This window comes from Carcharodon carcharias, chromosome 12 (assembly GCF_017639515.1).
Source record: "Carcharodon carcharias isolate sCarCar2 chromosome 12, sCarCar2.pri, whole genome shotgun sequence".
Lineage (NCBI taxonomy): Eukaryota > Metazoa > Chordata > Chondrichthyes > Lamniformes > Lamnidae > Carcharodon > Carcharodon carcharias.
In genome coordinates, this window is record NC_054478.1 from 100,071,550 (window position 1) to 100,359,907 (window position 288,358).

Below are 288,358 nucleotides of genomic sequence, written 5' to 3' on the forward strand. Positions count from 1 at the left end.
TGGCAGCACTTGATGGTGCTCACAGGTATGAAATGCAGAGTGTAAAGTGGCACATAATCCTGTGCTTTGACAGACAATAGCTGGCATGATGTCAGGGTGAGGTGCGGCAATATGAAGGGTGCCTGAGCCTGTGTATTTGGAGGGGGTGGCTGGGATTTTCTGGCATGTAGATGGGGTCCAATGAAAGCACTTGTGTTCTTACAGGAGAAGAGGAGTCACAATGTGCAGGAGTGAGAATGGGCAGACAGTGGGGTCCCAAACCTTCTTTTCTGAAGTCAGGTGGAGGAGCAAGCACTGGAGATGTCCTGCAAATGTGGATCCAGGTCCACTGGTCATGGAGAGGCCTGGGTCTCAGGTGAGAGTAAGAGTCCAGTGGACAGGGAAGAGATTGGTGGAGGGTATGTGAGATGTAGGGCAGTGGCTGTAAGACTGACATGTGAAATCCACTATCCCTGTTGCTCGTCCATTCAGAAGTCTTTGCTCAGCCAGATTTTCATTCTGAAAAGCAACTAGACTACATGCCCTCTGATATTTGTTATGCTGCTCCATTCTTCCTCCCTCAGATGGAACATCATCATGACCCCAGAAGGATCCCATTGACCTCTGAGGATGACCAGCTGCCAGATGCACCAGCACCATGTCCTCCCTCTGCACCAGTGCAGATACAGGCACTTCAGTGCATATGCATATCAGAGCAGATGGTAGTGCACGCTGATGAAGGCATCTCACACCCTCCTGAGGAGCTGGCAGAGACAGAAAGTCCAGACGGCACCGACAGATGGAGGATTACTGGAGACCAGGGCGATGCTGAGCCTGAGGTAGGTGATGAGCCTCTGGAGTTGTCTAATAGGCAGCAGATGCTGGATGTCCAGCCGAATGCAGTGAAGATCTGACAGAGATCCATGAGGGTCTGCGTTCCATAGTCTCAGTGTTGGAGGAATCCATGCCAAGCGTGAGCACTGAGTTGGTCCAGAGCTCAGAACACACAGCTTCTTCCACAGAGAGAGAGGCGACTCTCATGGAGAGGCAGCTCCAGGAACTCAATCAGGGCTTTCTGGGGTCATGTACAGATCTGCGACCCCACAGACTGCCAGTGACTTCAGCAGACCACTGCATATGTGAGAGATGGATGAGGCACCTGGTGAGTCTGCTAGCTGCCTGTCCATCTATGGTGAGCAGCAAGGTTCAAATCAACCTCATGTTGGCAGACAACTGGCAGCTTGCTTCTGTGGGCTCCTCTCAGGGTGCTTCTGATGATGGCAGCAGTCTGCCCCTGTACCAGTGACCGTCACATCTGAGGAGGGTCCAGCGGCCATGGTGCTGGACTCTGCCGCCTAGTCAGGGCCTACACTGGCCCTGGCGACTAGAGGATGGCCACCAAGGTCATCATGGCCGATTGGACATCAGAGCCAGCAGCCTGCCTCAAATACAGCTACCAGCAATGGGGAAGCACCAAGATGTAGCATCACATGTGGAAAATGAAGTCACAACGGTTGCATAAGGGGTCTCACGGGTGATTAATTTCTCCTTGGCACGCTTGTAATGGTGAATATATATCTTTGCCTCCAACATTTAAATGCTAGATGCAATGGCTTTAGTATGCTTCATGTAGTTGTTAGGGAAGAGGCCTGAGAGTTGTATGTCACACGTATAAAGGGCTGAAAAGTTTATTTCAAAGGTCGGGACTTGAGTGAAGGGTGACAGGAGTGCCTCATCAGCATCAGAAGAGACATCAGCATCAGGGAAGAGTGTCCTGTAGTCGGCATCACAGTAAAGCAGTCTGAGAACAGCGTCCTGCAGTCAGCATTACGGTGAAGCAGTCTGGGAAGAGTGTCCTGCAGTCAGCATCATGGTGAAGCAGTCTGGGAAGAGTGTCCTGCAGTCAGCATCGCGATGAAGCAGTCTGGGAAGAGTGTCCTGCAGTCAGCATCGTGATGAAGCAGTCTGGGAAGAGGGTCCTGCAGTCAGCATCGCAATGAAGCAGTTTGGGAAGAGTGTCCTGCAGTCAGCATCGCGATGAAGCAGTCTGGAAAGACTGTCTTGCAGTCAGCATCATGGTGAAGCAGTCTGGGAAGAGCGTCCTGCAGTCAGCATTGTGGTGGAGCAGTCTGGGAAAGGTGTCCTACAGTCAGCATCGGAGTGAAGCAGTCTGGGAAGAGTGTCCTGCAGTCAGCATCACGGTGAAACAGCCTGGGAAGAGTGTCCTGCAGTCAGTTCTTGTTGAAAATTACAAGAGTGACATCACGAGACAGCGTGAGACAGAGTAGCGGAGAGATCAGAACCAGTGTGAGTGTGGGGAAGCTTCAAAGAGTGATGTCAGCACAAAGGTGAGACCTGATTGGTGAGTAGTGGCTAAGTGTTTTTCTCCAGTTTAAAATAGATTAAGCTAAGGAAAGTTAAGAGTTCTAGTTTTTATTTAAAGTACATAAATAATTTAATTTTTTTTACTATATTTAACTTAAACTAATGGGTTTTTTTTCAACTAGAGGTATGGCAGGGCAGATCAGTCCCTCATGGTATGTACCGTCTGCAACATGTGGGAAGTCCTAGATGCTCCTTGTGCTCTGACCGACCATGTGTGCAGGAAGTGCCACCAGCTACAGCTACTTGAGCTCCGGGTTTCGGAGCTTGAGCAGCATCCATGAGGCAGAGTGTTTCATGGAGAGCATGTTTTTAGACGTGGTCACATCACAGCTTACAGAAGTGCAGACAGAGAGGGAGTGGGTGACCATCAGTCAGAACAAAGGTGTCAGGCAGGTAGTAAGGAAATCTCACTCAAGAACCATTTTTCTGCATTGGAAAATAGTGAGAATGACAGTTCCTCTGGGGAGTGCAGCCAAGAGCATGGCACTGTAAGTGTCACAGCTGCACAGTGCGGGGAGGAAAAAGAGGGGCATAGCAATAGTAGTAGGAGACTCAATAACAAGGGGAACAGGCAGGCATTTCTGTGGCCGTAGATGTGTCTCCAGGATGGGTATGTTCCCTCCCTGGTGCCAGGGTCAAGGATGTCACTGAACAGCTGCAGGGCATTCTAAAGAGGGAGGGCATGCAGACAGAGATCGTGGTACATATTGGTTCCAATGACATAGATAGAAAGAGGGATAAGGTCCAGCAAGCAGAATTTAGGGAGCTAGGAAGCAGATTAAAAAACAGGACCTCAAAGGTAGTAATCTCTGGATTACTTCCAGTGCCACGTGCTAGTGAGTATAGTAATATGAGGTTAGTCCAGATGAATGCATGGCTAGCAAGATGGTGCAGGAGGGAAGGCTTTAGATTTCTGGGACATTGGGACCGTTTCTGGGGGCGGTGGGACCTATACAAGGCAGACGGGTTGCACCTGAACCAGAATGGGACAAATATCCTTGCGGGGAGCTTTGTTAGTGCTGTTGGGGAGGGTTTAAACTAACTTGTCAGGGGATGGGATCCTGAGAGGAGATTCAGCAGGGGGAGATGCAGGTGCCAAAATTAGAAGAGAGAGCAAGTGAGTCTGGAAGGCATAGAATTTATAGGCCAATTCAGGCACAAGGGAGTTTGGCAAGGTTGGATGGTATTTATTTTAATACAAGGAGTCTGACGAATAAGGCAGTTGAGAGCACAAATTAACACGTGGAAGTATGATGTCATTGCTGTCACAGAGACATGGTTGAGAGAGGGGCAGGATAGGTAGCTCAATATTCCAGGATAAAGGGTCTTCAGGCAAGACAGGGAAGGAGATAAAAGAGGAGGGGCTGTCGCAATATTGATCAAGGAATCAGTTATAGCAGTAAGGAGGGATCACATCTTAGAAGGCTCCTCATATGAAGCCATATGGGTAGAACTTAAAAACAAAAAAGGAGCAATCACATTGATGGGAGTGCACTATAGGCCCCCAAACTGTCAGACAGAAATAGAAGAGCAAATATGTAGGCAAATTTCAGAGAAGTGTAAAAATAATAGGGTATTAACAGTGGGGGACTTCAACTTCCCCAACATTAACTGGGCTAGTCATAATGTAATAGGTTTAGAGGAAGCGGAATTCTTAAAATGCATCCAGGAGAACTTTTTAACCCAGTACGTAGAAGGCCCTACAGAGATGGTGCGGTCCTGGACTTAATTTTAGGGAATGAAGCGGGCAAGTGGTAGAGGTATCAGTGGGGGAGCATTTTGCAGATGGTGATCATAACTCCGTTAGATTCAAGGTTGTTATGGAAAAGGACATGGATGGGCCAGAAATCAGGGTTCTAAATTAGGGGAAGGCCGATTTTAATAAGATCAGATATGATTTGGCCAGAATGGACTGGGAGCAGCTACTTTTAGGTAAATCTGTGTCAGAGCAGTGGGACTCATTCAAGAAGGAAATAGGGAGAGTACAAGGCTAACATATTCCAGTAAAGATAAAGGATGGGACAAACAAATCCAGGGAGCCCTGGATGTTGAGGGATATACAGGATTGGATTAAGAGAAAAAGAGAGGCTTATGGCATATACCGAGGGCTCAAAACAGCGGAAGCCCTAGAGGAGTATAGAATATGTAGGTGGGGGGGTGAGTATAGAATGTGTAGGGGGGAACTTAAAAACGAAATTAGGAGAGCAAAAAGGGGGCATGAAAAAACATTGGCAGGTAAAATAAAGGAAAATCCAAAGTTATTTTACAAGTACATTAAGAGTAAGAGGATAAGAGTAGGGCCCATTAAGGATCATAGTGGTAATTTGTGTATAGAGCTTGAAGAAGCAGGTAGGGTTCTGAATGAATACTTTGAGTCGGTGTTCACAAGAGGGACAACATGGGTGTGGAAATCAGGCAGAAGGACTGTGATATAATTAAAGAAATTAGCATAGAAAGGGAGGAGGTTCTAAGTGATCTGGCAAGCTTAGGCCTGAATGAAATGTATCCCAGGCTGTTGAGTGAGGCAAGGGAGGAGATAGTAGGGGCACTGGAAATAATTCTCAATACCTCTCTGGCCACAGTAGAGGTGCCAGAGGACTGGAGGACAGCCAATGTGGTACCATTATTCAAAAAGGGAGGAAGGGATAAACCAGGGAACTACAGGCCAGTCAATCTAACCTCAGTGGTAGGGAAACTATTAGAAGCAATTCTGAGGAACAGAATTAATCTACACTTGGAGAGGCAGGCATTAATCCAGGACAGTCAGCATGGTTTTGTTAAGGGGAGGTCATGTCTGAATTTTTTAAAGAGGTGACCAGGAGTGTAGATGAGGGCAATGCATTTGACGTAGTTTACTTGGATTTCAGCAAGGCTTTTGATAAAGTCCCGCATGGGAGACTGATAATGAAGATAAGGGCCCATGGGATCCAAGGCAATTTGCAAATTGGATCCAGAATTGGTTGAGTGGCAGGAAGCAGAGGGTGACTGGATGCCTGTGTCCAGTGGGGTTCCACAGGGATAGGTGTTGGGTCCCTTGCTGTTTATGGTATATATAAACGATTTAAACTTGAACGTAGGAGGGTTGATCAGTAAGTTCGCGGATGACACGAAAATTGGTGGGGCGGTAAGTAATGAGCAGGGTAGCCTTAGATTGCGGGAGAATATAGATGGGCTGGTCAGATGGGCTGATCAGTGGCAAATAGAATTTAATCCGGGTAAGTGTGAGGTGATGCACTTGTGCAGGACAAACAAGGCACTATGAATGGTCGTACCCTGGGAAGTACCGAGGATCAGAGGGACCTTGGTGTGCATGTCCCTTGGTTGCTTAAGGTAGCAGAACAGGTAGATAAGGTGGTCAAGAAGGCATATGGGATACTTGCCTTTATTAGCCGAGGCATAGAATACAAGTGCAGGGAGGTTATGCTGGAACTGTATAAAGTGCTGTTTAGGCCACAGCTAGAGATTTGTGTGCAGTTCTGGAATCCGCATTATAGGAAGGATGTGATTGCACTAGAGAGAGTGCAGAGGAGATTTACCAGAATGTTTCCTGGGATGGAGAGTTTTAGTTATGAGGAGAGATTTGATAGATTGGGGTTATTTTCCCTGGAGCAGAGGAGATTGAGGGGGGACATGATTGAGATATATAAAATTATGAGGGGCATAGATAGGGTAGACAGGAAGGAACTTTCCCCCTTGGTGGATGGATCAATAACCAGGGGCATAGATGTAAGGTAAGGGCAGGAGGTTTAGAGGGGATGTGAGAAAGAATTTTTTCACCCAGAGAGTGGTGAGAATCTGGAACTCACAACCTGAAAGGGTTGTCGAGGCAGAAAACTTCATAACATTTAAGAAACATTTGTAAGTGTACTTGCAATGCCATGGCATACAAGGCTAAGGGCCTAGTGCTGGAAAATGGGATTAGAATAGTTAGGTACTTGTTTGACTGGCGCAGACTTGATGGGCCGAAGGTCCTTTTTCTGTGCTGTAGACCTCTATGACCCTATGACACCCATCAGTTAGGTGGCGTTTCCCTGGCCATCGACTCTTTGCATTTGATTCCTAATTGAAAGTCCTCTGAATCGAGGCCTCCCTGGACTCCTTGACTCCCATATACATCCTCACGTCAAATTCTTGCTCCTTATCCTGGGGCTCTTCAGGCTCGTCCTCAGCACTTGAACTGTCCTCTGCGGCCTCTGGAACAGCACTGCTGTCTTCATCCTCCAACTGAGTCCACCCTTGAGAGAGCAAGATTATGCAGTCTGCAGCAAACAACAAAAGGGAGACGTGTTCAGAAGAATATTGCTGTAATCCCCCTGAGTGGTCGAGGCAGCAAACCTCATCTTGAGTAGGCCTATTATCCTCTCAATTATTGCTCTTGTGGAGGCATGACTGTGGTTTTAGCTCTCCTCAGCTGAAGTCCTTGGGCGTCTCAGTGGTGTCATTAGCCACCTTTTCAGCGGATAGCCTTTATCTCCCAGTTGCCAGCTATCCAGGCGTCCTGGAGCAATGAACAGCCTTGGCTCCTGCGAGTGATGCAGGACATAGGCATCAGGGCAGCTTCCTGGATACCTGGCACAAACCTGCAGTATCTGGCTCTTGTGGTCACACACAATCTGGACATTGAGAGAGCGGAAGCCCTTCCTATTGACAGAAGCACCCAGATCCACCGCAGGCACCTTTATGGGCACATGCATGCAGTCAATGTCTCCCTGAATTTGGAGAAATCCTGCAATTGCAGCAAAGTCTCTGGCTCGCCCTGCCTGGCCTAGCCTCGTTGGTCCTGAAAGTGCTGATCCTACGGAACAATGCATCTGTGACCAACTTGATGCAGCTGGAGGCAACTGATTGCGAGACTCCACAGAGATCTCCCACTGATCCTGGAATGAGCCTGAGGCATAAATGTTTAGGGCAACTGTCAACTGCAGAACCACTGGCATAGGGTGGCCACCTGCACAGCTGGAGGCAATCTCGCATATAGAGGTCACAGTTTCCCTGGAGAGGCAGAACCTTCATTGGCACTTAAACTCTGACATGTCTAGGTAGCATGATTTCTGCCTGTACACTCTACCAGCCGGGTAACGGCACCTTCCCTGGACTCTTCTGCCTTTCATTTCCTATTGGCCATCCACCCCTTCTGGCTGCACCTCTTGGTCCATAGGGCCGTCTCTGGAACGGTGCCTGTGGGCAACTGGCCTCCTCTCCATTATGGCCCTTTCCTCTTCTTCTGAGAAGGTCTCTCCAACAGCATACACAATTCCAATTTTTGTCCAGGTGAATGCATAGGTTTCTGCACTGAAGGGGCCTTTCTGCAGAAATCATCTGCAAATGCTTAAAAATCAGACAGTGCTCCAAAACACCAAAAAAAAAGCCTGAAACAATCTCTAAACCAACTCCAAACAATTCACAGCAAACTCCTAACTCCTCAACTTATCAACATCCTGTGGGTCTTTTATCCCACCCTGGATGTAAAATGAAGGCTGACTGGCTCATGCGCTGAGTGTAGAAGTTTGGGCTACTCAAAATCATTGACAATTAGTCCTTAAATGGGCTTAATTGGCCCTTTAACTGTTGGCGGGCAAGCATTCACCTGCACCCGCTGACTGGAATATAGCAAGGTGGCGCAATGGCGTTGGGAAATCATCCTGACATCATCACGACCCATTTCACAGCTGCTCATGTCTACTGTGCGGCCACTCAGCCAGCACAAAATACTGACCATTATGTGTAAATGGACATTAGTGAACCTTTCCCATCCACCACTACCCTCATCCACCTGGCTGAATTTATTTTTATGTTGAATAATTTCACCTTCAACTCCACCTACTCCCTCCAAATTAAAGGTGTTGCTACGGGCAACCGCATGGGTCCTAGCTATGCCTGCCTTTGTGTGTGATAAGTGGAGCATTCCTTGTTCCAGTCTTACTCAGGTCTCCTTCCCTCACCTCTTTTTGCTGTACATTGATGACTGTATCATTGCCACATCCTATTCTTGTTCTGAAATTGAAAATTTCATTGCCTTTGATTCCAATTTCCACCCTTCTCTCATCATCATGTGGTCCAGCCCTTCCCTTCCTTGACTTCTCTGTCTCCATTTCTGGGGATAGGCTAGCAACCAATATTCACTATCAGCCCAAAGACACCCACAGATACCTTGTCTACACTTCCTCACACCCCACTTCCTCTGGGATTCTAATCCATTCTCCTAGTTTCTCTGTCCCCTCACATCTGTTAAGACAGTGCAACCTGCCATACCAGCGCTTCCCATATGTCTTCTTTTTTCCTCAGCCTGCACTTCTACCTCTCCCCTTCTCACCATGCAAGGCCCCAAATACTCCTTCCAAGTGAAACAGTGATTTACTTGTACATCTTTTAATTTAGGATACTGTATTCACTGCTCACAATCTGGTCTCCTCTACACTGGAGAGGCCAAACACAGACTGGGTGACTGCTTTGCAGAACACCTCCATTCAGTCCGCAATCATGACCCTGAGCTTCCAATCATTTGTCATTTAAATTTTCTACCTGCCCTCACTCTGACTTTTCCATCCTTAACCTGCTAGCGTTCCCATGAAGTTCAATACAAGCTTAAGAACAGCGTCTCAACTTTCAAATAGACACTTTACAGCTTTCTGGACTCAACACTGAGTTCAAAAATTTAAGATCATAACCTTTGCCCCATTAGGTTTCATTTATTTTGCTCATTTGGTTTTTTTCTCATGTTTATTTCTTAATACTTTTTCTTTGGATGGCTGCTATCTTGTCATTAACACCTCATCTAGACATATCTTTTGTTTCTTTACTGGTCCTTTAACCATTCTCTTTGGCTTTGTACCAAGAAACCTTTTGTCATTTAATCTCTCCTGTCCTCCTACCTATCACAGACCTTCCCTTTTGTTCTTCTTCCCACCACCCCCTTCACTTGCTGAAAACCTATTACATTTCTAAATTTTCTCAGAAAGGTCACAACTGGAAATATTAACTCTGTTTCTCTCTCCACAGGTGCTCCCAGACCTAGGATGTTTCTAGCATTTTCTGTTTTCGGATTTCCAGCATCCACAGTACCTCGCTTTTGTTTCAGTGAACATTGTTGAGTGTGAAACATCAATTGCAACAGTTTAGATGGTTGGTGCAAAGCATGGAATCAAGAAAATTGATTATAAAGTCTTCCATTCATTAATTCTAGCCACATGCTTTGCCTTTTTGGGTAATGATTTTCTGTGGTCTGAGATGCTGATGCTTGGGAATGAAATTTCCCACTAAAGACACCTGAGGGCAGCGAAAGGTTTAGTACAAACTGCCAAATTGTGAACAACAGTATTTTGTGGACCACATTTACCTAGCCTTCTCACTCAGAACCTGTTTTAATGATGCCAGTTTGTTCTGCTTTAAAGGTAAAAACTCCTGTGCTGAGGTGCTTTGTCCTTGATCGTCAGCTGACCTCTAGTATCTTGCCCAAATAGCCAATATAATCATGAAATCAAAGAATGGGTACCGCACAGAAGGAGGCTATTCAGCCCATATGTTCATGCCGGTTCTCTGCAAGAGCAACTCAGCTAGCCCCACTCCTCTGCCTTTTCCCTGTAGCCCTGTAATTATGTTCTCTTCAGATAATCATCCAGTTCTCTTCTGAATTTTTAAAAAAGTCATTTTTGGGATGTGGGCTTCACTGGCTGGGCCAGCATTTATTGCCCATCGCTAGTTGCCCTTGACCCTTGAGAAGGTGGCGGTGAGCTGTCTTCTTGAACCACTGCAGTCCATGGTGCTGTTAAGGAGGGAATTCCAGGATTTTGACCCAGCGACAGTGGAGGAACGGTGATATATTTCCAAGTCAGGGTGGGGAATGACTTGGAGGGGAACTTCCAGGTGGCAGTGTTCCCATCTATCTGCTGCCCTTGTCCTTCTAGATAGTAGTGGTCGTGTGTTTGGAAGGTGCTTTCGAAGGAGCCGACTTGAGTGTTGGCATGCTATTTGACCATGGGGTGGATCCAGCTGAGTCAGATCCTGTACTCATTCCAACACTCATGCATGCATACCTCCCAAAAGAGTAATTGGATCACAATCATGAGTGAAAACTTTACCCCCTCTTTACTCTGAGGTCTGCTTGACATCCCTGCTACCACTTTGTTGAGATAAACTACCTAACATAAACTAGCGCCTTCTTCATCTGTATGGTTGTTTGCTGGATAAACCTGCCAGAAGAGACAAGAGGTGTAGGAAGAAACTGCAGGGACATGATGTTTCATCACTGATGGAGGGGAAGAAGCAGGAGACCTTCAGTAAATCAGTATCAGATGTTAGCAGGGATGTAAGACTGGAGGAGATTGCAGAGAACAAGGTCAATGAGAAGTGGGATTTAGAATCAATGCGTGGGGAACAGTGCCGGTGGATGCCTTTAAGTGCAGGGACATTGTATGAGAGAGAATGAGGCAGTGAAGTTTTGGAAGAATTGGTGGTTGTTTGGGTTGGGGTTTGGGAAACCAGTGAGGAGATTGTTGGGGATATCTAGCTGGAAGAAGGTTCATTTGACTTATTCCTGGGATGAAGTATTTATCTTATGAAAAAAGGCTGAACAAGTTGGGCCTGTAGCTATTGGAGTTCAGAGAATGAGCGGTGATCTTATTGAAACATATAAGATCCTGAAGGGTCTTGATAGGATAGATACCAGAAGGACGTTTCCACTTGTGGGGGAGACTAAAACTAGAGGACACAGTTTAAGAATAATTGGTCGCTCTTTTAACACGGAGATGAGGAGAATTTTTTTCTATTAGAGGGTTGTTAGTATGTGGAATTCTTTTCCCCAGAAAGTAGTGGATCATTGAATTTATTCAAGGCATAGTTAGACAGATTTTTGTTACACAAGGGAGTCAAGGGTTATGGGGGCAGACAGGAAATGAGTTGAAATCACAACCAGATCAGCCATGATCCTATTGAATGGCGGAGCAAGCTTGAAGGACTGAATAGCCTACTCCTGTTCCTAAGTCCAGTGTTCCTAAGTGATAAAGGTGTAGATGTGTTTAAAAGGGTTGGGGCTAAGGTGGTGATAAAGGCAGTATTGCAGAGCTGGAATTAAGCAGTCTTGGTTATGGATGAAGTGTAGCATTTGAAAAACAGTTCCAAGCCAGGGTTTAATAGGACACAAAGCTTGACTCTGTCAATATCGGCTTGAGTGAGCAGCTGGGAAGATAATGGGATCAGGGAGTAGGTTGTAGAATTTTCAGAAGAAGCTGAATAAGGTGGCTTCAATCTTGCCAGTATTTAGTGTTACCATTGTGAGGTTTATAAGACTATTACGTTTTGGGACTGGATCTTTTGGTTTATAAAATTGTTCTATTTTGGAACTGTAGCTTTAACTGTAGGGTAGGTGAAGGGGTGGCGACTTCTTTCTGACTGTAAGTCTGGGTGGTTTGATTGTTAGGGATCAAAGGGAGGTTTGGATTGTTTGACTGAAGAGAAGATGCAAGATATTTACGCCTTAGAGACTCTCTCTGGGTGTACCATGAATAGGCTGAGTCTCCCAAAGCCCCAGAGAGGTGTTAAAAGTTGTAAACAATCCTATAAACTGTCCATTTACTTCTAAAATGAAAGAGTTGAGATCAAAGATAGCTAATTAGGAATTCTACCTAGATACAGTTAATGGGCTAATTAATAGATTTCATGTTGTAATGGGGAAGAGGGCTGAGGATGCCGTTTTTGAGATCAGGTTACAGGCTTCCCTACAAATTCATGAATATTATAGACAGGCAGCAGTTTTGTTCAACTTGAGGTGGTCTGCAGTCATCTGAGAGGCAAAGAGCAGGAGATAGAGGCAGCCAGTCTTGCACCTGAAGCAGAGAAAATGCTGATTGTTTTGTTGACCACACAGAACACAGGTAGGAGCTTGTGCACAGATTGAAGGCCGAGTTATGAGGATTTAAAAGGAGGCTGGAAGATTCATCTAGCTTGGGGCTGGAGGGAAGGAGTCAACAGAGTAACCCTCACAGTGAAAGTTAGTTTTAGAGTCAGAAGTTACCCAGCTAGGAAAGTAAAAAAGGAAGCAAACCCTTTTAGACTGGTTCCTGAAGGATAGTGTAATGTATAACTGTAGCAGAAGATTTTTTGTCGTGTTAAAAGTTAAATGGGAAATCATTTCTCTGTGGTTTAAAATATAAGTTGTCTACTAAAAGATTATAGTGTTTAGTCAATAGTGCTTTAGTCACTTGTTACCGTAAAAGGTTTAAAACATGTCATTCTTTCAGCTGTTAACTGGAAGTTCAAATTTCACTTTAAAAATGATTGGTCTCTGCGAAATCATAACATTAGTTGGAGAAAGACCAGGTTCATCCACAAATTGATGTTGGATAAGCAGTTAGACAGCAGAGTAGCAAGGGTGATAATAGAGTGCTAAAGCTGCATTTCATCAGCATACATGTGGAAAATGATTTTAATCTTTATGGATCATGTTGATGAGGGGCAGCAAAGAAGAAAAAGGAACCAAAGATGTAATCTTTAAGTGTATTGGAAGTGGCTATGCACAGGAGAGGGAGAAGTGACAGCAGGAGATGTGCTGGTTTCACAGGAGTGAAATAATGAGAGGATGATATTGCAAATGTATTTCATGCGAAAGTACACGTGGAAGAATGTAGAAAGATGAACCAAGTGGAAGGTTGATGAGAAAACAGGGAGCGGTTTTGTGAAACTCTTGCAAAGTATGTTGCTGTTTAAGCAGCATGGTCTCAGTGCCATGTTTAAGAGAAACCAAACTGAAGGGATTTGAATAGAGAGTTGTGGGAGAGGTGGACATGGTGCTAGCATTACATTTGAGAAGCTCAGGAAGAAAGGAAGCTACAAGATGGTGCAATAGGTGGAAATGACAGAGGGGTCTAGGATGAACTTATTAAGGACAGGGTGATGGCAGAAGGAGGAAAACATTGCTTTTGCAAAGGGAGCACTTATGATGACTGCAAACATTTGGTCGGGAACGGGACTAAGGGAGTAAAAGCTGGAACTCCTAAAGATAAGAACATAAAAAATTGGAGCAGTAGTGGGCCAATGGCCCCTCAAGCCTGCTCTGCCATTCAGTAAAGGCATGGCTGATCTTCCTTATTGTGAATTTGATAACAACTGGGAGACAAGCTACAAAGTCCTTTGGGACCAGGGTAGCAGAGATGGTGGGGAGGAGGAAGTTGAGGTAATTGAGTTTATGGCTTCAGTTTTGGAGACAAAGAAAACCATTAGCTCTTCATATGGTATAAAAAGTGATAACAGTTGTGAAAGGATTTTGGAGCAAGTGATCTATGATGGAGGAGATTGAGATTGCCCTGTACCCCTGAGAGGATATGGCTGCAGAGAAAGAGTGGCAGTACTATTTTAAAGTGGTTAAGCCAGAGCTGGTAGTTGATGACCAAGTCAGTTATGCATCATGCACACTCAAGCCTCTGGCTCTTAATTGGAGAAGATTGGAGATGGAAGTCCATAAAAAGTTATGTGAGGCTGACGGCATCAAAGCAAAAAAAAAGCATTTTGCGGTCAACAGCGATGGCAATGTCAGGAAAGTGGAGAGCCAGAGAAGATGGAGGTGGAAGTTAGGAACTACGCTGTGAAGGGAGTTGAGGATAATGTTTCCCTGAGGTGGCAGGTGAAAAATGAGGGTAGCAAGGATGAGATGTGGATAGTGAGAGAGACAAGGAAGAGCTTGGAGTTAGAGGGTTTAATGGGGTGGCTAATATTGGTGGACGGGGTGGGGGGTGGCTATGTGCAGGGTGAATGAAACATATATAATGCCACTTGGGTAATTTGTAATCATAAAACCATACCTTATCAAGAAATCAATGAGGTCTATTTCAATCCTTCCAGCCCTCTCCTCCTCCTCCTGTGCTGCTCCTGTTCAGGCCTAAATGCACTTTTGCTGAGCCATGAACTTAACCTGGGGCTGGGAGGGCTGTGGCACCTAACATCAGCAAAAGAAGAAAGCATTTTGTGTGTCTGTGTTCCTGGCCACTGACACTGAAGCCTGCTCCCTGAGGAATATCAGTTGCAGCTCAGTGGCAGCATTTTGAGTCAGAAGTTTGTGGGTTCAAGTCCCACACCAAAGAGCTGAGTACAAAATTTTTAAGCTTTTTTTAAAGAAAAGTATACTTTATTCATAAAATATCTGGAAGAACATTACAAAACATTTCAAAATCGCCATCACAAAAAGTACAATCAGATTCAACTTTTACACATGGATCATGAGGTGCTTCAATACAGTCAATGAACATTACAATCATTTCAATATGGTCATTACAGACAGTCAGACAGCGCAATGGTATTGGAGTCATCAACTTACATCATGTTGCACTCTGAGGTGCTTCAATACAATTATAATACAACTATTATTCAATGCATACATTCATTGTGAGCCGTACAGCCCGAGGAGTCTATACAATTCCCAGCCCCTCGGTGCACTGTGCCAGAAAGGCCTTGGACAGCGACCTTTCCCCATTGTGCCTTTGCAGTGACTGCCCCAAACTTTAGTGCGTCTCTCAGCATGTAGTCCTGGACCTTGGAATGTGCCAGTCTGCAACACTCAGTCGGGGACAACTCTTTGCGCTGGAAGACCAACAAGTTTCGGGCAGCCCAAAGAGCATCTTTCACTGAGTTGATGATCCTCCAGCTGCAGTTGATGTTTGTCTCGGTGTGTGTCCCTAGGAACAGCCCGTAGAGCACAAATTTCTTTGTCACAGAACTGCTCGGGATGAACCTCGACAGAAACCATGGCATCTCTCTCCAGACCTTCTTTGCAAAGGCACAATCTACAAGGAGGTGAACAACGGTCTCATCCCCACCACAGCCACATTGAAGGCAGCGTGCAGAGGGGGGTGAGACTCCTGGTGTGTTGGAAGGATCTGATGGGGAGGGCCTTTCTCACCACCAGCCAAGCTACATCTTGGTGCTTGTTGGAAGTTCTGGCAAAGAGGCATTCTGCCAAATGACTTTGACAGTCTGCTCGGGGAACCAGCCCACCGGATCCACCCTGTCCTTTTCCCGCAGGGCCTCTAAGACGTTACGTGCCGACCATTGCCTGATGGACTTGTGGTCAAAGGTGTTTCTCTGCATAAATTTTTCCACAAGGGACAGGTGGTACAGCACGGTCCAACTACTTGGCCAGACACATCCTTTGCAACACCGGAGACAGGTAGAACTACAGCACGGAGTGACACTTTGTGTTTGCGTATCGGGGGTCTACACACAGCTTGATGCAGCTGCACACAAAGGTGGCAATCAGTATGAGGGTGATGTTGAGCATGTTTTTCCCCCCTTATCTAGAGGCTTGTACATCGTGTCCCTGTGGACACGATCCATTTTTGACCTCCAGATAAAGCGAAAGATGGCTCGGGTGATCGCCATCACGCAAGAGTCTGGAATGGGCCAGATCTGCACCACGTACAGCGACAGTGAGAGTGCCTCACACGTGATGACCAGGTTCTTACCTGCAATGGAGAGGGAGCATCGCTCCCACATGCCCAGTTTTATTTGCACCATAGACTCTCGCTCTTTCCAGTTTCTAATGCATGCCCCGGGCCCTCCGAACCATATCCCCAGCACCCTCAGGCTATCAGCCCTGACGGTGAAGGGGACAAATAATCGGTCAGCCCAGTTCCTGAAGAACATGGCCTCGCCCTTCCCACGATTTACCTTGGCTCCCGAGGCCAGTTCGAACTGGTTGCAGATGTGGATCAGTCTGCTCACCGACAGCGGATCCGAGCAGAAGACGGCGATATCGTCCATGTATAGGGAGGCTTTGACCTGAGTGCCTCCGCTGCCTAGGATCGTCACTCCTCTTATGCCCGGATCCTTCCTGATGGACTCAGCAAACGGTTCTATGCCACACACAAACAGGACAGGGGAGAGAGGGCAGCCCTGCCTGACTCCAGAGTTAATAGGAAAGCTATCTGATTCCCACCCATTGATTGAGACTGTGCTACTGATGTTAGTGTAGAGCAGTTGGATCCAATTGCGAATTCCCTCCCCAAACCCCATTTTAGAGAGCACATCCATCCTGTAGGTGTGCAATATTCTGTCAAAGGTCTTCTCCTGATCCAGGCTGTTGAGGCAGGTGTCCACACCCCTGTCCTGTACATAGGCAATCGTATTCCTGAGCAGCGCGAGGCTGTCAGAGATCTTCCTGCCCAGCACAGTGCAGATCTGGTCAGGGTGGACCACCAATTCCAGAGCGCGCTTGACCTGATTGGTGATGACCTTGGACAGAATCTTATAGTCCACATTCAAAAGTGAAATGGGTCGCCAATTTCTAATTTCCTCCCTTTCCTCCTTGTGCTTATAGATGAGGGTGATGATGCCTTTCCTCATGGATTCTGATGTGCTGCTGACCAGAAGCATACTCTCGTACACTTCTAGCCGATCCAGTCCCACAGAGCCGAATAGAACTCTGCCGGCAAGCCGTCGCTTCTGGGACTTTTACTCTTCTCGAAGGACTCAAGGGCCTTAGTCAGTTTGTCAGGAGTTAGCGGTTTGTCCAGGCTCTCCCGTGTACTGTCGTCTAAGATCTCCGTGACAGAGGACAGGAAGGACTGGGAGGCTGTCTGTGGGCTTCACATCATACAATCCAGCATAAAAGGATTCGCTGATCCTCAAAATGTCGGACTGTGATGACTTTACTGAGCCGTCTTCCTTCAGGCTGCTGATCACAGAGCTCTCTCTGTGTACCTTTTGGAAGAAGAAACGTGAGCACGTCTCATCCTGCTCCACGGAGCAGACTCTGGACCAGAAGATGATCTTCAAGGCCTCCGAGGCAAAGAGCGAGGCTTGCTGGCTCTTCACTTCTTGGAGTTCCTCCTTGACATCGACCCCCATCGACCGCAGCCGGAGCAGGCTCTGCATGTTTTTCTGGAGTTGGGACATTTCCCTCTGTTCCTTTCTAGTTATCTGGATGCCTTTGAGGATGAAAAAACTCTTGATGTTTCCCTTGATCGCTTCCCACCAGTGCGTCAAGGACTCAAAGAGGGGTTTCACAGTTCTCCAACCTTTGTAATCCCTCTTGAGCTCCTCAATGTTCTCTGGGGTCAGCAGTTGCATGTTTAGCTTCCATGCCCCCCTGCCCACCCTCTGGTCTTCCTCTAAGTGACAGTCAGCCAGAAGCAGGCAGTGGTCAAAGAAGAACACTGGCTTGACGTTGGTGAATCTGCCTGCGAAGCACGGGACACAAACAGGAAGTCTATCCAGGGACGGATGGACCCATCTGGCTGTGACCAGGTGTATCTATGCTGCGGTCCATCTGCAGTGTTGCTGAAGATATTGTGCAGCTTGGCATCCTTAACTGTTTCCATCAGGGATCTGGACGTGGCGTCCAATCTGCTGTTGGCCCTGCCGGATTGTCCAGCCGCATCGATGATGCAGTTGTAGTCACCACCCAGAATGACCGGCCTGGAGGTCACCAGCAGCTGTGGGAGCTGCTGAAAGATCGCCAGCCACTCGCCCTTTTATGCCGGGGCGTACACGTTAATAAACCGGAGTGGAGCATTCTTGTACATTACGTCTGCTACGGGGAGGCGCTCACCCACCACCCCATTAACCCCGGAGACTGTGAAGTTGCCTCCCTGCAGCAGAATACTCAGGCCGGAGGAATGAGAGTCGTTTCCTCCCGAGCAGATCGATGGCCCATGGGACCACCATTGTGACCATTGCCTGTAGGAGCTGAGGTGCGGTATCGCACACTCCTGCAGAAACAATAGGTCAGCTTTGACCTTGGAAAGGTAGTCCAAGGTCGCAACACATTACGTAGTAGATTTAATGCTACGCACATTTATGGATACAATCTTTACAGCCATTTTAAAGCATTTAGTCTCTTATCAAATCTGTTGTCTTTGAGAGTTCCAGACCTTTGGTCTGCTCCTGCATACCCATAGTGTTCACAAATTGCCTCACTTTGGATGGGCTGAGGAAACTGTCCTGAACCACCCAATTGGAGATGTTCCGCTCAGGTGGCATCTGGGGGTTCATGCAAAGAACAAGATTTGAATTCTTCTCTTTTGGAGAAGTCTCGTCGATCCTCTCCCCCTCTGGGGCGTTGCTGCTCCCGGCTTCACGGAGCTGGGCTGCGCTGAGCACTTCACTGCTCCCAGATTCCTGGGGCTGGGGTGCGCTGGCCTCTTCGGGTTGTGGGCAAAGTTGGGGTGTGCTGACTTCCTCATTGTCTCCAATGTTCTGGAGCTCGGGTGTCTCATCCTCCAATTCCCTAGAGCTTTGCCGCTTCTTCTGTAGGTGTCGCCCTTGCCCTTCTTCGTCTGAAGCGCAGCTGCCCTTGTCATCTGTGTTGGATGGGAGATTTCTCTTGCCACTTGTCTGGGAAGTGGCTTGCTCCCTTCTTAGCCCATTCTTCCTTTTGGCTCTCTTTACCAGCTGCCACTCCCCCTGCTGATTTTCCGCTGCTTCCTCCTCCATTGATTTGCTCTCCTGAGGAGTGGGAGGTTCAGGGGGCAGTGTAGTTGATTGGCTGTCTGCTGCATCAATCTTTTCCTCCAAATTGTCTCTCTCCGTGTCCTCCTTTGTCCCATTGTTCCCACTAGAGGCCTTGCTGTTTGGAGGGTTGCAAGTGTCCTTGGTCGTAGTGACACAAAGCATTTCATCTGCTTCCCCCTCGTTGGCTTTGGCTGCCTGTGCATAAGTGAGGCAGCGTTTGGGGCAGGTCTTGTAGAGGTGGCCTGCCTCACCACCTAGATTGCAGCACTTAGTCTGTTTGCAGTCCTTTGTCTGGTGCTCTTCCTGTTTGCAGTTCTTGCAGAGGGCGGCGCTGCAGTTGGCCACCACATGACCAGATTTGCTACATGAGCAACAAAGTTTGGGCTGCCCAGCGTAGACAAAGTAGCCACGGCTTCCCCCGATAGCGAAGCTGGAAGGAGGGTGGAGGCTGGCTCCCTTATCATCGGCCTTGAGCGTGACCTTGATCTGGTGTTTGCTTGTCCAAATCCCGAAGGCGTCTTTAACCTCGGTGCAGCTCCCAACCTTGACGACATACCTGCCGAGGAAAGTGAGCACATCGGCGGCAGGGACGTCGGGGTTGTAGAGATACACAGTCACCACACGGTCCCGTTGCACAACAGAGCAAAGAGTGACTCCACCATCAGGATATTCATAACCTTTAATTTTTTTTTGGAAAAATATACTTTATTCATAAAATATCTGGAAGAACATTCCAAACCGTTTCAAAAGCACCATCACATAAGCACAATCAGATTCAACTTTTACACAAGTATCACAAGGTGCATCAATAAAATCATTGAATATTACAACCATTTCAATATGGTCAATGCAGACAATCAGACAGTGGTATTGGAGTTATCAACTTGCATCGTGTTGCACTCTGAGGTGCTTCAATGCAATTATAATACAATTAGTATTCAATGCATACATTCAGTTTGAGCTGTACAGCCTGAGGGGCTCTCAACAGTTCCCAGTCCCTCGGTGCACTGTGGCAGAAAGGTCTTAGGCAGCGACCCTTCCCCATTGAGCCTTTGCAGCAGCTGCCCCAAGCTTTAGAGCATCCCTCAGCACGTAGTCCTGGACTTTGGAATGTGCCAGTCTGCAACCCTCGGTCGGAGACAACTCTTTGCACTGGAAGACCAACAAATTTCGGGCAGACCAAAGAGTGTCTTTCACTGAGTTGATGATTCTCCAGCTGCAGTTGATGTTTGTCTCAGTGCGTGTCCCTGGGATCAGCCCGTAGAGCACAGAGTCCTGTGTCACAGAATTGCTTGGGATGAACCTCGACAGAAACCACTGCATTTCTCTCCAGACCTTACCACTTCCACCTTAAGGGCAGCGTGCAGACAGGGTGAGACTCCCCGGTGTGTTGGAAGGATCTGACGGGGAGGGCCTTTCTCACCACCAGCCAAGCCACATCTTGGTTCTTGTTGGAAAGTTCTGGTGATGAGGCATTGTGCCAAATGACTTTGACCGTCTGCTCGGGGAACAATCCCACAGGATCCACCCTCTCCTTTTCCCTCAGGGCCTCTACGTGCCGACCACTGCCTGATGGACTTGTGGTCAAAGGTGTTTCTCTGCATAAATTTTTCCACGAGGGACAGGTGGTACAGCATGGTCCAATTACTTGGAGCGTTCCACGGCAGTGTGGCCAGACCCATCCTTCGCAACACCGGGGACAGGTTGAACCTCAGCACGTAGTGACACTTGGTGTTTACGTACTGAGGGTCTACGCACCGCTTGATGCAGCCGTACACAAAGGTGGCCATCAGTATGAGGGCGATGTTGGGCACGTTTTTTCCCTCTTTATCTAGAGGCTTGTACATCGCGTCCCTGTGGACATGATCCATTTTCAACCTCCAGATAAAGCAGAAGATGGCTCGGCTGATCGCCATCGCGCAGGAGTCTGGAATGGGCCAGACCTGCGCCACGTACAGCAACAGTGAGAGTGCCTCACACCTGATGACCAGGTTCTTACCCGCAATGGAGAGGCCATGCCCAGTTTTCTTTTCACCATAGACTGTCGCTCCTTCCAGTTTCTAACGCATACCCTGGTCCCTCCGAACCATATCCCCAACACCTTCAGGCCGTCAACCCTGACGGTGAAGGAGACAAAGGATCGGTCAGCCCAGTTCCCAAAGAACATGGCCTCGCTCTTCCCACGATTTACCTTGGCTCTCGAGGCCAGTTCGAACTGGTCGCAGATGTGGATCCATCTGCGCACCGACAGTGGATCCGAGCAGAAGATGGCGACATCATCCATGTACGGGGAGGCTTTGACCTGAGTGCCTCCACTGCCTTGGATTGTCACTTCTCTTATGCCCGGATCCTTCCTGATGGACTCAGCAAAGACTCATGCAATACACAAACAGGACAGGGGAGAGAGGGCAGCCCTGCCTGACTCCAGAGTTAATAGGAAAGCCATCTGATTCCCACCCATTGATTGAGACTGTGCGACTGATGTTAGTGTAGAGCAGTTGGATCCAATTGTGAATTCCCTCCCCAAACCCCATTATGGAGAGCACATCCACCCTGTAGGTGTGCGATATTCTGTCAAAGGCCTTCTCCTGATCCAGGCTGTTGAGACAGGTGTCTACACCCCTGTCCTGTACATAGGCAACCATATCCCTGAGCAGCGCGAGGCTATCAGAGATCTTCCTGCCCAGCACAGCGCAGATCTGGTCAGGGTGGACCACCAATTCCAGAGCGCGCTTGACCCGATTGGCGATGACCTTGGACAAAAAAATGAAATGGGTTGCCAATTTCTAATTTCCTCCCTTTCCTCCTTGTGCTTGTAGATGAGGGTGATGATGCCTTTCCTCATGGATTCTGACATGCTGCCAACCAGAAGCATACTCTCGTACACCTCTAGCAGGTTTGGGCCAATCCAGTCCCACAGAGCCGAATAGAACTCCACCGGCAAACTGTCGCTTCCGGGAGTTTTATTCTTCTCGAAGGACTCAAAGGCCTTAGTCAGTTTGTCAGGAGTTAGCAGTTTGTCCAGGCTCTCCTGTGTACTGTCGTCTAAGATCTCCGTGACAGAGGACAGGAAGGACTGGGAGGCTGTCTGTGGGCTTCACATCATACAATCCAGCATAAAAGGATTTGCTGATCCTCAAAATGTCGGACTGCGATTACTTTACTGAGCCATCTTCTTCCTTCAGGCTGCTGATCACAGAGCTCTCTCTGTGTACATTTTGGAAGAAGAAACGTGAGCATGTCTCATCCTGCTCCACGGAGCAGATTCTGTACTCCAAGATGATCTTGGAGGCCTCCAAGGCAAAGAGCGAGGCTTGCTGGCTCTTCACCTCTTGGAGTTCCTCCTTGACATCGAACCCCATCGACTGCAGCCAGAGCAGGTTCTGCATGTTTTTCTGGAGTTGGGACATTTCTCTCTGTTCCTTTCTAGCTTTCTGGGCACCTTTGAGGATGAAAAATCTCTTAATGTACCCTTGATCGCTTTCCACCAGTGTGTCAGGGACTCAAAGAAGGGTTTCATGGTTCTCCAACCTTTGTAATCCCTCTTGAGCTCCTCAATGTTCTCTGGGGTCAACAGTTGCACGTTTAGCTTCCATGCCCCCCTGCCCACCCTCTGGTCTTCCTCTAAGTGACAGTCAGCCAGTAGGAGGCAGTGGTCAAAGAAGAACACTGGCTTGACATCGGTGGATCTGACTGCGAACGCACGGGACAAAAACAGGAAGTCTATCCAGGGATGGATGGACCCGTCTGGCTGCGACCAGGTGCATCTACGCTGTGCTCCGTCTGCAGGGTTACAGAAGACGTCGTGCAGCTTGGCATCCATAACTGTTTTCATCAAGGATCTGGACGTAGCGTCCAATCTGCTGTCGGCCCTGCCGGATTGTCCAGAACCAGCAATGATGCAGTTGAAGTCACCACCCAGAATGACCGGCCTGGAGGTCGCCAGCAGCAGTGGGAGATGCTGAAAAACTGCCAGCCACTTGCCCTTTTGTGCCGGGGCGTACACATTAATTAACCGGAGTGGAGCATTCATGTACATTACGTCTGCTACGGGGAGGCGCTCGCTCACCACCCCCTTAACCTCGGAGACGGTGAAGTTGCCTCCCCGCAGCAGAATACCCAGACCGGAGGAATGAGAGTCGTTTCCTCCCGACCAGATCGATGGCCCATAATCTTTAAGCTTGACATTTCAGTGAAGGGGGTGCTGCATTGTTTGATATGTTGTCTTTTGGATGAGATGTTCAACTGTCTGCCTCAAATTGAAGTAAAATATGCAATAACACTTTTTGAAGATGAACTGGAGAGTTCTTCGTGATGTCCTGGCAAAAAACTAACCCGCAACAAACATCACTAGAAGAAAACAGATTATCTGGGCACTTTCTCATTGCTGATTGTGAAACATTGCTATATGCAAATTGATTGCCAAGTTTCTATATTACAGTAGCCACTATACTCCCAAAATAAATAATTAACTGTAAAGTGCTTTGGGACAAACTGAGTTTTTGAAAGGCACTATACAAGACGATTCTCAAGGGCATAATGAAAACAAAATACTATGGATGCTGGAGACCTGAAATTAAAACAGAAAGCACTGGAAAAACTCAGCAGGTCTAGCAGCATCTGTGGAGAGAGAAACAGATTTATTGTTTTGCGCCCAAGATGACTTCTTCGGAACTGAAGAGAGGTGGAGATATTGTTGGTTTTAAGCTGTTGAAATAGGGGGGAGTTTGGAAAAGGTTGGGGATGGGGAGGGGAGGGGGCGGCGGGGGGAGAATTCTCAAGGGCAATTAGGAATAGCAACAAATGTTGGCTTATCCAGATCCCAATAAATGAATATATAAAAGAAATATAATTGCAAGAGAGGATTGGTTAGCTTAGATAGCTAGTGTGTGGTTCAGAATAATGCCAGTAGCGTGGTTCCATTCCTGTTCCGTCTGAGCTCGACTTGGGATCTGCCTCCTCACCTGTCTCTTGCTTGATAAAAGCAAAATACTGCGGATGCTGGAAACCTGAAAGAAAAACTAAAATAGCCGGAAAAACTCAGCAGGTCTGACAGCATCTGCGGAGAGGAATACAGTTAACGTTTTGAGTCCGTATGATCCGTAAGGGAATATTTCCTTAGTTCTGATGAAGAGTCATACGGATTCAAAACGTTAACTGTATTCCTCTCCACAGATGTTGTCAGACCTGCTGAGTTTTTCCAGATATTTTTGTTTTTGTCTCTTGCTTGATATGGACTGGTGCTCCTTAAGCTATATAAGTAATTGTCTCTCCCTCTCTAATAGAAAGGGAAGAGTTGGCCATGGTCCCATGTGGACTGTGGCTAATTACCTACCCATAAATGTAAGGTCTTCAGCAAACAGCAGATTGAAAGTTCCCCAAGTGACCTATTAGGGAGTGGTTTGAACTACATAAGCTGCCTGCAGACATCTTTCACACTGCTTCCAGGATCCTCCTTTCTATGGGGGTCATGGTGCTAACCAGAACACAACTTCAACATGCAACCCTCTAAGCAGACAACAGGCCAACATGAAAGAAAAAGCAAATCAAAGAAACCCCCTCCTCACTTGTTTACAAACCTACAATAGGGTGGTACCTCCTCCTGCTGCGGACCTAATGCTGCACCCTCCCCATCAGTGGGGTAAATCCCAGGAATCCCCAGGTAATGTCCCTACCACATTTTCCACATATTTGCACCAAGGTGTTTTCTGGGGAAGGGGCAGGGAGGGAATATTAATCCAGATGTCTCGGAAAAAGGGTGGAGTAAACTGAAGAAAGAAAAAAAAAATCGGCTGCTAAACAAAATACTGGGAAAGATGAGGACTACTACACCTCAAAAAGATTAAAATGGCCAGTGGACTAATCTTTTGGGAAAATGGCACCGATTAATGTCACTTGCCAATCCTGATCCTTATGGTTTAGTCTTTTGTGTAGGTGTATGTTTGTAGTGTGCCAGCGACATCTAACCAACTTGACCACTTACTATCCGGGGAAGCGCACGACTATCAAATAATTTAAAAAGTAAATGGGACGGGGGGGGGGGGGGGCGGGAAGGGGTGGTGAAAAGGAATCTTTTCTGATGACTGCGCAGAGAACTTTATTGTCCACATCAAACGTTTGATTAAGCTGGTAAACGCTGATTCTCACACAACTCCTCCATTATGCACAGGATTCCTGATGAATTCCCTCCCTCCCCCGCCCATATTTTGGAATGAACAGAGTAAGGGATTGGGATATGTAACGCTGGCAGCCCATGTGCCCTGTGCAGCAAGGACGTGTCAGGCTCTGCAACGTCAGCCAAGGCGATTGGAATCCGGAGACAATGGTTTGGAACATCCGGACACTGAGTAACCAATCAGCCGCTTCGCTGACGTTCCAACTCTGATTGGCAACTGTTGGGAACACACCCTTTGGAACAAAGCTTATTTCCCCAGATTGATTTTTTAATATTAGAAAAACACAAGTAAAGACGCAATGCCAATGGAATTGATGTCAGGACAAAATATTCAATAGTCAGTAAGAGATTGCAGCTATCTGCCCCTCCTTTTCCGAGGGGTGGGATGTTACGTAGCGACGGGGACGTTTCACGACCGCCGTAAATACGCCGGTGGGCCTATAAAAGGCGCTGGGAGCGCATGTTTGCGTAGTGTGGGCTTTTGTGTGAGAGGTGGAGGTTAGGTTGAAGCTGGGCAGTGGGACGAAAAGGCAGCCTACATAAGGAGCAGGGCGCAGTCAAACAGCTTCGAGGCTCATTTATTCTGATCACGGGGCTTAATCATGATTTTAATCAGCTAATTAAAAATAAGTTATTGCAAGTTCCGAGATGAGAGTTTGAGAGAGAGAGTGTGTATATCTATACATATCCCTGTATGTGTGAACAAGAGTTCGCTTCATCGCTGCAACAAAAAAATAGCGTGGGAGTTATTAGAGGAAAAACAGAATCTGAAGGTTTAGTTTTCGTTTTTGTTTTAAAATACAAATCCCTGGCTTAATATTTCGGAAGCCACAGGGTTTTTTGAGTCAGGAGGAAGCATTAACTAGAAGTGTCACCAAAGGGACTTGTAATCTGCGGAAGTTGCATTTTTTTGTGTCTCTGTGTGAGAAGAGGGGCAGCAGTAGCCAGCTTCCCGCACACCGAGCCGAGACTCCAGCCAGCGAGGCTTTCCCCTCCCCGAGTGATGCTTTGTGTTGCGCTGTCTGCCCGCAAATTTTCCCAATCACCATGAGCATGACCAACGACACATACGCATTTGTAAAAGACATTAAGCCAGGAATGAAAAATTTAAATGTCATCTTTATTGTTCTGGAAATAGGTAAGTTAGGTAGGGGCTCCAGCCCTGAAACAACAGAAATAAGTTACCATGTTTTCGTTTAAATAATGACAGAAGGTCTCTGTAAGTTTACTAAAAGCCCAAGACACGCTGGAAGCATGATCGTGGAGTTTTAAAAAATCGGTGGGAAGTGAACCAAGCCAGTTTAAAACCCTTTAAAGTGCTAGCGAGGTACAGGTCAGCTTCCTGTCAAAGCGACGCCTTCAATTTTCTTTTATCAGTGAGTTTTACTTCTGGTGCAGTTAAGTGCATCCGCTTCTAGACAGGTTTATGAATGTACGTTACTGGAACTAATTATAGGTTTTTATTCGCTCTCTGTGCAGGTCGAGTTACCAAAACTAAAGATGGACATGAAGTGAGGTCGTGCAAAGTAGCCGATAAAACTGGCAGCATCACAATTTCAGTGTGGGATGAGGTTGGAGGTCTAATACAACCCGGGGATATCATTCGCTTGACGAGAGGGTACGTCGAATGTGGCCAAGTGATTACTGGCATAGCGTGTGCCTGAATAACACAGCTTGTCAGTATCCTTAGATGTTTGTGTGTATACATGAAAAAAAGTTAACGGTTGAAAACCAGAAGGGAAATTGAGCCGCAATGGTAACTCGGGAAACGTAAAAAAAAAAGTACTATTTTAAAATGGCAACTGATAAATCCTGCCTGGTTTAATAAAGGTGTTGCAGGTTTATCTGTGCCCAATGGGGTGAGGTGTCATATTGCTGGCTGAGTAATAAGGTCTAAGAATGATATGACTCCTTCCAGAATGGAGTCCCTTTCAGATGTTGGAATAGAATGGACCCCCATGTAAAATAAACATGAAGTAGGTTTCCAAATGTTTAGAAATGTGACCATATGACATTGACTTGTATAATCTTAATAGGAATTTCCAATGACAACTTGATCATTAATTTAGGCTGCTAATGACTTACAACTGAACAATGCCAAGTGGTCTAACTTGGGTATTGAGGATAATTTTATTCTTTTACTGCCAGTGGCTGTGATCAGTCCACTCAAACTAGGTTCAGTCATACAGCTTCATGCTTAATAACAGGGTTATTTTGGGAGCTGAACTGTGGCTTAATTTGCCATGTTGTGAATCTTGCTCATCTTGATCTGTTTCTCCAACTGCTACAACAATAACTTATATTTACAAAGCTCCTTTAATGTAATTGACCATTCCAAGGTACTTCACACGTGCATTATAAAATGAAGTATGACACTGAGCCACATGATATATTAGGTCAGATGACCAAAGTCTTTGTTAAAGAGATAGGTTTTCAATTTTATCTTTAAAAGGAGAAAAAGGTAAAGAGGTGCAGGGAGGGAATTCCACAGATTGGGGCCTAGGCAACTGAAGGTGTATCCACTGATGGAGTGATTAAAATTAGAGAAGTGCAGATATCTTGGAGAGTTGTAGGACTGTAGGAGATTAAGAGATGGGGAGGAATGAGGCTTTTTAGGGATTTGAAAGAAGGATAAATTTTGAAATCAAAATGTTGCTTGACTGGTAGCTGTAAGTAAGTCAGTGAATATGGGTGATAGGGGTAAAAACAAAAAACTACGGATGCTGGAAATCCAAAACATAAACAGAATTACCTGGAAAAACTCAGGTCTGGCAGCCTCGTCGGAGAAGAAAAGAGTTGACGTTTCGAGTCCTCATGACCCTTCAACAGAACTGAGTGAATCTAAGGAGAGGGGTGAAGTTTAAGGTGGGGGGTGGGGGGGTGGGTGGTGTGGTTGTAGGGACAAGCAAGCAGTGATAGGAGCAGATAATCAAGATGTCACAGACAAAAGAGCAAAAGAACACAGGCGTTGAAGGTGGTGATATCTAAACGAATGTGCTAATTAAGAATGGATGGTACCCTACTATCCATTCTTAATTAGCACATTTGTTTAGATAATATCACCACCTTCAACGCCTGTGTTCTTTTGTTCTTTTGTCTGTGACATCTTGATTATCTGCTCCTATCACTGCTTGCTTGTCCCTACAACCACACCACCCTCCCCAGTTCTCTTTCTTTTCTTCCCCCCGCACCCCCCCCCCCCCCCACCTTAAACCAGCTTGTATTTCACCCCTCTCCTAATATTCACTCAGTTCTGTTGAAGGGTCATGAGGACTCGAAACGTCAACTCTTTTCTTCTCTGCCGATGCTGCCAGACCTGCTGAGTTTTTCCAGGTAATTCTGTTTTTGTTATGAGTGATAAGGGAATTGGTGTGAGTTAAGACACAGGCAGCAGAGTTTTGAATGATCTCAAATTTAGAGGGTAGAATGAGGGAGACCAGCCAGGAATGTGTTGGAATAGTCAAGTACAGAGATAATAAAGTCAAGTACTGGATGTCAGGTAAGGAGTCTGATAATTGAGCAACATTGGTGGTTATGAGGCAGAGCTGGGTTGTCAGCGTTTGTGTGAAAATTAAAGCTATGCTTTTGGATGTCGTGGGGTAGCATGTAGATGACAAATAGGAGAGGACCCGGGTGGGAGGGGGAGACATCAGAGGTAATGATGTGGGAGCAGGAAGAGAAGTCATTCCAATTGATTCTCTGGCTATGATTAGATAGGAATTGAACTAGGTGAGAGCTAGTTGGATGACTGGGAAGACATTGGAGGATGGTATGGTTAGCCATGTCAAAGGACAAGGAGGGAAAGTTTGCCTTTGTCACAGTCACAGGATGTCATTTAGGACTTTGGTAAGAGCTGTTTCAGTACAGAGGCAGGGGAAGAAACCTGACTGCAGGGATTCAGAGGGCATGCATTTGGGAGGTGACAATACAAGAACTTAAGTGAAGCTGGAGATGAGACAGTGGTTTGCAAGGACGGTGAGGTCAAGGGTTTTTTGAGGAGCAGGTTGATGGTAGATATGCTAGCACATTCTAATATTTTACTTAAGTCCTTGTCATGCATTACCTAACTCCTTATGCATCTCTGGCAGCACTCTTATTGAATCCCCTCAATCTGGTGGCTGTGCCATACCCTTCAATATCTGATGTTTGCAGTCCCATGTTGACCAACTTCTCCATGGCTCCTATGACTCTTGTGTGGTCTGTCTGTGTCAGTGCCCTATCCTGGTCTCATTCCTACATCTCCAAGTGTAGAAAATAACATCCCAAATGATGGCTTCTCTTATTTCATTATGCTAGAGGTGATACTACTAAGCCTCTCCCTTGACTTTATGCTGCTCTTGATATTATAAACACAGACTTCCATGTTTACGGATGTGTAATTATCTCCCACCACTAACCTTGATTAAAGGGTCCAAATCTTGTTGGAGTGGGAATCTGCACCAGTCACTTTTAAGTTGCTGGAAGTTCAAGCTGACAACAGCATAGTGAGGGCAAGGGGTACCTAGGATCTCAGTGAATGATGGGACCAAAGGTCTATCTCATTAACTGAGAGATATGACTGAGAAAGAAACAGGAGTAACAAATGGAGGGTGAATTAATCAAATTGTGTACAGAGAGAGAAGGAACAAAAGATTAGATTGAGACAAAGGAAAAGTAAGAAATTAACTTACCATTTTTTAAATTGAAGAACTTACCAAATGGAGAAATGAGATTCAACATTTCAAACAGCTTTTCTGAGCTGATGGGGTTGGCTGGAATTACTACATAGTTAAAAGGTACATGTGCTGTTAAGTACCATCTTTAACTTTCTGCCATGTGTTTAATTTGTGCAAATCCTGCAAGTTCCCAAAAAATGGAGGCTGAAGATGCAATGCTGCTTGTGTGAAGCGACCTGTGGAACAAACTAACACATTATGGCTATTTGCAATTCTGCCTGATTTGGTTGGCTGGTTTCTACATTAATATTGGTTTGCATTGTGAACTTCAAGTCTTATTTTTCCAACAAGATTTGGGCCATAACTTCTGCCATCTTGAATTGCTGCCTGTCTTATCATATCTTGGCTGAACAAAAGCTTCTTCCTTGGTAAGATGGAAGCCATCCAATTTTCACCCTGCCTTTTCAATCTTTAAGTTGTGGCACTTAGATCAGTAACAAAACTGAAAAATATGTATGCTGCCTTCTCGCACTCTACTGTCTATGGCAGAGCCTTCACCCATCATGTCTGGCACTCTGAATCCTCTGCCTTCCTAACTCTCCATGATTTTATTTTGTACCTATGGCCACTTCCTATAACATTTTTCTCCCTGTTAGTGTTTTGAGTTCCTACAAAGTATCTTGCAACGTATTGCATGAAATGCACTATACAAACTTGTTTTAAATAAATGAAGATTCAGAACTGTTAAAATGAACTTGAGTAAAATCCCTGTTTGGTTTCACAACACTAATCTTTGTATCCCTGAGGTTGTCAATATGTACTGAACATTAATGGTTTGTGCAGAGTCCTATAGCTAAACTATTGAGACTGCAAACACACTTCACATGAAACTTTTGTATAGTAAAAGAGAATTTGTGAATAAATGAGTTCAACCAAACCCAGGATCCAGATGTGAAAGACCAGTATGCCGAACAAGTGCATCATCCGTTCCTGAAACACGAGTACTGAAGCTTTTCTTGCAACTGAAACTGTAAAAGTTGTGTGGAAGAAGCTGCTCTGTAATGTTTGGCCCTGGTATAGAGACTTCTGGGGGTCAGTACTCGACAATAAATTCAGTCAGTGATAAAAGTTAAGGAAATTGAAACCTAAAACCTATCCTGAATGAATACATGCTGGAATATAAATCTGTTGCATTTGGAGGTGAACTTCAAATGAATATGTGATATAGATGATCAAACCACAACCTCCTGGTTAAGCATTTCGATATTGTCAGATCAGTGAGGCAAACAAATAATATCTCAAGTTGATTTGCACTGTCTGGTTTACTTCCAGTACTGAAGGTTTCCAGGACAAATTTGTTCTGCCTTAGAGTTGAATAATTGGCCATCAAACAAACATTTGCCAGGGTCTTGTTCTGGCTTGTTTTTAACTTCATGACAATTATATTTCTCAACCAGCTGCTTTGTCTTTCTAACATAAAATATTGGCAGATGAGTTTAGACTACAGCTGTTTGCATAAATGTGAAAGCACCAGCTATCACTGCAGTGATAATCAGAGCACTGTGCATATATAGGTTTAATACAGTCCTTTTTTTTGTAAAAATGACGAAAAAGCTCTTTGTCTAGGAGCAAAAGAATCCTTTGTGATTTGCCTTGCTGCAGAGGTCATCATTTGAGCAGCATTGAGCCCTCTCCCCTCCTCCCCCACCCCCACCCAATTAGCCCAGGCTTTGTCTCCCAGGGTTTTGAGCCTTTCAAGTGCAGTGCATATAGTAGTGAACATGGCATCACAGCATAGGCTGAATGGAGCTGTGGGTCATTTTCCCCTCCATCATTGTATCTGTATAAATCAGTGCTTTTGCTTGTAGGGTCCTACATCTTTATCATTGGAGGTTTACCTTATGATGGGTCATGGAGAAATTATGTCATTCAATAACAGCAACTTTAAATCAGCTGCATATGTTCAGTTTTTTTTTGTTCTAGTACCATTGAGTCATTGCAATTCAAGTCTGGCAGGTTCCACACCAGTGGTGCCCATGTCAGCATTACGGTTTGTTCTCCTGTACTAATCTGCAAAATGGTGTGTAGGGTTTTTGTTTCTGCTTTCACCCTTTTTTTTAACCTGAATGAGGAAGGCCAAATCTCTTAGCATGAGGCAAGATGTGTGGGAGAAGCAGGAAATGATTGTTCCTGACGTCACTTGTTGAGTGTGTGGGGTTTACACACGTCTGTTAACAAGACACGTTGTTTCCTATCTCACTGCCCTTCAGTTTGACATTTGTCTTCCTGATGTTTGGCAGTTTTTCAAGCACAAAAAAACTACATGCTTAAAAAGGGTGATTAATACTTTTGATTCTCTAGTTTGGAGTTAAACAAAATTCTGCTGGACTTTTAATGACCAGAGCTCCATTTCTAGAGCAGTTTTTGATGCAAGTAACACTTTTATTCTACTGTTGGAAAGAGGGGAATTTTAACATGCTTGCCAAGTCAGGGGCGTGATGGAATGCTCTCCACTTGCCTGGATGAGTGCATTTCCAACAACACAAGCTTGATGCCGTCCAGGACAAAGCCCACTTGATTGGCAACCCATCCACAAACAATCACCCCCTCCACCACTGACAGTGATAGAAGCATGTACCACCTATGAGATACACTGCAGGATCTTGTCAAGCACCTTCCAGACCCATGACGACTACCATCTAGAAAGACTAGGGCAGCAGACACTTGGAGGGGAACTTGCAGGTGGTGGTATTCCCAAGTGTCTCACCATCCTGACTTGGAAATATATTGCTATTCCATAACTGCTGGGTCAAAATCCTGGAATTCCCTCCCTTACAGCAGTTGGTGTATCTATACCAAGTGGGCTGCAGCAGTTCAAGGCAGCTCAACACCACCACCTCCAAGGACAATTAGGGGATCAGCAATAAATACTGGCCTAGCCAGTGATGTCCAAATTCCATGAATAAATAATTAATCATTTGTTTGTATTTCTGCTATATTTTCAAAGTTCTTCAAAAGTAAACAAAGGTTCTTCATTGATCAGTACTGTGATCATTACTGATTTGTAGGTGTTTCAGCTGATCTTGCTATGAGGGTGGAGGTACATCTGTCAACATTTGGAGGGAGGTTTATAGCCTAATTGTGCTTAACTGAACTTTGGGTTTAGCAGATAATGAAGTACCAGGTAATACGTATATGCCAAAAAGTAGTGGTAGATTGTGTATATTTGTACCATGTGCATATTTGATTTAGGGTTTATAATTTTTAGAATGCTATGATTTAATTATTTGGTCAAATGTGGACCTGTAGTAGCTTTAATTTGTACCTGATGTTGCTTTTTCAAATTCCAAGTGAAACTAACTATTTGAGTTTACAGTGTTGACTCCTTTATATCTGACACAGTGCGATTGCTGTATATGGTACAAAATTCTTGAAGCTGCTGAAACACAAACTATGACTGATCTGATGACTAGGTGATTTAAAAGTACAAAGAGTTAAAAGCCTAGAAAGCAAAAAATTGCTTCTGTTTTCTATATAAATGCCTTCAGTATTTTAGAGGTAAAGAGAATACCTGGCCTGATGTTCAAACTTTAAGTTGCATGCCACAATTGGTCAAGAACAAGATGACTCTGACCCTTGAGTGAATTTCCCACTGACTCCAGAGTGTATGCTTGAAGAATGATCACCTGAGGGTGCTGGTGGTTTTGTATTTCACTTTTATTCACTGAAGGGAGAGTTCACGGTAATTACAATATAGGAAGCTATCCTGTGGTCCAATCTACCTATTCTGGTGCTAGTTTCTTAATAACAGCCTATTCATTCTAAACCTTGACCTGTTCCTGTTTCCTATTTTTCAAATGCTTATCCACAGCATCTTGTGGTAAGGCATTCTATCTTCTAAACGACTGGCAACAAATTTTCCTAAACTTTAGGGCATTGGATACCAAAAGTAGTGTTCCCTTTTATGGGCAGTTTACATCAGATATACATAGGATATGTAGCACAGAAACAGCCATTTGGCCCAACCAATTCATCCATACATTGGTCAGCACAAAAATGTCAGTTTGAAGTAATGAAGTTATTGACTGACATGGCAATTCTGTAGACCTGTTTCCAGTTATTTTTGGGTGGCTGTTTTAAAATATCTAGTGTTTATTCATCAATTTGTATTCATTGCTATTGGGAAACATGTTTCAACAGACATTATGCACATTCAGAAGCCTGTTTACAGGTTTGTGAATGTAGAATGTGAAACCAAAATGTGGGTCTTCTATTTTGAGTCTTAGGTTGTATAAGGTGCTAGCAAGTGTTTCAGCAATGTTAAGGTTTTAATGAAAATGTTGATGGGGCTGACAGCTGCAGTATCTTTCCTAAGAAGTGCCTCAATTTAAATTTCCTGTCTGGAGATGTGCTGTTATGCTGCTCAATTAAAGTTAAAGGCTACTTTATTAAGCGTGCAATAATATTCCATACCCAATGTTGTCCTGAAAGCATCACTTTTTTATTCGATGGAGGTTACAGTTCATGCTTCAAACAACCCCTATTTGGGGTCGAGGTTTGGACACCCCTGTTCTTGGTTCTCTTGAAGTTGTATCTTGAGAGGATTTTTGAAAAAAAGCAAGACTAGGCCTGTGCTGTGAGGTGGCACTGGCACTTTGGAGTCTTTGGATTAGGCCATCCTGCCATCCTGTGGCAGGAGGTGGTAATATTATGCACTTGATTATGTAACTGCATACACATTGTAGTGGGTAAAACATGTTTTATTTTGGTTATTGGCTTCACTGCAAAGCCTTTTCTATTTAGTGATGCTGCTAAGTGTTTTCCTTTATAATTGTATGGCATATCTGTTTTTTTATATATAATTTACCAACCTTTTTCTTCATGACCTTTCTTGTTCAGTTACGCTTCAATGTGGAAAAATTGCCTGACGCTGTACACTGGGAGAGGTGGCGATCTTCAAAAAATAGGAGAGTAAGTATGATGACATAACATAAGGAAATCCAAAGAAAATGGCTACTCAAATTCATCCTTGTGTACTGTGGATGCTCTCCACAGTCAGCCTGACATCATTCGCTTATAGCTCTGGTGTGTATCATAACCACATGGGTAGTGTGGTGGTTACCTTTTGAGATTTTACCCCAATAGTGTTAGTGTCTTCAGGAAAGAGATTTAGAATGGGAGAGATTTGAGACTGAAGAACTGTTTCAGCACACCACACTTTGTTCCCCATAGTCATCCTGCTGTTGAGTGTTTGCAATTGGTTTTTGAGACTAAAGGAAAATCAGTTTGGCTGTGAGAAGAAAGGCATAAGCTTGCTTATTGTTTCACAAGGGAATTCTATGCAACAAAATATTAAGAATATGACCTAAGAAATAGGAGCCAGAGAAGGCAGCCCCTCAAGCCTGCTCAGCCATTCAGTAAGATCAGTGCTCATATGGTGTTGCCTTAATGCCACATTCTTGCCAATTCCCTGTAACCCTTGGCACCACCCTTTCTCCTCCCCCCCCCCCCCCCCCCCCCCCCCCCCCAACCCCCAACCCCAAGCCCCCAGTTCAAAAATCTGGCTAACTTGGCCCTGAATATATTCAGTGACTCAAACTCCAAAGCACTTGGAAGAAATTCCTCCTCATCTGCCTTAAATAGGCTACCCCTTGTTCTGAAGCTATGCCCCTAGTTCTAGATTGCCCCCATGAGGGGAACATTAAGCACTTACCCTGTCAAGTCCCCTCAGAATCTTGTATGCTTCAATCAGAACACCCCTCATTCTTCTAAATTCCAATGAATATACCCTCAACCTTCTCATAAGACAATGGCATCATCTCATGAATCAATCTAGTGAACCTCTGAACTACCTCCAATGCAAGTATATCCCTCAAATAGACAGACGGTACACAGTACTCTAGGTGTGGTTTTATGACATTGAGGTATGTGTACTTTTAAGGGTGCATATAAACTGTTGGCAATTACTACCACCTCGACAGGATGTGATTTGTGACATGATTTGTCAGTTGACCAAGCACCAGCAGTAGAGATCAGATGTACTATACTTAGCCTCCAAGTTAACTTTATCTGTATATAGTCTTACCTTCAAATAAAGAACCCATATTATTGTATTACCAATCCTTGTCATATGATTGGTACGCTTATGTCAAAGGGAAGAATGTAACGGGTCTGCCAATGCCCTGTACAGTTGTAGCAAGACTTCCCTACTTCAATCTCCCTGCAATAAAGGCTAACATTTCCTTTACCTTTCAAATTACTTATTGCCCCAGCATGCTAAATATTTCTTGTACAAGGACACCCAGGTCCTTCTGTATTGCAGCATTTCGTAGTCCTCCATTTAAATAATAGCTTGCTTTTCTATTATTCCTGCCAAAGTAGATAATCTAACATTTTCCCCCTCATCTGGGGGTCTGACTAGCTTAATTGGATAGACAGCTGGTGTGATTAATGCCAACAGCATGGGATTCAATCCATTTCAGGCTGAGGTAGAATTGGAGCCTGCCTTTGTACCCTGCCCATAGTTTTAAAAAAACCATGGCTCTTTCCTGTGGTTTGGCAAATAATTGCCAAGGACCTTCCTTCAGGCAGAGAATGAGATACTCCATCTGCCAAAATTATGCCCACTCACTTCACCTATCTATCCCTTTACAAACTCTTCCTCAACTTGCTTCTCCACCTATTATTGTATTGTCAGCAAATTTGGCTACAATGCACTCAGCCCCTTCATCCATGTCATTGATATAGATTAAATAGTTGAGGCCCCAGCACTGACCCCTGCAGCACTGCATTAGTTAGTTGGCCAAGCTGAAAATGATGCATTTATCCCGACTGTTTTGTTAGCTAGCTAATCCCTTATCCATGCTCATATTATCCCCAAACCATAAGCTCTTGTGTTGTGCATAACCTTTTTATGTGGCACTTTAAATGCTTTTTTACATCAGCCGCAACAGGAGATAAATGTGTCTTGATTATGCCTGGGTCAGCACAGAGCAATTGTGGCTTTAATTGTTTTGATTAATATTACATTTATGGCTCTTTTTAAGAAGCTGACTTGACTTTCAAATTTTTAGAAGTACATCTAATTAATGGAGATTGTGTAAAAGGCAAGGCTAGTAATATAACATCAGACAAGTAGTAATCCCTTTTTCTCCATTGGTGTTGGGATCACATTACATGATTCAGAATTTTCTCCTGTAGACCCTGAACCAATAGCCTTGCCCATAATATATAACGGAGCTATCGTGGACTTTGACTTGATCTGTGCAAATGCTGATGGTTTTAGGGATTGTGTTTGGGATTTCAGTTGTTTTTCCCTCCCAGTGGAGAACACAACTTGGCTGTGGGAGTTCTGATAAAATGAAGCTGTTCAAGTGAAATGAAGCTCTACTTTTTTAAGTATTGAATTCTTTAGATATGATTGTGATAATGCATCTTTGGCAGTTTTTAAATGAAGTACATATTTCATCACCACTTCAGATTACAAATTATACATGTAAAACGTTCCTGCTTCCATTGTCTCCTAGCAAATTCAGAGTAGTGGAGGAGGTAGAGATGGGACAATGGCATAAATGATTGAGGAGCAGGAGGTAACTGGTGCATATATGGCTGTGTTGCTGAGAACATGTCACTTCCAAGCATCAGGTCAGACACCTGGCCATTTTAATAATTCTAGCCATACACGGCTCTGGAGGTAGTGGAGGTGCTGGTGAAGGGACTGAACTATTGTGCTGCTTTCAGTGCTTCTCTGATCATGTTTTGTCACAGTGGTCTAGAGATGTTTTCTCTCCTCATTCCCTTTCTGGTCAATACATCAACTGCAGGTGGCATAGGAGTGTAGTTATATCATTCTTTGCAACTCCAGCTTGCTCCCGTTCATCTATTTTCACAACTACATTTTCAAATTATTAAAAGAATTGATATATATTTCACTTGAGTGTAACATTTTAATGTTTTCTTTACTTTGCTGTTAGGTTTTGTATGGTATATTCAGAAGTACCCAACTTTAGTGAACCAAATCCAGACTACCTCAACCAGCTGAACCAAACAAACAAAGTTGTAAGTGGCATTAGGACTGTTGAAAGCATGTTTTCTTGGCATAATGGTCCTCCTTTCTTAACTTTTAAAAATATGGGGGATATTAATTTTATTCAATATATAAATCAACTTTTTATTGTGGAGCTTTTATTCCTCATTGTCTCTATGATACTGTTCTTTCATTTAATATTTAAATGTTTTATCAAGGCACAAAGTGAACATAGAAACAATTCTCCTCCTAGTCAGCTGGCTACAAATGGACAGATGCAAACAGGTAAGCTGGTAATGCAGATCACTCTTGAATAAAACGGACGTACTTGTCTATGATCACTGCAGTGTCCATGCTTGTTCTTTTCCTCTTTCAGCCTGTCATACTCTGAATTTTAAACAGAAGAGAGGCAATGAGTGATTGTGACCTGTTCTGAAGGAAGGCTTTCCATCTGTGCTAAAATGCATATTTTTGCTCCTAAAATATTTATTCTTGATAAACAAAGCAATGGAAAGTATATCTTAATGTAACTTCTACTTATTAAAATACTTAATAGAATTTTTTGAAGGGGAAGGAATGGAGGTTATCTATGGATTTTAAAGTTTGTCAAAGCACATGAAAAGCTATTTAACAAAGTTGCGGCACATTGAATCGGGTCAGTCAGCTTGGATAAAAGAATTAAGGACTGAAAACTGCAAGTTATAGTAAATGATGGTTTTTTTCAGACTAGAAAATGGTAGGTTGTCATGTTTCCCAATTAAGTGTTCGAACCAATGCTTTATTTTGATATGAATAAATGACGGATATTTGAAAACAGTAAAATTTCAGAATTTGCTGGTGATACTAAACTTGGAAGTGTGGCTGACAGCGAAGAGCATACCTGTCAACTGCAACAAGACATCGGCTAGCTGAATAGGCAGATAAGAGGCAGATGGAATTTAATGGAGAAGTGAGGTGATGTATTTGGGTAGAAGGGATAGGGAGAGGCAATATAGACTGGCACAGTTTTAAAGTGTGAAGGGACAGAGGGAACTGGAGTTTCATGTGTCTAAATCTTTCAATGTGACAGGGCATATTAAGAGACTAGTTAGCTAAGCATATGAGACCTTGGCTGTCATAAATAGAGGCATCAAGTATAAAAGTAGGGAAGTTCTGCTGGACATTGATAAAGCTCTGGTTTGGCTGCAAAAAGCATAGTGCCCAGTTCTGGTTGTCTTGCTTTAGGAGGGATGTGGGGCTTCTTGAGAAGGTGCAGAGGAGATTTACCAGAATGATTTCAGGGATTTTAGTTATAAGGTTAGGTTAGAGAAGCTGGGGTTATTTTCCTTGGAGCAAATGAGGTTGAGGGGAGATTGATAGAGGTGTACAAAATTGTAAGGTTTAGATCTGGTAGACAAGCAGTTAGCTTATGGTACACAGACTTAAGGTTCTGTGCAAGAGATACTGGGGGATGGGGGGGAAATGTGAGGAAGACTTTATGCAGCTAGTGGTAATGATCTGGAACCCGCTGCCTAATGGAGATGAAAGGTTTGGAAAGGAATTTGGAACTTTAGGGGACTTGCAAGGTTATGGGGTAGAGTGGGGGAAATGGGACTAATTGAAGAGACCAATTGTCTGACTAACTTGGTTAAGTTATTTGAGTCAAATAAGTTGATTGCTGAAGGTAGTGCAATATGTGTTGAGGAAAAAAATGGATACTTTGTAAATGGGGGCATTGAATACAGAAATGGGAAGTTATGCTAAATCTTTAGCTGAAGCTTAACAAGTGAGCTAGAGTATTGTCCAATTCTGGGCACCACACCTTGAAGTGTTAAACCTCTGGAGATGTTACAGAGGAAGTTTATCAGGATGGTGCCCAGCATGAGGGAGTTCAGTTGTGTGGGTGAGACTGGAGAAACTGGGATTGTTCTCCTTGGTTAAGGGGATAAGGGCATTCAAAATTGTGGGGTTTTGATAGAGTAAGTCAGGAGAACTATTTCCTCTTGCAAGTGGGTTGTTAACTAGAGGGCACAGATTTGAAATAATTGGCAAAAACTAGAGGGGAAATGACATTGCCTTGATTGTTTTGAGATGGAGGGAAAAGGTGTGTGGGATTAAAATGGATGCCTCAATAACCCAATTCTGATCCTGTTCCTAAATCTAAACAAAAGGATTAGATTTAGTTGTGATGCCCTCTTTATTCAAGCATGCTGCTTGCTGATGACTTTAAATAAGTGTCTTGGGAGTGGTTGGGGAGAAATGAGTCAGTGCATTGCATTTGGGCTTCTGGAGCATCCCATGGAAATTCAGTTCACAAGTGCTCACTGTCCTGAGCTGTGAAAAGATTAAGTGCATTTTGTACATGAATTTTGAAGTTATGTAAAATTGCCCAAGGCCTGTGAACATTTGGTAGCCACAGTTGCTGACATTTCATAAACATGATTTCTGCAGCTGTCCCTGAATCAATGCCATGAGATAAATACTTGGAGTCATTCCCTGACCCCTGTTAATTTTTAAATGACACAAGTTTATTCCAATCTCCTGCCATAACTTTGAAAGATCAAAGGAAGCCCAAAGGCGTATTATTTGACTTCAGCTTCCACCAAAGTGACAACAAGAATGCTGTAGAAACCCTGCTGCACTGTTTTGGTTGTATGGTAAACTTTAATGCTTTGTCTACTGATTGTGAAGCTTTCAGATAGACTAGCCTCTGGTCTCATGGTCCTGGTCACTGAACCTTAGGATCTGTAGAATTCACTTTTTAATGACATTTAATCAACTGGTTTAGGTAAAGCTTTATGAAAGAGTTATGTAAATGACTTGCTATGGAAAATGACACATTCGACAATTTTTAATAATGCCAAAGCTAGGACAGTTAAAGAAACCTTCAGATTGTTACTGCCATGGGAAGGAGGAGACTACAAACTTGGTAGGTTGTTCTATTATCAGGTGTTGAGGTAAATTTTTGTATACCATGACTGTCCTTGTTCAGTGCTATTAAATTAGAACAGTGATACTTGAAGTGTTTTGTGCACTAAAACTACCTGAATTTAAGTGGGGACAAGACAGTATTGACCAGTGCAGAGCAACCTGTCATGCAAGCTCAATTTTTCCTCCTCCTGCCAAGGTGCATGGTAGTACTCTCACCTCTTGAGTCACAATATTGTGGGTTCAAGTCCTACTTCAGGATTTGAGCACATAAATCAAGGCTGACGCCCTGTGCAGTACTGAGGAAGTGCTGCAATGTTGCCTTTCAGATGAGACATTAACCTGAGGCCTTGGGTGTAAAAGATCCCTTAGCAATGCTTCGACAGAAGTGGAGGGTTACCCCCTGACTAATATTTATTCCTCTGTCAACATCACAACTATCTGGTCATTATTACATTGTTGTTTGTGGGTGCATGCTGTTCAGAAATTGGCTGCGGTATTTCCTGCATTACAACAATTATGACAGTTTTTTAAAAAAGTACTCCATTGACTATAAAACACTTTAGACAACCTGTAGTCGTGCTAACTTGAAGCTGTTGAGATTCTGTTGGGTATTTGTTTGCCTCCATATAAAACAGTATAATTTTGTTCTGTACAACATTTGCTTTGTCAGGTTGGATGTGGTAAGTTTTATATATAACATTAACAAGTGAACATTTTCTTGATGCTGCCAATGTCCTCTTCATAGTATGTTAAACTGTTTAATTGTGAAAATGTAATTCTCCTTGAAATCACTCAACCATTGCTTCACTTTTGTAGTGACAAACATGAGTAGAATGTATGTATTAAGTAACATAATATATGCTATTAAAGTGCAAATAGGTTCCATGGCCTATCAAGCCTGCTCTGCCATTCAATAAATTCATGACCTTCTACATCAACTCCACTTTCCCACTGTCCCCATATCCTTAGTGCCCAAAAATCTTATCTCAGTCTTTTGAATATACTCATCAATTGAGTATCCACAGTACTCTGGGTAGAGAATTCAAAAGACTTTCAACCCTTTGAATGAATGAATAAATGTATCCTCATCTCAGTCCTAAATGCCTTACTCCTTATCCTGAAATTAAGTCCCCTAGTTCTAGGCTCTCCAGCCTGGGAGAACAGCCTTTCAGGATCTACCCTTATTTTGCTTTTCTTACCAAAAATGGATGATTTCATATTTCCTCACATTCTACTGTCTGCCACCTTGTTCATCACTAAACCAATCTAAAGCCCTTTGCAGTCTGTCTTCCCCTCCACAGATTTGTATTGTCAGCAAACTTGGATATATTGCACTTGCTCCCATCTAAGTCATGCATATAGATTGTAAATAGCTGAGGCCCCAGCACCGATCCTTGCATCATCCCACTACTTATACCCTGCCATCTCAAATGACCTACTTCTGCTGTTCTGTCATTAACCAGTCCTTAGTCTATGCTAGTATATTACCTCAAATGCTATGGAATAAGCTTGTGTGCCTTCTGAATATCCAGATATACTACATCCACTGGTTTATCCTTGTTACATCCTCAAAATAACTAATAGATTTGTCAACCAAGCTTTCCTTTCATAAAAGTGCCTGTCTAAACATATTGTGATTTTTTTTTTCCCCAAGTGCCCTGCTATCATGTCCTTAGTATGACATGGGAGCTTGTTCTTTTTAATGTTGAATTGAATTGTTTAAAATTATTTTCAAGTATTTTCAAGCATTAATGTCAAGGATTTTGTTAATCATTTTTGTTTAGGAAATGGCTCACAAAGTGGGCCATTGCAAGGGGGACTTCCCCCATCAAGCAATAATCATCAGCAGCAACAGAACCCTAACTTTATAGGTGGTGGAAGAAGCAATGGACGGGGACCAATAAGTCAGCCACAGATGACTCTAGCTCAAGGATCTGCAGCTGTCGGCACTGTTAGCAATGGAAGAGACCCACGTAGAGCATTCAAAAGATGATGTGTGCCATATGTATATACCAGCCTTGTTCAACTCTACACCCTACTTGAACCCACTTGATGCACTTTTATTTTTACATAACTGAGTTTGTATGTATTGTTTTGTTTTAGCCCTCTTTTAAGGTGGGGTTTTGAACTGTAAAACATTGCCTCAATAGCTGAGGTGTCTTGCAGTGTACAAGCTGCACAAAACTTTATGGTCTGAAAATGAGTTGTGAAAGTAGAGGTGATTGTGTTGAGAGCAGTGGGGGAAAAGTTAATTTTAGGTTAAAAATGTCAATAAAATCATTAAATTACTGATAGCATGTAGTGAAAGGTATTATGTCACCTTTACTGTCATCAGGAGTGTTAAGTTGAATCTTGCTCATGTATCCTATACTAAATTTACAAAGGATTGTTTCTTCAAGTGCTTTATAATGGCATTGCAGGAAGTTGTCATGAGGCTACAATGAGATTGAAAAAGCTGTTGCCTCATTCTTTACAGTTCATTTCTAGCAAGCAATCTCAGGTTTCACCTTTAGCCTCTAATCCAGCCAGAGTGGCAGTCTGGTGATACAACTGGTTTGTTTCACCAGCTTAGAAGTGAGGGAAAAATTACAGGCTTCCTGCTCCTGGCTGCTGAGCAATGACTCTTGCTGGAGGAGTACGGGATGGAGCTTGGTTGGAATATCTTATCCAACTGTGCTTCATTGAGTAGCTTGCAGCAATAAATTGAGGAATGGTCACTAAGAACACAAGGTAGCTGGCATCTGTTACCTTATCTATAATAAATCCCTTTTAAATTGTTGGGGAGGGATGGTTCAGAGGAAATGCCACTGGTTGGGCTGGCAGGGGGTTGGTGGTTGTGGAGAACAGCCATAGTTCAAAGCACAAAAGGAAAGGTATTCTGAAACTTAATTTTCTCTTTTGGGCATCTGTTATAACATGGAGCAATATACTGCAGTAATAGGTGCCTATGCAATCTAACATTGGACCTGAACTGACAGGAAGGTTCTTACTATTATTGCCTCAAATGTTTGTCACTGAATGTGTAACTGCTCATTTTATAGGTCAGATTTAACATGCCTATTTTCACATTGTAAACTTGTGTCCAAGCAGACATCAGTGAAGATGCAAAATGTACTATGCTTAGACATTACGGCATGCTTAGCTAAGAAATTTATTTTTTCCTTCCAATCCAAGCTGTCTGTCTCACTGCCTTCACTCTGCCCAGTTTTAAGCTATGATCCAAGCCCTACTCTAGATAGTGTAATCATGTGTTCAAACTACTGCTGCAGTATCCTGATTGCTACAGTCTTTCAGCTGAGATGTTAAATTGAGGTCAAGACTGTCTCTCTTGGGTGAATGTAAAAATCCCTGTTGCACCATTTTTGAAGAGGAGCAGAAAAGTTATTCGTGTCCTATCCAGAATTTGTCTCACACCAGCATTTCATTGTCTGTGGGACCTTGACTGAATTAGCTACCACAGTTGCTTAAATTACAATTGCGACCACAGTTCAAAAGTACCTCATTGGCTGTCCTGAAAATGCAAAAGGTATTATGCAAATTCAGGTTTGTTCTTGTATCTATTTGCACAAAAGTATGCATCAAACCTCTGTTATTTTACTTATCAATCTGTAGTTCTGGGTTAATAAAAATCCTTCACTTAGTACTGTACAGGGACTAGTAACAGCCTTTTCAGACTGCTCACAAAATCCATATCAACAAATGTTAAATATAGAGCAGCTGAAGTCTACAGCAAGGATGGTGGAAATAATTTTCAATGGAAGTTGTGGAACATCTGGTGGGGTGTTTGGGGAAATTGGCATGATGGAAAAGCCAACAGTTGAAATTGGCTTAAGTTAGATTTGGGTGAATTTTTAGTGTTTTCCTTTTTAAAAACTAATTAATCTATTATGATACTGATGCATTACAGCAAATTGACTTTCTGAATTGCTGTAGTGATCAGAAATGAAAATTCTAATATGACTTGATAAATAACTATTGTGCATGCTTCATAAGCAAAAGTTTAAGTGCTGGCTAATTTGTACAAGTTTAATTTTTAACACTTAAATGATTAGCATTTTGCTGTACAATGTAGGTTTAGTCAGGAAGCCCCTTAAAGTAAATATATTGTGGTGCCCAATTAATTCAGAATTATTAAGACTTATAGTGCTTAAGGCATGGAGGTTTAGATGTTATATGGTGTATATTAATTTCCATTTCTGCTCCTCTGCCCTGAGTTTGGTGCTATGGCTTCTGCTACCTTCCCTAACTGGCTGTTTTGCATACCTAGCAAACAGCTTAATTCTACACACTGCTGACTTCCATCAGGGCTGCTAGACTGTACTTGGGAGTAGGATATGTAGCAGTTTTGTCTTTTATGATCAGCCTTATCCAAAACTGTTAAGATTCCTTGTCATGCTCCTGTTCTTGCTGTATCTGAAATATGTGATCTGGGGATCAAAGCTTGTACTGCTTCTGGTCAATGTGTCACTGGACTAGTAATCCAGAGGCCCAGGCTAATGTTCTGGGGAGATGGATTCAAATCCCACCACAGCAGCTGGTGGAATTTAAATTCAATTAATAAATCTGGAATTAAAAGCTAGTTTCAGTAATGGTGACCATGAAATCATTGTTGACTGTTGTAAAAACCCATCTGGTTCACTAATGTCCTACATGTGACTGCAGACCTACAGCAATGTAGTTGACTCTTAACTGCCCTCTGAAATGGCCTAGCAAACCACTCCACTTAGGTCAAGGGAAATTAGGGATGGGCAACAAATGCTGGCCTTGCCAGTGATGTCCACATCTCATGAATAAAAAATAAATTTCAGCTCACTGAATCAATTGGGGAGACTTTCTGCATTTGTAATATCTTTAATGCACTTTTGCTAGGAGTTGACAAAGGCACTTGTGCAAATTATGGATGGTGCTTTTTTTAAAAAAAAATGTTGATATAATTATACCAAACAAACAAAGCAAGTGCTATTCTCACTTCTGGAAGTTGGGGAAACTGGCTGAAACCAGGTTTGGAATGTTTCAGGAAAATTGTCCTAGCAATTACAATATGTATGTGACATTAAGATATATGTGGGATACAGAGGACTGTGGAGCAGAAAGTATGTGTTGTGGATGAACATAGGTCTGCCAGTATGTGTGCAAACTGCTGATTTTTTTTGAGATGCTGATGAATCTAATATATGCTTATTCTGGGTATGTTTTAAAAAAAAACCTTTTTATCATTTGTGTGTAGGGGCTAGTGCCTTTATTCACATTCAGGATATGAATGGAACAAATTTCAGTAAGTGATAGTGTAGTCATTCAAATGAAATGACTGAAGATGGTAGTTTATGCAAAGATTTGAAGAACTGGTTCCATTTTGTTTCCATATAATGGTCTTTAATTCAATACTACTTGAAGATCCTTGGATGGAGTATTGCAGCATCTTCCTATTTGAGGGGCCTGGATTATAGGTTCAAATTGTTAACTTAATAAGGGGGACATCACTGGCCGAAGTACAATGAATGTGAGCAATATGGAGTCAATATATCCTACTGTAAGAAATGAAAGCATTTCATACTTCTGAATTGGGTTGAAGTGCAATATTACTAACAATAGAATGTGCACTCTTCTATCGAGCTGATCTTGAAAGGGTACCAATAGTAATGCTGAAATCATTAGTTACTGCTAGATGTCTCCTACTCTGTTGTGAATTATAAATACAAAGCACTCACTTTATTTTTTAACTCCTTCCTCACCCACCCCCCATGCATTCCACAATCTATAAGCCAGTTTTACTAATGAATTGCTTCTTCCTCTAAGTTGAGGGAAGTGTAATGACGAGTGAACAACAGTTGACAGCTGACATGCATATTCAGTGTGTGTTCTTCTAAAATAAAGTTGCTTCCGGCTGGGCATGCCCCTGTTGGACAGAATTCTGCATTGGCCCCAAGCCCCGAATCCTCCCTCGGGAGCTGATGCCTCCCAACCCTAGCCGCTTCGTGGAAATGTTCCCTGTGCCTTTTAGCATAGCGCGGAGGGGTTTCCTGTATGGGCTGTTGCACACCCTTCACTTCCTTGCCCACGTCCTGGACACGCTCTGGCGTGCCTTGTTGCCATCCGGCTGTAGAAGTCTCCATTGGGGGGCCCTCTACGCAGGTGTTCTCTCGCTTTCCATCGGGGACCTGGGGTGGAGGGTGTTGCATGCAGCAGTCCCACACAATTGTAGGATGTGTCGGTTCACGGACTCCCAAGATACCTGCCCTTTTTGCGGTCTTGTGGAGTCCGTGAACCATATTTATATAGGGTGTTGTAGGCTGCACTCCCTTTTCACTTATTTAAAGAACCTTTTAATGTTTTGTTTGCACTTCAGTCCCACGCTCCTGATCTACAGGCAGCCGGGGTGGGGAGGGAGGAGAACCTCCTTGTGAACCTGGCCTGGCCAAGCTGGCCATTAATAGGTCCAGAGAGCGGGCGATCGAGGGAGTTGTCTGACCCGACTGTGCTCCTCTTTTGCGGCTGGGTGTCCCTGGAAAGGGAGCATGTGGTGTCTGCTGGCACCGTTGAGGCTTCCATGCCAGTGGGTACTGCGGGGACTGGGGTGCTTTATTAACCCCCTTAATCACATTTTGGTTTGATGATTGTAGGTTTCCTTTAAATTTTGTATTTGGATTCAGTTACCCTAATTTAGGGGCTGTGTTTATTTTATCCCTCATTTTGTTAATTTAGTTTATTTGATGGACTCTAAAAGAGTTAAAATAAAGTTGTCATTTTGAAGCCAAACCGGAAATAGCTTGATGGCCAACCTAGGGGTAGTTTGGTGACGTTTGGGACAGACCCTCGACCCGCAATCTGTGTTGTCCCCAGTAGATGGCGGCTGAGCAGCTGGGCATTCGGCGCCCCCACCCCCCCCAACCAGCGCCACTATTATCTATGCATTTATTCCATCCACGTAGCTGTTACCGCGCTATCATAGTTGATTCTGTTGTGCTCAGTGAGAGCATTGCTGGTGTCACAAAGTTGCAGCAGTTTTTGCAAAAGCCGTCCGAACTGCGGCCATGCAAAAAAACTGAAATACCCTCACATTGTTTAACGGATGCAGTTTTCTTTCTGGAATATTTAACCTCTGTTTTTCTTTTTTTACAGTTGGACGTGTCATTAAAACTTTGTATAGGGACTATTATTCCTTAAATACGACACACAGTACATCCAAAAGGTGTTGGTGGATCGGCAGTCATTGCTTCATGGTTCTTGATGAAAATGCCATTTTTTTCCAACCTGCGCCTCGTGATTGGCACAAACCCAAGAGGCCGATGATCTTTACTGTCAGTTCACGCGTCTTTACAATAGCGACAACCTTACAGGCAACGTCATTTAGCGTCTCACTTTTGTCTCCCCCGTGGTTTTATTTAAAGGGTAATCTTGGCCATTGATTTTCTGTATGTGTTTATATAGCGTCTTTACATGAGTAAAGTGCCCTAAGGCCCTTCACAGGAGCATTATCGGACCAAATTTGGCACTGATCCATTTAAGGCGTTATTAAGATAGATGAGCAAAGGCTTAAGTGATGGAGGTAGATTTTAAGTAGGGTCTTAAAAGAGGAGCGAGGCGGGCGTTTTAGGGAGGGAATCCGAGACCTTGAGGCCCCGGCAGCTGAATGCATAGCTGCCCATGGCGGAGCAGTGAAAATCGGGCATGTTTAACGGGTCAGAATTGGAGGTATCCGGTGATCTCTGGAGGACTGTAGAGCTGGAGAAGGTTGTAGAGAGGGAAGTGTGAAGCTGTGGATACATAATCAACATATTCCATCTAATGTTTAAGGCTCAGTATTAGATCTCTACAGACTGAAATTCCAGTGTTTGAACCTTTAGAAATTCTGTCCAAAATAATCATTGGCGCCAAATTTCTTAAACCTGGTACTCATACACAGGGTGGAAACTATGCTGAAGGGATAGAGACAATCATCCCTTTTCTTTCCTGATCCTTTACTCACTTCACCGAATCTCTTTGCTTTGAAAATATTTAACCCAAGATAGTTCAATCAAATTATAATTAAAGGACTGGATGGTTAAAGTACAATAATCAGGGGACGATGCAGCTCTTGAAGTAACATTTGCTCTTGAATGAGAACTAATCCTTCACCATTGGCGGTGAACTTCCTGCAGCTCTTTTCCAAGCTTTTGCAGGTGAGAGTTTTGGGATACAGGCTGGAGCTAAGGAGTTGAGGTACGAATGATCTAATTGAATGGCAGAGCAGATTTGAGAGGCTGAATGGCTACGTTAATGTTAAACGCTTTACCTTCCCCTTTCTTGGTTAATCATGTTAAACTCCATTTCTTTGCCCTTGTTTCTCATGGAAAATACCCACTTTTCCATCCCTTCGCTTTGGGAAGAACTCTCAAATTTTCACCTAACGAGCGCTAGATAAATGCAAGTTTGATACAATGGGATTTAGGGCTCAGCATCAGGTCTGTTCATGCTGAAATTCCGGTGTCTGGATCTTTTAAAAAAAAACTATTCAAAATATACCGCCGTACGCTTCTAGCTAAGAGATCTCGACTGTATTTGAAAACGGGTTCCCTTGACCCTGCGGGTGTCTCTGTGAGGTTTACCAAGGGGTGCGTGAGGCTGGAACGTGAAATAACAGTTCCGTTGCGTGTTCGTAACTCGCAGTCTCATTATACAAGATAATCTGGGTGGGTGTAATGTTACAATGTGAGCGCTACAATTGATTTTACTGGAGGGCAGCATGCCACCAAATGTTGTGCATGACAACTCATTCTGTCTCGACTTTTTTGACAGATGGACTGAAAATGTATGACCAGTGTTAAGATGCAGGGCAAAAAATATCAAATATGTGCATTTTCTGTTGTCAATGCGTTACCACCGCCAATTATAAGAAAGGCTGAGGCAGTATTGATTCCAACAGCACCTGGGACAAGACCGAACATTTCGGTTTTCCCTCCTGTCTATTGGACACTGTTCTCTTTCAATATGAAGATATTTCCGATAGTGATAGCGAGGCAGATCGTGTTGTCTTTTGAGTGATTTGGGACACAGTATGCAAATAAATTTCCAGTTTTCTTTCAGAAGTTTTAGGATAGAAAATTCACTGGCTTAAATTCTCAACCCTCCTGCCCGAAGCCAGCGTGCTTCGAACGAACACAACAGATCAGTATTCTCTTCTCACGCCATTCTCAAGAAGAATAAGTGACCTGATTCTTATTTTTTTTATTTTCTTTCTCTCATCTGCTCCGCTTTTATTAATATTCGCCAGAGCACTTTAAATCCATTGGTTGTTTTATTGTGGGCGTTTTCTCTCAGAAGTATTTACATTTTATTTCAACATATATTTAATGGTCTGACTTTTAAATCCTTTCACTCAATATATACCCGTTACTTTTGAATTCACCTCAATTTCGAGCCTTTGTAACTCCAGATATTGGACTGTCAGTGTTTGAATTCCAGCTTTAATGACTTTTGAACTAGACTTCCTCAATAAAGATGTCATGCAGTACATATGCCTGTCCAGTGGGAAGTTTGCAATTCAATCAAGCCTTGCAGGCAGGCATTGAAAGCAGTGGTAGAAATGGAAACGATACCTGCTTCCATTTGTGATTGGAAGAATGGATACAAAATTACTTAAGGGACAGAAAACAGCATTGGTGAAAGGTTGCTTTACAAGCTGGATGGAAGTATGCAGTGGGTGTTCACATAAGTCTGTTTTAGGACTGTTGTTTTTGAGATATATATATATATGTATGTGATATATTCCACCCTCAGCTATCCAGAGTGTTCAATTATACTTATCTCTCCAAGGGCACTTCCGTTTTGAGGCACTCACAAGGTTTGCTAGCTAATTCAGCCAGTTAAGGTAATGAGTTCACAAAGCTCAGAAATGTAGTTAACAGTAAGGAATGTAGGAACAGACTCCAGGATAACACAGAGATGGAATTAAAATACATAAGGCATAAAAATTTTAACACAAAGTGTGATGTGAAATTTTGATCAGAAAATGGGGTGAGGCAATATTAAAATGCTATAATTTTAAAGGAGGCAGGAACAGGGAGACCTGATTTCACGTGTACGCACACAAATTATTGAAAGTGACAGTGGCAAGTTGAGAAGGCTGTTTAAAAACATATGGGATACTTGGATTTATTAATAGAAGCATTGAGTACAAAAGCAAAGAATGCTAAACCTTTACAAAACACTGGTTAGTCTTCAGCTGGTGTATTGTGTTCAATTCCAAGCACTGCACTTTAGGAAGGTTGTCAAAGATTTAGAAAGGGTGCACAGAGATTTAGTTATTTGGAGAGATGGAAGAAACTGGGTTTGTTCTCCTTAGAGCAGAGAAGATTTGATAGAGGTGTAAAATCACAAAGGGTTTTGTAAGTAAGGGGAAACTGTTTCCAGTGGCAGAAAGGGAAATAAGGAGAGGGCACAAATTTAAGGTGATTGGCAGAACCAGCAGTGACATGAAGAAACATTTTTCACTCAGCAAGTTATCATATCCCGGAATCTGCTGCCTGAAAGGGCAGTGAAAGCAAATTCAGCAACAACTTCCAAAAAACAATTGGATAAATGCTTAAAAAAAATGGGGCTATGGGTGATGGAATTAATTGGATAGCTTCACTAAAGGGTGAGCAAGGGAATGATGGAGTGAATGATTTCCTCTGCTGTATGATTCTATGAATCACAATCTTTACAGTGCAGAAGGAGGCCATTCTGCTCATCGGGTTTGCACTGGCTCTCTGTAAGAGCATTCCTCACATCACTTTTACTTCATTTGCCAATTATTTTGAATCTGTGCCCTCTAGTTCTTTATGCTCCCTTGAGTGGGAGCAGTTTCTCACTATTTAACCTGTCCCTACCCTTCAGGGTCTTGAAGACCTCTATCAAGTCTCCTCTCAGCCTTCTTTTCTCTAAGGAAAACAGTTCCAACCTCTCCAATCTATCCTCATAGCTACAGTTCTTCATCTCTGGATTCACTTTTGTGAATCTCCTCTGTGCTCTCTCCAATGCCTTCACATCATTCCTCAAGTACTGTGCCCAGGACTGGACGCAGTGCTTCAGATAAGGCCTAACTAGTGTCTTATACAAGTTCATTTGACCTCCTTAATCTTGTACTCAATGCCCCTATTAATAAAGCTGAAGATGTTATATGCTTTATTAACTGCTCTTTCAACATGCCCTATCTTAAATGACTTACGTACATATACACTGAGGTCTCTCTGTTCCTGCACCTCATTTAGAGTTTCTCTCTTTATTTTATACTGTCTCTCCATATTCTTCCCGCCAAAATGAATCACCTCACACTCTCTGCAGTGAACTTCATCTGCCACTTGTCTGCCCAATCCACCAACATATCTATGTACTTTGGAAGTTCAAGACTATCCTCATCACAGGTGACAATGTTTCCAATCTTCGTATCATCTGCAAATTTTGAAATCATGCCCTGAACGCCAGCTTATGTTAACATATAACAGGAAGAGCAAGGGTACCAACACTGACCCCTGGGGAATTCCACTACAAACCTCCCTCCAATTTGAAGAACATCCATTAACCACTACTCTGTTTCCTGTTACTCAGCCAATTTCTCATCCAAGTGTCTACTCTCCCTTTTAATCCATGAGCCAGAATTTTGCTCACAAGTCTGGCACTGTTGTGTGGCACTGTATCAAATACCATTTGGAAATCCATATACACCACATCAACAGTGTTGCCCTTATCAACATTTTCTGTTACCTCCTCAAAAAACTAGAGCAAGCTAGTTAAACATGATTTTCCCTTAGTGAATCCATGCTGACTTTCGTTAATTTTCCTGCAATTGTCTAAATGACTATTAATTTTGTCCCAAACTACAGTTTCCAGAAATTTTCCTACCACTGACGTCAAACTGACTGGTCTGTAGTTGCTGGCTTTATCCTTGCACCACTTTTTGAACAAGGGTATAATGTTCACAATTCTCCAGTCCTCTGGCACCAGCCCTGTGTCTAAGGAAGACTGGAGGATTTTCACTAGTGCCTCTACTATTTCCACTCTCACTTTCCTCAGTACCCTTGGATGCATCTCATCTGGTCCTGGTACCTTATCAATTTTAAGTAAAGATTGCCATTCTAAACCCTTCCCCTCCTCAATTGTAAATTCTTCTAGTGTACCAGTTACCCCCTCTCTCATCTCAGCCTGGGTACCAACATCTTCCTTTGTAAAGACAGATGCAAAGTACTCATTTAATATCCCTGCTATTTCTCTTGCCTCCACGTGCAAGTCCCCTTTTTTACCCCTAATTGGCCTTATTCTTTCTTTTACCATCCTTTTATTATTTATACGCTTATAGAAGATCTTGAGATTTCCTTTCATGTTAGCTGCCAGTCTCTTTTCATTCTCTCTCCTTGCTTATTAATTTTTTCACTTCTCCTCTGGTCCTTCTATTTTCAGCCTGATTCTCCATTGTATCTTCTATCTAAAATCTGTCATATACATACTTTTTCCTTTTCATCTTCACCTCTATCTCTCTCGTCATCAAGGCACTCTGGATTTATTTGTCCTATCTTTCCCCTTCAAGGGAATATACCTTGACATTGCCTGCAATATGTTTTCTTGGAAGATAGCTCAAAATTTGATTCCAACTCACATAACTCAGGTGCATTCTCATCCCATCAAAGTTGGCTCTCCCCCAGTTAATTATCTCTGCTTTGGATTGTCCCTTGTCTTTTTCCATGGCCAACCTAAATGTTATGATACAATGGTCACTGTCTCCTAAATGCTCTCCCACTGATATTTAGTTCACTTGGGCCAACTGATTCCCCAGAACCAGGACCAACAGTGCCTTGTCTCTCATTGGACTGGAAAAATACTGCTGCAGAAAATTAACTTGAACACATTCCAGGAATTCTCAACCCTCTTATCCCTTTGCACTATTCCTATCCAAGTCTATATTTGGATAATTGAAGTCCCCCATTATAATTACTCTATAATTCTTGCACCTCTCTGTAATTTTTTTGCAGATTTGTTTCTCGTTGGTGGTCTATACACTATACTGATCGATGTTTTTGCACCTTTTTCATTCCTTACCTCTAGCCAGAGAGATTCTATCCTTGACCCCTCAGGAAGATCCACTCTCTCCAGTACTGTAATGCCATCTTTAATTATTACTGCCACTGCCCACTCTTTTCTTCCTTTCCAGTCTCTTCTCACAACCTTATACCCAGGAATATTCAGTACCCAGTTCTGCCCTTCGTTGAGCCAAATCTCTGTTATAGCAATAATATCATAATTCCATTTGTCAAGCAGAGCCTGTAGTCCTGAATCCCAGAGGACCTGGATCAAAAATGTTGTAAAAAGGACTTATTTTGAAGGAATCCCTAAAGTATCTATATTTTGGAGATGCAGGATGATAAGATAATAAAACTTGATGTCCATTTTCTTGATATGTCTCTAAAGCACCTTGGGACATTCACTGTGTTACAGGTGCATGTTGCTATTGGCCAGTTGATCTTAACAAGCGTCAGTGCTGCATAACTTTGCATTAGATTCACAAAACATAGAATCTATTAAAGAGAAAGAAGTACTTTTGAGTGGGATCAGTACCTTTGACCTTCCTTTGCTCAATGATAATGTTTTGCTTCCACAAAATAGAGAGAAATTGAACTTTTAAAGTTAAATTTGGATAAGATTGTTAATTCTTGATTATCCCTTGTTTCATCACACTTCCCAACATTTATTACTCCGGGCTACTCCCAATCTGATGCATTACATATGTGAACTCACAGGAAAGTTTCCATTCCTGCTATTCCAGACTCTGTAAGAAAATGGTCTGGAATTGCAGTAGTAACAGTAAGGATGTCAATGCTTGCTCTCATGACTGTGTAAAACTGACAGCAACTTATGGCAGTTTAAGGTGGAAACCCAATAGTTGTTGTCAGTGGTACCTTGCTTCTCCATGGTGTGTGTGTTGCAGTCTTTGTAGATGGAATCAATACTGAATCACAGATTTGACATGAACATCAATTATTTATGCAATATTCTTGCTGTAAGAAAACAAATAAAATGTTAAACCATATTTAGTCAGAAGCAGCTGAGTTTTTAATGATGTACAAAGTCATAATTATTGCTAACAGTCTCTTTGGCCCTGAAAAACAAGATTTTTAAAAATGAAAAACAAGAAATTTTAATTTTTTACAGTTTGCTTTGGAATATTTAAACTTCTCTCAATCCAACGCGTATGTTCCAATCTTTATTTTGATTTATGTACAATGATTTAAATGTAATTCAGATTCCCTGCCGTTTACTTCCTGCTTCACTAGCAGTGAGAATTATTCAATCCGATTGGCCGATTGGTCTACTTGCTGCTTGCCCTGTTCCAGATGTCACCTGTTGATGGTGCCAATTTGAAACTAATGGAGAAGAGGAAATCTTACACCCTTGAGCCTGCTAAATCTTTGTGGGTGGCTTTTCTCAAGGTCAGCAGTCTGTTGGACTATTAACCCTGACCTATTTGAGGCCTCCCTGTTCCAAAATGGGTAAATTGGGAGGTCAGGTACAAACCTGGTTTTCTCCATTCAATAGAAACATATATATGTTCTCCAAAGCAGTGATTGATCAGATTTCCAACAGAAAACTAAGTAAATCGAAAGAAACCCACATCAACTTCTATGAACAGAGCACTTTAAATGTAATATAACATCCCAAAGTGATACATAGAGGCATTATAAAATATGGTACAGATATTAGGGCAGCTAACCAAAGGTTTGGTAAGAGTGAAATTTTAAGGAGTGTTTTAAAGGAGTGAGATAGAGATGTAGATTTAGAAAGGGAATTCCAAAGATTAGGGCCTCGGCAGCTGAAGGCATGACAACCAATGATGGAGTGATTAGAATTGGGGACACTCATGAGACTGGAATTAGAGTGCAGGTATCTTAGAGATTTGTAATGGAGAACATTACAGAGATAAGGAGGATGAGACCAAAGAAGGATTTGAAGACAAGAACACGAGTTTTAAAATCGAGCCATTGCTTAACAGGGAGTCAGCGTAGGTCAGTGAATAAGAGTGACATGGGTACGGAATTTGTTGTAAATTAGAACATGGGCAGCAGAGTTTAAGATGACCTCAAGTTTATGAAGAGTGGAATATGGGAGACCAGCCAGGAGTTCATTAGAATAGATAAGCCTGGAGCTAACAAGGCATGAATGAAGGTTTCAGCAGCAGAAAAGTTGAAAAAGGGCTGAAGTTGGGTGATGTTATGGAGATCGAAATAGGAGGTCTTAATGACAGTGGAGCTATGTGGTTGAAAGCTCATCTCAGAGTCAAATATGACAATGAGGTTGCAAACAGCCAGTTGCTAGGGAGAGGGATGGAATCCCCTGCGAGGGAATGGAGTTTGTGACAGTGACCAAAGGCAATGGTTTCAGTCTTCCCAATATTCAGTTTTCAGTTGGGAGAAAATTTGGTCATCCAATACTGGATGTCAGATAAACAGTCTGATAACAGAGATAGTGGAATGGTCAAGGAGGTGCTGGTGTAGGAAAGCTGGGTGTCATCAGGGTACATGAGGAAACTGATGTTGTATCTGGATGATGTTGCCGAGGGGCAGTACTTAGATGAGAACTAGGAATTAGACAAGGTTAGACCCTTGTGGTATATGAGTTAACTATGTCGGAATAGGAAGAGTAACCATTGATGCTAATTTTCTGGCTAAAATTAAATAAATAAGACTAGAACCAGGAGACTGCAGTCCCACCCAGATGGTGGAGAAGCATTAGAGGCAGGCAGGTCAAAAAGGACAAGGGGGATAGTTTATCTTTGTCACAGTCCCATAAGATGCCATTTGTGACTTTGATAAGAGCTGTTTCAGTTAATGAAGCAAGAGCTGAAACTTGATTAGAGTTCTGGGAAGATGGGCATGAATTTGGGAGGTGACAACACATTCAAAAACTTTGGAAACGAAGATTGGAGATGGGGTGGTAGATTGCAATGAATGAGGGGTCAAGTCACTTAACTATGTTTTGTTACAAGATTGAAGGGTATGAAGCTGACCTGGGGAAATCTGATGATTTACAAATAAAACATCAGACTCCAGACAGAATGATTTTGTACAAGTAGCATGGCGCTTCAAGTATCGCTGTTGGTATAGTGTAGTTCAGTCAGTAGGTGGCACTCTTACTCTGTACAAGAAGAACTTTGCATTAATTGGTATAATTGATTCTTTAAAATGCTGTGGTTTGACAATGAATCGCCCTTTATGATAACCCTTCTGGAGGCAGTTATTTATTAAAAGTGGCTTGTGGCACACAGTGTTATAAATTAAACACTGCCAGCAATAATCTGGATTGATCTGCCACACTTACAGTAGCTTCGTCATTTTTCTTTATTCTTTCACGGGATGTGGGCACCGCTGGCTAGGCCAGCATTTATTGCCCATCCCTAATTGCCCTTAAGAAGGGCAATTATAATCTTATTTCCTCTGATCACGGTTCCTCTTCACCCAACACTAATCCTGCTAACCTATCAGTCCTGTCTATATTAGCTCCAGGTCACCGAACCTCTCCAATTTTAAATTCACATCCTAGAAATCCATTGATGAACTCATTTCTTCCTATCTAAGTAACCATCTCCAGCCTACAACTTCCCCAGAACTCTCGAGTTACTTTTTGGCCTATTGTGCATCCACTTCTTGTCACGAAGGTATACCCTTTATTTTTGAAATATAATTTTCAAACCTTCAACTGACTGGAAATGTTGCAATTTGAAATGAGACAGAACAAACTACTTTAAAATGTGAGGCCACCTGCCAAGGTGAAGGTAAGAAAAGCAAACATGACCTCCCCCACCCCTAAAGGGCATGCGAAGAGAGTGACAGTTCTGGTGATTTACAGATCCATCGAAACTCATCACCAAGGAAGAGATATTAAAGTGCGAAGTGCTGGATTTTAATAAACTATAATCTTATTAGACAATGGGGGACTGCTAGCCAGCCAGGGTGTGCAACTTGCACTCACTCAAGTGGGTATAGGCACTCAAACCCCATTGTGGAGTGTGAAAGACCCCCATCCCCTGTTGGCTTTCACTATCTTGAAATGCTTCAAAAGTTTCTGAGATGAGATATCAAAAATGGGACTACCTGTCCTACAACACAATGACTACAGCAGACATGGTAATCAAATTCCTCTGGAACATACAGCCAGCAGGACTTTAAGAACTGGCTAGAGGCAGATCATCAGAGCAGAGACTTTTGCAAGAAACTTTAGCAGAAGAGAAAGGCTGAAGAGCTCTTTTCTTGGAACAAGAAATTGGTTTGAGAAGTCAACATACAAGAAAGCTACCAAGGAACTGAGATCTCTTAAGAATAAGAACATAATAGGAACAGGAGTACAAAATTTGACCCCTTGAGCCTGCTGCGCCATTCAATAAGATCATGGCTGATGATCTTGTGTTTTGCTTTGCACATTCCCATCTAAACCCAATAACCTTTGATTCCCTTGTCTAACAAGAATCTATCTACTTCTGCCTTAAAAATATTCAATGACCCCCCTTCCACCACCTTCTGAGGCAGAGAATTCCAAAGTCGCACAACCCTCAGAAAAAAGATTCTCATCTCTGTCCTAAAGCGGCCACCCCTAATTTGAAAGAATTGCAATATCTTCTACAGCTGACTGCATCCAAGAATCCAGCTAACCTAAATCAGCTGCAAAATTTAACAATCTATGCCTCAACAACAATCAAAGGAATCTTAAGCATATACTCGTTTTTTTTTTCTTATTGGACTCTAACTTTCTTTATTTCTGATACTGGTGTATGAGACATCGCATTTTTATTATCCCAATCCACCCCCTTGGGCTTAGCGATTAATAAATTTGCTCTTTGACTTATGAAAACCTTGTTTGATTGGCTCTTTATTAAATGGTAAATAAATTTGGATTTGGAATAAGCACATCCTCATGGAAAGGAAGTTTAAACCTTTGTTGTGACCAATCTAGGAGGCTGAATTGAGGGGAGCCAGTTCAACCCATCTCACCTTGCCATAACACTTCTTATTACTGCAATGAACTTCCCTTCAATTCTCTAAGGCCCTGGGATCCTCTCCTTTCCAAAACCTACATCTTTAACTAGGCTATTAGTAACCCCTCCTAACTCATTCTTTAATTTTCCAGCACTTCCACCTCTGTGAAGGCCTGGAGACATTTTTCTAGATTAAAAGGTTGTAAATAAATACAAATTGTTTTTGTTTAACACAAAGGTAGAGCACATTTCCTTACCCATAATAATGTAATCACAATGTTACCTACAAAAGGGGGAAAAAAAATGTAAAGCTCATTAATAGCCATATGTGGCCCTAGTTATTTAGAATCTACAATGCTGATCTAGCAGTTTTATAATGAAACTCATGGTCAAATTTCAGCTTTTACTGACACGTAGAGGAATACAGTTCTGATTAATGTGTGGTCCTACTGGAAATGGTACCTTGTTTTGACAATCACTACTCGTCAACACAGCTTCCTTCATTACATGGAAATTCTGTCAAATAAACAGTATTTTACACGATCCACTTCTTGAAGATGCGCATCAGCGCCCAAACTGTCACTGGGATGTATGCTTAAGTATTCTGCTGCTCGTCACCATCAGACTCACTACACTTGAAACGATAGTCAATTAATCTGGCTAACAAGCATAACCACCTAAAGGAATTAAGCATGAATGTAGGAAGATATATATTCTATACTGTACACAATATCATGCTATTAGTGGTTGATTATCATAATGTTAGTAGTAAGGAATAACAGGCAGGAATCCACTTTTAATTCTTTTTTATTTAGATATTTAATTAGGATTATAAAACATTTTGGCTTTCATTTTGTTTAATAGCAAACTGAAAATAACAGAACAAAAAGAATGTTCATCAAGCAATATATTACATGTGAAAATAATTAGCTTATGTATTTATCATGGCAATTTATCTCAGAAAAGCTTTCCTCAATCAGCAATAAGAAGGTGAAAGAAGCTAGAATTCATCTACATTACACAGGCCATGAAAATGGCACCAGGGTAGCTGAACTGCTTACATTTATACAGGGAGTGATGATACAGTACTATTTCCTTTTCAGCCAGTTTCTTTGGGTTCAATCTTAAGCACAATTCTTTTAGTGAATTGGCATCTATCTAAAGAGCATGCAGCTATGAATCAAAATTAGAGTATTTGTATGTACGAAACGGATGCATTTCAAATAATTAAAACATAAATTGGCTTGGTGTCTGTTTTATGACTTTTATTCAGGCCTACAATATTAAACCCAAATAACTCAAACTTTTCCCAAAAGGTTTCAAAACCATTTTTGCTTCCACACCAAATACACAATTGTATAAACATAGCCCAGCACCATTTGTTCATATCTGTTACTCTCTTACCATTTACTTCTCATCTTCCCTCCCACAACATACTTCAGTCCCTCTCACATTCCTCGTAGGGTTACAGTAGCTAATAATAACTATCGTAAGCATGATTTTTGTATACAAACAGAGGTTCATTGATCTGCTCTCCAGGGGTTTAGGCTGTTTGCTTTATCTGCAGAACAGCAGGCTCATCTGGCTCCTCAATATGCAGCTCTATATTCGGCCCTATGTATTTTTCTTGGTCTTCTCCTTCTTGTTCGTCTTTAGGCAGAGTCTCCAGCAGTATCTCAGCCTCCTCTGTGCTTTCCGCTTTCATCACAATGCCCCGGTTGTTACTGCTTCCCATCACTAATTCTGCCTCTTTCATTTCCTCCTCTGCACTTTCTGCCATCTCTTTAACCTCTTCAGATGCTAAAGTGTTGGGGCCTAGGTGCACTTCCGGGAACTCGCTGTCTTCAGGGGAACCTGATGGATCGGCTTCCAGTGTAACGACTGTGTCACTGGGGCTCTGTGGAGGGGTCTCCCCATTCCTAACCTTTTTCACCTTGAAAGTCATGGGCGTTACTTTGAAGCTGGAGGACTTCGCTGAGTGCGGCTTCTGCTGATTTGGGGTCAGTGACTTCTTAATCTTCTCTCGTCTTTCAGGCGAAACAATCTTTGTACCAAACTTATTCATCCTTTTCTCAATGTTCTCCCGGGAAAATGCCTTCTTGATGCTATCAACTTTCTTCATGCTGGATTTCTTGATTTTGGCAGCCCTGGATTGCTCCAGTTTTTCAGCCTTTTCCCCATCATGTATCTCGTCATTGTCTTCACCTTCGTGGATGTCTTCATCTGAGGACAGCTCCAGCGATGGAGGGATGTCTTCCACTGCTTTGTTCTCATCCACACATCCTTCCGCTGCCACATCTTCTTTTGGTTTTTCAACAAAAATGTTGGCTGGGATCTCTGCTTCTTCCTGCAATGATTCACCAAGTATAAAATCAACAGTTGCTCACTACCCTATAAATTTAAACAAAACTATAGCTGCTTTTAAAAAAGCAAAATGACAGAACAAAACTGCTCCTTCTTAGCTTTTCAACATCTCGCTTCTTTTTGAAATACCCAGCTATCTTCAAATTTATTGTTTCAAGATTTTCGGCATCAAAAAGGCCATTGAACAGCTTAATAACTGATTTAAAAAATACACAGGCACACAATGGTAAACAGAGCGATGAGCACATCAGCCTGGGGATATGTGTAAGCTTCAGAGTAAGGCTAGTATAAACTTTATTTTAGCAATTAAAGCACATCGGCACATCAACAAGTTAAGAGTACAATGATAAGCGCTAAAAAGTGACTGAGTTTGCAGAACACAAAAGTCTGGTCAGTCTACAGAATTAGAAGAACTCAGAATTGTGCCAAGAATGAAAGAAAACATTAGCTGTCATTTATTGTGATTACTTTTCATTTAAAATTTGGTTCTGTTGACTTCATATCTCTCTACCCCTGCATTTCCAAACACTCGTTTCTGGTTGAGATTCCTAATTGCTCGACAGTAATTCAAATAATCTAAGTAATTAAAACCTAATTATTTACCTTCAGGCATTGATTAAATTAGAAATTAAAGCCCTACTGATTAAAAATATGCTTGAAAGACATATACAGCTCACAGTGCAAGTTGGCTGCTAATCCTCGTACAGTATTTTAGTCTAACTTCTCTTCAAAATCAAACCTAGGGGGTTAGAGATAGAAGCTATCAAGGTCCAAGAAATCAAAAGCAAAATACCACGGTTGCTGTATAAATAAACGTCGCCCCGCAATTACTTTAAATTGGGAAAAATGTCCGTGTTGTGACTCGTTCTCCTAAAATCCCGGTCAAATGGATAGTGGAAACTTACACTAACGTGAAATTTCAAACAGGTCAACTTCACAAACGCCAAATTAATTCTACACATTTGGAATGTGTTTTAAAAACAGTTCGGAGGTTTATAGTTTCAGCCAGACGATTATACACTTCACTACTTTGCATTCCAACCTCCTCCCACTCTTACCGAAAAAAGAGGCAGAGCACTGGTCCCAGGACACTGGGGTGACAGCAGCGCACAAACACAAGAACGGCCTTGCCTTATAACCCAAAAAGGTTTTCACTACAGATTGCCCGACACACCCCACCTGCTCACATACCAAAAACTGAGATTAGTCCGCCATATAAGCAAAATGAAAAAGCACTGCTTTAATGCCATCAGGTTTCATGAGATAGGGTGGGGATAGTGATGATTACAGTGTTAACATTTCAAACATGTATCATGTGAGCGCAAACTGGTTTCTTGCAAAACAGAAGCGCCCGAAAGAAGCTTTTACAGAGCTGGTTGAAAGAGTATAAAGGCCTTACAGTGCGTTATGTTTATCATTTGTAATTATTTCTTTAAAGAGTGTTTGTACCCAACTCAGATGGAGCGATTCGTAAACAACTCTCAACTCTAAAGCAGGGTTGATTTCTGAAATGTACATAAGCAGTAACTGACAGCATTGAGGTTCCCAGTCTATAGGCAGATGTTGCCACCAATCAGCGTTCACTTTCGATGTGTTCTGGCCATCTGTTTACTGGTGAGCATCAGTGTAAAAACTGCAAAGTGACTGATGCACCCACCCCACCCCACAGTCTTACCTGGAAGATCAGCACTCTGAAGTTGTTTTTCTTCAGGAGCTGCGCCTGGTTGGTTTCCAATTTCTTCACCTGCACCGCCTGTTTGTCCAGGCGCTCCCGCATCTCCTTCACGTTGTTGCTGACTTTTCGCGATTTGTCCAGCAGCTTGTTGACGGTGTTGCTGGTCGTGCTGTGACTCTTGGAGAGTTTGGTGATGTCGCTCTGGATGCCTTTCACCGAGCTCTCCACCCCGATCTGTCGGTGCTCCATCTTTTTCTGGTTGTCCTGCACTGTGTCCAGCATGTTGACCAGCTTGTCCAGGAGAGCCAGCACGGTGATGGCGTTAACCTGCGAGCCGTCTCGCAGCGACTCGGCCGGGATGGGGCCGGGAGCCGGGCTGGGGGGCGAGCTGGACTCCAGGCTCGGGCTGGGGGGCGGGCTGGGCTCCGTGGTTCCCTGCACGGCCTGGGCGCTACTTTTCTCCGCTTGCACTCCGTCTTCTCCCATCTTCACGGTCCCCGCCAACTTCTTTCTGCTCCTCCTTGCTCAGTCTCGGCTGTGCAACCCTTGGTTCGGTTTCCTTCTGGGAGAAGAGAGTTACAAACTGCAGGCGACGGCAAAGATTAAAGCTCGCAGCCCTCTCTCTCAGCTCGGTTCAGCCCGGCTCCCTCCTTCCCCTGGGGCTGTTGATTGTAACTTCCCACAGCCGCTTGCCTGCAGCGACCGAGTTATGGAAAACTCCCAAGGTCCAGTGCTATAGTGTCCGCCCAGTAACAGTGCCTTGTTACAGGCGGGGTTTGAGCTCCCCCCGAGATTATTTTTTTCCATAAATGCCATAACATTTTTGCAAAATATCTGGATCCTGTAAAAGCAAATCACCAGGAGCTTGGCCCCGGTCCCACTGCTGCTATTGGCTGCAGAGGCGGGGGGAAGCGCCGATGGGCTGGGGTGGGTTTTCCTGGATGTTGCTCCAATGTTCTAACTTAAATTGGGCAAATGTAGCCGCTCCGTAGGCATTGCACACATCACTGACCTTTATACACACTGTACATACACCACGCTGCAAAGCTAGGTTGCAATATTTTCTTTTTTTTGTTTAAAAAAACAAAAACGCCACTAAATACAATCGTTTGTTATTAAGTATGAACTGAAAATAAATCCCGGGAGTCGGTGTTTCTGCTGAGAGCTTCCAGTCCTCGGTGGGCAGTTTAGACCGACTTTCATGTGATTGAAGTTTTTTTCCTGCAGGTGGCAGCAAACCTCTTGCGGTGAAAACGTGGAAAGTGAAGGAGGGGCTGGGAGATATTTCGGCTCTGATGTAATATGCTCGGAATTATTTACCAAAATACCTTTAGTTTTCAGCACCCCATACGCTCAGACGCGTGCCTTCCGTTTCACGCTCTGCATTCATCGATGACCAACTTCTTTTTGTGTGCAAATACTTTTACACTCTTCAATGTGAACCCACAATTTTAGTTGCGGCAGCACGGATCCTCCCAAATAGAGATAAAAATAAAAATAAAAACAAAAAACTGCGGATGCTGGAAAGCCAAAACAAAAGCAGAAATACCTGGAAAAACTCAGCAGGTCTGGCAGCATCGGCGGAGAAGAGCAAAGTTGACGTTTCGAGTCCTCATGACCCTTCAACAGAACTAAGTAGAAATAGGAATATAATATAAGCATTAAGTTTCACCCCTTTCCTATTTCTACTTAGTTCTGTCGAAAGGTCATGAGGACTCGAAACGTCAACTTTGCTCTTCGCCGATGCTGCCAGACCTGCTGACTCCTCCCAAATAGATGCTTAGCAAAGTCCGCACGTCCTCCCACATACATTCCGCATGTCAATAAAACAAAAAAAAACCTGCCGATGTTGGAAATCAGGAATGAAGCAGAAATATTCAACAGCTCAAGCAGCATCTGTGGAGAGAGAAACAGAGTTGACCTTTTTAACTTGGTGCCGTTGTAAGGAAAGGCCATGGGCCTATAACTGTTTATCTCTCCAGAGGTGTTGCCCGATGGATGTTTCCAGCATTTTTTGGTTTTTATTCCACACGTCATTGTTACATTGATTCAGGACACTCAGCAAGTCAGAGGCAGCATCTATGGAAAGGAATCAAGAGTTAACCTTTCAGATCTGTGACCTTTGGTCGGAACCTGGAGATGTTAGAAGTGCTGGCCTGAGCTGGGGAGATTTTTTTTTGTTAACAGCCACTTTCGACCAGTATAAGACTTCGCATCTGATTATTATAGCTGTTGAGAATAATCACTATGAAACTGAGGGTTTTTGGAACAAGATGGAAGTTAACTTCATTAAACCGATTATATATGTTATCCAGCCAGCAATAGTTCATATCCCGCTCCTAGACAAATACAAGCGTTTAAATTTACGTACTTGCTTGTGTTTACACAACTGGTTTCCGTGTATTGTGGTTGTCAGAAAGTAGAGAAATAGTTGCAAGCAAGATTCTCTTCAGCAGCCCACGTATTTGGATGATTCATTATTTCACAGACACAACCCTGCAGTTAATTCCTATATTAACTAATTGTTAACCAATTGTTAACTCCTATGCTTGGCCAATTGTTCTTGACATTTTTCGAGCTACGTAAACAAACTTGTATTTGAAGAACACAACTTTTTAACAGATGGAGATCTTTTAAGGTGGTTTTGACAGGTCTCGCCATATTTTGTCATCAATGCTGAAGTATTAAGATGGACTAGTTCCAGCCAAGAGTGAATGAAAGCTTTCTCAGCTGCCAATCACGTTTACACAGCCATTGTATGTTTGCATATCTGCCTGGCTGCTTGTCCCTTCAATGATTATGTGTATGTGTGTCTCAGTTATTGTGCGTGAGTATGCCTGCCTGTCTATCCCTGTCATTGGTTGTGTGCCTGGTTATCTGCCTCTGCCATTCATTGTGTGTAAGTTTGTGTCTGTTCCTGTCATTGATTGTGTGTGGTGTCTGCTTGTCACTGTCATTCTTTTGTATATCTGCTTGCCTGTCCATCTTGATTTTGTGTGTCTGCCTGCTTCTCTATCATTGGTTGTGTGTGTCTGCTTGTCCCTATCATTGATTATGTGTGTGTGCCTGTCTCTGATTGTGTGTCGGCCTGTTGCTGATTTTTTGTGTGTGTGTGTGTGCCTGCCCCCGATTAGGTGTGGTTGTGTGTGTCTGCCTGACTGTGTGTTGCATGGCTGTCCCTGATTGTGTGTGTGTGTGTGTGTGTGTGTCTGCCTGTCCCTGATTAGGCATGGGTGTTTGACTACCTACCCCTCATTGTTTGTGTGTGTGTCTGTCTGTCCCTGATTGTGTGTGTGTATTTTTTTGCCTGTCCTTGGTTTTGTGTGTGTCCCTGATTGTATGTGTGGGCCTGTGCCTGTCCCTGATTGTATGTGTGGGCCTGTTGCAGATTTTGTGTGTGTGTATATCTGTGCGCGTGCCTGCCTGTCTGCCTGGATTGTGTGCGTGTCTCTACCTGCCCTGATTGTGGGCAGAATCTAGTGAAGCTCTCAGGAACAGGAAATGAGATGAGTCCGGAAACGATTGTGTTACTTTCCTGATGAAAGTTGGGAAGTAAGCTGGTGGGGTTTCCAGACTACAAGAGATGGGAACATATTTTTAATGCATTAGCATGTCATGCATACTGATTAAAACACATGGTCACGAGATCAAATTGTACCTTTGTGATTAAGTCAGCAGCAAATGGGAAACATATGTCTTCAGGTTTGCAAGTGATTAAAGGTGGCATGCAGCAAGCAAAGTAATCGTCCTGGTGGATTTGGAGTAAATAAGAGCTGCTTTTCTTGCATGGGGAACTTTGTTGGACCAGGGGGATGGAGGCTGAGCTGTTGTGCTGAGTTTGGGTGATGGCTGTCTGAGGGAGGGAGGTCTGGTCGTGGTGGCTCCAAGAAGGGTCATGGGTGACAGAGGGAGGGAGCTGGAAAACAGAAACAAGGTCAATATTTATTGAAGGCAGCAAAAGCATGGTAGAGGGGAGATCAAGGTTGAGTGAGGGCAGGTCAGTGGTGAGGCTGGGAGAATCAAGAGTAACCGAGGGCAGGTCAAACATGGTAGTGGGAGGGTCGAAAATGAGGTTTGACAGGTCAGGGTGATGATGACAGGTTTGACAGTGCCGGGGGCAGCTTGATGACGATGAAGGGAGCAGCTCTAGGTTGACAGTTAATCAGGGGTGATGGGGTGGCTCGAGGGCCACAGAAGGCAGGGCTAGGGTGATGGAGGGAGGGTTGAGGGTGATAGAAGGAAGATCAAAGGCGACTGAGAGATGTTGCTAGGTGATGGCTTGCAGCTCCAGGGATCCAAGAGTGGCAGTTTAGGGGGGTGGGGGAATGGGTGGTGGTGTTGGTAGCAGTTCAAATTCTAAATCCTCCTCTGAGGCAGGCAGAATGATGCTCCTGGCTTGCAGAGAGTGGTAGCCTGTGCAGCTGTCGGTTAAATATGGTGCACAGACCTTTCATAGCAGTGAGTTAACAGCGGAGTAGGCAACTTGCTGCCTGTCCCCGCACAGTTGGTCAGGCCCATCGACTGCCCATGTGTCACTGACTGGCTGCTGCATGATTACACGTGGTCAAGCTACTTGTCTCAGGGTGGAAGTGCCACCCGCTCACTAGCCCCTCCCGCCCGCCCACCCACCCACCCCACCACCCGCCCACCCCACCACCCGCCCAGTCAGGAAACTTGTGGCTGCAGCAAGATTCCACCCTCATGCGAGATTTTCATTATGAAAAAACCTGGACTGCAGCTGACATTGATGGAATTGCAGTTTCTATGTTCCTCCAGTGAAACTTATATAGGGACACAACCCTATGAGCGCAAGTTGCAGTCTGGCACTCTTCCTAAATGACTGTTCATTATATGTTAGTTTAGGCAGTGAGAACAGGTTGGCTATTTGATCATGGGTGAAGGGCAACACAACTGAGCCGAATGCTGTCTTCACCTGTTCACCTAACGCATTTGTTTTCCAGCAATGGCCAAAGGAAGTAAACAAGAACAATAGTATGGGACAATTTTCTCCTCCCTCCGCCTTGGGAATATTGTAGCAGAGCAACTGTTGCCTCAAAGATATTTTTGTTCACCTATATTAAGGGCAGAGTTTTTAGCTTGGTGAGTGAGCGCGCACCTGACCCACTCGAACGCTAAAGCACGTTGATGTCGGCTGAGTGTGCAGACATCAATGCGCACTCTCATGATATTTCGCTAGGCAGGCACATGCTGGAGATGGAGGCGTGTTCGCCATTAATTAAGTGGCCAGTTAAGGCCCTTGAGACACCAATTGTTTCTGACTTTATGTAGCCCGTGCGATTTTTAAGCCGTCGCACGGACAAAACTGGCAGGCAGGCAGGTCACAATTAGCAAAACCTCATCCATGGGCAGGATAACAGGGGTCAGTGGCCTTGACAATGTGATTACTGAGGAGTGCAGGATATCACTTGCTGCTGGTTGCTTCTGTGAACAGGACAGCTTCATTTCACTTCAGAGCTGCATTCAGAGTATTTAGAGGCTTCAGTTCAGGGATCAGCTATTTTCCAGGCCCTGGTGGATTCACACCATGTGGGGTCTTCCGGATATCAGACATCCTTCCCTTTACCCTGGTAATGGGGATTATGGTCTCCGTTGGAAGCACCTCCACCTCTGAGGAAGAGAGGGCCAGAAGGGGGAGGAGGCCAGGAGTCTAGATTTGTGACTCTGGAACCGCAAGGCACTCAGTCCAAGCAACCAGGGCTTACTCCCTTGGCCAGCTCCTGCCTCATTGACATTTGGCATTCACACTCTAACACCTCTGAAGTCTATTGGGGGATGGGCAGCTCCTAACTGCTCTGCAAAGTGACCTATGCCAACACGGTACTCACCCTTCCCGATCGCAGATCATTGAAGTGCTTCCGGCACTGCACCAATGGGTGACTCACTACATTGTGGCTGCTGACCCTGGATGCCACCTCCTCCCAGGCCTTTTTGGTGAGGTGGGGGGGGGGGCCTCCACCTCCCATCCCTGGGGACATGGGTTTCTCTCCTCGCTGCCACCTCCTCTTGGAGGGCTGCGACTTACTCGTCCGAAAAACACGGGGCCAACTGCCCCGCTGGCCTACCCTCCTGCCGGCCGTGTCCACCCACTACGGTTTCCATTCACAACACTTCAGTGTCCTTTGGTGGCAGCCTTCCAGGGGCTGCCGAGGCCGCAGTTGAAGCAGCCGCCGGGTCATCATTGGGCCTGGCGGACATCATGCACCCGCCCAGCCCTTTGCGCACATTCGAGGCCACGTATCACGCGTAAAATCGCAGAGCGTTACCGATCGCGGGTGGTGGTCGGCTTCCCGATTGCACCTGCCGATCCCACACACCAAGAGTAAAACTCTGCCCTAAGTTTTAGATCTTCATCTAATACTTGTTACTTAACACAACTACAGATGCAACAATACGGAGACAGAAGCTGTAGCTTGAGAACAGGTTGGTGACTTATGAAAACAATGTCATTTCAGTTGCACAAACTTCAATTAGTTTTTATACATAAATTTGTTTTTTAGTTTAGCAACAAAAGAAATTTTTGATTATGGTTTTATGAAACAAAAAGATGTTGGTTATCATTATAGTTAATTAAAACATAATTGCACGCATGTCCTTTAATGCCCCATTTGCCCTGCAGCACCACGTGTTGTGATAATTCTGCTTCAGCAATAAACATTGCCAGATCAAAAACATTGATTAGATATCATACAAAATACTTTGTGAAAGGGTTCCAAAAGAAGTGTTTTTCTCTTGTAAATTTATACATAATTTTGTCATATCTCTTAAAATTAAAAGTTTGCTTGAAATGCAAAATTACTTGTGATAGGGAAATTGCGCAAGGTAGGATTAGTAACACTAATTGTTACAAACTACTATAACTCAGTCTTAATGGACTGGATTTTGCTCTCAGCAGAGAAAGAATGCCACCATCCATTCATTTCAGTCACACTCGCTCACAGACTTTCTTGGGCTTTTGCACCGTAACTTGGAGCTCATCCATCTTGTGATTAGAAGACTATTTTGGCACAGCATCTTCTACAGGGGATTTGTCTGAATGGGGCAAGCAACTGTGTATTTTCCAAACCAATCAGTCTGAAGAATCATAAATAAGCAGGGCAGAGTCTGAACCAGGAAGTATAATTTAAGATAGCTCATTAATTGCCAAATCAACAACAACAATTTACATTTATACAGCACAAGGTCTTTTGGCTCATATATAGCGCCCCTGCCTCCGAGATAGAAGCCCTGGGTTCAAGTCCCACTCCAGAACTTGTTTTGGTGAGGTTCAATAGGTTGATAATCAGCCTGCTAATTCTTCCATCACTTCCCCACCATTCCCAAAGGGAAAGGTGAGTGGAGATATGTAACAAATAATCAATACAGCACCTTTAATTTAATAGATGTCCCAAAATGTTTTACAGATGCATTATATAACAAAATATGACACTGAACTAGTGAGGGAGATTTTGGGTTAGATGACAAAAAGGTTGGTCAAGGAGGTAGGTTTTATATGACTCAAAGGAGGAAAGGGAGGTAGAGAGGCAGAGAAGTGTACAGAGGGAATTCAAGAGCTTTGGGTCTAGGCAGCTGAAGGCACAGCCACCAATGGTGGAGTGATTAAGATCGGGGAGACTCATGAGGCCAAAATTAGAGGAGTGCAGATACTTTAAAGGGTTGTGGGGCTACAGGAGATTATGGAGATAAGGGAGAGGCCAAAGAGGGAATTGAAAATAATGATGAGCATTTTAAATAAAGGCATTGCTTGACTGGGAGCCAATGCAAGTCAGCAAGCAGGGGAACAGGACTTGGTGAGATTAATACATGGGCAGAGGGTTTTGGATGAACTCAAGTTAATGGAGGGTAGAATGTGGGAGACCAGCCAGGAGTGCGTTAGAATAGTCAAAAGGTACCAATGCATGAATGATGGTTTCATCAGTGGATAGGTTGAGACAGAGTGAAATTAAGGCAGTTGAAATAGGTCATCTTAGCAATGGTGCAAGTATGTGATTAGAAGTTCATCTCTGGATCAAATAAATCAGGTACATAAAGTGAAATTAAAAAAAGATAAAGGAAGATGACAAGATGACAAAAAATACAAAAAGAAAGTTTTAAAAAAAGTTAAAAACATAGTAACAATAATTAAAATATTAAAGGATGGGTGTCCTACCTTGTAAAGGTTAGTTTTCAGTGCCAGAGTGGTTGTTTGACAGTAATTAAGATTTACCACAGTGTTAAATAGTTACTTACAATGGAATGGACCTTTGCTTGGTGAATTTAGTGTGTATCGACCACACAAGTACAGCATCTTCATGTATTTGAACGCTGAGTCTTTTGGCAAGATACTATTACAGTGAAACTTCAGGAGGAACAGGTAGCCCCCCTCTACCAGCTTATATTTCATCCCATTGCTATATTTATTCGTTCTGATGAAGGGTCATTCGGACTCAAAACGTCAACTGTGATCCTCTCTGCAGATGCTGTCAGACCTGCTGAGTTTTTCCAGGTATTTTTGTTTTTGTTCTAGATTTCCAGCATCCGCAGTATTTTGCTTTTAGCTCGGGCAATTTCTTGGTTTCTGGTTTTAACTACACATTTGTGGTGACGGAAGTTACCGTCAGATTTATTTTAATAATGGTGAGTGCCATTAGCATCACCATTATTTCTACAGAAAAATCTCAAGCATAAATTTATTGGTAAACTTGACCATCCAAAGTACTTTTAATGTATATGTATGTAAGATTAAAAGGTACACATACTTCCAAGCTCAGGGCCAGTATAGTTATCTTGCCTAAGTAAAAATAGGAGAGGGGTGAAATATAAGCTGGTTTAAGGTGGGGGGGGGTGGTTGTTGGGACAAGCAAGTAGTGATAGGAGCAGATAACCAAAAGATAACCACATCTTTTGGTTATCTGCTCCTATCACTGCTTGCTTATCCCTACAACCACCCCCTTCCCCCACTTCTCCCCCCACCCCACACCTTAAACTAGCTTATATTTCACCCCTCTCCTATTTTTACTTAGTTCTGTTGAAGGGTCATGAGGACTTGAAACGTCAACTTTGTTCTTCTCTGCCGATGCTGCCAGACCTGCTGAGTTTTTCCAGGCATTTCTGTTTTTGTTTTGGATATCCAGTATCCGCAGTTTTTTGTCTTTATCTCTTAGTTATCTTGCCTTCCTTACACATGACTCATGTAGGAAATATTGCTTGATCCCTTTGCTAGAGGAGATCTGATTCATGCTTGTCCCCATGTCGGGATTCTTCAACCTACATCAGGGTATGTGTTACTTGTGGTTAAGCCCTGCTCAGACTGTGCTAGATCAAAACGTAATCTAGTTGGGTGTAATTGTTCAGTAAATGATGTCTAATCCTGAAGATGCAATTCATGTTTCCAATTTTTAGGCTCAGACCAAGTCCAGAATGAGGAAAAACATTGTTAAGTGACAGTAAAAAGAGACTAAGAAAACAATTCAAAACTCCCTATTGCTGAAGTAATATTTTTATTTTTGTCATCTTATTATGAAACGTTAGCACTGGAAATGTATATTTCAAATGAGGATCCATAACAGAGCAAAACAATGCCCTAACTATCCTTTGTCATTATCAAAAAGTACATGTGTGATCCTCTAGTTACTACCACTTTGGTCAATGCAACACATTTAAACCATTGTTTTTGACTAACCAGCTTGGGTGACCTGTAACCAATTGGTAAAAGTTGCTTTTAATGTATGTTCCTGTGTTTATGTAAAAGGTGCATTTTGAGTTATGCTAGTGCAAAAGCACACACAATATAAAATAGGATACTTCACTAATGACACTTATTATAGTTTATCTGTCTAAACCGAGAGAGCCTTGTTGACTGAGTTCTTTTGTTATGGTGTGTTACACTGTCATGTATACAATACTACTGAATTCAGATAAATAGCATTGCCCTTATAAAGCTCACCGCCCTTGGTAACAAGTGAGTAAAAAAATTATGGCAGAACCTCTGGTCATTAACCCATAGCTTCCCAAAATTAATTTTCAATTAACAGCATAGAATCCTTATTTTCTTTACTTAACATAGGTAATATCTGACTGAGCATTACAAATTGCTTGCTTTTAAAAAAAAATCCAAAGCACAATTCATCTTTAAAAAATTCAGAAACATCACAGAAGTATTTATTCTCCATTAGTCCAGCTTTATAGTACTTCATGTGCAAATTAAATCGATATTGTGATATAAATCGTTAACCATTTATTTTTATTACTGAAAAACACATCAAGACAGTATATACTATTTGAAATATATCCAGACATAGTCAAATATAACTGTAGTATATGTATTCATTGGTGTAGTATACCACAAATGCAAGGCAACATGTGTTGTTCCATTTTGTATGATAATAGTCCAAACTGTGTCTAATTATTTTTGCAGCTGTACAATCATGCTTTTTTTTTTAAATTAATCTTGTTGAAGCTCTTGTTGTGTTGTCGGAACTGTAATGTGTTGCATTTTGCTTCTGTCTTTGAATTCTGTTGCCCCGAGGACATTTTCTGCAGATATGAATAATATTACTAATTCATAGCATAGGAAAATTATCTTTTAGTTCAAAGCAATTTATTCATTTCTTCAACACATGTCCAACTGAAAATAAATGGCTAAGAACTACTGTGAATCTTTTAATATACATGATTGTTTTGACATATATATATACATTTAAAATATATCTGATGCTATATGGTTTCCATCTTTGATCAATGGTTTATATGAACAGAGCAGGAAATTTAGCCAGTTCAGCTAAATTTCAATAATTGGAACCTAGGTGAAAAACCAAGGCCTATAGTGCAGCATACCATCAGCAGTCCACTGGCACCTTGCCCTTCTGCTGATCCTCCATGTGTGAGCCTCAGGAGTGAGTGTTAATCATCACATCCAAGTTCAAACTTGCTCTCACCACAATGCACAAACATGCAGATTTTGCAGCTGGAATCACTGCATGATAACGAGGAGTACAACTTTTGGCTAACTATTCCTATCCTGTGAGCTGAACTTTCCAAGCCTGTTGGTGATGGGCTGGCAATATGGAGGGGTAATGCCAGGAGGGGAGCCTGACGTCTTTCTGTCACCATGGCATATTGCCAGCAGGCAACTTGGCAGCATAGCTGCCTATTGGGCAGCCAATTGAGTCATTGATGTAGTTATTTAATGCCACTTCCTGCCCCACAGAGTTTTGCCTGAATTGGGACGGCCTGCTGCCATGTGTGGAGACCACCCAGGAGGCTCTGGGGCAGAGGCCCTCCTTGCTGGGACTCCATGGCCTGTGGAAGGACCTTTCTGGTGTCAATAGCCACCTCTGCAGCAATAGCCATACCAGTGCACCACAAGCCCGAACCCTGACCATCAGGACCTGACTGCCTGGCCCTGGCTCCGCTCAACCAAACTCACCTCTTCGAGGGTGCCTCACCATTGATGCGCCCTCTGCCAGGTGTTGCAGCATCAGTGATGGCCAATGCCAGGGGTGGTACTCTTGAGCTTCCAGCTTTCTGATTGGGTTGGCAGCTCTATGGGGCATGGCACCGTCCTTATTTGGACAGTGGCAAATGTCACCCCAGGGTCCTGCTGTCTGCTGGAGCGAAGTTAGCTCCAGTTTTTGGTCCTGGTGGCAGGAGAGTTGGAGAGGAGGACCCCGAGCCAGGCAGTCAGCAGATCTAGAAGAGATGTGAGAGGAGGAACATGGAACAGCCAGTCAGCAGCATCTAGAGGATCTAGTTTATCTAGAGGATCTAGCATCTAGTCTATACTTGAGAAGGAGTAAGAGTAAAATAAAAGCAAGGGTCCATATTCTACTTAGTTAAAGTATGTTTGGGGAGCATATCCTGCGCTACGTGGGAAATCTTAGATGCTCTTAGTGGTCTGGATGACCATGTGTGCAGTAGATGCCTCTGACTGGAACAACTTGAGCTTCGGATTTTGGAGCTTGAGTAGCAGATGGGGGCTCTATGCATTCACAAGGCTGAAGGGTTCATGGATAGCACACTTCATTGCAATATTTAAACCAGATGGATTTTGATAAACGTGTCCACATAGCAGCTGGTCACCCTACAGCTTATGGAAGTGCATACAGAGAGTGAATGGGTGACAGCCAGGCAGAAGAAGGGACCAGGCAGATAGTGAGGGAACCCCCCCACCCCCTGAGGGGATTTTGCTCGAAAACCGTTTTTTGGCCTTGGAAAATGGTGAGAGTGATGGTTCCTCCGTGGAGGCCAACCAGAGCCAAGGCCAAGGCATGGCGGATGGTTCAGCTGCTCAGGGTGGGAGGAAGAAGTGTGGAAGGGCAATAATGGTAGGAGGTTTGTTAATGAGGGGAACAGACAGGCACTTCTGCGGCCATAGGTGTGACTCCAGGACGTATGTTACCACCGAAGTGCCAGGGTCAAGGATGTCACAGAACGGCTGCAGGGCATTCTGAAAGGGTCGGGTGAACAAGCAGAGGTCGTGGTCCATGTTGGGACCAATGACATAGAAAGAAAGAGAAATTAGGTCCTGCAAGCAGACTTAAGAGAGTTAGGTAGGAAATTGAAAAGCAGGACTTCAAAGGTAGTAATCTCTGGATTACTCCTGGTGCCATGCAGTACTGAGTAGAGGAATAGAAGGATAGAGCAGATGAATGCATGGCTGCAGAGATGGTGCAGGAGGGAAGGCTTTAGATTCCTGGGGCACTGGGACCTTTTCTGGGAGAGGTGGGACCTGTACAAGTTGGATGGGTTACATCTGAACGGGAACAGGACCAACATCCTCACGGGGAAGTTTGCCAATGCTGTTCGGTGGATTTAAACTAAATTGGCAGGGGGATGAGATCCTGAAAAGTAGTTCAGAGGGGAGAGAAGCTGAGACTGAATTAAAACTTAAAATGCTAGTAAGTGAGTCTGGAAGGCAGCGGAAACATAGGCTAAATAAGAAAGAAGTGAGTTTAGCAAGGCTAAATGGAATATATTTTAATGCAAGGAGCCTGAGGAATAAGACAGATGAGCTAAGGGCACAGATAGACACTTGATATCATAGCTATAACTGAGATTTGGCTAAAAGAAGGCCAGGATTGGCAGCTCAACATTCCTGGTTATAGGGTATTCAGACGAGATAGAGAGGGGGATAGAAGAGGGGGGGCGGTCACAATATTGATCAAGAAATCAATTATAGCTGTGAGGAGGGATGATATCTTGGAAGGATTATCAAATGAGGCCATATGGGCAGAAGTAAAAAACACAAAAGGGGCAGTCACGCTGCTGAGTGTGTACTATAGGCCCCTTAACAGTCAGGGAGAGATAGAGGGTCAAATATGTAATCAAATTTCAGAGAAGTGTAAGAATAATAAGGCAGTAATAGTAGGGGATTTTAACTAGCCAAATATTAACTAGGATAGTTTTAGTATGCAAGGTAGGGAGGGAACAAAATTCTTAAGTGGCATCCAGGAGAACTTTTTTAGCCAGTACATAGAAAGCCCAAAAAGGGAGGGGGCAGTTCTGGGCCTAATATTTGGAAATGAGCCCAGGCAGGTGGAAGGCATATCAGTAGGGGAGCATTTTGGAGATAGCGATCATAACTAGGTTTAGCTAGGTTTAAGATATTTATGGAAAAGGATGCGAATGGGCTGGGAATAAAAGTTCTTAACTGGGGAAAGGCTAATTTTACTAAGATGATATACGATTTGGCCCAAGTGGACTGGGTACAGCTACTTGCAGATAAAACTATGTCAGAGCAATGGGAGGCTTTCAAGGAGAAATAGCAAGAGTACAAGGGGAAATATGTTCCCGTAAAGACAAAGGGGGGAATCAAGTCTGGCGAACCCTGGATGTTAAGGGACACAAGGGTTAGGATTAAGAAAAAAAGAGAAGCTTATGGCAGATAATGAGGCCTCAATACGGCATAGTCCCTAGAGGAGCATAAAAAGTGCAGAGGGGAACTTAAAAAGAAAATTAGAAAAGCTAAGAGAATGCATGAGAAAGCGTTGATGGGTAGAATAAAGGAAAACCCAAAGAGGTTTTTTAAATATATAAAGAGCAAGAGAATAACTAGGGAAAGAGCAGGGCCAATTAGGGACTATAGAGGTAATCTCTGTGTGGACCTGGAAGGCGTGGGTACAGTCCTCAATGAATACTTTGCGTCGGTCTTCACAATGGAAAAAGATTACGCAGGTATAGACATCAGGGTGGAGGACTGTGAAATGTTAGAGGAAATTAACATAGAAAGAGAGGAGGTACTAGCGGGTTTAGCGGCCTTAAAAGTGGATGAATCCGTAGGCCTGGATGAGATGTATCCTAGGTTGTTGAGGGAGACAAGGGAAGAGATATCAGGGGTCCTGGCAGTAATTTTCAATTCCTCTCTGGCCATAGGTGAGGTGCCGGAGGACTGGAGGACGGCTAACGTTGTACCGTTATTAAAAAGGGAGGAAGGGATAGACCAGGAAATTACAGGTCAGTCAGTCTAACCTCAGTACTGAAGAAGTTACTAGAAAGAATTCTGAGGGACAGAACATATCTGCACTTGGAGAGACATGGATTAATCAGGGATTGTCAGCATGGATTTGTTAAGGGAAGGTTGTGTTTGACAAACTTGATTGAATTTTTTGTGGAGGTAACCAGGAGTGTTGATGAGGGTAATGCATTTGATGTGGTCTGCATGGACTATAGTAAGGTTTTTGATAAGGTCCCTCATGGTCAAGAAAGTAAGAGATCCATGGCAAAGTGGCACATTGGAGACAAAATTGACTGAGAGGTCCGAAGCAGAGGGCGACAGTAGAGGGATGTTTCTTATGACAGGAAGTCTGTTCCCAGTGGGGTTCTGTCGGGCTCGGTGCTGGGGCCCTTTCTGTTTGTGGTGTACATAAATGACTTAAATGTAGGGGGTATGATCAAAAAGTTTGCGGATGACACAAAAATTGGTAGGGTGGTAAATAGTGAGGATGATAGACAAACTGCATGAACATATCAATGGACTGGTCAGGTGGGCAGAGCAGTGGCAAATGGAATTCAACCCAGAAAAGTGTGAGGTTATATGCTTGGGGAGAGCTAACAAGGTAAGGGACTACACTATGAATGGTCGGACCCTGGAAAGTACTGAATATCAGAGGGACCTTGGTGTGCATATCCACAGATCCCTGAACGTAGCAGGGCAGGTAGGTAAGATGTTTAAGAAGGCATATGGGATACTTGTCTTTATTAGCCGAGGCGTAGAATATAAGAGCAGGGAGGTTGTGCTGGAACTGTATAAAATGCTGGCCACAACTGGAGTACTGTGTGCAGTTCTGGTCACCATATTTTAGGAAGGATGTGATTGCACTGGAGAGGGTGCAGAGGAGATTTACCAGGAAGCTGCCTGGGCTGGAATGTTTGAGCTATGAGGAAAGATTGGATAGGCTGGATTTGTTTTCCTTGGAGCAGTGAAGGTTGAGAGGGGACCTGATAGAGGTGCATAAGATTATGAGGGGCATAGATAGGAAGGCACTTTTTCCATTAGTAGAGGAGTCAATAACAAGGGGCATAGATTTAAGATGAGAGGTAGAAGGTTAAGAGGGGAGCTGAGGAGAATTTTTTTCACCCAAAAGGTGATGGGAGTCTGGAATTCACTGCCTGCAAGGGTGATTGAGTCAGAAACTCTCATAACATTTAAGAAGTATTTAGATATTCACTTGCATTGCCATTGCCTCCAAAGCTATGGACCAAGCACTGGAAAATGGGATTAGTGTAGTCAGATCTTTGTTGACCGGCACGGACCTGATGGATCGAATGGCTTCCTTTTGTGCTGCAAGCGTCTATGAGTCTATGAGACTTGACCATCAGCAAAGTAATTCAACCCTGTATGTATATTACATAAACTTGTAGTAAACAGCTGAAGTAAACAATGATCATTTTTCAATGCGTCTCAAATCAGCCACTATATATAAAATAGGAAAGACAGGTCCTTCGACATGCTGCTTGGTTTGTATAAGAACCAGTTCTCATTGCCATGCAAATACACCCTAGTTTTAACTGCATCAATGTAAATTTCAATGAGAGTCTAAGTTTCATTAAGTGAAGTTTCACTTCCCTAAAATGTTGGTCATTTTCATAAGAATAAATTTGCAAGAAGTCCCAAACTTTAGTCATTGAACTGTAAATAATCAGAAACAATAGAACTGCAAATCAGTAGCCTTGTTTGGTGGCATGGGCAGACAATATGGTGTGAAGACCAAAAATCGCTTTTACACCGCTGTGAAACCACTTTGTGATCATCCACTCCACCCATCAATGGCAGGCTCGTTTCCCGCCAGCGCACATCGGGAACCTAATTTCAATACTTCAGCATCTCATTATAAGCCCTGCTCACCAGAATCATCCCTCCATGCTGGATCATCCAGCCATATTGGTGTGATTGCACGCCGACGTGTTTCACAACTGTACATAAGCGACGTGAGGTGCACTTCACTCAGGATTTTGAGGTTTGTTTGCAAACCTTGCTTCAGACAGCATTTGCGGTCATCACCGCTACCTGGGACAATTCTACCCTATGTTTGCAGTCAAAGCAGCAGTTTTTTTTTATTCATGGGACGCGACCATTGTCGGCAAGCCCAGCATTTATAGTCCATCCCTAATTGCCCTTGAAAAGGTCATGGTGAGCTGCCTTCTTGAATCACTGCAGTCCCTGTAGTGTAGCTACACCCAGTGTTATTAGGGAATTCCTGAGACTTGGAGTGGAACGTGCAAATGCCAGTGTTTTGATGTGCTGACTGCCCTTGTTTTTTTGGGTGTTAGAGATCATAGTTTTGGAAGGTGTTGTCAATGGAGCCTTTGTGAGTTGCTGCAGTGCATCTTTTAAATGGTACACCTTACAGTCATTGTGCACCCGTGGTGGAGGGAGTGAATTTTTAAGGTGGTGGTTGGGGTGCTAATTAAGTGGACTGCTTTGTCCTGGATGGTGTTAAGCTTCTTGAGTATTGTTGAGAGTTGCACTCATCCAGCCAAGTGGGGAGTGTTTCGTCACACTCCTGAATTGTGTCTTGTAGAAGGTGGACAGGTTTTGGGGAGCCAGGATGTGAATTACCCACTGCAGAATTCCCAATCATTGACTTGCTCTTGCAGGTACCTTATTTATATGGCTGGTCCAGTTAAGTTTCTGATCCATGGTAACCCCCAGACTGTTTATGATGGTAATGCTGTTGAATAGCAACAGAGATGGTCATGGATTGGCATATGTGAGGCACAAAATATTAAGTTCACTTATCAGCCCAAGCCTGAATGTTGCTCAAGTCTTGTAGCAGACAGGCACAGACTTCTTCATTATCTGAGGAATTGTGAATTGAACTGAACACTGTAATCATCAGTGAGCATCACCACTTCTGGCCTTAGGATAGAGGGAAGGTCATTGATGTAACTGCTGAAGAAGACTTCCTGCAATGATGTCCTTGTGCTGAGTTGATTGACCTTCAACTTCTGCAACCATCTTCCTTTGGGCTAGGTATAACTCCAGCAATGGAGAACTTTCCTCCATATTCCCATTGACTTCAATTTTACTTGTGTTCTTTGATGCCAGACTCAGTCAAGTGCCGCTTTGATGTGAAGGAAAGTCACTTTCATCTCACCCCTGGAATTCAGCTCTTTTGACCATCTTTCGGCCAAAACTGTATTCAGGTCTAGAGCCGAGTGGTCCTGGCAAAACCCAAACTAAGCATTGGTTTGCAGGTTATTGCTATGTAACTGTTGCTTGAAAGCACTATCAATGACACCTTCCATCAGTTTGCTGATAATTGAGAATAGGACTGCTGGACGTTGATTGACCATACTGGGTTTGTCCTATCTATTGTGGACAAACATACCTGGCCAATTTTTCACTTTGTCAAGTAGATGCCAGTGTTGTACATGTACTGGAACAGCTTGGCTAGGGGCACAGCTAGTTATGGAGCTCAAGCCTTCAGCACTACAGGTGGGATCTTGCCAGGGCAAAAAGCCTTTGTTGCATCTAGTGCCTTCAGATGTTTCTTGATTTCACATGGAGTGAACTGAATTGACTGGAAACTGGCATCTATCATGATGGGAACCTCAGGTGGAGGTGTTTTGCACTGACATGATGGTTTCCATTATCATTGAGGGTGCGAATGTTTTTGGAGTTTCCTCCTTCCATTACTTGGTTAATTGTCCATCACCATTCAAGACTGGACATGTTAGGACTGCAGAGCTTTGATCCGATTTATTAGTTTGGGACCACTTAACTCTTGGTGGTAGGTGGTAATCAGTAAGAGGTTTCCTTGCCCAGCTTTGACCTGATGCGATGAGACTTCATTGGGTCCAGAGTTGATGCTGAGGACTCGTAGGGCCACTCCCTCTTGCTAGTATACCACTATCTCTTTACCTCTGCTGGTGGAGCAGGGCATACCAAAGGATGGTGATGGTGGAACGTGGGACATTTGTTGTAAGATATGATTTGGTGAGTATGACTATGTCAGGCAGTTGTTTGCCTTGTCTATGGAACAGCTCTTCCAATTTTGGTATAAGCTCCAGATGGTAGTGAGGCAGGATCAACCGGACAAAGTGTGCCTATGTTGTGTCTGGCGCCAAGGTTCACACCAGATGGTATGTCCGCTTTTATTCTTATTCAACTTTGCTGTAGTGGTTTGATACAAGTGAGTGGGCAATTAACAGTCAACCACATTGCCATGGGTGGGGAGTCACATGCAGGCCAGACTGGGAAGGGAGAGCAGATTTCCTCTGCTGAAGAGCATTAGTGCACCAGATAGATTTTTAACAACAATCCAGTAGTTTCATGGCCCTCATGACTGAGACTAGCTGTACATTCTGGATTTATTCAATTAATTGATTTTAAATTCTCTCCAGTTGATGTGGCGGAATATGAACCCATATCTCCAGAGTATTTGTCTAGACCTCTGGGTTATTAGTCCTGTAACATTAACACTTTTCTACCATCCCCCTTCAAATTCAAATTTCCAATGCTCTGTGGAAACATGTAAAATTTCTTCAAACTACTGATTTTAATGTGGGCATTCACTGTTGTTGCAGGTACGGATAACTCTCTTGGAGCCTTGCTTTTCCAGCATTGCTACTCTGACTCCTCATTATTGTCATGATGTCGCTAAGGAGCATACAAGCCAGACCCTGCTTGGCTTAAATAGCCAAGTGGTTATGGTACTGGGTTTGTAACCCCAAGATCAAGAGTTCAAATCTCACAATGGCAAACTATGAAACAACATAACTTCATCTGAAACAGATGGAAACGTGTTTGTACTCGAAAGAGTTACAAGCCAGACCCTGGTGGTGGCGTAGTGTATTGACATGATCCCAGGCACCCTTACGAAATTCTCTGGTGGTCTGAGTTTGAAACTCACAACGTCAGATGGTGGAAATTATATTCAATAAACGTCTGGATTTAAAAGAAGATTACCATGACATACATTGCTGTTGAAAACCCAACTTGAACACGACTGCCCTTTACGGAAGGAAATCTGCTGTCTTTATTACTCAAAAGAGTTACAAGCCAGACCCTGGTCTCTCTCAGATTAATAACATTACAGAGCACTTGCTCCTGCTGCCAATCAGGATTTGCAAGAGTGTTTAACGAGGAGCCCAGGTGTCTGAAATGAGACAGTGCTTCTCAAGACTAACATTACCCACTTAGATAGCACAAGATGACAGTGGAGACCAGAGAAATGCTTAATTATCATACTCAATAATAATTGGTCAAGTCATTTGATTGAGATTACCTTGTTATGCAAAGAACTACAATCAAAATGATGGCCACCTGCACAGCTCCAATGATGGATGCTATTAAGACATACTGAAGTTTTCCAGCTCCAGGAACTACGTACAAAACATTAAACTCTTTTTGTTCACAGCGTGGTCCTTTAAAACCTGCTTCACAGCTGCAAAATAAGAATAATTGGACAGAAAATGAATTAATACAATACTGAAATAAGGGATGTTTACAAAGAGATCACAAAACTTTGACTAGTTACTGTATTGTCTAAACATTACCTGCAAGATGGTTCCTGTTTATTAATCAAGTATTCACATTTTCCATGTAGACAAAGATTATCCAAGTGATTGGGACATGGGATATATAGTCCCCGGGCAGGTTTTTCTAATTTATTGGCATTTTTTTCTGGTAATATAAAATGTAAAGTAGGAGGTAAATAAAAGTTAATGAAAGACTGGATTTTAAAGAAGAATTCTTTATGAGTCAGAAAAAGTTGGGTTCTCAATGAACCTCACCTTAAAAAGCACAACATCAAGATTAGATTGATCACAGCACAAGTATAATAAATTGTAGCAAAGGCGCTTCAGAGAGAAATACCAGTAGAACAAGATCTAACTTATGAAACTGAGATCACAAAAGCAGTCTAGCTTTAATGTTCTTGGCCAGTAACTTTGTGTACTGCTATCCCGTAGGTGCTGCATCATGCTATGTGTTAACTCCACAGATGCTAGTTCTCCTCCACCATCTCATCCAAGTGGCTATTTTTAATGTAGACCTAGTCGATGAATTTTGGCGGACTTATTCAACTGTGGAGGGCATTACATCTGAACCCGATCTTGTCTTCACCCTTTCCAGAGTCACTGTATCGCTATTAGAAGTGAGAATCCTATACATATTTCTTCCTTTCTAGCTAGTGCAAGCATTTGGGGTTACCTTTTTCACATTTGGGACACCTGTCAAAGATGCTTAGTCCCCCCGACTTTGTTCCTCCAACCTCCTCCCCAGGCTGGCCAATCTCTCCATACCCTAAAAGCCCAGGTTTATCTGGATCTGGGATCCATTGCAACTCTTTGTGGCTTGCAGTCCCGGCAGCGCCCACTACTCAGTTCTAGCACTGCTGGGAATACCCTCAGGAACGGGACTTTCTCCCACTGAGGGGCGGAAGACCCAATCTCAGTCCGTTTAGCCTGCCAGCAGCACGGTATTGCTGCAGGGCGGGCTGTTTTTGTTAAGTCCATTGATTGTTGGCTGACTCTTGCAACAATGGGCGGGGGGGGGGGGGGGGGGGGGGGGGGGTGGGGGCGGCAGGGGCGAGCAATACAACCCTCCTCCCCTATAAAATTCAGCCCATTTATTCATGAAAATATCACAATAAGTGATATTCTGTAACAGTTTTCAGAAAGCATAAAGAATCTCAGATGTCTCTTAGCTCCTAAGATTATTGGAAAATAACCTCAAAACTTCAAGCATTTTGTTTTAACATTTTTTGCTGAAAAAAAGCAACAGTATCCCTCAAAAGGGTTAGATATTGAAATGGGTACCTGTGTAATCAGTTCTTGCATAAAGCCCATCTTCAGTTTTTGTACCAGTGGTCACATTTTCTGTTCAAAGAAAGTTGGAAATTTGACTTAGAGACACTGTAGCTACTGCGATAGCCTGCATGATAACAACACATTTCTGTCTTGTGACTCTTTCCATTAGCTCTCTCTACAAGTAAACAGTTGGAAAGTAAGTTATACATGTTTCCTGTTAAAACCATCATGGAATAAGCAGCATTTTATTTAACCCAATGTGTTAATTAAAAATTTGCACAAAGGCATTTCATTTTAAGCCTCATTCTTGAATTAATTATCTTGATATGCAATGTGCTGCCCTGTGGGTCATGTGCAAATTAGTAAGATTAGAGTTGCTAGTTTACAGAAGGTAATTTTCCAGAACAATTTTCCCTGATAAAGATGGGCCATTAACTACAAATAAAGGATGCCATGCACGTTTCGAGGCTTTATGTGTTAAGTTTAATGGTAGCTATTTTAAAATGGTATTTCCTTCTTGCAGGTTAGTTCCACATTATCCTCTGTTGATCAGGAAGAGCTTGAGAATTTATGGGTGTCTCTATTGATAGAGGAAATGATTGATTCTCTATCACCTTCCATGTCTGGCTTTCCTCCCTATTCCAAGTAACTTCACATTTACTCCTGTAGAATCCTTAGCATAAAAGCATTTCTTAAAAAAACGTCTTTTACTTAGAATATAACACAGGTATGACACTGAATACTGTTGCTTGTCGCGATCATATTGTTTATACTTCATGTATTGAAAGACACTGCAATCTGAGTTGAGGAGTAGTTTAAATTATCCTGTATATATTCTGACAAAATCTCTCTTTGGAAGTTATGGGATATATATATATATATGGTTTCATTACATTAAATATTATAACAAACCCTTTATTTAGTAAAAGATAACAACATTGCCATATTCCATATTTACTTTACATCTGGTCAAACTACCAAACAGGTTTAACTGCGTTAAGCATCATCAGGATCAGTAATTTTGGGACAAGTGCAAGTAATTCAATAGTGATTATTTTTTGTTCCTGATCTCCTAATCCCTCAAATTCCTGCTGAATTGGGGGATGGGGGAGAACATCAATCTCTGCTAATATCTCTAAGGATAGTGTCAATATGCTCCCTAGTTTAGCGAATATGGGCATGCTTAAATGCTATTGACTTGAATGATCCAGAAATGAAAAAGCAACCTTGTAGACAAAACCAGGGAATGATTTCCAGCCAAACCTAGGTGCTGCACATGGGTCTCCTAATCTGCAGTGACAGTGTCATAGCCTATGGTTTGCCAGTAAAAAAATTAATCTTACAGTTTATACAACTTTACAGCTGTTCCAACTTTTCTGTTCCATTATGCTCTTAACTCAGGTGATGCCCTCAAAGCAGACATTGATAAATTCTAGAGTAATGGAGAGTAGTGTATACACACCATTATGCAGGTTGTTGGGGGATGGAATGAAGGCAGGTAAGGGTGTGGGGGGTGTGGGTGGATGATATCTATTCCAGAATGACTGCTATCTAGACTGATTTACAAAACTGCAAAATACACACAGGTTCACCCAAATCTTGATAAGAGTAATACACTTGATTCAAAACTATTCTTATTGTATAATGCTATTAGAAAGCAGAGTTGTCACTGCAAATGATGAAACCCCTACTTTCTTTGTCTTATACTAGAAATGATTTACCATTGTTATTCATATCTTTTGATTGATCCCAGAAATTTATACAAAATTTGTTTTAAATTTTTGAACATGCTACAATCTCTATATTTTAGCATGCTGCACAGATGATGTGTTGTAAGGTCATAATACATTCAGAAGTTTTGTAACCCAGCAAGCAGACTGCGCTCTCAGTGATGAAATTTCTTCCTGTCAGTTGAGAAAACCACATAGTTCATTTTGTGGTTAAAAAAATAAACAAATACAAGTCACACTGTCTAATAATATAAACTTATAAACTTTGTGTCACAATATGTGCATGTGCATTATAGGACCTAAAAAGAGTAAGAGAAAACAATAATAGTGGAAAATGTCAAAATAAAGTTCAACTGGCTTACCTTGGAAATGGAAAAACAAAGATGCATACAGTAATTACAACATATTCAGAGCCTCCATGTAGGTACATTTCAGCGCGCAGATCAGTTATAGTGGTTTACAACATTAACTGGCTCTCTATTTTATGCTCACTTTTGCATGGTTTATAATAAGATGACATCAGGACTTCAAGATTTGGTTCTGGTCATTCAGCATCACTCAATGGAAACAGTTCATTGTATTACTGAATATTTGGGGTTGTATTACTAGCTTTGTATGATTTTAGCAGCTGAAGTTGAACAGAAGGGTGTAGGTCACAGATGGTCAACATTTCAAGAGGTGAAAAAATAGTTTGTGTGCTGTCAAGAGGCTACAAATTTTAAATAGATGGGAAGACTGTATATTTCCATGCTCTCAATGAGGAGTGGCACTTGCAGGGAGCACACAGTGAGAAATTTGTGCATAAAGCCCATTATTTTTCATTGGTTAAAACGAATGGCTACAAAGTCACAAGTTGTGCATCCACAATTTCTCATAATTCTCTCCTGGTCAACACCAGTCCCTGCCGAGTGCAATCAATCTTATAATGCATGTCATTATGCTAGCTAATATTCTCATTGTAAGTAGGGTATACGAGTCATTTTGAAACTTAATTCATCAATGTGGCAGTTATATTATGCTTTGTTTCCACTTAGTTATTTGATATCTGGATTTCTCCCTCTTATTTTCACTCTCTGTCTCTACCTTCTCTCCCTCATTCCATCTCTTCTCCAACACCCCTCTCTCATATTCACTTTTTTTGCCCTCTATTTAAATCACATTCCCTCTTCCCCACTTCCCTCTACCTCTCATCTCTTTCATTCTCTCATTCTGGCTTTCCCTCTTCGTTTCTTGCCTTCTTTCTTTCATTACCTATAATTCATGTCCTCTCTCCTTGTTTCTTTCTCATTGCTTCTCTTTTTGTTTTTCACTCAACATTCCAGCCATCCTCCGATCCTCCTCCCCTTCTGTTCTCCCTACTTTTGACCTCTATCTCTCTCATTCCATGTCTGTAATTTTCCATTCAGTACATGAGATTCTGTTAAAGTTTGGAAAATGTGACTCATTCGTTCTTCCCTGTCCTTGTCCTTCAGTGCAGTGGAACAACAGCCAGGGAGGGTTTCTGCCTGAACTTAAGGAGAAGCTCAGAGTTGCCATGTTATTCTTCTTCAGCTCCATCAATGTCTGTGCCATGTATGCTATGATCAGCAGTTAAGGACCCAGCATGCTGCACCTTTTAATTGAAAAAAACCATGCGGCACAATCTATCTGATGGTAAACCAGCAGCAGCTCTTTCAGTCCAGTTGCCTTGCTTTCTGCTAGAGAGTACAGTATTGTGCTGTCACTTCACCAATGGGCTCTGGGTGGGATTTGCATGAAGTCTCACAAATAAATAAAAAGTCACACTTCACCAACAGGAGAACTGCTCGAGAAGTTGGCTACCCACGATATAGGTGTTGTCAAGTTGGTTTATTTTGCTTTATAAATGCAGGTAGTCATTCAGTAATTTCAATATACTTTTTGATTGCTACACAGACAAAACTGATTATGGAATATCATCACAAAGATTAAACATCAGATGCACTAGAATAAAATCATGGTGTTGTATCAGGAAAAGTCATAATTGTTTTGTAAGTTTACTGATCCTGCACTTTGAGTGTGGGTCAGAGATACAACTGTAACACCGCAGCCCTAATCCTCCAACCAATGTCCTCTTCATGCACTATAGTGCAGGATCAGTGAATTTACCCTCATCAGACACTACAATAGTGTGAACTTTGACAGAATATTCACAGGGCTCTGCAGAGATAAAATCATGACTAAAATCATACATTTTAAGTACCAAATGGAACAATCAAATTGTTCAAGTTACCTGGACATCTTCCCAAATGGGTAACTTCTATGAATTCCTGATTCTGGCAAGATGCCTCTTTAACCTGACAAGGGTTATCATAGGATTTACCATCAGAAGCACACACAGGGTTGAAACTGATGCGGGAACAGTCAATGTTGCACACACACCTAGACAAGAAAAAGAAGCTTTGTTTAAAACTTTGGATCATTCCACCATCTAAGCAAGGAGCTGCTTTCATATGGAGGGCAGGATGAAGAATTGCTTTAACAATACTATAGTGCTATGCCTGTCCTGCTTTCCCTGTCATTGGGAACCTGCACTGTGGGCTCAGAAGAAAGCAATTATCTCTTAAAATAATCTCCTGGATGCAGAGTGCTTAGCAACAAATATACACAATAGTAATATGCAGCAATTGAGCAATTGGTAGTTATTTCCTATTGAAAATATTAATGAAATTCATCATGACAAGCTTACATGTTTGAAGAAAGCTATTATGTGAATTGTAGACATTTAAAATGTAACAGTGATATTCAGAATCTTTGGTGACAGTAACTACACAGTATAATTATCACATGGCCAATTTTAACTCCAGGTGGACTTCAGTCCCACGCTGGAGTGAAGTTGGAGGCAGAGTTTCAATTGAATCCAGTCTGTGAGCAGGTGGTAGCTGATAGCAAGGTAAATCTAGGATGGGGGATGTTTGCAGAGTCACAAGGCTGGGAAGGGTTGAGGTGGGTTGTGATCTAGAGACGGGGAAGCCAGAAGCTCAGGCTTTGCCAGTGGGGCCTGGAGGAACACTCCTGTTCCTCCCAGGCTCACTAAGGAAAGATTTAGAAATTCACCCAAGCATACATTGCTGGTTTCTAGGCAGCTTAATCTAGTGGGATGTCCACAATAGGCGCTCTGGTCGGTAGCCAGTTAAAATTCCAGTGAGTTCCCATGTATATCACATAACCCTGATTACATAAGGCCGCCACCAGAGCCCAGTGAGAGTCTTATCTTTCACCAAAACTAGTCATTTAAATGCAGATCAATGGGAACAGAGCAGAAAATGGAACTCTTCACTTGAACTGCCCCTCCATTACCCCGGATCAGGGATAACTGAATTGCCCCATGATCTTATGCAGTAACATTTAGCTGAGGATTACAATCAGAACCAATATTCTATATGAGAGTACCCTCAGGAATTCTGCAATAGGCTGCATCATGGAATGATGAGATATAGGTCTGATTCTTTGTTCAAATGAAAGCCAGGCACTTCACCCCCTCAGAAGGAAGTGTTTTAAAAAAAGCAAGGCCAATAGTTGTATTAAAATAGGCCTATGATAATTGTATCCTTTCACTCCTTGGATAGAGCCCAGTAGTGATACCCTGATGCTATTTTGCTGTCTTCATTTTCTGAGAGCAAGAAAAAGAGGCGAAACAGCACAGGATCACTACCAACAATACCTCAGAGCCAGACAGGCCATAAATGGAAGTCTAGAAGCACAAGGAGCAGCAAATCCACCAAAGCTGCATTTCAAGAATATGCTACATAAGGTCCTGGATTGTATAACAAACACAATTGCTAGAGTGCAATATTGGTTTAAAACAGAGAGCACTAGGCTTTATTTCTAGAGGGATGGAATTGAAAAGTAGGGAAATTATGCTAAACCTGTGTCAAACAGGTTAGTCCACATTTAAGAGAACTGTGTGCAGTTATGGTCACCATATAAAAATGATAGAGGCACTGGAGGGGCTGCAAAGAAAATTTACAAGGATGCTACCAGAAATGGTTGCATCTACATATCAGGAAAGGACTAACAGGTTAGTTCTCTTTTCTCTTGAAAAAAAGGATAAGGCGTGGCCTAGAGCAGAATTTTCCATGCTCACTGGTGTTGGGTGTCATGGCGGGCCTGAGCGGACAATATGGCGGGAAGGCCAAAAATTAGTTTCACACCATCGTGAAACATGTTTGCAATTGTTTGTTCCACCTGTCAATGGCGGGCCGTGTTTCCCGTTTCTGGATGTCGGGAACTTCATTGCAATACATCTGCATATCATTATAAGTCCAGCTTGCCAGAATCATCCCCCCAACATCAAATTTATCGACTACATCGGGGGTGGGGGGGTGGGGGGTGGGGCGGGAGGAGACACACCGGTGCAGAGCACGTCTTGACAAGTGGACGTGCAGAAGTCGGGACTTACCGCTGGGGCCTTGCTCACATCGTGGACATCCGACGAGCAGAAGATGCTGGAGCCCGACAGCAACAGGACCCTGAAGGAATGTCCATTGCATGCTGGGTGCACACGGCTACGTCGCAAAGCAGCTCGCGGAAGTTGGCTAGTCAACATTGAGGGTCTGCTTCGGGACTTCAGCATCTTGGCTATGGTCTGCTATGGGTGATCATCGAAGGGGTGGAGAGGAATGTCCAGCTGTGAGTAGGAGAGGAAGGTGTATCGGGAGTAGGAGACGAAGGCCTAGGTTTGACTGGGGGAGGAAGTTCTGTCGAGAGGCAAGATTGGGGGGACGGATGGTAATATGGCAACTGGAGAGGTTGGTGTAAGGGGGAGGAAGGTGTAAAGCAAGGAGTTCGCTGGGGTTAAGAAGTTCAGAGGGGAGAAGGAGTTCCAAGGGGGTCAGGACTTCAGGGGGAGGAAGGAGTCTGGAAGGGGCAAGGAGTCCAGGCAAGGGGGGAAGGAGTCCAGGGAGGGGGAAGGAGTCAGGGAGAGGAAAGGAGCTCTGAGGGGGTAAGGAGTAAGGGGGGTAAGGAGGAAGGGGGGAGGTAAGGGGTAAGGAGGGGACAAGGAGTAAGGGGGGTGAAGGAGTAAGAGGAGTGAGGGAGGGAAGGAGTGGGGGGAAGGAGTAAGGGGGGAAAGAGTAAGGGGGGAAAGAGTAAGCTGGGGAAGGGGTAAAGGGGGCGGGGGGTGATGTCTAGGTGAACATTCAAGGGAGGGGATGCAGATCAGCACAGATGGACAACTGAAAGCGAACCCCAGCAGGCAGCATTGAAAATGCTCAGGACATTGAGATGAGTGTGATGGAGTATGGATCCACGTGTGTGCGAGAGTGCTTGCACGAGGTTCCGAAAGGACCTGCCACACACACAGTTCACCCTCCAGAATCACTCGTGGGCCGGCTGCGTGCAGCTGAACTGCTAATGTGGGGGATGCAGTGGGACGACTCATGAAGACTGTAAATGAAGGTGAGAGACTCCATTACACATTATTTAGTGAAAGTGAATTTATTTTCAGATTATAAAGTGACAAAGCGTGTTCACCTGTGCAATCAACTGTGATCAGAATTTCTTAACTTTTCTAGGCCTTCTAACACTTCTAGGTGCTGCCCTGATATCTGCGTCAGGGTGGAGACAGCCTGTGTAATGGCTGGCCCTGTTGCCTCTGATGACTTTGACGTAGGTGCTCTGGAAAGCAAAGGCCGCCTGGAGGGATGTCGAGGTGCCCTGTTTCCCGCTCACATTGCCACGGCAGGAACTCACCAGTGGCTACTGCTATGGAGTACAGGTCTGTGTGCATCCCCACCTACTGCTGACTCTCCACAATGATTTGGAAGGCCAGAGGCTCGTCATCTGACTTGGGCCTCACAGATGCCTCTTCCCCAGCACTCCTTCGAGTGCTGGAGAGCTCAGCTAAACCTGCCTTCTCCTGCTGCGTGTCTGTATGGTGACTACCAGATTGTGAACCTGAGCCTGTTCTAGATCTAAGTCCCACTGAGGTGTGTGTCTCTGTGCTGGTGGAGGGTGTGATGGATCTTCCAGTCTGCTTATTTCCAGCTCTTCAATGGAGGAGGTGTCCTCTTAGCTGGAGATGAGGACCTGGATGGAGCTGAAGGACTGGCTGGCTGAGGGTGTCAGTCGCTTGACAGAGCTCCCTGTGAACTAAAGTAGAGATAGTTAGTGCATGGCAGCAGTCAAAAGCAGGAGAGAGAGCATTCACTTTTGTGTTGAGAGAGGGATCAATTGGTGCAAGATCCTCACATGGGTGTTCACTGCCGACCTCACCATCACCTCAGGCATGGTCCATGTCCTCATGAGTCAGTGCAATAGCACACTCCTCAAAGTGAGTGAGGGGCCTAATGTGGGTCACTTCACCCCTGGTCTGGGACCTCTCCCTATGCTTTGAGCCAGCTTCTCCTGCATGAAAACAGATGGAGAAAGTGTGAGTAGGATACATGGCACAGCGTGGAATGTTTGTGTGGTGAGCAGAGCTATAGATGGGATGACATGCGAGCTCGAGAAGATATGAGCCTGATGGAGATGTGAGGGTGTGTGTGAGAGTAAGTGGTGTTGTCCTTTGAGGCGTGAGATCCCGTGGATGTGTGACGGGTTTGTGAGTGTGAGTTGAGAGTGACGAGAAGAGTGACTTACCCTGGTGGAATGGATGAGACCATTCATCCTGTTGCAGCACTGGGTGGCTGTCCTCTTTGGTAAGGCGTTGGCACTGACCATCACCTCCCATGCTGAACTGGTGACGTTGCTTGCCAGTTCTGGCCAGAGCGAGGGTAGAGAACATTGCAGCGGGCCTCTGCTCTCTCCAAAAAGGCATTCCAGGGACATGTCACTGAATTGGTGGGGTGGGTGCAATCTTCTTGCCTTTCAGGGGCAGGTCTTCTGGGCAGCAGTCCTGGGCTGGAAGCACTGAGAGGTGCGTGTGCGACTGCACTTTAACTATGGCACCAGGTGTGAAGAAGTGGCGAGGTGACAGTGTGGCGGGCAAATCCGAGGCTGCCCGCCATCGAAATGGCGTGTTGACCATGAATGCATGATTAATGAAGCGGGATTCAGACAATACGACATGATATGGTAAAACATTCTTTTTCCTGCCCACTACTGCACTTAGTGCAAACCTGGGATGATCCCACCCCTAATTAAGGCCTTTAAAATTATGAAAGGGAAAAGCTTTCCACTTGCCTGGAAGAGCAGAACTAGAAGCCATCAATATAGGATAGTCACCAAGAAATCGAATAGGGAATTCAGAAGAAACTTATTTACTCAAAGAGTGGTGAGAATGTGGAACTCTTTAGCAGAAGTGAATAATACAGATGGATTTAAAGGGAAGACAGACAAGCATATAAGGGGAAAGGGAAGAAGATTAGATATAGTTGAAGAAAGACGGGAAGAAGCTCAAGTGGAGCATCAATGTTGACATGGACTAGTTGGGCTGAATGGCCTTTTTCTGTGCTGTATACCCTACGTAACATATATGTGTCTATGTTTTTAAGCACCTTAAATGATTTATATTGAATTGCTAGTGTGCTACAAAGATTTGAAATTGGCTGCTTTCTCTGCAGTTCACAGAATCTTGATCTGAACAAAACTCTGATCTAAGCACAGCATTTCCTAGCAAGCAGAATTGGATGAACAAACAATGAAACAGGCAATGCATAGGGGAGTTAATTAACTATCAGGGATTTGGAGTAATGTACTCATTTAGATAAATAATCGATCTGTTACATAATGACAACAACTTGCATCTGTATCATGCTCTTAATGAAATAAACATCCAAAGGTACTTCACAGGAGCATTATTAAACAATTTTTGATAACAAGACACAGAAGGAGATACTAGCCAAAATGAGGTCAATGATGCAGTTTTTAAGGAGTGCCTTAAAGGAGGAAGGAAAAATCTTGAAGGCAAAGCTGCCAATGATGGAACAAATAAAATTGGGGATGCTTAAGAGGTTAGAATTGGAGGATCACAGATATGGTGGAAGTTTGTAGGGCTGGAGGAGGTTAGAGAGATAGGGAAAGGTTTGAAAATAAGGATTTGAAATTGACGCTTTGCCTGACTGGGATCGAATGTAGGCCAGTGAACATAGGGTTGATAGGTGAATGGGATTTGGTGCGAGATAAGATGCAGGCAGCTATGCGTTGGATTGCCTTAAGTCCTTGGAGGGAGAAATATGGGAGGCAAGGCAGGAGTGCATTGAAATAGTTAATTCTAGGGGTAATGAGGGAATGGATGAGAGACTCAGCAACAGATGAACTGAAGCAGGAGCAGAGTAGGGTGATGTTACAGAAGTGGAAATAGGTGTTCTTTCTGATCGTACAGATATGTGGTTAGTAGCTCAACCTGGGGTCAAATGTGGCACTAATGTTGTGAACCGTCTGGTTCAATCTCAGAGTTGCCAGGAAGATGGCTAGAGTTGGTGGCTAGGGAAGGGGGTTTGTGGCGGGAACCAAAGACAGTACCCTATACAGGGGCTTTAAAATATCTTTACCGACCTTCATTTAAAACATTATTAAACAATAATGACATTCTTCAGGTAAATGTGCATTTAGATATCAGTCAGTTTACTGCAGCTCACAGCCCAGTTACAAGAGAGATAAGACTCTTAGAACATTGGAAAATGCGAAAATGTAGATGAAGAAACAACATGTCTGTATGTATTTTTATATATTATATGAATGTATGTTTGTAGATAAACACTTATGATAAGAGGGTGCTGTACATGGACTTTTATATTTGCATTATCAAATTACTATTCAAATGCATTATCACCAATAATACAGGAATACTGTTGAGTAAAGATAGATCTGGCAGAGTTATTTAGTATTCAAGACAGGGAGGTGAGATTCAGTATGGGAAAAGCAGTATACAGTGATATGTTTTTCAAATTTGTGATCTTAACTGTTTGTTCTGCATTTAAATTTATTAGGGAAAGCATACTTTGATGAGGTCCATAAATAGTACTTTGGAAAAAATTTACATAAATGTATTTGGGGGGAAAATGATGGAACAGAATTGAGTAATTGATTTGGGTCCTCAGGAAAGAAGTGGCTTGAGGTTTAGAACATTTTAATTCTGCCTTTATAATGATCAGAGTATTTCTGCACCTTCTAATGTCTTCCTATGCTGGGATTGCTATTCAAACATTTTACACAGATACCACAGACAAAATGTAAATACGAATAAAGTTAAGGATTTTGGTTCTGGTATAGACAGGTAGGCGGGATGGCTGCAGGGATAGTATACTGTTCAGGAAGCTCAGATGTACAGGTTTCCTGCAGGTCTTACTGAATTTAATGGCAGGACCTGATTTTTTTTAAAAGAACCATTTCCTGGCTGCAGCCAGCCAAATTGAAGGCTGGCTGGCTGTCAGGTCGCTCTAAGCCAGAGGCAGGCATTGGTTGTTGGCAGGGTTTCTGGCATCGGGAAAGGATGAGTTATCAGGAGCGGGTCAGACTGATTGCCAGATGGAGGTCAGATGGTGGGTACACATTTTCCTACTCCTTCTGGCCTACAAGTAGTACAGGCACCTATATCATCCAGCCCTCATGCCTCCCTTCCGCTACTGGGTTTCCCGAAGCCTGGGAAACCTGGCCTGCAGGTGTTAAAAATAAAAGCGATGTTAAAATGGATGCATGGAGCCTCCTTAAAATGATTTGAGGATCCAACCACCACATGACAGCGGGTTGGTCTCCCGTTGCCATTAAAACCAGAAGTGGTTTGGAGGTGAACTGCCCTTTCTAAAAAATTGTAACTGCTATGAATGGAGGAGTTTTAAATTACCCCTGATGATAGTGTGCTTTACAGCAGTTAAAAATGTTTGCAGGTATCGGTGCTTTGTTTGCAATCCCAAAAGTCTTTGTTAAAATACTCTGATCTTGAAGAACAGGCACTGGTATGTATGAAGTACTGTATTGGAGAGATTATTTATAGTTACAGACCAGTTGGATCAAGTCAGGTCATATTAAGTTGTTTCTGGACGCATGTCTTTTTGGTCAGCTTGGCTATTCTCAAGTGATTTGAGAGTAAACTTTGAATGAAAATGCTGGGTGTTAATACTCAGACAGGTTCTATATAAGCCTATGACTTACAGAATTAGGGCAAAGACTAGCTTTGTGATTTTTGCATCCAAGTACACTCATGTAATTCCTTTGTCTGCTGTCTTAACAAGGACATGATGTGTTCATATACTAACATTTCATTGATTTTCCACCAAATTGATTTTTAAACAGTTAACTTAAAATTCATTAAAGTCAAAACAATTCACAGCAATGAATGCCCTATTTATTGTATGCAGATTTTTTTTTCAAACAGCTACAATTCAGTTTGACTTGAAAGCTTTGATTTGTGTTATTGTATCCTACAGTGACTAGAATGTAATGTCAAACCTGCAGTAAGAAACACTTCAGTCAGTGTAATGCAAATTTCAAAGAGCACAGTGAACTCACTAATCAACTTCCAGTTTAAACACCATCTCACACCAGTTGGAATTTGCTATGAGAACATGCAATGACCTTTTTAATTTTTGGTCAACACTGTGCTGATCAAGGGTGCTGGGGAACAAAACGCCACTTGACGTTTGATTTCAGCAGCAAGCACTCTTTGGCCAGGTACAGAACAGATCAGGTATGGGGTAAAAGCTCCTATAGGCCTCCCCATAATTTCAGAAAAGTATCCCAACCGCATCAATATGACATCCCCACCTCCCCCAACAATCAATTTTGGAATTAAGATTAAACATATTTGGATGCAGGTTGACACTTACTGAGAATGGAGGCCACATCCTATGAGGGTTCTGCCCAATTTCTTTTAATTCTCAGAGTTGCTAGATAGAAAGGACTTTCATCCCATTGGACTGGGCTGGATTTAGATCCAGGTCCCAAAGGTAAGAGCCCCAGCTGACGCTCTATAATAAGAATTTCTAATTTAATACAGTGTGCCAGTGATGGTGTTGCATTTATAGTTTGTGGATATTAGCAAATATTAATATTTGCTGTTAATTAACACTGGAGAATTTACCAAACATCTTCTGCGTCTTCATCACATTCTGCTCCAAATTGGCAGATATCACATGATGAGGTTTTCTTCGGAATGGTTTCTCCAGAACCTTCATTTCCTGCAGGTCACAGAATTCACAAATAAAAATCATGCAAAATAATACTAGGACTTTGTGATTTTATTTTTTAATTTCTGATGCACATTAGAAACTATTAAAAGGCATTTTTAAATTGTTTCAGTCACCTGACAATCTAGCCAACAAGGAATTAAGGTCATTAACTCTAACCCAGCCCTTATGTTTGACTTTGACAAGGAGCTGAGTTCAAGCGGTGAAGCCATTCTTCAAATTACTACTTTTGTCCATTTAACCACTGTAAATATTTCATAGTCCTATCTTATTCTCAGGTCAGAGGAGTGTCATAGAAAATGTCAAAGCGATCACCTTTCTCAAAACGTGACTGCATACTTGAAGGTCTTTTTAAACCCTTCCCTCCCTCGTATCATTTTTATTTAAATGAAACTAATCTCAGTCAAGACAGGCTTCAGTGGAACTATCACGACCAGTTGCAAAATTTACCAACAATCCTTTGTGGGAATATACATCATGGTAACCCATATCCGCTAAATAAATCAGCATAGAATATTCTGACAAGAAGAAACAGCTGAGTCGCATTCACAGTAATCACATGAAGAAATAGAATGAATGCACCGTACTGCAGTATATAACAGCGACTGAAGGACCATATAGGAATATGAAATTTTTAAAAAACTGTGAAATAGCACTTAAAATGGAAATATTCAAAACAGTTTATTCCACCCAGAAATACCATTCTTTGTCAAAAATATGTAATTTTTAAAAAGTTTAAACCAAGCTTTCATTTCTACTAATCAGATTCAAAAAACTTGTTGGAGACCTTAACCAAGTGACCGGACCTTGAATGATACATTGCTGGTGTAATCAATTACAACATATGCCACTTACTGTATGCATATACCATGCATTGTTTTTATTTTATATGGAGCTGGGTCACGGTCAGGGTGATCCGGTTTTCTGAACCCAGAGTTTATGTTCTGAATTAACTTAAGCATAGACTGAATCTAGGCAGCTGATGGCTCAGTGGTTCTCTGCAATGCCCACTATGGAAATGAACAGTATAAACCCTGGAAGGTTCAAGGTTTGACTTCAGCCTATGCCAAGCTGACTGATTTTTTTAGATATGCTAATTGTCCCTGGACTGCAGGTTAGACATTAAAATCATGTTCAAGAATAGAGAGGAAACCCTGTTCAAGGAGGGAGAGGACATTGAACAAATATAGTCTGGTTAATCTAATGACTAAAGAAATAACTTACATTTACACAGCACATCCTTAGGACATCCCAACATGCTTCACAGCCAATAAATTATCTTTGAAGTGTACTCACTGCTGTAAGAAAACTTGGCAGCTAATTTGCTCACAGAAAGCATCCATATACAGCAATGAACAAAATGACAAATGAATGTTTTTATTAAGTGTTGGTTGAGGGATAATTGCTGACCAGGCCACTGGGAAAAATTATTTACACTTCCTACAATAGTGCCACAAGGTATTTTATGCTCACATGGGCAAGTAAGTACCTTACCCAGAACACAGCACCTTCAACAATATAGTATTCCCTCAGTACTGCACTGAAGTGTTCATCTAGATTATGGACAGATTTTCCATTCTGGAGACTAAGTGCGGTGGCATATTGGAAAGTTGGTGTTATTCCCACTGGGCAGCAGGTTGGATTAATCCGTGTGATTAATTACGCATTATTGAGGAGCTCGTTGAATCTCATGATGTGGCGGTCAGGGATTAGTCCACCATGCCATTACCTAGGGTCAAAGGTCCTGGCGCCATATTTAAATGGCATATGCACAGACATTCACTCTCTGCAGACCTGGTGTGTTGTTTCATTCTGCTTCTCAATGGTGCCCAAAAGAACCAAACCCTCCACTCCATGGTTCAGTGAGGCCTCCCTTGGGATTCTCCTCCAGGCTGACCAGGAAAGGCGGATGTCCTCTTTCCTTGGGGTGGGAGCTGGAAGTCCTCTCACCTCACCACACCAGCCTGGGAGGAGGTCGCCAGGGAGGTCAGTGCCAATGGCCAAGAAAAAAAGGACTGCCCTTTAGTGCAGGGAAAGGATGAATGATCTGATGCACTTCACAAGGGTAATTGAAACTCCTACTCACTCCAAACTCTCTCTCATAGGGCCATCAGGCAGTCTAACAGTTAAAGTCCACAGGGATGTCACACACTACCAGCAGATGGGACACCAGCATTGAATGTCTGCCAGCCACTTTAAGCCCACCATCTCATGTAAATTCTTCCACAAATAACATCTTAATCCCTTACTGGGAAGGGCTTATGCAGCAGGCCCGCATGCTTCTGACCTGATCTTTCATTCATAGTGCTCACAGTCAATTCATCTTTCTTTATGCAGGACAACATTTCCCACAACAAAAAAGGGAGAGAAACAAGACTGGACGAGGGACCTCAGAGTTGAGGACACTCTCCACCCTGGAGCAACAGGTGGCAGAGCTCTCTGGAGAGAATAGTGATGATTCCTGCGTGGAAGGAGAGATTGGCCTCCCCCAAAAAGTCAGTGAGGGTCCATCCAGTATACATCGGCCACATGTGGACAATGACTATGAGTGACCTATAATGTTGGAGCCTGCCTAGTTAATCACTAATTATCTCTTCTCTCTATTCAGATACCACCAATAAAAGGTGAAGGCTGTCTTCAAGCAAGCCCCTCAGCACCAGCCACCAGACCATCTCAGAAGAGGATGCTGAACGCCCATCTGATGAAGATCCGTCACTGCATTCATCTGCACCATCCACCAGCGCAGATGCACGCACCTCAGTGGGACCTAATTCTAGAGTAGGCTTGGGCTCACAATCTGATGATCACCTCATCGACAAAGGTCCATAGCAGGAGGAGACAGTGACAGCTGAGATCCCTGACACTTAGAGGACTGCTGAAGACCAGGCCATTGGCTGAGTCAGAGTCCGATGATGAGTCTCTGCAATCGGCCCTGAGGGAAGTATTGGAGATGCAGAGACAGGCAGGGGAACATCAGGCAGAGTTGTCAGAGGCTGTCAGCAGACTGGAATGAAGGATGGAGGAGTATATTCATGTTCTATCTGACGTCATGGCTCCGGCACTCGCACTGAAGTCTGTAGTTTGTGGATGTAGCAACTATTCATTATGACCAATGTTAGATTCCTTTCTCCCAACCGTACTTTGCACTGGCGTTTATTTTATGACAGTAAGTTTTTGGGAAAAGTAGTGTTCATTGTCGAGCACCACAGCCTTTCATGTCACCCTGCATTGTGTTTTTGTCTCTGCATTTAAGGCTGAGCATTAGTCCTTTCTTAGTTACCACTCTCCCTGTGCATGACAGTGAACGATGGAAGTAGATTTCACTCAGTGACATTAGAAATGTCTGTTAGAGGGGAATGAACGTGTGGTGTCAGAGGTGTGCGCTCATCCCGATGAAGCCATCTACTTACTTGTAAGGATCTTACTTTGCTCTGGAATGACTGCCTAGTGGTGCTTTATGGAATCCTCCATAAAGGTACAGTAAGTGACTTGATATGAAATTCGTTGCATGACTGTGCACTTAGACTTAGGGTAGAAAGAAAGGATTGGCCTTTGTGAGATGGAGAATGTTGAGGACTGGAATGCTATGAAAGCAATATTTTGGCACATGTCCTGAGCCCTCAGCAGGATCTATAAAGGAAGAAGCTGTCATTGACTGCTGTGTCAATAATGACTGGGCCACATTGCCCCCAAATGCCAAAACAATGCAGGATGCAGGACATAGACTTGACAGGCTTCCGGCAAAAGCAGGGTAATGAGTGTTTGTAAATAATCAAGTGATGGTCCTGCTGAGCCACTCTCTGTGAGGACAATTCCAACAAAACTTGCAGTTTGGGTACATGCTGTAGAGTAACAGGTCACCTATGTCCTGATGACCAAAGGCATATTGGGGCTTAGTAGCAAGATGAGGCCTCCGCATTATTCATCCATGACAGTTGACATTTGGAGAGATGGTGCTATCCAGATGTATCTCCCTCTTGAGATGGTCAAGCACCAACCACTGACGAATGCTTTTCCTGTTAGAGCCGCTTAGTGTTTCAGCCACTTGAAGGCTTCCATGTCCACTGACCTATTGATGCCATGGGTGAAACGACGGCACTATGTAGTTGCTTAAGGAGGTGCACTAGTGGAGTGCTAATCACATTCCACAGCAGCCACATGTTCCCTAGGCTACTTCGCCTTCCAAAGATGACTCCATCATTAGGGATGAAGGTGACTTATGCTGCTTCTCTGATCACTGTGAGATTGATGATCTTTATGGTGACGCTGGGAATGAAGATTTTGTTGTGTCCCCTGCATTGAAGCCTGAAGATAACTTTGATCTTGAAAACTTGTCTTCACCTTATTCCTCTTGAAATCCTGTAGCAATGAGGTTGTCATGGGCACGTCTGCCACATCTTCTTGTGGCTCATCTAAATCCACGCACTCTCCACATTCATCCTCTTCCAAGTCCTCCTCATCTGAGGAGACATCTAACTCCTCATTGTCTTCCTCTGGCAACACATCCCCTCTTTGCAGCACTAGGTTGTGCAGGGCGCAACAAACAACAATGATATGGGGCACCCTGCAGTAAGCATTGGGGTGCCCTGACTGACCAGTCCAAACTTTGGAAATGCATCTTTAACAGGCCAATAGTTTGTTCTATTAAGGACCTTGCGGTGGAATGTGCAGCATTGTATCTCTTCTCAGGTGCACTCTGTGGCTGATGAACAGGTGTCATTAGCCATGTCTTCTCTGGGTATCACAGAGGAGCTAACCCTCCAAGGGCTGAGCTACCCCAAATATCTCTGGCACCTGGGAGTGACTCAAAAAGTAAAAGTTGTGTGAGGTCCCTCGGTACCTAGCACAAGCATGTTGGATCTGCTTTCTGTGATCACAAATGAGCTGGATATTCAGAGAGTGAAATCCTTTTCTATTAATGAATCTCACAGGTTGTTGCCAGAGAGCTCTCAAAGCCACATGTGCACAGTCAATGGAGGAAAGCCTGAGATTGTAGCAAATCCCACAGCTCTGGCAGCCTGGCTTGCTTCATCCATGCGAAACTCATGGTGAGCTTTAATGAAAAGGACGCCTGCCATCTGCCTTATGTATTTCTGTGTCGCCAATTGTGAGATTTCAGACAGGTCCCCAGTGGAGCCCTGAAAGGACCCGCTGGCAAAGTAGTTCAGTGTAGCAGTAACCTTCAGAACAACCGGCATTGGATGTCCTCCGTCGGTGTGGCAAGAGTTCCTCACGGAGAATGTGGCAAATGGGAGCTATCACATTCTTAGACAAGTGAAGGCATCTATGGCACTGTCTTTTGTTCATCTCCATATATGAGCTCTGTCTTCTGAGGACCTTTGGTCCTGCCAAATGTCTTTGTGGATTTGGCCCCTCCTTATAAGCATCTGGGACTTCCTGGGGCCCTGCTGGCTCTTGATCCTAAGGGTGATGGTCTTCCTTGAGCTGCATTAATCGGTGACAAGTCCTTCTCCTATTCTAATCATAGCTCTCAACCATGATCAACATTACCTGCAGTCTGCACTCTCCACTCCTCCTTGTATCTGTGAACGGCTACAAATGAGCAATCAATGATAGTTCCTTGGTGTTCTCAGTCTGTATATCGCATACCAAGGCCACTCCTTGCAGGATGATATCATCCTGGAGGCCAACAGGTGGTTGAGCTTTCCCCTCAGAACTGCACATTCACAACGAGGATCCTAATTAGGGTAAAAAGACCCATGCCCTATAACACAGTAAGACTTCTAGTGGTTGTTTTCCAGTGGCACGTATGTCACAACTGCAAGTATGGTGCCTTGAATGCCATGACCAGTGCACTGGGAACATGGAGGCTTGTAGGGTCCTTGCTGTCTCTACACAGCAGACATAGCCCTTGATTGTTTGACCCAACATCCATTCTAACATGTCTCTATAAAGATCAAATGCCAATTAAGACCAAATGCAACACAGCATCTAAACTTAATGGATTCTCGCCTGAATGTGAGTAAAGGAGTTAGTAAGTTAGTAAATTAGTAAAAGAGCCAAGCTCATTCATTGTGCTTTAGACCCTCGAGTCCAGCACTCAGCTGAGCCATGCTTTCCATGGTTTGTGCAGGAAATTTATAGGGTGCCCCGTCAATCGGCCAAAAATTGCTGTGCTGAACATCCCCCACACGTCCAAAAACCCATCGCCGACTGATTTTCTTCTAGCTTGTTTTTCAAACTCCATCATTCTTAGGTGAAAAGGAAAATGGTGCTGCTAACTTTCATTCATGACACCAGTTTCCAACCTCCCCTATCACTCACCAAGTTCCTCCCGTCCATCTCCACACTCACCTCATCCTAATTCGCATTCCTCCTGTCACTATCCAGCCTCCTCTTGTTACCCTTGACCCCATCATTGTTCATGTGGATATTCCTGTTCCCCCCACTGTACCCTTTAATGTTGATGTCCTTATGCAGTTTATTTGCCCGACCCCACCCCTTCATGGTCACATACACCCTTACTTTACAGGACATCCCCTATAGGACCATCCAATATTTCTTCCGCCCCCATGATTTTTTAGCTACCAACTTACAGGATCCAGACCTCCCCTGATCGCTACTGTGCCCTCTGCCTCACAATACCATGACTCGACCCCTCAAGGTTGAATGCATAAGGGTGCATGATCATCACTGCCCAGAGGGACCTTCTTCTGCCCAAAACTGGGACCAAGACATGCATGCCATGCCATGCCATGCAGAATCGTCTGTATGGCCCATATAGCACCAGGACAGCCTCTTCCACATGGTCCTGACAGCGTGGCCTCAGTCCCAGGATGGTCTCTTCAATATGCCTCTGACAGCATAGCCTCAGCCCCAAGACAGTCTCTGACTCTTCCCTGGACAGTCTCATAACTTGCCCCAGGAGTCTTTCACAACTCCTCTCTGTTCTTTGACCACCCCAGTGATGCCTCTATCTTCCCCCCGACTCTCTTGTTTCCCCCTGCTTAGTCCTGCCTCCATCTTCCCCCTTCCATCTAATATTCTGCACCCACCCTTCCCTCACCCATGTCCTGCTTCTGTCTCACCCCTCCTTGCTGGTCTTGCCTTGGCGCAGCTTGTGCTACAGGCACCGATTTCACAGCTATGGTCTTAAAGGAAAGTGAATGCAGCGTCTATTGTCCTCCAAGTTGTTGATGAACTGAAGCTCTCCAGGTACATGCCACTTATATACAATTGTGAAACAGACTGTTCTAATTGTCTGCTGGCAGGACACTTAATTTAGAGAGGGAACACAATTCTGGCAGGTTGGCCTTTTAAGGAGCATTCACGAAATGCAGATGAATGCAAATGTGGTTCCTGACATAGATCAGTGGGAAACTTCACCCGCCTATAACCCGTCATTGAAGCTGGGAGACCAAACTCATTTTCTGCTGGCAGGAAACTGACTTTTTCCGTCATGCCAAATTTAGTGCCCTTGCCTGCCACAATTCCCATTGATGGTGGGAGCAGAAAGTTCACATTTCTGGACTGGATCTAAATCCACATTCTTCTGATTCAGTTGGGAGTGATGTACACCTCCCTGGGGCACCCTGCATCGGCTTGTTTGAGGCCCTTACACGTGGTGCTGTAGGTCAAAATGCCACTAAAAAGGCCAGCAATAATTTTGATTTTATGAACAGAGGCATGGAGTATAAGTGTAAAAGGATTACTTGTACAAGGCAATGGTTATGGCAGAGTCCATGTAGCTTAGGGTAACCCATTTTAGAAAACTACAGAGTATGTACAATGTATGTACAGCAGGATGATACCAACTAGTTATTAAGTGAGACTTACAATCCTAGGAATATTTCCCATGGAATAAAGAATGTTAAGAAAAGGATTTTAAAAAAGTTTTAATTAGGTGAATAGGGAAATTATATTTCTACTGGTTGGGGAATCAGTAAAAGAGAGTGAAGAGAGCAGTTTGAAGAAGATAACAGAGAGCTGTTTTTGCCACAGGGAACAGTTCAGGTAAAAACCATTGCGTTTTTCAAAGGATGGGTAGATAAACAGATGAAGCAAAGGGAGATAAAGGATTACAGCAATGAGCAAAGCAGTTTAGATTAGTAATAAAACTAGGAAATACTCAGCGGTGGCTTATTGGTCACGTACTTAGTGCATACAGGTTGAGTGGCATAGGAGAGATGAGGGACCATGGGAGGGTAGGTGGGGGGTGAGAGGTGAGGTTCTAACAACCATGAATACAACTGGGCTGATGTCCCAGAAAAAGGAGGTAGGCCTTCTAACGTGCCGGTCTTGCCAACTGCCTGCCTCTGTTCCTGCATTGGACCTATCTCCAGAGGTGGGGACATATCTCCAGCCCATGTCCATCACCCAGGCATGAAAATAAGACTGGCAGGCTCCTCCAGAATGGAGATAGGATCACAAAGTTGAAAATTTTCCCCCGTTTCCATCTCCTTGATGAAACTATGGCTCTTGGTGTTCATTTTATGAGTATCCCTAAGGACTGAATTTTTAGGCCCTGTTGGGTGCAAGCATGGAGGCAAGCAGGTACATCATTTCACACCATCGGCTGGCATGCTGATTTCCTGGCACCAATCCTTCCATGGGACATTGGGTAGTCAATTAAGAGCTGTTTAAAGGCCTATTATCAGAGGCCAATTGGAATCTTCCTGTTAGTGACCAGGCCCCCAGCTGTGTAGTGGCGGCCTCTCAGTGGCATGTTGAGAGGCCAGCACTCCAGGCAGGTTTTGAGGCTCTCCCCACCTTCCTGGCTTCAAATACAGCTGATGGTTGCCCTTTGAAGGGGTTCTCCCTCCATAATGGTGGCCTGGCTGCCAAGGGGAGTTTTTTTATTTTAAAGTTGAAAATATTGGTGAGAAGGTGTCTCCATCTCGGAATGCCCTCTCTCACTTGCTTAAAAAGGCAGCCTGTTGCTTCTTCAGTGGTGGGAGGCCTCCTATTTGCCCTCCAGCTTAGAAAGCCTGTCCACCATCCTCAATTGAATGGCAAGCCTGCCCTCTGGCTATTAATTGGCCAATTCAGAGAAAATCAGAGGAGAAAATCTCCACACAGTGGATATTTTGACCTTCATGTGACCCTGATGCCACGGTTCTGAAACCCGCAGGGAAAGTCCTGCCCCAGGTCTCTCTGAACATCAACATTAAAAATATTCTGCTTTTTTATTCTCAAGTGAATAAGCTAATACCTCCCCACATTTTACACCATCTGCCACCTTGTTGCCCACTCACAAGCTGTCTACATCTCTTTGCAGCCTCCTTTTTTGTGTCCTCCTCACAGCTTACACACCCACCTACAGAGGAAACCTTGTTTGCTATATATAATTATCAAAGTAAGAGTCCACTTTAGTCACTCATTTTAGCAGCTTTGCTTCTTTGCAGTGCACCAACAACACGTACCATTACTGCAGACTTTGACAAAAAAAACAAAAATAATTCATTGGTTTGAAGCTCTTTAGTATATCCTGATGTTGTGAATAGATGCTATATAGATGCTGACTGCCGTTGTGCATCTCAGAATGATCACAAATTTAAATTTGAATAATATAGATTCTAAGAGTTTTCTCATAAATGACTCTGGAGACCAGCTAGCTTATCTGACATAGAAATAAGGGCAATTCCAGGCTCAGAAGTTTGTTCTATTCCTAAAATATTAACCATTGCTGTTTGACAGGAAAGGTTTTATGTTGACCCAGATTTGCTGTAATAATAATGGCAAGGTTAACATTGTGTGCTTTTATTACAGGGTAAACCTAACAGCATCCACATACAACACAGTTAAGCGCAGGATCCGGATGTTGCTGTTAGAAATACCCTGCTCAGCCAGCGGGTGTGCTGTTGCAGTCCTTGCTGATGGACTCAGCATTGAAATTACTGCAATGCATGAACTTACTGCACTTGCCCACTTGTTCCACACTGAAAACAGTTTTCAATGGCATAATAAATCATAATAACTGAATAACGTATCTCACATTGAAAAATTAAATTTACAATGTAAAAACTCATTTCCTCAGAAGAAAATTAATATTGATTTCAAAAAAGTTTGTTTTTCCTATCTGTCCCTAAACTCCTTCCTTTAATATCATCCGTACTTCCCAATATTTATTTTCCTCCTTGTGCACAATTTAAATACAATTTATATTTCCATCTTTATACTTTATGGTTTGAACTCTGTAGACTAGAAATTCAAGTGTCCCTGTTTCTTTGGCGCGGGAGTCGTAATTTGCTACCTATCTACCTGTGTTCTGATTGAGATGGGCAGCATGCAAATTTGGTGCAGCACCTCATTGACATGACTGCAGCATCTGGCCAAGTGGTCCCACACTGCTTTTCTCTTCACACTGCAGGGCACCTCAGCAAGGGGACAAGCAATGTTGTGCAGCCAGCCTGCTCCTAAGAGCATGCTGACCTGTTAAAAGTGAAGCTGCACTGAATAATATTGGAGGAATTTAAATGATGGAAAATTGAGCACCAGGCCAGGCGGGGGAGGGGGGTTGAGATTGACGATACAGTGCTGGAAGCATTAGTGGTGGAGATGGGCAGGAGGAGAGGTGCTGTGGTTTTGCAGAGACCCTCAGAACAGAGTGGGAGGTGGTAACCAGGGAAGTCAATTCCAGAGTCTGGAGCCAAGAACTTGGCAGCAAGAAATCTAATGGTTGCATGTGGGAGGTCAAGTTTATTGAATGCATCTACAAATGATACCTCCTACCTACCACATGACCAACCTCTGGACTAGGACTGGTGGGGTCAAGATGCCTGTATCTCCTGAGCCCCATGGAGGAAATGGCTCTTGCCAGCAGGGTCAGAGCCAGTGTCATTGAGCATTGCTGAGAACATCAAGGATGGTAGTGTGTTTCTGCCTTATGCCTCTCTCAATCCCCAGCTCATCCTCATCCTGCTATCTGACATGATGTGAAAGCTTCATATGCAGTGGCCATGGATCTTCTGCTTCCCTCATATCAACATTTCTCTAATGATTTCCTGATTTTGGACAGCCAAGAATTTCTGTCTGTTCAGCCACAAGAGCTTGTAACAATTTTGAGGTTTATAAGGTTGTTATGTTTGGAACTGTGTCTTTAATTTAAGGCAAAAAATGAAGGAGGTTTTGTGACCTGTTCTGAAGTCTGCCTGACAGCAAGCCTGGGTGGTTTGATTATTAGAGATTAAAGGGGGCCCACATTGTTTCACTGGGAAGACAGTGCAAGGTGCTTATAACAGGAGACAATGGCAGTTGCCTGGATAGATTGTGAGTCTCCCAAGCCCCAGAAAAGCATCAAGAATGTTGGGTGCTTACAACAGGAGACGATGGCAGTTGCCTGGAAAGACTGCGAGTCTCCCAAGCCCCAGAAAAGCATCAAGAATGTTGGGTGCTTACAACAGGAGACGATGGCAGTTGCCTGGATAGATTGCGAGTCTCCAAAGTCCCAGAAAAGCATCAAGAATGCTGGGCTGTAAACAGTTGTGCTTTAAACTGTCCATTTACTTCCAAAATAAAAGAGAGTTGGCGTCTCAAGGATAGTTAATCAGCACTTTTACTGGGTTACAAGGCCCATGTGATTCATATGGCCACGGAGATGGGCTTTGATAAAGGAAGGGTCTAAGATATCCCTGAAAACTCCCAGACAAGCTTAGTCTGCCAGGATCTGGGAGAGTCACACGATGCTGTGATTCACCATGCAGAAATGCGGGTGCGAGCTCACGCTTGGATTGAAAAGACCAAATTCATGAGGAATTAAAACAAGCCTGGAAGTTTCACCTGGCTTGCGCACTGGGGAAGATACCTCACTGTGGAAGACAGTTCGGAGATTAAATGTTCCTAGGGTAAGAAAGAAAAATAACATAAGTAAATTCTTGGGAGCTAAGAATCACCTTGGACCTGTTCTGGGAGAACTGAATGGCTAGATAAAGGGCAGCGTACAGTATGTCTATGAAGCATGTTTTGGATTTGCTAAAAGAAAAAGGGGAATGTTCTATTTTGTCGTTTAAAGTATAAGTTGCCTACAAACATAGTGTTTGGTCAATAGAGCTTTTAGTCTTGTTACAGTAAAGCCTTAAAAAGTAAAATCTTGTCATGTCTTCCTTTCAGCTCTTATTTGGAAGTTTGAATTTCTTTTTAAAAGTTATTAGCTTCCATAGAGATCATAACAAGCCCTAGGAGGAGGAAAGTGAGCAGCAGCACAGCACCAGGAGGCCCTGTCACTTGATCGGACACTTACAGCCACCATCTCAGATACTGGCATTGTATGCACCTTGGGAGCTAATAAAGATTTGGGATCAGTATATGGTAAGTCATGTAGGCATAAGTGGGTTGCAGCCAAGCCAGAAGTAAAGGATTGCTTGTTTGCCATCTCCCTAGAGGGGCAGGGATTCTACTATAAAGGACTCAGGTGAGGAGCTAGACAGGATGCATACAGGAGATCATTAATGGGTATACATACTGAGATGTTACGTGCATTGCCTGACCAGCCAGATGCTTTTCCTCTCAGGGTACAGCAACACTCTCTGGCAAATCCAAGGACACATCACAGCAGCTCCAAAAACAATTCTGAGTATTTCAGATACTCTGCAATAACAGAAGTTCTTAAAAATTATCTTATCTACAATAAGGGTCCTGTCTTGCATCTCTGTGCTGATTTTTTTGTATTTGTTGCCCGAACTGGCTTATTCAAATTAGGTAGCCTGGCATCGCATCAGCCAGTTGGGCTGTGTGACTTCAGGATAGCACTGCTTTACATGCTTCCAAAACAGGTTGGGATGCCCACATAGTTTTGAAGAGGCCAGGCTGCAGCACTGCATGCCCCAGCAAGGTGGTGCTAGGCCTCTGTAACGCCATGGATGAATTTCCCACCTTGTATGTCTCAAGGAGGATTATTTAAGCTGATTGGTTGAAGAGTCTTGCTGTTTCTTGGCCTGTTCATAGATGCCATAGATCACCTGTAGAGGGTGCAGCATTGAACCAGAAACTGGATTAGTGGATATCCCTGCTGACAAGTCTCTGACAAGTCTGCAGGCAGTTGTCAATGAGGTGAATGGTGAAAGCCTTTCCTTCACTGCTGTGAGAAAAATCTGTGCAGTTATATTCCCAGAAATTATACACTACAGGGCAATTCTATGAGTCTGCGCTACAATTGGGAGAATTATCAATGATTGCATATATTGGAATTTTGCGTGTGCGCTGGTCAGTACATGTCCAAATTTCCAACCTGAGATGCTGGTGAAGCTGTTGTCAGTAGCAGTGACTTTTAAAACTTACATATGTTTAAAGGGAAATTACAGATTACTTATCTGTTTCTCAAGCTCAGCTTCCAATGACCAGTTCCTCATAGATGGGTGTGTTTAAAACACATTAATCATTTTCTAAAGGCTCCTGTACCCAAAAGCAGGACCTTTCAGGGACCAGGGCAGAATTGCTGACTCAATATCATTTAAATGCATGATGCCCCACTGTGTGTGGAACACTTAAGACGTATGATAAGCGATTGTAGTGGAACAGACCTGAGCATGATGTTTTTAGGCAAAAAGTTAAATCTGCACTGGGATGAAATCATCCACTGTACAGACACATTGGCTACATGTTCCTTTATCTGCTATTTTAATGAAAATGTGTGTTAAGATCCCAGTCAAAATATGAGCCAAAAACATGTGAACATGTTGGTGTGCTCTTGTCACAATTTGTGATTTCACCCCAGATTCTTTAAGAAATGAAATATAATCTTAAATTGAGTCCACCATTAATATTCTAATTACAAAGGAAACAATAAGCTTCTCAATGGTTCAACAGTCTCATACATTGAGCATGTGACCATAGATACCAAGGAGGTCATATGTTTGATTCTAGGCCTGTGTTGGGTTAGTTGCTCTAAGACAAAGTATTGGTGGGTGTACTATAATTGGCCTCAGTTCCCCTGGGTCAGGGAGAGAAAATCAGCCAGGATTCCCACCTGATTGCTAGCCAGTGACCCATGCTTGAAGAACATGTGCGTTGAATCGATGAAAAGCAGGTTTAGACTCACTTGTAAAGACCCTTGTAATTGAATAGGCTGCCAATGACAGCTACAAGGTTCACAGATGAAGAGTAGCCGCTTGCTTAACGAGCATGCATTAGACCAGCAAGAGATCAATGCCTTCAGCAGTAAAAAGGCAAGAAAGAGAGGTTAATAAAAAAGGCAACATCCTCACACCTTGGAGTCAATGATCTGTGCCACATGATGTGGAGTGACAGCAAAGAGAGATCAGACTCTAATCAATGTGGAGGAAAGGCATCTGGAAATTTGCTCCTGGCCACTATCAGCTGCCCAGCTCTGACCACCATTGGCAAAATCTTGGAATTTCAACCCTAATTTATTTGGGGTTACAATGCTAACCAATCTTTGCACACCATTCCCCCACACTTTCAATATCTTGTGCCTCCACTCTATTACTGTCACAAATATCTAGCTCATAATTCATTTGTTTTAGAATATAACTTTTAGATTTAGGAATTAAAATTTTAACTGTAGAAAATAGTTGAGAAACTGGTGAAGGCAACCTTGAAGTAAATAGAATTCAAACAAGCTTGGAGTTTATTACACTTAAAAAATTGGGCCATGTTGACTTGAGAGGTTATCAGCTAGAAATGCAAGATCATATAACGGCAGGTGTCTTACTTAGCCAACAACTGGAGACGTGATGTTTGCAGTTATTCCAGTGAAGGATGTTTTCCATGTGGTTTCCTAGAATTAAGGAAAGCTTTGGAATTAAATAGTTAGTTTGTGTTTTTATCTGGGAACAGGCCGTGTCTGTCACATTGCCATGGGGAAAGGTGGAACTTAGTGAGATTCTTTGTTTTGAGTTTATCTCTGTGAATTCAGTTAGGGCAAAACCAGCAGGCAAGACTGGCTAATATTTGGAAAAGCAGCTAAGAGATTGTGTTAATGTTGGGTCTTTTGTTGCTTGATGCTCCTTGGAAGCGGAAAGATAAAGCCAGATCTACACCTGGAGTAAATGCCAGATCTATCGTCCATGACACAGTCTGCGATTGGGAGCTGCTATTCAGTATAAGACAAGTTGTTAAGCGGAGTCCTGGGCCTGAATTTTCATTCGCGTCAGATGCACAGAGTCTGGAAAATTCCCAACTCCTGAAACCTGACTCGGGAGAAACTGCCCTGAGTGGCTGAATATTCGCTGCAGAGTATGATAGAGTCTGGTCCCGTTGACCCTGGAAGCGATGGAGTTACAGAGGCGTGCCCAGTGTGGGTTAAGCAATGCGATTGGAGTTTAAAAGGAGAGTCGATGCGTTGCTCAGAGGAGACATCAATCAACAGTCAGGTGCATACTAACTGTAATAGTTGTCTAACTGGCTGCTGACACTGGATAAGATGGTCCATTATGGACTTTCTATAGGAGAATATTGTCATTGCTGTTGCCTATTCACATTGTATTGAAGGAGGACACTCTACCAAGTTAAGGTCAGAAAACCTTCACAAGACACAGCCATGGAGATGGTAACATCTTGGTACCATCAACTGCTCACAATATTCTATATTTACTCATGGTATTATAATGCCTCAGGGGACGACTGATACACAGTATATTTGCCACGAGCCTATGCCCTACCTCCTACCCTTTTTCTACCCATCTCTCTTGGTGTGGCCATGAAATTGAACTTTGACTAGGAGCCTCACAGCTACATACTGTCTTGGCAGAATAGTGTGACTCAGAGGGAGCAGGCTATCAGGGTAGTTTGTGATTGGGAGCACAACATGTCACTCCCAGAGGGCAGGATTAAAAGTCAGAATAGCCTGCATTCATCAAGTGCCATTCTCCCCGCAACCCCCAACATTAGACGTTGATGAAATAGAGAACATAGTTTGTGTATGCAAGCAGACATATATGTGTGAGACCATTTGAAGCTGGAAGCCTTGCGTGCCTTTTCTTTTTTAATTTCTCATTACAGAATGTCACTAAGAAGGGCATGTGGGGAAGGAGTGAGAAGGACTGTGCCCCTTCATTGACCAGGACATGGAGATGGTGGTCCAGGGTCACCCCAGCATATTATGGCAGAATTCACCCACAGCAACCATACAAACATACGAATTAGGAGTAGGCCACTCGGCCCCTCGAGCATGCTCCACCATCCAATATTATCGTGGCTGATCTGTTTATAACTTCAACCCCAAATTCCTGCCTACCTCTGATGACCTTTCACCCCCTTGTTAATCAAGAATCTATCTAGCTTTGCCTTAAAAATATTCAAAGACTCTGCTTCCACAGGCTTTTGAGGAGGAGAGTTCCAAATGCTTATGACCCTCAGAGAAATAATTTCTCCTCATCTGCCTTAAATGAGTGATCCCTTACTTTTAAACAATGACCATAGTTCTAGATTCTCCCACAAGAGGAGTCATCCTCTCCACATCCACCCTGTCAAGACTCCTTAGGATCTTAAAGGTTTCAATCAAGTCCATAATGCCAGGGAGATGGCCTGGACTAGGGGTGGGGCTGTAAGGCTATGGGGAATCCTCCTCTGTGTCGGATTCATGAACCAGGACCAGGGCCTCCTCTTCCTGGTCCTCATCGTCCTCCTCCTCAGATGTTAGAGCTATAGGTCCGGCAGGGTTTGAGCAGGTACAGGATGGTGTTTTCACTGCCAGTAGGAAGCAGGGCTTTACATCCACGACATTCAGATATGATTGTATGTGCTAGAAGTACTGCAGCTATTGCATATGGTGCAGGGTGATACCACACGTGTGTTAGAACAACTCCTTCAACTACCTTCTATATTATCCATCCACCATCAGTGTCCAATATCAGGAATGTGCGACATCTGCAACATACAATGCTGCCATACATCTTGGCTCCTTGTGAAACTTTGGCCTCTACCACATAGAAGACAAAGATTTCAGATGCAGAGGGGAAACTGTGGCCTCTACCACATAGAAGACAAAGATTTCAGATGCAGAGGGGAAACAACAAAGGCATGCATCCCTGCAGCATATATGGCATCATGACATGTGGCAGCCTCTAATATGTATGGGAACTGTCAAGGTGGTGAAGGATGTCTCAAGGTGTATTTGTGCAGGTCAAGGGTTGTTGAGGCCAAGGGTTATGATGGTTATGGTTTCAGCCATGTTGATGGCACTGACTTTCAGTATGTACTGTTGTTGGGATGTGCATTTCCCCAAGGAAGTATGGCTTCCACGTTGAAGGCTTATGTGGAAGCAGGGATCAGCTGATGTAATTTGTGACCTCTTAAGAGCCTAGGGGAGCCTACGCTCGATTAGCAAACTTCTGGCTATGACCCCCTCCTGTAAAGAATCAGCCTGCCTTAAAATTAGAGACTGCCCATTTTAATTTTAATTGGATATGGCGTTGCAGAATCAGAGGGCTGGGGGTTTGCTGAATTAGTAAGCTTCCCTCAAGCACAGGAGGCTATCGACAGTACCCGCTTCGCCAGAAGAGCTCCACATCATCAACCGCACACCACTTACACATTCAGGGAGTGGAAGGATTTTCTGTTTATGAAGGTGTCAGGTTGATGATGTGGTGCTCTTCTGGCGAAGCGGGTACAGTTGATAGCCTCCTGTGCTTGAGGGAAGCTTACTAATTCAGCAAACCCCCAGCCCTCTGATTCTGCAATGCCACATCCAATTAAAATTAAAATGGGCCTGCCCCTTAGCTAGTCTCCCATTGCCAACCTATTCCTCCTCCTCCGAGTCAGATTCTTGAGCCTGGACAAGGACCTCCTCCTCATTGTCCTCCTCCTCAGGTGTTAGAACCCTCTGGTTGCAGGCCCTCCGCTGTGCCATATTATGAAACATGCAACACATGATGACTATTCCAGAGACCTTTTCAGGAGAACATTGTAGAACTCTTTCAGAATGATTAATACACCTCAAGTGCATCTTCAAGATGCCAATAGCCTGCAGCTTCATTGTGTTGTGGGTCAGCACATGGCTGTTGCAATGGCTTTCAGCACTGTTTGCAGCTGCCTAATGGGGTTCAGCAGCCACCTCCTTAAGGGGTAATTCTTGTCCCCAGAAGCCAACCATGGACTGAATCTGGAAAAAGCTGACTGTTGCAAATTCCTCAGGATTAATTAGTTGTGGCAGCTTTCAAGATACCATGCACACATGTGCAGGAGCACCTTGGTGTGGCCGCACATCACTTGCACATTCAGGGATTGGAAGGATTTTCTGTTTATGAAGGTGTCAGGTTGACGATGTGGTGCTCTTCTGGGGAAGCGGGTACAGTCGATAGCCTCCTGTGCTTGAGAGAAGCCTACTAATTCAGCAAACCCCCGGCCCTCTGATTCTGCAATGCCACATCCAATTGGGAAGTTTATATGCTCCCCTCCCTGAGCAAAGAGGGCATTTGTGACTGCCTTGATGCACCTTTGTGTGGCTGACTGTGTGATGCCACAGATGTCTCCGGCTAACCCCTGAAAAAGCCTGCAGCATGAAAATTCAGTGCCACTGTGACCTTCAGTGCCTCTGGCAGAGTATGTGGATTTGCAGATTGTAGTGCCAGATCTTGTTGCACCATGGCACATATATTGGTAACCAATTCCCAGCTTAACCCGAGTCTGCTTCTGCATTGGTTTGCCTATCCAGATATGACCTCAGCAGTAGATAGATCCTTGCCTCAGGGTGAAACCTGGTTTTCCTCCTCCTCCTACCTCTAACTCCTGGCCATGTCCCCTCACCTGATCGCATATTGCTCCCGCTTTTGTGCCTCTATGGCGCGAATGTGCGAAGGTGCCACCCCCATTTTGCAGCCTCTTTGCCATGATGTGCACTCTTCCCCTTATCTGGCACACTCTCCTTCTTCCCACCTCGATGCTCAAGTCAAGAGGAACAAAAACATCTGCCCTTCCAAGGCATAGGCCCCACCTTCCAATTCCCTTGGGTGTGAGGCACACACCTGTGTTTGAATTTGTTGAAGTTCTGTGGCACTTGGTGAAAATATGTAAAGCTTTTCAAAAGGGAACCTGAATTCTCCAAAGAACTCCGGTAGATTTAGACCTTTTCCTCAAATTCGTAAATCCCATGAGTTATGTTTCACAAACCCTGGTGATGAAAATCCCTTCTGAGTGAAAGCAGCTGTGAACCGTGCCTGTACAAAATACGTGCCACCCCCCATTTCCCTCCCCTCCAGTGAAAACGATGGTTACCAGAAGTGGGGGGCAGGACTTCCAGAGTCAGGACTCCGGTGCCTTTTTGGCTAAGGTGAGGAGCCCTTATGTCCTGATCTCTATTTACTAAATTGCCCATTTTCAATAAGATTACAGGAGAGCCAAAGGACACGGTATTATAATTATGTTTCCTTTTCCTTAATTTTAAAACAATTAACAAAAAAAATCAGAGCACAGGACAGAAAGAGAGGCTGAGCAGGCCAAGTCTGTTTTCCATGCTTGTGTTATAAAAAAAATGACATCACAAAGCATCACACACTGACTGCCTCAATTTATTAACAATGTCAATTGTGGAAGGCAGTAATACTGGGGCACACTGAGGCCCAAGAAAGTGAGTATCTGATGTCATTGACCGAATAAAGGTTGAGAAGTTCACATTTGGCAGTGCCAAGTGAAGGCGCTGCACCTACATTTCAGGAGTTGGTGCCTTGAATTACCAGCACAGATTCAGCCAATGTGCTTCAGCAAGATTGGCATTTCAACTGGGAATTTATTTCAGTTCATATATATCAGATTCAGCAACCCAGCAAAACCAGCTTTCATAAGGGTTCAGCAGAACACATGGTTCATTGGGTTATTATGTTAACATGGTAGGTCTTTGTGGGTTCTCAGCATCTTCTTAAGTGCTGGTAGGTGTCAGGAAAACTCCAAACGAAATTCTATCCTTTGCCTTAACTCAAGTAAGTTTTCTTTCCCTCTAATTGTTCTTTCTGTTGCTGCAAAGAAAATCAGTAACTTCGCAAAGAGAAACTCATCATTCAAAGTAGATGTCATCAAAATAAAAACAAAACAAAATAATTAGGATTTGAATGTTAATCATAATTGTTCAGCTATTGTAGGAATGTAGGAACAGGAGTAGGTTATTTAGTCCCTCAAGCCTCTTTCAACATTCAACTAGATCACGGTTAACTTGCATCTTAATTCTATTCATTTGCCTTGGTTCTGTAACCCTAACATAAATATCCATCAATCTCAGGATTTAAAACTTTCAATTGGCCTAGCCTCAACAGCTGGGGCAGGGGGGAAGGTGGCGTTTGGAAAGATTTCCAGATATTCACTGTGTGAAGTGTTTTCTGACATAAGCCTTAAACAGCCTGGCTCTAATTTTAAGGTCATGCCCCGTTGTCCTGGACTGCCTTACCAGAGGAAATAGTTTATCTCTATCTACCCTATCGACTACTTTCATCATCTTAAACACCTCATTTAGATCACCCCATAATCTTCTATGTTCAAAGGAATACAAACCTGGTCTATACAATCTGTCCTCATGATTTAATCCTTTAGCCTTTTGTATCCTTCAAGTGAATCTGTGTTGCACTCCAAGGCCAATATATCTTCCTGATTTGCATTGCCTAGAACCAAATTCAGTACTCCAGATGGGGTTTAACCAGAGCTTTGTATAACTGTTGCACTACTTCCACTGTTTTGCATTCTGGTCCTCGAGATAAAGGTCACATTCTATTAGCCATTTTGATCATTCTATTTTAACTGATGGTGATGCTTTGCCTTCAATAAAACTTGCATATATATGCCATCTTTACATGAAGTAAAATATCCCAAGGCACTTTGCAAGAGTGTAATCAGAAAAAGAAAGGACATTAGGCGAGATGAACAAAAGTTCAGTTAAAGAGGTAGGTATTAAGGAGCATCTTAGAGAGAGAGGGGGAGAGAGAGAGAGAGAGAGAGAGAGATGGGGATAGAGAGAGAGAGAGAGAGAGAGAAAGAGAGAGAGAGAGAGAGAGAGAGAAAGAGGGGGATAGAGAGAGAGAGAGGGAATAATGAGGAGGATAGAGAGAGAGCGGGAGAGAGAGGGGGAGATAGAGTGGCAGATAGAGAGAGAGGGATAGAGAGAGAGGGGTAGAGAGAGGGGGGGGTTAGAGAGAGAGGCAGAGAGGGCTAGTGAGAGAGATGAGATAGAGAGAGAGATTGGGATAGAGAGTGGCAGATAGAGAGGGAGAGAGAGGGCGATAGAGAGAAAGAGGGGGATAGAGAGAGAGATGGAATAATGAGGGGGATAGAGAGATAGAGCGGGAGAGAGGGGGATACAGAGTGGCAGATAGAGAGAGAGGGATCGAGAGAGAGGGGTGGAGAGAGAGGGTTAGAGAGAGAGGCAGAGAGGGATAGAGAGAGATGGGATAGAGAGTGGAAGATAAAGAGAGAGAGAGATAGAGAGAGAGGGAAAGAGAGAAAGAGAGGGATAAGCAGAGAGAGAGGATAGAGAGAGAGGGGGGATAGTGAGTGGCAGATAGAGAGAGGGAGACGGAGAGGGATAGAGAGAGAGGGATTAAGAGACAGAGAGGGATAGAGAGAGAGAGAGCATGATAGAGAGAGAGGGAGAGATGGGGATAGAGAGAGAGAGATATAGAGAGATGGGGATAGAGAGTGGCAGATAGAGAGAGAGAGAGACAGATGAGGATAGAGAGTGGCAGATAGAGAGAGAGAGAGAGAGAGGGATCGAGAGATAGAGCGAGAGAGAGAGAGAGACGGGGATAGAGAGTGGCAGATATAGAGAGAGAGGAATAGAGAGTGAGACAGAGAGACAGAGAGAGAAAGATAGAGAAAGGGATAGAGAGAGAGATAGAGAGAGAGAGAGAGATGGGGATAGAGAGAGAGATGGGGATAGAGAGTGGCAGATAGAGAGAGAGAGAGGGATAGAGAGAGAGGGGGACAGAGAGAGGGAGAGGGAGAGATGGTGAGAGTGGCAGATAGAGAGAGAGAAGGGGATAGAGAGTGGCAGATAGAGAGAGAGGGATAGAGAGAGAGGGGGATAGAGAGAGAGAGGAGGCATAGTGAGGGGGATGGAGAGATAAAGCGGGAAAGAGAGGGGGATAGAGAGTGGCAGATGTAGAGAGAGGGATAGAGAGAGAGAAAAGGATAGAGAGGGAGGGAGAAGGATAGAGAGGGAGAGATAGAGAAGGATAGAGAGAAAGAGAGGGATAGAGAGACAGAGGGGATAGTGAGGGGGATAGAGAGATAGAGCGGGAGAGAGAGAGGGCGATAGAGAGTGGCAGATGGAGAGAGAGAGAGAGAGAGAGAAAGGGATAGAGAGAGAGAGAGAGAGGTGGATAGAAAGAGAGACAGAGAGGGATAGAGAGAGAGATGGGATAGAGAGTGGAAGATAGAGAGAGAGAGGGAGAGAGAGATAGAGACAGTGAGACAGATGGATAGAGAGAGAGGGATAGAGAGAGAGGGGTAGAGAGAGAGGGGTAGAGAGAGAGGGGTAGAGAGAGGGGTAGAGAGAGAGGGGTAGAGAGAGAGGGGTAGAGAGAGATGGAGAGAGAGAGAGGGGGATAGAGAGAGGGATAGAGAGAGAGTGAGACAGGGATATAGAGAGAGAGAGAGAGAGAAAGAGAGTGGCAGATAGAAAGAGGGAGAGGGATAGGGAGAGAGAGGGATAGAGAGAGATGGGTATAGAGAGAGAGAGAAATAGAGTGAGATGTGTATAGAGAGAGAGAGAGACAGTTGGGGATAGAGAGTGGCAGATAGAGGGAGAGAGAGAGAGCAAGGGGCTAGAGAGATAGAGTGAGAGAGAGGGGGATAGAGAGGGGGAGAGAGAGAGAGACAGGGATAGAGAGTGGCAGATGGAGAGAGAGGGATAGAGAGAGAGGATAGAGAGAGAGAGAGTGGGGGGATATAGAGAGAGATGGGGATAGAGAGTGGCAGATAGAGAGAGGGATAGAGAGGGGGATAGAGAGGGAGAGAGAGATGGGGATAGAGAGTGACAGATAGAGAGAGAGATGGAGATAGAGAGTGGCAGGCAGAGAGAAAGAGAGAGGGATAGAGAGTGAGAGGGAAAAAGAGAGAGGGATAGAGAGAGAGAGATGGGAAAAGAGAGTGGCAGGTAGGGAGAGAGAGTGAGAGGGGTAGAGAGCGGGATAGAGAGAAAGAGAGGAATAGAGAGAGAGTGAGAGTCAGAGAGAGAGGGGAGGATAGAAAAATAGGGGGATAGAGAGAGAGGAGATAGAGAGAGAGAGAGGATAGAGAGAGAGAGAGAGGGAGAGCGTTGGGGATTGAGAGTGGCAGACAGAGGAAGAAGGGGATAGAGAGAGAGAGAGAGAGATGGTGATAGAGAGTGGCAGATAGAGAGAGAGATGGGATAGAAAGTGGCAGATAGAGAGAGAGAGAGAGGGATAGAGATAGAGCCGGAGAGAGAGGGGGTTAGAGAGTGGAAGATAAAGAGAGAGAGGGATAGAGAGAGAGACAGGGATGGAGAGAGGGAGGGATAGAGAGAGAGAGAGAGAGGGGATAGAGAGTGGAAGATAGAGAGAGAGAGAGAGGGATAGAGAGAGAAGGATAGAGAGAAAGAGGGGGATAGAGAGTCAGAGGGGATAGTGAGGGGGATAGAAAGATAGAGCGGGAGAGAGAGAGGGCGATAGAGAGTGACAGATGGAGAGAGAGACAGAGAGAGGGATAGAGAGAGAGGTGCAAAGAGAGAGGGGCAGAGAGAGACAGAGAGGGATAGAGAGAGAAGGGGATAGAGAGAGATGGGATAGAGAGTGGAAGATAGACAGAGAGGGATAGAGAGAGAGTGAGACGGATGGATAGAGAGAGAGGGGTAGAGAGATAGGGATAGAGAGAGAGAGAGAGAGGGACAGATAGAGAGGGAGAGGGAGAGGGGGTACAGAGAGAGTGAGGATAGAGAGAGAGGGGGGTAGAGAGAGAGAGAAATGGGGATAAGGAGTGGCAGAGAGAGAGAGGGAGAGGTTAGAGAGAGAGAGGGATAGAGAGACAGAGGGGGATAGAGAGAGAGTGAGACAGGGATACAGAGAAAGAGAGAGATAGAGAGTGGCACATAGAGAGAGGGAGAGGGATAGAGAGAGAGGGGGATATAGAGAGAGAGGGAGAGAGAGATAGAGAGAGATGGGGATAGAGAGAGAGAGATAGAGAGAGATGTGGAGAGACAGAGACACACAGTTGGGGATAGAGAGTGGCAGATAGAGGGAGAGAGGGGCAGAGAGAGAGAGAAGGGAATAGAGAGAGACAGAAAGGGATAGAGAGAGGGGGAGAGAGAGAGAGATGGGATAGAGAGTGGAAGATAGAGAGAGAGAGGGATAGAGAGAGAGTGAGACGGATGGATAGAGAAAGGGGTAGAGAGAGAGGGATAGAGTGAGAGGGGGATAGAGAGGGTGAGAGTGGGGGATAGAGTGAGAGGGATAGAGAGAGATGGGTATATAGAGAGAGAGAAATAGAGAGAGATGTGGATAGAGAGAGAGAGAGACACAGTTGGGGATAGAGAGTTGCAGATAGAGGGAGCGAGAGAGTGAGGGGCTAGAGAGAGAGTGAGAGAGAGGGGGATAGAGAGGGGGAGAGAGAGAGAGAGACAGGGATAGAGAGTGGCAGATAGAGAGAGAGGGAGAGAGAGAGAGAGAGAGAGATGGTGATAGAGAGTGGCAGATAGAGAGAGAGGGGGATAGAGGGAGAGGGGATAGAGAGAAAGAGGGGGATAGAGGGAGAGAGGAGGGATAGTGAGGGGGATGGAGAGATAGAGCGGGAGAGAGAGGGGGTTAGAGAGTGGCAGATAAAGAGAGAGAGAGGGGTAGAGAGACAGGGATAGAGAGAGGGAGGGATAGAGAGAGAGAGATGGGAAAGAGAGTGGAAGATAGGGAGAGGGCGATAGAGAGGGGTATAGAGAGACAGAAAGAGAGAGAGATGGGATCAAGAGTGGTAGATAGAGACAGACAACGAGGGGATAGAGATAGAGCGAGTGAGAGAGGGGATAGAGAGGGGGATAGAGAGAGAGAGACATGGATAGGAGAGAGAGAGAGACATGGATAGAGAGTGGCAGATAGAGAGAGAGAGGGATAGAGAGAGAGCGGGATATAGAGAGAGGGACAAAGAGAGAGGGATTGAGAGGGAGAGGGAGAGGAATAGAGAGAGATGGAGAGAGAGAGAGATGGTGATAGAGAGTGGCAGATAGAAAGAGAGAGCGAGGGGATAGAGAAATAGAGTGAGAGAGAGGGAGACAGGGATAGAGAGTGGCAGATAGAGAGAGAGGGCGATAGAGAGGGCGAGAGAAAGAGAGAGAGATAGGATCGAGATTGGCAGATAGACAGACAGCAAGGGGATAGAGAGATAGAGCGAGTGAGAGAGGGGGATAGAGAGAGAGAGAGAGACATGGATAGAGAGTGGCAGATAGAGAGAGGGATAGAGAGAGAGAGAAGGGTATAGGGAGTGGCAGAGAGAGAGGGATATAGAGAGAGGGACAGAGAGAGAGAGAGAGGGATTGAGAGGGAGAGAGAGAGGGATAGAGAGAGATAGAGAGAGAGAGGCAGGACAGAGAGGAGAGAGAGAGAGAGAGGATAGAGAGAGAGAGAAGGGGATAGTGAGAGAGAGAAGGGGATAGAGAGAGAGAGAGAGAGATATGGTGATAGAGAGTGGCAGATAGAGAGAGAGAAAGAGATAGAGGGAGAGAGGGGGATAGAGAGAAAGAGGGGGATAGAGAGAGGGGGATAGTGAGGGGGATAGAGAGATAAAGTGGGAGAGAGAGGAGCATAGAGAGTGGCAGATAGAGAGCGAGAGGGATAGAGAGAGAGATAGAGAGAGAGGGATAGAGTGAAAGAGATAGATGAGATAGAGAGTAGTAGAGAGAGAGAGAGAGAGGGATAGAGAGAGAGCGGGATAGAGAGAGAGTGATAGAGAGAGAGAGAGGGATAGAGAGAGGGGGCAGAGAGAGAGAGAGAGAGGGGGATAGAGAGGGAGAAAGAGATGGGGATAGAGAATGACAGATAGAGGGGCAGAGAGAGGGGGATAGAGAGAGAGGGATAGAGAGAGAGGGATAGAGAGAGAGGGATAGAGAGAGAGAGGGGGGGAATAGAGAGAGACAGAGAGATGGGGATAGACAGTGACAGATAGAGAGAGAGAGGGATAAAGAGAGAGGGAGGGATAGAGAGAGAGGAATAGAGAGAGAGAGGGAGGGATAGAGAGAGAGAGGGATAGAGTGAAAGAGAGAGGGAGGTAGAGAGAGAGCTGGGGATAGAGAGTGACAGATAGAGAAAAAGAGGGATAGAGAGAGAGAGAATGATGGAGGGAGAGGGGTGGAGAGAGAGAGAGATGGGAATAGAGAGTGGCAGGTAGAGAGAGAGAGAGAGGGATAGAGAGCGGGATAGAGAGAGAGGGATAGAGAGAGAGAGAAAAGGGTTAGAGAGAGAGAGGATAGAGGGGGACAGAGAGAGATGGAGGGGATAGAGAGAGAGTGGATTAGGTCGAGCGGCAGAGAGGTAGAGAGGGGGATAGAGAGAGAGTGAGAGAGGGGGGACAGAGGGTAGCAGATAGAGGGAGAGAGAGGGGGTGAGAAAGAGAGAGAGAGAGGGGATAGCGAGAGAGAGAGAGAGTATAGTGAGAGAGAGGCGGGGATAGAGAGAGGGGATGGAGAGAGAGAGGGCGATAGAGAGTGGGGGATACAGAGATAGAGGGGGGGATAGAAAGAGAGAGGGATAGAGAGAGAGGGAGAGAAAGAGGGATAGAGAGAGAGAGGGATAGAGAGGGATAGAGAGAGAGAGGGATAGAGTGAGAGACGATAGAGAGAGAGAGGGGGGAGACAGTTAGAGAGATAGAGATAGAGAGTGGCAGAGAGTGAGAGAGGGATAGAGAGAGAGAGGGATAGAGAGAGAAAGGGATAGAAAGAGAGATAGAGAGAGCTGGAAATAGAGAGTGGCAGGTAGAGAGAGAGAGGGCTAGAGAGACAGAGGGATAGAGAGAGTGGACAGAGTGAGAGAGAGAGGGGGTGGAAAGAGAAAGGGATAGAGAGAGAGAGAGAGAGAGAGACGGAGATAGAGAGTGGCAGATAGAGAGATAGAGAGGGATAGAGAGAGATGGATAGAGAGAGAAAGGGATAGAAAGAGAGAGAGAGACAGAGCTGGAAATAGAGAGTGGCAGGTAGAGAGAGAGAGGGCTAGGGAGACAGAGGGATAGAGAGAGAGGACAGTGAGAGAGTGGATAGAGAGAGAGGGGGGAGAGAGAAAGTGATAGAGAGAGAGAGACAGAGATAGAGAGTAGCAGATAGAGAGAGAGAGGGATAGAGAGAGAGAGAGAGAGGGATAGAGAGAGAGAAATGGATAGAGGGAGAGAGAGATGGAAATAGAGAGTGGCAGGTAGAGAGAGAGAGACAGGGATAGAGAGTGGGATAGAGAGAGGGACAGGGATCGAGAGAGAGATTGAGAGAGAGAGAGGGAGAGAGAGAGAGAAGGGGCAGAGAGAGAGGGGATAGAGAGAGAGGATAGAGAGAGAGAGGATAGAGCGAGAGAGAGAGAGGATAGAGGGTGGCAGAGAGGGAGAGATAGAGCAAAATGGGGGGTATAGAGAGAGAGGGGATAGAGAGAGAGGAGGCAATAGAGGAGAGTAGAGAGAGAGGGTAGAAAAAGAGGGGGATTGAGAGAGAGTAGCAGATAGAGACCGCAGGATGTGGAGAGGGGGAATAGAGAGAGACAGAGAGAGTGGGGGATAGAGAGAATGGGATAGAGAGAGAGAGAGGATAGAGAGAGAGGGAGAGAGGATAGAGACAGAGAGATAGCATAGAGAGATAGAAGATAGAGGGAGAGAGAGAGAGATGGGGATAGAGAGTGGCAGATCGAGTGAGTGAATGATAGAGAGAAAGGGATAGAGAGAGAGGGTTAGAGAGAGAGAGGGATAGTGAGAGAGAGATGGGGATAGAGAGTGGCAGATAGAGAAAGAGGGAGAGAGAGAGAAGGATGGAGAGAGAGAGAGGGATAGAGAGAGAGTGATAGAGAGAGAGAGGGAGAGAGTGAGGAGGGTAGAGGGTGAGAGAGGGGGATAGAGAGAGAGAGACAGAGTGAGAGAGGGCAAAGAGTGAGAGAGAAAAAGAGGGGGATAGAGAGAGAGCGGGGGATAGAGAGGACAGAGAGAGGGGATAGTGAGCGAGGGAGAGGGGATAGCGAGAGAGAGGGGACAGCGAGAGAGAAGGATAGAGAGAGAGGGATAGTGAGAGAGAGAGACGGTTAGAGAGAGAGTGGGCGATAGAGAGAGAGTGGGATAGATGGAGAGGCAGAGCGAGAGAGAGAGGGGTATAGAGAGTGAGAGGAGGGGATAAAGGGTGAGAGAGAGAAAGGGAGAGACAGAGAGAGAGATAGAGAGAGAGAGAGGGATAGAGAAAGAGAGAGGGGTGGATAGAAATAGAGGGGGTATAGCGAGACAGAGGGGACAATAGAGACAGCGAGAGAGAGGGGGACAGAGAGATAGGGTGGATAAAGGGTGAGAGAGAGGGGGGATAGAGAGAGGTGGAAAGAGAGAGAGAGGGATAGAGAGAGAGCAAGAGGGGGATAGAGAGAGGGAGAGAGAGAGAGAGGGAGGGGGGATAGAGAGTGAGAGAGAGTGGGTTAGGTCGAGGGGCAGAGAGAGAGAAAGGGGGATAGCGAGAAAGAGAGAGAGGACAGCGAGAGAGAGTGGACAGCGAGAGAGAGAGAGAGAGGATAGAGACAGAGATGGGGATAAGAGAGAGGGGATGGAGAGAGAGAAAGGGGGGATAGAGAGACAGAGGGCGATAGAGAGAGTGCGAATGAGTGGGAGATAGAGGGTGAGAGAGAGAGAGAGAGAGGATCATGACAGAGAGAGAGGGCATAAGGAGAGAGAGAAAAAGAGGGGGATAGAGAGAGAGAGTGGCAGATAGAGAGGGGATAGCGAGAGAGAGGGGATAGCGAGAGACAGAGGGATAGAGAGAGAGAGTGAGTGGGGGATAGAGGGTGAGAGAGAGGGGGATAGAGGGAGAGAGAAGGCATAGAGAGTGGGGTAGAGAGAGGGACAGGGATCGAGAGAGAGATTGAGAGATAGAGAGGGAGAGAGAGAGAGAAGGGGCAGAGAGAGAGGGGATAGAGAGAGAGGATAGAGAGAGAGAGGATAGAGCGAGAGAGAGAGAGGATAGAGGGTGGCAGAGAGGGAGAGATAGAGCGAAATGGGGGGTATAGAGAGAGGGGATAGAGAGAGAGGAGGCAATAGAGGAGAGTAGAGAGAGAGGGTAGAAAAAGAGGGGGATAGAGAGAGAGAGTGGCAGATAGAGAGGGGATAGCGAGAGAGAGAGGGATAGAGAGAGAGAGTGAGTGGGGGATAGAGGGTGAGAGAGAGGGGGATAGAGGGAGAGAGAGGGCATAGAGAGAGAGAGAGAAAAAGAGGGGGTTAGGGAGAGAGCGGGGGACAGAGAGAGAGAGAGGGGATAGCGAGGGAGAGGGATAGAAAGAGAGAGAGGGATAGATGGAGGGGCAGAGCGAGAAAGAGAGGGGTATAGAAAATAAGAGGAAGGGATAAAGGGTGAGAGAGAGAGACAGAGACGGGTAGAAGGAGAGAAAGGGAGAGACAGAGAGAGGGAATGGCGGATAGAGATAGAGAGAGTGGGGGGATAGAGATAGAGAGGGGGTGATAGAGAGCGAGGGGGAAAGAGAGAGAGAGGGGGATAGAGAGATAGAGTGAGAGAGAGAGTGGGGGTAGAGAGGTTGAGCAAGAGAGAGGGGGATAGAGAGATAGAGCGAGAGAAAGACAGAGGGATAGAGTGCGAGAGAGCGAGAGGGGGGATAGAGAGAGGGAGAGAGAGAGAGAGAGAGAGAGGAAGGGGGGATAGAGAGACAGATGGAGGGATAGAGAGAGACAGTGGGTTAGATCGAGGGGCAGAGAGAGAGTGAGAGAGGGGAATAGAAAGGAGAGTGAGAGAGAGGGGGGATAGAGGGTGGTGGATAGAAGGGGAGAGAGAGGGGGATAGTGAGAGAGAGAGGATAGCGAGAGAGAGAGGGGTCAGCGAGAGAGAAAGAGGATAGCGAGAGAGGGGGATAGCGAGAGAGAGAGAGGGGAGAAAGAGAGCACGAGAGAGTGGGTGATAGAGAGGGGTTAGAGTGAGGGGCAGAGAGAGAGGGGGAAAGAGAGAGAGAGACAGAGAGAGAGGGGATAGAGACAGAGAGAGGTGATAGAGAGAGAGAAAAAAAGAGGGGGATAGAGAGAGAGTGGCAGATAGAGAGCGGGGAATGGAGATAGGGAGGGGATAGAGAGAGAGGGAGAGAGAGGGGATAGAGGGAGAGAGGGGATAGAGAGAGAGCGAGAGAGAGAAGGGGATAGAGATGGACCTAGAGGGGGGATAGAGAGAGGGAGAGATAGGGGGATAGGGAGAGAGGGACAGAGAGAGATGGGGACAGAGTGGCAGATAGAGAGAGCGAGGGATAGAGAGAGCGAGAGTGATATAGAGAGGGGGACAGAGAGAGATTGGGATAGAGAGTGGCAGATAGAGAGAGTGGCATATATAGAGAGAGAGGGATAGAAAGAGAAAGGGATAGGGAGAGAGAGGGATAGAGAGAGGTATATAGAGAGAGAAGAGAGAGTGAGTGGGGGATAGAGGTTGAGAATGAGAGGGGGATAGAAAGAGAGAAAGAGACAGAGAGAGAGAGGATCATGATAGAGAGAGGGTGGGTAGAGAGAGAGAAGGAGAGTGTGTGAAAGAGAGAGATAGAGAGAGGGGGGATAGAGAGAGAGTGTGTGGGGCATAGTGGGACTGTGGGGAAGAGAGAGAGAGAGAGTGGGAGAGAGGGGGTGAGAGAGAGAGAGAGAGGCGGGTAGAGGGAGAGAAATGGAGGGACAAAGAGAGGGAATGGCGGATAGGGATAGAGAGAGGGGGATAGAGAGTGAGAGGGGGGATAGAGTGTGGTGGATAGAGGGAGATAGAGGTGATAGCGAGAGAGAGGATAGGGAGAGAGGGACAGCGAGAGAGAGAGGATAGAGAGAGAGAAGGGATAGCGAGAGAGAGAGGATAGAGAGAGAGACAGAGAGAGAGGGGATAGCAAGAGAGAGTGAGAGAGGGGATAGAGAGAGTGGGGGATAGAGGGAAAGTGGGGGATAGAGAGAGAGAGGGGTTAGATTGAGGGGCAGAGAGAAAGGGGGGAAGAGAGAGAGATAGAGAGAGAGATGGTATAAAGACAGAGAGAGAGGGGATAGAGAGAGAGAGAAAAAGAGGAGGATAGAGAAGGAGTGGAAGATAGAGACAGCGGGGGGATGGAGAGGGGATAGAGAGAGGGAAAGAAAGGGGATAGAGAAAGGGGATAGAGAGAGAGAGAGGAGAGCAAGAGAGAGAGAGGGGGGTAGAGAGAGAGAGAGCATTGGGGATATAGAAATAGAGTGAGAGAGAGGGGAATAGAGAGGGAGGAAGAGAGCAAGAGGGGGGATATAGAGAGGGAGAGAGAGGGGGGGGATAGAAGGGAAATGGGGGATAGATGGAGAGAGTGGGTTAGATCGAGGGGCAGAGAGAGAAAGGGGGGAAAGAGAGAGAGAGATTGAGAGTGGGGGAAAGAGGGTTGCGGATAGAGGGAGGGAGAGAGTGGGGGAGACAGAGACAGAGAGAGGTGATAGTGAGAGAGAGAGGATAGAGAGAGAGAGAGTAAGAGTGGATAGCGAGAGAGATTAAGAGTGAGAGAGAGTTGGGGATAGAGAGATAGAGTGAGAGAAAGAGAGAGAGCAGAGAAGGAGAGAGTGTTGGGTATACAGAGAGAGGGAGAGAGAGAAAGAGAGAGTGGGGGATACGGAGAGAGTGGGGGATAGAGAGAGAGGAATGGATAGAGAGAGAGTGTGTCTGGGCGATAGAGACAGAGAGTGTGAGAGAGATAGAGGGTGGATGGAGAGAGAGAACAAGGGTGGGGGATAGGGAGAGCGAGTGTGTGGGGGATAGCGGGAGTGTGAGGGAAAGAGAGTGTGGGAGAGAGGGGGCGAGAGACATAGAGAGAGGGTGGGCGAGGGAGAGAGAGGGAGAGTGGGCGAGAGAGAGAGGGAGAGAATAGAGAGAGAGAGGATAGAGAGAGAGAGGATAGAGAGAGAGAGGATAGAGAGGGGGGATAGAGAGGGGGGATAGAGAGGAGGGATAGAGAGGAGGGGATAGAGGGGAGGGGATAGAGAGAGAGAGGAGGGGAGGGTGGAAGAGAGAGGGAGAGCTTAGAGAGAGAGGGACAGATAGAGAGAGGGGGGTTAGATCGAGGGGCAGAGAGAGAGAGGGGGGACAGAGACAGAGAGAGGGGAGAGAGACAGAGAAAATGAGGGGGATAGAGAGAGAGAGAGTGGCAGATAGAGAAAGTGGGATAGGGAGAGAGGGGGGATAGAGAGTGAGAGAGGGGATAGAGAGAGAGAGGGAGACAGAGACACAGAGAGAGAGAGAGAGAGAGAGAGAGAGAGAATGGGGATAGAAAGAGAGTCTCTGGGGGATGGAGAGAGAGAAGGAGAGAGTGTGAAAGAGAGAGATAGAGAGAGGGGGGATAGAGAGAGAGTGTGTGGGGCATAGTGGGACTATGGGGAAGAGAGAGAGAGAGTGGGAGAGAGGGGGCGAGAGAGAGCGGGAGGGTGGGCGAGTGAGACAGAAGGAGAGGATAGATAGACAGAGAGAGGATAGACAGAGGATAGACAGGATAGACAGAGAGAGAGGATAGAGAGGATAGAGAAAGAGGGTATAAGGAGAGACAGGATAGAAGAGAGAGGATAGAGAGAGAGATAATAGAGAGAGAGAGAGAGGAGATAGAGAGAGAGATGCAATAGAGAGGGAGAGGGAGAGGGAGGGGATAGAAGGTGGCAGAGGGAGAGAAAGAGAGAGAGGGGGGATAGAGAGATAGGAGATAGAATGAGAGGGGGATAGAGAGAGCGAGAGACAGAGAGTGGATAGAGGGTGAGGGAGAGAGAGGGAGAGAGAAAGGGAGAGGATGGAGGATAGAGAGAGAGATAGAGATAGAGAGAGAGGATAGAGAGAGAGAGGATAGAAAGAGAGAGAGAAAGAGAGAGGATAGAAAAAGAGAGAGAAAGAAAGGATAGGGGAGAGAGAGAGGATAGAGAGGTAGAGAGAGAGAGGGGATGGAGACAGAGAGAGGGGGGATAGAGAGAGAGGTGTGATAGAGCGAGGGGGTGGGCGGATAGAGAGAGAGGGGACAGAGAAAGAGAGAGATGGGGGATACAGAGAGAGAGCGGCGATAGAGAGAGAAAGAGGGTTTGGCGAGAGAGAGAGAGAGACAGAGCAGAGAGAGTGTGTGGGGAATACAGAGAGAGGGAGGGGGAGAGAGAGAGAGAGAGGGGATAGAGAGAGAGGGAATAGAGAGAGAGGGGGGTTAGAGAGAGAGGGGTTAGAGAGAGGGGTTAGAGTGAGAGGGGGGATAGAGAGAGAGAGTGGGGAATACAGAGAGAGAGAGTGGGGATGCAGAGAGAAAGAGTGGGGGATACAGAGAGAGAAATAGAGAGAGAGAGTGGAAGTTACAGAGAGACAGAGGGGGGTATAGTGAGACAGAGAGAAAGAGAGATGGGGGGGTATAGAGAGAGAAAGAGAGGGAGAAAGGGGATAGAGACAGAGAGAGAGAGGGTTAGAGATAGAGAGGACAGTGAGAGAGAGAGACAGTGTGGGGGATACAGAGAGAGGGAGAGAGAGAGAGAGTGGGGGATACAGAGAGAGAGGGGATTAGATCAAGGGGCAGAGAGAGGGGGGATAGAGAGAAAGAGACAGAGACAGAGAGAGGGGAGAGACAGAGAGAGAGGGATAAAGAGAGGGAGGATAGAGAGATAGAGTGGCAGACACAGAGCGGGAAAGCGAAGGGGGGGATAGAGAGTTAAAGAGAGTGAGAGAGGGGGATAGAGAGAGAGAGGGAGAGGAGGAGAGAGAGAGTGAGAGAGAGATTAAAAGAGGGGGATAGAGAGAGAGAACGAGAGTGGGGGATAGGGAGAGAGAGTGTGTGGGGGACAGTGGGAGTGTGGGGGAGTTAGATAGAGAGTGGGAGAGTGGGCGAGAGAGAGAGAGAGGAGAGTGGGCGAGAGACAGAGGGTGGGAGAGGGACAGAGAGGCAGGGTGGATGAGAGAGAGAGGGAAGGTGGGTGAGAGAGAGAGACAGGATAGAGAGAGAGGATAGAGAGAGAGAGGAAGAGAAAGAGAGGAAGAGAGAGGGGATAGAGTGAGGGGATAGAGAGAGAGGAGATAGAGAGAGAGAGGGTGTCTGGGGGATAGAGAGAGAGAGGAGAGAGAGAGAGAGAGATAGAGAGACGGGGGATAGAGAGAGAGCACGAGATTGGGGGATAGGGTGAGAGAGTGTGTAGGGGACAGCGGGAGTGTGGGGGAGAAAGAGAGAGGGTGGGTGAGAGAGAGAGAGGAGGGTGTGCGAGAGAGAGAGAGAGGGGGGATGGGCGAGAGAGAGGGGGAGGGTAGACGAGAGAGAGAGAGGGAAGGTGGACGAGAGAGAGAGAGGGAAGGTGGACGAGAGAGAGGGAGGGTGGACGAGAGAGAGAGAGAGAGGGTGGGCCAGAGAGAGAGAGGGAGGGTGGGAGGGAGGCAGGGATGGTGGGTGAGAGAGAGGGAGGGAGGAAGGGTGGCCGAGAGAGATTGAGGGAGGGTGGGTGAGAGAGGGGGAGGGAGGGTGGACCTAGAGAGAGGGAGAGTGGACGAGAGAGAGGGGAGAGAGAGGAGGGAGAGAGGTGGGGGGGGGGGGGTGCATCAGGGCTCTGCACTGAGGCCTGGAAAAATCTGGCTGCAGAGAGGTTGAGGGCCACCATGATCTTCAGAGTCATCGGCATGGGATGTCCACCAACATAGTTGGAGGTGATCTCAGGCACAATCATCTGATAAATAGAGGTCACTCTTCCTGGAGAGGCGGAACATCCTTCAGCATTGCACCTCGGACATATTGAGGTAGCTGCATTGTCGCCTGTAAACCCTGGCAGCAGGATAGTGGCATCTTCTGCTCCCCCTTCTGCCTTGGACTACCTGCTGGCCCTGTGCCTCTCCTCCCACAGGTCACTCCCCTGGAAGCTGCACTGGGAAACCTGGCCTTCTCTCCCTTCTGCTCCTCTCTTCCTCCTCAGAGACATGACACCAGCAGAGACCACAATTCCCATTACCAGAATAACAGAAGGCTGTCTGATACCTGGAAGGATCCCCATGGTCTGAATCCTCCGGGGGCCTTGGAGACACCAATGAGTCCTGAAATGAAGCCTGGAAATGCTAACAATGAAGCCCTGAACAGTTTCAAAGCTGCCAAGTATCAATGTGCAACCAGCAGCGAACCATCTCCAAAACTCCTCACTACTCACACTGGCAATGCTGCAGACCCTTTTTATCCCGCCCTTGCATGAGGTTTTGCAAAATGTCAGCTGCTTGCCTGCCCGTTTGGCCCGGGCGACGAACACGAAATCGCATGGGCAACATGAAATCTTGGTCTATTGCCTTTTAATGCCTTAACTGGCCTCTTAACTGATGGCGACCACGGCTCCAACACCTGTGCGCGTCTGCCAACCGAAATATCATGTGAGTGCTGGATGACGTCAGGGTGCTCATCCGACATAATCTCGCATGATTTCTCGTCCGATCGGGTCAGGTGCGCACCTGCCTGATTGGCGTAAAATTCTGCCATGTGAGAGAGAGAGAGAGAGAGACAGGGAGAGATGGAAAGAGAAAGAGAGACAGAGAGAGGGAGAGAGTGAGAGAGGGAGGAAGAGGTGGGATGGTGAATAGAGGGAGGGGGCCAAAGGGGGAGCGGGGCGGAGACAGAGGGGGGTGGCAGAGAGAGAGGGGGGCGGAGAGAGAGGGGAGAGAACAGCTGGCATGGAGAGAAAGACTGAGAGAATGGCTGGCAGGGAGAGAAAGGTGGAGAGAGAGGTGGAGAGGTATAGGCAGGGAATTCCACAGCTTATGGCCTAGACAGCTGACGGTGCATACACCAATGGTGAGATGCAGTAAGCCAGGAGGAGTCAGAAGGAGTCAGTTCCACATGGAGTCAGAAGTAAAAGAACACAGAGCTCTTGGAAGATTTTAGGGTTGGAGGACGTCACAAAATCATAGAAGGGGCGAGGTCATGGAAGGCTTTCAACACAGTAGCTATATCACTTCAAAATAAATGTAGATTGAAGAAGATGTAAAAGTTCAATTTATATTGCAGATTATTCAAAAATAATCTATTACTGGTTATAATTGATTCTATAATTGCTTTTCTCAATGTGTTATCAAATAGATGTAAGAGGTTGGAAATTAAGATGTTGGGATATAAATAGATGCAATGTACATTATGCAGCAGGGCTGGCTATATGTGTATAATAAACAATCACTCAATGCAGTTGCACAGAAACAGGAAATGATATGAATTACAAATGCACACTGTAATGATTTTAACACTTGGTGCTGATTACTGTTTTAGTCTTTGTTCCAAGTGTCTATGCTTCTTTTGTGTTTGACTGTTTTGTGCCAACAATACACAGCCTGCATACACAGCTGCAAACCACTTTTCTTTCCTTGAAGAACTGGTAAACATTACCAGCACTGGAAGAGGATTCATGTTCTTATCATGCCTTAAAGCCTTGAAAGTCAGTGCCTTTAAAAGGTCAACAGAAAATGTTGATGAGTTTCCTTCAAGGGACACATTTTTAAGTCATACCATAAATCATAAGTGGTCCTTTCCCAGCTCCTCCACTCAAAAATAAAAAGAATATTTTGTTTTGCAAAACAGTCAACATAATTTATGTACAAAGGTTAGATAGATCACAGGCAAGCTCATAATTCTCTTATGATATTGTTCCAGTTAACAAGTTATTATGCTATTGTAGTGGTGCACAACTTTGCCAATCCCGTGCAAAATTATCAATGATGCTTTTAATTAAAATCAGAGATGATCAATGCAGTTGACTTTTCTGATTTACCTCAATTCTTTTTATAAGGAATATATTAGTTAGTCTTTTTTTAAAAAAAAATAACTTCATGCTCACAGTGACATGCAACATTCAGTGACTAAATTTATCCAGAAAATTCTGATGGTTTTCTTTCAATGCAGCATTCCCTGTGGAAGTGCTACAAAGCTGTTCTTGCATAGATCTGCAGTCTGATGGAAAAGGTTATCAACAGCTCCCCTAGGCAAAACTTTACAACAGCAATTTATACTGATGAGATTATTTTAATTAAATGTACAAGACAGTTCTTTATTTTTCAATGTAAATCCACCAAATCCTAATTTTATTAATCTGCGCCATAGAAAGTATATCAGTGTTGGCAGAACTGAGCTGTGCATGTCCCTGTTTCACACTGAGTCACCCAAGCAGAAATGACTGAAACTGTTTGGCCTGCTATTGATAAAGCTGCTATAAATGGAATGAGGAGTAGAAAAGAAATCTAGATTATAAATATTTAATGACCTCTTCTACCATGTAAAGTTTCATGACTCCAGTGTCATAATAACAATGATGCTTGTATTTTTTTCCTTTAGGCAGTTTTTTCCCCGTCAAATAACCATCCTCATTAAAATGATATACAATATTGTGTAGGTATACAGCAGTATCATTGAATTGGCTACAATATTGCACTCTGATTAGCAAGAGTTTTATGTATTTATGTCTTTCCTCAAGAATATTGCCCATAATTAATTGCTTCAAGCGCCTTGGACCCTGCTTTATTCCAAAAGCTGGTATTTGTTTAAATTCTGCTGCATTTGTGCAAATTGTGAAGATGATTAAAACTTGATGTGAAATCATCAAATAGTTCTGAAGTTAGGCAGTTTAAACCCTTGTGGGAAGAAATTGTGCCAGATACGTACCCAGCAAGATGAAATAAAATAATGCTAGCTACAGGAAGTGTGATTTAACAAAATTGTTATTTTTACAAATGTCCTTTCTTCATTTTCCCAATCCCCTCCTCAAGATGCACAGCTTCACTCAGGTACAGATTCACAGATACCCCACCAAATGACCAATGAGCCTGGACTCTGAATGTCATTAGGCTATTTAACCATGGCAAGCCTCATGGCTAGACCCAATTCAGTCATCATTTGAACAAGCATGTTTAGTAGAGGTGAATAGATGAAAAACAAGAACAGAACCATTCAGATTTATTCACCAGGCCTCCTCCTCACATCCTCTTCTTTAGCTCACCAACTCGATCCCTACCAACTCCCTGCATGAGATTAGCTCACTTCACTTCAGACTATAGATCAAACTGAGGATTTGCTTGGTCTGTATCACTCAGTTTCACACTGTACAGAGTATTTGACAGAAAAGCAAAATTGCTTTATTTTAAAAATAGCCATATTGGCAAATAATAATTGTTTTGCTATTAGAGGACACGATGTATATTACACATAGCTGAAAGTTGTGATGTGAATTGATACAAAATGTAGCAAAATGGTGGAAAGCAGTACATTGAGTAATATTGTGCTCCTGTGTTGAAGAAAGACAGAACTTGGATTTATATAACGTCTTTAACAATTTCAGTAAGTCCCTGAGTCCTTCACAGCAAATGAAGTACTTGGAAGCACTGTAGCCAGTTATAACAAAATATCCTCCCTAACATAAAATAAGTTTTGTTAATGACATTATTGAACATGACATTCCCTCTGTCAACCCCTTCACTACCTCTGCAATGTTAGGCTGTTGTTCAGTACCCATTTATGGATGAGAAGAAATTTCTTTCAAATCAACTTTGGGAGGACTGAAGCTATTACCTTTGGAACTTGCCATAAGCTCCATTCCTTAGCTACCAACCCAGCCTTCTCCCTGGATACTGAGGCTCAACCAGACCATTCGCAATGTGTTTTTTTAATCCTGAAATGAGCTTCCAGTCCTATGCTCTCTAATACAAAGGTCACCTACTTCCACCTCGTCCCAGCTGCTGTTGAAATCCTCATTTATGTTTTTGTTACTTCCAGAGTATTCCAATGCTTCTCTGGCTGGCCTCCCACTTTCCCAACTTTCATAAGGATCTATACGGGCTGCGATCCAGCAACATCTCCATTTAAAAATTCTCATCCTTGTATTCAAATCTCTCCATAGCTTTGTGCCTTCCCACCTCTATAAAGTCCTTCAGACCTACAAACCTTCAAGAACTCTATGGGCGGAGTTTTCTGTGCTTGCTGGCATTGGGTGAGCAGACAATTTGGCAAGAAGACCAAAAATCAGTTTCACGATGTTGTGAAACCAGTTTGCAATCGTCTGCTCTACCCGTCAATGGCGGGTTACGTTTCCCGCCGTCGGATGTTGGAAACCTCATTGTAATACATCTACATATCATTATAAGCCCAGCTTGTCAAAATCATCCCCCACGCTGGATCATCCGCCCATGTCGATGTGATTGCACGCCAAAGTGTTTCACAACAGCATATATAAGGCCTGCACTTAGCGGGTTGCACTTTGAGGGAAACTCAGGGGTGAGTACACAGTAAGGTTGCGCAGCACTTGCCAGGGTTGCCTGTTGGACTTCGTGGTGGAGGCGACTTGTGAGGGGGGCGGCAGGGTGGGGGATTACAAAGATTGCACTGCGGTTGAGGCAAGTTGTGGGGGGGGGGGGGGGGCAAGGGTTGCACTGCGGTTGAGGTGAGTTGGGGGGGGGAAGGGCTGCACAATGTGGTTGATGGTAGGGTATAAGCACTTGCAGGGTGAAGGGAAGCGGCTAAGCATTACAAACATGGAGGGCATCCAATGGCTGTGAAAGTGACTGCAGCGCTCAATTTCTACGCCAGTGGCTCATTTCAGGGATCCACAGGTGACCTCTGTGGGATATTGCAAGCCTCCACCCACAAATGCATCCGTGAGGTCTTGTGCATTTCGCTTGGGACCAGGAAAGCCAGGATGCAAGAGCACTGGGATTTGCCCAGATATCAGGTTTCCCAGAAGTGCAGGATGCCATTGACTACACTCATGTGGCGCTCAGATCTCCATGGCAATATGCTGTCAACTATGTCAACATCAAGGGCTTCCACTCGCTGAATGTTCAGCTGGTGTGCGAGCACCACAAACGCATCCTGCTGGTGTGCGCATAGTTCCCAGGGATTGTCCATGACTCCTATATCCTTAGGAGGTCTCAGATCCCTGATGTCTTCCAGGGTCCAAAGTTTGCAGGGTTGGCTCTTCAGAGGCAAAAGCTACCCACAGTGGACATGGCTGATGACATCCATGTGCTGGCCTCAGGCTGCAGCTGAGTGAAGGTATAATGAAGCTCATGCTGCAACTCGCAACTTGGTGTGCTCCTTCTCGGCCATTGGATACTGAAAATCAGGTTCAGGTGCCTGGACCAATCTGGTGGAACCCTGCAATATAGTCCACAGAGGGTGTCATGCATCATCATCACCTGCTGCACCCTTTACAACCTGATGCTGCAACAGGGAGAAGAGTTGGCTGAGGAGGAGATGGAGGAGCCTCAGGTCTCCTCCAATGAGGAGAATGTCAAGAGGAATGAGGGTGAGGAGGTCCTCGAAGGTGACGATGAATGCAATGAGACCATTGCACTGGCCAGACTAGGCAGGCATGCTTGGGAGGCCCTGACAGCTGCTAAATTTGTGGAAGTTGATCATGACATGCAGTGAGGAGATACCATAGCTCCTCATAATGCACCTGTGAACGTTTTACTCCACTCTGGCTAATGGCAGTGCGAATACCTTCTGTGATAAGGCTCCTGTCATGGGGACACAGCAGAGGCTCTAATAATCGCTCGATTCCAGAAGGATGATGATGACTAGATCTTCACATGGCCTCTGAATTTCTGACTCCTATCTGGCCGAGGGCAGCTCGCTTGTGCTTTGTGATCAGGGTCATATCATGGGGATGCAGCCGTGTAACTTTAAATGCACCTGATCCTTTGTCAGCCTTCAGCACCTGACCCCTTTGGGAGCACAGCGTCACTGGTCACAGGGGCTGATCAGATGGGGGCAGCCCAACCTCAAAGTTGTTGAGTGCACACAGAGAGAGTGACGGAACTCTGTGATGCCTTCCCACGATATTCTGACAGCAATGACAAGTACCATCGAGGTGTAGGCATCACTAATGTGTCAATGAGTGTGAGGCTGGACCATCACTTTGTTCTGAAGGCTGCACACCTGCCTTTATCTTGTGCAGAAACCAAGGTTTCACATCTAAGCACCATGAACACTACTCATCAGAACAAGGAGTCATAGGCAGGGAGGCATTCTTAGGAGTTGATTTACAATAGTGAACATTGTGTAAAAGTGATTAACATCTGTGGTCAGGCTGTGCAACTACATCTTAACCTTGAGCTTGGCCTAAATAGCCAAGTGGTTATGGAACTGGGTTTATAACCCCAAGATCAAGAGTTCAAATCTCACAATGGCAAACTATGAAACAATGTAACTTCATCTGAAACAGATGGAAACACGTTTGTACTTGAAAGAGTTACATCTTAACCTTGAGCTTGGCCTAAGTAGCCAAGTGGTTATGGTACTGGGTTTGTAACCCCAAGATCAAGAGTTCAAATCTCACAATGGCAAACTATGAAACAATGTAACTTCATCTGAAACAGATGGAAACGGGTTTGTACTCGAAAGAGCTACATCTTAACCTTGAGCTTGGCCTAAATAGCCAAGTGGTTATGGAACTGGGTTTATAACCCCAAGATCAAGAGTTCAAATCTCACAATGGCAAACTATGAAACAATGTAACTTCATCTGAAACAGATGGAAACACGTTTGTACTTGAAAGAGTTACATCTTAACCTTGAGCTTGGCCTAAATAGCCAAGTGGTTATGGTACTGGGTTTGTAACCCTAAGATCAAGAGTTCAAATCTCACAATGGCAAACTATGAAACAATGTAACTTCATCTGAAACAGATGGAAACGTGTTTGTACTCAAAAGAGTTACATCTTCTTAAGCTTGGCCTAAATAGCCAAGTGGTTATGATACTGGGTTTGTAACCCCAAGATCAAGAGTTCAAATCTCACAATGACAAACTATGAAACAATGTAACTTCATCTGAAACAGATGGAAACAGGTTTACTCAAAAAGAGTATCAAGAGTTCATATCTCACAATGGCAAACTATGAAACAATGTAACTTCATCTGAATAGGAACAGATGGAAATGTGTTTGTACTCGAAAGAGTTACATCCTCGTTATGATAACATCCATCTGGTCCGGGACATCATCCACCATTCCCAGAGGGCTGGTCTGTCGAGCGCCTTCCTGTCTCTCGATCAGGAGAAGGCGTTCGACAGGGTGGATCACGAATACTTACTCGGAACTCTGCGAGCTTTCGGGTTCGGGACGCATTTTGTCGCCCGGATCCGACTTCTGTACACCGCCGCGGAGTGTCTAGTGAAGGTTAACGGGTCCAGGCTTAAATAGCCAAGTGGTTATGGTACTGGGTTTGTAACCCCAAGATCAAGAGTTCAAATCTCACAATGGCAAACTATGAAACAATATAACCTCATCTGTATAAACAGATGGAAACATGTTTGTACTCAAAAGAGTTACAGTCAATAAGTAAGAAATTCCTATGGGCTATATGTAGCACCTATAATCTTGTCTCGGGGCGCGTTCGTGAGGTCGCGGATCTGTTTCCTTAAGGAGATGGACCATGGCTCTCCCTTCTTCTACTCACTGGAAAAAAGGCACGGGGTCCGTAAGCAGCTCTTTACGCTGCTGGCCGACGACGGATCACTTGTCTCGGATCCGGAGGGCATCAGGGCCATTGCCCGAGATTACTACACTGCCCTTTTCTCTCCGGATCCGTCCAGTGAGGAAGCTTGCAGAGTTTTGTGGGAGGACCTGCCGCAGGTCGGCCCGGAGTGCGCCGGAAAGCTCGACTCCCCTATAAGTCTGGGGGAGCTGACCGGCGCACTCGACGGTCTTTCTAGGGGCAAAACCCCGGGACTAGACGGGCTGACCGTGGAGTTCTTCAGGGCGTTCTGGGACGTCTTGGGGAGCGACTTCGCGGGGGTCCTGGGGGAGAGCATTGCTACCGGGGAGATGCCCCTTTCGTGGCGCAGGGCCGTGATTGCCCTGCTGCCGAAGAAGGGGGATCTCCGCCTTCTTAAAAACTGGCGCCCGGTCTCCCTCCTCAGCACGGACTACAAAATCTTCGCCCGAGCCATGTCTTCTCGGCTCGGCACCGTGCTGGACCACATGATCCACCCTGACCAGTCCTACACCGTCCCGGACCGAACCATTTATGATAACATCCATCTGGTCCGGGACATCATCCACCATTCCCAGAGGGCTGGTCTGTCGAGCGCCTTCCTGTCTCTCGATCAGGAGAAGGCATTCGACAGGGTGGATCACGAATACTTACTTGGAACTCTGCGAGCTTTCGGGTTCGGGACGCATTTTGTCGCCCGGATCCGACTTCTGTACACCGCCGCGGAGTGTCTAGTGAAGGTTAACGGGTCCCTGACGGCGCCCCTTCGCTTTGGGAGAGGGGTACGTCAGGGCTGCCCCCTGTCTGGCCAGTTGTATTCTATTTGCGTGGAGCCTTTCCTGCGCCTCTTGCGGAGGAGGTTGTCGGGATTGGTTCTGCGCGGGCCGGGCATCGGGGTGGTCCTTTCGGCTTACGCCGATGACGTGCTCCTTATGTTTAGTGACCCGGCTGACCTGCGGAGGACGCGAGTGCCAGGAGGTCTACTCTGCCGCTTCTTCTGCCAGGATCAACTGGGGTAAGTGTTCTGGACTCCTGGTCGGTCAGTGGCAGATGGATCCCCTACCCGAGGAGCTCAGGCCTTTCACCTGGAGCAGGACCAGCCTCCTCTACCTGGGGGTCCATCTCTGCCCCGCTGAGGAATCCTGGCCGGCAAACTGGCAGGAACTGGAGACGAAAGTCACCGCTCGCCTGCGGCGCTGGACAGGACTGCTCCGAGTGCTATCTTACCGAGGTCGAGTTCTGGTCATAAACCAGCTGATCGCCGCAATGTTGTGGTATCGGCTGGTCACTTTGACCCCTCCCCCGGACTTTGTCACAAGAATCCAGAGATTGTTAGTCGACTTCTTCTGGGACAAAAGATTGCACTGGGTCGCTGCCGAGGTTCTGAGTCTCCCGCTTAGGGAGGGTGGTCAGGCGCTAGTGTGCCTACGCACACAGGTGGCGACTTTCCGCCTTCAGACCCTGCAGCGATACCTCTACGTCGAGCCTCCTCCTAGATGGTGTGCCCTGATGACGTATTTCTTCCGTCAGGTGCACGGCCTGAATTATGACGTGCAGCTCCTGTTTATAGAATAGCTGGGCCTCGGTGGCTCCTTGCAGGCGTTGCCCGTCTTTTACCAGGACCTGATCAAAGTCTGGAAAGTGGTCGCCTCGCGATGCAGCTCTCCCCCGTCAGGAGTAGCGGCTATCGTCAGAGAGCCGCTGCTCAGGAATCCGCCCCTCCGTCCTTTTCAGTGGTTGGCGGAGAGGAGGGCTGTGGCCGCAGGGGTGACCAGGATCGGGGACGTGCTGGGTGGCGGAGGACTGGGCTGGATGCTCCCGCAGGAGTTGGCGCGACGCGCGTCTGTGAGTGTCCAGGTCGCAGCCGATGCCATCCAAGACCTGAGAACGGTCGTGCTCGGACCTGACGTTATTTTGGGTCTTGAGGTGGTCTTCCGTCTGAGCGTTCCCCTGTTCGGATGGAATTCCACATTGGCCCCAAGCCCCGAACCCTCCCTCGGGTGCTGGTGCCCCGCAATATGAGCCGCCTCGGGGACATGCCCTCTGTGCCTTTTGGCACGGCAAAGAGGGGCTTTTTGTATGGACTGCTGCTGCACACCTTCCATTTTCTCGCCCTTGTCCGTCGACCGGACACGCCCTGGCGTGCATTGTTGCCGTCCGGCGGCGGAGGCCCTCGATGGGAGGCCCTCTACGGAGGTGTCCTCCCCCTTTCTATCGGGGACCTGGGTTGGAGGGTGTTGCATGCAGCAGTCCCTTATAATAAGAGGATGCATTGGTTCACGGACTCTCAGGACACATGCCCTTTTTGCGGTCTTGTGGAGTCCGTGGACCATGTATACATAGGGTGTTGTAGGCTGCACTCCCTTTTTAGTTATTTGAAAAACCTTTTATTGATGTTTTGTTTGCAATTCAGCCCCACGCTCCTGATCTATGGGCACCCGGTGCGGAATGGGGTCTGGAAGGAGGAGGACCTCCTCGTGAACCTGCTCCTGGGCCTGGCCAAGTTGGCCATTAACAGGTCCAGGCAGCGGGCGATCGACGGGGGAGTCCCGCCCGATTGTTTGTCCCTCTTCCGTGGCTACGTTCGCTGCCGGATGTCCCTGGAGAAGGAGCACGCGGTGTCTGCTGGCACTCTCGAGGCCTTCCGTGCTCGGTGGGCACCGCGGGGACTGGGGTGTTTTGTTGACCCCTTTAATCACATTTTGATTTAAAGTTTGTAAGTTTCCTTTAAACTTTGTTCTTGGTTTTACAGCTGACCTGAATTAGGGGCTGTGCCTGATTTATCCCAATTTTGTTGATTTGGTTTTCATTTAAAAGATTATCAAGAGTTCAAATCTCACAATGGGAAACAATGTAACTTCATCTGAAACAGATGGAAACGGGTTTGTACTCGAAAGAGTTACATCTTAACCTTCCTAACCCTGCCACTATGTCTTGGTACTCTCCTGACATCCACAGAAGAGGTGGAGGCAGCCTGCTGACTGCTACAGCCTGTCTGTGATGACCTTGGTGGATGGCCAAGACCTCACGGGCCCTGGTCTGCTTTCAGGGTCCTGTTGTGTCAGTGGCGGCACCCTCCTCAGCCTCTGGTGCTGGAGTGCTGAGATCACAGGAAGAGAGGATTTGGATGGGCTGGACATTCCCGGAATCACCTGGATCGATGGCACTGGAGTGTTGAGCTGCTGGTATTCCTCCCTGTGGGTGCCCGAGGGGCTCTGGCTGACTCTTTGAGGAGAAATGGAAGCTGAGATTAAGCTGCCCTGCACCTCTCTTGTGGACAAACTGTTGGTGGCCAACTATGGCATCAGTGATGGAGATCAGCCCATGCAGTAGTGCAGCACTGATGTCCTGGGCCAAAGTCTCTATAGCAGCTGCCATCCTACCAGTGTTGACCACGGTGTGTTGGCACACCAGCACCATCACCTCAGCCTGAAGGCGGATGGACTCCTCCATCGTGCCTTGCAATCTGAGGAGTGCAGTGCACATCCTTTCCTGATGTTCCCGAGTTTGCCTTTGCAGCTCCAGCAACTGAGGCATGAGCGAGTCCAGAGGCTCATCACTTGACTTTAACTCAGCGGATTTCTGGCCTCCAGTAGTCCTCTGAGTGCTGGTGACGTGGGAAGTCCCTACCGTCACCAGCTCTGGATCAGACAATGCGATGTGCTCACCAGATTATGATCCCAAGGCCTAAAGCTAGGTCCCACCAAGTTGTGTGTCTCTGCGCTGGTTACTGGTGTGGGTGAGTGCTCTGACGGGTCTTCAATGAAGGTGCTTTCAGATTCTTCTTCAGCGGTTTCTTCGGGGCTTAACTGGAGGCCCTGGGTCGTGGACTCCATTGGCTGTCTCCCGGATGTGCGTGCAAGGAGAGATAATTAGTGCAGGGCAGGGCACTGTGGAACAGGGGAAGTGACTCATAGCATGGTTGTCTGATGAATGTTGCACTGGTAGATCATCACTTGGTAGGACACTGCTGACCTCACCATCAGTACAGAAACAGTCCATATCCTTGCTGGCCAGCTGGATGGCTCTATTTTTAAAGTCCATGAGGACCTTAATTTCAGGCATTCCTCCACCTGTCTGTGACTTCTCCCTCTTGTGTGCCTGCTTGTCCGACATGAATATAGATGGGGACACTGTAAGCGGGATGCCTGCCAGGCCAGATGATAAGTTCTGTTGAAGGGTCATGAGGGCTCGAAACATTAACTTTTTTCTTCTCCGCCAATGCTGCCAGACCTGCTGAGTTTTTCGAGGTAATTCTGTTTTTGTTTTGGATTTCCAGCATCCGCAGTTTTTTTGTTTTTAATCAGATGATAAGTATGTCTGGCATGTGTGGCTGGTGAGTGGTCCCATAGATGGGCTGGTTAGTTTAACATTTATCATAGGGAAGATGTTAGAAGCTGTTATTAAAGAAATTATAGCAGGGTACTTGGATAAGCTCAAAGTCATCAGGCAGAGTCAACATGGTTTTGTGAAAGGGAAAGAGTGTTTAACCAACTTATTGGAGCTCTTTGAGGAAGTAACATGTGCTGTGGATAAAGAGAAACTGGTGGATGTACTGTACTTAGATTTCTCGAAGGCATTTGAAAAAGTACTGCATCAAAGGTTACTGTGGAAAATAAAAGCTCATGGAAAAGGGGGTAATATATTAGCATGGATAGAAGATTGCTGGCGAACAGGAAGCAGAGAGTGACCATAAATGGTTCTTTTTCAAGTTGGCAAGATGTAACAAGTGGTATGCTACAGGGATCAGTGCTGGGACCTCAACTGTTTACAATTTATATAAATGACTTGGATGAAGGGATTGAAGGACGGTTGCCAAATTTGTTGATGACAAACATAGGTAGGAAAGTAAGTTGTGAAGGGGACATAAGAAGGCTACAAACAGATATAGATATGTTAAGTGAGCGGGCAAAGATCTGGTAGATGGACTAGAATGTGGGAAATCGTGAAACTGTCCATTTTGGCAGGAAGGATAAAAGAGAAGCATATTATTTAAATGGTGTGAGATTGCAGAGCTTTGAGATGCAAAGGGGTCTGGGTGTCCTAATGCATGAATCACAAAAGGCTGGTATGCAAGTACAGCAAGTAATTAGGAAAGCTAATAGAATGTCATCATTTATTGTGAGGGGAATTGAATACAAAGGTAGGGAGGTTATGCCTCAGTTGTACAGGGCACTAGTGAGACCACATTTGGAGTACTGTGTATAGTATTGGTCACCTCATTTAAGGAAGGATGTAAATACGTTAGGAGCGGTTCAGAGAAAGTTTACCTGACTGACACCTGGAATGGGTGGGTTGTCTTATGAGGAATGGTTGGACAGACTAGGCTTGTATCCGCTGGAGTTTCCAAGAGTAAGAGGCGACTTGATTGAAACCTATAAGAACCCACCATTGCAGGCTGGCAGAAAAAACGTTTTTTTCCCATCCACTACCGCACTTAGTGCAAATCTGGGATGATTCTGCCCTATGTTCCTCCCACACTCACCTTTTCTGCTTCTCACTTTCATTGTATCAACATAGGACACAGAGGGCCCAAGGCATGGCTGCTAAAGCTCTGGAAACACCGCCCTCAACCTCTCTGCCTCTTCACTTCTCTTGATCAAGCTTTTGGTTGCCTGACCTGATGTGTCTCTTTGACTGCATCAATTTTTATCTGATTATGATCCTGTGACACACCTTGTCAGAGGTTATTATTGTGGTGTACCTATTTAAACATATTTTCTACAAATCAGCCCAGAGGAAATTTACAGAAGTGCATTAACACATGCGCTATAAATAGCACTCAGTTCAATTTCAGCCCCTAAGAAAGCTCAACCATTTCATATTTAAATATATTTTCCTTCAATCTCAAAATAAAATGAATGGACTGATTTTGAAATGCATGTTGCTTAAGAAAGTTATTTTGCTAACAGGAAGGATGTCAAGTAACTAGGTATATAGGAAAAGAGCAGAGGAGCTAGACTAATTGGATAGTTCTACCAAAGAGCCAGGACAGGCACGGTGGGCTGAATGTCCTTCTTCCATGATTTTATGCATTTGACTATACCTGCATTAATTACACTTTCATATTTCCCAGGTAGCTTAAAGGACAGTTAACTGGTACAAAATGTCAGAAAGGCCATTAATCCAGGAGTGATATTCATAATTTGGGAGGAAAAACGCCTTAACAGCAGCATTAAGAAGCAAGATTTTAGTCACTATGCCAATAATGCCCTTTTTTCTCTTCAGACACAGAGTACAGTATTCAACATTTCTTAAGCACAGGAACAGAGGAGTAGGTCATTCAAGCCCATTAGATGTCAATTTATCTCTAAGCCAACTTCAATCCAATTTATACCCTTAACCAACAAAAGCCCATTTATTTCAGTGTTGAAAAATTCAATTGGCCCAGCAACCACAGCTTTTCTGGGGGAGAATTGTCCAGATTTCCATTACTCTTGTGCATCCTGACCTTGTTCCTAAATGACCTAGCTCTAATATTAAATCATGAACACTGATTTTGGATTCTCCACCAGAGGAAATTGTTTCTCTGTATTTATCCTACCAAGTCACTGAAATTTTTAAACACCTTGGTTAAAGTACTTCTCAACCATCTAAACTCAAGTGAATACAAGCCAATTTCATGAAACCTGTGCTCATAATTTAATCATTTAAACCCTGGCCTCGTTCTGTTGAACCTGAACTGTACCCGCTGGAAGGATTACAGTATAAAGCAGCCCGCTTGACTGGAGCTCACCTACCACCTTAAATATTTACTCCCTCTAACATCGATGCACAATGGCAGCAGCGTGTACCATCTACAAAATACACTGTAGCAACTTGTAAAGGCTCTGTCAACAGCACTTTCCAAACCCGTGATCACTATCACCTAGAAAAGCAAGAACAATGGGTGCATGGAAGACACCACTACCACAAGTCACACACCATCCTGACCTGGAAATATATGACTGTTCACTGTTGCTGGATCAAAATCATGGAACTTCCTCCCTAACAAGGGTATGCCTACACCACAAGGGCTGCAGCTGTTCAAGGCGGCAGGTCACCAACATCTTCTCAAAGGTAACAGGGAATGGGCAATAAATACTGGCCTAGCCACTGATGCCCACATTCATGAACAATTTTTAAAAAATCCTTCCTAAGGTATGGTGCCCAGAAATGAATACAATATTCCAAAAATGATCTGACCAAAGTTTCGTACCAGTGAAGTATCACTTCCTCATTTTTGAGTTCAAATTCACATTAGTCTTTTTGATTACTTTTTGTACCTGTGAACTAGGTTTTAGTGAGTTAGATAAATGGACACCTAAAGCCTTGTGCTCCTCCTATTAGCTCACCATTATTAACATTCAAAATGGATGATCTCAAACCTCCAGCAAAATGAACTCAGTCTGTTATAGTTTTACCCACTTGGCACAAATACGCGTCCAAAAAAGGACAAGATCACAGTGATCATACTTCAAGCAATATAGAAGGATGGATTTTACAATGGGATGGATTATCCCACCCCTCCCGTTGGCAGTCCATTGGCACTGCGCCAACCAGAAACCTGGCTGCCATGCCATTATTAAATGCTGGGGCAGCCTTAATTGGATCAGAGTAGGACTATCGCCCCCATTTAGGGGCAAGTCCTGCCCTAGAAAGCTGACAGGCAATCTAATTGACCAGCAGCTCTGTAGTTCCAGCAGTGCCTGGATCAAGTAGTGGCCACTGCTGGGAATACAAGCAGTCCACAAAGATGAAGAAGTGATGACTCTCAAACTTCAGGTAAGTCAGGAATTTTTGTTGGGCCTGCCTGGCAGACCCAAGTGAGACAAGTCAAACTTTAGAGGCCAAGGAGTAGGGATAAGGTTGGGGGGGAGGGTTATGATATCGGGGGAGGGGGTGTTTCCAATAGGCCCCCCCTATACACAATTGTGGCGGAGGTGGAATGAGCCCTTAAGCGGCAATTAAGTTCACTTACAGGCCTCAACAGGCCCAAGGGTGGGTGGGAGGCAGCAGACAGGCCACCCATTTTATTTCAGGATCCTACCACCCCCCGCACCCGCCCCCCCACCCCCCCACACCCCACCCTCCCGCCACCCCCCACTCCGCCCTTCAAAAATGCCAGCAGGGGACTGTAAAATTCACCCAGTTAGTCCACTTCAACGTACTCATATGCAACCACCAGGGAGGGGTTCTACACTTGCACATTTTAAGCAGTGGGCATCATGAGAAAATGCCCTCCAACAACCCATGGAGTAGCCTAGGAATATTGGCCTGGCATTCAATGTCAGATCAGTACTGTGCTATTACGTAGCCCTGCATAAGTGGAACCAACTCAGAAAACAACAACCTCACATCCATTTCAGCAAAGGCGACTACTGGCATTTCAAGGATATCTGCATTTCCAGGCAGTAGATCTTTTGCAACCTACTGAAGCTTGCCTGTTGCCTATGCAGCCATTCTCACTATTCTACTCCTTTCAACCAGAGCAGCATTTGGTGTGTTACATTAACAAACATGGAGAAGTTCACGATACACAGGGGACAAATGCAGGATCAATGCCTATTCAACAGAAATAAATAGCTCTGCACAACTCAATAAAATAAATTCACTCTTAATGTTATCTGTTAATCTCCCATTATGCAGGGAATAAGGCAGTGGCTGTCCAAAAGTCAATCAAACAGAACACATAGGGGTGGAAATTATTTTGTGTTAGATTTCAAACTTGAAATGGGCCCCCAACATTCATCTTAAAATGGATGAGCTGCTGCCTTTATGCCTCTGCAGGCAGCTCACCCATTTTAAGAAGGTGAATATCAGGTTACATGCATCACTGGCAGCAGCTTGAAAGTAGTCCCAGGGTGGATAAAGGGTGGCCAGAAATGCTGTGGAACAGAAGTGGTGGCATGGTGGGAGGGAACCATCCTGCTTCTGCTAACTCCACAGGAACAATAAACTTACCAGCCACTGAGGAACTGAGCGGAATAGGCTCACTCATTTCTATTAGCACCATCCAAATTTCTAGAAGTGGCCTAAAACAGGCATTATGGCCCTCATTTACAGATGCAAGGGCCCAACATCCATTTCAGGCAGCCATCAGGGATGCCTGAGAAATGGCCCAACCCAACATTTGATAAGTTACCTTCTAAGTATACTTTGGATCTGCAATGTTGGTCCCTTACACTGTCCATTGTCATGCAAAGTTGGGCAATGAGAGGTAATTTCTCCTCAGTTAAGGAAAATAGTGGTTTACTGGGAGTATCAGGGACACGGTGGCCAACTTTTAAGGAATAAAATAAGGGACACTTTGACTGTGGGACTGGGGTTGTGAAGTGCCAATGACCATAACAGCAGGGAGTGCTGGTGATCATTAGAGTGTGGCCAAGTGCTCATGACCATAACTACCCCTGGTCATCAGCTAGTGCACACGGTCACAAGAGGAGACTCCCAAGCTCGGTGTCCCATAGGTTGTAATAGAAATAAGAGACAAAAGGTGTCCCAGAAAAATGTCAAAATAAGGAACAATTTCTTAAAATGGTACTGTTGATCACCCTGATGAGGGATGTGATTGGGTCAAAAAAAAACCTGAAAACAGGTGAGCCCTTTGAGGGAGCAAATTGACCAAGTGGGGGGTGGGTGTGGGAGGGGGAGTGATTTGCTCCATGGTTTGGAGACATTTTAAATATTTGCTTTGAAATGGGACTTTCTGGTGCATTATTTCAGCAGCATTTGAAGAAATAACTTGGCATTTCTGAAGACAAAAATAACCCTGAGATTAATCATACAATATGAATATCATTATCACTTATTGGAAAAGATGGACCACAAGTTCAAAACATATTTAATGGCAACCCTTCAAGTTGACCAAATTCCTGTACAATCATTTGTGTCTAGTGTACAGTCAGTACACAATACTTTAAACCCTCTGCCCTTTTCAACTAATTTAAACATATTTGGAATTTACCATGGTTTGGGAACAAACCCCAACATTGTTAAATCCTGTATTAATTGTATTTACATAGTGCCAGTAATCTAGTACAGGTAGTAAGCATCAAACTAGGCATAAAGATACAGTCTCTCTCTCACTCACCGCTCCGATGCTCACACTAATACACTGTCACTCGCTTCCCCGCTGCTCCTTCAATCACAGGCTGTTCCTTTCCTGCGCTTGCTGCTAATAGGCTCACTGACGAGTAAGCCTATTAGCAACAAGGATAGAAACAGCCTGTGATTGGAGGAACAGCAGGAACCTGAGTGATGGTGCAATTAGCCTGAGCACTAGAGATTGTGTGTGGCTGTAAAACAGCTGATGGCAGACTGCCGATTGAGTTTAGAAGGATGAGGGGGGATCTGACTGAAACTTACAGAATACTGAAAGGCCTGGATAGAGTGGGCGTGGGGAAGATGTTTCCATTAGTAGGAGAGACTAGTACCCGAGGGCACAGCCTCAGAGTAAAGGAAAGACCTTTTACAACAGAGATGAGGAGAAACTTCTTTAGCCAGAGAGTGGTGAATCAATGGAATTCATTGCCACAGAAGGCTGTGGAGGCCAGGTTATTGAGTGTATTTAAGACCGAGTTAGATAGGTTCTTGATTGGTAAGGGAATCAAAGGTTATGGAGAGAAGGCAGGAGAAACTTATCAGCCATGATTGAATGGCGGAGCAGACTCGATGGGCCAATTGGCCTAATTTCTGCTCCTATGTCTTATGGTCTTATGCAGGTCCTCCTGGACCCGACTACAAGATAGAGATGACGAAGGCCTTTAGTGCACCTTGATTCATCCATTCAGAGATAACTAGCTCCCCACCTTCCACAACTGCAGCATCCAATTGTTCCTTTTATGATTTCAGGCTTTTTACTTCTAGTAACCCATTTTAAAGTTTATTCCACATGTAGATCATTCTCATTTCTAAGAATTTGCTGAATTAAATTCTAATGTTTTAACTCCCAGGCCTCATTTACTTGCTCCAACACTAACTCCCACCGAATGGGGATGATATCACTTCTGGCGACTACAAGTTAAATTTGTGTGGCAACCAAAGGTTGGTACTGATTAGTGGGTGACAGGAGGGAAATAGATTGGAAGGTCAGCAGGAGCAGTGGGACCTGAGGGTATACGCAAACGTGTTGAAGGCAGCAAGACAGGTTGAGAAAACCGTTAATATGGCAGAGAGGATCTGAGGCTTTATAATAGAGGATATAAAAACAAGGATTTTATGGTGAACCTTTATAAAACACTGGTTCGGAGTAGTTGGCCAATTCTAGGCACTACAATTTAGAAAGGATGAGAAGGCTTTGGAGCGGGTGCAGAAAAGTTTAATGAAAATGGTTTCGGGGATGAGGGACTTCCATTACATGCATGGATTGGTGAAGCTGAGGCAGTTCTCTTTAGGAAAAAGAAGGGTGAGAGGAGATTTGATAGAGATGTTCAAAATCATGTGTGGCCTAGACAGTAGATAGAGAAATTTTTCCCATTGCAGAAGGGTTGAGAACCGGAAGACATTGACTTAAGATGCTTGGCAAAACAATCAGAGAAGACAGGAGGGAAAAACTTTTTTACACAGTGAGTGGTTAAATTTTGGAATGCAGTGCCTGAGTGTGTGATGGAGGCAGATTCTATCATGGCTTTCAAAAGGGGACTAAATAATTATCTGAAGGAAAAAGGCAGTGGGATGGCATTAGCTGAGTAGCTTCTAGAGAGCTGGCATTGACACATTGGTCCAAACAGCCTCCTTCTGTGATGTTACCATTTGATCATTATGTGATTCCACATTTGGAGAAGGTGAAACTCCAAAGGAGGGGAAGAAGAGTCATACAGACTCAAAACATTAACTCTGTTTCTCTTTCCACAGATGCTGCCAGACCCACTGAGTTTTTCCAGCATTCTTTGTTTTTATTTCAGATTTCCAGCATCAGCAGTATTTTGCTTTCATCAAAGCAGGGGAGGTCCAAGGCATTCTTATGGGGCCATCCGGAACACATTATTTTAAATGGCTTGTTAGGATCTCCAGTCATCAGAATCCTTTCTGCAGCCATATCTCACTGACAGGTTGGAAACCGTGCAGACCTTGGGCAGGTCACATGGAATTGATAAATATGTCCAGGAGGTTATCATTGAAGCACGACTTTGCCATTGAAATTAGGCTCCTACTCCTCTTGGGTGGCAACCTTCCATGTCTGAATTCGAGGAAGTCAAAATATTAGGAGTAGGAATGCATCAGAATTCTTGGAATTCTCTCCTTCATTAAGCTCATGAGCAACTTTTTTGCCATGGATTTAAATATTTGCCTTTTGATTATACTTCATGCATTCATCCCCCACAATTTGCTGTTTGCTATTAAAAAAAAGCTTCATTTTTCATTATTGTTTATTAATTTATTTTTGTAGGGGTAGCATATCAGGTGAATTCTTCAAGTGAGTACAAGGTCAAACACTAAGTTGAGAGGGGAAGTGAAGAAGAACATAAGACTGGCATGGTAGTTAATATTAAAGGTAACCCCCAAATCTTTTACCAGCATGTAAATAGTAGGTGGGTAGTAAAAGGTGGGATGGGGTCTATTAGAGATAATGAAGCTGATGTATGTTTAGAGGCACAAAGCAAGGCCCTACTAAGGAAGAGGATGGTGACAAAATAAATGAATAGGGTGCATATTGATAGGCAGGATGTACTGAAAAGACTAGTTATACTTACAGTGGATAAGTCACCTAGTCCAGATGGCTTGCATCCCAGGTTGCTAAGGGAAGTTGGGGTGGAGATAGTGGATGGACTCGCCATAATCTTCCAATCTTCCCTAAATACACCTGGATACATCGGAAAGTGGCAAATGTGACACCCTTGTTCAAGAAAGGGTACAAGGACATTCTTAGTAACTTTTCAGGCCGATCAATTTATCATCAGTGGTAGTTAAGGTTTTAGAAACAATAATTACGGAAAAATTAACAAGTGCTTGGAAAAGTTTGAGGTAATTAAGGAGAGACAGCATGGATTTTTAAAATCAGATCATGCTTAACTAATCCACTTGCATTTTTTGATGGGAGAAGGTTTTTGAATGGAATGCAGTGGATGTTGTCTAAATGAATTTTAAGAAAGTGCTTGGCAAAGTACCACTTAAAAGGCTAGTGTACAAAATTGAGGCTCATAGAATAGGAAGGTCAGTAGCAGCTTGGATTAACAATTGGCTTAATGACAAAAAACAGCAGGTCATGAGAAATGGTTGTTTTTCAGATTGGAGGATGGTTGCCAGTGGTATCCAGAATGGACAGACAAATGCCATGTGGAATTTAATGCAGAGAAGTGTGAAATGATGCATTTTGGCAGAAAGGATAGGGAGAGGCAGAGTTAAGTGCACAGTTCTAAGAGTGTAAAGGAACAGATGGACCTGGGGTTCATGTACAGAGATCTTTGAAGGTGGCAGGACACATTGACAGAGTAGTTAGCAAAGCATAGGGTATCTTGGGCATCATAAATAGAGGCATTGAGTACAAAAACTGTGAAGTTATGCTGAACCTTTATAAAACTCTGGTTATGCCAGAACTGGAATGCTGTGTCCATGTCAGGTCACCACACTTTAGGAAGGATGTGAGTTTCCTCAAAAGGTGCAGAGAACATTTGCCAGAATGGTTCTATGGATGAGGGAACTTAGCTACAAGGTTAGGCTGGAGAAAGTAAGGTTGTTCTCTTTGGGGCAAAGGAGACTGAGGGAAGATTTGATACAGGATATATAAGATTATCACAGGTTCAGATAAGGTAAACAAAGTAAAGCTATTATAATTAACTAATAGTACAAGTACTAGGGGATATAGATTTAAGGGCTTGAGCAAAAGATACAGCCAGAATTTAAGGAAGAACTTTTTTTTAATGTAGCGAGCGTTAATGACCTGGAACGCCCTGCTTATGATAGTGGTGGAAGCGGAGATGATCAATGGTTTCAAAAGGAAATTGGACAAGCACTTCAACGGAAGTAAACTTACAGAGTTACTTGGGATAGATCAGGGGAATGGGATTGATTAGATTCCACTACAGAAGCCAGCAAGGACTCTAAGCTGAAATACCTCCTTCTGTGACACAATGACTAAGAATCCTCAGATTATTGCTGAACATGTACTGTAATATGTCCATTAAAATTTATTGACAACTATACGGACTTTTTCTTTGTACCAGATTTTTTCCATTGTCTTTAGGCAAAGAAAAGAAAACATGCCCAATATAACTATCAGGAAGATAGAAAAATGATATCTATTTTTAGCTGCTCTGCTTTGAGATGCAGAAGCATTGTCCTCATTGCTTGCACCAATCGTGTACTGAACAGCAAGATATATCCCATCTAATATGAAAAAAAAAAATCAATGAAATATTTTGGCCATGATCAAAACCTTTTGAATGTGATAGGCAATGTTCAAGAGCTTTATCTCATTGATTTGACACTTAAATGACAGACACACAAATGACCCAATTTACTAAATAGTTGACAATTTTTCTGCTAAAAGCTGAATAGTTTCATATTCACTGAAAAGAGACATGTTGCTGCAGTTTTTCATCTTGCACTCATGGGGACAAATGCAGGAATGCCAAACTTCAAACAATCACAGCTTCAGCAATATGCCTCTCTTTTCAGCAATATTCAGGCTCTGGACCATCAAGCAACAGTTTCTTTGTCCTTAAAGATAACCAGTACAATTCATAAGGCATAAACAGATCAGGCTCAGCCTTATAAGAGCAAGGTACTGTTGAAGATAGAAATCTGAAATAAGAGCAGAAAGGCAGAAAATACTCAGCAGATCTGGCAGCATCTGAAGAGAGAGAAACAGAGTTAATGTTCCAGAACTGGGAGCACTCAGAGACATAAAAGCATTTAAACAAAGCAAGGAAAGGGATTGGATGGAGGAGAGGAAGGAACAAATGGGAAGATTGAAGGCAGGAGACGTTAAAATGACAAAAAGGGGTGACAGTGCGAGTGCAAGGCAAAAAGCAATGGTAATCAGGACAAGCAAAAAGTATCCAGAGAAGGCATAAATGAAAAACACAAAATCACCACCAACATCTGTAAGCACCCACACCCCCACTCCCAAAAAAGGGGCAGAGGTTATGAACTGAAATTGTTAAACTCATGAGTCCAGGGAGCTATATAATGCCTAATCAAAAGCTGAAGTGCTGTTTCTATAGCCTAATATTGAGCTTCAGTGGAACAGTGTAGGAGGCAGAGCACAGAAAGGTCAATGTGGGTATGGAGCAGAGAATGAAATGCCTGCAACAAGAAACTTAGGGTCATGCTTGTGGACTGAATAGAGGTGTTTTACAAGGTGATCACCTCTGCCAAGGTTCGTCACCACAGGATAGACAAAACCACATTGTGAGCCAGCGAATAGAGTCTACTATATTGAAAGTGCAAGTAAATTGCTGTTTCAGCAGGAGGGAGTCCTTGATGCTGAGAAGGGAGGAGGGAAAAAGAGCAGGTGTTGCACTTCCTGTGCTTGCATGGTAAGGTCAAATGGTGTTGGGGGTGACTGATGAGTGGACCAAGGTGGCGTGAAAGAAACGGTCCATTTGGAAATTATTCCTTTGGTAGGCTAAAAGGGAAAGGGTGGAAGTGTTTGGTGGTGACATAATACTGCAGATTGTAGAAATGGAAGATGATGATTATTGAATTGTTGCACAGGCTGGTAGGGTGGAAGGTGAAGACAAAGCGGACCCTGCTGTAGTTTGGTTGGGGGATTAGAGAGGAGGAGAAAGGATATGAGCAGAAATGCTGGAAATGTATGGTGAAAGGTCCAGTAAATCATGGTGGTGGTGGGGGGTGGGGGGGGCGCCCATTCCCCAGCACCACAATAGGATTCCTCTTGCCCTCACCTTCCATCCCACCATCCTCCACATTCAACAGGTCATCCTCTGCCATCTCCAGCCAAACAAATCCACCCCTTCACTTTCAGCTTTCTGAAAGAGCTGTTCAGTCCTCAACATTTGAGTCCACTTTACAATTACCCCCAACATCCTTCCCTTTCCCACACAAGCGCAAAGGGATACAACAAAGGGATGCCCCTTTAACTCTTCCCTTCCCACCCTCTAAGGCCTCAAACATTCTTTCCAGGTGAAACAGCAGTTTACTTACACTTCTTTTAATTTTATACTGTACTAACAGCTCACAATGCGATTATCTCTACGCTTCAGAGATGAAATGCAGATCGGGCAATCATCTTCCAGGACACCTCCGTTCAGTCCACAAATGTGACCCTGAGCCTCCAGTTGCCTGTAATTTTAATTCTCCTGTCTATTCCCATTCTGACCTCTGTCCTTGGCCTGAGGAACTTCACCTCATCTTTTGACTCAGCATTTTACAGATTTACAGAATCTTTGAGTTCAATTTTGGATCATAACCTTTTCTTTTTCTGGGGCAGTTGCTGGGGTTAATTCTGTTCTCTTCCAGTTGCACCTCTAATAGACACGTTTTTGTTTGCCTGTCCCAATTATCATTTCTTTTTTCCAGGCAGTATCATTCCTTTTGTCATTTAATCTCTCCAGCCTTCAACCCTATATTAGACCTTCCCAGTTGGAGCTTCGTCCCCTTGCAATGCTTAAAAACTGTTATGTTTCTAAGTACTCCCTGTTCTGATGAAGGGTCACTGAATTGAAACATTAACTGTTTCCCTGTCCACAGATGCTGCTAGACTTACTGAGTATTTCCAGCATTTTCTGTTTTTATTTCTGGCTCCGCCTTTTTGGGTTTCTGCTCAGCAAACTTATTTATACACTAAATAACTGAATATAATGCCTAATATTCAATATGTTAAAAACTAAATATTGCATATGGCTATCAGTTAACATGCTATATTGTGAAATGCAACATATTTTGGTTCATAAAATGATATACTTTATACAGAAAGCGATTGGCTCAGTACAATAATTAAATAACTGAAGAACTGATGTGTTCTCAATGCACAGGCTTGGCAAGACCAAAATTGACTGGTATCTGTCAGGTTCAGTAGTGCATCAGACCGTTAAGATCAACAAATGAGATCAGGCCAATTCTTGTTGCAAACATGATTAAGTAAAACTGCATCTAAATATGCTGCCAGGCTACAGAATTCAGGTTTAACACAATAAACACCTGAAGCCAACTTATAAAGACTGGGCTCCCATAAGCCAATTTAAAGGAGGCTATTATAAAAGAACCCCACTGTGCTCCTGAACATTGCATACTTTTTTTGCAAGCCCATTGTTTAGCTTGGAAGGATTAAGTAACAATGTTGTATGGGTCTATTGTTAAAGAACTGTGAAAAATCTGTTGTGATCAGTCTTCATGCCGATTCATCCTGAAATTCTACCAAGAATAGTTTAACATAAAAGAGATAATTATAGTTTTATGAAAAACTGGCGTTATCAATTAAAATAAGAATTAAAATAATTACTGCTTTCAACTAATATCCCAACCGTGAGAAATGGTGATAATCAAACAGAACTCTTACAAAAACCTTTTAAAGTTAACAAAATAACAGATAATACTTTGTACTGACTCTTCCAGATCTGCATTTGCACAAATTTGATTCAATCCAGTACTTTGAGAAAGCTTGACAGACAAATCTCTTGCTAGTACGATTGGTTACTTGTTATATGCAAGTCTGGTTATAAACAACTTTGTTGTCAATTTCAATTTATTAAATACAATAGAGTTTCAACTACTAATTAAATCCAATTGTGTTACAATCTCATACAATACGTCACTTTTTATTAATACTTTGTTAAATATCACACAATCCAGGGCATGAAAATTACTCCAATTCACACTTAAAAAAAATAAAAAAACACCCATTGGGGTTTAACACAAAAGATGTAACGAATGGTACAATAAATTCATTAATTGTATTGCTGCTCTAAATATAATTTCTGGATAAACTGTGCTAATAAATTGTCCCACTTGAAGTGCATGCTCCCTCTTTTGTTGCAGACGTGTAGTTGATAGGCAAGCGATGTAGGAAGATTTTTGTAAATGACTCTTTAATATTCTAAATGGGAACTCAATGTTTATCATGCATCCAATCAGCCTAGATCCTACCATAGCCTATGACTCAGTTGCATGTCTGCCCTTGGATTATGGATTATTCTATTTTTGTAAGCTACAATATTTGTTTAATGTTTGATGAAACTTGATGCAATTCATTTGCCCTCTTGTTCATTTCCTGACTCCTAGGCCTGAATTTCACGCTTGGCGTGTGTGCCCAGTTGGCGAGAGCAGAAGCGGATGTGGAATCTGGCCGTGGTCACATTGCAACACATGGTCAACAATGGCCAATCTGGCTGTGTTTGTGTTGCAAACAAGATTTCACGCTGGATGGCAAATCAAGGTCTGCCCAGGGTGAAATGTGTCCTCTCAATGGTCGGGAAGGACCAGGTGGGGGTGTGAGCCTTTCGAGCGCCGGGTCCAATAGCCATCCAGCGGGTGCTTTAAAACCGGTAGAGGCAGCTCCCTGAAGGCTGCCAGGGGAGAATCTTTGGAGTCTGTCCAGGAGACCATTTCACTAGAACAATGCCTCACCAGCAGTTGGAAACGTCAGGCTGGAGGGCAAGTTGGGTGGGCATTCAGCTCCCTGTTTCCTAGACGAGTGCCTTGTCCTTGTGGAGGAGGTCGGTGTCAGCCAGGTATTACTCAGGGATGGCAGGAGGAGGCCACCGCAGTTTGCCAGGCTGCAATGGCACTGCAGTTTGAGAATGGACTAATCAATGCTCCTCTGTCACTTCAGGAGAAGAGAAGCCATAACAACAACAAAAGAACTAAGACAGGTGGAAGCCCCCCAACCCTCATTCTGATGAGGTATGAGATGGATGCCTTGGAGCTGGAGTGCCGCCACTCACCTCAGTCAATTAGTCGTGGAGAGACAGGGGTCTCTGATGAAGGTAAGATTGCAGTGCACAGAGGTGAGAGTGTCGGATTGTGCAAACATTCTCGTGCAGTCTCATCATTAATGGGAGCCTCAAACCTGGAGTCACCATTGATCATTGAAAGATGATGGCACCGTGTAGCAGATCTCTATTGTCTCAGGGTGCCTGGCATGCACAGTGAGTGTGATGACTTAGACTAATGTCGTATGGTTGTTCTCCCCAAGAATCGCCAGCTTGCCCTCGAACACTGGATCCCAACGAACCATCCTTGATGCCAGAAGACAACTGGGCTTTAGATGTACCTGTATCCTACCCTCTCTGAACCAGGAACCAGCACAGATACCTCAGTGGCCATTACATCATTGGCTAGAATGTTGGTGCATAGCAGTGATGTCAATTCACACTCACTTGAGGAGCAGGTGGTGGCAGAGAATGACCAGGGTGCCAGCAGTCAGAGGACAGCTGGAGTCCAGGACAATGCTGAATCTAAGGTAGACAATGAACTTCTGGAGCTATCCATTAGGCAGCAGATGCTGAATGTCCAGCTGGATGTGCAGGAGGATCTGATGGAAACCCATGAGAGTTTGAGTGCCGTGGTCTCTATTGTGGAGGAATCCATGCGGAGTACGAGCACTGTGTTGACCCTCATTGATGAGCGCCCTGCCACGCATGGCAACTGTCATGGAGAGGCAACTCCAGGGCCAGGATTTTCCATTCATCGGGCGGGCTCGGCAGGTGGGGGCAGTCGCAGAGCCGACTGCCGCCTGCGATCGGCTCCGCACCGCAATTTCACACGAGCGGGCCTATTAAGGCGTGCCTTGAGTGGATTGTGAGCGGTAACACTGATTGCTACCTGTGCTGGCGGGGGGAGGAGGGAGAGTCGGGTCCACTGCTCTTTCGTGCATGCGTGTGAAAGAGCTTTTCAATCTCCCTGAGGTACGGAGCTTGAGGAAAAGCTTTAAAAAAATAAATACATAAAAAATTTAATGAAACATGTCCCCTCATATGACTGAGTCACATGAAATGGGACATGTTTTTATTTTTCAAATAAAGTTTTTATTTAATTTGTAATAGCTTTAGGAAACCTCATCCCGCTCATAGATGAGGCTTCTTAAAAATTGTAAAGGCTGCTTAGACTTTTTGCCTGCCCGCCAACTATAAGGTTGGATGAGCAGCGTAAAATTCAGCTTACTTATCTTGTTAATGGCCTTCATAGACCTTTCAATTATTGCCGGGCGCGCAGCCAACTCCTTTTATATTCTGCACGCGCCCACACACTGAATGCAAAATTCTGCCCCAGGGACGGTATCAGAGATTCCTGGGGTTGTGCTCGGACTTGCAAGCTGTCACACAGGCAATGACCTCAGGGGGTCAGTGCCAGTATGGGAGATGGATGAGGCATCCAGTATCCAAGGTAGGTTTCCGGTCCATCAATATTGAGCAAAGAGGTCCAGAGTGATCTGACGTTGGCGCACGAGCTGCTTGTTGTCTCTATAGGCTCCACTCAGGGCGCTCTGGATGATGGCTGCAGCTCCTCCGCCCCTCTGCCAGTGACCATGGCACCGGATGAGGCTGCAATGACTGGGAGAGGCCAGCCATGGCACAGGATGCTCCCTCCCTTGTAGGACCAGCACAGTCTCCACTGGCCAGAGAATGACCAACAAGGTTATCAAGGCCAACAGGACCACACATGTAGTGGGACGTCTCCAATGCTGCTACCAGCAAGGTGGGGTGTTGAGGGGGGGGGCGAGGGGGGGGGTGTGGTGGACGTGGAGGACAGTACTCGCAAATGATGCAAGTTTAAGGCACCATGAGTAAAAAAGTGACTGTTCATGGGTGATTTTCCATTCTGCTATATTTTGTTAATATGCTTACTGGTGTGATCATTAACACCATATGTAATTATGTTCATTTGATGCGACTGCCAACATGATATAAATTTTGCTTTTGTCTTAATGGCCTGAGTATGCTTTGCTTGTTTTTTAGGTGCAGGGCATGCCAATATCTCATAATGGATGTGAGCAGCTCTAAGCTTTATTCTACAGACACTGAGTGGATTTTGGGTTCAAATGGAAAGGTCATTTCAGACATCCGGGATAGAGGCAGCACTCCTGGCATGAGATGGAAGCAGACCTTTGGCAGCCTAGCTGAAGGTTCTGTCGAGGGGTCATGAGGACTCGAAACATCAACTCTTTTCTTCTCTGCCGATGCTGCCAGATCTGCTGAGTTTTTCCAGGTAATTCTGTTTCTGTTTTAGCTGAAGGAGTGTTGGATCAAGGTGTCCCTGCCTCCCTGGACATTAGAGGTCTGGCTTCATGCTCTCAGCATTCTCCTCACGGTGCTTCTTTTCTGACTCACTACTGGATTCATCATTTGTAGCCTGTGCAGCTACGTCAAGATCCTCTTCCTCCAATGGGACACCCTTGCTTCAGCCAGAATGTGAAGAGCTCAGCATGCAACCACTATCAGTGACACCCATTCCAGAGGGTATTGTAGTGCTCCTTCTGAATGGTCCAGGCATTGCAGCGCATCTTGAGAAGACCTATGGTCCTTTCTATCCCCGCCCTTGTGACTCCTATTATAACACTGCTCTGCCTCTGTTCTTGGGTGGCGGAGAGGCGTCATAAGCCACCTTTTCAAAGGATAGCCTTTGTCACCCAACAGCCATCCATCCAGTTGAGCTGCAGCACTGAACAGCCTTGGCACCTGGGAGTGTCTCAGGATATAAGCATCATGGGAGTTGCTAGGATAACCTGCACAGACTCGTAGAATCTGCATCTGTGATCAAAAACTATCTACATGTTCATCAAGTGCAAGCCCTTCTTGTTGACAAAGGAACTCGGCTGACCCACTGGCGCCTTGACGGCCACATGTGTGCAATTGGTTGCATCCTGGATGTGGGGAAACCCAGAAATCGCTGCAAACTCTCTGGTTCCTCAGCCTGGCTGGCCTCATCCATATGGAAATGAATAAATGTCATTACCTGCCTTAACAGAGAATCAGTCACCAGCTTGACACAACGGTGGGTAGCTGATAGGGATACTCCACAAAGATCCCTCACTGACCCCTGGAAACAGCCAGAGGCCTAGAAGTTGAGGGCCATTGTGACCTTCAGAGCCACTGGCATTGGGTGTCCATCCACATTGTTGGAGTTGGTCTCAGGCCTAATCTGTCAAATGGAGATCACAGTCTCCCTGGAGAGCGGAGCCTCCTTCGGCATTGCACATTGGACATGTTGAGGTAGTTGCATTGCTGCCGGTAAACCCTGGCAACAGGATAGTGACCTCTCCTGCGGCCCCTTCCTCCTTGGACTACCTTGTGGCTGTGCCTCATCTTCCACAGGTTGCTCTTCTGGAAGCTGTATTGGGACACGTGGCCTTCTCTTCCTTCTGCACTTCTCTTCCTCCTCAGAGGAGGTGCCACCAGAGAAGACCACAATCCCCATTACCAGGATAGCGGAAAGCTGCCTGGTGCCTGGAAGGGTCCACACGGTCAAAATCCTCCAGGGGCCTTGGAGACACCAACAAGTCCTGAAATGAAGCCTGGAAATGCTAAGACTGAAGCTCAGAGCTCAGATGAAGCTGTCAAGGTCAAATAAGCAACCAATCTCCTAAACTCCTCACTACTCAGAATGGCAATGATGCAAACCCTTTTTATCCCACCCTTGGATGAGGTTTAGTTAAATGTGGACTGCCCATCAGTCCGTTTTGCCCCAGTGACGAGCGTGATATTGCATGGGCAACATAAAATTGGCATCAATTGCATTTTTAAAGGCCATAAATGGCCCTTTAATTGTTGGTGGGCTCGGCTCCGACACCTGAAGATTGGGTGCATACCCGCCCATGTGGCGTAAAATCTTTGCCCTATAGTCATTCTTCATAATGAGACTGTGACAACTATTTCCATTGGTCAGTTTGTAGTCTATCAGGGTCATAAACCCAAATTTGTGCTGATTGATAGCTCTCAAGAATCTGATAATCTCCAAATGTGCAGTTACCAAAATATTTGCCTTGCATACTATGGGCCAGGAAGGCCTAGATCTGATAGACACCTTAGTCTTGTCTTCAATATCTTTGACCTAGACAAGATAAACCAACTAAAGTTTCTGTTCCTGATCACTAACCAGTGCCCAGTTTTGAAAATGTTTGGGGCCATAACAGGTTCAAGAACACTGACGTCGAAGTTGAACATGCACTGGCTAGGCTCATTAAGGAAGAATAGCTCTTAGAGTGAGATGCTAAAGGGGTGCCATAGCCTGCAGAACCGTAATCCGGCAGGAGTCAGAAGAGGGGAGGAAAATAAAAATAAATCTCGTAATAAAATGTGTGCACATAAAACTCATGCCCCTATCTGCTATTTAAGATTTGAAGAGGAGAAGGTCTCTCAGCGGGTCATATCCACCCAGGGAGTTTAGCAGACATTGCCACTGTCTGAAGCTCAGTGAAGAACTGCATGCGAGATATCTGCATTTCAGTAAGGATGCCCTCACTAAAACCCACGGAGGCCGAGCCTTCAACCTCAGAGCAGGGCAAGGACTGCATTGCCAGTGGTTGTGAAGGTGAATGTGGCCACAACTTCTATACATCAGGCACCTTCCAGTCTGAAGCTGGAGAAATTTGTAACATCTCACAGTTTGCCCTCCATTATTGCATCAAGGAGGTCACTAAGGCTTTATTTTGTGAGCTAACTACCCTCCCTTGCCAGAGACAAGCGGGAGTGAACATATGATTTTGTTAGGATTACAGGCCTCCCCATGGTGCAGAGTGCCACTGACCATATGTACATTGCTTTCTGGGTGTCACAGCAACTCTGCCCTATACAAAAACTAAACTCCCTCAACATCCAGGTGTGTGACCATAGGCAGTGAATCATGCAGGTCGATGGGAGGAATCCTGGCAGCAATCATGATCAATGTTCCCTTAAAGTTGTGTTTGTGTGCAGCCATGCAGCAACACAGAAGACACATCAGACTCTTTAAAATACCATGAAGAAAGCTTTAAAGGTTCTGTGCTTGAAATGAACAGGCCATGTAAAACAAAAATGATTTAGAGGGAACTTTGGTCACAGTCAGCTGTGCCAACTGCCTTTCAGGCACCACATCAGACTAAAGCAGGGCCACTGGGTGACAAGGGCTGATGGCTCTAGTAAGCAAACCATATGCACATACATAGCATAAATACAATGAAAGCCATGTTGCCACATGAAATATGATAGATAAGACCATTGGCATACTGAAATAATGCTTCCAATGCTTATACAACTCTGGAGAAGACCTGTAATACCCAGCAGGGTGGATATCAAGATTCAAGGTGGTCTGCTGCAAGCTGCACAACATCACAATCATGAAGAGGATAGTCCTTGCCACCAGATATACAGGGGGAGGGAAGACAGACGATGAAGATGAGCGAGGAGGCTAGACTGACTTTTTCTAGTCCACTGTCCATGAAGAACTCATGGACAGATACCAGTAACTGCAACCCAATTCTCTATTCGCCAGCAGTTCCACGCTTAACCTTCCCTCTGTAACTGATCATCAAAGCATCCTCTTGATCAGAGTGCAAAAACAAAAGAATTCCAAACCAAATTTTTAAATCAAATCCTGCCGTACATGAGTCACTCTGGTGCAATCCCTTAAGGCGGACCCACCCTATCTTCCCTCCACCCCCAAGCTCACTTCCATAGTACAGGAGATGGTCAGGCGCTGAAACTGACAGCCCACCTGCCATAATTAAACAGATAATCAAGAGTCAATTAGGCTGTTAGCAGGCCAATTAGCCCTGATAATACACTACCCATGCAATAAAACTCTTGGCATGGGCAGTCAATCAGGAGTGGCCAATCCGATTTTTAAAATAATCTCTTCAAAGGGTGGGAAGGAAAACGTTAGGGTGGCTTTCTATATTTGGCAGCTGCCCTTTGCCAGTTGGGGGCAGGGAGTGTGGCCCCCTAAGATACAACGCCCCCTTTCATTTTACCTTAAACCAAACCCCTGACCCCCTTCCTGCCCAAACCCTTCCTGTCAAAGACCCCAGGCTTCCATGGGCCTTCTTCCTTCCCTTCTTGCAGTCCCAGCAATACCGACCAACACAGTCTTGTCCCTGCCAGGACTGATGGAGTTGCTGGCCAATTGGAATGGCTGGCATCTCCTGACGGCGGGACTTCCTCCCCAATGAGAGGAAGAAGTCCCAGTCAGCTCTTGTTTAGTCCACCTGCAGCACATTATGGCTGTGGGGGGAGCCCGTGTGAAGCAGGTCAGCTTCACAGATTTTGCTTCTAGCAGTGGCGGGGGTGGGGGGGGGAGAAACCATCCATTCTCCTGTAATATTCAGCCCACTGAGTGGCTGCTGCTTATCCTGCAATGAAAGCTGTGACATCTGTTATCAGACACTGCATCATAATTGGGTGAACAGAGTTGGCTATGAGGAAAGACATTGGAAAAGAAAGCCTCCAGGTTCTGCCTGAAGCAGTGTGCCACACTGATGTTGGACTCCTCAATACACCTTGGCATTGACCACAGGGTTCCCAATGCAATTAGAATTTATTGTGCATAACCATCAGTGTTCTTCCATAGGCTGCTCAAAAGTCCTTAAGATCACAACCAGTGTGCGATCTCACCCTATGGTGAGTTGGTACCTGTACAGTCCTTTCCCTGGCTGCAGCTCATTCATGCCTGGTGTTTAAGCAAGTGCTAAACCTGCCTCCAATCTGTACCCTGGTACACATAATATAATTATTTCAAGTGACAGGGTTGTGATTTCATCATCGCTCTCTTCTGTTTCTCTGTTGCCTAGCCAGGTTACACCCCTTAGCTATTTGAAAGGAAAAAGGCACAAGGGTAATGTTATGGCATGAGGAGCTGGGGAGAGGGTGGGGGGAAAGTAAGAGATGCATGCTTACATCATCTGCAGCTTGTAAAGTCAGGAGAAAATGTATGATGAGGGGGAAGTGTGATATGAGAGGGAGTTGATTTGAGGATATTGTCATCTTCAATAGTTTCAGCCTCGACGCTGGCCATGGCCTCAGCAAAGGTCACCCCAATAATTGACATCTCCTTTATGGGGGTTGAAGCTGGCACTGCAGCCAGTGAGATGTGGATGCGAGGTTTGCAGTTTTGCTAAGCGTGAGGATAAGGTAAAGCATATGAAATGTTGGGTGTGAGTCCCGATTGATAGAAATTTTGCCAGGCAAGTTATGAAGGTTTAGGAATTGAGGAGTGGCTGTGGTTACTGGCATGGCTGGTAAGATATGTCATTTGAGGACGCATTCACTGACCTTAATCGCACGTTTGAAGTCATTGAAATTCTTGCAACACTGCATCCAGTTCCCGTTGCTTAATTCTAGCATTGACCTCAACTGTTATCTCCCACTTTTGACCACATATCTGGAAGGCCTCCATTCACCCCTCCCCCCACAGGACATCGGTCCTCCTTTCTACTTCCTTCACCGAGACCTCAGTGCAGCAATCGCAAACCTTGAGCTCGCTGAAATTTCCACAGGTGTAATAAGCTTTGAAGGTTGTAATGACCTCCTGGTTCATTGACTGGATGAGTGAGGCCCCTTCTTCGTCACCAGAAGTACCAACACGAGCCCAAAAGTTAACCTGGCAGTATGACTACCAGAAACAATAACACTGGCCCTTATTTTATCTTAATGTACTTAATTGTAGATTCAATTAATACTATTGCCTTGGTAATATATTAGCACCAGTGCTTTTTTTCAGCCTATCTAATATTGTCACTTTTTTGGCAAGTGTCATCACCTGTTGTGACTCTTCTCGCTCTTTTCCTGATCAGATTCTCTTTAACGTCAACTCCCACTACCTGCCCCAGCCACAATATTACTTTATTTCTTAAAGGGAAGTTAAATTCCACCATTTGTGTTTTTGCCATTCGTTAATTCGCTTATCTGCACAAAACATTATGTACACCATTTCACTGCTTGTGGGTCCAATGTTCACTTATCTGGGGTTTTCAGAGAAAAAAAACAGAAAAAAGCTGAAGAAAATGTGATAAAATAGAAAATGCACCCAAATGAATATATAAAAAAAACGATAAAGAAGATGTCTACAACGTATTTCCTGGACTAGAAGTTGAGCATTGCACGAGGGCATTCATAGTTGTTGCAAATTCATTTGAGTCTACAGTACAGTACAGTATCTGGGCAGTCTTCAAGTCACCATTATTGAAAAATGATTGAATCTGAACCAAGCAGTAAACATCTGAGAAAAGTGACAATATTACATAGGCTGAAAAGCTGCACTAGTACTATCATATTAACCATGGAATACGGTATTAATTCAATTTACAATTAGGCACATTAGGCAGTCTGAAGATAAAATAAGGGCCAGTGTTACTGTTTCTGGTAGTTGCACTGCCAGGTTAACTTTTGTGCTCGTTCTTGTGCTTCTGGTGATGAAGAAGGGGACTCAGTCATCCAGGCAAGGAACCAGAAGGTCACTGCAACCTTCAAAGCTTATTACACCTGTAGAAATTTCAGCCACATTTTCAACGTTGTGGAAACAAGCCCTTCAACCACTGTTTGTGATTGCTGGAAGGAATTCAACATCCTTATATTAATAGGAATAATTAAGGACAAGTGGGATGAGATTAGAGGATTGACCATAAATGCCTACTGGAAATAAGTTTGGCCTGAGGCTGTGAATGGTTTCATAGGATTCTCTAATGTGATGTTGTAGTAACCAAGATTGTTGAGTTGGCAAAACAAGTTGCAGCTGGGATGGGGGGATGGGGTTTGAAGACCTAGCCACAAATGAACTTGAAGAGTTGGTTCAGTCTTATCAAGCGGAACTTGCTACAGAAGAATTGGTGGAACTGATGAAATCAAGTGAATGCAAAGAAGAGGAGGAAGAAGAGCCTGAGGCTCAATTTGCACTCAAGATGGCAGATCTCATAAGATCAGCTGAAGAATTAAAAAAGCAGTCGACAGACTATGACAAACATAGAAAAAGGCATTGTCTTTTGTAGAGTGATTGACGCTGCTTTTGCTCCTTACTTTACAAAATGGAAAAGCAAAAGGTGAAGCAGTCAAAAATATATATATATTTTTAAATCTACTGCCACATCAACATCTACATCAGCCACCTCACCCACTCCCTCCACCTCCAAGTAAACCTTCTCCGACCTCACTTCCATGCCACATTCTGTTGGAGAACCTTATAATAAAGGTAAGTATGATTAATATATATTTCTTATTTGATTAAACAGCAGGACATCTTCATATTTATTAAAAATATTGTTTTATTCTCCATACATGTCAAATTTTTGAAACCTAATTGATTCCCACTATAAAATGTGTTCAATGTTTGCGAGCTACAGATTTAAGAGTGCAGGCTAGATTTAAGTGGTGCTAACTATTGGCCCCTGTTGACTACATCCAGCAATGAGCAACATACTTAGTGTTGCTGGACAAAGAGCTCATTCAAATATACTCTGGCAACATAAGGGTGACATGCTGCATGCAATCAACGGTTGATTGCATGTCAAAATCCCTGCTCCCGTTTTTGGGGTCTATCCAATTTAGCCCCCATAGAATATAATTTTCAACCTGTAGAGATGAGCACTCATTTCACAAAGACAAGTTAGTTTTCCACAAAATTAACACGAAAAATAGGCAGTCATACATGTCCTGAGCTTTGTGGGGTTTTCAGGAATATGATAGTTTGTTCCTAAATTTCATTGGAAATAACCATTATGTAGGAATAACAATCATTATTCCAAATCAAAGTTTTAAAGAGAACACAAACAAAATGACAGCACAATAAAGCCTGCACATTTTGTAGTGAATGCCACAGAAATCTTAGCAGTTACAGTATTTTATTCCATTACCCATTTAGATCCAGCTGACAGTACTCATGTTTGACTGGCAAGTCAAGAAAGTAAACTATAAATAGGTATGAATATTTCATATACAAATGGACTATACACAGAAAGCAATAATAACAAATCTGACAGTAATAAAAATCAAATGGTCTACTCAAAATTACTTAGAGTTCCTAAAAAAATTCAGTAAGTAGCATATGGCCCAAAACAACAAGTAAGATCCATTGTAGATATATTCTACAAATCTTGAATTACTTCTTCCTTATAAAGATTAGATTTTCCAGTCAGAGTTTGAAATATAACAAGGGAGTTTCTTTTAAAATTGCCATTTTGTTTCATTCACTGCTGATCAGCTTCTAGAAACTACATGACAACAGAGGAAATTATAACTGTGGTATTGAATGCACTAAATCTAATTACATTTAGAGACTGGCGATATTAATAAATTATTACTTGATGGTTAGCTCTGTTAAGTAATAAGTCAAACAACTGAATAGTAAGTTAATTGACAAGTTGCATAAGCCCTGGATTTTGTTAGTCACTAGCTAAATTAGCTGAGATATTTTGAAGAAAATTCATTTTTATAACAATCTAAAATATGTATTTATTTGCCTTTAAATGGCCATTGCATGTATGGACATCTTTGATATTCCTTTTTTCTCATTTATAAACATTACGCTAAATCACATTGCAAACACGTCATCATTATGATGAAATCATGCTGTGAGAGACTGGCAAATGAATACATTAACCCCTCCATTACAGTCATAGACAATGGATTTCCTACAAGTACATTAATATGCATAATTTCATCCTACCCATCACTTGTCCAAGCTATCATTGTAATACATATGATTCATGAATCTTCCAGCTGCTCTCCACCCCCGAAAATAAATTTCAAACATTTTCTACATTTGTATAATGCCTTTAAAATGTAGAAACATCCCAAGACAGTGGCCCTTTAATTCTCTTTATTTCTGTAATTTCTTCCTGCTGGCTAATGGTATGAAATGTTTACTTATTTACAGTTAGTATGATGTGTCTCCTGTATGCTTGCTATTAGGAATTTACAACTTTTCCTCTGGGAACCCTGAAGTTCAAATGTCAATGTTTGATTCTTCTTAGTCACACTATATTAAATGTCAAAGCTAAAGTATGAATATTAATTAGCATAATTAATGTTCTGCTTAAGTGTGCTCATCAAGAATGTCCTCAAGCACTCTAACCAGGACAATCATGCGGAGCTGCCAAAAGTCAGTCCAGAATTTTGTCATTCAGGTCAGTTCATACAGGTGAAGTGACACTTTCTCTGTGCCACTTGCCTCAACAGCATTCAGTACAGCAAAATCAATTCATGAAACATATAAAGGCATTTATGGAGTTTCAGTATATTATGCACACAGTGGCTCCATTAATCAGTCATTGCAGATACAACTTAATCATAATAGCAATAGCAACTTAATCATATAGCTTCACTTTTTCTATACGCAGGTGCATATGTTACTTTTTCCTCTCCAACACACACACATACAGCAAAGTGATTGGCAGTTAGTATTTATAAATAAATGATTTGGAGCTTTGCATACAAACAATTAACTTTTTCAATCCAATGTGGCTTCAAGAAATTGATTGTTTTTATAGGGGAAATTCCTAATTGGCATATTGTTGATATATAATAGAAATTGTTAGAAACATAGCTTTAATTGGCTCCTTGTCTTTTTTTTAAGTTCCTTGCTTAAATGAGTCTCAGATAATTCCTAAATAAATTGTAAGGGTTACATTGATCTGTCAGCAACTGTCTGATGGGTTGTTCACTATAAATTCTGGCCAGTGATGCTGATGTCAATTATTACCCTTTTTTTAGGAAAAAAAGTGTCTTGCTGTCATTTTCATGTGTTACGTATATACTATTGATTTACTATGTGCATCCATTACAATGAACATATTCAACGCTTTCTCTTAACAGCTACTGCATATATATTGTCCTCTGGCATGGTGTATTCCTTTTTCAGACTGCAATTTGCAACCCCTCCAAGAAGCTCACGCTTACATTTAGTATTCACTCCACTTCCTCTGTTTCAAACTTCACTTCAAGTTCTGAAATGTGTTGTTGCATTGCAGCAACTCATCTAGCTCTCCCATCATTCCTTCCTTGACACTCTCCAACCTGGTTTCTACTCTGCCAACAGAATCAAGACTGCACTGGTCAAAATCACAAACATTCTGTTATCGATGAAACCCTGGTTTTGTCTCTCTGTATCCTCTTCTATTTCTGACCTTGAACATCACTGGTAATTCCACTCTCCTTCAACATCTTTCCTCTGCAGTCCACTTCTTTGGCATGATCTTTTTAGTTCATCATACAGGAAAAAGCAGCTCCTTTATTATCTGCAGTGGCTTTCTTCACATGCCCGTATGGTTCTTAATAGTATGCTTCAGGAATTCAACCTTGGTCCCCTTCTTTATCTAATCATACAAATCATCGGAAAGTATAGGATCAGCTTCCATATGTATGACAACTATCTCAATCTCCGTCACCTTTAAATGGATCCAAAGGTAGTTTCGAAACTTTCTAAAATCAACAACTGGACAAGTCAAAATTACTTCAGGTTCAATGTTGGCAAAACCAAAGCAATCTTTTGTGGCTCCTGCCACCATTTATGTGACATCATCTACTTCCACAACTGTTACTTCAGGCTGATTGAGGAAATACAGAAGCTTAACAATGTTCAGGCTCCAGAACTTTGCTGCTCCCTCTACTACCATTCTCTTTGCATTTAGAAACATGACAATTTATATTCGGAAGTAATATTTTAAAAATAGAAATCATCATATTGATTGGACATAAAATTAAACCATGATGTTCTACAAGCAGAATCAGTGATACAATACTAGATTAACTCATTCAGCATCTGCAAAATAATTATGCAATCCAAGTGGAAATTAGTCTCCATTATTTTCCCAAGCAGCAAGCCAGACTTGTATAAGTGGCCATAATGATGGAGTTCATGCTTCTCACAGAACCCAGACTGATGAGCTTCCTGACCACTTATGTTGTAATGAATACAATTATAGGAATAACTAATCAGGAACATAATCATTTGGTATCAGTTGTACTGATTATTTGTTCCTTGCATTACATCTTTGCTGCTTTTTAGTGGCCTGATAATGACTATTTTTCAAACATCAATTCACAATCACAGACCTCTTGTTATACCTGATATGGCCCATGAACCCTATTTTCCTGTTCATTAACTTAAAGAAGACACATATGCAGCAAATGCAGCAGCACAATTTAAAACAGTAACATATTATTCAAATTTGTTTACAGGTGATCACGATCAGTAGGTTTAGAGTAGTTATGAAAAGGGACAAGGAACAAAAGGGTGAGGATATTCAATTGAAAAATTGCTAATTTCAGTGCATGATTTTTAAAAATTCACCCACAGGATATGGGCTTTGCTGGCTGGGCCAGCATTTATCGCCCATCCCTAGTTGCCCTTGAGAAGGTGGTGGTGAGTTGCCTTCTTGAACCACTACAATCCATGTGGTGTAGGTACACCCACAGTGCTGTTAGGAACAGAGTTCCAGGACTTCGACCCAGAGACAGCGAAGGAACGATGATATATTTCCAAGTCAGGATGGTGAGTCACTTGGAGGGGAACTCACAGGTGGTGGTGTTCCCATCTATAGCTGCCCTTGTCCTTCTACATGGTAGTAGTCGTGGGTTTGGAAAGTGCTGTGGAAGGAGCTTTGATGAATGCCTGCAGTGCATCTTGTAGATGGTACACACTGCTGCTACTGTGCGTTGTTGGTGGAGGGAGTGAATGTTTCTTGAGGTGGTGCCAATCAAGTGGGCAGCTTTGTCCTGGATGATGTCCAGCTTCTTGAGTGTTGTGGGAGCTGCACTCATCCAGGAAAGTGGGGAGTATTCCATCACACTCCTGATGTGCCTTGTCGATGGTGGACAGGCTTTGCGGAGTCAGGTGAGTTACTCGTCACATGATTCCTAGCCTCTGACCTGCTCTTGTAGCCACAGTATTTATGTGGCTAGTCCAGTTCTGTTTCTGGTCAATGGTAACCTCCAGAATGTTGATAGTGGGGGATTCAGTGATGGTAATACCATTGAACATCAAGGGGCAATAGTTGGATTTTGTCTTGTTGGAGCTGGTCATTGAATGGCACTTGTGTGGTGAGAATGTTACTTGCCACTTGTCAGCCCAAGTCTGGATATTGTCCAGGTCTTGCTGATTTGGGCATGGACTGCTTCAGTATCTGAGGAGTTACAAATGGTGCTGTACATTGTGCAATCATCAGCGAACATCCCCACTTCGGACCTTATGATGGAAGGAAGGTCATTGATGAAGCAGCTGAAGATGGTTGGGCCCAGGACACTACCCTGAGAAACACCTGCAGTGATGACCTGGGGCTGAGATGACTAACCTCCAGCAACACAACCATCTTCCTTTGTGCTAGGTATGATTCAAACCAGCAGAGATTTTCCCCCTGACTCCCATTGACTCGTTTTGCTAGGGTTCCTTGATGCCACACTCAGTCATATGCGGCCTTGATGACAAGAGCAGTCACTCTCACCTCACCTTGGGAGCTCAGCTCTTTTGTTCATGTTTGAACCAAGGCTGTAAAGAGGTCAGGAGCTGAGAGGCCCTGGTGGAACCAAAACCAGGTGTCAATGAGCAGGTTATTGCTAAACAAGTGCTGCTTAATAGCACTGTTGATGATCCCTTCCATCACTTTACTGATGATCGAGAGAAGACTGATGGGATGGTTATTGGTCAAATTGGATTTGTCCTGCTTTGTGTACAGGACATACCTGGTCAATTTTCCACATAGCCAGGTAGATGCCAATGTTGTAGCACTACTGGAACAGCTTGGCTAGGGGCACAGCAAGTTCTGGAGCACAAGTTTTCAGTGCAATTGCCGGAATATTGTCAGGGCCCATAGCCTTTGCAGTATCCAGTGCCTTCAGCCATTTCTTGATATCACGTGGAGTGAATCAAATTGGCTGAAGACTAGCATCTGTGATGCTGGGGAAGGCCAAGATGGCTCCCCCGCTCGGCACTTCTGGCTGAAGACTGTAGCAAATGCTTCACCCTTATCTTTTGCACTGATGTGCTGGGCTCCTCCGTCATTGAGGATGGGGATATTTGTGGAGCCTCCTCCTCCAGTGAGTTGTTTAATTGTCCACCACCATTCATGACTGGGTGTGACAGGACTGCAGAGCTTAGATCTGGTCCGTTGGTTGTGGGATCGCTTAGCTCTGTCTATCACGTGCTGCTTATCTTGTTTGGCATGCAAGTAGTCCTGCATTATAGCTTCACCAGGTTGACACCTCATTTTTAGGTATGCCTGATGCTGCTCCTGGCATGCACTCCTGCACACTTCATTAAATCAAGGTTGATCTCCTGGCTTGGTGGGAATGGCAGAATGGGGGATATGTCATGCCGTGGGATTACAGATTGTGTTTGAGTACAATTCTTCTGCTGCTCATGGCCCACAGTGCCTCACGGATGCTTAGTCTTGAGCTGCTAGATCTGTTCGGAATCTACCCCACTTAGCACAGTGGTAGTGCCACACCAGACAATGGAGGGTATCCTCAATGTTATTTATTAATCTATTATTGCACATTCTCTACCTCTCGTTTCTTTTCTTCAGTTCTCGTTCCACTTCCCGTATTTGTGATTCTCAATTATATTATTAACCTGACATTATAAGTCTCCTTGTAAGTGCTTCATTTTAATCTCCATTCCTTTAGTCATCCAGGAAGCCCTAGCTTCACATGCCCATCATATTCCCCTCATCCAGAATGGACTTTGTCTCCACAACGACTATGCGGTGGTCACTCCTACTGATACTGGCATGGACAGATGCATCTGCGGTAGGTAGGCTGGTGAGTTTGAGGTCAAGTATGTTTTTCCCTCTTGTTGGTTCCCTCACCACCTGCTGCAGACCCAGTCTAGCAGCTATGTCATTTAGGACTCGGCCAGCTCAGTCAGTAATGGTGCTACCGAGCCACTCTTGTTGATAGACATTGAAGTCCCCACAAAGATTCCATTCTGGATGAAGGGAATATGATGGGCATGTGAAGCTAGGGCTTCCTGGATGAATAAAGGAATGGAGATTAAAATGAAGCATTAACAAGGAGGCTTATGATGTCAGGTTAATAATATAATTGAGAATCAAAAATATGGGAAGTGGAGAGAGAACTGAAGAAAAGAAATGAGAGGTAGAGAATGTGCAATAATAGATTAATAAATAACAAAAAGAAACACAATTCTTTTTTAAACTGAGTAAAGAAGGATGGTCAAAGGAAGGTTGGGGCCAATTAAAGACCTTCATGGGGAGACAGAGAGCTTGGCTCAGGTACTGAATGAGTGCTTTGTATCTGTTTTCACAAAATGTGATGCTGTCAACATCATAGTATAAGAGGAAGGGTAGAAAACTGGATAAGATAAAAACAGACAGTGACGAGGAACTTCAAAGGTTGTCAATACTCAAAGGCAGAAAAGACACCTGATCAAGATATGTTGCATCCTAGCTTGCTGAGGAAAGTAAGGGTGGATCTGGCCACAATCCTCCTTGGATATGGGAGTTGTGCCAGAGGGCTAGAGAGTTGCAAATGATACATCCATGTTTGAGAAAAACTACAATCCAGTCAACCAACCTTCAGCAGTGGGAAATTTATAATCTGTTATAAAATTAATTTTCACTTGGGAAAACATGGGTTAATTAACAACAGACAACATAGATTTGTTAAAAGCATGTGAAAACTAAAACATGATTGAGTTCTTCGATGAAATAATGCAGAGGGTTGATGTGTATATGTACTTTCAAAAGGGTAATTGATAAAGTATAACATAATTGACCCATTAAAATTGAAGCCCACAAAATTAAAGGGGCAAAGGGACTGTGGATTATGAAACTGTTTAAGAGATGGGAAGCAGAGAGTAGTGATGAACAGATGACTCAGACTAGAGGAACATATTGAATGGTGTTTCCTCTAGGGATCAGTATTAGGCCTACTTCTCTTTTTGATATATATTAATTACCTGGGCATGAATACAGAGAGCTCAATTTCAAATGACACAAAACCTGGAAACGTAAATGTAAATGGAGAAAAGTATCTGACTGTAGGAGGACATAGATAGACTGTAAATTGGTCAAAACATATGGCAGATGAAATTTAATGCAGAGAAATGTGAAGTGATGGCTTCTAGGGTGAAGAATGAAGAGAGCTCATATTGGTACAATTTTAAAGGATGTGCAAGAGGCCTGGATTCACGTACACAAATCTTAAGAAGGCAGAATAAGTTGATAAAACTATTTTAAAAGCATATTGGGATCTGATCTGTAGCTTTAAGTACAAAATACACAAGAAAAGGCCAAAACAAAATGTGAGTAGAAGAGATGGTTTGGGCACAGACAAGGTGCGGCCCATGAGGAGGAAAGATAGGACAACTAAAGCCGGGGCCCATTGGATAACAAAAGCAATAGAGAGTAAGAATAAGCAGAAGAAAGGAGGCATATGATAATACAAGTGATCACTAGGCTGAATATAGGAAGTTCAGAGGGGAATTAAAAAGAGAGAAGAAAAGGGAGAGTACAAGGAGAGATAGCTAACATAAAAGGAAATCTTAAACTCTTATAGACATATACATTGTGAAAGAGTAGTAAGAGAGAATGAGTGCGGCTGATTTGGGAGCAAAGAGAGAATCTATACAGAGAGGCACAGGGTATGGTTGAGATACTAAATTAATACTTTTCATTTATTTTTACGAAGCAAGATGTTGCCAAAATCATAATGAAAGAGGTGGTAGTTGAGATCCTAGATTTGCTAAAAATTGATAAAGAGGAGGTTTCAGAAAAGTTGACTCTACTTAAAGCTGATAAAACATCAGGTGCATCTGAGGATCTGAGGAATGCAAGGGTGGAAATTGTGGAGGCATTGGCCATAATCTTCCAAACCTCCTTAGATACAGAAGTGAGTCCAGAATCCTAAAGAATTGCATATGTTATGCCTTTGCTCAAAAAAGGATGTAAAGATAAACCCAGCAACCACAGGCCAGACAGTTCAAGTCAGCGATGGGACAAAGTTAATAGTCACTTGGGCAATTGTGGATTAATTAAGGAAAATCAACATGGATTTGTTAAAGGAAATTCATGTTTAACTAACTTGAGTGAATATTTTGAGGAGATAACAGAGAGGGCAAGATGGTTGATGAGGTCCATATCAATTGACTTTTGGAAGTCCATAAAGTGAGATATAATAGGCTTGCCAGCTAAGTTGAAGCTCATGGAATAAAAGAAGCAATGGCATTATGGACACAAAGTTGAGTGAGTAACAGGGAACAGAGTGGTGAATAGTTGTTTTTCAGACTGGTGGAAGGTGTAAAGTGAAGCTCCCCAGCTTTTCTTGATCTATATTAATGACCTAGACTTTGGTGACTAGGGCACAATTTCAAAATTTGCAGACTATATGAAACTTGGAAGTATTGTGAACTCTGAGGAGGATAGTGATGGACTTCAATAGGACAGATAGGCTGGTAGATGGGCAGACATGTGCCAAATGAAATTTAATGCAGGAAAGTATGAAACGTTATATAATAGTAGGAAGAACGCAGAGAGACAATATAAACTAAAGGATAAAATTCTAAAGGGAATGCAGGATCAGAGACACCTGAGAGTATTGTACACAAAGTGTTGAAGGCAGCAGGACAGATTGAGAAAATTATTGAAATGACATACAAAATCCTGAGCTTCATAAATAGAGGCATAGGAGTACAAAAGCAAGGAAGCTATGGTAAACTTCCATAAAACACTACTGGTTTGGCTCAACTGGAATATTGGGCAATTCTGGGCACACATTTTAGGTAGGATATGAAGGCTTAAGAGAGGGCGCAGAAAGGATTTACAAGAATGATTCCAAGGTGAGGGACTAGGTAGATTGGAGAACTTGAGGTTGTTCTCCTTAAGAGAAGAAATTTCATAGAAGTGTTCAACGTCATGTGGTGTCTAAACAGTAAATAGAGTTAAACTGGTCCCAGGTGAATAGCAAAAGAACCAGAGGGGGCACGAGGAAAAACTTTATGCAGCAAAAGGTTAGGATCTGGAATGCACTGACTGAGAGAATGATGGAGGCAGATTCAGTTGTGGCTTTCAAAAAGGAATTGAATAAGAAGCTGACGAGTAAATTTGCAGGGCTATGGAGAAAGGGCAGGGAAGTAGGACTAGCTCTTGCAGAGACCCAGCACAGGCACGATGGGCCAAACAGCCTTCTTCTGTGCTGTTTCCATTCTATTCTATTAATAGTGAACTCTTGGTCAGATATGCCATTACCTGGAATAAAGTGCATGATTTTGTATTCTTTTACTTTTGGACAACCAACAGTTTATTTTCTCACCAATCAAGGAATGACAGACTGCAAGATATATTACATTAATTCATTTTATTTGGTGTTTGAAAGTATATGTTTTATGGATTGATCTAATGATGGAGTAACACCCTACGAGTGATAAACCAATATGTTTCTTTATCTGAGGTTGCGTATGGCTACTCAACTATTGTTGAGCCGCATGGAATACTGCTATCTATAACTAACCCTAATCTGCCTACATCAGTGCAATGAATTTTCATAACAAAAACAGAAACAGAAATATCTGGAAAAACTCAGCAGGTCTGGCAGCATCGGCGGAGAAGAGCACAGTTGATGTTTCAAATCCTCATGACCCTTTAACAGAACAAAGTAAAAATAGGAAAGGAGTGAAATATAAGGTGGTTTAAGGGGTGGGGGGGAGGATGGGGGGAGTTGTTGGGACAAGCAGTCAGTGATATCAGTGGCTGCTTGTTCCACCAACACCCCCCTTCTCACCCACCAACACCACCAACCTCCACCCCCTAAACCAGCTTATATTTCAACCCTTTCCTATTTTTACTTAGTTCTGTTGAAGGGTCATGAGGACTCGAAACGTCAACTGTGCTCTTCTCTGCCGATGCTGCCAGACCTGCTGAGTTTTTCCAGGTATTTCCGTTTCTGTTTTTGTTTTGGATTTCCAGCATCTGCAGTTTTTTGTTTTTATCAAAGAATTTTCATTCCTGGAATTGCTTTGTTCTCATTGTTTGAGACTATCATTTCAACCACTTAAGATCATAGAATCAGATAGCACAGAAGAAGTAATTTGGCCTGTAATGCCAATTAGTTCCATTCTCCCACTTTCCTTTCATAACTCTGCAGAATTTTCTTTTAAGTATATATCCAATTCCTCTTTGAAAATTACTAATGAGTCTACTTCCCCCACCATTTCAGACATTGCATTCCAGATCAAAACTCACTGAATTTAAAAGAGTTCTCATCTGCCCCTAGCTTTTATGCCTATTATCTTAATCTGTGTTCTCTCCTTACTGATCCACCTGCCACTGGAAAAGTTTCTCCCCATCTACCTTATCAAAATCCCTCAATTTTGAGCATCTCCACTTATCTTCTTTGCTTTAAGATGAACCATCCCAGCTTCCAGCACAACTGAATTCCCTCATCGTTGGTGGACTTAGTGATGGCACAAAATTAACACAGACGTGAGGCTGCTCTTGTGCCACTTCACACATCACAATAAGCCCATTGCCTCATCACAGATTTGTTAGAATATTAAAGAAGTGGCTGTTTAAGTTCCCTGACAGCATAGCATGGGTGGAAGAAGCTTTCATGAGAATAGCTTGTACTATTGTGCCAATAAATTGTGTTACAGAGGTAACATCATCTTTGCCACCAATGTTGATCCTTGTTCAATAGCTAGAGATCATATATCTATTCATCCAATATCACACTCACTGTTTGAAGTCTGTGGGCAAGTGACTACGTTGTGACATCCTTCATTGGAAGGCAGATTTGCTGAGTTCTGTTTTCAAGGATGACTCAGGAGGGAAATAAGCATGCCTTTAGCTCTGTCCCTACTGCCTTCTCCTCAACTTCTTGTTCACAAAGTGACACGAATAAAGGGTATGATCAAATGCGGAGGAGGAGCAGTGTGTGTGTTGATCAGAATCTGAACAAGGGAGTATAAGTGAAAACTGATGAAATGAAAATTTAGAACAGATATCTGGAACAAATTCTTCATGTAATGAGTAATTAATACTTGAGTGGCTTCTGGATAGGGTAGCCCACCAAAAAACCTTATTTTCTTCCAGAGACAGATGCTTTTCCTCCATCTTATTCTGGGTGGATGAGCCAAGATGGGTCAAATGGTCTCCCTCACCATTATTTTGGCAGATTTTAAAAAATACAAATGGGAAAGGTTGGCTGAAGAAAGCAATTTTCTTGCACTTCCCTAAGCTATGGTTGTGGCAAGCCACAATATGAATTGAGTTCGTACTTTAATTAACTCCATGTAACCACCCTACTTGTCATGTTGAAGGAATTATCCTGTTCACCAAGGTGGTTCTGTCATTTGTCTAAATGCAAAACACCAAGCTCATTCTGTGCAATGGGCTTTACCACCTAGCCATTTAGCTATTTCACAATTGAATCATTAACCACCAACATTTATACTGACTGCTTGAGAATGTTAAAGAATCATTATTTTAACTTATTTTGTGACTAGTAAGAAAGAATAAAATTTCAGCCAATGAAGTAATGTTGTACAAAAAATGATTTTTTATACATAGAATTTACAGCAGAGAAACAACTGCCTAACGAGTCTATGCTAGTCATTATGCTCCACACCAGTCTTCTTCCACCCTACTTCACCTATCAGCATAATATACTGTTCCTTTGTCGCTCTTGTGCTAGTTAGCTTCCCCGTAATTATAACTATTATCTGCCTTAATGACTCCATGACATTGAAAGTTCCATATTCTAGCTACTTTCTGGGTAAAGAAGTTTCTCCTGAGTTCCTTATTGGGGTTACTAGCGACTATCTTATATTTATTCCTTATATTCCTAGGGCAGAATTTTACAGCCCTGTTGCAGTGGGGGCAGGGCTGTGAAATGTGGCAAGCTGTTCAAAGGTCTGTTGACTTTGGCGGGACCAGAAAATCACGCTGGCAGAGGGGCCGTAAAATACTGCCCCTAATTTTGGGTTCCCTGACAAGCGAAAATGTTTTCACTAAATCTACTCTATCAAGCCCCTTTATGGCTTTAAAGACCTCTATCAGGTCACCCCCTCAGCCTTCTTGGGTTAGTAAAACATTAAAAATATTTATTCGACTTTTTCTGAAAAAAGTGAGGCCCACATAATTCCGCAGAGGCTAAATAATGAAGCTTGCACTATAAATGAAATGTTCATCTAAAGGGTTGAGTCAATCTTCACTGACCTTTAATGTGAATGAGAAAAGCAGAATTTGTCTGTAGATGTTTTCTAGTAAGTACTTCTATAATTGAACTTTGAGATTCATTTCTCGCTTGTCCTACCAGCTTCAAATGCATGTACATCTCCCCACAATCAAATGCTCAAATTTCATATTTGGTGTATGAAATGCAAACAGATTTCTATTAGAACTTAGACCTCCAAAATACCAAAGACCTAGAAATGTCTTCTGCTACATGTAGCACAGTGAAATGTAAAAGAAGCATTGCTTTTCAGAGTAATAATTTAGTTTTTTTGTACATTGGTTATTATGATCAAACATTCAGGAGGTGTGGGATTAATTGGATAGCTCTACCAAAGAGTCAACACAAGCTTAATGGGCTGAATTGCCTCCTCCTGTGCTGTATCATTCTACAATGGAAGTAAGTCACAGGGTTATTGGCATATTTCAAAATAATTGGAATACAGAGGATATATTTCAGCCACACAATTCTGTGGTTAGAGTTGAAATTTTAGTTTCCTTTTTTCAGTAGGTGCATGATTTTATCTATGTACTTAATGATATCACTTTTACTGGACAGCAGCACAAGCGGCAGAACAGCTTCCTTGCAAGTCGATGGCCGAGGGTTAAAGTTCCAGAGTTGTGCCTGTTACTGAAGTTTGCTCCACTTTTGCTCTGGGGTGCTCAACCCCAGTTGATTGAGGGGAAGGTAACAAGTCTTTGCCACTCAGCTATCCCCACTACAAGCTGCCTCCTGCCCACCTATTATGCAGTACCATGGCATTGCAGAGCGGCCAAGACTGTCTAGCCCTTGCAGCTAAAACAGGCTGCCAGAAAGCAAACTGCCACTGCAGGAAAATAAAAGGAGAAAAATTGTAGAGGAAGAAAAATCTTAATGCCTATATCCTAAGATGTATCATCTAAAGATGACATGGCAGCCTCTATAACCACAATACTATGATTAGATTAAAAATACATTTGCGATAGGCACTTACCTCCATCTCCAGAACCTGATCCCATATCTGTAGAGAGACAAGATCTCATTAGAAGGCACAATAGTATAGCAGTGATTTTTCTGACTGGATTTTTTTTCATTTTAACACTGGTTGTAGTCTGTTGCTGAAATCTACAGATATAGATTCTATTGTCTATGCTGAGAGAATTAAACTGATGAGCAAATGACCAAATACTAACTATGGCAAACGAAGTCGCCCAAATGTACTTTTTATTGTGGGTTGAATGGTGATTAAGTGCCCAGTACAGGGTACTTCCAGTTCCCATTTCCGTTCAATATGCTTCAATAATAGCTTTGAAACGTGATAACGAGCAGCGGCTGTTGTCTGAGGCTGCCTATGCAACAACCTCCTGCAAATTGGATCACGCCGGATAATCGGATTTATTTTATGAATTGATAAAATACAAGGTTAAAAGCGCGTGTTACGCTCACAATCACGCCGTTACGATGCAGATTGTGGTATGCATACCGTTGGGACAGGATCCTTCACCCAGCACCTTTATTTCACTTTGCTGCTTGCACGCAGCCTGTCGCAGGTAACACTCGTTCTGGTAGGTATGGCCATTGGAGCCGCACACAGGCACATAGTCAGTGCTGCACTAAAAAAAGAAACAATTATCATAAAGATCTGCCAGACTTTCTGCAAGGTCCACACTGCACACATCCCGAGCACAGACAGCAGTCTGTCCCATTTCACCCAGACTAAACGGAGCCCTATTAAAACAGCAATGTATGTTCCTTACCTTGAGCTGGCAGTCGCAGGTTATGGTCTCTCCGATCCGCAAACACTCCCCACCAAACTGACACGCATTGATGTCGCAAAGAAACAAGTCGTGTTCTCGGTCGTCAAAACCTTGAAATATTAAGAGAGAGAGAGAGAGAGGAAAGGAAAGTACTGGCAGAACTTCAGTGGCTGCTGAAAATTAAATGCCAACCTTTACGACAAGGGCTCGCCATTTATACTGTCCCTGGGTTCGCAGGTGGGTGGGCAGCCCTCCTGGATGGCCGGGGTCTCACTGGGCAGATCTACAGCCTTGTTCTGATGGCCGAGTGTTGCAAATATAAATTCTATGGCAGCCTTTTCAAACCTCATGCTTGAGATTGCAGCTTAAACTGAAACACGGCACTGTCTCTTTAAATTATATTTCACCACTCTACACTCGCTGCCCCCTTTTCCTCAGCCTTTATCTTGGCCCTTATTAGGTGTCTATTTGTAATATATACATGTACACATACATACGCACACACACTATATATACACACACATATATTGGCAGAAACCTAGAGGTGACATGACTAAGTTGCAACAAAGATAGAGAAAGCTAGATTTTTGGTGAAAGCTTGTCATTGTCTATTTCTAACGAAGATTGATGACCTAAATCTTTCCACTAGAGATGTGGTTAATCACAAGTCTGAACCCGCAGACCAACATCGCTGGCAGCCCCTCGCTTTCTTTTTGTTTTGGCTCCAGTTTTCTGTGGGATTGCGACATAACAATCTCAACAGAGAAAGAGGGAGAAGAGAAACAACTCCTTTTGCATTGCAATCTGCGGTTTGTTTCCTTTCACTAATGCAGATCTCCATCCTCTTCATATCCCGGCTTCTGCGGGGCGCTGAAGATCTGCTGGAAGAATAGCAAAGCCGGCTTGTGTCTGGATGCTTTCGACGGGAATGCCCAAGGTTTTTGCAACCAGGATCATATTTTAAAAAAAAACGGAGGAGCAGCAGTAATATATAAAATGGCCAGTGCAAAGGTGGAGGCTGCGGGAAACATTTCCCCACCATCCCTAAAACAAATCGAATTCAGTTGGAGATTAAAATATTAATTAAAAAAAACGAAAAATGTTCAGAACATCAGTGGAGAAATGTGCACTTATCAGAACATTGGGCAGAAACGCTCCGTTTGCATATTTTTTAGCTGCCTGTCTGCAACATCTTTGCAATACTTCACCCGAATCCATCACAACCCAGTCAGTCAATCACAGAGTAACTTTCAGCATCAGTGTCAATATTCAGCTGCCTACTGGAAGTTTAAAGGGACCCTTCCCTACCCTCCCCATTGCCCTGTCCCAGTTGGGACTGTTGCCTTACCCGAGCAGTTCCAGCCGGTGGGTGTCTGGCAGTCACTCAGGGAGGTAGGGTAAGCTGAGAGTTTAACAGGTAGCGTGGAGAGAGTCAGCATCGCCAGCAGAAAGCCCGCGCGGTGTGGATGAAGAAGTGGCCAGCCTGGCGGGTGGGACTCCACCATGACGACAAGCGGCGGCGGATCGCGGACCTCGGCTCAATCCCAGGCTCTCCGACCCCACCATCTTACACAGGGCACATCACGCATCCTGGGCGCAGCAGCAACACTGCCACATGTGTCCGCCGCGGCTCCCGGACTGCAGCAGCAGCAGCAGCCGCCTTCTGCCTGTCTCGCGCTGGCCGGGCTGGGCTGGCTTCCCGCTCCTGCAGCCAGTCTCTCTCTCTCTCTCTCGCTCTGTGCCTGTCCCTGGGCGGCTCGTGCTTTCTCTCTCTCGCGGAAACTTGTTATTGATGAGCCGCCCGGCGCGCGCCGGCTTTTTCTCAGACATCCCTCGGCTCTGATTGGAGCGGCGGGGCCCGGCGCCGTCACGTGGGCAGTGGCAGCGCCCTCTGATTGGCCCGGTAAGATATTGGCGGCTGGGAGGCAGGCAAGCGATAAAAAGAGGCTGAGGCAGATTGTGAGGGACCAAAAAAAAATCGTCAGCGCACACGGAGCCCGGGATCAGCTCACCCCCAAATATCAGCCTGGAGTCCGGGCTCAGCACATCCCCAAATATCAGCTTGGAGTCCGGGTTCAGCTCATCCCCAAATATCAGCCTGGAGTCCAGGCTCAGCTCATCCCCAAATATCAGCCTGGAGTCCGGGCTCAGCTCATCCTCAAATATCAGCCTGGAGCCTGGGATAAGCTCACCCCCAAATATCAGCCTGGAGTCCGGGCTCAGCTCATCCCCAAGTATCAGCCTGGAGCCTGGGATAAGCTCACCCCCAATATCAGACTGGAGACTGGGATCAGCTCATCCCTAAGTATAATCCTGGAGCCGGGGATGAGCTTAACCCCAATATCAGTCTAGAGCCTGAGATCAGCTCATTCCCAAATATCAGCCTGGACCTGGGATCAGCTCATCCCCAAATATCAGCCTGGACTGGGATCAGCTCATTCCCAAATATCAGCCTGGACCTGGGATCAGCTCAACCCCAAATATCAGCCTGAAGTCCGGGATCAACTCATCCCCAAATATCAGCCTGGACCTGGGATCAGCTCATTCTCAAATATCAGACTGGAGCCTGGGATCAGCTCATCCCCAAATATCAGCCTGGAGCCTGGGATCAGCTCATCCCCAAATATCAGCCTGGAGCCTGGGATCAGCTCATCCCCAAATATCAGCCTGGACCTGGGATCAGCTCAACCCCAAATATCAGCCTGGACTGGGATCAGCTCATTCCCAAATATCAGCCTGGACCTGGGATCAGCTCAACCCCAAATATCAGCCTGAAGTCCGGGATCAGCTCATCCCCAAATATCAGCCTGGACCTGGGATCAGCTCATCCCCAAATATCAGCCTGGAGCCTGGGATCAGCTCATCCCCAAATATCAGCCTGGAACCTGGGATCAGCTCATCCCCAAATATCAGCCTGGACCTGGGATCAGCTCAACCCCAAATATCAGCCTGGACCTGGGATCAGCTCAACCCCAAATATCAGCCTGGAACCTGGGATCAGCTCATCCCCAAATATCAGCCTGGACTCCGGGATCAGCTCATCCCTAAATATCAGCCTGGAGCCTGGGATCAGCTCATCCCCAAATATCAGCCTGGACCTGGGATCAGCTCAACCCCAAATATCAGCCTGAAGTCCGGGATCAGCTCATCCCCAAATATCAGCCTGGAGCTCGGGATCGGCTCATCCCCAAATATCAGCCTGGAACCTGGGATCAGCTCATCCCCAAATGTCAGCCTGAAGTCCGGGATCAGCTCATCCCCAAATATCAGCCTGGAACCTGGGATCAGCTCATCCCCAAATATCAGCCTGGAACCTGGGATCAGCTCATCCCCAAATATCAGCATCGAGTCGTCGATAGGATGGAAGATTGATTAATATGGAGCCGCATTCGGCTCGGTTTGGATCGGGATACTACCGCTCGTGATATCCCAACATCATCATTGGGTCGGGCTCTGCTCGGTTCGGTTTGCCTCGACACAGTGTCGGGTGGGGGGAGTGGGGATGGGCGCTGGCAGAGCTCAACATTCAACATTCTCCTCTCACCGATGCTCCGCGGCGGCATCTCAGCCCGGTCCCTGTCTCCTCTCACCGAGGATCCGCGACGTGTGACCCCAGCCCCGTGAGGTTAGCTGAGTTTAGCGGACTAGGTTAGCAGCAACCACTGGCAGTACAGCTCAGCTTGGCTCACTGCCGAGTGGATAGGATGAGGAAAACTCCATCAGATCCAAGCTCCTTTCATCTGCTGGCCGGCGGACGGGAGGAAGGATCGCGCGTCCAAATAGCCAGTCGCACTGCAACCGAATTTTCAGACATTACTTCGGATCCGGCCGATTCTCTGTGTTGAAGATGCAGGACCTGAAGAGATTAACATCATATCACACCTCTGTTTCGATTCTACAAGAGCGAAATGTGAGAGAATGCCTTAGCTTGGACACTTTCCAGAGGGGCGGCATTACCAGGAGTTACATGCGATCATGCAATTTTTTTTTTCATTTTACTGGCGAAGAGACTAGATACAATAAAAGCATATCCCATCTCGCTCCTACCGAGGGATTGAGTTAAAATGCGATAGATCATATGAGTAATGTATTGGTGCTCACCGTTCCCTGCTGAGAGAACTAGATGGGAAGGAATACTTGAAATCTCACTACATCTTCTCCAGCTACCCTGGAAACTGGATGTTATGCGCAATGACCGCTGAAAGCTGGGGATATTGGTTTAGAAACCAGTAGTCGCTGTGGCCACTGAGGTGTACACGGGGTTAGGTACCAAAATTGTGAAGACCTAAGATTAGAAACCAGGAAACAGTACCTACACTGTTAACAAAGGATAAAAGACCAGGAACAGTTAGTTCGGAGAACAAAGGATTAGAAACCAGGGGACAGCATATTCTTAGACCATGAATTGGACATCAGCAACAGTAAATTCTGGAGACATAGGATCAGATAACAGTGAACAGTAAATTCAGAGGACAAGGAACTGGATAACAGTGAACAGTAAATTCAGAGGAAATGGAGCTGGATAACAGTGAACATTAAATTCAGAGGACATGGAACTGGATAACAATGAACAGTAAATTCAGAGGACATAGAACTGGATAAGAGGACAGTAAATTCAGAGGACTTGGGACTGGATATCAGGGGATGTTAAATTCAGAGGACATGGAACTGGATAACAGGGGACATCAAATTCAGAGGATATGGAACTGGATAACAGGGGACATTAAATTCAGAGGACACGGAACTGGATGACAGGGGACAGTAAATTCGAGGTCATGGAACTGGATAACAGAGGACAGTAAATTCAGAGGACATGGAACTGGATAACAGGGGATGTTAAATTCCGAGGACTTGGAACTGGCTAACAGAGGACTGTTAATTCAGAGGATATGGAACTGGATAACAGAGGACAGTAAATTCAGAGCACATGGAACTGGCTAACAGAGGACAGTAAATTCAGAGGATATTGGATTATAAACCAAAAGAGAGTAAATTCTGAGAACATGGGATCAGATAATAGTGAACAGTAAACTTTGAGGACATACGATTAGACATAAACATTGGTTGGTTAAATTCTGAGGACATGGTTGTAGATACCAGGAAACAGTAAATTAAGAGGAAATGGAACTGGATAACAGAAAAAAGTTAAATTTAAGAACATGGAACTGGGGACAGCAAATTCCTGAAGACACATAATTAGACATCAGAGGATAACACTAGGATCAGCGTAAAACATCAAAAAACATGTACAAGAATGTGTATTTTGACTCCTTAGGCTTGTTCCATTCAAAGACCAAGTACAACCTGTTCTAATAGGGACTCTGTTCAGTGCATTTCATCCCATGATGAAAGATTTAGCAATGCTTTTACTTTCCTTCCAAAGATAAATCAAGTAAAATTCTTCAATTTTTTATTTTTTAAATTTAAAATGTTTAATTTTTAAATTTAATATTTGAAAACTTGACCAACTTTCCAAGATTTCAGGAACACTTTGCTATATTAAATTTCATTGTCATTTATTACCTATTCTGCAAATCTATTTATGTCTTCTTGTATTTTGGTGCATGGCTCCAAATTATTAGTGATACCTCTCAGCATTATCCCTTTCATGTGGCACTTTATTGAAGACCTTTTGAAGTCCATGTACATTTCATCCGCTTGATTGTCTTTGTCTACCCTTTCTGGTATTTCTTCAAATAATTCAGTAAGGTTGGTTAAACATGAGCTTCCTTTGAGAAATCCACATTGAGTAACTTGAAATATTATTCATCTCTAGATTTTTTGTTTTTTGATCTTTTAGCAAATATTCTAGCATCTTTCACATCAAATGATTTATATTTAAAGTGTTGCTTAGGCAAACAAATCAGACAATTTGCACACAGCAAGGTTTTATAAACAACAAATGAGATGAATCACCATTTAATCTATTCTTGGTGTTTTTTGTTGAATAGTGCCATGGGATCTCTTGCATTCTCCTGAACAGCCAGACATGGCCTCAGTTTATTATCTCATCACTACCGATAAAGTAACACTCATTCAGTACTGCACTAAATTAAATGCTCAAGTCCTGGAGTGGAACTTGAACCTTCTAATCCAGAGGTAAGAGTGCTACCAACTGAGCCAAGTTGAGACTATACTTAGCATTATAACCTTCAATTCATCCTTAATGGAAATCATCCTGGAGGGAAAAATAAATCCAAAGCAAATGTTTCCATGATTAACCACCTCCTTTAAGTTCCTCACCCACGACATCCTCACATTTATGCCAGTTGCAAAATGCTCTTGGGGTTTTTTTTATCTCAAAATGGAGGCTTTCCCTTAACTTCCTTATACTTCTGTGTTTTGTTTTTCTAACCGTCCTAATCCATCCTTCATCCAATTTCAAATTTACAGTAGGATTTAAAAAATAAGTGCCTGTAGAGCACAGATTTTTTTTCTGTGAGTGCATATCAGAAACTTGGGCAATTCTCTTCCCTCATGATTTTCTGTCCATTAAAAAATTCTGCACCAGGAGTGCTAAAGCCAGACTTTAGCCTAACTCTTTTTTGTTATCTCCACATCAGTCTTCACAAGATTCACATCTGTTCTGAGAGCTACTTTCTCTGCCTTGACCACCCCACTTTTACCTCTTTTATATTCAATCAATTACAGGTATTATAAAGAGTTAATAATTTCTTCCCTCCCCTTTTTAAAGGTGAAAATCACTAATAAACCAACAAACAAATGTTCAAAGGAGACTTAAAATTCTGTTCTGATTATCAATGAAGCACTCCAGTCCCTCCAGTTCCCAGTGCCCATAGATGGCCTCAAGCATAGCAGCAAACAGTACATGCTCCATCTTCAGGGACAACCCCACTTTAAACTTGTCATCTTCTAACTCAACTGCCTCTCCTTAGCTCAAAACATGTCATATCAATTACAGGGTCAATTTTCATGTATGCACCTGCAATACCCACCCCTTCACTGTATTTGATTCCATGGCTGCTGCACTATTTTTGGGACAAGACCAAACTTCTTATAATTCAACAGTGACAGTATCAAATCCTCTACCAAAAACTGACCCCTGATCCTGTCTCATTTCTTGAATGCTGCTGAAGATCAACTTAATGGTACAAAACCTCAATATCTTGCTTAACTCAAGGTGAGTTTTAAAATCTATATCCAGTTCATCATGAGGAAAGACTGCCTTAATTTCCAAAACATCTCCCTTCACTGTTTGTACCTCACCCCAATGTTACTGAATCCACAACCTATGTCATTGCCACTTCCTCACTTGACTTATCTACTGCTGTAATTGTTGATCTCTCAAATTTCACTTACATAATTCCATCTCACCAAGAATTCTAGCAAATGCCAGAAATGAGAAGCAATAGTCATGAGGAGAAACTTGAGATGATAGGACAATTTCAACTGGAGCAAGGAAGGTTAAGAGAAGATTTAATAAAGGTTCTTGGGAGGCAGTGGGTAGTGACAAGAGCTCATCAATTTAATATTAACATTATGAGACTGAGGAGGGAGGCTAAGAGAAAATTGTTCCAGAGCTTGTGCAGTATGGAATGTGTTGCAATTGAGACAGGGCCATTGTTTCTTTCAAAGAAAATTTGGATATATATTTTTAGTCAAATATATATATTTTAGTCAAAGAAAGGCACAAGGTTATGGAGAAGGAGGCTGGCAGTGGAATTAGTTATTGATTGCTGTGGCAAAGAACAGGCACAGACAAACTGGCAGAATGGGATACAGTGCTGTAAAATCTATTGTTTTGAGGATCTAATCACATCCTTTTGCACACTAAGCCATGTTCAGCTATCACCCTTAATCTTGCTGATTTCTATTGGCTCTCTATCTCTCAGTGCATTAATTTCAAAATCTTCACTGATTTTGAAATCCCTCCACAGCAATGGTTTGTCTTTACACAAACAATTTCCTCTAGACAAATGTACTCTGCATTCTCAATTCTATCTAGGCTAATGGTCCCTCTTCCTCTATTTCACTAGTAGTGGAAAAGCATTTAAGCATCTTGTCCATTCTTTGGAACTCTGTCTCTCCAAAATTCTTCTGGTTTGCCACATCCCTGCTAACCTTCAAAGCCTTTTCAAAACATTCTGGCTTTGGATTTGTGTTTTTGAATCTCTCTCCTTATCTTCCTTCTCACTCCTGCGTAGGTCTAAGCCTCAACTGAATGTTTTGTTATACTAACGGTTCAATAATAATGTAAACCGTTGTTAAACCAAAAAAAAAATCCAGTTTTTTTTCTTGAAACGTGATGATCTGCGTTAGCTGGGAGTCTCTTCCATGGAGCAACTTATCCGTGGAGGAGAACGTTTTTGTCACTTTGTATTTTGTATTACTTTGTATTTTGTCCTTTTGCTCTTTATTCATATTCAAGCCAAATAATCTGGTTGTATTGTCCAGTGAATTCTTGCTAAAATTAGGCAGAATAAGAATGAAATCTATAACGCTCATAGGTGGGCCCCTTGACTAACTGGGAACGTTTCAAAGTTTGCTTTACACCATATCTTTGGAGTTATACTACAGGAGCTAAAACTGTATCAGACTACTTGAACAACTTCTCCACTTGCTACAAAATGGGACCATTTCATACCGTACGTAACTGATGCTTTCCATATACACTGAGTGTAGCGCAAGGGAAAATATATAAATACGTCCTTTTTTGTTTCTTATTAATGTGGAAGTACGTTCGTAGATTTTACTTACAACAACTATTTTAGAAAACAAAGGAAAACAATCGGCATTATTCAGTTTGGCAACATTACGTTCATCCATATTCAAATTTATCCACCATTGCTTGGATCATCTATTTAATTGTTTAGTACTACTTAACACTGAAACTGCGGAATTAGAAACCGAGAGGAGTCACCGCGATTTACGCCCAGGATTTATTCACTGCCGAGGGCATTGGTTCAGTCACATGGAATGCCAAGAGAATAATGCTGAAGAAACGGGACGAACTGTGTGAGAAACCACGTCGGCACTGATCCTTTCTGGACTCATTGATATAATGTCCGTCAGGGACTAAATGAAAACTGATCCTGCCTCATTTCATTGCCGAGTAGAAGGGATATCGAGTAGCAAACTTCCAGTGAAGCGTTTTCGAATTCGTAGACGACCACATGGTATTTGGTCTCACTGTTGAGGAAAAGGTGCAGTGTAGATGTGACAGACTACATCAAATCAAATCCATCAGATATTATTCTCATGTCACAATGCGTCAGAAGCATCCCGAGATCAGATTGCATTTATGTAACCAGACGAATACAGTATAGGATTGGACTGCATTCATCATTAAAGAACCTTTATAGGAAAGAGCATTGCAGATTAAATGCATCATTTAGACCATACCTTAAAATTGGAAACTCTTTAAAATAATAATTTTGATTTTCGACAACATTAAAAAAAACACTTTGTTGGGTGTTTAAATTTTAAAAAGTCCTTACTGGCCTGAAGGGAATTCTAAAAGTCACCACTTAAGCAAGTTCCCCTTTACCCCGGGTAAACCCTAAAAACTATGAACAGGATCCAGAAAGATCTTAACAAACGCAACAATACAAACACAAAATAAAGACTTGCATTTATACAGTTCCCTTCACCATCTCAGCGCAGACGACAATCAATGATATATTTTTGAAATGTACTATTGTACTGTAGAAAACTCTGCAGCCAATTCTCGTACAGCAACGTCCCATAAACAGCAATGTGATAATGACCAGATAACTGTTCTACTGATGTTGCTTTGATGGTCATCAGGAGAATTACCTCTTCTTCCAAAAGTGCTGTGGGATCTTTAACATCCATCCCAGAGGACAGATGGAAGCTCAGTTTAACTTCTGATCTGAAAGAGGGCACTTCAGACAGTGCAGAGCTCCCTCAGAACCTCTCACCTGAAAGATGGCACTCTGACAGCGCAGCACTCCTACTGTATCTCTCATCTGAAAGCTGACACCTCTGGTAGTGCAGCACTCCCTCAGAATCTCTCATCTGAAAGGTGGTACCTCTGACAGTGCAGAACTCTCTCTGTATCTCTCATCTGAAAGCTGATACCTCTGACAGTGCAGCACTCCCTTAGAATCTCTCATCTGAAAGACAGTCTCTTTGACAGTGCAGCACTCCCTCAGAACCCTCATCTGAAAGATGGTATCTCTGACAGTGCAGCACTCCCTCAGAATCTCTCATCTGAAAGTTGGCACCTTTGACAGTGCAACACTGCTTCTATCTCTCATCTGAAGGATGGCACCTCCACCAGTGTAGCTGGTGCAGGAATTAGGGATGGGCAACAATGCTGGCCTTGCCAGCGACGCTTACATCCCATAAAGGAATAGATGACAAAATGGCACATGTACTGGCACTGAGCCACGGCTAAAGAAACGTTGGCATGATTTAAAATATTAATGGGAGAATAGGGTGCCACACAAGGTCAACATAAATGTTAACATTTTATTATCTGTATTGGATAGTTTCGGTGAAATATGTGGATTGTGTCTTTGAAACTCTTTAGGACCCTGATTGTAAAGACCCAATGAACGAATAAATGCGACTTACAGTCATTCATTTTCGAAGGACAGAGTCATTCCGGTAAAGATAGCATCTATTTTCACCAGTCTGCAACTTCGCGGGTTAATTGAAAAGCTTCAGCTACCGGATCTATACCCCATACTCCAGCCCCTGGGAAAACGAACCGCTTCCTTTAACAGTCAATGCAGAGAATTAAATTGACATACCTTGTTACAAATGAGGTCGCTGGAGCTTTTAAAAGTACTTCAACACTTTGAAACACATCCATCCACAGATAAAAGACCAGCAATGAAAAAGGACCAGCAAATTGATTTAATTTTTACGAGTGGGGTATTAACCTTCTCAGTCATCCTGTAAACGTGTTTCGGTATACTGGCCCCCTCGCCAAAACACAAAAAGACAGAATTTCCCCGCCTCTCCCCACCTACCCCCCCCCCCACCCCCTCCCCCCACCTCCGCTTAGCTCAGTATCGGAACACATCTTTGGGAACTGCGAAGCTGAGTTTTAATGCTAGGAAATTTAATGGTGTGAAAATACCTGAAATCCGCCGAGCTCCATTAGTACAGCTTTGATGTGTCTGATTAGGAAATTGTGTGACCGCAGACGTTGGGCTGAACCCTGTGGTGCAGGCTGCTCAATTGTTACGCCACGGTGGCAATTTCCAACAAGATTATCTGCTCTAAGCGTCAAAGTAATGTGCGCATTAAGTGGCTTAAACACCATATAGTGAGAATGTATCTTACACCCAGTTACATTTGAGCGGCGTTGGTGCAGCGTTGGTCCCTTATAATATAAATTGGGATGTGCGTGTTCATATATGTATAAATACATACACGTTCCAATATACTATACCGCATAGTCAACGTAAATATGTGTATTTGTACATGTCGAACTTAAACAGTAAGTTATTTGACAGCTAATAACATGTTCGCGTCTATTCAACAATACCTCTCCGTTATTAAATTGAACATACCCTGGCTTTTTCCTACTGCATTTCGGTTTTGATTGAAGGTGTTGGCCATGAGATACGAAACACTGAAGGATGCGGATGAATAAACATTTGAATGAAGATTTACGGTCCATTTCACTTGTTGCCTGCTTGTATAAAGCACCCTTGTAAGTCTCGTTGTAAAATGCTACCAGCCACGCAGACTTCTGATTGTGTGATCAAGAGAGAAGTTGTAATGAAGCATAAAAACAAAGCGTTAAAAAAGGATTAGACACATTTATTGTCTGTCTTTCATTTTGGCCACTGGTCGGTGTTATTTAGCACATGATTACATACTGAATGATACAAACGCTCTCGGGCAATTTTAGTTTAAAGCAGGACTCTAATCATCGCCCGGCCGTGGTCTGCTTCCCGTCATCGACAACAGGACATCGGATGTTTCATTTTTAAATTTCCATTACACACGTCACTCTGATCATTAAGAAAAAGCAATTACTTTTTACTGCCATTATCTTTTTCTGATGGTGCTTCTTCAAAACTCAGCGCTAGCAAGCAGTGGCAATCACTATAGGCCGAGTTTAGAGGATATGAAATTGACCCGAAATTGACAGATAGATCTCTATGGTAAAGGGTTATTGCAGCTATTTGAAGTGTATTCTATATAATGGATTGTAATGTATATATTTTAAAATATCTCCGCAGTAACATTAGACATTTGCCATTCGCCTTTTTCCTTTAATAGCCGATTATATTAACTTTAAAATAAAACGAAAGTTGCAATTAAAGAAAGAATTTGCATCCAAGTAGCGCCCCTCACGCCTTCAGGACGTCCCAACAGGCTTTACAGTAAATAAATTACTTCTGAAGTCCAGTCACCGTTGTAATTTAGGACTTGTAACAGTCAGTTTGCGCACAGCAGGGTCCCACAAACAGCAACTGTGTGAATGGTCAGGTAATCTGTTTTATCAAAATAGAAAGTGAGAAAGTGCTGGAAAAACTCAGCACGCTTGGCGCACCTGTGGTCAGAGTTAATGTTTGGCGTCCAATATGACTTCTTCTTGGACTCCAAACATTAAGTTTGTTTCTCTCTCCACAGATGTTGTCAGACTTGCAGAGTATTTTGAGTGCTTTCTGTTTTTATTTCAGATTTCCAGCATCTGCTGTGTTTCACTTTTATGTGAACCTATTTTATCAATGTTGGTTGAGGGATAGACGTTGGCCAGGGCACCTAGGAGAGCTCCTAGGAGAGCTCATTAACATTTACTTGAGAAGGAAGTTCTGAAGGACAGCACCTCTGACAGCACAGCACTTCCTCAGTACAACTCTGGAATGTTAGCATAAATTGACAAATTTAAATAAATGATATAACTGAGCTGTAAGGGTTTTGGTGTGGCTATCCAGTGAGGCAGCTTCTTTTGTGCCATGCGATATCCATGGAGGCCCAAATTCTGCTGCTTATCTATTATAAACTCTTCAGCAAATTAAATTTTAACAATTCTTGAATATTTGTTTCCTTTTCCTCATATATTTCACATGTGGTATCTACAATAAAAGCCAGAAGTGAGGTTTTTACAGAAGTTGATTAAGGTAACTGCGAAGGAAGGGATAGAGGATCAAATAAGATTAGGACTGAAATAGAGAATTTGTATTTTCCTATGCTTTCGATTTAATATTTGATCAGAGGTGCAGAGGATCCAGATACTGAAACAGGATTAAAAATGGGAACATGAGTATAGTCAGGTGAACTGCTCCAGTTATTGGGAAGACTACTACAAATGGCAGGGTTGGCTTATACTGATACAAGGAGAGCCTGCCAGAGCTACTGGATTGCTACAATAGGTTAGAGATGGCTGCTGGAGATACTTAAATTACTCTACATACCTGGGGGAGATGGTGATGGATACTGGGGAAGGCTTTTGCAGGCACTGGGAAGGGCAGCTACAGAAACTGGGAAAAGCAGCTGCAGATACTGGGGAGAGTTATTGCAGGAGCTGGGAGAGGCTGCTCCAAGTACTGGGAAAGGCTACTGCAGATATTGTGGGTGCTGATACAAATGCTGAGAGAGGTTAAGTGAGATAAATATTACATAGGAACAGGAGTAGGCCATTTAGTCCTTTGAGCCTGTTCTGCCATTCAATGAGATCATGGCTGATCTGTGACCTGACTCCATATACCTTGCCTTTGCCCAATATCCTTAATATCTTTGGTTGGCAATAATCTATAAATCTCAATTTTAAAATTAGCAATTGACCCAACATTAATTGCCATTTGAGGAAGAGAGTTCCAAACTTATACCACCCTTTGTATGAAGGAGTGTTTCCTAATTTCACTACCAAAAGGTGTGACTCTAATGCTTTGAAGATGGCCCCTAGTCCTAAACTCCCCAATTAGTGGAAATAGTTTCTCTCTATCTACTCCTCTTAATATCTTGAAAACTTTGATCAAATCACCCCTTAACTTTTCATATTTCAGGGAGTACAACCCTAGTTTATTAAATCTCTTGTCTTGTAGCTTAACTCTTGGAGCCCAGGATCATTCCGGTTAATCTACACTGCACTCTCTTCAAGGCCAAATTTATAGCCTTCCTAAGGTGTGGTACTCAGAACTACTCGATGTACTCCAGGTGTGGTCTAACCAGAGCTTGGTATAGTTGAAACATGACGTCTCCTGCCGTGTAACTGGATCCCAGGTCCCTTTTAGAAAGCCATTTAGAAAGTAAAATGTTTAATCTTTTTTAAGCTCAAAGTGGATGACCTCACATTTGTCTACGGTGAAGTTCATTTGCCACAATTTGCTCATTCACTTAATCTATCAATACAGTATGATAAGCAATCCGTTTGAAGGCAGATTCTTGGCTCATTGTCTGCTGGTGCTTCATCCTGAGCCAGGTCCCAAGTTTACCTCAGCTGGAACAGGAATTGAACCTGAGTTGTTAGCATTATTCTGACCTACATGATAGTCATCTAGCCAACTGAGATAACTGGCCCCCTTAATCTACCAATATCTCTTTATAATTATATGCTCCCCTCTACACTGCTTACAATACTGCCCATCTTTGTGTCAGCAAGTTTAGATAAGTGACTTTCTATCTCATCATCTATGTATATAACCCTACACAGATCTTTGCAGAACATCACTAGTTGTTCTTGCGAATTAGGGTACCTGCCCATTTTTCCTACTCTCTATTTCCTTCCACTCAGCCAATTTCCTAATCAGGTCAACAAACTGCCTTCAATTCCATGGGCCTCAACTTTAGCTTGTTCTCTTTTATGAGGGATTTGATTAAATTTCTTTTGGAAATCTACATAAATGGCATTCATAGATATTCCCTTGTCCAAAACTTTAGTCACCTCTTCAAAAAAGTTCAACCCAATTCATCAGGAATGATCATTGCTGGCTCTCGCTGATCAGTTGAAAATCTTCAATGTGCTCAGTTGCCCTATCCTTAATGATAGACTTTAGCAATTTCCTGATGCTGGGGCCACATTAGAAAGGCCTCCAAATGGTGGGATCTTTGCTCAGAGTGGGGGTCAGGTTTGGGATAGAAATGGGCATGCTGCCCCCAGAAACAGATAGCAGGTGGCCAGAGGGGTGGCTGACTGCCAAGGCTGGCCGGTTAAAAGGCCTATCTTGGTACTCTGGGACTTTGGCCCAGTTATTTAGTTGTGAATAGTCCTTTGATGGTACAGAAGCTGAAAAAAAACATTTTGTCAAACCTTTTCATCTTGCACTCTTCAGGGCAATCACAAGAATACCAATGTCAGGGGAAACAACAACTTTATACTGTATGAGAAGAGAGTGCTGATTGGTAGAGGTGTTGCCATTGGGAATGCATCAGTTAATGGTGACTGAAAGTTAACTGCCAAGCATTGTTTGAAATTTTAAACCAGGAAGTTTGACTCTGATTGGTCAAGGCATTGCCCTGAGGAATGAATCAGCGAATGGCTATCACTTATTTTGTTTAGCTGAAACAGGTGCAATGTGTTTTTTTTGTTCCCTCACTGGATGTGGGCTTCGCTGGATGGGCCAGTATTTATTTTCCATTCCTAGTTGCCCTTGAGAAGGTGGTGGCGAGCTGCCTTCTTGAACCGCTGCAGTGCATGTAGTGTAGGTACACACACAGTGCTGTTAGGAAGGGAGTTCCAGGATTTTGACACTGTGACAATGAAGGAACGGCGTATATTTCCAAGTCAGGATGATGAGTGACTTGGAGGGGAACTTCCATGTGGTGGTGTTCCCATCTATCCACTACCCTTGTCCTTCTAGATGGTAGTGGTCATGTGTTTGGAAGATGCTGTCTAAGGAGTGTGATGAATTCCTGCAGTGCATCTTGTAGATGGTACACACTGCTGCTACTGTGCGTTGTTGGTGGTGGGAGTGAATGTTTGTGGATGTGGTGCCAATAAAGTGGGTTGCTTTGTCCTGGATGGTGTCGAGCTTCTTGAGTGTTGTTGGAGTTGCACTCATCCAGGCAAGTGGGGAGTATTCCTTCATGCTCCTGACTTGTGACTTTTAGATGGTGGATAGGCTTTGGGGAGTCAGGAGGTGAGTTACTCACCGCAGGATTCCTAGCCTCAGACCTGCTTTTGTAGTCATAGTATTTATATAGCGAGTTCAGTTTGGTTTCTGGTCAATAGGAAGCCTCCAAGATGTTGGTAGTGGGGGATTCAGTGATGGTAATGCCATTGAACATCAAGGGGTGATGATTAGATTCTCTTTTATTGGAGATGGTCATTGCCAGGCATTTGTGTGGCGCGAATGTTAAATTGCCACTTGTCAGCCCAAGCCTGGATATTGTCCAGGTCTTGCTGCATTTGGACATGGACTGCATCAGTATCTGAGGAGTTGTGAATGGTGCTGAACATTGTGCAATCATCAGCGAACATCTCCTCTTCTGACCTTATGATGGAAGGAAGGTCATTGATGAAGTAGCTGAAGATGGTTGGGTTGAGGTCACTACCCTGAGGAACTCCTGCAGTGATGTCCTGGACATGGTCTTTCTGTGTGCAAGGAACAGCTGTTTGTGTATTACACATGTAGTTTTCAGTACTTGCAAATGCACCATGCTGGGAGCCCAACTGACAATCTTAAATTGGTTGTTTGTGTAATTTTTAGCACACTGAGGATTATTTAGCAAACGTTGCCCAATCATGGAATTGCATCTAATGTTGGACACTGCGTTTTGAGTTTTGTAAGCACGGGTTGTTTGGGCACAGTCTGCACCTTGCTTGTTGTGAACAGCAAATAGCCAGTCTTTGGGACATGCGGCCTAGGGTTGCAGGAACATCAGCTTTCTTCAATCAGGAATCAGTGTCTTTGTTTTCCTTAAGCAGTTTCACACATGCCATTATTGCTACATTGCTCATTGGTTCTGTACATAGTGTATCCTGGGAGAATGTTCATGGAAGGGCCATGTGTTGGCATGGGGGCTATAAGGAGCACTGGAGATAGGTGGGGCATGAATTGGCATGGGGTCTTTAAAAGGCCATTGGGGATGGAATTGGAATTGAGTAGACGTGAGGGTTAGAACAGGCCATGGGGGTAGGTGGGAGCGTGAGCTAGTATTTAGTTAGCATGGAGGGGACATGGGTAAAAACTTTTGAAGTTACCCTTCAAAAGGTTCCCAAAGCCAGACTATAGTTCATGACTCTTTTGAGATTTGTGAACTACAAGTCATGAAGAAGCTGGACCAACTCCACAAAAATTACAGGGGGTTAGGAGATGCCTAACCCCATAATGGAGCCAGCTAAGTCTGGAATTCAGGGTGAGGGGTCACTGCCTGCACCCTTATCCTGCCCGTACAAAAATTGGGGGCACTTGGAATAGGAGCAGGAATCCCAGAAATGGGTCCTGCCTGCCATTTCTAAATGGCTCTGGAGTCATAGCAACAGAGGAACATTAAAAATAGGGCAGAAGTATGCCATTCGGCCCCTCAAGCCTGCTCCACTATTCATTTAGTTCATGGCTGACCTTCTAAATCAATGCCATTTTCCTGCACTATCTCCATATCCCTTAATGTCTTTACTATCTAGAAATCTATCGAGACCTGTCTTGAACATGCTAAATGATTGAGCCTCCACATCACTCTCGGATGAGAATTCCAAAGATTCACCAACCTCTAAGTGAAGAAATTCCTCCTCATCTCAGTCCAATATGGCTTACCATTCTGAGACTGTGTCGCCAGGTTCTAGACTTCCCCAGATAGGGGAAACATCCTTTCTGCATCTACCCTATTGAGCTGTGTAAGAATTTGCTTTGTTTCAATGAGATCACCTCTCATTCTTCAAAACTCTAGAGAATACAGGCACAGTCTCCTCAATCTCTTCTCATAGGACAACCCGCCATCCCAGGAATCAGTCTGGTGAGCCTTCATGGTACTTCCTATATGGCATGTACATTCTTCCGTCGGTAAGGAGACCAAAACTGCATGCAATACTCCAGATGTGGTCACACCAAAGCTCCATACAATTGAAGCAAGACATCTTTACTCTTTAAGGAATCCTTCCGTAATCTGCAAAAATCAAGGCCTAGATGTTAGGTTAATTGATCTAAAATTACCTGGTTTCCCCCTCTTTCACTTCTTTTAATTAGCAGAATGGCATGTGCAATTTTCCACTCAAAAGGAAAGATTCCCAAATCAATAGTACTTTGGAAGATTATAGTTGGTGCATCTGCAGCATTCTCGCCTACTTCTTTTAAAACCCTGAAATAGAAACCATTTGGTCCTGTGGACTTGTCGGCCTTTAGTGCCATTTATTTCTTAATATTCATTACTGTTATCTTGCTTGTATTAATTTTGTTGAATGTCTGTTCCTGCTTCAAGAATAGTTTCCTTGGGATGCCTGTCATGCTGACCTCTTCCTTTTCTGTAAATTATGCTATGTAATTATTCAGCAGATCCATTTTTTCCTTATTTTCATTGACAGTGTCATCGCTAGCAGTTTTCAAGAGCCCACGTTGCTTGTAATTGTAAAAGCTTTTTTATGCTGATTTTGATATCCCTTGCAAGTTTCTTTTCCTATTCCCTTTAAGTACTTTTCATTATTTGCTTTTTTGCCTTTTGCTGCTCTTTGTATCTTTCCCATTTACCAGAACTTGTGATTTTTTTTTGCATTTATGTATGCTGTTTCTTTTAGTTTTATCTTGTCTCTTAGCTCTTTAGTTGTCCATGACTAACTGTTTTGGCAAGCAGAACTCTTGTTCTTCAGGGGTATAAAGTGGTTCTGTATCACATTAATCTTTTTTGAACATTTCCCATTGATTTTTTGTCATTTTACCCAGTTTACAGTGGACAGTCTCTGCCTCATCCCATTGAGGTCAGCCTTATCTAAGTCTAGAGCCTTAGTAGCTACTTCACGCTTCTCCATTTCAAACATGATGTTAAAATTGATCACATTATGATTGCTATTGGATAAATGATCGTGTGCTGTTAGGCTGTTAACTAAATCTGGCTCATTACTTATTACTAAGTCTAATATGACCTGCTCCATTTTTCGTTCCAGAACATATTGCTTCAGAACACTGCCCTGACACACTTAATAAAGTTGCTCCAGATATTGGTTGCAATGCTGCAGATAAAGGGAGACGCTACTGCAGATACTAGGTGAGGCTGTTCTAGATATTAGAGAAGACTGCTGCAGATGCTGCAAACGGTTGCTGTAAATTCAAAAGGTGGCTTTCACAGACACTGGGGGAGAATGCTTTAGTTTTGGGAAGCCTGCAACAGATGGGGATCATTCAATTTTAAAGATGTTCACTCCAAGGTGACTGCAAAGGACAAAACAAAAAATATACCACTTCTAGAAAAATCACTTGCTTTGGGTCAGCCTCTTAGGTGGTGTTTATACTGCAACTTTAACATTGCTGCCAAATAATTTCCGCTGTAGAGCAACATTAAAGTTGAAGTATAACTCCACGGTTCCAACCTAATGTTGAAGTGAAGTGCTTGAAAACTCCCAGGGGGAGACAGCCCATCAGTGCTTACGTTTGACTGAGCAAGGAGTATAATTTAAGAGCAAAGGAAAAACTTGGCTTACAGGGATCTCCTAAGCATTTTTCAAAATTATGATTTAAATATAGAGAGTGTGGTGGTTCCTGCCCATTCTTTCAAAATATTTAAATTTACATTGGAGAAGAGAAAAGAAAAGACTTGCATTTATATAACACCTTTCACAATTTCAGGACTTCCCAAAGTGCTCTACAGCTAATGAAATACTTTTGAAGCATAGTTATTGCTGTATTACAGGAAGTGCCACAACCAATTTGCACACAGCAAGGTCCCACAAACAACAATATGATAATAACCATATAATCTGTTGGTAGTGATGTTGAGTGAAGGATAAATATTGATGAGGACAGGGAGAACTCCTGTGTTCTTCTTTGAATAGTGCTATGGGTGCTTTTACATCCACCTGAATGGGTGAATGGTTTAATGTCACACTTGAAAGACAGCAGGCTGCATTTTACGGGAGGGCAGACTGCTTGCTCCCCAGGAAGTAAAGTCGTCTAGGTGCTGATTCACTTCATGCCAACCTGCCCCCCAGCCATAATACGCCATGGGTGGAGTAAATTGGTGGAGAGTGGAACTTCTGCACCTCACTTGGGAGGAAGTCCTACACTTGCAGCTGTTTGGCCGGCAGGTCCATCACTCCCAGCAGCTCTAGAGTTGAGTAGTGGGCACTGCTGGGATTGCAGGAAGATGGCCTAAATGGAACATGGCTGCCCTGAGAGGGTTTTAGAGTGGGGAGGAATTCCAGAGCCTAAGGAGCAGGTAGAGGTGGGTGGGTGTTCTGCCAGGCTGGTGGCATGGAAGGAAGAGTGGGTGCTATCTTTGGGGGGGTGTCCCCAATGTGTGCAGGGCACCGCCTGAATGAGGTGCCCCACCCCCCAACTTCCTTCCTGTCTTTATCCATAGTGTTGTTAAACATGGCCTGCCCAAGCCAACAGTATTATGGTGTGGGAGTGTATTATTCAGGTCAATAGCCTTGTTAAAAAGCCTAAACAACATTTAATTATTTATTTAGAAGTGGTGGGCGGACTGCCGATTTCAGCACCTTGTGTATCATGTGAGTGAGCTCGGGGGTGGGCATGAAGATGGTGGGTTAGCCACCGGACCAATTTTATATGCCACCCCACTGAAAATATGCCTGGCAGGGACACGTAAAATCCAGTCTGGCATCTCCAATACTGTAGCAATCTCTCAGTACTGCACTGGATTGTTTGCCTAGAGTTTATGCTCCAGTCTCTGAAGTGGGACTTGAATTTACAACTTTCTGACTTAGAGGCAAGAGTGTTACCATTGAGATCTGCAGTTGGCATGTCTATCAGGCATACCTACCACATCAGAATATAGGGAAATGAATCCAGTTGTTCCAAATATTGACGTTAGCCTTACATAAACAGACAAGCATAAAAACTAGAAAGAACAATTATTTTCTGACTAAATCTACTAAAAATTTGGGCAATAATAATGGAATTCCAAAGTAGAATTGGACAGTAGAGTTAGAAAAAGTGAATTGCTGAGCCCAAAGACTTCAGAATGCAGCTCCCTTTCCAAGCCTACCTTTGGAGCACCAGAATAACTAGAAGAATGCTTAAAACAGTTTTTATTGGAATTCTTTGTGAGCTAAATTTGGTTGGTGATAGTTGTGGACCTGCAGGCAATGTGATTTTGCAGAAATAGTCATTTGGGAGACTCTCTGGAGAATGTACTTCTGGATGCATCCACACCAATCCAGGCAGTGGAAGTATTGCTTGAAGATGCCAATGGTTGATCTATCAGGGCTCTGGTGAAGGCATAGCTTTGATGTAACTCATTTTGTCATCTGAACACACATTCCTGACATGTGTCAAGAATCACAATTTTGGGGAATATTCCAAGCAGCAAACCTAAGACCTGAAGGTCTGTGTGATAGAATGGATAGGGGAATTGATAACTGACATACAGTTAAGGTGTATGACAACTGGCAGGATACGAGCCACAGATCTGCACTATGTGCTGTGTCTCATTGCACATCATCTGCATGTTCAGTGAGTGGAAGCCCTACCAGTTCAGGCACAGTCCAGAGTCTTGTGTTACAGCACCTGAGGCTATGTGCATACAACTGATATTGCCATGCACCTGAGTAAAGCCTACAATCTAAGTGAAGCTTAGAGCTCTGCTTTTCTGCTTTGTATCCTCCCCAAGGAAGGAGATATAGTAATTTACTCTGGCAAGAAGCACATCCATCACCTACTTGATGCAGACTTGCAGCACAGTTAGACTAATGTTGATGTTGCCACCTGATGCAGCTTGGAATGGCTCCAAGCACAAAAATTCAAAGCCAAACACTTTTTTAGAGCCACAGACAATGGTGAGTGTGTGGAGAAATGCCTTTGTCTTTGGGCACTGTAAATGTTGTGTACAATGACTTGCCATTGTCATGTGACCTCTGAGTCATGTGACCACTGACCTCATTCCTTTGTGAGTTAAGGATTCAGGCAGAAGTAATTTTACCCACCATATGCAACATGGTTTTAGGAGTGTACAGATGAAATTGAGTGGATTTTGATAACTATAAGAGAGCCAGAAGCTGTAAGAAACAGCAGAAAATAATTAAAACTTCAGTCTTCAACTTTGTAGAGGACATTGACCTCTACAGTGAGTCAATGTGACTTTGAATATTCTAGTACTTGCTCTTATGGAGATGAAGGCAGGTGTGAAAATGAATTGGAATTCTTCTAGTCTCAGTGGCATAACTATGAAATTGCCACAGAATTAGACAGGAAATGTGAACAAATAAGAATAGCAACTCTGTTATCAGTGCTGGGGAAAAAGTTCTACAAGCTGTTTGCACCCTAGCCTTCACTGAGGAGCAGAAAAGCCAGTCTTGTGAAATTTTGGAGGCCTTGAAGACCCATTTTGAACCCTCTACTAATATTATTGATGAGTGCAGAACGATGGAGAGAATATTGATCAGTATGTGACTGTACTGAGACATCTGGATGAATCTTGTGAGTTTGAGCAACTGAAGGATCATCTGATCAGAGATAGGATTGTCTTAGATCAAGCAATCCCACCATGAGAGCACGTCTGCTGAGAAAAGAAAACCTTACACTCAAGAAAGCTATTGACATGTGCAGAAGCTCTGAAGGGATTAATCACCAGCTGAAGACTATTGGTGGGAGAACCGATGAGGCTTTGCATTATGCTCAGAGGCAGTTCAAGCCTTCCAAGCATAAGATAGTGGAACAATGAAAGAACTATTTAAAGAAGGGCCAGCAGAACGATCAAGGCCAGAGTACTGGATGTAAATATTGCAGAGGACACCACACAAAAGAAAAGGAAGCATGTCCAGCCTTGGGAAGGCAGTGGTCTAACTGCAAGAAGCTGGATCACTTTGCACCTAAGTATTTTGCTGGAAATGAGAAAAGCAGGCATATAAATGTGGTTGCTGGAGTGATGTCAGATGACGATTCTGACAAATCACTCCACATAGACGATGATTTTGATAAATCATCCTGCACCCTAGAACAGTTTGGCACTATAAAGCCTCAAGGTGAAAAACAGTATGTGGCAATGGGAATGATGACTGTAGAAGGAGATCATCAAGTTAATGTGAAGTGTCAGATAGACTTATGTGAAGTTGTTCAAGATGGTGACCTGAAAATAAAGTGATCAAAGGTAAAGTTGAGGCTATATGATGGAATGATGCTAACCCCAATAGAACAAACTGGGCTGAGAGTCCAATTCAATGGGAAGAAAGAGAATCTACAGTTCCAGATAGTAGGCACTAAACAAAATCCCTTCATCTCAGCTGAAACAAGTCAAAAGCTTAGGCTGGTAACCCTCCATGTACCAAAAGAGATTTGTAGTGTTTTGCATTGACAAGGCATGGAAAGTAGTCCAGTCCAACGACTAATGTCGCGTCGCAACCAGACTGCTCTTCTAATAGCAAAAAATACTTAAGCCAGAAGTAGTAACAGAAGGGAGAGACAAAGTCAAAGTGAAATGACAGAAAGCCAATTTCACTTTGATAAAGTGGCCCAATCTTTGCCTGAACGTTGGCGAGCCAGTCAGCATGCAAATATTCAACGCACTCAACAAAAGTCAGCCTACGTGGCAACTTGGAACCTGTGTAAAGCAGTTGTCACCTTGGTTGTACAGGGGAAAGTGAACAACTGGATATATCGTCAGCACCACAGACACATAGGTGCAACCAGAGAAGCTGCTCCTTCGCAGCAGATAGCTGATGAGGAAGAACAGATTCACCAACTGAACAAGGAATGGAATGACTGTCAGTTCCAGAGGGCAACTGCTCCCCAACAAAAGCAACAGATCAGCAGCAACACTAGCCACTGCAGTGACATTCCCCAGAGTGGCAACATCACACCAGGATCCAGCAAATACCATAAGAGCAACCAACAACAACCCACACTGGTACCATTAGAAGAGCTGAACGCTTTAAAGATTATGGCCAAGATTTTCCGGTCATTGGGCGGGCTCGGCAGGTGGGCCCAGGAGCATTCAGGAAGCTGAACGCCGCCAATGATCGGGCCCCAACCACGATTTCACGCCAATTAACAGTCAGCCAGTGTGAATCATGTGCTGCAATGCTCAGTGCTGCTGGAGTGGGAGCAGGAGGAGGGTGAGGGTGGAAGTTCGTGCATGCACGCAGTGCGCGCGGTAAAAGCACAGAGCTGCCTTTAGGGAGCTGAAGACTTTTAAAATGAAAAATTAAGATACTAAAAATAATGAAAACATGTTCCCTCATGTGCTTCTGTCATGTGAGTAGGGACATGTTAAATATCAATAGGCCATTTAATTGTCAGCAGGTGTACTGCCCGCTCCCGTGCACGCCCGCCAACTGAAATATTACATGAAAGTATGATGACGTTGGGAAACTTGCCCGACGTCATCTCACGTATTTTACGCTCATTTGTGTCAGGGGCACGCCTGCCCGTTGAGAGACAAATTCTGCCCTATGTGTGCAATGAATGTGTAGAGACAGACAGACTGAAATGAGACAAACTAGAATGAACAGTTTTCTGCTTGTGGGTGATAATTTTCTTTGTAGGCTGTGCAATGGGTAATTTGCAGCCGCAAGTGATAGGGCATTCAATGTGTTTTTTATTTTTCTGTAAAGGTGGATGCTTGGAGAAATGCTTTTGTCTTTGTGCACTGCTGTGTACTGTGGCTTGCCATAGCCATGTGACCGCTGAGTCATATGACCTGAGTCACTGCTTTGTGAGTTGAAGATTCAGATAGAAGTCATTTCACCCACCGCATGGAGCAGTGAGTGTACCCTAGTGGTGGGCAGCATTTGGTTTGTGGAATGTGATGTAACTCTAATAAAGGGGAACCTTCTCACATACCTTTGCGTACTGATTACAATCCCAATGGTGGGATTTTCTGGCCGCACCTGCAGCCGTGATTTTCCAGTGCTGTCGAAAGTCAATGGACTTTTGGCTGGCTCTCCAAATTTTCTGTTCCCACCTGCGAAGGGTTGCGCCGCATGCGGGCTGGAAAATCCTGGCCAATGATTATTGGCCTGTCATTCTAGTGGGACAAAGCTTCTATGAGCACCATTCTTTCTGTCTCCTTTTTCTGTTAAGTACATGGGCTGTTGCCTGTTTCTTCACTTCCTTCCCTCCCTCCCAGCAATAATGGATCCTATAAATCTAAAGGACATTCTGCCATAAGCCCCTGGTCAAAATTCCAATCTAGATTCAGCCAGATAACTTTTTGGGAAGTTTGTTCTTTGTTAAAACAGCAGAGCAAACATGCTAGCAGTCCAGATGAATGGCCCAGTTATTTACTCAAGAGCAGCTGAGGATCCCCTCAAATAGTAGAGAAAATTATGTCTCCCCAATTGTTGCTGTGATTAGTGGGTTCATTGACTGGCAAATAGCATGCTGCAGCAATTAAAATTGCCTTTTGGGCCCTGTAACTGCTGCAAGGACCTAATTTAAATATAATCAGCAGGTGCCCACCAATTTTAGGAGACCGAACCTAAAGCCTGGTCCAAAATGGTGCGGGTTACACTTCTAGGAATGAAGGGGTGGGTGAGGCCATGATTCAATTCTAAAGATCTTAATACCTTTTGTTTGAACATAAAGTGGTGGGTAGCTGTTGAAAAGCATCTCATGTCTTTAAGAATTACCTGCCTTCTCTTTTTTCTCTTTCACTGTTTCCACATCTTTGGGATCTGCTGCCATTTCCATGACTTTAGCCTGAATTCGCACTCTCATCTGTTGACTATCACATATTTTTTTCTACTTTCCCATGTCCATTTCAAAGCCGCTCCAACCTACCTGATACATTTTCCTTAATTGCTACTGTTGCTCTCGGTGCCTCACTCTCACATTCACGGGGAGCACTCTAGGGGTGGGGTTATTCCAGGATGCTTAGTAAGACTACTGCATTTTGTTTACTTGAGCTAATCTTCTGAGCAAAGACTAGAAAACAATAATGAGAGTAAAGGAGCCAATTCAAGTAAACAATGAATTTTGAAATGTGCTGTTTGATTATTACTACCAAACAAAGCAGAAATGGTGATTCTGACAATTATTCTGCAAGAGCTGGAACTTCATAAATGAGACTTGAAGCTTCCAGCAGTCTTGTTGACAGTTGAAGTAATGATTTTGCAGAGTAGTAGCTAATTCTCCCTCCGTGTGGTAGTGGACTAATACTTTATCTTATACAAGTGAGCTGGCAAGTTCAACATCTGCAGCTATTCAAAGCTTTCAGTTGGCAAGTAGTCAGGTCAGGCTAGCTGACTAGACAGGAAGAGAATAGTGAAATATAGGAGCCTGGAGTGAAACCTTCCTTTGTATCTTCCAAGTGAATATATCCAAACGAAGGTGGGGTGAAAAGGAAGGGAGCTAGATGTGAGATAATCAAGAAGGTGGGAAGCTTTTACTTAGTCTAATAATAAAGTCTTATCGAGAAGGAGATACATAACTTAGGGGCATTCTTAGCATCTCTACTATTTTCTCTATTATTGTAAACTGTGGCTACAACACAGCAATGCCAATGCCCATTAATACTTTGATAGTCCTCCCATTTACATTAAAATATTAGAAAACATCTGTGAAAATATAAGGCAATTATAATTTTAGATAGTTCTACAATTCAAATGTGGCATATGTTTTCAGGACCCTGTGGTCCATTTACATTTCTGAGTACTGTAATGGTAAACCTTCTCTCATTTTATGAAACATTTAAAAATGCATTTGAACAGTTATCCAAAATGGATTTCCAGCAGAAAGCTATCAGCATTTGTTCTTGATAACAACAAAGGACAACACAAACACATTAAGGAAAATGTTAGGTGACATCAAACCCCTGGTACAAATATCTCAGCTGTAAAGAAGAGAGCATATAAATGTATTTTCTCCATGCACAAACATACAATACATACAGGTCATTTGCAATCATGGAGAATTCAGATAGTGTTAACCATTGACTGTGACAACACAATTGTCATATTTCAAGATCTCAGGGGGCTTGATTTTAACTTTGATTGGGCTTAGTGTATGTGGATAGCAGCATAAGTGCAAGACCTTACCTGCTGTTCCAGGAAACAGGCATTTTAACTATTGGGCTGAATGTAAACTGGCTTCCCACTCGATTATTCGACCAGCTGAGAAACTTGCCCAATTCCAGAGTGCAATTTCTGGCCTGTTAGCCAAAGGCTTATTTAAAGCAAGTAATACACCTCTTAAAGCAATGTTGCATTCCCTTCTGGCTGATTTCTCTGTAGCAATGGTAGAGGAAGAAACTAAATCAGCATAGTTCATAGACAAAACCCTGGGTTCATTGAGGCCTCCCTGGAGAACCTGCTGGAAAAAATCAGAGCAAAATGGGGTGGTTTTCTTTCCCATTAGGCTAGGCAGACCCAGAAAAACAACATTCACAAGGCATGGAGAGAGATTGCTGAGATTTCCAGCACCAGGAGCATCATTCCCAGGACATGGATGCAGTGCAGGAAGCCCTTCAGAGTGAGCACAGCTCTTCATTTCTCCATCTCTCCTGACAAGACACGGCAACAATGTTTATTCTCCCTCCTCAGCACTCTCAAGAGTTCCCTCTCCTCCACCTTAAGGCTGCATTATACCACCTTTCATTCTCAATTTAAATAGAGTCACCTCTTCCTTGATCCTGTTACAACAACCACTGGCAACATTTTTTTCTCACTTGCTATCCTTCACACAATTATCAGTTTCTTTAACAATCCCTTTCTCGCTTCACATTTCAAACACCTGCTTTCATTTCCATGCTGCCCATTCTTATTCCATCTTTCTGCTTCTCCCTCTCAGTGTCTGCACAACAGGCAGAAGCCTGCAACCTCTACTTTGTTAAAAAAAGGTGGAGGCAATTATTACACTTGAAGGGTTTAAAGCCAATAAGGGGGAGGCATTAGATAAGCTGTCTGTACTATAAGTTGTTAAAGCACCAGGACTGGATGAGATGCATCCAAGGATACTGAGGGAAGTGAACATAATTTTCTAGTCTTCCTTAGATTCAGGGGTGGTGCTAGAGGACTGGGGAATTGCAAATAGGAACATAGGACTTAAGAGCAGGAGTAGGCCATTTGGCCCTTTGAGCCTGCTGTGCCATTCAATGAGATAGCTGATCTAGTTGTGATCTCAACTTTACTTTCCTGTCTGCTCCCCATAAGCCTTGACTCCCTTATGTATCAAAAGTTTAACTAACTCAGCCTGGAATAAATTCAATGACCTAGCCTCCACTGCTTTCTGGTGAAGAGAATTCCATGGACTAACAACCCCCTGAGAGAAAAAAATTCTCCTCATCTCCGTCTTAAAAGGGAGACCTATTATTCTTAAATTGTGTCCTCTAGTTCTAGTCTCCCCCACATGAGGAAACATCCTCCTGGAATGAACCCGATCTATTCTCCTCAGGATCCTATATTTCTCAATAAGATCACTTCTCATTCTTCCAAACTCCAATGGGTATAGGCACAACCTGTTCAACCTTTCTTCATTAAATAACCCAGGAATGAGTCGAGTGAACATTCTCTGAGCTACTTCTAATGCAATTACTTTCTTTTTCAAATAAGGAGGCTAAATTTATAAAGAGTATTCCAGATATGGGGCAGAATTTTGCCCTTGTTGGGCAGGCTCAGTGGGGGTGAGTGGGGCAGTCGGGAAGCTGCCCGCCACCCGCAATAGGGGCTGGAGCACGATTTCACACTGGTGGGCCAATTAAGTAATACACCAAGGCTCCTTGGACAGCACCTTCCAAACCCATGACCACTCCCACCTAGAAAGACAAGGGCAGCAGATAGATGGGAACACCACCACCTGGAAGTTCCCTTCCAAGTCATTCACCATTCTGACTTGGAAATATATTGCTGTTCCTTTGCTGTCACTGGGTCAAAATCCTGGAACTCCCTTCCTAACAGCACTGTGGGTGTGCCTACATCACATGAACTGCAGCGGTTCAAGAAGGCAGATCACCACCACCTTCTCAAGGGCATTTAGGGATGGGCAATAAATGCTGGCCCAGCCAGTGAAGCCCACATCCCGTAAATTAATAAAAAAATGTATGCTGCAGTGCTCAGCGCTGCCTGTGCTGGTGGGTGGAGGGGGAGGAGGGCAGGTGGGGAACTTCACACATGCGTGCAGGTACGCGCTGGAAAAGGTCCCTGAGGCATAGAGCTGCCTCAGGGAGATAAGAGTTCTGAAAAACAAAAATGAAGAATTTTTAAATGTTAAAAAATGTCTATCATGTGACTGTGTCACACGAGCAGGGGACATGTTATGGATGAGATGTAAAATTTTAAATTTTATTTTTATTTGCTGTTCGAAACCTCATCCCGCCTGAGGATGAGGTTTCCTAAAAAGTACAAAGGCCGCTTAGTCCTTTTGTCTGCCTGCCAGCCATAAGGTTGGACAGGCAGCAAAAAGTTTAAGTTAATTAATACTTTAATGGCCTTAATAGGCCTTCTAATTGTCGGCAGGCGTGCTACCAATTCCTGCGCCTGCCTGCTGACCGAACTATTGCGTGACTCTGCGTTGACGTCGGGAAGCTCGCCCAACGTCATTGTGCCTTATTTCATGCTCAAGTGGATTGGACGCGCGCCCACCCGCCGAGGTGAAAATTCTGTCCATGATCTCATCAAGGTCCTGAACAGCTGTAGTAAAAGTTCCCTACTTTTATATTCCATTTCCCTTGCAATAAACACCAATGTTCCATTTGCCTTCCCAATCACTTGCATATTAACTTCTTGTGATTCATGTACAAGGGCACCTAGAGTTCTGCAATTTCTCACCATTTAAAGTGTTTACTACTTTTCTATTCTTCCTGCCAAAGTGAACTAGTTCACGTTTTCTCTCATTATACTCCATCTGCCAATTTTATGCTCACTCACTTAACTTGTCTATACCCATTTGCAGACTCTCTATCTCATCTTGACAACTTACTTTCCTATCTATCTTGGTGTCATTGGCAAATTTAGCTATCAAACATTCGGTCCCTTCATCCAAGACATTGATATAGATTGGAAACAGCTGAGGCCCCAGTATTGATTCCTGTGGCACTCCACTTGTCACAGTTGCCAACCTAGAAAAGACCTACTCTCTGCTCCCTGTTAGCTACCCAATCCTTTATCCATGCTAATATGCTACCCTCCACATGATGTGCTCTTATCTTGTGTAGTAACCTTTGATGTGGTATCATATTAAATGCCTTCTGGAAATCCAAGTATGCTATATCTACAAGTTTCACTTTATTCACCTTGCTTGTTACTTCCTCAAAAAACTCTAATAAATTAGTTAAACTTGGTTTATCTTTCACAAATCCATGTTGACTTTGACTTCTCACAGTATGATTTTTTTAAGTATCCTGCCATACCCTCCTTAATTCTAGCAATTTCCTTATGACAGATGTTAGGCCAACAGACCTATAGTTCCCTGCTTTCTGTCTCCCCCATTTCTTGAATAAAGGTGTCACATTAGCTATTTTCCAATCTACTGGGGCCCTTACTGAATCTAAGGAATTTTGGAAGATTATAACCAATGCATCTACTATCTCTGCAGCTACTTCTTTAAGACCCTAGGATGCAGGTTATCTGGTCCTGGGGACTTGTCAGCCTTTAGGTCTAATAGTTTTCCCTGCACCTTTTCCCTGGTGAAGATGATTGTTTTAAATTCCTCCCTCCCATTCACCTCTTGATTTTCAAGTACCTTTGCGAAGTTTTCTAAGTCTTCTACAGTGCAGGCAGGAACAAAATACCTGTTCAATGCCTCTGCTGTTTCCTTGTTTTCCATTATCAATTCCTCAGAATCACTCTCTAGAAGATCAACACTAGCTTTAGTTTCTCTTTTCTTATTTAAATACTTGTAGAAACTCATACTATCTGTTTTTATATTACTAGCTAGCTTTCTCTCATACTCTATTTGCTCTCTCTTTATTACTATTTTAGTCATTCTTTGCCTTGTTCTTAAAATCTGACCAATTTCCTGACCTACCAGATTTTAACAATGTAGCTTTCAATTTGTTATTACCCTTACCTTCCTTATTTAGCCATGGATGATGCATCCTCCTCAAAGGGTCTTTCCTTTTCATTGGCATAAACATTTGCTGAGAGTTATTAAATATCTCCTTAAAAGTCTGTCACTGCATCTCTACTGTCCTACCTTTTAACTTATTTTCCCAATTCACTTTAGCTAGCTCTGTCTTCATGCTCTTATAATTATTTTCATTCAGGTTTAAACCATTAGTCTTAGACCCACACTTTTCCCTTTCAAACTGAACGTGAAATTCTTCATGCTATGATCACTGTCACCTAGGGGCTGGCTCCTTTACCATGAGTTTATTGATTAATCCAGTCTCATTGCTCATTACTAGTTCTAGAATAGCCAGCTGTCTGGTGGGCTGTAGAATGTACTGCTCTAAGAAATTGTCCCAAATACAGTGTATGAATTCATTTTCCAGGCCATCCTCTGTTTTTTAATTTAGCCACTAGCTGCTCATAATCCCTAAACAGAACCTCTTTCTAGACCTGCCTATGTTGCTGGTTCTCACATGGACCATAACAACTGGACCCTTCCCTCCCAATGCAAGTTCCTCTCCTGTCCCGAGCAGATGTCCCGAACCCTGGGACCGGGGAGGCAACATGTCCTTCTGGACTCATGCTCTCGGCTACAGGTAATTGTGTCTATCCCCCTGACTGTACTACCACAACATTCCTACTTACTCCCCCAACTTGAATGGCTTCCCGTACCATGGTGCCATGGTCAGTTCGCTTATCCACCCTGCAGCTCCCGCTGTCATCTATAGAAGCTGCAAGAATCTTGAATATGTTAGACAATTGCAAGGTTGAGGCACCTCCACTTCTACCATCTTGACCCCTGAAGCTGCTTCACTCGGTCACAATCTCCTGTCCCTTACCACTGACAAAATCAGATGACTGTATCCTAAAGGGTGTGACGACCTTGTGGAACAAAGCATTCAGGTAACTTTCCCCCTCACTGATGCGTCACAGTGTCTGTAGCTCGGCCTTCCGCTCATTGACTCTGAGCTGAAGTTCCTCAAAATCCAGATATTTACTGCAGATATGTTTGCTTTGGATCACATTGATTTCCATCAGCTCCTGCATACTGCACTGCAAGACATCACCTGCCCTGCCATCTTTATTATATACTAATTAATTTATTTTGTCTTAATTTATTTTAATTAATAAACCCCACTAATAAACTTTACTGCTGTTAGCAAACCTTACTATCACCAATAAAACCTTACAATTACTAATAAAAGACCTGAGTTTTTAAAGAAAAATGCACAAAATACTCACCAACCAATTAATCACCTGTTTCCCTTTGACGCCACATATAGAACCATAGAAAAGTTACAGTGCAGAAAGAGACCATTCAGCTCATCATGTCTGCGCTGGCCAAAATGAGAGAGAAAAAAAGTAGCCACCCATTTTAATCCCACTTTCCATCACCTGGTCCGTAGCCTTGCAAGTTACAGCGATTCAGATGTAGACCCAGGTACCTTTTAAATGAGTTGAGCATTTCAGTGAATTCCAGGCACCCACCACCCTCTGGGTGAAAAAATGTTTCTTCATGGCTCCTCTAGTCCTTCCACCAATCACCTTAAATCTATGTCCCCTGGTAATTGACCCTTCAACTAGGGGAAACAAACCTTTCCTGTCTATCCAATCTAGGCCCCTCTTAATTTTGTACACCTCAGATACAAAATACACTTTGATTTTTTTCAGAACGCAGCTGATCCGCTCTGGAGTCACAGGCAGAGTCTGAGCTGTTTTATCTGATCTGTCTTTTTCTCTCTTCTCGCTCTGTTTTATCTGGTCCAACGCGCTCTCTTCTCGCTCTGTTTTATCTGGTCCAACGTGCTCTCTTCTCGCTCTGTTTTATCTGGTCCAATGCGCTCTCTTCTCGCTCTGTTTTACCTGGTCTGTTGCCTTTGCCTCTCCCTCTGTTTTATCTGATCCGCTGCTCTCTTCCCTCACACTGTATTATCTGGTCCATTGCTCTTTCTTCTCAATCTGTTTTATCTGACCCGCTGCTCTCTCCCCTTGCTCTGTTTTATCTGGTCCACCGCGCTCTCCTCTCGCTCTGTTTTATCTGATCTGCTGCTCTCTCCCCTCACACTGTATTATCTGGTCCGATGCTCTTTCTTCTTGTTCTGTTTTATCTGGTCCACCACGCTCACCTCTCACTCTGTTTTATCTGATTCACTGCTCTCGCCTCTCACTCTGTTTTATTCAATCTGCTGCCCTCTCCTCCCACTCTGTTTTATTTGGTCTGCTTCTCTCTCCTCTCATTCTATTTTATCTGGTCTATTGCTCTCTCCTCTCGCTCTCTTTTATCTGGTTTCCTGCTCTCTCTTGCTCTGTTTTACCTCGTCCACCGTGCTCTCCTGTTGCTCTGTTTTATCAGGTCCACTGCTCTTTCCTCTCACACTGTTTTATTTGGTCCACCACTTTCTCCTCTCACTTTGTTTTATCTGGTCCACCGCTCTCTCTTATTGCTCTGTTTTATCTGGTCTGCTACTCTCTCCTCTTGCCCTGTTTTATCTGATTTGCTGCTCTCTCCTCTTGTCCTGATTTATCTGGTCCACCACTTTCTCCTCTCACTTTGTTTTATCTGGCCCGCTGCCCTCACCTCTCACTCTGTTTTATCTGATCCGCTGGTCTCTCCCCTCACACTGTATTATCTGGTACGATGCTCCTTCTTCTCATTCTATTTTATCTGGTTCACCATGCTCACCTCTCAGTCTGTTTTATCTGGTCCATCACACTCACCTCTCACTCTGTTTTATCTGATCCGCTGCTCTCGCCTCTCACTCTGTTTTATCTGGCTTGCTGCTCTCTGCTCTTGCTCTGTTTTATCTGGTCCACCACACTCTCCTCTCACTCTGTTTTATCTGATCTGCTGCTCTCACCTCTCACTCTGTTTTATTTATTCTGCTGCCCTCTCCTCTCACTCTGTTTTTTCTGGTCCACTGCTCTCTACTCTCACACTGCTTTATCTAGTCTACTGCTCTCTCCTCTCGCTCTGTTTTATTTGGTCTGCTTCTCTCATTCTATTTTATCTGGTCCACCGCGCTCTCCTCTTGCTCTCTTTTATCTGGTTTCCTGCTCTCTCTTGCTCTGTTTTACCTGGTCCACTGCTCTTTCCTCTCACTCTATTTGGTCCACTGCTGTCTCCTCTCACTATGTTCTATCTGGTCCACTGCTCTCTCCTCTTGCTCTGTTTTATCTGGTCCGCTGCTCTCTCCTCCTGCCCTGTTTTCTCTGGTCTGCTGCTTTCTATTCTCATCCTGATTTATCTGGTACCCCACTCCCTCATCTTGCTCTATTTTATTTGGTCCACTGCTCTCTCCTCTTGCTCTGTTTTATCTGGTCCACCACTCTCTCCTCTCGCTCTGTTTTATCTGATCCACTGCTCTCTTCTATTGCACTGTTTTCTCTGATTTGCTGCTCTCTCTTCTCACGCTATTTTATTTGGTCCGCCACACTCTCCTCTTGCGCTGTTTATCTGATCCTCTGCTCTCACCTAATGCGCTGTTTTATCTGGTCCATTGCTCTCTCTTGCTCTGTTCTATCTGGTCCACTTCTCTCTTCTCCTGTGCTGTTTTATCTGGTCCACTGCTTTCCCTGATTGCTCTGTTTTATCTGTTCCACTGCTCTCTCCTCTTGTGCTATTTTACCTGCTTCATCTCTCTCTCCTCTCATGCTGTTTTATCTGGTCCTCTGCTTTCTCCTCGTGTTCAGTTTTATCTGATCCATTGCTCCCTCCTCTTGCTCTGTTTTATCTGATCCGCTGCTCTCTCCTCTTGCTCTGTTTTATCTGATCCGCTGCTCTCTCCTCTTGCTCTGTTTTATCTGGCCTGCTGCTCTCTCCTCTTGCTCCTGAAGGGACTGAATCTGCGACCTCATCAATGCGCCTCAAGACCCGACAAGCTCCATATCCTTCAGTGGGCTCTTCTTTTCTTCATACACCTTCTGCAGGGCCAGGTCCTCTATGGCCTGACAAAGATGGGGCTCCAGGTCAAGCACCTCCTTCTCCCACCACTTGACCCTGATTTTCTCCCTCCTTGTTGACCTCTTCTCATACTCCTGACAGAACACCCAGAGTCTTGCCCACCTCCCACCATAGTCTCATGGTGGCCTTCCTATTTCCTTCCCCAATTGACCTAGAGTCAACAATCTGGGTCCCCAACCATTCGTCCTCCAGCAGCATGTTGTTAAAGTGCCAGTTTTCAGACCCCATCCATGCACAGAATCGAACCAATGCCACCCACACCAAGTCTGAACATGGCACCGACTGCATGAAAGCCGCCGGAACACAGGAGATGTATGCCTGAGAATATAAAGACGGTTGATTCTGTACCTTCCTCTTCCAGGCCTCATGAAGGCGAAGACCTTGAAGTTGGGATGGAGATTTCACCAGATGTCCATCAAGTCATTGTACCTGACCAAGTCCCTTAACTTCTGCATTGACGCTCTGCAGGGCGGGGTACTGGAGAGGTCCCTCATCTTGGGGTACAGTTGCAATCTCTTCTGAGGATGATGCACTCGCTAATGATGGAGCCAGGATGAGTGGACACTTCTTCAAAGAAGCATAGGAAATTCAAACAGGAGGAACATTTCTGGAGTTCCATGAAGGGGGGTGAAGGGAGACTCAGTAGGGGGCACAAGGGCATCCATCGTCTTACTGACAATGGACACTAAATCATCCACTGCACTCTCTGCTGAGCCACTGTCCTCCTCCAGGTTGTCACCATCAGTGACTGATATGCCCATCACGTAGGGTGCTGTGGGCAGCTTAGCCGCACAAGCTAGTCCTACCTCAGCCACCATCCCAACCCCAGGTTTGATGGCAGAGGGGTCCTCTTGTGGCTCTGGTGTGCCAAAGTGTGGCAGAGGTTTGGGGCATCGCTCTGCCTCAGGCACCGGTCACATGATGTCTCAGGGAAAATCTCTGTTCCCAATACCTGTGTACTCAGTGCCAAAGTTGGAGATGGGGAAAGGGGAGCAACCCATCCCCTGCCACTGCCCTATGATGCGGCAGGTGGGGCTATTCTGGTAAAGTCCTCGGCTGGATCGAGCAGGTCCTGGGGGATAACAGCATGTGGCTGGGCGGTCTCAGCGACCCTGCCACCTTGCTCTTCAGGATGAATGACTTGTTATCCTGCCACTAGGCCATTCCAGGTGGATCCTCTACCCCCAGTCCAGGCAGGGGCAAGCCCCAGTGACAGTCCATCACAGTAGAACAAGATGTTGGATCCACTAGGGACACCAACTCCTCCTCCAAAGAGGGATAACCCTGGGCTCTTCCCATTCCTGAGCAGAAGTGCCTCCTCCTTTGTTTTCTGCAAGGGATGTGAAGGGATGGAGACCTCCATGTCAGATGAGACCTCTGGCTCCGTGCCCTCCTTCCCTCTATTGCTCCCAAACTTGAGCCCAGCCTTGGGATGTGCAAGTCCTGCCAAAGCGGGCAAGTTCCTGTGGTCAGCTGAGGTCACAGAGCTACAACCAGCATTACTCATGGGCACGGGAACACATTTGGATTTGCTCGTGAGCATGGGGAGACTAATACATAGTTTATAACAAAGCCACATTCCTTTAATGCACAAAAAACCAGCAAGGTAAGTGTTCCAGCCATGGCTAATGAAAAAAGTCAAGGATTTCATTAGATCAAAGGCTGAGGCGTATAAAGTTGCCAAAAAAAGAGATAAGTCTGAGAATTGGGAGCATTTTAGAATTCTGCAAAGGTGGACAAAGAGAAAGATTAAGAAAGGGAAAATAAAATGTGGGAGTAAACTAGCAAGAATCAAAAATGGACTATAAAAGCTTTTTTAGGTACGTAAAAAGGGAAGGATTGGCAAAAACAAATGGGGATCCATTACAATGGAGTCAGGAGAATTTATAATTGACATAAGGAAATGGCAGGGAAACCAAGCAAATACTTCAGGTGGAATTTTCCCAAAATGAAACTAAGTGTAGTGGCAGGCGGTCTCGGCAGTATCCAGTCTGCTGTCCGTAATGGTGGCAGCTTGTGCCCAATTCTGGGCTTGGAGCCTTATTAGTTATGCAGAGGTGCGTATCGGTCTGAATCACCTGGTGGTTCAGGAGTTGATTCGTGTGGCTGCTGTAAGCTGCAGGTTTGCAGGTCGGGCGCCATTTTTAAAGTCCAGTACAACACACAATCTCACTCTCTCTAGCCCACCAGTGATGCCTGGCAGCCAAAAGAGGAAGGCAAGAGCCTGAACAGGAAGGGAGCACCCCAATCATGCACCAGGCTCTCCAGACCTTGACCAAAGGGGTGCAGGTGCACAGACATGCGCTCTGTCCCAGGGATAGTTGCAGGAAGAACAGCAGCCTCAACTTTCTGGCCTGGGAGACCATCATGGAGCAAGTCAGCATGGCTGGCACCCACTCCCAAAGTGCCACCCAGTGCAGGAAGAGGATGAATGATTTAATCCGCTCCGCAGGGTAAGTCATCTTTCAACACCCTCCAATATCAAACTTTCATCATGGCATCATGCATTCAAATGGCTAGTCTCTTCAGGGATCTCACACAACCATTAATGGGGGACACATATCAACACTCGTCCTCTCACCAAGACTTTCACATCACCACCATCCCATCTATCATGTTGCTCACACTCCATTCTCTGGCCCATCTGCAGAGGGCTCAACACACACAGTGAACATGCATCTCACCAACCTCTGCTCCACCCCTTCCCATCTTTCTTTCTTCTTCATACAGGATAAGCTGGCGCACAACAGGTGTGAAAGAGTGTAGACCTGGGGAGGTATGGCTGATGTCATTGTCCTCAGTGAGTTTGGGGAGCTGGCCAGGGAGGACAGGGATTGCTCCCGTGGGGAAGGGGAGATTGGCCTCTCCCGGCAACCTAGTATGGATCATAGCTCCATCACCTCATCAAATCCTGACATTCACAATGAATCACGTGCAGTCTTATCCAGCTCATGCTCATTAGCTGAAACTCAATTTTCTAATTTTTAGGCACCAGCAGATTGAGCCCTCCCAAGCCAGTCAAGCACCCAGACATCATCTGAGGAGGGAGCTCCAGAAGAACTGTCGCGGTGCTCACACACACCCTCCAACAGCTCAGAGACACACATTGGTGGGGCACAGATATAGATTAGGCTTAGGCTCACTTTCTGGGAAACACCTCACTGAAATGTCCCCGCAGCAGTTGGAGGCAGGGACAGCCCAAGTCTCTGGCACTCGGAGGACTGCTGGAGACCATCCACCTGCTCAGTCTGAGCCAGATGATGAGTCCATGGGAGTGACAGCCAAATCTATGCTGGAGATGCAATGACAGGGAGTGGAACATCAGGCAGAGATTCTGCAGTCACTCAGCAGACTAGAGTGAATGATGTAGGTGTTTGTCTGCTGAAGTTGTGGCTCCGACATGCGGGCACCTCAAGGTCACCATAAGGCTGGCAACCACCACCAAGACCTTAGTCCAGCAGCATAAACCAGATTTGCACTCGGCCCTGCACTCCATGGCCACACAACCTGGTGGGCCACACAACCTATAGACAACATGAGGATGAAGCACCTTGACCATGCCTCCCCCCCCTTCCAAGTGCACCATCTCCTGCAGGAGTTGGGGGGGCCCTCGGGCACTCACAGGGAGGATGACCGTCAGTCGGACACTTCAAAGGCCTCCTCTCAGGACACTCTATGGGTGTGCAGCCACTCACAGCCCCCTCTGCCTGTGACCCCATCCACTCCAGCTTTTTAGGTTGCTGAGGGCGCTTCTGCCCCTGAGTAGGTGACCCTTATCAGTCTGGGGCCTTCCAGGCTACAGGCCACCAGAGGACATTTGCCAAGGTCATCACAGATATCAGGATGTAACAGTCAGGCTGCCTCCACCTCTGCTGTAGATGTCGGGGCTGCACCCAGGTGTAGCACTAGAGTTAGGAAAGTTAAGAACAATTTATGTCACTTTTGGATGATGGGTGTACGGTATTTGCCAGGCTGACCAAATCCACAAGGGAAACTTGGCCACACTATGACGGTTTTGCAATTTGTATTTATTACAAGGAGGTTTTTGCACTGAATCCAGAAGTAATGAGTCCACTAACACCTTTAGAGATTTTAAAAATTAAATGAAAACATTAACAAAAGAAAGAATTAAAACACACACATAAGTTTATAACAAATCCCCAAATTCCTAATTAACCTGACTCCTAACTACACACCCCCTTTAACGCAACATCCAAAAAAAATTTTAAATTTAGATAGGAAATCCAGCAAGGTTACCACAGCACCCACTCGACAGTGGAATTCCAAAGGCTTTTAACTTAACTTTGGTTACTGGAACAGCAGACTTCCACAAAGTAGCTAGAGGCTTTTACCCTAAGTCTGTTTCACAGGGTGTATCTTTTAGATTTTACACGGCCACCCGACACAACTTTCCATCCTTCTTTACATATATTTCTTCCTCTTTAATCTGTAAATCCCATTGTTCCTATATGTCTTTGGAATTTACTTTTCCCATAATATAAAAATCTTTGTCAATATGGCCTTTTCCTTTCCTATTTATCCTGTCAGTTGTAAAACAAAAACCAAACACTTCTTCACTTATCTTAAAATGCAAATTTCATTCACACCCTGTCTGCTGAGACTCTAACCGTAGCTCACTCGTTAGCATTTCAAATACCCTTTTTACACCTAACTCTTTTGATAAGTTCAACCTTGCAGTCTACCCAACTCTAATTCAATTAAATCAGCCACACAGACAGAATCATCCACACAGACACACACACAAACATAAGCATACCATACAATATCCCACAATACTATTACGAAAAATATGATAGTTTCATGACAGGGACTTGCCTTGATGAACTTGGCTTTTCGCTGTGCCTTCCTCCTGCATGAACATCACCCACCCCCCCATTCAGCTGGCAGCCACAGTGATGTTGGCTGCCGATGTTGATGGCAGCCCGAGGGTTCAGATGGGGGATTGTTGGGGGTTGGTGGGGGAGAGGTGCGGTGCTACATGTGCCTGACCTCCTTACAGATGGGCCACTGCACACTGTCTGTCAGCCAGAAGATGTAGTAGGCAGCTCTCTGGTGCTCAATAGGGAAGCCACCCCCTCCCCGACCTCATCTTTCCTCAACTCCACAAAGACCTGGCGTTGAAAGGGGAAGACATGGAGGCTGGTCTCCCTGAAGCCGAGTAGGATCAGTACTATCCCTGTGGAGGAGGAAGTGCCCTCCTGGGACAAAGAGCAAGACATTGGAGGTGAAAATCTGCTCTGTGGTGGCATCCAAAGGGTCCACAGGCAGTAAAGTCCCACCCACAGTGAGATCCCTCACGAGAGAGGTATACCATCTGCTCAGTCTTCAGGAAGAATGCTGCTTTCCCATAGATCTTTGTGGTGGCAATGGTGGATAAGGGGCCAAAAACCCCAGCCATGGCTTTAATGCACACCGCAGTTGTCATGTTGGGGTGGGTGTAGGTCTTTTCACTATGGATTTTGGTGATTAGCACACATGGTTATTGTTGCAGGGCATTGGTTATTGTTGGGTAGGTCTTAATGAAGTCTTTGTTGTCTGAAGTAGGTTAACTGTATATATTTAACTACAAGAACTATACACATGTGTACAGTAAAGGGTTCAAGGTAGGAGCTGTCTCCATGCTTGCTTGTACACATGGCTCTGTCCAACATTAGACTGATCCCTAGGTGCAGGTCATGTGTTATCTTACATCACTGTGTGGTGGTACTCTACTTAGTCCCATGTTAACCCTATATATGTCAAACCCTTATACCACAGCTATGGGCCTGCAGGAACAGTTGGGGCAGCAGAGGCAGCCACCCCTGTATAGGCCCTTTATGGACCTGGCTGCCAGTGAAGATGGAATCACCATTGGGGTTTTGCAAGCCACACCCACCCAAGTATCCAGTTTGATGACAGCCTCAGGCTTTACAGAAGGGCACAGAAAGCATCTACATCTAACTGCTGCAGGGGTGCACCTTCTGAATGGTCAAAGTCTCTGTTGGTGGTTATTCTGGTAGGGGGAATTGTTGCCTTCACCTGGGACAGCTGGAGTTACCAGGTCACAGTCCTCCACCTGGTCTTAATAGTGGGAATCAAAGAAAATCTTTCCCAGGCAGCTCCAGCTGTCCCAGGCCAGGCAATGAGGGAGGGCAGGATTTATTAAAATGTATAGCATAGGCAATTTGCAGCAGCACACACACACAGACAATTTCCCAAGCTGTCTTCTTTCCTCCCCTCTCCTTCAGCAACAGTCTTGAGCAGAAAAGTACACCAAGTACCCATCTCCTGATTTACATGTTCTTGTTATTTTTCTTTCTCTCCCTCCTCCAGGTGTTAATTCTACTGGTTATTGCTTCCTCCACCTCAACCCCCTCCCATTATGGGGTATCTGCATCACAACAGTCCTTCCATTCAGGCAGATTCTCTCTCTCTCTCTCTCTCTCTCCCTCTACCTCTCCTTCAGGCCTCAGGCCCCAAGCAGCGGCAGTAACAGCAGCAGCAGTGCCTGACCCAATCTTTCAGCAATTTGTAATCAGCTGTGACACAGTCCAGAGAATCTTTTGATGTATAAAGATGATTCAGGATCCTAAAACCTTCTTTCCACACTAAAATAAAAGCATATTACTATGGATGCTGAAGACTCAGCAGGCCTGGTAGCACCTGTGGAAAGAGAAACAGAATTAAGGTTTCAATTCGAATATGAAGAGTCATTTGGCTCGAAACGTTAACTCTGTTTCTCTCTCCACAGATGCTGCCAGGCATGCTGAATATTTCCAGCACTTTCCCTTTCTATCTCCTTTGCACATTTAATTTTTAAATCAGCATTCACTTTTCACTTGGTGCAGAGATGCACATCACAAGCATGCACCCAGAGGCAAAGGTGAATCCCCAGTTAATGCCTACCATCTGCATATAATTAAATGCAATTAAGAAGTAAGACTCGGGGTGGGGGCAGACTACCCGACTCCATGCTGCTGTCAGAGATGAAGTACCAAGTGTTCCAGATAAGTGATCCTTCCAGAGTAGTCCCACAGGAGATTTTGAGGTTGGTTGCTTCAGTGAACAGGATCTCTGACTATAACCTGTACCCCTTCATGAACCATTGAAGCAATAACACAACTTGATTACTTCTGCAATGTGATGCCTGTCATTTGTTACTATCTCGCCTCTCAGTGCTCTCATAACTTTCCTGTTCTTTCTCTTTCTTCCAGGTGTTTCTCAACACCCACAGCCCACTGAAGAAGACCTTAAAAGTAGGAGGCAAATTCAGAGCAGGTAAGGGGATTGAACAGGTTAACAAAAGCACTGCTCTATCTGACGGTCCCTGGTCTGTCTAGCTAAAATTCATTCTGCTGGCTCTCGTCATTGTGATTTTCCCTCACTTTCATCCAATTCTGTTATGTATGACAATGCCTCTTCTTGTTGTTAAGCTGCTTCCAACTCAGATCTTCTTTGCATTGTCAGATTGTGCAAAATGAATCAAACTACAATGATGCAACCCACGTTGATTGGGTCTTATTGGAGGGAGACCCCAAAGCAATCAAAGAACCTGAGTCTTTGCTTCAAAATGCCAATGGTATGCTGTATGATGTACTTGGTAGCCCTATAGTTCCTGTTGTACCTGTGTTGCTCAGGCATGGTGGAGTTGCAAAGCGGTATCATTAGTCATCTGTGTTGGGAGAATATTTATATCGTTTATATAAACTTTGGGAAGACTGAAGTCATTGTCTTTTGTCCCTGCTACAAATTCCATCCAGCTACTGATTTCATCCCCCTTCCTGGTAACTGTCTGAAGCTGAACCAGACTGGTTGCAACCTTGGTGGTATTCTTGATGTAGAGATGATCTTCTGACCACATATCCATGCTGTGACTAAGACATGATTTATTTAATTTTATTGCCCTGTGCAGTGTATCACCCTGACTACCTGTATCTGTTTTTTTAAAAAATCTGCATAGAGTTATTCCTTTTACTAACTGTTTGGGTTGGTGTAGGTGCTCCTATCCGGGTTGGGCAGTTGGGGCTGGGTTGGGCAGAGCAGGCCGAGCTGGGTCAGTTGGGGACAAGGGTTGCTCCGACCATTTGGAGCATGGGAAATGTCAGACGGGCAAAGTGGATGACTACTTGCATGCCACCATGTCGATGCAGCAGCTCCCCAAACAAGCCAGTAAGTTTTCTCACTCATTTAATAGGACTTAAAATTTTTGCACGGCCCGCTTAAAAGAATATCTGGTTTTTGGATGCTGCCAATTTTTGGATAGTCAGATTTTACGTACTGTATTGTACAAGAATAAGGAAATTTTACTGCAATTGTACAGGGCTTTGGTGAAATCACACCTGAAGTAGTGTGTGCAGTTTTGGTCTCCATATTTAAGGAAGGATATACTTGCATTGGAGGCAGTACAGCGAAAGTTCACTAGATTTGTCCTTGGGATGAGAGGGTTGTCTCAGAGGCTGAATAAATTGGGCCGATACTTTCTGGAGTTTAGAAGAATGAGAGATGATCTAATTGAAATATATAAGATTCTGAAGTGGTGTAATATGGCAGACACTGAGAGGTTGTTTTCCCTTGCTGGGGAATCTAGAACATGGAGGCACAGTACAGGATAAGGGGTTGATTACTTAAGACTGAGATGAGGAGAAACTTCTTTAGTCAAAGGGTTGTGAATCTTTGGAATTTTCTACCACAGAGAATTCTGGATGTTCTATCGTTGATTATGTTTGAAACTGAGAAAGGCAGATTTTTGGTCTCTCAGTGAATTAAGGAATATGGGGAGTGGGTAAGAAAGTGAAGTTGAGGCAGATCATCAGCCATAGTCATATTGAATGGCAGAGCAGGCTTGAGGGGCCATATGGTTTACTCCTGCTCCTATTTCTTATGTTCTTACATTCTTAGTGAAGGCATAAATATGTGGCATATGTGGTCGGAAACTCATTTTGGCATCAAATATCACGTCAAGCTTGTGAACAGTTTGGTTCAGCCTCAGTCAGTTAACATGAAAGGAATGGAGTTGGTGGCTAGGAATAGAGTTTGTGACAGGGATGAGACTGGTTTATGTCAGAACAAATCAACAGCATGTTTTTACACCAAAACTAATTTTCTTTTACGTTAATTTCAACGGAAAAAAATTTGACCACTTCACTATGAACTCGTTTCATCCAACTGACATGGACCAATTTCACCCCTATATCTTTCACATGTGGAATTTTATATACGTTTTTGTCAATCTTTCTAAGGCAGACTGAAATTTCGGAATACCAACCATTAAGCTGATCTGGTCATTATTGCATTGTTGTGTGCAAATTGGCTGCTGTGTTTACTACATGACAATATTGGTCTTCTTGTTCATTCTTCGAGGCAAAGATGACCATATTCGTCATGTGGGCTGTTTGGTAGCATTCTGGTGGTTATGCTGATCTGTGTGTCCAGAAAGTTCTACTGCAAACAGAGTACTGAAATTATTGAGTTTTGGATGAGTTGCTTGTTCGGGATTTCCTCTCCTTGAGTTTTCTCTCTGCCTCTGATATGTGCTTGCCTTTGAAGGAGGTTTTTTTATTTGGTTGGGTCAGGTGCAGTGATCCTGGGTGAATTTCTCCAAGGCCTTCAGTCTTCAGTGTCCTTCTAGCGCTACCGTTGGTCACTGTGAGAACATACCCCAGACTCAGGCTCTCTATAGAAGATTTGCTTTGGTAATCGTATGTCAGGCAGTCTGGTTACATGACCAGCCCAACTCATTTGTGACTGTCTCAATATGGTGTGGTTGCTTGGCATGCCAGCTCAGATAAACCTCAGTGTTTTTTTCATTTGTTCATGGGATGTGGGTGTCACTGGCTAGGCCAGAATTTATTCCCTATCCCTAATTGTCCTTGAGAAAGTGGAGATGAGCTGCTTTCTTTAACCACTGTAGTCCATGTGATGTAGGTACACCCACTGTGCTGTTAGGGAGGGTGTCTGTGGGTGTGTCTTAATTGGATTAAAACCAGTTAGTCTGGGTGCTTTGCTGTGTACTAGTTTTGATATGTAAGTGGAAAGTGTACATTTACATTTTTTGAATGAAGTGGGGTGGAAACTTGATGCCTATCTAGAAGCTACCAAACGATATGTTTATATTACTAATAAAATTGGTATTATGAAAGGGGTTTTATTGTTAGAGAGGTTTAGTTCAGAGGTTGTTGATACAATAAGAATTAACATTCAATGGGCAGTGGTAAGTATAACCGTCTTGGGTGCGCAGAGCAGAGACAATGTGAGATCAAAAGGCAGCTGCAAGCCTCCAACTGGCTCCACAGGAACCAAATGAAAAAACCTCATTTTGAATTTGTAAGGTGAAAATGCTTTGCCTGGTGTTTGGTTAAGTCTATGGGTTGGTGTTGCCTTAATGGAGATTAGTTTGGGGATTTGTTTAAAGTTATGATAGTAGTAATTTGAAACCATGTGTATATTTTTTTTAACCTGTGTAAAGTAATAAAATGTTTCATTTAGTTTAATGTGAAGCCTTGAGAACTGGTGGTCTGATTCCTGAATTTAAAGTCGCATCTCAAACATAACATGTAAAATTATAGTTTATGACAGTTGTTTAACATTTCATTCTGGGATTTTTAAATAACTCCACTTTACCAACTGCATTGGTCATAACAGAGGGAGTTCCAGAATTTTGACTCATCGACAGTGAAGGAACGGCAATGTATTTCCTAGTCTGGATGGTGAGAGGTTTGGAGGATGACTGCCAGGTGGTTGTTGTGGGTTTGGAAGGAGCTGTCTAAAGAAGCTTGGTGAGTCCCTGCGGTGCATCTTATAGATGTACACACTGCTGCTACTCTGCGTTGGTGATGAAGGGAGTGAATGTTTGTGGAAGGGCTGCTTTGCCCTGGATGGTGTCAAGTTTCTTGAGTGTTGTTGGACCTGCACTCACCTAGGCAAATGGAGAGTATTCCATCACACTCCTGACTTGTGCCTTGTAGATGGTGGACAGGCTTTGGGGGGTCAGGAGGTGAGTTACTTACAGCAGGATTCCTCACCTCTGACCTGCTCTTGTAGCCACAGTATTTATATGGCTAGTACAGTTCAGTTTCAGGTTAATGATTACCCCCAGGACATTGATTGTGGGGGATTCAGCAATGGTAATGCCATTGAAGGTCAAGGGGAGGTGGTTAGATTCTCTCTTGTTGGAGATGGTCATTGTCTAGTACGTATTTGGCGCGACTGTTACATGTCACTCATCAGTCCAAGCCTGGCTATTGTCCAGGTCTTGCTGCATTTGGACATGGACTGCTTCAGTATCTGAGGAGTCACAAATGGTGCTGAACATTGTGCAATCATTAGCAAGCATCCCTACTTCAGATCTTATGATGGAAGGACGGTTATTGGTGAAACAGTTGTAGATGGTTTGGCCTAGAACACTACCCTGTAGTGATGCCCTGGAACTGAGATGACTGACCTCCAACAACCACAACCATCTTCCTTTGTGCTATGTATTTTGTCTTGCCATCTGATCTTCAGAAGCTTCTGAAGGCAGGACAAGGGAAAGTGATTGAACTTCTTGACATAATGCTGGAGCACAGTCCAAGGCTTGTATGTGTTGAGCATCATTGGCTCTATAGGTTTTCAGTTTGGTAGGCAGACTTATCCCTCTTTGTTCCCAGACTGATGCTCGAAGTCTGCTGAATGCTACTCCTGCTTTGGCAAATCTTGTATGTGTCTCATTGCCAATATGGACAGCTTGAGTGAGTGTGCTGCTGAGACTATATTCCCAAAGTATTTTATTGTCGTGAAGTGCTTAGGGACATCCTGAAGTCATGAAATGCATTATCGAGGTTAAGCATTTCCTTTCTTTTCTTTCTTTTAGCTGCTTCCTTTCACAGGCATCAAGTAGACATATAGAACAACAATCAAAGCTAGTTTCAATGAACTCAATCCTAAATCGCTCCTCAAAAAATTGGGAAAATCACTAAACCACATGGCCTGTACATTTCGTGACTAACTTACTTGTTTTAGCATTACCTTTCTTTCAAACTCTTCTATAGACAGACCTCTGTTTAAAACTTTACTGCCATTATCCTGGTGACCCTCCAGCTTACAATGACTTACAATGTAACAACTGTGTAGTTGTGGTTCACATTGCACACGACATTCAGACCACTCTCAACCTTTTAACTCCGCATACAAAGGATTGGTCTCTCACTCAGCATCAGTGAGACTAAAATCCTCCACCAGCCTCAGCTGGTGTAGGATGAGCACCTACAGCTGTTGTTATTGATGAAAAGACTTCAGAAGTCATTGAATACATCCCATATCCCAGTAGCTACCTTTCTCAAAAGGACCCCATTGAAGAGGAGATCCAGCACAGAATCAGCTGAAAATCAGCTGAAAATTGTGCACCTGGTTCTTCAACAACAGAGATCTCCATAACAGGATTAAGGCTTTAGTCTACGAAGCTATTGTTGTCACCACCATTCCATATGGCAGTGAGACTGGAGTCACCTACCAAAAACACCTCCAGATGTTGGAGAATTTCCACCACTGGCATTCCAAAGGATACTCAAAGTCAAGTGGGAAGATGGGCGAACAAACTCCAGCATCCTCACCAAAGCCAATTCCTCCCGCAGCACAACCATGATCATGCAAAATCAGCTCCACTGGTCTGGACACTGAATCCGCATTGCCAAATAATCGGCTTCTGAAACAGATCCTCTTTTCACAACTTAAGGGTGGCACCCAATTTCAAGGAGGAAAAGTTTTAACAACGCTTTGAAGGCTTAATTGAAAAGGGGACAAAGTGACTTTTGTGCATGACAGGAATTTTCCACAAACTGTACCATGTGACAGCGCCTCATCCAACAAGCTGCAACATAGCCAGAAACTGACCACATCAACTTTGCTGCAGAGAAGTGACAAAAGCGGAAAGTAGAGGAAGCAGAACACCAGTTCGAGAAACCCCCGCCCTTATCTTCTTTGCTCAAAGACCTGTGGCTCCAGGATTGGCCCGCTGAGCCACCTGAGGACATACAAATCATGAAGCCTGGCAGATATTATTCTCGTTTTGAGGGACTGACAATGATGATGATGACAATGATGGTTTTCCTTCCCTCACCATTCCCAAACAGTAAAAGGCCTCTGGCATGAACATATTCTTGTTACTTACTTGGTAGCAGACCTACCATTAAAACTGCTTACCTTTTCTCCAGCCCTCACAAGGAGCATGGGTTTAAGGAAAAAAAATCTCTTATCAGCTCAAAATGAATGAGAGCCATTCCTGCTAACTGGTTTTGGAGGAGAGAATTAACTCTTATTGAATCAGTTTGAAGTAGACAGGGAGCCGTGACAAACTGTCCCGTCTGGTTTCATTACACATCTTCAATGTCTGAAGCTTGTGTTTTTATCAAATCTGTGAAGGGTCTCTTTGTTTTAAAACATGACGCATACCAAAGCAATTCCCAAACCCATCACATAAAGAGAAACACTGATCAAAAATCCTGAATTGTGGTGGGAATCTGAAATCTTGGACATCACAGATTCACAGAATTGTTACAATGCAGAAGGAGGCCATTCAGCCCATCTTGTCTGCACTGGTTCTCCGAATGAACAATTCACCTAGTGCCATTCCCCGCCTTCTGTAACCCTGCACATTCTTCCTTTTCAGATAACCAACTTATTTCCATTTGAATTCTTCAACTGAACCTGCCTCCACCACACAATGTGTTCCAGAATCCAACCACTCACTAAGTGAAAAAGTTTTTCTCATGTCGTCTTTTGCTTCTTTTGCCAATTACTCGAAATCTGTGCCCTCTTGTTCTTGATCATTTTACAAGTGGGAATAGCTTCTCCCTATCTACTCACTCCAGACCGCCCCCCCCAATGATTTTGAATCCCTCTATCAAATCTCCTCTCAACCTTCTTTTCGCCAAGGGAAACAGTCCCAATTTCTCCAATCTATCTTCACAACCAGGGGTATAGTGCCAAATTTTGAGGTGCAGGAACTCTAACAAAATGTGTTGGCCATATCATTTCTAAATCTACTACTACATTGTTTTCCAATGTATTAATCATTTGAGTCCCGAAATGTCAGTAAAACTATGCTTTTTAAGTAAGAAATATTAGTACTGGGATGTATTTTATTTCGAACTATGTGGTAATTTCAATCATTGGTCTTTAGCATAGCTATAATTTCATTATGCAACAGTTTAATTACATAATTCAAGCCTGTTAAAAACACAAATTACAGAAAACTTCACTTACTTCTGACTGGGGGATGGTTTATAGAGGGACAACTGCTCTTCTTTATTAATATTAATAACCTAGACCTGGGTGTACAGGGCACAATTTCAAAATTTGAAGATGGTGCAAGACTTGAAAATATTCTGAACTATGAGGGTGAAAGTGATAGACTTCAAGAAGATATATATAGGCTGGGCAGACACATAGCAGATGAAATTTAATGTGGAGAATTGTGAAATGATACATTTGATCAGAAAAATGAGGAGAAATGACATAAAATACAGGGTAAAATTCTAAAAGGAATGCAGGAGCAGAGGGACCTGGGTGTATATGTGAATAATTCATTGAAGGTGGCAGGGCAGGTTGAGAAAGCAGTTAATAAATTAGACTAAATCCTGGATTTTATCAATAGGGGGTGGGATTTTCCCCTCAGTGCACTAACTATGGTGGCAGGTGTGAAAATGAATATTTTACTTGATGGCTGCAATGGCGGGTTTTCATGCCGTATCATCCGCTTCCCACCTTATTAAATATACATGGACGGGAAACATGCCGGATTGCTGGCAGATGACCTTTGAATCGCCTGCCCCACCATGAGCTCACCGCTTCCTCACTCCCAATGAGGCGTGTGACTTTGCACTGGTGGAGGGTGTGGGTGAGCTCTGTGACGGGTCTTCTGCTGTGGTGTCCTCAGGGTCTTCATCCGAGGCTTGGTCGGGGCCCGAGCTAGTTCTAGAGCAGGGTCAAGGTCACAATCTGGTCACCCTGGTGACTCCAGGAGTGTCCAGCTGATCCCAATCCTCAGTTTCTGTGACCCCCATCGCCTCCAGCTCCACAGGTTGAGGAGGGTTCACCTGCATAACAGCAGGACACCCAAAGCAGGATGGCCCCCTCCAGGTCTTGGCCCTTCAGAGGACACCCACCAATGTCATCATAGACAACAGGGCATAACAGTCAGCAGGCTGCCTTCACCTTTGCTGTGGATGAACCGAGAAGTAGCGTTGGGGTTAGGAAAGTTTAAGAAAAATATTTAGGAACACAATGGTGGGATGGGTGTTCACAACATGTATGTAACATTCACAAATGTTAATAGAATCGCACCCATTTCACATTTCCTCTTGTGTATGCCTCCTTTTTATGATGAACTACGTTGTTGTCAATCAGGTATAATGCCATGCTTCCTACCCCACTTATTGCAGATGTCATTATCATTGGCCTCTTGTCTTTGTAGTGTGCTTCCATATCACCACAGTGTGCGGCCCTTTTCCAGATCATTCTCGACATCAGTGGTGCCTTAACCTTAATGTTAAGCTTGTGGAAGGAACCTTGTTCACGTACTTTGCAGGGTCATGTCATGTTTATTCTTGGCTGTGTAAGATTGAGGCAGAAGTGTTCTCCTATCTCGTCTGCATTCTTGAAAGGTGAAGGCATAGTGTACAAGGAGAGATGTGTTTATACATGGAGAAGAGTCATACATTGTACAGGTCCATGTGCTCCCTGTCATCCAGTAGGGCTTTAATGCTATGAGCCCATATTCAGTGCTTGCGTGTGCTACTGTCTGCAAACCGCGTTTCCGATTTTCCGAGTGTACATCTGCTAAGCTCACCAATAAGTGGGAGCACCTTGCCACCTCAAGGGTTGAAGCCCTGCCCCTCTCAGCCACATTATTGCCCTGGCACTTGAACCTAAAAACTTGATAATTTCTCAACCTGTAATTGTCTGCATTGCGGCCACAAGGCCCTTGACACAATGTTGGGATGCAGCGCTGTGCGTCCCATCACCTACGCACTCACCGAGACGTGTGATGCTAATTGCGAATGGTGATTTTTGGTGGTCAACAGAGCCTTTGAGCATGCTCTGGAAGTGCACATTGTAGCTTTAGACAATGTGAGGGGAACAATGGGATAGGAATGAGGATGTATTGAAACTGAAGTTGTGCCCTTTATTAGCAACGACTCATCACTTTGAGGGCCTCATGGTATTTTATAGCATTTTGGAGTTTGCAAGGGCTAGGGCTGGTCATGTGGGCACAATGTGTATCGTAAAGAGGAGGCATTTTAAGTCTGGCACACTGGTGGATGAAAGATGTCATCTTCAGTAGGTTGAGGATAAAAACAGGCCAGTATCCCTAACTGAGAATGCTGAATTTTAATGTGATAGAGAAGAAGGTGACATAGAGGATTGAGTCATCTCTGATTAGATGCACATCCCCGGCTGCCTTGGCCCAAGTGTCACCTACCAGTTTCACCATGGATGTTACACAGGATGTGTTGCCCCATTGCTGGAGATAATCTCCTTGAGGAGATTTGTTAGATTGAAGACATATAGCTAAAAGCCCACTGAGGACAGTGGAGCAGCTCCTGGCTCTTGTAGGCTGCCATTGTGACTGGGATGCTGGAGAAATGTTTGAAGAGGCAGCACCATCTGACTTCTGACGCCGGGACTCCCTCCTCCAGTTAGCACCTCATCTCAGCAAGGACACTTGCTCTCGAGACTTCATCATTCTTCAAACAATCAGGACAATGTGAGCCTGATGTGCAACTATTCACTCTCATTGAAGTGCATGATTGAAATTAGAGGAATAGCAACACTGGTGTTAATGTTAGCCCATGATGGAGGGCACTTGTCCACTGTAAGTCGTCATCATCTTTGTGAAATCTGGTGGCTATGAGGGCCTCAGGCGCACACCTGCCTCACCTGGCCCATGCTATTGCCTCTTCACCTGCTGCCTCGGCTACCTTGAACTCAATGCTCTCATCTCCTTTGATGTCCTCCTCATCAGAGAAGACATGCAGCTCCTCCACGTCAGCATCTGGCAAGTCCTCAGCCACTTTGCATTGCCAGGTTGTGCAGCATGCAGCAAGCCATGATGATCTGTGAGACTCTCTGGGGACTGTACTGGAATGCTCCCCCAGATCTGCCCAGGCATCGGAATCGCAACTTTAAGATGCCTATGGTCAGCTTCACCAAGGCTTGGGCAGCGGCATGAGCATCATCTCTCTGCAGGATTCTGTGGCAGCTGCAAGGGCTTCATCGGTCATGTCCTTTGTGGGTACCCCTTGTCACCAAGGAGCCAACCCTGGATACTGTGTGGTCCATCAAAGACGTCCAGGATCTGCAATCTACTCAAGATGTACGAGTTGCGGATGCTTCCTGGTTATCTAGCACAAAGCAGAATGATAAGTTTCTTATTGTAGCAGACCATTGTACATTGAGCGAGTAGGATCCTGTCCAGTTTATGTGTTGGAGAGCCTGTTGCCAAGGAGCTTTTATAGCTACAAGTGCAGTCAATGGTACCCTGCACCTGTGGGAATCCAGAAATCGCTGCAGAAATCCTTGGCATCCTGACTTGCTTGATCTCTGTCAAAATTTACATAATTGTGGGCCTTGGCAAAAAGGGCATCTGTCACCTCATGTATGCATTTGTGTGTGGATGCTTGAGAGATTCCACAGAGGTTCCTAGTGAAAACCTGGAAGGAGACACTCGCGTAGAAGTTCAGTGTGGCTGTTACTTTCAAAGCCTCATAGGATGTGTTGCCCCATTGCTGGAGATAATCTCCTTGAGGAGCTTTGTCAGATTGAAGGCATATAGCTAAAAGCCCACTGAGGACAGTGGAGCAGCTCTTGGCTCTTGTAGGCTGCCATTGTGACTGGGATGCTGGAGAAATGTTTGAAACCCTCCCGGTCCCCCAAGCACCAATCCCTGGAGAACGTGGCAAATTTGAGTCACCAGATCTTTGGACATGCAATGGCATTGGCGACACTGTCCCTCACTCATCTGCAGGTAAGAAGTTTGAGTTCTGTACACCCTCAGTCTTGCAAGCCACCTACACATAACGTCTCTGTGAGCCTCATCCTCTGCACCCAGAGGGGGCCCTGCTGACCTTGGTCTTGAGGCTTCAGCACCTCCCTTTGGGGAACCTAGTGCCTCCATCGCAATCTTCTCTTTCTCTCCTGCCTGTAGGTGATTATACAGGCAGCAATAAATCCAGGCTCCATCTTCCTGATGGTGTCCTCTCTGCAGTATCAATAAGAAGCAGACGAGTCAGCATCAGCCTGCAAAGGTCCTATTTCTGTCAATGACTTGTCAAAAAATGTGGGTTTAGAGGCTTGGTTTCAGTGTTGGAAACTAATTGTCCCAAAAATCTAGGCCAGTGTAGGGGTCGTGGGGGTGTGCCTTCCTACTACCCTCCCTCCCTCATCCCAGCTCCCCGCTATGAGATTGCTTTGACCAGGCGCTTAAATCCTCATAACTGCACTCTAATACCACACTCTGGAATACATGTGAGGGAAAATGTTTATAATAGTATTAAAGCTAAATACTGTGGATGCTGGAAATCTGGAATAAAAACAAAAAATGCTGGAAAAACTCAGTACGTCTGGCAGCATCTGTGGAGAGAGAAACAGAGTTAATGTTTCAAGTCCGTATGACTCTTCTTCAGAGCTGGATGATTCTGACAAGCAGCCCTGATAATGAGATGCAAATGTATTGAAATGACTTTCCGGACGGCTGGAGCAGATGATCCTGGACTGCTTTTACAATATCTCATGATATTTTCCGCTCCCACCTACCATAACCCCCACTGTAGACAGGACTGGTAAATGCCACTCAAGGACACAATGTACAAAAGCAAGTAAATTATGGAGTTTCATAAAACACTGGTTCAGCTTCAATGGGAAGGATGTGAAGGTTTTAGAAAGGGCACAGAAAAGATTTACGAGAATGGTTCCAAGGATGAGATAATTCAGTTGTGTGGATAGATTGGCGAAGCTGGGCTGTTCTTCTTGGAGAAGAGAAGGTTGAGAGGAGATTGTTGGACCTGTTCAAAATCTGGGAGTCTGGGTAGCGCAAATAGGGAGAAACTGTTCCCTTCGGTAGAAGGTCGAGAAACCTAAGGTGATTCACTAAGGAACCAGAGGTGACATGAGGAAAAACTTCTTTATGCAGCAAGTGATTTGGATCTGGAATGCACTGCCTGAGCACATGGTGGAGACAGATTCAATTGCGGTTTTCAAAATGAAACTGGATAATTACCTGAAGAGAAAAGGTTTTACAGGGCTGCAGAGTAAAGGTCAAGGAGTGGGACTAACTGAATTGCCGTTGTAGAAAACTGACATGAAGAAGCTGAAGGTTACCCTGATAGTGTGATGAAGAAGGGTGGGAAGAGGCTGAGAAGAATGTAAACACCAACATAGATGAGGTGGGCCAAATGGCCTATTTCTGTGCTGTAAATTCTATGTAAAGCTGCCAGCAAGGAATACAAATACTATACTTAGTTGCACATCCTCAGGACATCACAGCAAAGGAATCAAAATGTTCAACAGGCAAACACAGCAGGGAGTTTGGGGATGTTGATGCTACTTTATATCCCAGGAACCTTGAGCTGCAAAGACCCTGAAATGCCTATTTATGAGAAAGCTGTGTGCAGTGAGTTGTAAGGTCTATATTTTCTTTAGTCAGGGAGCTATACAGGAGGGTTACTGCTGTTGCTGCTGCTGCGCATTGACTCAGAGACATTCAGCAGCAGCAGCGTGAGGCCCTTTACCCTGGGCATGGGCTTTACTCCGGGCATGGGCTTTACTCCGCCACCTTTTAACCTCCCCAGACTCCAGATTCATAGCCACACTGCGAGCTCCGGACATTCTGGTCCACTCTCACCATGCGGCCTGAACTCAAACTCCAGGAACTCATGACCAAACTTGCCCTTGTGCACCACTTAATAACGCAGGTAGAAATCACTCAACATGGCCCCCACACCTCTGCCAGAAGTACGCAGCCCCACATGGTTGCGAGAGAATTCCCGTCCTGTTCTGATTGTTGCCGTAAATGAGCCAAATTCCCCTTCATGTGTTATTCCTGAGAACAAGTAGCTTTAATATAGGAGGCAGTGAGGATTCAAATCAATACCAATCTTACAGATTGAAAATCCAGTGAGATAATTAATGGTGAGGATTCCACTGAGATTAATGGAAAGAAAAATCAAGTGGAGCATATAAATTCATAAGAAATAGGAGCAGGAGTAGACAATTCAGCCCATCGAGCCTGCTCTGCCATTCAATAAGATCATGGCTGATCTGACTGTGGCCTTAACTCCATTTCTTGCTTGCCCCCCCCTCCCCAACTGTGCATAACCCTTGACTCCCTTGTCATTCAAAAATCTGTCTTATCAAGATACTCAATGATCCAGCCTCCACTGCTCTCTGTTAAAGAGAATTCTAAATGCTAACAATCCTCAGAGAAGAAATTCCTCCTCTCTTCATCTTAAATGGGAAACCCCTATCTTTAAACTGTATCCCCTAATTCAACATTGCCCCACGAAAGGAAACGTCCTCTCAGCATCTACCCTTGGAAATAGGCAAGTGAGATATTCACCCTTACCCTAACACTCAGATGCCAAGAGCGTGGCTCACCACCATCCTCTCAAGGGCAATTTGGCTCATAAATGCTGGAATAAAAAGGGAAAGTGCTGGAAAGATTCAGCAGATCTGGCAGCATCTCTGGAGAGGGAAATAGAGTTAACACTCCGAGTCCAATATGGCTGTTCTTTGGAATAAATGCTCACCTTGCCAGCAATGCCCACATTCCGTGAAAGAATGAAGAACTCTAACAAAGCACTGTGAAGCCACATTGAGAGGATAGGTCACAGTTTTGGCTGCCACATGATATAAAGATGATTTAATTATGTAAGGATAATCTCTATCACTATAGAAAGGTTGTGTATATTAAGCTGACACCCACCCTCAGGGCTATTAGGTGACTGACTCCAGGCGGTAGCTCCTTGATCAGGTTATTGGAGGTGGTGATGGAGTTCAGGAGGGAGAGGTCAGGCTGGAAGATGTGCCCAGGCAGGGCCTGCAACTGGCTCCCAGACACATGGAGGCTGCTGAGGTGGAGGCAGTGGCCGAGACTGAGGGGAGAGCTGGCTCAGGCAGTTGATGCTCATGCTCAGGCTGCTGAGCTGCTCTAGGAGGGCCAGGCTGTTGGGCAGGGAGCCAGGCTTATTCTTGGGCACATCGAGGATCTGCAGAGCCTGCAGGCAGCCCAGCTTGGAGGGGAGGTTGGCCTGATCACCAGGCTCCAGAGCTGGCTTAGGCCGCACAGCTCAGGTGGCAGCTGCTGCAGGTTAGCCCCCAGCTCCAGGTGATTGAGCAGTGGCAGCCGGTACAGCGCGGGATCCAGGCTGCTCTTCCTAACCCGCTCCTCCACCTCCAGACCCCGCAGCACCAGCTCCTGCCGCCACTCTGACAGAGCCATCCGGACCTCTGACCACATCGCCCCGGACACCGCTGCCATCGCAACTGGATATGGAGCAGCAGAACGGATGGATAATCAGCAAAGGGGAGTTTACCATCCAACAGTGTCCAGGAACTGCTGGAGCAGCGCTCTGGTGTCCTCCGGCAGCACCACACCCTTGTTCGTAACTGAAATTCCTCATCCCTGGGAGCAATATTGTGAATCTCTATGGTAAACTCTCCAATGCCTTCACATTTTTCCTAAAGTGCAGCACCAAGAACTGGATGCACTACTCCAGGTTATTGTGAACTGGTATCCTAAACAAGTTTAACATAACCTCCTTGCTCTTGTACTCTATGCCCCTATTAATAAATCCCAGGATACTGTATGTTTTATTAACTATGCTCTCAACCTGTCCTGCCACTTTCAATGACATATGCACATATACATCTAGGTCCCTTGTTCCTGCACCCCCTTTAGAGTTGCATCCTTTATTTTATATTGTCACTCCATGTTCTTCCTACCAATGTGAATCACTTCACATTTCTCCACATTGAACTTAATCTGCCACTTGTCCATTCATTCCACCAACTTGTCAATGTCCTTTTAAAGTTCTGCACTATCTTCCTCACAGTTCACAATGCTTCCATGTTTTGTATCAACCACAACCTTGGAAACTGTGCCCTGTATACCAAGATCCAGGTCATTAATTATATCAAGAAAAGCAAGGGTCCCAACAATGAACCCTGGAGAACTCAAAACAAACCTTCCTCCAGCCTGAAAATCATCTGTTAACCAATACTCTCTGTTTCCTGTCACACAGCCAATTTCATATCCACGTTGCTATTGTCCCTTTTCTTCCATGTGCTATAACTTTGCTCACAAGTCTGTAGTGTGGTACTGTTTCAAATGCCTTTTGGAAATCTGTATACCCCACATCAACAGCACTACCTTCATCAACCCTCTCTGCTACCTCTCCAAAAAATTTCAGAAAATTAGTTAAACATGATTTTCCCTTAAGAGCTTTCCTTAATTAACCTGCATTTGCCCACATGACTATTAAATTTTGTTCTGAATTATTGTTTTGAGAAGATTCCCCACCACCGACTGGCCTGTAGTTGCTGGGTTTATCTTTACACCCATTTTTGAACAAGTCCTCTGGCACCATACCTGAATCTAAGGAAGACTGGAAATGACCCATGCCTCCTCAATTTCTACCCTCACTTCCCTTGGTATCCTTGGCAACTCATCCAGTCCTAGTGCCTTATACAGCCTATCTAATACTTCTTCCTTGTTAATTGTAAATCCTTCTAGTGTATTAATTACCTCCTCTTTCGTCATGGCCAAGGTAACATCTTGTTCCTTGGTAAAGACAGATGCAAAGTAATCATTTAGTACCTCCATGCATAAACCCCCCTATTTGACCCTACTCCTCTTTTCACCATCCTTTTACTATTTATCAGCCAATAGAAGACTTTGAAATTCCCTTTTATGTTAGCTGCTAGTCTCTTCTCATACTCTGTCCTTGCTTCTCTTATTTGCTTTTATACTTCTCCTCTGAACGTTCTATACTCAGGCTGGTTCTCCATTGTATGATCCACCTGACATCTGTCATAAGCACACTTTTTCTTCTTCATCTTAATCTCTATCTCTTCTGTCATCCAGGGAGCTCTGGATTTGTTTGTTCTACCTTTCCCCTTTAAAGGAATATTCCTTGATTGTGCCTGCATTATCTCTTCTTTGAAGGTAGCCACCATTTTTCCTGTCAACCTTTGATTCCAATTTATTTGGCCCAGATCCATTCTTACCCCATTGAAATTAGCTTAGCCTCATTTAATTATTCTTACTCTGGATTGTTCTTTGTCTTTTTCCATAGTCAACCTAAACTTTATGATACAATGATCACTGTCCTCTAAATGTTTCCCTACTGACATTTGATCCATTTGGCCAACATCATTTACCAAATCTAGCAATGCCTCCTTCTTGTTGAACTGGAACATACAAAATAGGAGCAGATACTAGTACAAAAACAGAATTACCTGGAAAAACTCAGCAGGTCTGGCAGCATCGGCGGAGAAGAAAAGAGTTGACGTTTCGAGTCCTCATGACCCTTCGACAGAACTTGAGTTTGAGTCCAAGAAAGAATTGAAATATAAGCTGGTTTAAGGTGTGTGTGTGGGGGGGCGGAGAGATAGAGAGACAGAGAGGTGGGGGGGGGGGGGGGGGGGTGGGGGGTGGAGGTGGGGGGGTGGGGTGTGGTGTAGGGACAAACAAGCAGTGTTAGATTTAAGCAGATACTAGTAGGTCATTCATCTCCTTGAGCCTGCTCTGCCATCCAATAAGATCATGGCCGATCTGTTTGTATTTTGAACTCCACATTCCCAGCTACCCCCAAAAACCCCTGATTCCCTTGCTAATAAGAATGTATCTATCCCTGCCTTAAAAATATTCAATGAGCCCGCCTCCACAGCCTTCTGAGGCAGAGAGTTCCAAAGTTGAAAGACCCTCTGAGAGAAAAAAATTCTCCTCATCTTTGTCCTAAAAGGGCAACCCCTAACATAATGCAGTATAAAAATTTCCCAAACACCTTCTAGGAACTCTTACCCGTCTTTACACCTCCACTAGCCCAGTCTCTTCAGATAATTAAGGTCTCCATTATAACTACACAATAATTCTTGCACCTCTCTGTTGTTTCCTCTGCAAATTTGATCCTCTACATCCTTTCCATTAGTTGGTGGCCTATAGACTACACTGAGCAATGTAATTGCACCTTTTTTGTTCCTTAACTCTAACCAAATAGATTTTGTCCTTGACCCCATCTGGGACATCCTCTCTCTCCAGCACTGCAATGCTCTCCTTAACCAATATCACCACTCCTCCCCCTTTTCTTCCTTATCTTTCCTGAACACCTTGTATCCTGGAATATTTAACACCCAATCCTGCCCTACTTTGAGGCATGTCTCTGTTGTAGCCACAACATCATATTTCCACATGGCAATCTGTGCCTGTAAATCACCAATCTTATTTACCATACTCAATGAATTTGCATAAATGTGTGTTAACCTTGCTTTAGACGTTATTACTTTCTCCCTTACTCTGACCCCATCTAATAACTTACTGTTCCCTACTCTAATGCTATATATCTCTCCCAATATTCTGTACACCTTGGTATTCCTTTCTGATATTTCCTCCTTGTTCCCTTGGCAAATTAGGTTAAACCCTCCTTAATAATAGCAAGAGCAAATCTCCCTGCGAAGAACTTAGTCCACGCTCTAATTAGGTGTATCCTGTCTGGCCTATGTAGGCCTCATATCCCCCAGAGCCAGTCCCAATGTCCCAAGAATCTAAAGTCCTCCCTCCTGCATCATCTTTCCAGCCATTCAGTCATCTGCTTAATCCTCCTATTTTGGCTCTCACTTGCACGAGGCACTGGGAGTAATCGGGAGATTACTACTTTAGAGGTTCTGCTTGCTAATTTCTTACCTAGTTCCCTAAATTCTTACCATCTGTGTGCATATTGTCTACTTCTGTCCCTTTTGCTCTAAGATTACATACATTCGCAAGCGAATGCAACCAAAGTGCCTAAGTTAGGTCAGCATCTTGTGCGGCAGCATAATTTTGGCAATTAGCTAATTTACATCCCAGGGCTTTTGTGCACCACCATTGCTTTTCTCAGCAATGCTGTTTTTTTGTATCAGCTTATCTGTGTTAAATCACGAGAGTTGAGAACTATGGTTGGTTGTAAATAATATTATTGCTTTCAAAGTTACTCTTCACTCTGACAGTTGTATTTCCAGCATCTTCACTTTCACTTAAAGTACTTGAGTGATAAGGTGACCAGAGCTCCATGATGCTGACATATATGTCCAAAGTGACATTTCAGGCTTTTCTCAATTATCTGTGTGCAAAGGCCATGTGCTCCTTCGTTCACAGGTTTAGTAAGAGTCCAAAATCTGAAGTTAATTAAGAATATGGTTGGAGTTATTGCTTAGACTAGGCCCCTCATGTGAACTCCAAGTGTAACGGAAATAAATAGCCACAAAAGTGGTGGAATAGCTTGAACTGCCCACATACTAGGGCAAATAGCTAAGAAGGACTAAGAGAATTTTCAATGCATCTCTGATTTATGAGCAATAACCCCCATTAACTGGGCTTTTAATATAAAATTTGCCACATCAATTGTAACATTAAGCCATTATTCAGTTGATCAGCTCTGATTTTATTATAGCTGTACAGATTAATCCTGAGACCCTGAATGAAGAAGTCAATGACCTTGGATTCCTGGTCCTAAAGATTCTTGCTGGATTCTAGTGGGCAAATCAAGCAGTAACACAATAACATAATGACAGGAAATTATGGAAAGTTTATAGGTCTTGAAATTCAATAACATTTATACCAACTTTACAGGCATAAAATGGACAGGAAGGCTTCTAATATGGTGATCGGCACGAGTGCACTCATTCTGAGCTGAAAGTGTCCATTATTGCTATAGATGTTATAAGCGCCACTGAGGAAGCTGTGGTTGACGGAAGGACACCCACCCAGAATCCCAGGAATGCAGAGGATCCATTACAGGTAAGTAATGTGGTGGGGGTTTTTGCAAGGTGGGGTCACGGGGAGAGGAGGGCGGGGGTGGTCAGAAGGAAGGGCACTGGTTTGGCTCTCAGGGGCGCTTCCCTTCCTGATGTCCAGTCTCTAGATTGGGCACTGTGTGCCTTCGATCAAGGGATGCCTCCCCACATGAGGTGACAAGCAGCCTGCAGAACTTCACTTGTCATGCATGCCACGTGATGATAGGCCTTTTTGCATCTGTGTTAATCCCAAAGGCAGTAGGATGAGGCCCTTAATTGATCATTAATTGGCCACTTAAGGGCTTCAATTGGCAACGGGGTGGCAAGGTTGAACATGGGCCTTCCCACTCAGAACTTAATTCTGGTAGAGGTAGGAAGGTGGCGGGGTTCAGGTAAGCCACCACTCCGCCTAATAACATGCCCTTCCCACCTCCAATCTCGCCACTAGAGAGAGAGGATTCTACCCATAGTCACTTTGCATATGCAAATAAGAGCCCTAAAACCAGTTTGATGCCCTTTCATCAAATTGGTTTGCCTTGATTGAGCCACTGCTGGGTTGGGAGTGTTCAGGAAATCTAGGTTTACATGTGGCCCACCAACAAATGCTCTTCATGGTTCTACCATAAACTCTTGGCCGCTGTCCAGCCTGGTGCAGGGATTGTTACCTGTGGCTGGTTCACACCAGAAGGCCATGTGTGAACTGATTTCTAGGCCTCTTCCAGCACAGAACCCATAAAAATGACTTGACAAATGTTTATTTAACCCTTTGAAACCACATGACACAATGGAGCTGTTAAAAGATGCATGTTGAAATCTTATTGCCATTCTCCTTGCTCAAAACTCCTTGTAAACACACATTCGTGAACGCAATGCACCAATAAACAAACGAGTACCCTTTTCCTCCATGTGTATGCATTTAATATGTGATTTATGGCTCTTTTGGTCTTGGCAGGAGTAAATGTTGGCATGTAATGAAGTTCTATATACCACAAACATTCCATTTCTTACAGGCCTGAACTAGTAATTTACAAAACTTGGCCTCAGATTATCCAGCACCAAATGGCACACAGATGAAACATGCTGCAGGGGAAGAAGTAATGAAGGAATAATAATGCATGCCAATTCATCAACATCCTATAGCCACCAACCCAATAAGGTAGAGCCAGAGGCACATGAAGCAATAATCTACGTGGAGCCAAAATTTAGGAAGTGATTGGCTGCCCCTGTGCCTTGGCCATTTGGGAATTTCATTCTTTGAAGCTGATATCCACATTTAAGGATTAACAGTTGTGATGCAATCAGTACAGATTTCAGTAATAATCTATAGCTGATTCCCAGGAAACAGAACAGATATTGTGTAATCTAAAATGATATTTCATTTGCTAGATTAAAAATCACTTTAATTCTTAATATCTGATGCTTTTGAACCACATTCATTTGTTCCAGGCTTATCCCCTGTATGACATGTTTTTCTCTAATGTCATCCTAATTTTCTCTGCCCCTTTTCTAAAAGGAAGATACAATTTATGAATTTATTTAATAACATTCACATCCTCAGGAAATTTTAAAGTGTCTCAGAGTCAGTTAATTCTTTGTGGCGGTGGGCGGGTGGGCGGGAGGGATCGGGTGGGGTGGGGGGTGCATTGGGAGGAATTGGGGGGTGGAATGTTGGATCAGAGTTGTTCCTGATCTTCTTCCTGTCACACAGGAGCACTTTCCATTAATAAGCCTTTTCTACCTACTTGGTTATTGGCAAAAGCATGTGTGTTACCGTAATTGAAAATCGATAAGCAATTAATCATAAATCATCAGAGCGCATAAGATCAGCTTTGGCATGATGGAATACAGAGAACTTGTGTTTTCCAAATCCTTTTGGTTTCTAATTAGTTAATTACTTGTTTATGGTTTCACTTTGTTGCTAAGCAGGGAACAATTCAGATGGCAAGCTTTTTATGCTTACAAGTCCCAAACAAATTATATTGGTTTATTTATAGGAGAAACAGTATAAGCAATACAAGATAGGCTTTCTATGTGTTGATATGGCTGGCTGGCATTCTATTTGCATCCCACTGATGCGAATTAAATGCAGTTAGAGTGAAATACAATGCAGTTGCACCCAGTAAGCCAGCAACTGTGAGATGAAGCAGACTAAATCAGTTGGAAAATTTCCATACGCACACTATGGGGTTATGATTACAATCATTCACCATATTAAGCTTCTCTTTAATGCTCTTTTTAAAGAAGGTTTTCCTTATGGTGCCACAAGAACCAAAGACTGCATGAAGAAAAATTATGCAGCGAGTGGTTAGGATCTGGAATGCACTGCCTGAGAGTGTGGTGGAGATAGATTCAATCATGGTTTTCTTAAGGATATTGGATAATTATCTGAAGATAAAGAATTTACAGGGCCATGGGGAAAAGGTGGGGAAGTGGGACAAGCTGAATAGCTGTTGCAGAGAGCCGGCAAAATCACTACAGTCCAAATAGCCTCCTTCTGTGCTGTAACTATTCTACTATTCTATGATGCTATGAAACTATCTTCCAAATCCTTTTTTCCACTGACCTCTTGTCTTGAAGAATAAGTACTATTATTGTGATTGGTAACATTAAAGCCACAAGCTTTAATGTCTGAAAATCCTTCTTCACCTATTGAGCAACAGACCTACAAGAGCGAGAGAAACAAAGGAACAATAAAGAGGGCAGGCCTACTGCAATGCATTCTGGGTAAAATAAGCAACTCACTGGCACTTGACTGTTTACAGGCAAACAAGAGGTTACCTTATGGGAGAGCAAAATTGAGTCTGCCCCACATGAGCTTATAACTCTTTGTGCTACCACAAGATTTACAGCAGGCACGTTCACTACACTTAGATGTCCACAACCAATTTGCTGGAGCTACTAATTCATTAGGATAAAGTAAACTCAGAGCTGTCATTGAGGGGGAATATTTAGCCACACTGAAGAATAATCCCTTTACATAATTCACGTCACCACACATTTAATATGAATGTGTCTTTATGTTAGGTACAGCAAATTTAAACAAGGAGATTGTGTTCCACAGTTAAAAGGCAATGCACGAGAAACAGGTGATGAGACTTAGCTCTACCTAAAAATTCAATTGTGAATTTCAAACATCATTAACATTGAAGTTTCCATTGCTTAAATAATTGAATTTTGTGCTATTTAAGTGTCATGCTCTCAATTACTACATTCTACATTCCAGTGTAGTGTACTGGAGTATACTTTCAGAGATTTAAAATCAGCCAGTCATCCTGTGCTCATACTGAAACTCATTATTATGTTTTCTTAGGGCTGAGTTTTCCCTTTGGCGTGCAGGGGGCAGGCCCTGCACATCCGCACGTAAAATGGCGCACAGTGACATCGGGCGAGCATCCTGATGTCACCGCGCACCATTGCGATATTTCAATGGGTGGGCGTGCGATGATATCCGACTCGCGCTTGCCATTAATTAACGGGCCACTTAAGGCCCTTGAGATGTCAATCGATGCCGATTTTTCAGCGCCAGTGCAATCTTTGGCTCGGCGCATGGGTGCAACGGACAGGCGGGTAGGACACATTTGTATTAACCTCATCCACAGGCGGGATAACAGGGCTCACTGGGGTTGTGAGTGTGCACAGTCAAGCATTTATTTCTGAAAGTTTTTCAAACTTGCCTGTGTGAAATGCAGTACTTCAAAACGCATACCAGCTGTTTTTTCCGGGCTCTTAACCTTCAGATCAGCATCTGCAGTGAGTAACCTTTTCTGGGCCTGAAGGTTTCAGGAATCCTTCCCTTAGCCTGGGAATGGGAGCTGAACTGTCCACTGGAGGCAGCTCCTCTGAGGAGGAAGGGAGGGCTAGAAAGGGGAGGAGGCCAGGAGTGCACATTCAGCCTCCAAAAGAGCCAGCTTTGGGAGGACAGGCGCAGGCACAAGGTGCAGGGCCAAGAGGTAGTCCAAGGTGGAAGAGGCCGCAGAAGACGCCACTATCCTGCTGCCAGGGTATACAGGCGGCGAAACAGCTACCTCAATATGTCTGAGGTGCAGTGCCAAAGGAGGCTCTGTCTTTCAAGGGAGACAGTCAACTATATCTGTCAGATGATAGGGCCTGAGATCTCTGCTAACTGTGTGGGTGGACACCCTATGCCAGTTGCTCTGAAGGTCACAGCTGCCCTCAACTTCTATGCCTCTGGCTCCTTCCAGGGGTCGGTGGTGATCTTTGCGGTGTCTCCCAATCAGCTGTGCACACTTGTGTCAAACAGGTTACAGACGCTCTGTTCAGGCATGCATTGACCTTCATCCACTTCTGTTGGGATCAGGCAAGCCAGATGCAGTGAGCTAGATTAATCACGGCCATTGCTGGCTTCCCCTGTGTACAGGGTGCAATAGACTGCACACGTGTGGCCATCAAGGCGCCAGCAGGTAAGCCCGATGTCTTTGTCAATGGGAAGGTCTTCCACTCCATGAACGTGCAGACAGTATGTGATCACAGGATGCTAATTTTACAAGTCTGTGCAAGGCACCCGGGCAGCTCCCATGATGCCTACATCCTCAGACGCTCCCAGGTGCTGGGGCTCTTCAGTGCTCCAGCCTGGCTGGATGGATGGCTGCTGGGAGACAAGGGCTATCCCCTCAGAAGGTGGCTCATGACGCCTCTTGGCCTTCCAAGAACAGAAGCTGAGCAGTGGTACAATAGGAGCCAGGGCACCACAAGGGCTGTGGTGGGGAGAACCATCGGTCTTCTCAAGATGCGCTTCTGATGCATGGATCACTCAGGGGGCGCTCCAATACCCCCCAGATCGTGTCTTGGTGATAGTGGTTGCATGTTGTGCTCTCCACAATCTTGCGCTGGAAAGGGGGGGGGGGGGGGGCGCAGTGGACGATGAAGAAGTCGACACAGTGGCTGCGGCTGCACACGATGAGTCCAGCAGTGAGTCCGAGGATGAGCACGCACAGGGAAATGCTGAGGGGGTAGACGCTGACCCAGGCATACTCCAGGGAGGCAGGGACACCCGGGAGGCTTTAATCCAATGACCTTCAGTTAGCACAACACAGATGGACCATCAGGACAAGCCTAGGCTGTAGGCTCCATACCCGACACCTAAGTGCAAAATCTGCCAGGTTAGGAACAGTAACTCAAGGCCTTATTAATAAAGCTGAATGTCCAACCAAACACTCATTACAGCTTGGGAAACTATACACATGCAGAAGAAACGAAGCACCCGCAGCCATGGTGGCATATCTGAATTTATTCTGTCAGGCAAACCAACGTATTCCAAAAAAAACAGAATGGTGTTCCCAAACAAAACAAATCATAAGGACATCATCTTGGGCCAACACAAAAACGCCAATGAAAAACCCATGGTGTGCCTAAGGTGCCTTATGTTTTTATTTCTGGGTGTTCCGTCTTGGTGGTGCTCCTTTGCTCGGGGTGGCATCTGAGACAGCCTACTGACTCTGCTGTCCTCTTGGGCATGGTGACCTTGGCGGGCGTCTTCTGGCCCATGGAGCCAGTGCTGGCCCCACCTGGGAGGGAGCTGCCAGTTCCACAGCTGGCATCTCCCTAGACATCGCAGCCTCACCAGATGCAACGGTCACTGGGAGAGGAGCGGAGGAGCTGCCGCCCTCATCCGGAACGCCCTGAGAGATGCCCGCAGAGACGCCAGGCAGCTGCTGCGCTGATGTGGAGTCACTTTGGACCTCCCTGCTTACTGTGGATGGATGGGCACCGAGCATTAAAGTTGATGCTGAGGTCAATGCCGAAGTGAAGGCTGGCTGGTCAGAGCACATCCCCAGGAAGCACTGACGGGTGTCCTGGAGGAGGGTCTCTATGAGAGTCGCCACTCTCTCCTTGGAGGACTCATGGTGCTTGGACACGTGCCTCATTGCTTCGGCGATCATCTGCATAGGCTCCTCCACCACAGAGATCAAGCCAAGCATAGTCTCATGTATCTCTGCCAGATCCTCCTGCATACCCAGCTGCATTTCCTGCACCTGCTGCTTTGCGGACGACTCCAGAGGCATAGCATCAGGCACCGACTGAGTATTTGCCTAGTCCCCTGCAGTCCTCCAACTGCTGGCGCCATGGGCACTCTCTGTCTCTGCCAGCTCCTCCAGTGACTGTGAAGCGCCCTCACCACTGTGCCCTGGGACACTAGCCGATGTTCCAATACTCACCGAGGTACTACTATCTGCACTGGTGCCTGCATCACAGAAATGGTGTGACGCTGGTGAGACTTCAGGCCCCTCAGATGTGAGAGGGGCCTCTGCTGCTCCTCCTCCCGGCCCTGCTCCGGTGATGCTGAAAGGAAGAACAAGGACAGTGAATCAGTTAACGTGGAGACAATGTCAAAATGTATCCCTGTCCCCCGGATAATTATACGCTCATCCTTCCATTAGCAATGGTCAAGCCATGTTGCAAAATTAAATCAATTAACATTCAGCAGTGCTATGGCTGTTGGGAGAACAATGCTGACCTCACTTTTGGTCATAAATACCTGGCCATGGCATCCCAGCCTCACCGACACCAATGGACCTGGGTGCGTGGCACCTCTCCAAATCCAGGGCCTCCTGCTTGAACCGGCTAAGAATGGCTAACTGTGCCTGGCTGCTGCCAGTCCTCACACGTTCAGCAGCATTATGAGAATTCTTCTCCTGAAAATGAGAGATGAGTATTGATTAGTGAAAATTCCACATGGACTCTCTTTACGCATGGCCCACCCCAACCAGAGTGAGGCATATCAGGGCTCCAAAGCCTCCTCACCCCGCTGCTGTCAAACACTCACACAAAGATGCTGGGCCTGCTCCTCACCCCTCCACAACCCCGCCCCCCCCACCGCCCACTGGACACATGCTGCCCTACATCACATTAGGCACCACACAGTATATCCTTCCATAGCAAAGAAACGTAAGCACGTGGAGCACAGAGTGCAGCAGATGGTTTGTTGTCATGCCACCTTGAAGCTCCCCTCCCAGCATGTCTTCATCCTGACTTGGACATGTCCTGAAGTTCAAACACAGCACCTAGGTGCAGCTCCTCCAGGTTGCCTCCAAACCCGTCATGTGGGACTCAGTGTAACACATGCTGCGGGGGGCAATACACATCTCTTCATCACCTACTCAGGCTGACCTCAGCATGGGCAGTATCTGCTTGCCCACCCAGCAAAGGACAAATGCCGTCAATGATTTAATGCAGTCCCTACACTTAGACTTGGTGGGGATGAAGGCTGGGGGGGTGGCGGGGAGGGTTGGTGTTTGGAAGGAAGGGGGCAGCAGAGTGGAAAGCCGACCTGCTGGGTTACATGACCAATGCCGACATGGCACTCACCCTGTCAGAGCACAACAAGTCGTTGAAATGCTTGCAACACTGGATTCAGGTACGCTGCACCATGTCATGGGAACTCACCACCTCTGCCACCTCCTCCCAGGCACATTTCATCATGTGGGGAGGCCTCCTCCTCCCATCCTGGGGAACCAGCACCTCCCGCCATGCTGCCACCTCCTCGAGGAGGGCAGCAAGGCAGTCATCCGACAAATGAGGGGCTCACTGGCCCCCTCCGCCCTGCCGTCCAGCCTGCCCAGTCCTGTTGCCCTACCCTCCAGCCTCGCCTGCTCCGCTGGCCTACCCTCCGGACTGGCCTGCTCACCAGAAGCCCTCTGGTGAGCCCTTCCACTTGCTATTGTGAGCAGCCTTGCAAAGGCTGCTAGCACTTCTGATAAACAGGCTGCTGGGTTGCCATTGGACCCGGCAGACAATGCCCTCCTGCTGCCGTCCGGGAATCAGGCATTATGCTGGGTGGGCTTAGTTGGCCTGCCCTGGTAAAATGACGCACGGACCTGATTGCGGGCGGTGATCAGGTACGTGCCCGCCTGTGCCCGCTTCCTTTCCCACCCCCTCCACCAATCAGAAAATTGAGCCCTTAATTTCCTTCCCTAATTTTCTCTTCTCCCTTCCTAAAGGCGTGGTGATGTGGTTTCATGTACCTCTAGAACCGTCCCTAAATTTGAAGCTTGGACGATGGGTGTTAACAGACTCAAGGGTCTGAGGGTATCACAAGCCAGTCTGCTCTACTTCACCCAACAGTACCAGGACATATCATTGGACTGTGATTGAGATCGGGAGTCTTGGTTTATTTCCCTTCCTTAGCCCAAGGATGGTAAGGCAAACTGTAAAGAAAGAATTGGCTTGCATTTAAACAAGGCCTTTCATGTCTGAAGGACATCCCAAAGCACTTCTCAGGCAGTGAGCCACTTTTTTGAAGTGTAGTTAGCCACTGTGGTAAATGCGGCAGCAAACCTGCACACAGCATGGTCCCACAATGAGTAAATTAAATAAATGAACATGAAATCTGTTTGATGATGTTGGATCAGGGACAAACCTCATGCCTTTCTTCAAATCGTAATGTAGGATCTTTCACAACAATGGGCAATCCTTTGTTTTAATGTATCGTTTAAAAGACAGCAGCTCTGATAATTCAGCCTGCCTTCAGTACTGCACTGAAATGTTAACTTAGAGTATGTGCTCAAGGCTCGATTGATTCTTGAGTAATGTTTGAGTTAGATATAAGCATGCTGCTACATAACCTTCCCATTGCTACCACAACATAGTTAACTCAGCACAGCAGAAATTGAACAGAAGTGTATGGGAGTTTCACTGCTGCAAGTGCAGTGAGGTGGAACTTCTACTTTTGTTAATTTACTTCTACTCACTGCTCTGCCTGCACAACAACCCTGTCCCATATCCTGAGGATTTGGTCATTTAACTGTTAGGGATGGTACTTGTGGTAATGGTGGCACTGCAGAGATGCCCATCCTGTGGACCTTGTGGGGTGTTTGAGCTGCTCCCTGCTACCCATGAGAGGGGTTCAAAAGCTAGTCCAGTTGCACAGTTGGAGTGTTCTGGTCTTTTCTTTTGCTGCTTCTTGAATGGTAGGTTGCAGGTTGCTCTGGGATTGATGGCATTTGAATACAACATCATGGGGCCCAAATATAGATCAGTATGGCATATCTACTGCTTCCTGCAGGTGTCCGCTCCACTGGATGTAACAGTGCGCAACTCCCTATACATACTCTCCAAAATGAACAATGTGATGGTGGGGAGGTACAAGAAACACAAATTTTGGCCACCCCCTGCAAATTTGTTGGTGTAGCAAAGAAGAGGCAAATGAAAACAGAAAATGCTGGAAAAACTCAGCAGGTGTGACAGCATCTGTGGAGAGCGAAACAGAGTTAATGTTTCGAGTCTGTATGACCCTTCTTCAGAGCTAAAGAGAGGTAGAAACATGATGAAATTTATACTGCTTAAGGAGGGTGGAGCATGTGGAGCTGGATATAAGACTAAGGAGAGATTGACAAAAATGTCATGGACACAAGACGAAAGGAGTGTTAATGGTAGTGGTAAGGGCTAAAGAAGGTGCTGATAGTGGCAAGAAGGTAAGAAAGCAGAATTTCTTAATAGCAGAACAAGGGTCGGCACTCTGTGAAAGAACAACATAGAAGAAATAACAGATGGTCCTTTTGTGGGTGGGGTAGGGGGAGAGAGTGGTGGTTGGGGACAAAGGATGGAAAAGGGATAAAAAATGGTTAAAAAACAGATAAAACAATGAATACATAAGTAAAAATGAAAATAAGTGGATAAAAAATAAAAATAAATTTAAAAAGTGGATTAAAAAAGGAGTGAAGATAGAGGAGAGAGTTCGAGGTAAAAGCTGATGGACTCAGATTCTGTCTGATTTGAATCCCACCATTGTCAGCGTGCCAGACTTCTGCCCCAGATAGGAGTGGAAAGTCTAGATTCATATCTTCCTGGTGACTGCCACACCCATGGACAGTTCCGCCCGAAGGGATGTGGAGTCAGTAGAATGGCTGTGTTGCCTGGCTGAAGCTGATGTTGGGAAGCTCAAACCATTTTCAGGTTTGGATCTTATTCAAATTTAACCAGTGACCTATGAATGCCAAATGGCCACTTGACTGCAGCTTGCCTGTGCAGGAAGACAGGAAATCAGCTAGTGTTAATGCCTTTCTAATTGGCCATCCAGATTTGAAAAGAGACTGGGGAGCTGATCCTGGAGAGGGGCTACTAGGGGTCAGAAGTGGGCTGTAGTATTTTTGTGCCCTGTCATGGAGCAGCCATAAGTGGTCTTCTAAGGGCCATTGATTAACCTGCTCGAAGCTGAGTACAAATGGGTGGGAGTGCACAACATTTGCTCTATTTATTTTACCTCCATGTCACAATCCTAAGCCCAACTATCTTCAGCCACTTCATCAATGACTTTCCTTCCATTATAAGGTCAGAAGTGGGGATGTTCACTGATGATTTCACAATGTCCAGCGCCATTCGTGACTCCTCAGATACTGAAGAAGTCCATGTCTAAATGCAGCAAGACCTGGACAATATCCAGGCTTGGACTGACAAGTGGCAAGTAACATTCACACCACATGAGTGCCAGGCAATGAAATCTCCAACAAGAGATAATCTAACCATCATCCCTTGACATTCAATGACATTACCAACATTGAATTCCGAACTATCAACATCTTGGGGATTATCATTGACCAGAAACTGAACTGGACTAGCTAACTGTGGCTACAAGAGCAGGTCAGAGACTAGGAATCCTGCAGCGAATAACTCACCTTCTGACTCCCCAAAGCCTGCCACATCTACAAGGCACAAGACAGTGGCGTGAAGAATACTGTCCACTTGCCCAGATGAGTGCAGCTCCAACAACACTCCAGAAGCTCAACATAATCTAGGTCAAAGCAGCCTGCTTGATTTGCACCTCTTTTAATGTTCACTCTCTTCACCACCAATTCACCATGGCAGCAATGTATACCATCTGTAAGATGCACTTCAGGAACTCACCAAGGATCCTTAGACAGCACCCACAACCACAACCACTACCATCTAGAAGGACAAGGGCAGCAGACACAAGGGAACACCACCACCTAGAAGTTCCCCTCCAAGCCACTCTCCATCCTGACTTGGAAATATATCGCTATTACTTCACTGTTGTTGGGTCAAAATCCTGAAACTCCCTCCCTAATAGCACTGTTTGTGTGCCTGTACTGCAGAGTTCAAGAAAGCAGCTCACCACCACCTTCTCGAGGGCAATTAGGGATGGGAAATAAATGCTGGCCTAGCCAGCGACTCCCACATCCCATGAATGTTTTTTTTTAAATTCAATCAGGCTGCTACAACAATGGCTAGCCCTAATTATTTTCATTAAATAGAAGCAGGAGTATTGACCCCTCGAACCTGCTCTGAAATTCAATAAGATAGTGGCTGATCTTTTACACTAATTCTATTTTCCTGCCCTGTAACCATATTCCTTCATTTCTTTTGTGTGCAAAAATCTATTGCTGTCAGTCTTTAGTCTACTCCCCAACTGAGCATTTACAGCTCTCTGGGTAGAGAATTCCAAAGATTCACAACCTTCTGAGTAAGAAAAAAATATTCCTCATCTCAGTCCTAAATGGCTGACACTTTAACTTGAAACGATAGCCCTGAATTTTAAACTCTGTAGCTTGGATAACATCTTCTTGGCATCTACCCTGTAAAGTCCTCAAAGAATATTTGCATATTTAATCAGCCTCCCACACCCATACAGGCAGGGATGCTGCTTGCCCATTTACCACATATTGAAGGCTTGGCTTAAATAGCCAAGTGGTTATGGTACTAGGTTTGTAACCCCAAGATCAAGAGTTCAAATCTCACAACGGCAAACTATGAAACAATATAACCTCATCTGTATAAACAGATGGAAACATGTTTGTACTCAAAAGAGTTAGTCAATAAGTAAGAAATTCCTATGGGCTATATGTAGCACCTATAATCTTCATCAGCCTCTAAGGCATGGTACCAATGTTTATTTTGTCGCCCGGATCCGACTTCTGTACACCGCCGCGGAGTGTCTAGTGAAGGTTAACGGGTCCCTGACGGCGCCCCTTCGCTTTGGGAGAGGGGTACGTCAGGGCTGCCCCCTGTCTGGCCAGTTGTATTCTATTTGCGTGGAGCCTTTCCTGCGCCTCTTGCGGAGGAGGTTGTCGGGATTGGTTCTGCGTGGGCCGGGCATCGGGGTGGTCCTTTCGGCTTACGCCGATGACGTGCTCCTTATGTTTAGTGACCTGGCTGACCTACGGAGGATGCGCGAGTGCCAGAAGGTCTACTCTGCCGCTTCTTCTGCCAGGATCAACTGGGGTAAATGTTCTGGACTTCTGGTCGGTCAGTGGCAGATGGATCCCCTACCCGAGGAGCTCAGGCCTTTCACCTGGAGCAGGACCAGCCTCCTCTACCTGGGGGTCCATCTCTGCCCCGCTGAGGAATCCTGGCCGGCAAACTGGCAGGAACTGGAGACGAAAGTCACCGCTCGCCTGCGGCGCTGGACAGGACTGCTCCGAGTGCTATCTTACCGAGGTCGAGTTCTGGTCATAAACCAGCTGATCGCCGCCATGTTGTGGTATCGGCTGGTCACTTTGACCCCTCCCCCGGACTTTGTCACAAGAATCCAGAGATTGTTAGTCGACTTCTTCTGGGACAAAAGATTGCACTGGGTCGTTGCCGAGGTTCTGAGTCTCCCGCTTAGGGAGGGTGGTCAGGCGCTAGTGTGCCTACGCACACAGGTGGCGACTTTCCGCCTTCAGACCCTGCAGTGATACCTCTACGTCGAGCCTCCTCCTAGATGGTGTGCCCTGATGACGTATTTCTTCCGTCAGGTGCACGGCCTGAATTATGACGTGCAGCTCCTGTTTAAAGAACAGCTGGGCCTCGGTGGCTCCTTGCAGGCGTTGCCCGTCTTTTACCAGGACCTGATTAAAGTCTGGAAAGTGGTCGCCTCGCGACGCAGCTCTCCCCCGTCAGGAGTAGCAGCTATCGTCAGAGAGCCGCTGCTCAGGAATCCGCCCCTCCGTCCTTTTCAGTGGTTGGCGGAGAGGAGGGCTGTGGCCGCAGGGGTGACCAGGATCGGGGACGTGCTGGGTGGCGGAGGTCTGGGCTGGATGCTCCCGCAGGAGTTGGCGTGACGCGCATCTGTGAGTGTCCAGGTCGCAGCCGATGCCATCCAAGACCTGAGAACGGTCGTGCTCGGACCCGACGTTATTTTGGGTCTTGAGGTGGCCCAGGTGCGCAGTGGTCTTCCGTCTGAGCGTTCCCCTGTTCGGACAGAATTCCACATTGGCCCCAAGCCCCGAACCCTCCCTCGGGTGCTGGTGCCCCGCAATATGAGCCGCCTCGGGGACATGCCCTCTGTGCCTTTTGGCACGGCAAAGAGGGGCTTTTTGTACGGACTGCTGCTGCACACCTTCCATTTTCTCGCCCTTGTCCGTCGCCCGGACACGCCCTGGTGTGCCTTGTTGCCGTCCGGCGGCGGAGGCCCCCGATGGGAGGCCTTCTACGGAGGTGTCCTCCCCCTTTCTATCGGAGACCTGGGTTGGAGGGTGTTGCATGCAGCAGTCCCTTATAATAAGAGGATGCATAGGTTCACGGACTCTCAGGACACGTGCCCTTTTTGCGGTCTTGTGGAGTCTGTGGACCATGTATACATAGGGTGTTGTAGGCTGCACTCTCTTTTTAGTTATTTGAAAAACCTTTTATTGATGTTTTGTTTGCACTTCAGCCCCACGCTCCTGATCTATGGGCACCCGGTGCGGAAGGGGGTCGGGAAGGAGGAGGACCTCCTCGTGAACCTGCTCCTGGGCCTGGCCAAGTTGGCCATTAACAGGTCCAGGCAGCGGGCGATCGACGGGGGAGTCCCGCCCGATTGTTTGTCCCTCTTCCGTGGCTACATTCGCTGCCGGATGTCCCTGGAGAAGGAGCACGCGGTGTCTGCTGGCACTCTCGAGGCCTTCCGTGCTCGGTGGGCACCGCGGGGACTGGGGTGTTTTGTTGACCCCTTTAATCACATTTTGATTTAAAGTTTGTAAGTTTCCTTTAAACTTTGTTCTTGGTTTTACAGCTGACCTGAATTAGGGGCTGTGCCTGATTTATCCCAATTTTGTTGATTTGGTTTTCATTTAGAAGATTATCAAGAGTTCAAATCTCACAATGGCAAACTATGAAACAACGTAACTTCATCTGAATAAGAACAGATAGAAACATGTTTTTACTCAAAAGAGTTACCAGCTATTGAAAATGGAATCAGACAGTCTAGAGATATCCAATGGGTGATCAAGATGCTGCCCCCAAATTTGAACTGCGGGCCATGTGCTTTCTCAAATAAACAACAGCATCTGGCAATTGAATTCATGAGCCCATTGCATTTACCCACCAAACCTTTGAGGAATCTATAATTCCCTAATTTATTGGATAATTGATAATTTTGCCAAGTATTTGTCGAAATAAAGGGATTTTGACTCAGCTGCTTATTATTTGATTTAATTGATCCTTGTTGCCTAATCATTGCTGCTTTGCAAGTACACCTCTAACTCCAGTTCAATAACTCTTTACTTTATAGTAGTTCTGTCCAATAAGTGATAAGCATCAGCCTAGATGTCTACATGATTGCTTATTAATGTGCTAAATAATCAGTGCTTATAGGCAGATGACCAAAGGTGTTCCAATAATTTATTTTCCAAACTTTTAGTTACAACAAAAAGCCAGCTTGAAGTCAGGTATAGTTATTATTTTTGGATTTGAATTTTCTATTTGGCAAGGGGAGCAGAGTGGGAGTGGACGGGGGCAGACCCAATTGGCGCCCAATATCGAGGGTGCGCCGCCGTTTTAGGCTGTCGGGCCAATTAGGGCCCGCCCAGCGTAATGCCTGACTCCTGAGGATAGCGGGAGTGGGCGGGTGGTGGTGGGAGTGCATTGCCCGCCAGCTCCAATGGCGACCTGGCGGCCTGTTTATCTGAAGCATGGCAACCTTTGCAAGGCTGCTCGTAATGGCAAGTGGAAGGGTTCACCAGAGGGCTTCTTGTAAGCAGGCTAGTCTGGAGGGCAGCGGAGCAGGCGACGCTGGAGGGTAGGGCAGCGGGACAGGCCAAGCTGGAGGGTAGGGCCTTTGTTTCTCGGATGACTGCCTTGATGCCCTTGAGGAGGTGGCAGCAATCTCTTGGTCTTCTTTTGCATCATCGGAGCAGGGCTGGGAGGAGGAGCAGTATGCCTCCTCTCACATCTGAGGGGCCTAATGTCTCACCAGTGTCACACCATTTCTGTGAGGCACACACCAGCGCAGATACTAGCACCTCGGTGGGACCTCAAACATCGGCTAGTGTCCTGGGGCACAGTGGTGAGGGCACTTCACAGTCGCTGGAGGAGCTGGTAGAGACAGAGAGTGCCCATGGTGTCAGCAGTCGGAATACTGCAGGGGACCAGGCACATGCTCAGTCGGTGCCTGATGATGTGCCTCTGAAGTTGTCCGCGATGTAGCACGTGCAGGAAATGCAGCCAGGTGTGCGGGAGCATCTTGGGGAGATACATGAGACTATGCTTGGCTTGGTCTCTGTGGTGAAGGAGTCTATGCAGATGATTGCTGAAGCAATGAACCACATGTCCGAGCGCCATGCATCCTCCAAGGAGAGAGTGGAGATTCTCAAGGAGACCCTCCTCCAGGAGATCCGTCAGTGCTTCCTGGGGATGTGCTCTGACCAGCAAGCCCTCACATCGGTATTGACCTCAGCTGGTCAGTGCATGTGTGGGAGATGGTTTTGGCTTCAACTTTCATAGCTCAGTGCCCAACCATCCATGGTGAGCAGGCGGATCCGAAGTGACCTTACATTGGCGCAGCAGCTGCCTGGCATCTCTGCGGGCACCTCTCAGGGTGCTCCGGATGAGGGTGGCAGCTCCTTTGCCCCTTTCCCAGTTACCATAGCATCTGGTGAGGCTGCGATATTTGTGGCGACGCCAGCTGTGGAACTGGCAGCTCCTTCCCAGGTGGGGCCAGCACTGGCTCCACGGGCCAGAGGAAGACCACCAAGTTCATCGAGGCCAACAGAACAGTAGAGTCAGCAGGCTGTCTCAGATGCCACTGCCAGTGATCGGGCAGCACCAAGACGTAGCACCCGCAAATGAAAACATAAGGCACCTTTTGCACACAACGGGTTTTTCACTTGTGCTTTTGTGTTGGCCCTAGACGAGGTCTTTATGATTTGTTTTCTTTGGTAACCCTATTCTCTTTTTTTTGGAATAAATTGGTTTGCTTGACAGAATAAATTCAGATATGTCACTATGGCTGATGGTGCCTCTTTTCTTCTGCATGTGTATGGTTTCCAAAACTGTAATGAGCACTTGGTTGGATATTCAGCTTTATTAACAAGTCTCTTAGTGACTTAGTACCTAACCTGGCAGCTTTTGCACTTAGCTGTCGAGCATCAAGCCGACAGCCCAGGCTTGTACTGGAGGTCCATCTGTGGTGTACCAGCTGAAGGTTTGTTGGACTAAAGCCTCCCAGGTTTCCCTGCCTCCCTGGAGTATGCCTGGATCAGCGTCTATCCCCTGAGCATTTCCCTGTGCATGCTCATACTCGGATTCATTGCTGGACTCATTGTGTGCAGCTGCTGCCACTGTGTCCCCCTTTTCCAGCGCAAGATTGTGGAGAGCGCAACATGCAACCATTATCACCGAGACACGATCTGGGGGGTACTGGAATGCGCCCCCGAGCGGTCCAGGCATCGGAAGCGCATCTTGAGAAGACCAATGATTCTCTCTAGCACAGCCCTTCTGGAAGCGTGGCATCAATTGTACCGCTGCTCAGTTTCTGTTCTTGGATGGCAGGGAGGAGTCATGAGCCACTGTCTGAGGGGGTAGCCCTTGTCACCCAGCAACCATTCATCAAGCCGGCCTAGGGCACTGAAGAGCCCTGGCACCTGGGAGTGTCTGAGGATGTAGGAGTTGCCTGGGTCCCTTGGGTAGACTTGTAGAATCAGCATTCTGTGGTCACACACTACCTGCATGTTCATGGAGTGGAAGCCCTTCCTTTTGACAAAGGCACCGGGTTCACTTGCTGGCGCCTTGATGGCCACATGTGTGCAGTTTATTGTACCCTGGATGCGGGGGAAGCTGGCAAATGCCGCAAAGCCTCTGGCTGGCTGTGTCTGGCTTGCTTGGTCCTAACGGTAATGGATGAAAGTCAATGCATGCCTGAACAGAGCGTCTGTAACCTGCTTGACACAAGTGTGCACATCTGATTGGGAAACACCGCAAAGATCATTCATCGACCCCTGGAAGGAGCCAGAGGCATAAAAGTTGAGGGCAGCTGTGACCTTCAGAGCCACTGGCATGGGATGTCCACCCACACAGTTAGCAGAGATCTCAGGCCCTATCATCTGACAGATATAGTTGACTGTCTCCCTTGAGAGACAGAGCTTTCTTTGGCACTGCACCTCAGACATATTGAGGTAGCTGCTTCACCGCCTGTACCCTGGCAGCAGGATAGTGGTGTCTTCTGCGGCCCCTTCCGCCTTGGACTACCTTTTGGCCCTGCGCCTTGTACCTCCACCTGTCCTCCCAAAAGTGGCTCCCCTGGAGGCTGAACGTGCACTCCTGGCCTCCTCCCCCTTCTAGCCCTCCCTTCTTCCTCAGAGGAGCTGTCTCCAGTGGACAGTTCAGCTCCCATTCCCAGGTTAAGGGAAGGATTCCTGAAACCTGCAGGCCCAGAAAAGATTACTGACTGCAGAGTGCTGGCCTGAAGGTTAAGAGTCCAGAAAAAGTAGCTGGTATGTGTTTTGAAGTACTCCAGACCACACAGGCAAGTTTGAAAAACTTTCAGAAATAAATGCTTGACTGTGCACACTTGCGACCCCAGTGAACTCTCTTATCCTGCCCGTGGATGAGGTTAATACAAATGTGTCCTACCCACCTGTCCATTGTGCCTGTGCGCTGAGCTGAAGGTCACACAGGCGCCGAAAAATTGGTGTCCATTGACCCCTGTAGGGCCTTGAGTGGCCTGTTGGCTGGCGCGCGTCAGACATTATCGTGCGCCCGTCCAGCGAAATATCGTGATGGCGCGCAGTGGCGTTGGGTCGCTCGCCCGATGTCACCTTGCGTCATTTTACGCGTGGACATGTGGGGGGGCCCCACGTGCCAAAGGGAAAATTCAGCTTTTGGTGTAGTTTGAACTTTAGTGAAACTGCAGTGTTTCTTCTAAACAATATCCTAAAAAACTGGTCACGCAGTGCCAACGGCACTCTCAGGCACTAACTGGTCTGAATAAGGGGGACAGGAAGCATGCACATATTTAGGGTCAGAAGAGTGCCACTTGACACACTGAGAAAGGGAAAAAAGATTGCCATCCAGTACAGACACCTGAATAATGTGGCAGGCAATTTGCATGTGAGAAAGGAGCCTAACACCACAGCAAGGCTGATTTGCTCTGGGGCAGCTGCTGCCAACTGCGCTTAGAAAGATCAAACCTTTCGACTGCCTATTACCAACAAGATAAGTTTTTAAAATCTCTTTAGCTGACTGTGTAGCTGGGAGGAATTAGAGTATTCTTCTCGGCCCCAGATTTGAAGAATCCTGGCAGGTGTTTCGGATCAGCCCTAGCCTCTAATTTCCCCCGGATCCAGGTCAGCCGTGATTCTAGCATTGGCCTGCTCTTTGTTGTCTCTTTATCAGTGCAGTCCTTGTACCTTTCCAGTTTAATGGATTGAGGCTTACAGCCTAATATCAGGGGCACCTAATGCTTCACTATTCAAGCACAGGGATTCTACGTTGTGCGCCTTGCACCACCAAAAAATGGGCATACCTGAATTTCTATCTCAATATATAAGTGATCCTTGTAACTGGGCATTAATGTGAGTAGCACAATAGATGCCAACAGAACACAATAAAAGGTACAATGCAATAATATCAGTCAATAGACTTAATTAATCTCTGCAAACTAGTTGATACTATAATGATAATTTTAATAACAATGTTTCCTTTGTATTCCCTAAAAATAGATACTGCATGTTATTTTTATTCTTTGTGTACTGATGACAACTATTCAATGGAAGTGTTTTTATCATTCAGCATTATCAGTACAATGAAGTTGTATTTAAAAAGTTTACATACCATGTAAAATAGATGTTACATATCACATGTAGAGATTAAATGTTTTTCTGGAATACACAAGTTGACTAAATGCTTATTTGTGCAGCCAGTATTAAACATCAACCAAGTAATAACCTTCTTGAACAAATAGCTATAAAGATATTACGCATTGGATTAATGAAAGGTATTAACAGCAGTATATATTCCAGCCCTGCACAGCGTGAACTCTGTACATAAGAAGGAGTGACAAAAGCATATGTGGCCACAGAATTCATAATATGTTCTTCCTGGCCCGTAGGGATCAGTCTGCCAATTCTAACTATTAAAAAAAATCATGATTTACTTCTAAATGCCATGGTAGTCTTTTGAGACTGAACATTCTAGAAGGTCAAACTCAGCAGGGCTTCTTTACCAAACAATTTCCTGTTCCAGGTTTTGAATGCTTTTGCATTTGAAGTTTATTGTGTTTCATATCTGCAATGGTTTAATGTTTCCATTGAGAGTCAGAATAGTTGTTTCGTTCAACCATATTAGAATTCCTTATAAGTTCTAGTCCACGGAAACAAAAAAAACGATTAATTTCAATAACATTCATTTATTTGTTTCTCTCACTCATGTTCAGTTCCCTGGTTAATTGCTGCCTGGTATCTTGTCCTAGCAACCATTATGGTGTCAGTTGTGGCCCAGCTGCTAGCACTCTTGTCTCTGAGTAAAAAGGTTGTGGGTTCCAATCCCACTCCAAAGGCTTCAGCGCATAAATCTATGCTGATGCTCCGCTGTGATAATTGAGGGATTGCTGTCTTAGCCCTGGCTGCTGTCTCAGCTGGGTGTAAAATATCCCATGGTACTACTTTAAAGAAGAGCAGGGGAGTTATACCCAATGACATTACCAATATTTATCTCTCAGTCAACATCTCTATAGAACAGATTAACTGGTTATTATCATATTTGTGAGTTTGCTGTGTACAAATTGGCTGCTGCATATCCTACAATCCAACAGTGACTGCAATTCAAAAACATTTTATCGGCTGAAACATTTTAGGGCAACCTGAGGTGGTGAAAGATGCCATATAAATGCAAGTCTTTTCTTTTTTAAGTCAGATGCGAACATTGGCAATGCATCCCACTGCTTAGCCGCCTGTGGATGACATTACAACTGAGCCTGATCCGATTTTTGTTTGGCATCCACACACGGTTTTCTGTACAATGCTAAGGAGTGGGGGACTCTGACAGATTTTCCCCTCACTTAATCTATGATCAAAAAGGGCCATTAATGTTGTATTTTTATAATAATATAAAGGCATCAATCAGTCATAAGGGATTGGTTAAAAATGGGTGGGTTCATTTATTCAAGCTAGGCACATTAGAACAGCTATACAAAGGTAAAAAGCTTGAAAACATCAGCCGTAGGGCTGTGTGTGCTGTGTTCTGTTCACAGGCCAAAGTGAAACTCAGACAGGATCAGATGACAAATTTCCCTTCTTGTGATAGCATGCTGCTATCCCTTAAAGACATATTACAACACCACCCTTTCCTTTTAAAGATATTTTCCCCCTTCCAAACAAGTATAACTATTTACAATACATGTTCCTGTTGTGTTAGCATTACACTTATATAAGACTGGTGAATCTATGGGGGAATTTTCTCCCTGTTGGGAGGGGAGGGGGTAGGTGGGCGGGCGCAGGTGGGTGTGTAGCCGATCGCCGCCTGCGATCGGCTGTGCGCCATTATTTTACGTGGGTGAGCCAGTTAAGGCCCGCCCAGCGTAACGCGCATCTGGAAGCGCTGTGTGCTCCCTGTGCAGCTCGGGGAAGTAGGCTGAGTTGGGGCCTGTGCTCTTTCGTGCATGTGCGCAAAAGAGTGCAGAAATCTCCCTGAGGCACAGAGCTGCCTCAGGGAGATTAGTTTGATATTTGAAAATTTTAATTAAAAAAACATTTTTAAGCCATGTCCCCTCATTTGGCAGTGTCGCATGAGCTGGGACATGTCAATGAATTTTATTAAAAATTTTTATTAAACTTTAAAAACATTCATGAAACCCTATCCCACCCATGGATGAAGTTTCATGATAAATGCAGAGGCAGCCTGGGCTCTTCATCTGCCCGCCAACCTTAAGGTTGGATGGGCAGCTCAGTTAATTAGCTTAATTGGTGTTTAAATGGCCTTAATAGGCGTGCGTGTCCGCCAAACTCAAGATCTGAATGACACGTGGTGACGTCTGGACATATGCCCGAAGTCACTGCATGTCATTTTACGTATCAGCATGTAGGCCCTGCCCCTGTTCGCTGACCCGAAAATTCTGGCCTATGAATCTAAAGTGTGGAGGTAATCTGCTGGTATGCCCAATTCTTGTAATGGTAGCCTTGTCAGGTGGTTTCTTCAATTGCTCACAATGATCTGTGGGACTGTCATCCTTGGATGTTGTTCCTGTTTGCATCTGGAATCTTGTCCTCAATGCAATAGGACTACACAATAGTTGAGTAACTGGAATGGACCTGTTTTGTCCTCGATTACAACCCATCTATTCTGCCTTTGTGTTTAATGACTTCAAAGGACCTTGGTTCCAAACAAATCCTTGTCAATTCGGCTGGTTACCACATACCTTCTGTGGAATCCTGCATTCAAACTTGTTTTCCTAACTCTAAACTTGGCAATTCTGTACCCGCATTTGTACTGTGCACATTGGTCATTTTCTCTTGCAGTTTTAAAAGCTGCTCTTTGGTTTCTGAGAGAGTAGAATGGGAAAGAGTAGGTAAATTGGTATGCACTGGTCTGCCAAACATGAGCTCTGCTGGTGATGGAATTGTTGCACTTAGAGGTATCGCTGTCAGATGTAACATTGCAATGTATAGACTTGCTTGGTCTGTCTACATTTGAGCCTTATGGATTTCATTGTGAAAATCATTCATTCATCTAGGCCATTAGATCTAGGGTAATGAGGAGAAGAAGTAGAGTGATCGATATTCCACTTCTCACACAGATCCTGAAATGGCTTACCAATAAATTGCTGACCGTTATCTGGAAAGACCTCTGATACAACAAATAGAATGAAAATAACTCTTAGAGTGTGCATGACAGTTGTGCTTGATGTATTGTGCAATTGTCGAATAATGGGGTACTTGGTAAAGTAGTCAACAATGATGATGAAGTCAATGCCACGGACATGAAAGAGGTTGGATGTGATTTTGGACCAAGGATGGGTAGGAACTTCATGTGGAATTAATGGTGCATATGCTCTTGATATGCCTCGCACTTCTTGATAATGACTTTAATGTCAGTGTTCATACCTGGCCAATAGACTGTCTCTCTTGCGAGTCTTCTGGTCTTATCTATGCCCACACGTGAGGGATGAAGTTGTTGAAGGTTGCAAAGATTCTGGTAAGATGACCTGCCTGCCTTTAAAAATGACTTCCCGGGAGATGCCTAGCTTTTCCTGGTAAGGCCAAAATTGTCTCATGTGTTCGTGGACATGCTGAACTGCATCAGGCCACACTTCAGTATTGTGTTTTTTGTAGTATGGAATCTTTCACCATTTCTCCTTGTAGCTGCTGGCATTTTCATTGCACAAAATGTACCAGATCAATTTGGAGACCATCTACATGTTTGATGTCAATGAAGTCAACTTGTAGATCCAAGGATATATCTTCTGTTTTCGCTGGGTTAGGCAATCTGCTAACTGTATCTGATGTGATCATCAAGTTACCTGGCTTGTACCTCATCTCATGGTCATAACCTTGAATCTTTATTGCGAGATACTGCAATCTTGTGGTGCACAGGTCAATGGTTTTTTACCAAATCATTTCCAGTGGTTTGTGGTTATTCTCTACCAAAAATCTTTTGCCAAATAGATAGGTATGAAAACGCATGATTCCAAACACTGAAGCTAATGTTGGAATAGTTGATTTGCATTACAGACAGAGATTTTGAAGCAAATGGTTTGCCTTTTCATACTATGCATGATCCTAGACGTTTCTGTGAGGCATCTATCTCCAGGGTAGCTGCCTCCCTAGTATTGTAAAATTGCAATGTTGATGCTTCTGATAATGACTGTTTCAGGGCTTTGAAGAGATATTGGTGGTCTTCGTGCCACAGGAAAAGCACATTTTTTCTCAACAATTCCCTTAGCGATGATGATTTTTTGAGTGAAATTGTGAATGTATGGAGACAAGAAATTAAAGAGACCCATATATCATTGAAGTTCATCCTTATCTTGAGGAGTTGACATGGCTTTACTATCCTCTATTTTGCTTGGATCAGGACATATGGCAACACTGGAATAAACAGAAGCAAAGAAATTGATCTGCCGCACATTGATGTCACATTTCAGAAAGCTGAATACCAATCCTTCATTGTGTGTTGCTTACATCAATAAGTACAGATTACAGCCTGTCAGGAAGATATTGTTATTGCATTTTATTGCAAAACACAGTAGTAGTGGGGTCTGTGTGTATGTGTGTGTGTGTGTGTGTGTGTGTGTGACTTAATTGAATTAAATGCAGCTGGTCTGATGTAACAGAAGATAAGCTAGGTTTGAAATGTCAAGTGGGTGTAAAGGGAACATTTGCATTTTTAAATGAAGGAGACTAGATTGATTTCAAAGGAGGGGTGAAATGTTTCACCTAGCCAGGATAAGTTAAGAAACAGTTGTTTATTTTTCTCAAAGATTACTGGTAAAATTTGTACTATGAGAGATTTTTATTATTAGAAAGGTAAAGTCCAAAGACAGAGTGAAACAATGGGAATTTGCATTCAAAGGGGAAAATATGGATAAAGGAGAGAAGGCTGTGTGCAAGGGAAGGCATTCTAAGATCTAAAACAAGTGTGAACAAGCCTCCAGCATCTAAGACTCAAGCTGCTATCTACAAAGAACTGAAGTTAAGAAACCTCACTTTAAATTGGATTGTTTAGGGTATCATGTTTCTTTGCCTAGGTCTTTTAAAATCTATGTGCTTTATTGTTGCTTTAATGAAAGTGTAACTGGGAGTTAGATTAAGTAGGGGATTTAGAAGTTATCATAGTAGTAATTTGTAAATCTATGTGTGTACTTAAAATAATTTCTTCTATCAATAAAGGTTTAATTTAGTTTTGTAAGAAATCTATAAGACTTGGTGGTCTTATTACTATTGAATTCAAGGTACACATCTCAAAATTTATGCAAATTGCAAAACAGTTGTGGCAGTTGTTTCACGTTTCCCCCAGGGATTTGAGCAGCTCAGCATTTACCATCGGCTGCGCCATAACAAGTCTTGTTCTTGCTTTGTTCATCCTACAACAGCCATGTCATTGGTGATGTAGATGCATCCTGGCACAGTGCATGTAATACATGTGAGTTTGAAAGAGATCCTGGCTAATAGATAGTCTGAAAGGAAGTCATTGAAAACAGTATTGTGCGAATAGGGTACAAAATGTAGTAAGCTCTTGAGACTTCTCAGCGATATGTGCTGGCCAGTAGCCATGCTTGGCATCAAGCTTCAAGAAGACTTTTGCACCTGCAAATCTCAAAGTTAACTCTTCTAATGTGGGTATTTTGTAGGGACAATGTTTCAAAGCTGTGTTTAAATGTCATAGATCAAAGCATACTCTCAAAGAACCATCCTTCTTTATGACACTATAGAATGCATCACTCTGTGTACTCCTGTACTGTTCTATTTTGTCTAGTTTGATCTTTAATTTGTCTTGTAAGTGGATGCTGCACCTACATGGTGGATAAATTGACGGACTTGCATTCTCCTGCAAGTGTAATGTTGCAGCTTCTTTGAAATTGCCAGTTTTATCAAAACATTCTCGATATTCCAATATTAGGTCATGAACTGAGGCAATAGAAATAGGTTCTGAGGTTTATCTGCCTATTGAGGCTGACTGATTCCATGGATTATCACTACTGCAAGGTCACAGCATGCTGGTAGACTTATAGTCTCTGGGCCTTTAGTCTCCACAATGTAGAACATCTGTGACACCCAGGAGCATTGATTGTACTTGCACCCCAGGACTATGGAACCTGCATATGGAATTAATGAACTATTGCATGCTGAAAATTGAGAAGCAGTAGTTTTCGCCATGCCTTTCCATATCTGTGGATACATATCTTTTAGAGCTCACAGAGGTAGTATGTTGGCATTTGCACCTGTGTCAAGCTTGGCCAATAATTACTAACTTTCTTGGGACAGATAATTTTGATCTTGACAAACGCTTTGGATGGTATGACAGCATTTAGTTTTTCATGTGATTGACAGTGGGAAATGTGTTCCCCCTCTTCGTCTTCTTGTGTACATCATCATTATTTTCTAGTTTGTCAATCACCTCACATTTGTGTTTCTTATGAGATACCGATAGTCATTCTTCTCCCTTGAAGATAGCCATTTTGTATGGTCTGTTTGGATCAGTACATGGTTCTATGTAGCTGCATCGGCCTTTGCTCTAGTGTACTGCTGTTGTCAACGCCCTTTTCTGCCACATGCCTTTCAGAATTGCTGGAAAGCTAGGCATTTCCTTGTTGCATGCAGAAGGTACACCTTCCATATGTCTTTCTGGGTTCAGGTGTTCTAGTGAAAGTGTCAACAATTTTGTGGTATGTAGGATCTGTAAGCTTCATTGACCTGCGAGGATCACTTCTTTCTTAGGTCCAGCTTTGAGTAGCTCTTCGATGCTATATGTTTTGGACTTGTCTAGCAGATTTTCTGGAATGCTTCCATGGGAGTGGATATGATCACCGGCCCAACAATTCTGTCTGCTAGCTCTGTACACTGTTTAAACATTTTGAATTTGAATAGTAGGTCAGCTGCATCCCAATTCAGCCTGGAGAACTTTGTGGACATTTTGACAATATCCCTTTGACCTTCCTCCTTCTATTGTACCCTGGATAAGTGTCGCTATAGCCACTTTTATGTGCCGAAGTTCTGCCCGTTATAATTGCAACTTCCTCGGTCCTGATTTTATGACAGTTTTGTTTGTTCTTTTTTGTTTGACTCTCCCTCACTCACTATCCATCCGGCCCACATGCTGGTCACTTGCCTTTCTCGACTAAGCCAACACATTGCTGGTCCTCTCGAAGCGCTGTTACACTCACTGAACTGATAAGCCATGTGCTGCAATAGTACTGAGGGATTCATCTGTGAGGTGGTGGCATAGTGGTATTGTCACTACACTGATAATCCAGAGACCCAGGGTAGTGCTCTGGGGACCCAGGTTTGAATCCTGCCATGGCAGATGCTGGAATTTGAATTCAATAAAAATCTGGAATTGAAAGTCTGATGATGACCTTGAAATTGTTGTAAAAACCCAACTGGTTCACTAATGTCCTTTAGGGAAGGAAATCTGCTGTCCTTACCTGGTTTGGCCTACAGGTAACTCCAGACCCACAGTAATGTGGTTGACTCTTAAATGCCCTCTAAACAAGGGCAATTAATGCTGGTGACACCCACATCCCATGAATGAGTAACAAAAAAAAAATACCAGCTCTTTACTTGAGCACTATCTCACAAGTGTCTTCCAAGCTTTTCTGTGCAGTCAGCATGCTGCATTTGCAACATTCTCCGACGCTATGACTTTGTAGCAGTCTGACCAAAATATCATGCCAAGTAGCATGATCTAAGGCTGTTCACCATGTTGTACCTGCAGTAATTCTTGCTGCTTCACCGTTTGACCACTGCTGAATACCATGTTGTGTTTTAATAATGATTTAATAAGGGATTGGGTAAACACATTATAGGCTCATTTGTTCAGAGTAGGCACATAAGAACAGATATACAAAGGTAGAGAGCTTGAAGATATCAGCAGTAGAGCTGTGTATGCTGCGTTGTGCTCACAAGTCAAAGTGAAAATGAGACAGGATCACATGATACACTTCTCTTCTAGTGATGGCATGCTGCTATCCGTTAAATGCATATTACAATATTTAGAAGTCTGTACTGCTGTTTAGCATTACAGCATAAACTGGGGATTAAATCTAGGATCATCCCAATCTGTCGAGATCTTGGAGGACAGCCTCTAAATTGTTGAAAATCTGAAATTAAAACCAAAATGCAGAGTGAGCCCACAAGACTCTGAAAGATAAGGCTGGGGAGCCATTTTGAATGGAACCCTACATAAACATTTCTGAAGCAGGTTACTTTACATATATAAAAACAAAAAAAACTGCGGATGCTGGAAATCCAAAACAAAAACAGAATTACCTGGAAAAACTCAGCAGGTCTGGCAGCATCGGCGGAGAAGAAAAGAGTTGACGTTTCGAGTCCTCATGACTGTCGAAGGGTCATGAGGACTCGAAACGTCAACTCTTTTCTTCTCCGCCGATGCTGCCAGGCCTGCTGAGTTTTTCCAGGTAATTCTGTTTTTGTTTTTTACTTTACATATAATTGGCCTACTATGTATTTCCATTGTCCCCTGTTTTTATTTTATCAGTAACTGTGTAAAATTGTTTTCATTAGCACTTCAATTGTGTTTATTAGAGTTCTACCCTACTACATAGATTTATCCAAATAAAAAGGCTATCTGGATATCTTTGCCTCAGGTTACAAATTTACCACTTCACAGCCTAAATTATATACATTCACATTCTCCCTCATGCCGTAAATTGGTTGTTTGACTTTCTATCAAAATAAAGCTGGGTAAACACAAGATAATAGATTTTTTTCCCCTTTAGCTCACATTATTATTCTCTTGTTCATATTCGCAGTACTGTTGTTCAGTATTTAATTTAACGTTATTGTGGTGTGGTCCAACAAGAAACTTCAACGATAATCGTGAGACTCCTCTTGTGTTGTTTTGAATAACTGAAAATGTATCCACTGATGAGAATGTGCAATTTATAGATGTAGAGGCCATCCTAATAGTTAACAGTTATGTATACTCACACTGTTGCACCTTTCTAAGCAATTTGTCAGGTGAACTGAGAACAATGATTGACAATTAGTATTCGCACTATGTATAGAGAAAAGCAAAGTGCTTGCAATTGTGCTCTTTCTGTGCCTGAGTCTAAAAGAATGTGGCCTCCAACAAGCAGGAAAAAAACAGTTACATGCTAAGGTTAGGCAGTGCAGTGTATTTTTGATAGGTTTATAATAACCCAACTATGAAATTTATTCAATAAGGTAATGACAGTTGGCCCATCTCTGTGGGTGTTTCATACTCCTACACATCTAAATTGAATGGTCTATAATGATGGGTTTCTTAATTATGAAAGTTTTAAACAAAAAAGCCTATTAAAACACTCTCTGAAATTGTCTGAACAATCAGATTTTGATGTAAACCTTTTGATGATTAATGCTTAATACACACAAATGATTTAATTCCCTAGCCACTGACCAACAAGTCAACCCATTTAATGAAAAATAGAACAAAAGACAAATATACTGAATAATAATTCACTTAAATAATGTGAATCATACATGGTTTTACAATTACAACCTAATCTGCCTAACTAGACTGAGGGAACCTCAACCTCAGAAAGTTAAAGGAGCCTGACACTAATAGCGTTATTAGAAGATAATGAGGTTAATTGATACCACTCTATGAGGTTTGTAGAGGCATATATACAGGTTAGAAAGAGAAAAAGAAAGACTTTACTGGCAGACTAGAAAAGTACCAGGTGAGGGAGCTGAGGAGAATTATTTTATGGAGCAAGTTGTTATGATATGGACGGGTGGTGGTATCAGATTAATAGTAACCTTCAAAAAAGAATTGGGTATAGGCTCAAAAAAGGAAAACATTCAGGGGCTAGTAGAAAAGAACAGGGCAGTGGGACTAATTGCATAGCTCTTTGAAAGAATGTCAAAGGCGTTATGAGCTGAATGATCTTCTTCTGTGTTGTATAATTCAATGACTCTATAATTTTATAAGTAATGTAACACCCTTTATGATCAAAGAATGCCCCACAGTTACTCAGGTACTTCTGAAGTTTTGTAAGGTTGGAAACATGGCAGCCAATTTGTGCTCAGCAAGATCCCATAAACAGAAGTGTGATAACCACCAAAAAATATATTTTAGTGATGTTGGTTGAGAGTTACATATTACCCAGGATACCAGGACAACCACCCTGTTCTTCTGCAAAATAGTGCCATGGAATCTTTTGCATTCACCTGAGAGGGCCGACCTGGCCTCAGTTTTACATCTCTTCAGAAAGAAGGCATCTCTGACAGTAAAACACTCCCTCAGTACTACACTGGAATGTCAGCTTAAATTTTGTGCTTAAGTCTCTGAACCCAAAATCTTTGGACTCAGGCACTAAATTAGCTATTATAAATGTGGAGTCTTATTCAATCAGTATGGAAGCCTTGAGTAGCTGGTGGCGGTGTGTTAATCCTGAGAGTGTAAATCTTAATGGCAGATGTGTACAGGTTGTTGTTGAGCAAAACACCATTAGCCTCACTGGTATTTTGACTTCTGGAAAGGGGCTTGAATTATGCTTTTCTGACTCAAAGCAGAGTGCTTTCACTGAGTTAAGACTGACACTTAATGAATCCACAGGGTTAATCCACTGGGTTAACATCTCGATAAAAATAGTGCACAAAGGAATTTCAGATGGAAGTTGTCACTAATATTGCAAAATGCAATTTCAATGCTGTCAAGATTGAAAGGTTTACTTGTATCCACATATAGTGTTTCTAAACATATATAAAGTATCTCCATTATGTTAACATGATGCACCAATTGCTGTCTTCCTGACACGTTCTGCATATGCTGTTTCTCTATAGGAAGCCAGTGCTGAATGCTTTTAAAGGCAATCGGAAAGATTTACGAGGAAAGTAAGTGCAAGTTGTTTGTCTATTATACAGGAGGTTGCACTTTATGAGTTCATAGAATAATGGCATTTTGTAAAGAACTCTTGATGAAAACTAAGGACCTTAAACTGTGACATTACTGCAACTAACTTCATTTTGGAAAAAATAATCTTGACTGCCCCTTGCCCACCAAAACCTTCCACATCTTATTATTTTAACTCTTACATGCTGGCAGGTTCTGGGTAGCACTATCTCTTTGGACCTCCAGTTTAATTTGACTTCTGTTTACACAATTCGCCAGCAGAATAAACATTGATATTGTATTGCCAGTCAAACACAAGAAATATAAGAATCATTAACACCAAAAACATAATTTTTTATATGGCCAGATGAATCATTAACACTTAGCAAATAGCAAGCACAAATTGCTGAGTAAACTTTTGCTTGCCACTAGGAAAGTTATCTCTGTCTCCACGACTGTCTCCAGTATTGGATGGGCAGAAATATCTTTCATCTAAATATTGGGAAAACTGAGATCATTATCTTTGGTCCCTGTCACAAATTCTATTCCCTAGCCACGGACTCTAATCTCTGAGGTTGAACCAGACTGTTCACAACATTGGTGTCATATTTGATCCCCCAAGCTGAGCTTCTGATGACATCACTAAGAATGCCTATTTCCACATTTCTGATGTCACCTGACTTGGCTGCTGCTTCAGCTCATCAGCTGCTGAAACCCTCATCCATTCCTTTGATACCTCTAGACTTGATTATTTCAATGTACTCCTGGCTGACCTCCCATCTTTCCCCCCTCCACTGGCCAGGGGACGACTGTCAAGATCATCAAGGCCAACAGATGAGCACAGTCAGCAGGCTGCCTCCGATGCTGTTGCCAGCAAGTGTGGGTGGGGTCACCAAGACGCAGCACTCGCAAACGTAAATTTAAGGCATCGTGAGCACAAGAGGGTCTGTTCATGGGTGATCTTCTGTTCTGCCATGTTTTGTTAATTTGTTTACTGGTGTGACCATTAACACTTTATATTGTTATGTTTATTTTCTGTGAGTGTCAATATTATATAAATGTTGCTTTTGTGTTAATGGCCTGAATATGCTTCACATGTTTTATAGGTGCAGTGCATGCCAGTATCTCATGCTGGACGTGAGTGTCTCTAAACTTTATTGCACAGTCACTGAGTGGAATTTGGGTTCAATGGAACGGGTCATTTCAAACAACCAGTAAGGAGGCAGCACTCCTGGCTTGAGGTGAAAGCAGTAACTTAGCAGCCTAGCTGAAGGAATGTTGGATCAAGTGTCCCTGGAGTCCCTGCCACTTTGAAGGTTCCAGAGGTCTGCCTCTGCATCCTCACCATGTTCTTCACCAGGCTTCTCTTCTGATCAATCACTAGAGTGGCCTGTGGAGCTGCCTCAAAATCCTCATCTTCCAGAGGGTCTGCCCTTGCCAGTGCCAGATTGTGGAGAGTGCAGCGTGAGATGACTATTAGAGACACATGCTCTGGAGGGTATTTTAGTGCTTCAGGTAGCTGAATCTCATCTTCAGCAGAGCTATGTTCCTCTCAATCACCGCCCTTGTGGAGGCATGACTCTTGTTACATCTCTGCTCCGGTTCTGTTCTTGATTACTGGAGAGGCATCATATGCCACCTTTTCAATGGATAACCCTTGTCACCCTGCAGCCATTATTCCAATTGAGCTGGAGCCATGAACAGCCTTGGCACCTGTGAGTGTCAGAGGATGTATGCATCATGGGAGCTGCCAGGGTACCTTGCACAGACTTGCAGAATCTGAGTGTTGAGGTCATAAACAATCTGGAGGTTCATGAAGTGGAGTCCCTTCCTGTTGATGAAAGCACCTGGCTCACCCGCTGGTGCCTTGTTGGCCACATATGTGCAGTCGCTGGCACCCTGGATGTGGGGCAACTCAACAATTGCAGCAAAGCCTCTGGCTCGCACAGCCTGGCTGGCCTTATCTGTCTGGAAATGAACAAATGTTATTACCTGCCTGAACAGAACACCAGTCACTAGCTTCTCGCAACTGTGGATAGCCGATAGGGACACTCCATACATATTCCCCACTGACCACTGGAAAGAGCCAGTAAAAGTTGAGGGCCACTGTGACCTTTAGAGCCACTGGCATGGCGTGACCACCCACAGAGTTGGACGTGATCTCCGGTCCAATCATAGTCATAGTTATACTCATAGATTCATAGAGGCCTACAGCACAGAAAAATACCCTTCGGCCCATCGACTCTGCACTGGTCAAACAAGTACCTAACTATTCTGGTCACATTTTCCAGCACTAGGCTCATTGCCTTGTGTGCCATGGCATTGCAAGTGCATATCCAAATACTTCTTAAATGTTATGAGGGTTTCTGCCTCTACCACCCTTTCAAGCAGTAAGTTCCAGATGCCCACCACCTTCTGGGTGAAAAAATCCCTCCTTACATCCCCTCTAAACCTCCTGCCCCTCAACTTAAATCTATGCCTCCTGGTTATTGATCCCTCCACCAAGGGGAAAAGTTCCTTCCTGTCTACCTTATCTATGCCCCTCATAATCTTATACACCTCAATCATGACCCCGCTCAAGCTCTTCTACTCCATGGAAAATAACCCCAGTCTATCCAATCTCTCCTCATGACTAAGACTGTCCAGCCCAGGCAACATCCTGGTAAATCTCCTCTGCACTCTCTCTAGTGCAATCACATCCTTCCTATAATGTGGAATCCAGAACTGCACGCAATACTCTCGCTATGGCCTAACCAGCATTTTATACAGTTCCAGCATAACCTCCCTGCTCTTATATTCCATGCCTTGGATAATAAAGGCAAGTATCCCATAATGCCTTCTTAACCACCTTATTTACCTGTCCCACTACCTTAAGGGACCAGTGGACATGCACCCTATGGTCCCTCTGATGCTCAGTACTTCCCAGGGTCCTACCAGTCATCGTGTATTCTCATGCCTTGTTTGTCCTGCCCAAGTGCATTGCTGCACACTTACCTGGATTAAATTCCATTTGCCAATGATCAGCCCATCTGACCAGCCCATCTACATCCTGTTATAATCTAAGGCTATCCTCCTTGCTATTTACCACCCCACCAATTTTCATGTCATCCGCGAACTTACTGATTAACCCTCCTACATTCAAGTCTAAATCATTTATATATACCACAAACAGCAAGGGACCCAACACCGATCCCTGTGGAACCCCTGATCAGGCATCGAGTCACAAAAACACCCCTCGACCATCACCCTCTGCTTCCTGCCACTCTGCCAATTCTGGATCCATTTGCCAAATTGCCTTGGATCCCATGGGCTCTTACCTTCGTTATCAATCTCCCATGTGGGACCTTATCAAAAGCGTTGTTGAAGTCCAAGTCGACTACGTCAAATGCATTGCCCTCATCTACACATCTGGTCACCTCTTCGAAAATTCAGTCAAATTGGTCAGACATGACCTCTGCTTAACAAAACCATGCTGACTGTCCTTGATTAATCCCAGCCTCTCCAAGTGTGGATTAATTCTGTCCCTCAGAATTGCTTCAAATAATTTCCTCACCACTGAGGTTAGACTGACTGGCCTGTAGTTCCCTGGTTTATCCCTTCCTCCCTTCTTGAATAACGGTACCACATTGGCTGTCCCCCAGTCCTCTGGCACCTCTTCTGTGGCCAAAGAGATATTGAAATCATCTGACATATGGAGGTCACAGTCTCCCTGGAGAGGCGGAGCCTCCTTTGGCACTACACCTTTGACATGTTGAGGTAGCTGCATTGCTGCCTGTACACTCTGGCAGCAGGATAGTGGTGTCTTCTGCAGTCCCTATCACCTTGGACTACCTGCTGACCCTGCACTCCCTGTGCCTGCGCCTCTTCTCCAACAGGTTGCTCCTCTGAAAGCTGCGTATGGACACCTGGTATCCTCTCCCTTCTGCCCCTCTCTTCTTCCTCAGATGAGGTGCCCATTACTAGACAAACAGAAGGCTGCCTGGCGACTTGGAGGGTCCACATGGTACAAATCCTCCAGGGGCCTTGGAGACACCAATGAGTCCTGAAATGAAGGCTAGCAATGCAAAGACTGAAGCTCAAAACAGAGATAAAGCTGTCAAGTTTCACTAAACAACCAGCAGCAAACTATCTCCTAAACTCCTCACTACTCACAATAGCAATGCTGCAGACCTTTTTATCGCGGTCAATGCGAAATCGCATGGGTAACATAAAATCAAGTACAATTGGCTTTTTAATGGCCTTATTTGGCCCTTCAATTGTTGGCGGGCATGGCTCTGACTCCCATGCACACCATCCAATCTCAATATTGCTCCCGTGCGTGATGACGTCGGGATGCATGCTTGACGTCATCTCGCGCAATTTCATGTGTGTTCGGGTTGGACGCGCCCCAGACCTCAGAACGTAAAATCCAAGCCGTAATCCTTTAATCATATTGGTTAAGAAGATATGCAGTTGCTTGTGCTATTCAACCAAGTGTTGGATGTCCAGTTCCCCTTGCTGGGCAGTTATCAGCTCACACTTTCAGTAACGTAATGGAAAAAATGTTTTGAGCTGAAGGGTACAAGGAAAAGCCCTAACTAAGGCAGATTTTGTTGATGTCTTACTTCAACAAATACTGATCCAACAATAATCAAGGCTACAGCTTTACTAAAATCTGTACATATCAAATGATGCCAATGCAGAACTACATGTACACTCCTGAAATAGTTTGTAGTAACAATTAAGTTCACATTTTTTCATCATAATTCGGTGGCCCAGATAATAATTGTACCTTATGTATTATAAAACAGCATATCATCCAACTCACCATAAGGAATGCATTAGAGAATTCTGATGAAAGGTCATTGATATTTTTCTCTCCACAGATGCTGTCTGACCCTCATTTTCTATTTTGATTTTATTAAACTATAATGTATATAAGGCGAATATACTCCAGTGCTCCACATTAGGTGTGTGTGGTCTAATATGGGATATGCAACTTGTTGTCACCATTTGGTCACTTTGTAAGTGTCAATTTAGGATTTAAGTTATAAGCATCCTTTGAATCTGCTTCGCATGTTGAATTCCTCCTACAATAATCAATCAGTTGTATTCTGTTAGCACTGGCTTTCTAAAATACATAATGCCAACTCAGGCTCCAAGCCTACAGTGACCTCTATGTATGATGAAAGAGGCACTGGTGTAAAATTAGCAATCTCATGATTTGGCACTTTTCCCTGATTTATGCACCCAACTTGGCAATCAGAAGAAACAATGTCTGTTCTCAGTTTCTTAAATGGGGTTGTTGTATTCTGTATAAAGCCATTTAGCAACTTAAATGCGAGCAGTGTTTAAAAAGGAAAAGAATAAGGGAAAGGGAGAAAAATACACACAAGAAATATAATTAACATTATATAACAATTCTCACATGCTAATAGCATCAAACTATTGTGAGTTTTTCCTCTTAAGATGCACACTTACTGTCTAGCTTCCTATAGTAATGAGGATATTTATAAATGCTAAGGATAATTTGTAAGTAAAAGCACACTTGAATATTTCTGATTTAGCACCAGTGCTTTGATTTTTTTCTGTTTTATTGAACTTTATTTAAAATTTTCTTTTTAAAATACGTTTCTGGTTCATTACTTCTTACATGTAATAGATGAGACTGTTTAACAGAGTTATAAATAAGTGTAGGATCAGAATACTCTTTATAGCAAAGAAATTTACTGTTGTACAGTTAATAGATAAAATGGCAAGTTCCTGCAAAGGGTACATTGACTGGCCTGTTCAGACTACTTCCCAAGAGGCACATAACTTGTTTGATCACAGCAACTGAAAATATTACCATGTGAAATTTAGTATTTGCCTGAAGCAAAATGCTTTCCTAATCCCAAACTTTGTTTTTCTATAAAAATTAATGAAGGCCATTGTTTCCTGATCTATTACTATTCTTATTAATAAACTGCTTTTATTTAACTCAGTGGTATATAGTGCTTTCTCTAAACTAAATAGCAACAAAACCACAGATCCTTTTCTATTACATCACTTGACTCAGTTTTCTCTCTAAATCTAATTTTGTTATGCAATAATTTTCTTTCATTCTTTCTAATTATTTAGCATTACTTAACAACTTATTGAACTTTTTTCTCCCCACCAGCATAACTTATGTGGTAAAAGCAAAATACTGTGGATGCTGGAAATGTGAAACAAAAACAAAAATAGCTGGAAAAACTCAGCAGGTCTGACAGCATCGGCGGAGAGGAACACGGTTAACATTTCGCGTCTGATGACACTTCATCAGAACTTCTGTGGTGCTGCTCACTACTATGCTATTTTTAACAATAGGAACACTGTACTATGCAATGCAAAGTGTATTATTTTGCTGCTAAGGTTCACCTGGATTTAATTTACTTACTCCACTTTAACACAAAATATTCTGATATCCCGAGATCTTTTAAAGGTTAATTGATGTTGGGAAGGGAAGTATTCAGATTGGCTGCTACTGAGGAATTTACCTTAAAAAAAACTTAGGATGCCTTTTGCTTCAACATGTTTGATGCTTTGAAGTTTGACCTCCTTAAATATAACAGAATGAAAACTTTAAAGGTAGAATTTTAATCTTGTTGGGCAGGCACGCGCCCAACCTGAATGACCGTAAAATGACGTGCGATGACATCAGATGAGCATCCCAATGTTATTGCGTGATATTTTGGTCAGTGAGCACACCCGCTGACAATTAACAGGCCCATTAAGGCCATTAAAGTACCAATTGAATTAATTTTTTCACTGCCTTATTGCTGGCAGGCAGGTGAAAAGGCCAAGTGGCCTTTGGATTTTTTAGGAAACCTCATCCATGGGCTGGATGAGTTTTCCAACAGCAACTAAAAATTAAATTAAAATTTTAACATTTCTTTCATAACATGAAACAGTCACGCGAGGTGACATGTTTTTTTAACATTTTAAAACTCTTTATTTTTCACTTTTTAAATCTTAAGCGCCCTGAGGCAGCTCTGTGCCTCAGGAAGCTTTCATTACATGCACTCGTGCACATGCACGAACTTCTGCGCTTGCTCTCCTCCCCCCCACCACCCCCACCCCAAACACAGGCAACGCTGAGCGCTGCAGTGCACGTTTAACGTTGGTCAGGCCTTAATTGGCCTGCCAGCGTGAAATCGCGGTCATGGCCCGATCGCGGGTGGCGGTTGACTTCCCGACCGCTCCCGCCCGCCCGCCCCCACCAAGCCCACCTGATGATGGCAAAATTCTGCCCTTAAAAGTGCCGTTGGTTTCAAATGGGGAGTCTTGAGGTTTGGAGCATGATTGCGATGTTGACTCACAGAATTGCTTATAAATTTCAGGTTTCAAGTCAATGGAAGGGAAAATTGGGAGAGGTGTCTGATGGGCAGCTGAGCTAATGTCACCTGTTTTATACTATTGCCAAAAGTTCAAATGAGCTCCATTTTGATTTGCAGGCTTAGTTATGGCTTTCTGCAAGATTTGAAATTAAGGCTAGAAAAAAGCTCAATGTCAAAAAGCACACAACTGTAAACACATAGATGAAAACAAATTGTTTTATATCTTTTACATTTTGATTTCTAATGTAATGCTATTTTTCTGTGAATACTTTACCAGCACGAGAAGCTTTTGTACATTGCTAAATGCTGATGTTTCATAACATTAGTTTTGTCAGTACAAGTATATCAATACAAGATAAAAATATTTTATAAAAGTACCTGTGAAACTTTAGTCAGCCTCCTGTCACACTTGTCTCTGATTTCTTTGTGTTGTTTTTTCTCTCTGTCTCTCCTTTTGCTGTTCCTTTTGGCTTATCTCTTTGTTTTTTTTCAGCTTTTGGGGTGGGAGGTACGACATTGAAAGGAGCTGTCAGCAGGTTCCATTTGCAATGGCAAAATGGGGTCCTCAGTGGTTCTAATCCCATCCCCTCCCTAATCGTGTGTGCTTCCCCTACTTCCTTGCTCTTCAAGTAAAAAGTGCTAAGAAGATATTACAAGATGAAAACTTTAATTCAGTGAATACAAGTAATCACATTATTGTGAAACATGTAGTTACATTTAAAAAAAAACATATTTTGGATATGGAAATCGTTGTTAAGAAAAAAAAGTTGCGGTCTTTTTTTCCCAGGAAAGCAGATTGAATGGTTTGTAGGAACTTTGTAGCTGGATAGGAATCAAACTCTCACTATAAAACAGCAGTACCTGTGTGTTACACAATATGACACATTTGATATCGAAAATTCCTATCCTAATGCTACGAATAGGGGTAACAAGTACTATTTTTACTGTGAGTTTTCAATGAAGCGTACTGAATTAATAGATTTTTAAAATTTCTTTCACAGGACGTGGGCGGTGCTGGCTAGGCCAGCATATATATTGCCCATCCCTAATTGCACTTGAGAATGTGGCGACGAGCTGCCTTCTTGAACCTCTGCAGTCCATATGGTGTAGGTATACCACAGTGCTTTTAGGGAGGGAGTTCCAGGATTTTGACCCTGTGACAGTGAAGGAATGGTGACATAGTTCCAAGTCAGGATGGTGTATCACTTGTAGTGGGACTTGCAGGCGCTGCTGTTCCCATACATCTGCTGCTGTTGTCTTTCTAGGTGATAGAGGTTGCGGGTTTGGAAGGTGCCGTTGAAGGCGCCTTGGTGAGTTGCTGCAGTGCATCTTGTAGATGGTACACACTGCTGCCAATGTGCATCGATGGTGGAGGGAGTGGATGTTGAAGGTACTGGATGGCGTGCCAATCGAGCAGGCTGCTTTGTCCTGAACGGAGTCAAGCTTCTTGAGTGTTGTTGGAGCTGCACTCATCCAGGCAAATGCAGAGTATTCCATCATACACCTGACTTGTGCTTTATTGATGTTGGATAGGCTTTGGGGAGTCAGGTGAACTACTCTCGACAGAAATCATAGCCTTTGACTGCTCTTGTAGCCAGTATTTATGACTGGTCCAATTCAGTCACTGGTCAATGGTAACCCCCTGTATATTGATAGTAGTGCATTCAGCAATGGTAATGCCATTGCATGTCAAGGGGAGATGGTTGGATTCTCTCTTATTGGAGACGGTCATTGCCTGGCATTTGTGTGGCGTGTATAGTTACTTGCCACTTATCAGCCCAAGCCTGGATATTGTCCAGGTCTTGCTGCAAATGGGCGTGGGCTGCTTCAGTATCTGAGGAGTCGTGAATGGTGCTGAATATTGTGCAATCATCAGCAAGCATCCTTACTTCTGATTTTATGATGAAAGATCATTGATGCAGCAGTTGAAGATGGTTGGGTCTAGGACACTACCCTGAGAAACTGCAGTGATAACCTGGGACTGATATGATTGACCTCCAACAACCACAACCATTTTCCTTTGAGCTAGCTATGACTCCAAACAGAGGAGAGTTCTCCCCCGATTCCCATTGACTTGAGTTTTGCTAGGCCTCCTTATTGTCACGCTGGGTCAAATGTGGCCTTGATGCAGTCACTCTCACCTCACCTCCTGAGTTCAGCTCTTTAATCCATGTTTGGAATAAGGCCGTATTGAGGACAGGTGCTGAGTGGCCCTGGTGGATACCAAACTGAGTGTCAACGAGCATGACGTTTTTGAGTAAGTGTCGATTGATAGCACTGTCGACGACCCCTTCCATTATTTACTGATGATCAAGAGTAGACAGATGGGGCTGTAATTGGCCTGGTGGGATCTGTACTGCTTTTTGTGGACAGGACATAACTGGGCACTTTTTCAAATTGCCGGGTCAGTGCTTTCTGAAAACAAAACATAAGAACAAGTTACAGGCTGGACCTGTGGGAGGAGGGAGTTGGGGAAAAAAAATAAAAATATCAAAAAATGATCAAAATGGAGGACAGAGTTCACAAGGTGAACCCAAAGCAAACTGGAGGAACAACACCTCATCTTCTGCTTAGGCAATTTAGAGCCTTCCAGACTTGACAATGAGTTCAAAAACTTCAGACCATGAACCCTTTGTCTTCCATTTTGATCATTATTTTAATTTTTTTTCTTTTTTATCCCCAACCCCCTCATCCCACAGGGCCAGCCTGTAAATTGCTCTTATTATTTGCTTTCAGAGAGCACTGAGACTTGTTTTGTTATTAACGCATTCTGGAATCTGACCTTTAGGCCACGATTAGCATCTTCCTTAGTCCTCAACACTATCATTAACACTCCCTTTGTCTTGTGTCCATGACATCTTTGTGAAATCTCCTGAGCTCCCACCTATCCCTGATCTTCTATTTTGCTCCACCTCTTCCACAGTATAAAATCCATCACATTTCTACCTCTCTTCAGTTCTGAAGAAGAGTTGTACAATTTGAAATGCTATCTCTGTTTCTCTCTGCACGGATACTTCCAGACCTGCTAAGTTTTTCCAGAATTTTCTGTTCTTATTTCAGATTTCCAGCATTCACAGGATTTTGCTTTTATTCTGTCTATGGCATGCTGCTTTCGTTGTTTGGCATGCAACTAGTCCTGTGCTGTAGCTTTACGAGGTTGACACCTCATTTTTAGGTATGCCTAGTGCTGCTCCTGGCATGCCCTCTTGCAGTCTTCATTCAACCAGCATTGATCCCCCAGTTTGATGGTAATGGTAGAGTGAGCGATATGCTGGGCCATAAGGTTACAGATTGTGGTTGTATACAGTTCTGCTGCTGCTGATGGCCCACAGCACTCTATTCCATTCAGCACGATGATAGTGCCATGGAACACAATGGAGGTATCCTCAATGTGAAGGTGGGACTTCATCTCTACAAGGACTGTGTGGTGGTTATTCCTACCAATACTGTCATGGACAGATGCATCTGCAATAGGTAGATTGGTGAGGACAAGGTCAAGTAAGTTTTTCCCTCTTGTTTGTTCCCTCACCACCTGCCCCAGACCCAGTCCAGCAGCTATGTCCTTTAGGACTTGATAGGCTCGGCCAGTAGAGGTGCTACTGAGTCACTCTTCGTGATGGACATTGAAGTCCCCCACGTTCTTGTCCTTGCCACCCTCAGAGCTTCCTTCAAGTGGTGTTCAACATGGAGGAGCACTGATTCATCAGCTGAGGGTGGACAGTAGGTGGTAATCAGCAGGGGACTTCCTTGCCCATGTTTGATCTCATGCCATGAGCCTTCATGGGGTCCACAGTCAATGTTGAGGACTCCCAGGGCAACTCCTTCCCGACTGTATAACCACAGTGCTGCCACCTCTGGTGGGTCTGTTCTGCCGGTGGGATAGGACACATCCAGGGATGGTGATGGTGATATCTAGGACATTGTCTTGTAAGGTATGATTCCATGAGGATGGCTATGTCAGGCTGTTGCTTGACTAGTCTGTGGGACAGGTCTCACAATTTTGGCACTAGCCCCCAGATGTTAGTAAGAAGGACTTTGCAGTGTCGACGGTCCTGGTCTTGCCATTGTTGTTTCCGGTGCTTAGGTGAATGCTGGTGTTCATTCTTTTTATGGACTTTGTAGCAGTTTGATACAACTGAATAGCTTTTCAGAGGACATTTAAGAATCAAGCACATAGATATAATTAAGTATATGCATAATTCAAGAATTAAAGTAAATTGCCTTCAGTTATTTTTGTAGTTAGATCTGTTTAAAACAAGACTCATTCTAGGATTGTGACAAATGAAGATGTACCTTGTGGAATTTCTAATGAAACCTTAAACAAAAGGATGGGAAATTACTGTAACAATGCTTGATTATAAAAATCACTGACATTGAAAAACCTAATGTTAATACTCCTTGCCAGATATTAGTTTGTGAACTTTAAAACTTCTTGCTGAATATTTTCCCTCTCCCATTACTTGATAGCATATTTTCAAAGGAAACAGTGGGGTCTGTATTTGGAGAACCAAGCAATTTGAAGGTAAAATTTGAAGGTGAAACTCCACAGTGACTTACCTCTTCATTTTGTGAAATAGCATCATTAGCAATCATTCCTTCTTTTCTCACTCCAATGCTAAATAATTGGATATCTTTTACTAATCTAGTTCTACAGAATATATACAGAACTACCTGGAAAAACTCAGCAGACCCAGCAGCATCGGCGGAGAAGAAAAGAGCTGACGTTTCGAGTCCTCATGACCCTTCAACAGAACTTTCTTCTCCACCGATACTGCCGGGCCTGCTGAGTTTTTCCAAGTAGTTCTGTTTTTGTTTTGGATTTCCAGCATCCGCAGTTTTTTTGTTTTTATCTACAGAACATATATCTGACTTACACTCATGATTCTCAACTCTTTTGTGAATTTTTTGTCAGCCTCATTCACCCAATTGTTAGGTAAATGGGTGCAATGAATTTTTTGCATTGCCCCACAGATTTGATTTCAATGAGGGGATCACACAAACCCATAGCATTTTCCTTTGGCCAGAGTTATTTAGATCAACATATTCAGCAATTTTCTGCCTTGGATGGACACCTGATAAACAGTCTACAATATTGTAATTCTCCCTTCCTCCATCCAAACATCTGCTGTTGTCTTTGAGATGGTACTGTTTAGATTTTGGTGTCTGAGCTCACAGCTACAAGCATCACAGTTAAATCCTGTTTAAAGGGATGTTTCTGCAATGAGATAATTGACATGTTGGCTCAGGGCGAGTTTCGTCTACTCTGAAAGAATTTGGCAGGCAGATTTCAGCAATAGCAAGCTCCAAGAAAGCTGGAATTGCTGATTCTTTAGAAGGGCTGCCTATTAAATATCATTTTTCATGGCGTGCTAAGCTCTTTTTGAGTTTGGAGGAAAATAAACCACATTCTTGACTTGGAGCTTTCAGACAAGTCAGTCACATCAATGAATATTCTCAATGGCAGGACAGGATTTTTAAAAGCAAATTTTTGATCATTAATCATAAAAGGTTGTCCTTGTATTTAAATCAATAAATCAATTGCTGACTTCTAACCCCAATAAATCAAGTTAGAACTTGAAAGCAAAATCAGTCAAAGAATGCAGATGCTTCTTTTAAATCATCTTTTTTCCATGGGCTTTCTGGCAATGACTGAAGACTATGGGTGGAATTTTCCATGCCCGCTGGCGTTGGGTGTGCTCAGCGGCATGGGCAGACAATATGGCAATAAGGCCAGAAATCGGTTTCATGACACCACGAAACCAGTTTGCAATCGTCCGCTTAGCCCATCGATGATGGGTCACATTCCCTGCTATCAGACATCATGAACCTTATTCTAATACGCCTGTGTATCATTATAAGGCCAGCCCGCTGGAATTACCTCCCCACTGCTGGATTGTCCGCCCATGTTGACGTGATTTCATGCTAGTGCAGAACACGTCTTGACAAGTGTGACGTGCAGAAGTTGGGACTTACTGCCAGGCCCTTGCTCACATCGCAGACATCTGAGCAGCACAAGATACTGGAGCCTGACACCAATGGCATGCTAGAGGAATGTCCATGGCATGCTGGGTGGATGCTGATGGACATGGCTCTGCTGTGGAGTAGCCCACGGAAGGTGGAAAGTCACCATTGAGGGTCTGCTCACAACGGATGATGGTTGAGGGGGTGGAGAGGAAGGTACAGCTGTGTTTGGGACAGGAAGATGTACTCAAGGTGGGAGAAGAAGGTCCAGGATCGACTGGGAAAGGAAGAGGTGTCGGGGGGTGTTGTGGTGAGGTTGGGAGGGGGGAGTGAAGTGTCAGGATGGGGTGAAGCTGGGGGGTATTGAAGGTGTTGGTGGGGAAATTGCAAGGGGGAAGGGAATACAGGGAGGAGGGGGAAATGGGAGAAGACAGCAACTTGGGAGGTAAGTGTAAGGGGATGGAAGGTGTAAAGGAAGGAGTTCAGAGGGGGGAAGGAGTGTGAAGAGGGGAGGGAGTCCGGGTGGAGGAAGGAGTACAGAGAGGGGTGGGAGTCTGGAGGGAGAAAGGAGCGCAGAGAGGAGAGGAAGTAAGGTTGGAGGAAGAAGTAAGGGTGTCTGAAGGAGTCAGGAAGTGGGGAGGACTAAAGGACTAAGCAGGGGTGGAGTCCAGAGACGGGGAGAGAACCAAGGCAGGGAGTCCGGGAGGGTGGGGGTGGAGGGGTGGCGGGGAAGGGGTTCCAAGTTTCCAAGTGGGGAAGGAGTCCAGAGTTGGGGAATAGATGTCCAGGTGAATGTGCAAGGGAAGGCTCTGATGAGTCCATGACTGCCTCCTGGTGAGTGATCTGATGTTGGGTGTGGAATGAGGGAATGGTAAGAATGACCATGGGTAGAGTGAGGCAGTAGGGTGGGAGGATAAGGGTTCAACATAGCGGTAGAAGGGATGACAAGGGTTGGTGGGGACTCGGAGGCAAACACAGACCCTGGGGGTGGGAAGGAGGAGGTCAGGGAAGTTAATGTGGATGGGGGTTGGATTTTCGGGAAGGAAGGGAACGTATCAGTTCATTGGGACATCCTCAAAGGAAAAGGGTTGTGGCTTGCAGGTCATGGAAGGGAGGTGGAAGGTATGCCGGGGGAGGGGTCAACAGCGATGTGAAAAAGGAAATGGGTAACTAGGGGAGGGGAAAAGATGGGGAAGCGAAAGTAAAACCGAATCAAGGCCACGTTGTCTAAATCAAAAGTGAAACAACAGTCATGGTGGGCGAGATCAGGTGCTGCATGGGAGTGCGATCATTGGGCGGGCGGTCATGCAGGTCAGCCCAGATGGACAACTGAAAGTGAACCCAGCAGGCAGCATTGAAAATGCTCAGGACATTGAGATAAGTGTGATATGCGAAGGATCCACATGTGTGGGAGAGTGTATGCACGCAACTTTGAAAGGCCCTGCCACACACAACTCTCCCTCCTAAATCACTGGTTGGCCAGCTGCTCCCTCTGCGGTGACAGAGAATGAAGTTGAGGGGCTCACAGGCAAAGGGAGGGAGAGGACAGACTCTGAGATTCCTGAGTGGATGACCTAGGGGTGTCTAGTTGCCGCTCCTCGTCTCTTCGGGTGCCCGGGGGACCTGGCCTGACTCCTTGAGGGAAGGAGCACCTGGAGGGATGTTGAGGGTGTCCTGTTTCCCCCTCGCATTGCCATTGCAGGAACTCATCATGGTTCCCACAATGGAGTGCAGGTTTGCACACATCTCGGGGTTCTGCTGGACCAGGGTCTCCGTGGCATCTGCCATCCTCCCATGGAGACCTCCAAACATGCACATGTGGGCACCACTTCATCAGAGAGCAGGCAGATGTACTCCTCTGACTCAAGTGCCACTCTGTTGAGAGTTCCCAACAGTTCTGCGTGATGTTCCCACGCCTTCTGCTGACTCTCCAGGATGAGTTGGAAGGCCAAATCCAGAGGCTTGTCATCTGACTCAGAGCTCACAGATGCCTCCTCCACAGCAGTCCTCCGATTGCCAGGGAGCTCAGCCAAATCTGCCCCCTCCTGCTGCTGACAAATGTCCGTGCGGTGACCACCAGATTGTGAACCTGAGCCTGCTCTAGATCTAGGTCCCACCAAGATGTGTGTCTCTGCACTGCTGGAGGGTGTGGTTAATCGCTGTGATGGGTCTTCCAGGTTGCTTATTTCCATCTCTTCAATAGAGGAGGTGTCCTCTTGGCTGGAGGACGTGGGCAGAGCTGAGAGACTCGCTGGCTGAGGATGTTGGTCGCTTGGCAGAGCTCCGTGTGAACCTAAGCAGAGATAATTAGTGCATGTCAGCAGAGTCAAAAGCAGGAGAGAGAGCACTCACATTTGTGTTGAGAGGGGGATGATATGCTGCAGGATCCTCAATGAGGTGTTCGTCGCTAAACTCACTGCCACCACAAACATG

The 288,358-nt window shown here is 44.2% G+C and overlaps 3 protein-coding genes across 6 annotated transcripts; 1 reads left to right on the forward strand and 2 right to left on the reverse strand.

Moving 5' to 3' along the window:
* Nucleotides 1-25,451: 25,451 nt before the first annotated feature.
* On the forward strand, nt 25,452-50,059 carry nabp1a (nucleic acid binding protein 1a). 3 transcript variants are annotated; one of them, XM_041201477.1, is made up of 6 exons: nt 25,452-26,114; nt 26,456-26,594; nt 34,531-34,602; nt 37,605-37,689; nt 37,876-37,942; nt 47,687-50,059. In XM_041201477.1, the coding sequence occupies exons 1-6, from the start codon at nt 26,024-26,026 to the stop codon at nt 47,971-47,973; spliced, it is 741 nt and encodes a 246-aa protein (XP_041057411.1). In that variant the 5' UTR covers nt 25,452-26,023; the 3' UTR covers nt 47,974-50,059. The 3 variants fall into 3 exon arrangements, with proteins under 3 accessions (XP_041057411.1, XP_041057412.1, XP_041057413.1); XM_041201478.1 differs by having other exon boundaries at nt 25,452-25,749; XM_041201479.1 differs by lacking the exon at nt 47,687-50,059 and adding an exon at nt 42,352-45,064.
* Nucleotides 50,060-59,330: 9,271 nt separating this feature from the next.
* On the reverse strand, nt 59,331-63,358 carry LOC121285271 (caveolae-associated protein 2-like). The gene is made up of 2 exons (XM_041201673.1): nt 62,581-63,358; nt 59,331-60,888 (listed from the first exon to the last, which is right to left on the reverse strand). Exons 1-2 carry the CDS (start codon nt 63,064-63,066, stop codon nt 60,085-60,087), a joined length of 1,290 nt encoding a protein of 429 aa, XP_041057607.1. The 5' UTR covers nt 63,067-63,358; the 3' UTR covers nt 59,331-60,084.
* An 8,702-nt stretch (nt 63,359-72,060) lies between these two features.
* On the reverse strand, nt 72,061-183,697 carry tmeff2a (transmembrane protein with EGF-like and two follistatin-like domains 2a). Of its 2 annotated transcripts, none has more exons than XM_041201449.1 (10): nt 183,251-183,697; nt 181,903-182,012; nt 181,629-181,758; nt 181,140-181,166; nt 96,544-96,640; nt 87,814-87,962; nt 83,842-83,901; nt 82,579-82,705; nt 82,308-82,466; nt 72,061-73,113 (listed from the first exon to the last, which is right to left on the reverse strand). In XM_041201449.1, exons 1-10 carry the CDS (start codon nt 183,405-183,407, stop codon nt 73,017-73,019), a joined length of 1,113 nt encoding a protein of 370 aa, XP_041057383.1. In that variant the 5' UTR covers nt 183,408-183,697; the 3' UTR covers nt 72,061-73,016. The 2 variants fall into 2 exon arrangements, with proteins under 2 accessions (XP_041057383.1, XP_041057384.1); XM_041201450.1 differs by lacking the exon at nt 72,061-73,113 and adding an exon at nt 78,264-78,411.
* Between the last annotated feature and the right edge of the window lie 104,661 nt (nt 183,698-288,358).

What these genes read in the sequence shown, in the direction of transcription:
- nabp1a (XM_041201477.1), top strand. Translation starts at nt 26,024, where the DNA reads ATGAGCATGACCAACGACACATACGCATTTGTAAAAGACATTAAGCCA. An exon ending in CTTTATTGTTCTGGAAATAG is followed by an intron (nt 26,115 to 26,455) that starts GTAAGTTAGGTA and finishes CTCTCTGTGCAG; the next exon opens with GTCGAGTTACCAAAACTAAA. An exon ending in GATCTTCAAAAAATAGGAGA is followed by an intron (nt 34,603 to 37,604) that starts GTAAGTATGATG and finishes CTTTGCTGTTAG; the next exon opens with GTTTTGTATGGTATATTCAG.
- tmeff2a (XM_041201449.1), bottom strand. Translation starts at nt 183,407, where the DNA reads ATGGTGGAGTCCCACCCGCCAGGCTGGCCACTTCTTCATCCACACCGC. An exon ending in ATCAGGTTCTGGAGATGGAG is followed by an intron (nt 96,641 to 181,139) that starts GTAAGTGCCTAT and finishes TGTGACCTGCAG; the next exon opens with GAAATGAAGGTTCTGGAGAA. An exon ending in GAAGACGCAGAAGATGTTTG is followed by an intron (nt 87,963 to 96,543) that starts GTAAATTCTCCA and finishes TTTCTTGTCTAG; the next exon opens with GTGTGTGTGCAACATTGACT.
- LOC121285271 (XM_041201673.1), bottom strand. Translation starts at nt 63,066, where the DNA reads ATGGGAGAAGACGGAGTGCAAGCGGAGAAAAGTAGCGCCCAGGCCGTG. An exon ending in TCAGAGTGCTGATCTTCCAG is followed by an intron (nt 60,889 to 62,580) that starts GTAAGACTGTGG and finishes GAATCATTGCAG; the next exon opens with GAAGAAGCAGAGATCCCAGC.